The sequence below is a fragment of the Lutjanus erythropterus genome, chromosome 1 (genome assembly GCF_056507025.1).
Source record: "Lutjanus erythropterus isolate fLutEry1 chromosome 1, fLutEry1.hap2, whole genome shotgun sequence".
NCBI classification, from domain to species: Eukaryota; Metazoa; Chordata; class Actinopteri; order Lutjaniformes; family Lutjanidae; genus Lutjanus; species Lutjanus erythropterus.
The window spans coordinates 33,315,330-33,603,687 of record NC_139317.1 but is presented as its reverse complement, the minus strand read 5'-3'; the positions used below and the strand labels follow the sequence as shown (position 1 = coordinate 33,603,687).

The 288,358-nt window shown below is 40.3% G+C and overlaps 3 protein-coding genes across 7 annotated transcripts; 2 read left to right on the top strand and 1 right to left on the bottom strand.

Annotated features, from left to right (window-relative positions):
* The first annotated feature begins 48,276 nt into the window (after positions 1 to 48,276).
* Positions 48,277 to 184,717, top strand: shf (Src homology 2 domain containing F). 4 transcript variants are annotated; one of them, XM_084720270.1, is made up of 8 exons: positions 48,277 to 49,220; positions 74,227 to 74,359; positions 144,982 to 145,200; positions 146,469 to 146,567; positions 160,459 to 160,605; positions 170,145 to 170,319; positions 171,200 to 171,319; positions 183,627 to 184,717. In XM_084720270.1, the coding sequence occupies exons 1-8, from the start codon at positions 48,789 to 48,791 to the stop codon at positions 183,811 to 183,813; spliced, it is 1,512 nt and encodes a 503-aa protein (XP_084576396.1). In that variant the 5' UTR covers positions 48,277 to 48,788; the 3' UTR covers positions 183,814 to 184,717. The 4 variants fall into 4 exon arrangements, with proteins under 4 accessions (XP_084576396.1, XP_084576404.1, XP_084576413.1 ...); XM_084720278.1 differs by lacking the exon at positions 146,469 to 146,567 and having other exon boundaries at positions 48,279 to 49,220; XM_084720287.1 differs by lacking the exon at positions 160,459 to 160,605 and having other exon boundaries at positions 48,281 to 49,220.
* A 9,806-nt stretch (positions 184,718 to 194,523) lies between these two features.
* On the bottom strand, positions 194,524 to 199,883 carry ubl7b (ubiquitin-like 7b (bone marrow stromal cell-derived)). 2 transcript variants are annotated; one of them, XM_084720258.1, is made up of 11 exons: positions 199,738 to 199,883; positions 199,088 to 199,268; positions 198,815 to 198,934; positions 198,624 to 198,709; positions 196,335 to 196,419; positions 196,183 to 196,240; positions 195,926 to 196,059; positions 195,611 to 195,660; positions 195,329 to 195,505; positions 195,015 to 195,128; positions 194,524 to 194,772 (listed from the first exon to the last, which is right to left on the bottom strand). In XM_084720258.1, the coding sequence occupies exons 1-11, from the start codon at positions 199,738 to 199,740 to the stop codon at positions 194,632 to 194,634; spliced, it is 1,149 nt and encodes a 382-aa protein (XP_084576384.1). In that variant the 5' UTR covers positions 199,741 to 199,883; the 3' UTR covers positions 194,524 to 194,631. The 2 variants fall into 2 exon arrangements, with proteins under 2 accessions (XP_084576384.1, XP_084576376.1); XM_084720250.1 differs by lacking the exon at positions 199,738 to 199,883 and adding an exon at positions 199,580 to 199,731.
* Positions 199,884 to 200,861: 978 nt separating this feature from the next.
* On the top strand, positions 200,862 to 286,755 carry cd276 (CD276 molecule). The gene is made up of 8 exons (XM_084720238.1): positions 200,862 to 201,229; positions 208,215 to 208,310; positions 223,921 to 224,271; positions 227,069 to 227,365; positions 256,404 to 256,541; positions 260,861 to 260,902; positions 270,897 to 270,935; positions 285,359 to 286,755. Exons 2-7 carry the CDS (start codon positions 208,265 to 208,267, stop codon positions 270,917 to 270,919), a joined length of 897 nt encoding a protein of 298 aa, XP_084576364.1. The 5' UTR covers positions 200,862 to 201,229; positions 208,215 to 208,264; the 3' UTR covers positions 270,920 to 270,935; positions 285,359 to 286,755.
* The last annotated feature ends 1,603 nt before the right edge of the window (positions 286,756 to 288,358 follow it).

Sequence of the window (288,358 nt, the reverse complement as noted above, 5' to 3'; positions counted from 1 at the left end):
CATCTGGTCATGATACAAGTGCAAACTAATTTTGTTTCATGTCAGTGAAACATGCCACCGTGACTGGACTTTCAAGGGTGTTTCCATGCCATTTGGACAATCATATCGACAAAACTCATATAATAGGTTCAGGCCTGGACTGCTATTGAACATGTTAAGTTTGAGGCAGGTTCAACCAAGTAAACAAAAGGTAACACAACTTCCTGTGTTTTGGTGAAACATCGACTTTTGCTGTGCCATAATGGCAACGCCATTTAACGCGTCAAGATCTTCAAAATATAATAATTACCGGGGTCAAAAGGCCTTTCTGACCATGTTTCAGTGGAACACGGTTGACCTGGTTGGAGGAGCACATCAAAGTCTAAAACATATAATTTCCTGTTGCCAGTAGGTGGTGCTATGACTATTGCAGAATATTGTCTGTTCAGGGTGGGACTGTTATCAAATATGTTAAGCTTGGTGCAGATCACATCATTAGCAACAAAGTTAAAGCAGTTTCGCATTTCATGGCGAGACATCAAAATTCAACGCCATGCCACGCCCTCCAAAAATGTTGTGGCGAGGTCGGGCAAATTGGTCATTCTGGAGACTTTCTCAGACTCTGGAAACATTTATCTCTGCCTGAAGACCAACAGTGGTCTTCCTTCTGTCTCTAGTACTGAAAATCTTGAGGTGTCTGACATCTGCTTCAGTTAACTTTCATTTCCTGCCTCTTCCTTGGTGCATTTTGTAAGTACCAGTCTCGGCAAACAACTCCAAAGCATACTTGACCACACTGTGAGACACTTCATGCCTCTCCCTATTTGTCTCAGAGACGATCCAGCATCATCAAGTGCTTTAATGTGGACTCTTTCCTTTTCAGTGAATTCTCAATGTTTTACCATTTTGAACAGGAATGATGAATTTCAAACTGAATTCACCTTTTCATACCCAAATTTGAGCCGGCTCACTGGGCTTCTCTGAGAAGTCAGAAATTAATCAAGCATAACATTCATAAAACATTTATTTCTCTTTTTCTAATTATAATAACATCTTTAGATTTGATTTTGTTTTTCTCCTGCTGTTGCCATTACCAGGTTTTGTTTAGATGAAAGAGGGAGAGCTTGCACGCACGTGTTACAGCGCGCACCTGGATGATGTATTTCTGATTTTCCATCAGTCCCAGTTGAGAGCGGGTACTGTGATTGGTTTCCTTTTGTGAGGAACACAGCCTGTGGCCAATTACATTTTTACAAAGAAAGAACAGCAACAGCTATGCTTAGCCTAAAGGTAATGAGTAACAACAACCTTCCTAAAAATGTAGTGGAGTCAAAAGTACAATATATAAAAGCACACTCCTGTTACAGTGTAATATTACTTATTATTTATTTAAAGAGTAGTGGCTTATAAGATGTCAATTATCAGAACTTAATAGTTGTAAGAAATGCAAGAAGTAGTCAATTCTCTCTCATTTGAGTTTTTTTGCCAAAAAGTTCAAATACCTTTCCTTGCTTTGCCTTCATTTAATATTCAAGAGTTCATGAATATGTAAATACTCCCCATCCTCTCTACACACCACACACCCCCACTCCTCCTACACTGTACCTGGCTTCTCTGTTTTTCTGGGTGATTACAGTAACTAGCTACATCTGGCTTCTCCTGTGGGCTGGGCATCACTGCTAATAATTTGTATAGTGCCACCCACTTGATTAAATTTAATCTACAGCAATGCATCATGGTCTATGAGATCATCAAATTACTGTAGTGTCACTGTCCTGTGAGAACCATGTATCTTGAAAAAGTCAGAAAACAGCCTTTTTTCAGATTTGTGGGATGTAGTATAGAAGCATAAAGTTGGATAAAATGGAACACAAGTAAAGTATAAAATGAGTGCAATACTTATTATAAATGTGCTTAGTTTTAAGTTCACCAATGAATACAACTCTGAACTAATGAAAGATGGAAATTTGTGGATTGACAGTGACTGATGAGTGATTAAATATGGAATTTAAAATCAATTAACTGACTAATTACCAGGCAGCAGACCCAAAGCTCAGTGTTATGTTTTAGTATTTTATACATTTTATATATTCTAAAATTTCACATTTATTTTATTGTCAGTATTCATTTCTCTTAAGATTTGACACAAAAATATTCAATTCAATAAATATTGTTTTATTTTTGTACCTCATTCTGTTCTATATGGATCTAGTTATTCTTCGATCGACAGATGGAGCAAACTGTTTTAAAGGAGGAGGGATTGTGGTGGAGTGACTGGAGTGTCACATGTGACTTTGTGGCACATGGTTTATGTGGCTCTCCGGTCCATAGGGAAATTTGTTTTGGACTCAAATGCTGCACACAACATGCCTCCACAGTGTGATAAAACAAACAACACATAATCCACATTGCACTTTACAAGATGTTGCACATACAAATACATAATACATATTGCATAAATAAAATGCACTTGAAGGAGCATGACACAATACACATGCATTCTGCCAATGTTTTCACACAATTCCACTACAGATGGTGGTAACATCAAAAAAAGTGCAGCAGGCAAACAGCTAGTAAACATAAATGTAAACAATGCAGGTTTCAAAATGTTTTCTGAGGAAGGAATTGCATTCAACAGGTTTAGACCTCAAGGAAACACACCATGTGCTTTGATGAGTAACACTTGATGAGTGACACTAAATGTTACCAAAAATCATGTTGCTAAGGTTGCTGTTCTCTCTGTTCCAAAATATAGCTTGCAACACACCAACATGTGGGAAAAGTACACACAGGGAGTCAACACTTTCAGTATGTCCACAAATAAAATGGTTTATTTTTACTCGACCCACGTCAATAAAAAGTTACTCTAGGCCATCTGTCACACATGTCAAATTCAATGTGGTCTGAGTCTCAAAAACACTGTAGGAAATAAACTGTCATTCTCCTTTTGAAAAAGGAAGCTCATGACTCACTTATGATTGATCTTTACAATACCTCAAGCAACAAGTCTGTTTCTGAGTTGATGAATGTTGCATAGAGAGGGGGGAAGGGAGAAATGGATTTTTTGTCAGATGGAATTAAGTAGCGCCAGACCCTCCAATTAGCTTTATTTCACATGTCAGTTTACATCAGTGGGGCTGTGTGATAACACTGATGGAGGGAAAAACAAAGAGACAGAAAGAGAGAAAGAGCAAAAGGGAGGATAAAAGAGGGGAAAAAAATGAGAAAGGGTGACAAAGAGTAAGGTGGAGAGACAGATGAGTCAGCTAAAAGAGACACGAGATAGAGAGGGAGAAGCTGGGACAGAGAGGATGATAGGGACGTGGCAATAGGAGCAGAAACAGAAAAAAGTAAGAGATAGATAAATCACAAACTGATTACGAAGTATTGCTGTCTTTGGTTTGTCATTAAGGAGCTGTAGCTGTGAGACAGGAAATGCTGATTTCCAGTTAAAAAACTGATTATCAGTTTGGTAAGATGATGCCTTACTTTACTTGAGAAGACATAAAAATGGTAATGTAATCAAGAGGTGATGAAGCAGCATGACCTACTCACTATGATGCACCACTGTACTTGGGGATGCACAAAATTAGGAGTGCAGGTTTGTGGCCACTCAGCAGCTGCAGCAGAGTTATTCAGGAATCAATAGGCTTAATGATTCACAGTATCTAATCATTACGTAATGTTTTAGTATCTCACACTTTTCAAAAAACGTATGATCTAGTCCTCAATTCAGAGTTCTGGAACCACTTATTTGTGATTCCTTAAAGGATAGGTTTGAATTTTGTGACGTTTATTTTAATACAGCACTCAAATGCCATATAGCTATACATATTTATCAGCATTATTGCATTAGCCGCATTCATCTTCTTCATACTGGCTGAGGAGATTCCTTCCCAATCCTCCCATGTGCGAACCAATTGTGACATCACCCATTCATTTGTGGACATCCATTTTGAGGCCTCGAGTCTGGCATGGTGGGAATTGCCATCTTGCTTTTTTGCAGCAAAAGCGTGCGCAGTACCAACCGCAGCATGGAGCTGGTGGGTGACGTGCTGCGACTTGGGCACTGCTTGGTTTTGGCTTGTCCATTCAGCAGGAAGTAATGGTGACCTGCTTTGAGCATGAAATATGCAATGTAGCAACATAATATTTATCCATATTTGATCAATGCTGCCTTGTTTTACAGTTTGATCTGAGTTTCGTTAGTCTCGGTTGGAAACCAGAGACACAGTGGAGGCTGCCTGGTAGCCATCTTTCTTGTATTACAGCTAAACAGTACACTATGATATGTTTTTGAAAACATTTTAAGCAAGAAATAGGCAATGCAGTAACTGAATCATTATGCATATGTGATCAGCACTGTCTACTTTGACAGTTTGATCTGAGTTCTGTGAGCCCTGTGTGTTGCACTGGATGGACTCACTGAGAATGACTTGTAAGTCACACAGTAGCCCTGCCCTAAAGCATAAACTGCTTTATCACATATTTTGTTCTAAGTGGGACCATAATTACAAAATTACTGAAGAAGACTTGAAACTAGCAACTGAGACCATAAATTCATAAGGAAACTGTCAAGTGAGAAGTAGGCTCATTTTGCCATGAGAGTACATATAATTGGACTTCTTTGCAACTGGTGGAGCTGCCCCCTGATGGTCAGTTTTAGTTCAGTATTTAATATATGGTCTATGTAAGCAACCTAGGGGACAATAATATTGGAGCATATCACTAACTTGCCCAACTCAGACTGCTGAAGCCTCCCTCGATTACAGTCACCAATAACTCCTTCTATGTGCACACGAGACATGAGTATATTATAATCCCCTTGAAGAAAAAACTGTGCCTACCCTTTGATTATCATTTACTGCCTGATTTGCTCAAACTTTGGCAACTCTGTGTATCATTATTCTACAGTGTAACTGAGGATTTGAAATAAAAGAAGAAGTTGGCAAGAAAAAATACGACGACAGACAGGCAAAAAAATGATTAAATAAAGAGGATAGGAACTTTCTAGGCTGGAGCTGCCGATGGAGGCTTTGGTTTTCTCTGACAAAACCACAACACAGTGGTTCGTAGGACGCAAGAGACTGTGAAGCTGCATAGTTTGACAGAGAGGAATGACTGAACACTGTTCCATCAGCACTGAGGAAACAGATGGTGTAAAAGATGACTGTCGTGCCTCATTAATAACTGTGTTTGGAGCAAAGGGACAATCAAAGTCTCTCTCAGTACATATCACACATACACACACACACATGCTGAGAGCTGTCATCATTTGCAGGTTGTGGAACATATCCAGATAATATGCAGAATCAAACAGCAAGCCAACAGTTTGCACATTAGCCATGCATCCATTTGATATGAATCACAAAATAGATGACAGGAAGAGGAGACCAGCACTTTGAACAGGTGTGCGTGGGCCTGAGTGGTGCACCGAGCGTGGAGGCTGCTGAATGAAGGAAAAGTCCAGCTTTTTCTCTGGGTGCTTTGAAGAGGCGGGTTTTGGCCAGACTGGTGGTTTCAACAGGTGTACTTTGGCTTACTGGCATGGATTTGCATGTTTTACAACAGCTCTGAAAAGGTTGAGTAACAGAGGTCTTGAAATTGTCTTAAGCTGTCGCTTTGAATCACATTAATGTTATATAATATAAATATTATATAATAATGTAAGTGCACTGGGTAAATAAATATATAAACATTAGATTTAGGTAAATGCTAGTAACTGTAATTTTTTATTTTTAATGTATTCTTATTATTATGAACAGGAGAAGTCAATGGAGAAAGGTGGCAGGTTAAAGCAGTATTTTTTTTTTAATTTACTCCCTAACATTATTAGTAGGTACGCCTTGTTTCAGCCAAGCGTTTGTTGATCACTTGCAGCCCCCGCTGGCTGGACACGTATCAGTATTTGCAAAAGAATGTGAGCATGCAAGTATATGCATATACTGAATGCAACATCTCTAATCAATAATATAGAACAAATACGGAAAGCGATGGTAAGGATGACAACACATTTGATTGTACTATAATGTCCTGTAGTTGTTTCCTCAATGCGCACAAATTCTGTCTATGTTTGTTCAACTTTTTTGAAGCATGAATTTGGCTAAAAATAAATAGATATATTAAAGCACATTGGCATACTAATGTGTGTGCATGTGTGTGTGTGTGTGTGTGTGTGTGTGTGGACATATACCATATACCACCAAAGTTTTGCTGTTCGACACGGTGAATTTTGGAGTTCTGCTTCATTTTGACAAGGAACAGAGTGGACATGATAGATCTACAGATCTACACTGACCTTCACTTAGAAAACTACAATGCTGAACAGACCTGATTCTGTCAATGGAAATTCAGACATTGATTAGTTGATACGCTTTTATTTCATGCTGCATTATTGATTTGCTTGATTTGCTCTGTTAATTGTTAAATATAATGGAGCCGAATATACAGTAAACATCTACTTCCTCTAAAAGATCATTTACGATTTCATACAACTTATAAACACACACAAATCCATTCTGAGGACATTTAACATTATTTAGTATTATTTTTAGCAACATGACATTTCTCAGATAATGCTCGTCTGCCCTAGCTATGCAATTTACACATTCTTATAAATGCTTATATATTAAATTGGAGTACTACTGAGTGAAACATGATGCTGATTGAAGCATGAGATGTCAGTAATATGTAAACCTGTCTTATCAGTGTTTGAAAACGAATAATGATGCAATGTCACAAAGTTAGATGTCCCGCTCAGACTACTTTTTTTTTTAACTCTTGATGACCACTTTGGCCTGTTGCTGCATTATGTCAACATCACAGCCATAGTGGAAAGGTCAAGACCGTCCTGTGGGTAGAATGTTTATTTCTCAACTAATCTTAGTGAGTGGGATTGTATTCAAGGGTTTATGATCTATGTGGAGTAAGAAAAAATTTGTTTTTCTCTAATTAATGTCGGTTGAGAAATGTTGTAGTGCCTTTTATCATGAAAAACCACAGTGTCCCCATTTATGTAAGTTCCCATCTCAGTCTTGACCTAGCAAAACTTAATGTACAATCCTAAGGCCAACGTGGCGTCTATGTATCTGTCTTTGCCCAGGAGCGCTCTTAGTGAAACTACCTTGATTTTTTTTTTTTTTCAAAGAAGAATGTCCTTTTTTAAATGGTAGGGGCAGCACAGAGGCTCACAGGAAGAAGCATGTAAGATTGGGTCTATGGTCTCAGCCTTTCCTGTCCGTCGTTTGGATGTTGTGGATTTACTTACGGTGCTCCAGTTTCCTCCCACTTCAAAAGACAAGCAGCTCAGTTAGAAACTCTGAATGCTTATTATTAGATGTAATTAATGGTTGTGCGTCTATTTTGCCATCATTTGCTATCAGAGGTAGAGTAACAAAACACTTTCTCTAGAAATGTTCGTTAAGTTGAAGGTAAAACATGGCATGGTGAGCATCTGAGTGAACTAGGATGCAGAGCAGCAGGGTGGAAGCACAACAGCAAACTTGACCAAATGAGGTGGATGAAGCACTGAGAGCTTAGCTGGTCATGAAAAACCAAAACTTAAAGAAGCAACACTGGTTAAAAAAAACACTGGTTACGTAATCTTCAATCTGGCACAAGATGTTTGCAGTGTCGGGGTGGAAATACTGCAAGATAACGAGCTGATGAGTGGCAGGTGAGCAGACTGGGAGTGATGATGAGCTGATTGTAGACAGGTGTGCAGAGGACCACAGCTACACACCTCGAGGATACACACATTTGTGCATATTGTTAGAAACACTGAATATAGGGAACCTTTCAGTTTGATTTAACACTCAATGTAAGTCAGGGAAGAAGCCTGCTGCACAGTCATATATTGATCAGCACATGTGTATCCAAAGGTCAGTGGTTTGGGGCCAATTTAGGCAACCAAAAAACTCCACATAGCCCTCATGTGTGTCTAACCATGTGGATCACAGAGGTGGGCAACTGTAGAGGCCTCCATGAGGAGTCATCTTCAGGCCCCAGATGGGCTTCTTACTGTGAAAATAAGTAAGAACGACTACATGTTCACATAACCCATAAGGAATAACCTTCAGGCCCCAAATAGGTATGTTTTTGTCCTTCTTGAGTCCATGCTTGAATCCACCTTGGTCCCTTTAGTGATCAACCTGGGCAAACAGACATGGAGCCATGATGGCCTGATAGACAGATTCATGGACCCCATTTGGCTTCCTAGTTAGGACTCAACTTGTAGTCCTTGTGGGACCCACAGCCAGCTTTGTGAGGTCCTTGAAACCTGTAAAACCTCTACTGCAATAAGTTACCAAATTCATGGTGGACAGTCTAAAAATAACTTCCTAAAGTCACAAGCTCTTAAAGAAAGAAAGATTTTACCCAACAAAGGTGATATTTGTCCTCATCTCTATGGATGAGATATAGCTCAGCAATGATTCCCAGAAAATTGTGTCCTCATTAATCTATATAAAACATGAGAGAAGTAATTACACAGTTCTTAAAGGGGGAAAGGCGACAATGTCCTCTGCAGTTCCTTATCGTGCCAACTGATTCATGGATTTTAATGGGCTTTTAAGCCAGATTAAAAACCTGATGCCCGCACTGTTAAAGCAGCCTACAATTTCAGAAAATCACATTTATGAGATTGCCAATAAAACCAGAGGAGGACCTGAAAGGAATACAAATGACTTTGATGAATCTACATCAAATTGGCACATCCTATTAAAGCACAGAACTTTATTGGAAAGGGTGCATGTTGCTCGGAAATGCATCACTGCATGGAGGATAAATGATCTTTTCTTGTCTCCTGAGTGCATTTGTAATTTCCAAACATGGTCCTTTGAGTTTACCTACCAACATCGTCTCTGAAATAACATGAATAATTGCTTGTACCTTATACGATTTAATTCCCTGGTAAGTTGTAAAAGCTTTGATTCCTCATTTATTTCACTGTCAAATCCAACTTAATACAAGAGAACACATCGAAAGGGGTTCTTTAGACAACTGTGACATAGTTTTAGAAGATATCTTAAAGGGATAGTTCAGATTATTTGAGGCATGGTTCTATAAGGTACTTATTGATAGGCAGTGTGTTAGCTACAGTAAATGCCAGTCAGAGAAGCAGAGAGGGGCACTAGACCTGATTCTAAGCAGTGGACAGCTGTGGACATGGTCAGCAACAAAATGTATTTTAGCCACCCTAAATAAGGCCCACATAAAAATTTTGATATCACTTTAAGGCATTGTTATATTTAGAGTATGTTCAGTGCTTTACCTTGCTGTCAGATAGCCTTTTTTTGACAGGAAAATGCACAACAAAGGAACAGGTCAAGGCAGTGGTAGTCGAGCAACTCTCGTGCTCTGCGAGGTAAAATTACTGATTTCGCCTATGGAATTTGGTTGGTTTGGTGAGGGTGATATTTGGTTTGTATGATGTTGGTTTCCTTCCTTTCAGAAAAGGCTTTCTAGCAAAATTATGGAAAATATTCTCAATAGAGCATTCACTTAAACTGACAGATATTTTTATGTGGGCCTTTTGTTCCTGACCATGTCCACAGCAATACATTACTTGGCTTCTGTGCTGGTGTTCAAATATTTAGTGTTAAGGAACTCATATTTTGTACCACCAATGAATATTAATTTTCTCTACAGGAGAGGCTTTGGAATAAATGGAGTAAATGGATCATCTTATGATTTTATAGCTACCTCAACAATGTGTCCTCACTGAGGCAGAACAATGGTGTGAGGCCAAAATGGAGATCTGCATGAGGACAGGCAAAAAAAGTGCAGCCCACTCTATGGGAACACAAGGAAACTGTCGCTCTCTGCCTGAACTCATATTTTTCACAACAGCCAGCTCTCCAGTGGTCGGACTGGTGAAATTGATTGCCCTGCTTGCACTATTTGAGCAACAGTCACTTTGGGATTTACTTTGCAGTAAGGAACATCAGCCCACTCCACCCCCGAGTCCAAATTGATTATAAAACTGCATTCTGCTGACACTGACACATCTATGAGTTTGAATATGTGTGTGTGTGTGTGTGTGTGTGTGTGTGTGTGTGTGTGTGTGTGTGTGTGTGTGTGTGTGTGTGTGTGTGTTTGAGAGCGAGTTGGAAGCTGCTGGAAGCTTTAACTGAAATTGCTTTAACACTGGACCAACATCAAGCCATTCCTCACTGGCATCCAGTTTTATTTTCTTTATGTTAATGCAATTATGTGTGCAGGAATATTGTGGAAAGTACTGTTTAATAATACATCATCCTGCATTATGATTTCAGCATAATTTCCTACCTTATCACTTCCACAAATTCTGTATAGTTATCACAAGTAATATAAGATTTCAGTCCAGGTTGATCTGGAGTTGTTTGGATCTGATCCTGCATAGGAGAGGCAGACTCCACTACTGACAAAGAAAGCTACAATATAGAGAAGAAATTAAAAACTGGAAATACACTGTGTGGGTATTGCTGAAAGAACATCAAACATAAATAAAATAAAAAAAACTGTGCTTAATGAAAATCTCACAAAATTTAAAGGAGGAAGATAATTTTTTGAGTGATTTAACTGCCTTGCCACAGTTGGTTATGTTGCTTAATATGCTTGTATATATATATATATATATATTATTTGTTACATTACTTAAATTTGTATCTATAGCTTTGTTTGTCTCCCTAATATAGTGACAAACAGCTTTTTCTGCTTATGTCTCCTAGAGTGAAGATATATCTTTGTTTTCTGATGGATTGTCATAATGAGAAAGCCAATAAATTCAAATATGTATTATGTAAATATGTATATACTTTAAATATGGATAAGTAACTAATGGCCACTGGTCACTGTCAGGCAAGCATCTGCTTCTAGCCGAGCTGAACTACAACCACCCCTTACCATGTGACTACTGTGGCTGAGTAAGTCTGGACTTACTGTATATCATCGACCTCCCATTGCCAATAATCAGATGGTCAATGGAGGGTGTTACCAAGAAAATTAAATCATATATCTTATCCACATCAGAAAGGGAAAGCAGGGAAACAGTGAGAACCTCACAGAAGAGGACCTTCACCTAAACCAAGTGATTGACAGCAGAGTTAGGTTGTGATCGTCAATGAATCATCAGTGAATCATTTATAAAAGAAACTGATAGTAATACATAATTAAAATTCAAGGACAAGTCCGACAGTCCGAAACATATACTGTTGAGAAAAAAAAAAACAAAAAAAAAAAACACACACAATAAGTGCCTGAAGCAAAAACACAGTGCCCTTTTTTGTGAAGTCATGAATATCACACTTTTTTTTCTAAACATGTACATGGTTGGTGTGACCTTTGCAAAAAATTACATCAGCTCAAAGCTCGGGGAGAAGTTCCTTGTTAACATGCACCAGTAAAACTATTGCAATGACAGCAACAAGACTAACATGCACCACTGATGCTTCCCTCAGTTTGAGTTTGAGGTTCAGCTAATCCAGCTGTCACTCTCTGCAGGAGGGCAAGTTTTCCAGCCATTGTAAGCCACATGTAAGTATAGCACCACAAGTGGAAAACATGTCTTTTATTGATACTTAATGGTGGGAACAGATAATATTTTATTGATAGCAGTGCCATTATCAATTCTGCATATCAGTCTGATTCTTTATCAATTCCCTTACTGAACTTTTTGATATCTGTTTTATCTTGTGACAAAGTTTTAGAGTTCAATTTGGCTTTGTTCATGGGCAACCATTCCCAAATTTTCTTCTATGGGTCTACCAATCCTTTAAACACACACACAAACTGTGCATAGTTATTGCAGTTGGGCTTTGTGGGGCAGCATAGTTCAGGTGAATATTATAGGGGTCTAAATGAAAGTTAGAAAGAAGTTTTTCGTATTCAGATGGAAGCAGCAAACAATTGGACTACTGGTCACAGCAATAGTTTCCTCTAAGTGAGCAGTTTCAGCTATATTGACAAAAAAAGTGAGCAGATAGCGTTTGGTGTTTGAAGAGCTGAATTACAGTGAGGACTGGCTGAAGTTGAGGCGAGCTGCTTTTGTCTGCGTGAGTCTGTGTGGGTGTGTGGTGCCCTTGTCAGCAGGTCTGACTACAGTCTACTCACTGTTTTCAGACTAGAGGCACTGTGAGGAGCTTATTTGATAAAAGGGCTTTATTGCAACTTCAATATGTGGGTTTTCTGCTCGCAGTTATCAAGCGTGTGGAAACACTGTAACAGCAAATAGAACATTACTGCTCCATTTAGACAGACTGTCATACCAGTTCAGAGTGCATGCTGTCTATATCTGAAGAATCTGTCTGAATTTAGTTATATTGCTTGTGTTTAAATGCAAAGCAGAGGAAATAAGGAAAGGAAGGAAGGGTGAAAACGGCTGCAAGTTTGCACACATGCAAAGGACTTACTCCTGCACAAAAATGAAATACCTCCTGTACACAGTCAACAAAAGACCAGAATAACTGCCATAAGGAGACAAAATATCAGATACACATGCAGGTAAGTACAAACTGGATATTTGTAATCTTTACACCCACTGAGTGAACTAGTGAGTATTGTCCCTGTAAAGCAGGTCAGTAGCTCTTTCCTCAGTACACATTCTGTTTCCTACTTTACCAGCCTTCCCTGTGTCCACCACCTGCCAGTTTCATCACCTTGCCCAAGGGTGAATCCTGGTCTGTGACTCTGATAGTAATTTTGTTTGACTTTTTTGTAGCTTCCACTGCTCCATAATTCTATTTTTCAAATGGCAAGAAAGATAGACAATTATATTCACAACTTGCATCTTGTGGTTATAGTCACAAAAAGCAAAGATTATTACAGATGATGAAAGAAAATCTCTATTTGTTATTTTCTTTCCCCAAACTTTAAATTGTTTTTTCCCCCGCTAAAACCGTGGCTTTTCATAAATGAGATCCATTATGTGTTTTTCTTGTCTGTTTTTTTTTTTTTTTTTTTTTTATTGCTCAACGGACACTTTTCTTTAGTTGGTGGAAGCAGGAGCGTACAAATAAGTCTTATATAAACAAAACCACCCATTGAGCCAGCTGGGGAAATGTTACAAACAATGACACAGTGAGAATGCAGAAAGAGGGAGCGAGATGAGAGGAGGAGAGAGGAGGGGTGTCTGCTGAGAAGGTCACGCTATAAAAGATGTCTCCTTGCATTTAGACCTCGTTCCACACAAATGCCACAGACCTGAATGCTATAGGCTTAACAATTTAACTATTTGACAGGGAGCCACCCGATCACACAGCCTTGGGTGAGCTTCCACCTCACCCAGTCAAAACAAAAGCTTCGGTAACAGTGAGAAGGAGCACGTAGTTTTCCTCTGAATGTTTTTCAGAATGATCAAATACATTTTAGAGTGGAGTTCAGCATCACACATTTTTTGTGTGATTTTGACAGATGAAGCAGGGTGTCTAAGCAAGATGATGTTGACATTTTTAATTCCACCTACAAAACTCTGATTGGTCAGCTGTTTCTCCAACCAGTGGAGCTGGCAAGCCAAGTCAAGGGTCTGTGAGTCAGAGGTGTGGAACCAGACCAGCAATTAGCAGCAACATGTACAAAAGTATCATTTCTTTCTTCCTACCTGTAGTGCTGTTTATCCATCTAGACTGTTTTGTAGAGAAGTTGTAGTTTTGTAGAGTTGCCGAGTTTTGGAGATATTGCATTTGAATTAATTGTGCTAGCTCAGCTAGCTAGCTACAGCTCAGTCGAGCAGGACACCATTAATGCTTACATACTACACTGTCACCTGCCTGAGCCTCCTGTCCATGAATAGATGCACAGTCTATTATGATATTGTTTGCAAGTGTAGTTCAGGAGAAAGCAAGTAAGTAAGGTATTACGCCTTTCAAGGTATGTCAACTCTCACTTTTTTCTTTTAAACAGTAAACATATTCAGCATGTATGTGTTTTATAACAATAGCAAATGTGTAACTTTTTATTACTGTAATAATTGTGTGATCCTGAGATACTGTAGCCCTATATGAGATACTATGGGAGAGGACTGAAAACAGTGCAGTAGGTGTATACTGACATACAGATATATATATATTTGGCCAGAGGGTATTACACTGTCAACAACAGTGCACAGAAAGGGCCTTAATAAACAACAGATCACTCCACAGAGCAGCCAGTTTTGCCCCTGGCTTGACACGTAGAAGATGAGTTCTACACCCTGCAACAACTTCTACAATACAGAGACAAACAATCTTTTGGAGTGGAGGCTTTTGAAAGAGCTGTACTTCTGCCTTTCCAACTGCTGTCTGGCAGTTTTCTTGATGAAACAGTGTACCATGGATGTCGCTTTAACTCATACTTCAACAATATCACAGATGGTGTCAGTGCCTGTATATTTGCCACTGAACAGACAAATGCCAATTGTGCTTTCTTTTCTTGTCCAGGACAAATGATGGTTGTAGATCCTGTACCTTTGGAGGTTTGATGCAGGGAATAGGAAGTTGGCAAGTTTTCCACTATCACTGGACCTCCCATGGCATCAACATGTACAACCAAAAAACTGCCAAAATATGTACCCTATAAAAAATGTGAAGGGTACACACTGTCGATCAGGGTTGATTGAGATCCAGGTGCATCTTTTAACCTGGAACTGCTTCAGTGATGCGCTCAGCAGCCAAATGTGGGAAAGAGTGGGAGGACTGGGCAGCTTCCAGTTGCTGTGTTCTGTTGGCAGCTTGTCACCCAGACAATATTTGTAACATTAAATCACAGATCTAGTGCCCGAAAGCACACTCAGTAGGAGGGAGAACAGGTGGGGTAAAAAGAGTCTTTACTAGGTCGGAAAGCAGGCTGATTGTTGGTCATATGAATGCAGACCACTTTGGTCAAAGCAAAAGCAAATCAATATAACTGCACATTTAAAATAAATCTTAAAGTAAAAGTAACTTTCAAATTTATTGCACAATTGTGCATCCAGCCTGCCAAAGCTTCCCATCTGGCCTGCTGAATGGGCACTGATAAGTACTTCAATATTTAAATACTTGCAGTACTATGAACTGAACAACAAAAAAATGCCGTTCAGCTAAAAAAAATGAAAAAATGCTTTATTGAGTTTCTGCCAAAGCAAAGCAAACATTTCCTACTGCTGCAGCTTCACATTAAAAGTATTTAACTTGTGAAACACAAGTTGACTTTTATTTTGAAGTACTGTAGTCATAGGGAATACAAAATATTTGTCAGTGAACTAAGCACGGTGAGATGTTATATGAAGAGCTGCAGGCGGCAGGCTGCACACCTCCAGCTTCTTAGCAAAGCAACCAATTCCATTCATTTTCAGTGTTTGCAGACTCAAGCCATGTACGGCATAAAATTAGATCACAGTTGCTCAAAGAAGGATGGAAAACGACCCATTATTCACCTGACTTCTTTATTAAAATGACAACAGTTTGTTTTGCTGCCACCATAATTCTGTGACATGTAGTATTAGACTTAATTTGCAGTTACTACCACTAACTACAACCAGTTAAAGCTGATCAAGATTTCCTGCTAACCAGGACTGCACTCTGCAATTATGTTTCTGGAATTACAGATTTGATCCATCGCTCTTTAGTGAGAGCATTTTATAATTAAATAGACCGTCATGGATTTGCCAAAATGTCATTAATTTGTCCGAAATTGACAATTTTAAACAATAACAGTCAAATTGGTATTTTTTTCAAAGGGCTACTTGTCATTCAATCTTAATGAATCTGAGAAGGTGGTATATACTTTACCTGTACCTGGCTATAAATGTGGTCCTCCTGGTGTTGGTTAGAGGAGGAGGGAGGAGGCTGCATCTAAGAATAGAGGACTCAGGGAGGTTCTGTCTAGTCCACTTACCTCTCATTTTCTGTCTGGGTAATTACACCTGAAATTGGGGGAGCCAAGATCACCTCCCGTCACACACTCTCCAATTTCTCTACAGGCCCTTCGTGTGGATACACACACACAGTATACACATGCACACACACTGATACACTCTGTCATGTGCACACACAAACACACACCAACATAAACTAAATGGACCTTTTTTCTTTACATTTTGTCTCCCGCTCCCTCCTCCTCCTGCTCTCCTTTCCTATTTCCTCTGCCCAGCTCTATATCTATTAGGTGTGACATTCCATTCTGCTTTTTAATCACCTCTCTCTGCTTTGTCCTTCTGGAGCCAAATAACTTCATAGATGATGGTCATAAAGCTCACACATTCCCTGTCAAGAACTGCATGCCAGCACAAATACAAATTCATGGTCTTGGAGTTCATGTGTCACCTGCTGCATCTTTAACCATGTTTCTACTTTTCAGAGCTGCAGGTTTTAAGAGCAAAATTCTGATTAATTGATTCGTATGAAGAAATCATTACATGATTGATTCATTCTGCAAGATAAATGGCAAGAGGCTCTGATTTATTTCTACTGTTGTATCTTTCAATTGTTTTGAGAGACAGAAATGAAATATTTACCAATACCCTTAACAGCATGAGCATCAAAAACGTAATCGACCCGTCCTAAGTTCCCCCTTTTCTCTCTGTACTCCAATTATAGTTGAGCAAGCTTGGTACCCGATGGAACCTCAATCAGCTTTCTCCTTTGCTGTTTCCTGTACTATGCTATTATAGGCTTTGTTGAAAAGAAAACAAAATTTTGAAGATGGTTTAAAGGTGCTGCTGAGGACCCTGTAAAGTCGACATATAGCCACATCTTGAAGGTATAATATGTAACATTTCAGCATCTCAAAATGCGAGACATATGCTATATATTTAGTTGCATTGTATACTTACATTTTCTGAAATGTTTTTTACAATATTTGAATGCAGAGAAATTGTAATTTCTTCAAAGTAACGCTGTGTTTCCTGCTAGCCATTGCAAGCTAGTTACTAGTTGCTATAACCTCCGGGAAAATACAGGATACATCATATATGTCAGAGTCTCTCATCTTCCATTCTTCATTTAGCTTTGACAGGCAGCTGATGAGGCCTTCCCTAACCTGCCGCATGTACATGTCATCAAAAGATAGCTTTCCTAAGTCAAAAGTAACTCACTAACTCAGAATTATTTGAAATAGTACCTAAATATAATTACTGTTTTGGAAATTGTAATCCCTTACACTAGTTGTTATTGGAAAAGGGGATAATGTTACAGTAACATCATCAAACTATGTCTTTTGTTATTGTTTTAATGTGAGAGAGACCCCTAGTAGCAGAATTTACAAATTGTGCATTTAAGTTAGGTAATTTGAGCAAAATGTTAGGTAACTAGCTAGCTAATCAATCCTTAGTTAGCTAGTCACATGGGATGCTAATGTCAGCAAATCACTGGCTAACTAGCAAGCTAATCTACATCAAGCGTTAGCTAGGTAGTTATATATATATATATATATATATCCAAGCCTAGCACATAGAATAGCACATGAAACAGAAAAGGAGAAAGTTGACCAGGGAGCCAAGCTCTCTCAACTGTTATTGGAGCACAGAGGGGAAAAAAAGGCTGAGACTTAGGAAAGGTCAATTTATTGATTTTCAATGTTTCAAATGAAAACAAAGTATAGAGAACTTCTGTGCACAAGCATCAAGTGATTAATCATGTGAATGACTGAACATAGGGTAAAAGGCAAAAAAGAGAAGACTCTCACTCTCAACATGCATCACACTGTATCTTTGCAGACAATTGAGAATAGGTCCCATTCATTCCCTTGGCTTTTTAACCTAGGTCACATGTAATACTGTATGTATCTGTAACATGACAAGCGCCTCACGCTTTGAAACTCTGTGCTCCTCACATGTTGCTGCCGCTGCCTGTCACTGTTGAAGAAAGACAAATATGGATGGGTTTTCCAGCGCGACACGTCACTGGTGCTGTGACAGCAAGTCAAACATATGCATTCAAAGCCTCAATCTATGTGTGGCTCCACCAGTAACACCCGCAGGGCGGCCGCGCAAGCGCTGCCATGTTGTGTCGGCTGAAATCACTCTTATCTCACTCAGGAGAATGTCTTTGGCTGTCCTTGGAGGAGCGCAGTCAGGGATGGAGGGAGGCAGGCAGAGGGTGGTGTAGATGCGGGAGAAGGGATACGGCAGTGGAAGGAGGGGGAGGAGGAGGATGGGGGGGGGACTGGGCTGGGCCTCGGGGACCGCAGGCATTTGTATTCCTCTCTCATCTGTGACGGGGTGGGAAAAGGTGGGGAGACACGGGAGCAAAGCACAGCGGGGGCTTTGGCAGGACTGTGGCAGAGGTTCAGGAATCAAAGATGCAATGTTACAAGATCTTACCATCACTCCTCCCTGCTTGGCCTCTGTGGGCAGGCATAGCAATACTGAAATAAACAATGGGATGTGTCAGATTCAAAGAGAAGTACTATTGAAAAGGAAGGAGCAGTAAACACACACTGGAGAGCTTGATCCCTCTCAGATTGCTTTGCAGCACAGATATTTTTAGCAGGCCTCTGAAAAAAACATCTACCAAACATTGGATTTTTATACAGCCTATCTGCTAGTTTGGCGAAACCCAGGGTGGAATGGCAAATGTGGCTATTTACACCCAGGTATATACAGCCTAGCCAAGCAGAGACAAGCACTCAGGTGTCCATAGCCATCAATGTGATTTGCACCCGGGGTCTAACTATATACAACATGCACTTGTCCCTATTATAACCAAGTTATGCTGCTGAAACTTAAACAAGGAGTTTTTTGCGTAAACTAACAATGCAGTTTTGCTGCCTAAACCTAACCAAGTAATTGTGCTGCCTAAACCCAATCAAATTTCACACTAGACTAAAATCTAATTCTTCTAGGACAAGACTCGAACCCCGCTTTCCTGTGTTTAACCCATTTATTCACTGCAGCCACTGTATCCAGCAAATTTCTCACTATTTTTACCGAGACAAAGAGAGTCAGGTGTGAATAGCAGAATAGTTGCCACCTGCCTATTCTCAGCTGGGTGCAAATAAAAAAATGGGAATCATGTCTTTCTGCTGTCTTATTTGTAATTCTGTCTGTTGAAGCTGTAACATTATAAAGAATCAATAACTCACAACAAAGTAGCACATTACTTCACCATCATGCACTCATGTGACCTGCATTCATCTATATCAGATAATAATTTTCCAAATTTCCTCTCAGTTAAATTCTGGTGTCTTTAACAGTGTGTGTGCGTGTGTGTGTTTGTTGTTTCCTTTGGATTCTTTCAAGGAAATATGATCAGTGTAAATAATCCACATTGACCTCAGCGAGATCTAACAAAACGGTGCTCTAAATGTGAGCACGCACTTCTCATTCTCTTCCGTGGTCAATAAATTCCCCACAGATTCAGGCCTAGGTCCAGTTCTATGTGTCACCCCACTTAGCTGATGATCTCAACCAGAATGACTGAAAAATCAATACTCTAATAGACACCCACTATACCTAATCAGGTCCATCCAAATGGCTGTTTGACCCAAACAACTGCTCTATTCAGCTGCCTGCTACAGAAACATACATTTATCTGTGACTGATGAAGAAGACGCAGCCCTAAATTGAGATGTGGACAGTGTAAATAATCCCAAAGCTGCACTATTGATCTGGATGCAGAGCTAAGTGGCTCAAAAAGCCTCTCTGACATCATTTTACCATTAGTAAACATAATGGCTTTTCCTGAGTGTGCAGTTTTCATCATACAAACACATGTGTTCCTACACAGACACATGTATGCACACACACACTGATCCACATATACACACACGTATATACAGAGATGTATAGACTCCTCTAAACATGTGTCACTGTAGGAGTAATTAGCTAAGGAGGAACTGGTAACATGATGAAAGATGCTGTCTGGAATTGGGATGGGATGGGATTTATGAATGTGATGATTAGGAAATTAGTACAGTAATCCATCAACAGAATTCATTTTTTATATTTGATTGATTCTTTAATCCATCTATTGTTTAAGAAAGTCTAAACATCTGCTTAAACTTTCTCAATTGTGAGGATGACCTTGCTTTCCTTTATTTCATAACACATTCTTTTCCTTTGAGGGTGTTTTTGACTGTGGAAGCAAAAAAGAAAAACATTAACACTTCATTTATCTTTCATAATTGTGGTGGGAATTTGCCATTATGTTCATAGTTTAATGCTTCATTGATGAATTAACAGACTAAAACCTAAAACTCTGCCATCACATCTGCAAAGCTATAACCTAACATGCTCCAAATGACAATGCTATCGTGTTCGTGTTAAGTGGGTATGACCCAGATGGAAAATGCATGTTCGAACATCTCAGTTGGCGTAAAGGAGGTCACGCTGTAACATCCCCAAAACATTTCTGGACCGCCACAATGTGGATTTCTTTAAAGGGTAAGGTAGGGTGACGTTATTTGAGTGACTTTCAGGGAACATTCAGGATGTGGAGGATTCTGGGGACAATTAGGGAACCATAATATCTGCAGAACCATTGAAGAACATTTACAGTTTTAATAAGTACCTCGTTGGCCGCTTGTTGTTGAGAGAGGTTTGGTCCATGAAAATCCTTTCAAGTTTCTTTAAGTTCCTTAAAGTCTCTTCATCGTCTGCTTAAGCTTCAGACATTAACATGAATCGAACAAGAAACAGATAAGGCCTCGTGAGGCGTTCGCCTTGCGCTGTATATAGTCCCACAAAAAACTCAACCGTAGGTGTGCCACAAAAGAAAACATTGGTTCCGGGCAATAAATGTACAATTTAAACAATGAACTAGAGCATACGTGCTTGCAACATTTTAGTAAATTATATTATTTATAATATTATTTTTTTATATTTATTTTTTACACAACAGATTTCAATACATAAATTTTAACCTTAATGCAAATTATTTATTTATTTATTAACTTATTTACTGTATAAAAATTCCTGACCTTCAATTATTTATTAGTGTATCGTGGACACAATTTATTTGACAACACTTACAAACATGTTCTATATTTTAAGAGAATGTTGTAATGTGATGAACAGGAAACCATGTGGGAATGTTCTCTTAATGTCCCCAAATGTCCTCTTTATAATGTGACCATAAAATGACCAAAATGGAGCATCCTAAAGTCATGTAGGGAAACTTATTATATGACCAAGAGGGGAGCATATGAGAATGTTCTGTTTGTAATGTTGTTATGTCATAATTTGAGTTTAACACACTCCTAAAGTCATGTAGGGAACTTTCCTAACCAAAAGAGTATGTTTAAGGAATGTGAGCAATGTTCTGATCAATTCTATTCAATTAAAACAAAGTACAGCTGGAGATGATGGGAATATCATAGGTCTGCAGGTATTTGTAAACCAAAGTACTGGACAAACTGATAGCAATAGCCTACATGAAAAGTCAGGGGATCACCAAAGTCATGCAAGTCATCCTGTGGGAAACACACCGTTTCACCAAAATCCATCCAGAAGTCTTCAAGATATCACCAAAAAACAGTAATCTAGTTGCTACTGTAGATGATGACAGTCACCAGTTAAGTACTATATAAAACACAGTAACTGCTTCCAAGAATGACGTATAAAAGTGAGCAGGTGAAGGGTTAATGGCGTGTTAAAGGCCACTTTGACACGTGGGTCCAATCTTTCATTTGTGACCTTTTGATGACAGTCAAGTCTGTCTATGGTTGAAGCTTTCCTCTTGCCTAGAAGAGCTCTATAGTACAGTAGTCTTCAACATCCTGCTGTCCAATGATATCCTCACTATAGGGCATAACAGCAGGTTTCTTTAAATACAGCTGAAATCCATGTTATAATGAACTGCCACTGTGCACTTAAATCAGTCAGGAAATATTCTTTTAATGAAGCTTTTGGAGGATTTTTTTTCTTTCGCATTTGCCCTTTTGTTCTTCTACTACTGAGTATCTACCTGCTGTCAGTCTTCATTCATAAATGTGTCCCCGTCACTCTTCTCCTCTCATTCACAAATCTCCTTTGTTATCATATCAACTAATACATTTTTTGTCCACGTTCTGTTCTGTGAACCAAAAGGTAGGTGACTCCATATCTTAAAATATAATTAACATTTAATTCTCTTTCAGACTGAGTAATGTGCTGCACGGCACCTTTCCCATCTCCATTGTGATTTTCACATTATCCTGAAAATTTAACCGAGGTCCAGCCATCCACTGTCTACTCTAGACATCAGGCAGGACCCTGCTCTACGCACAAGTTCAGTGCACGTTTTGATAGAAAACATGCTACTACAATCATACACCTTTGTGATTGGTGCAAATAGTGATCACACCAAAAATGAACTGCTCCAGAGCTCACTTGACAGCTGTCCACGACCATCCTCGAGGTGGACCAGAGAGCAGCTGTTTGGGCTGCACCAGAGTTTGAGTTCACAATGAGTCTGCTGAGATCCACACCAAGACGGTAAACGCTCCAGGGTTCAGTTCAACTGGACTAAACAAAGCTGGTGTAAACCCACCCTAACTGTGTGTAGTCCAATTAAATACTCTTATTTATTTCACGTTGTTCTCTCCTATCTTAACTGACATTAAACAGGCTGTGTTGGGTTTCCACAGTGATCTGAGGCCAGGGAAAGCATTTGGGATGTATGTTTTAACACTGCTTTGTTTTGTCACTGTGGTTGCTGACAAAAACACATTTACCTGGTATTAAAATGCAATCTGTGTCTGAATATGTTACCTGGAGAAGGAAAATGTTTGTTATAGCTAAGAAGATGTAAATGTATTATATCTTCAAAACTCTTCCCTGCACTGAAATTGGAGTGTTTGAGTGTGTGTTCATGCGTGCATTTGTTTGGTGAATATGATACGTCAATCAACTTCACTTTCTTCTTTGATGTGTGGCTCTGCAAGTGTGTGTGCGTGTGTGGAAACGCTTCGCTTGAATTTGCATGCATTTGTGTGCATGTGTGCATGCTGATGAAGTCAGTGGATCAGAGAGCCAGCGGCCTGTCTGGAGAGGCTCTGACCTCTGCGATGATCTGTCAGAGGTCTAAACAGACCAGGGCAGAAAGGTGACTGCAGACCCTCAGAAGTGGCTTATTAGCATGAAGAAATGCACCCCCCCACACACACACAAATCAACCCGTAGGTGGATACCGTGCACAGACAGTACATATCCACACATTTATACACACACACATTATTGTTGGGAAAGGAGGCAGAGTTAGATGGGATGAGTGAGCACCACTGTCCGAATCATTGCCTGGTTTTCACTGCCTGGAACCATTTTATTTAATGAACGCTCCAAAGAAAATGACTGTGCCTTGTATAATAGTTTATGGTTGAACCCTTTGGTCAAGGCGGCTCGATATGACTCACAATTTATCCTTTTATATCATTTACTTCAATTAAATATATTGTGAGTGGACAGCTCCCCCGGGGCTCAGTTTTATCACCGGGTGTTAATTATGCCTACTCAGATGGGACATGGCTTGAATCCATCCGAGTGAATGATAAAATGGAGCTCTGCATGGGAAGAATAGGCTGTTTCTTGTAGCGCCTAATGTATGCACTGGTTGTTGAATTGCTCCAGTGCTGTAATATAGGTTACTGTCTGGTAACGTCTGTCTGCAGGGCTTCATCTCTTCAGGGAAAATGTGTCACTGATTTACAACTTAACTATGAAAGAACAAAGGAAGAAATAAGCTGTTCCCATGAAACAAAAGGTAACTCTTTTGTACAACTGTATATTCAGGTTATCATAACACGGATTAAAAAAAATCTGCCATAGTTTTAAAGGAGCAATATGTAAAATTTACTGGCTGTCAAAGGTAACTCCAAACACATGGGGGGCAGCAACCGCTAGCTGCTGCTTACTATGCTCTCAACTGCAACTATCTTTGGCTGTGGCTGGCTTAGAAGCTGTCATTAGCCATATAGCTACAGGCCCTATTATGACTCGAGTCTGACCAGACCTGCAGCTTAGAGCACCGGTGGAGTGTTTGTGTTTACAATTCCAGCTCAGCGTTTGATCCATGACAGCGTCTGAGACTGACGGGAGCCAGTTTGACGACAGAATACTGTACCAAGGTGATTTACAGAGACTCTGACCAGGACTCTGAGTCCAGGAATGATAAGGATGGCAGGTGGGGAGAGGAGTTGTGTGACATGGAGAGCAGCGAGAGGGAAGTCGGGCATCAGAGAGGCAGTGAAGGACCACAGTATTTTCACATCTAAGTCACTGAATTAAGAATTAATTTACAACCAAACCAGAGTTGGTCAGTTTTGAACAGTAGAAAGACAAACTGTCTTTATGAAGTTTTGTTTCTGTTGAGTTTTAAGTGTGTTTAATGAATAAGCTCACCTTGGTTTGGTAAAAGAGAGAAACAGGAATTCAAACGGTGTATGGTTTATTACATACAATAAAGTATGTCAAAATATTTCTTTTCTTTGTCTATTTATTAGACTTAAAAAAAAAAGCTAACCATATATAACCACACATACATCTCCCAGCTGAAACTACATGAGCCGTTTGAGGCACAAAGTGGTATTACTGGATTGGATGGGCCAGGACTAGCAGGTTAGCATGCCAACTTCAGTAGGTATCTCCACAACACAACACACAGATGTCTGTGGCATAACATCATAACTGTTCCTTCTTCACATTCTATTGATAATGTTGGTTAATTATTTAACAGTTTAAATTTAGATTCTGCCCATGTACTACACAATGCTCCTTTTATTCAAGTCATGAAAGAAAGCGCAAAGGTCATGACCACGTCGCATATAGTGGATTACCTTGGTGCATATGGATATTCTTAGTGCAGTAAACCTAGTTTTCTCTCTGTCTCTCTCGCTGTCTGCCTCTCACTTGTTCCCAGAACTTTGTCACTGTGAAGATACAGACTGTTCTCTCAGGGGAGGAGCTGTCACAGGAGTTGTATCCTGAGGGAAACAGAAAAGGTGTGCACCGCTCCATTTAGAACTCAATTTCTGTCATGCTAAACCTAGTCAGCACACATGCAAAATAACTCCCAGGGTTTTTTTTTTTCTCCACTTAGCGCTGCGGGGTTAAATGATTTCCCTAATTCATTCTAGAGGGTCCTTTAGTGGTTGGATAATGTTGTCCCTTACATATCACTGCAAGTTATATTATAGCAAGGGCCAAAGGTCATAAATGTCTGGCACATTTCATTTATATTCAGAAGCAGCCAGCTTTAATATATTCAAGATACAGAGAGGGTTTTTCATCAGAAATGTCCTTACATTTAAACAACTGCGAGTCTTTTGTTTTGACCTTGACTTGTTTTTCCACTACTCATTCACTTTACCAGTCAGCCTTGGTTTGGTGAACCTCTGGTTGCAAACTCAATTCTTACCATCAGCCTATTACTGCCCCTGTGAATCTGATTAAAGTCCCAATCTGAGATTGGTGTGCAGCCATGTACACACGCTGGATGTGGACAGTTGGGAATTTAAGTTATTCCTTCACATGCAGGAAACAGCTTTTCAAATGTCATTATCTGACACTGTAGACTGTACTTTTTGCCCTGAGGAGAGCAGACATTTTAGTGCAAATCATTAATTCCAAGTCTATTCTGTGCATCTATCCTTTAGGTATTCACAATGACATATTGCTTTTCAATATTTCTAAGTAGTTATTTAACTATGAAGTTATTAAAAAGTGATAATTTTACCAAACTCTTGTAAGAGCAAGGGAGGGTTGGTTGCACCAAAATCATTATGATCCTTTTAGCTGTGTCTTGTGATAAGGGAATTTTCAACCCAAAAGTAAAAATACATATTTTCCCTCTGCCCTGTGGTGCTATATATCAATCTAGATTGTTTTGGTGTGATTTACTGCATTTTAGAGATAACGGTCATAGAGATGTCTGAATTCTCTCTAGTATAATCGAATTAGATGGCACTTGGCTTGTGGTGCCCAAAGCAGCAAAAATAAATAAATATATTAAATTAAATTAAAAAAAATAAATAAAAATGTAAAAACTCTGCAGGAATGTCTCCTTCAAAAATCATGACCTGGTTACTCAAAGTAATCTACACAGTAGTTTAATCTAAGAACTATTTCCTTCCTACCATCCATCAACTGTAGGCCTTTTACCATATAGAAGGAAGCGTGCATCTACTCAAGGATAAGAGGCTCGTGCTTGTAGTGTAGGATGTAAACATTAATAGCATCCTTCTCGGCTGAGCTGTAACTTCTCTCGTCCATGAGTAGATGCACATTTCCTTCCTTTGTCTTTAGTAACTGGGTCATGATTACTAGGAAGAGCCATTGCTGTTGAGTTTTTTCACAAGTATTTTTTGGCACTTTGTGCACCACAAGTCAAGTGCTGTCTACTTTGATTGTCTTAGAAAGAAGGCAGACATCTTTACAGCTGACATCTCTATTCACACCATAACAATGTAAATGTAGATGGCACTATGGGTAAGGGGAAAAATATGTATTTTTGATTTTGTGGTGAACTGTCTTTAACCATCCCAGCCCATCACTCAAAGCCATGTCGCATGGCCAAGCTTTGTTCAAATCTGCAGAAACTCATTTTAAATTCTAGTCAAGGTTTCAAGGTTTCCAAAGATAGCACACACGTCATGCTGAATTGCACAGAAATGTGTCTGAAAGGATTCCATGTAATGGACCTAAAAATGGCACCTTGGCTTTGAATCTTTCACACAATACTGTATATACTATCTGAAACAAAGCAGATCTGTGTGATAATGTTGTGAAATGCTGGAATCAAAGTGCTGCAGGAGAACTTATTTGCAACATCAAGTTACAACAATTGACTGCACACAAGGATGTATGAGCTACCAGACCCGTTCATAATGTACAAGAGCATTATCACTGGCGATGTTCAGCTCACGATCACTCCACCTGTCAGAAATTACACTGGTGAAATTGTACTCTCCTTCCACATTGCTCAGACTCATGTGGAAAATGTGAGCTTTTCAGATGGCTGCTATCAGCCTGTAACAGACCTAGAATTACAGCTGCTCTGAGACAATAGACAGAGAGAAAAAGAAGGTAAGACAAGTACGTGGAGCTCTCCCAGCTTTCACAGCACATAAAGATACATCTAATAAACTACTGCTGGTTATTGCCTAGGTGGCTGTTTCCCAGACAAAACAAGTCTGGGTCTTTCGATGGGAAATATATGTTTGTCGTGCCTTGCTGTGAGGTTAACAGACTCACTGATTTAATCAGTGGAGAGGTGGTCACTGGGGAGGTGAGCTGTCATACTGGATATCATACATATGTATTTTTACAAACAGATAACAGTATCTACGAGTCTGCATATTAGAGTAAGACTCCAGAGGGAGAAACAAGCCCAGAAGCCTTCTGTTGTCAGAATAATTTCTCTACCCTTTGACCACAATAGATGACAGTATTAAGTAAGGAGTAATGTAAGTCAACAAGTACACCAAGAGGTTTGGATGCCCCACATGACTGCAAATTGAGCAGGTTTTGTACATCAACATCCATCCATACAAGTGGCATGGCTCTGTGGATGACAATGACATTCAATTGGACCAACACTTTGGTCAAACCCTGAAATCTTGACTGTTATTGATGGATTGCCATGGAACTTTGTTGAGACATTTATGTCCACTTCATGATGAATTGACTCTTCCTGAGTCCCACCCTTTTTTTCTGTGTTCCAAAAACAGTTGAACAAGCTTGATACCCAGTGGCACCTCTGACAACTTCCTCCTTTCCTGTTTGCTGTGCTATATGCTGGGTTTGTTTATGTTGAAAAGAAAAAACTAATGCTGAAAATTGTTAAAATGTTGCTGGTGGACCAGTAAAAGCAACATGTAACCATATCTATAGTTAGGTAATGTTAGAAAAGTGCTAACTAACTAGCTAGCTAATAACTGATGTAGACTAGTTAGTAAGCATTTTCCTATATAGCAAAAAACTAATTACCCACCTGATTTATGTTGATTAGTTAGCTAATTTGGTAGCATTTCACTGACATTAGCTACCTTAACCATCTTCAAATTTTGGTTTTCTTTTCAATATAGACTAGCCTAGCACATATCTAAGTACAGAAAACTGAAAAAAGAGAAAGTTGACAGATGTTCCAAAAGGGAAAGAAACTGTAATAACTTTGGTAATTCCCTGGCTAGCTTTTATCTATTGTTACCATCAGATCAAACTTTTATTCCGTCCATTATGATGATTATCATGATTCATGACCAAATGCCACTCCCGTCAGCCTCAGTTTTATTTTGCATTTTGTGCAATTTAGCAAATGCTGGCATGCTACTCTAATATAGTAAACATGGTAAACAGTAAACAAGCTTAGCATCAGTTTTAGTTAACTGTGAGTATGTTAGCATACTTACATTAGCATTAGCTCAAAGCACTTCTGTGCCTAATTACAATAGCTTCACACAGCTGCTAGCATGGTTGTAGACTCTTGTCCTTCCCAAAGCCCTGTATTTTTCCTCAGATTGCACGCTCTGTCCAGATCTGTAGAATGATATAAAACATGGAAAAGCTTGTCTGATCATAAATTAGGATATCTGAATTGTCAGCTCATTCCACTCTATTTCCATCTTCAGCCTGACATTGCCTCCACTCTAACCAATTTCTGTGGGGTATGGGGATTTGATTTTCCCTAACCAATCAGACCAAAATTTCTGCCTGAATCAAACTAATAATCAACATAATTTTAAATCAACACTGATGCCAACATACTGGTTTTGCTGGGGTTTTCAGAATGGAGCAAAGCTTAGTAATAACAAACTAGTGTGTCAGGCAATACTGACAAGCAATGTCATCCAGAACAGCCTCAACAGACCCTTTTTGAGGCAGCCCATTTGAAATGAAACAGTGGGGCAAACAGGTATCACCAGAAATACAAATTAAGGCTCCATTCCATTCAGATCAAGCCGAGTCAGGGTGCTGCTATTGTGCATGTTGGCTCACTGGTAAGGCTCTGTGACACTAAATGGAATCAGCCAGATTCAAAGGTCTGGACCCAGGCAGGGCAAAAGCAGCAAATTGTCACATTTTATTGTTTTATTGTTATTGCTGCTGCTGTTAAATAGAAAAAAGGCTTATATTGGCTAATTTACTAATCAATTAATCAGCAGTACTCAACCATACATCCAGTAGGCTATATATACATTCCTTTCCTCTCTGCTCAACAGTGACTTTTTACATATTTGGACATTTTTGTTTTTACAGGTTTTCTCTGACTTGATACTCAAACTGTCTTCTTCATCCTGTCACTGAACCGTTGTAGCTGAGGAAATGTGCTCCGGATTGTTTGGGTCATCAGCTTGAGATGGGTCAATGCATCTGGATAACAGGGTTTGACGCCACCTACCTGCTCCATTCCAACATCATATGCAAATAAGACCTTTGTAAGCTCACTCCAAGGATGAGCTGCAGTAAAATATCCCCCAAAGTAAGACGAGTCTCACTTTCGGATGTGTTGAATATCATTACACCACTTTGACATTTCCCAAGTGAGAAATTCATCTTTTTGTGCCTCTGCACCTCAGGGCGTGGGGTTAGCTGCAGCCTTTGCAATAGATTCAGGCACTTCTTTTTTTTTATAATTTCCTCCTTTATAGTTTAGAAGTCCTTAACAGACTCCCACCTAAAAAGACATGGGTGTGAATCCTGGTGTTTAATTGAGCAAGACTATTGAGATCACCTGTCTACTGTTCATGCCACAGGATAAAGAGTGTAGCTCATGCTTTGTGTGAAATGAGGCTGTGGTTATGGCTGCCAGTGGCAAGTCATCAGCCATTGAGCAGCCTGGACATCCTCCTGTCTCCCACATTCCCCAGCACACATCCATCATCTTCAGGATGTAATCATCCCTCTGAAAACACCACTTCTATGGAGTCTCAGGGATGCGCTTCTGTGCATTGACAAACCCGCGAGGAAATTACTTATCATTCACAGCTGTGTGATTGTCGAATACTGCCAGTCTCTCCTGTTTTTTAAAGGGAAGTCTCAAAACTCCTTTTTTTCTCTCCCTATCCATTTTCTTCCTCAGAACATAAAACGAAGATGAGAAGCCCATTGTCTTGTGATAATTTCCCAAGGGTGAAGCCCATTGAGTGCTACTGAGCTGTGTCTAATTTGTCTGGGAAGGTGTTAGAGAGGTACTCAAGAATGCTGGATGTTCATGTTTAGTGGCATGTGAAATCTCATGGCAGATTCTTTCAGCAGCTGCATCTGTCCACAACTGTGGCGTTGTTTTCGCATGTAACACGGTAAACTGTCCATGTCTCCCAGTGCTTGACAAATTCCAAAGGTATGCTAATGGTGGTTATAATGCAGCTGGATGGCAAATAAATGTTTTTGTACACCTCTAAAAAGAAAATAAAGATTGTATCAAGCTGCTGGGATTTGGTTTGTCTTAAAGGGAATTTACAAAGAAAAAAGTTACACAGTAACGGCCACATTGAATTTGCTGAATCAATATGTAATTAAAAGACAAACAAGTTATTGATATACTAAAGATTCGGGAGAGCAAACCAACCACAACATTAAAACACAAGCCAGAGATCAATATATCATTTATACACTCATGGTGGGCACGCAATTTTTTTAGATTTCAGACAGTCACATATGAAGTTATGTGAACTTTTATCATTTAACAATAATAATAAACTTTGCTTAAAAAACACTTAGCAAAAAACAGGTCACAAAGTGCTTCACAGACATAAAAACAATAAATACCTTATGCGATGGATAACTTAATGAATCCCATGTCTGATTCTAAATGGACAGTTATTCTTAAGTTTTGGAGGCCTTATGGCATAACCCCTACCACCCTCTATCTCAAGTCTTACCCTGGGACCAAGAACAACAGCTGGTTGACACATTTGAGAATAAGAGCCTGGGTGTAAGGGTTGAAAAGGTCAATTTACTAAGACAGATTTAAATGTTTAAAATCAATTCTAAAGACCATGGATAACCAGTGCAATGAGGCAAGAATACTGTATGTGTTCATATTTCCAAGTTCTTGGAACCCTAAATGCTATGGTTTACACAAGTTGGAGGTGGTTGATTGATTTCTGAGGATTCTGGCAAATCATGCATTACAGTAATCTATATGACTGGAGACAGAAGCATGAATGAGAATTTGTGCTTTACTGAATAAAAGGAATAATCTAATCATGGCAATATTCTTGAATTGACTAATAGCTGATTTAGTGCTGAAATGTCTGCGGAGGGTCAGAGCAGAATCAAAGATTACTTCAACTTGTCTGGCCTCATGGGTGCACTGCAGTCCCTGGCAAGCTAATATCTGACTTACAGAATTACTGTGCACTTTGGATCCAAACACCATTACTTCAGTTTTGTCAGTGTTTAGTATGCAGAACATCCAGGACTTCATGGCTTTGAGACAGGTTGTAAGTGAGGTAACAGAGGCGAGGTCTGATGGATTTATGGACAAATAGATTTGTGTATAATCAGCATAAAAAATGAAAGAAATATTGGAGTTGCAGATAACCTAACCAAGTGGTAACATGTAAATAGAAAACAGGAAAGGTCCAACAGTAGAACCTTGAGTAACGCCACCAATGATATTTGCTAGGAGACATTCCCAACTGATACAGAGAAGGTCCTACTGCTCAGGTAAGACTTAAACCAGTCTAGAGCAGTCTCAATCATGCCCACCCAATTGATCAACTGTAACAAATGCAGCAGAGAGGTCTAGAAGTCCCAAAACAGTGCTCAAAAGAGCATATCATACTATAATCTTGCCAATATCCCTGATTTCATTGTTGGCTGATTTGGTGACATTGCTGAAACATCTATGGAAGGTCAGATCAGAATCAAAGATTACTCTCATTATTCTGGACTCGTGGGTGCACAGCGGACCAAGCTAATGTCTGACTTACACTACTTTGGGTCCAAACACCATCACTTCAGCTTTGGCACTGTTTAGCATGAGAAATTTGCTGGATATCCTGGACTTTATGGCTGTTAGGAACACCACAAGTAATATATGGTAGCTAAAGTAGACACCTGATATAGGGAAGGTTCTACCACTCAAGTAAGTTTTAATCCAGGCTAGAGCAGTCCTACTCACACCAACTCATCATGTAGTTTGCTATGATCAACTGTACAGCACACTCAGATTTGACACAGCAGGGTCATACTGTCCCAATTTTATACACTTTCTAATACAAAAATCTGCTCACTGTCCTAATAATGACTCTGGATGACTGCATTCAGCTACAACCTCACAAGCTTGTTTTCATTATGAGAACAGGCTTAGCTCTTAGCCACACCCTAAAACAGAGTGCAGCAATCTGAGTATCAGTGTAGCAATTAATTATCAAGTAGGCCTGTCAATGTTCTTTGTTTTTCAGTTGTTTCCTGGCAGCCTGCATCCATATACAGGGAGAGCAAAGGGAGGGGCACAAATCGCCTTTACTGTTTAGCTCTCTGTGTAGAGCTGTGCACTTTACCACATAGAGAAGAAAATGAAATAGGCAGCTATTAGGGTGAAAAGATGTCAGTCAAGGCAGAATTGAGGGCACACTTATCATCCATTTTGACTCTGACATGGCATGGAAACCCCAATCAGCCTGTTACTGGTTATGACACATGCACAGCCAGTCATTGCTGAAGCATTAGCATGACAATGGCAGTAATGCATGAAGCCGCTGGGTAACATTTCTCATCTTTTATAGCCCCCCAAAATTGCAGCACAGAGTATTTCAGTGAGAAACACCCCAGAGACTCTCTACGGCTCTTTACAGCTCTCTGCAGCTCTGTCATTAAGCAAAATTCCCCCACTACAGTATATATGCCCTGTGCCCGGGAGCCTGTTTCACCATCAACCACAAGATTGGCACTAATAGGTTGCTATGAGACCAGCTTTTAAGATTGCCAAATTCACCTTATCGTACACCAGCCACAGTTTACCTGCACAGTTGGAGACTTTCTTTGATGGTGAAATACATTTGAAATTAAAATTAAAATGAAAAAGAAAATGAGGATGGCTGCAATGGGGGGGTATCCAATCACTGTACCCTCCAGCAAGGCAATCAATATGAGTTTAACTGTTGGCAATTCTCACTTTGGTAATTGTGCTTTGGAATAATGAAATCGTATTCAAGGTGAAGCATGACCGACATAATAATCATTTTGTTGATGCAAGACCCAGAGGAAGAATGAGGGGAAGCTACGTAGATGATTATTACTACTAAATCTCACATTTTAGAAATATTACATTTCACTTTCAAAAATTTGAAAAACAACCTCAGTGCAAGGTGTGCAAACCATGGGGTTCTAAGATTATATGATGCATTTTGAAAGAAATTAATTACTTTACAGTGCCAATGACAATTTACATTTAATAAAACAGATTCTTTCTTTCTTGACTGGCAGGTTTTTCACTTCACTATAGCATTATCCAAATCCTCTGACAGAACTCTATTAGCAGGTTTCTGAGGATTTCTTGACCCCCTCATGCGGTGTTTAAATATGGCATCGCATACCGGTACTGCATTATAAAGGGACAGTGAGGAGAGACGAGCACTAGCAGTAAATTTTCATTCGTCAGAGGCCATTGACTGTGTCACCCTGAGTGAAGAGGCTGGCTTGTGAACCGTGCTGCTCTGTTCCATCACAGACACATGCAGTATACTCAAAGGAGTTTATTCTCAGCCACTGAGGATGGCACTTGATATTAAGGTAATTGCTTTATGTGAAAATATATTCATTAGAATGTAGCGTTCATATTGGCTAAAGTGAAGGCCGTGGGTTGATAGATTGGGAATTACTTTATTGTGGTGTTGTATAGTGGCAATTATACAGGCTCCATCAAAGACCACAGTCCTGTCTTTTTTTCATATATCAGAGACAATGGAGCCTTTACCAAAATTAACACAAGGGATCATTGTTAAATGATTTAGTATTGTGACTGTGAGAATGACTGTGAGATGACAAACCTCGGGTCTGCAGAGATGTCTTTGGGCTAAGCATAAAAATTGCAGTCAAGTTTTGGTACAAGTTGTAGATCTATTGTCTGTTGGAAAGCAACATGCACATGACATGACAAACGGTTGAAATCTTGGTTGGAATTCCCTAAAGTGAAGTACGGTCAAACAAGCGTAAAGCTTGTACAGGTCACGTACATAGCTCAGCACTTAGAGAACAAGAGAGGATGTCAGTAGCCTATTCATGACTCAGTACCAGGAATGGAAGTGACAAATTAATAAAATGTATTCTTACCTGTAACAAAATCATTTTTTGAGTGGGTCAAGAAAATTACATGTATATCTACACTTTCTTATTGCCAGTTTATGAAGTACACCCGTTGCTGAATGTTGTGCAGTCAAATGCACAAGTCTTGCAATAAAACATACCTGATGGAGGTTATAATGTTCTGTTCTTATTGAAACTGTCCTAGAGGGACATTTATTCAACCAAACCATGTTTGTGTGACAGTATTTATGTTCACCACTACAGCCTGCAGCCTCCAAAATGAGAACTGAATCAATGTAATGATGATGAAAAAGTTTGGGGAGGATTTTTAAAAATGGTAATTATAAGGACTTTGCCCAGCAACATAAACAAATGAACCCTTTTTTGAAATAGGAGGGTTGCAATCAGAGTATAAATATGTTTTTAAAATGAAGATTATTTGAAGCATGTGAGTTTACTGTCATTATGACCTTCTTCATACACAGCTTCTTACACAGATGGTTATTCTGTAAGTACAGGATATATTTTCATTTGTTTAACACAACTGGTTTTTAACATACTAGTAGAAATGAATGTATGAAAAGTCCTGATTTTTGTGTGTGGATCAGTACCTGAAGAAAGGCCTTTCATGAATTGTTTGATGCACTCTTTCACAAAGTTCTTACAAATTGCAATAGGAAATTTAGATTAGATTAGATTTTTTTTGTTAAAAAACACTCTTCCCTTGTATGTCTGTTAAGCTGTTGGAAAAAGTTGCTCGTGAGCCTCCATTCTGTCTGTTCTGCAACAATACTGACAGGTGTTTTAGTTTATACAGTTAGAAGTTAATTGGCCAAACTTTGTATTTAGACTTTTGAAGCTGATGTGAAAACTTTCCAGTTTCAGTGCGCAGAGCTCAAAGAAGTACTGCTGTAAGACAAACAAAAGTAGGCTTTCTGTAAGTCACACTATGGATATGATTGTTTCAGGCATGTAGCAATTGATTTAGATAAAAAAAAAGACCCTCCTGCTTACAGTTAATTTCCTCAACCAACACAATATGTAGATGACATAATGAATAGGTTAAAACTTACAAGGGCTATGGTCACAAGAGGTTATAATGGTGACTTAAGTCCTGCAATAAATTTCCATGTATCCTTATTTTAAGGTCTGTCTCACGCCAGAGCATGTAATAGACCCGCTGAAGGATACTGTGTCAGTGTCACGTTTTGCCTCGCCTGGGCAAAACACAGGATTTTTACACAGTAGACCAGGATTCAGTTTCTATGTGAGACCTTTCATGTTTTTCGAGAGTTTCACATCCACTGTAGGGTCTGCTACATGCTTAGAAGGGAAGGGAGAGACGAGGTGACGCTAAATCCTACACACTGGTCCTTTTAGTACTCCAGTTCATTTTCATGTGTATTTTTTTTTTATTGTAGAATAAATCTGGCTTCTCTGACACAGGATTTAATTACCCACTTAGACTATTTAAGCATTCCTAGCCATGGTAAACATCTGTCATTCTTGCCCCCACATAGAATCATCCTCAAAAAGACAATACAGAGAGAAAAAGCTGAAAATACATTTCGTTCTCCACTTCACCTTCAGATTTTTTTCTGATGTATTTTATATTTATTTAGTACAAACACAACTCATTTATGTAGTCCATCTTTAGAAATTACACATCAGCATTTCACTTGTACCCTATTCTTTCCCATTCTTTGCCAAGGCCATAAATCACCAAGGATATATGCCAAATATTCTGCTTCAATTTCAGCAAGGGTTTGCAGCATCTTGAGCATTTCAACAACTCCCTTGGATCCCAGTTAATAGGCAGTAAATCCTTATTTTGCACAGTGTGACAGTGTGAATTCTATCAAACTGGGTGAAATACTTAGTCGGGTTCAAAAGGTAATGTGTTGACTGGAGTGCTTCTCTCATCAACAAATTTTAAGCTTTCACTGGCAAATGATTCATTAAACTAAGACCAGCGGAAAATATTCAAGGATTCAAAGATGCATACCCTAAATAATTGACAAGGTGGCAAGTTTCACTGTTATATGCTGTTAGATCTGCAAAAAAGCATACAAGAGGGGTCCAGTGAGACAAGATTGGACTCCCTTTTGGGAGCTGGGACTCCCAAAAGGGGGAGAAGGTGTCGCTGAGGAAGGGTCACACTCGGCCAACATCAAACACCTGAGCTTAGATCTGTTCCCTCACCGAATCAGTCTGCTGATACTCTGTTTACCCTGCAATAACAGCATTTCATGATTTCTGCGAGAGTATGAGGGATGCTCTTTCTGGAGTCCCAGAGAAATGCCTTGAATAATTCCATAAGAGAAAGTAGGCCAGCTCAGTCTGGATCCATGCTATAGGTCTGACATAAATCAAAAAGTAAATATCCTTGTGATTTCTGCTTGCAGCGGCTCCAGTTTTACTGAATATGCAAACCAGGAGGAGAACAATCTCACACAGTTGCAGATTTCATATATAGAGGACATTATCAGACTATGTACATGAAAGCTGAGACATACACTGGAATATGATTAATTACCACAACCACTGCAGCGTTTCAACATAAACTTCAACTGAGCTGCATACACTAATGTTTGGTAAGAAAAGAAGGGCATGTCTGGAAGATCAGGGTATGATCTCTGCTTTAGGTGTGTATGGATCAATACCTAGTATATCACAACTATTGATACAAGGATCTCTTTCATTGTCCAATCTTCTTGACATTACTTATTTAATGAAAGTGAAAGACATACTTTTGACACTTAGATATATTTTATACAGTACTGATAAGTCCATGGCACTGTCCATGATGCTGAAGAAGCAGAGAAAAATTGATTCAGGAATTGTTTTTAAAAAATAAAAATCCAACAACAACAAGAAACAATCTGGATATTTTTTCTCCCACCCTTAGCCCCTAAGTTAGGAGGAGTGAGAGGTCAGCTGTCAGGGTTCATATAAAGCAGAGAAGTCAAAAATAGATACTCAAGATAAACCACAGACCTTGTTGTGAGCAGTTTCATGTATGAACCACTTTCTGTCTCTGGTTGAATCTACCGGAACTACTTCCTTTCAATAAAATCCACCATATGAGACTGATCACAACAAGGTCTGTGGATTATCTTGTGATTTATGGAAAGAGACACTGGTGCTGAATTTTTCAAATGTATTTTGGACACTTTGACCACCACAAGCCGGGCGGCATCTAGTTCCATTATTGTCAAGGGAAGGCAGACATCTCTACAGCTAATATCTTCAAAACTCAGCAACTCACACCAAAACAATCTAGTTGGATAAATAGCACCAAAAGTAAGAGGGAAAAAAAATCTTTTTAATTTTGGGATGAACTGTCCCTTTTAGTTAAAGCTTCTCCATTTGCTATACTGTATTTTATACACTTATTATTTTTTTTTATTTATTTTAATCTCATAATAATGACATTTTTTTAATCTCATATGTTTGACATTTTATCTCATCATAACGATGGAGATATATTTCTTCTTTTACTGGCAGAAATGGGCTTCCATCTTTGTATGTTTTGTACAGTATGTTGAGGTGCTGGATTAATTGCATGATGTTATCATGAATTAATAAGGGAAAGAGACTTAATTAATAAGTTTACAAACTCCAAACATTTAAACCCAGAGTTTATTTGCCTGGTAAACTCTTAAGTTTGTGCAAGTGGAAGGCCTCGTGCAGTTGTCTGAAAAATAAATGTGAAGATGTCTTCATCTTTTTTTCCATGTGTTTGGTCGTTTGGCAGCTCTGATCTTGAACGCTCTTTATGTTCATTTATGTTCTTCTATCTTTGATTTTACCTTTGGATTAAATCACCACATAATCCATCTTTATGTCCATTCTACCCTGAACGTGTGGAGACTGCATGTGTCTGAATTACAGTTTTTCTCATTCACTTTGGGTCAATTCTTGAATAAGGATGAAGTTCAGAACTCAGTTTTGATGTTCACAACAGATTTGAATTCCTCATTCATTCAAGCAAATTTCACGTGAGCACAATTATCTACAATTTGAACAACAACCACTTGAATGTGACTCGCTGATCAAAACTGATGTGTTGATACTTAGTGGAAATTGTCAAACTGTTCACATCTTCTAAACATTTTTTCATCAAAAGGATGAATCTACAGCTATTCTAAGATAAATCTGTACAAGTCAATTTTAGTTAAGACAGTGTAAACAGGTGTTTTATTCTGGGACTAGGCTGAAGACATTGTCATGTCTTGAAGGGAAAACTTGATTTGTAGAACTCTTGCAAGATTTGTACATTTGTTTCTTCATTGTGCTCCTTGTATAAATTAATTATAGTTTAAAATATGACAGCACTGTGGGTAAATAATTCTGGGATGGTTTAGGGATAGAAAACACTTTGTTAGGATTGTGGAAAGATCAGGGTTTGGGTTAAAAGTGCTCACTCACATGATCTTTTAGAGGATCTGGGGTTCCCTTATTGGGTATACTTTTCTGTTTAGGCTTTGGTTTATTTGAATATCTGAAGCATAGTATTTGTGTTACTTTATTAACTAAACTGAATTATATGGAACTAGACTGAACTGGTTTTGCGTTATTTAATATAACATTTATGGGTTTGTGCAAAGACTGTTTGATTCTTGTCTTGCAAATAATTTATGAAATTGTGTGAAAAATGGTATTATGTGTTAATGCACGCATGCCTATTCTTTGTAGGGTTTGATACTGACCTTTTCACTGGTTTAAACTTGGTCAAACCGCTGCAATGTCTGCCACATATTCAGTCAACCATGGAAAATAATATGCACATATATCCCTTCACTGTGAACTTGAAAACAAATAACCCAGAGGTGACTCTAACCATGTCCAAGATTTTGCTTTGAGAGATCCATTTTAATATATTTGAGAACAGAGTTTAATCTGTGTGGGGAAAAAAACACTGAAATGAACAGCTGAAACCTGGCCAAAGATCTCTAATTCAATTTGCTGTGGATGTGATTCAATCTGTGGGGTAAAAGCTAAACCAAACAACTGAAACTTTCCTAGAGATCTTAATTTGATTTGTTTTGCGGAAGAGGAATTGTTCTGGATTAATTTTGAGACACTGAACTGGACAAACTAAGTTTCTAATTTTTGTTGTTTATTGCTGAAACCATGAAAAGTGTTGTTTTTCTCTTAAACTCTCTAGCTTGGGGGCATAATTTCTTTTGGACTTTCATTTGAATCATTCTGACTTTTCTGAAAAGGACTTTTTCTTCATTGTCCCGCCAGTGCAATGATTTATGCTGAACTGATTTATGTTACATTGTCGTCCTAATTATTGCGGTGAGTATTTGTAGGATGTTCTGGGGTCTGGTGTCTGGTGCTTCAAATTTATGAAAGTTGCACACACACACACACACACACACACACACATATATATATATATATATATGTATATGTATAGCACATAATCTAAGCTGATCTGTACCCAGACTTATACCATATCATTGCATATATCATTGTAACTGCTGTGTTATTGTCTGTATGTCCATTATGTCCATGTTGTTAATGTCAGTCCTTGTTTGGTTTCACTTCGTCACAATAAAGAAGTCTTGGGAAATTTATGTGTCATTTTTTGATTATGGCAGTTCGTTAGGTCTGGACTGACCTGTGAACAAATACATGTGAACAGGGTAGCTGCATTTTCTTCTGGTTTAAAGGCACTAACATTTATTTGTCAACCAGTCTGAACGAGGGCTGTGGTTTATGGCAAGTAAGTAAGTGAGTAAGTGAGCTAATCAATCAGTCAGTCAGTATCTTGAGCTGTAGATATAAAGTTCTCATTTTAAAGTTACAAAAACACAACAAGTCTTATTTTCAGATGATCAAAAAGTTGCACATTTCAGTTGTTCCGCTGACTGTCAGCAAGGTACCAATTGTACAAGTAGTGTTTTCCTAATGAATTCCTTGGCCAAATAGAACTTCTATTTTAAGTAGAGGACACATATAGACAGAGGTCAGGCTTCACGACTGTGCAATATACTGCACCTGTTTCCACTGTTGCCATCAAAGTCAGTAATAAAACTGTGATTGTGCATTCAGCTGATATCTATGTGCACCTGCATCCGGGCAGACCACACACATAAATCAGATTAGTAATCTGTCCTTGTCCTCCTTCACAGCGGAGGCGCCCATTAATACTTCATTTCATCTCTGCAGTGGCAAGCTTTTCTGGAACAAGCAAAGGTGACAGTCACACAGTTGCTGGATGAGAAGTTAAAGGAGTCAGCTTTCAAGATCCCAGCCTGCACATTGATTGACAGGCATGGGAAGGCAAACAAAGCCGTGCAGTCAGACTAAAGAAATGTAAATCTAAGGAAATGGCGCTCTAACCTCTATTGTGTGTAGGCTTTCTGCTGATGCCATGTATGTCAATTTTATATTGACTTCCTCTGTTTGCTTGGGTGGTGCATGCGTGTCTGGAATGTCAGTCACTCACTTCAATAAAACAGAGTGACTGGATAATCAAAGTAAATGCATTAAAAACAATTACTTATTTACATATGCATATAAAGCCCACACTTAGTAGACAGCATAATGGGGGTTTTCAAGTCATCAGACATTTTGGACCTGTGATGAACTCAGAAAGTCTGAGAGGCAGGGGGTGGTTTTTTTTATCCCCTGACGGCCGCCTTCAAGGGCACTCTATCATGTATTATCTACCCTAGGGGCATCTTAGAGGGCTCTTTTGCTGCATTTTTCGAACATGGGGGAGACCTATGTTGTAGAAGTCTTAGGCTTGGCCCATTCATCTAGCAGCCCACAGCCCAGATATGACCCTGAATCTTTCTGTGACCTGCAAGAGGCTGCCTGCAAATCAGGCTGGTGCGTGTTTTGTAAACCACCTATGTGCTGTGATTGGCTGCCACAGCATTCACTCAGTCAAGCCTTACATTACACTCTTACCACTCAAACTATGTTGAAATAGCAACCAAGGTAGTGTAATTTCCCACACTGACTCAAAAAGGCGGAAAAAGTCAGAAGTCAGATATGTATCATAGTGAGACAGTGGTGAATCATCTGATTTATTTATGTAATGCTATTTAGTGAAAAAGACAACAGATTTGTTTTATGATGATACAAATAGCCCTACTTATTGTTAGTCTGGATACTTATTCACTGTTTTCACCTTTAACAAATATTATGGATGTGGACTTGGACCTGTGATTTTCCAGTTTTTCCAACTTGCCAACTTGACATCTTTGTAATTATCAATATGTGATAAAGTAACAGATAACTACTAAAAGTTCCTTCTTTTTTTTTACATCAGCCCAACTGACTACATACTGATTTTAAGTGACATGGAACAAATGGATGGAAAATTACTCTTCATGTAGCCTTAATTTCTGTATTCTAGTATTCTCCCTGTTTATCCATGCTGCTACACCTTATATCCATACTATTCCCTTCAGTAAATTCACAGGGGGCCTGACAGTGTAACCAGAGACTTCTGCTCTCTACTTGAGCCATTAGATATTGATTTCCTTGCTTGAGAACCTTGGTGATACATTTGTTGACAGACACGAGATGGTTAGACTTTCACAGATGTTCTGCCCAACCAGTCCATCAAGAATTAAATCAAAAAACACGTGCATGAATGACAGGAGTAAAATTAGCATCTGATGCAAAGCACACATCTTTCATAGCTTTGACTTTGAATGTCCAGCAGCTGCTTAAATCACTTAAACACGTTTCCATGGAGACCACCAGAGTGTGGATCTACTGTATGTTTACCAGACAAGGTATAAATGCTGGGATAAATAATTGATGTGGAAAAAAGAGCACAGTTTGAAACCACATTTGGATGACTTACAAGACTTGAATCAGAATCGCACTAAAATTATAACACATATCATAGTGGTGAAGATATATGTCTCTGTTTAAGAGTGTGTGTGTGTGTGTGTGTGTGTGTGTGTGTGTGTGTGTGTGTGTGTGTGTGTGTGTGTGTGTGTGTGTGTGTGTGCACGCGCCAATGGGAGTGATGTGGCCATGATGGAAAGGAGGAAAAAAGAAAATATTTCTTCTTCTTACCACTAATTTTTAAATGTAAAGTTTATTTTATTTTACTTTATTTTATTTTGTTTTGTTTGCTTTTTTAAAAATGTATATTAATTAATAGGGCAAACCAACTCCAGCCTCACATTCTAAATTCTTACAAATAAAGGTGCTAACTAGAACCATAAAGAGTGTTTTGGCTTGTTCCAGTAGAAGAACCATTTTTGGTTCATGGCTGTCTTTCAGAGAGCTCTACCTAGAACCAAACATAAAGTGTGACACGTAGAACCATCTGCAAAAGGTTTCCCACAAACCCTCTATGAGAGGTTTTACAGAGAACCTTTCTGTGACCTCTTGGGTGCTAACAAAAAAAAACACCCAAGGTGTTCGATCAAGAACCTTTTTATTTTATGGTACAAAGAACCCTTGACAAACCCTTAACTAAGGAGTTCTACAAAGATTTGTGTAGTGTTTCTTTTTTCAGTGAAAATGACTCAGGCATCGCTTGAAAAAAAAATATGATATCAGTATCAATACCATTACCTTTAAAGTTACAGATAAAAGTAGAGTACTTCATTTGATATCTTTTTTCAAATGAAGAACACTTGCGGTGATTGGCTGAAACCATATGATAGTCTTTTATTTTTTCTGGTTCTGGGTACCAAAAGAATTGAATGCATTGAAGTTTGGATACTGCTTGGTCCTAGGTTATTTCAGTCAATACATTCAAGTACTGACCAGCGACAAACCCTTTCTTCAAAAGCTAGTGGTTCTGTGTATAACCTCAGCCTTTTAGGAAGAATCTTTATGGAACCCTTATTTCTAAGAGTGAAATGAAGCATGACAAAAATGTCATATAGTTGGAGAGATCCATTTAAAGGTGATGCTCTGATTCACCATACTTACATAAAAACAGATGTAACATGAAACACCAAATTTATTTAATTCCCATTTCAAACTGTTGCCTTGACATTTAATCACTGTGTTATAATCTGGGGCTTTATTGAGTACCTCTAGGAAATGTATTACACAAATCAAACATAAGTGTGTACAACATGCTTCAGCTGTTTGCACATCATTATTTTACATACAGTAATCTCTGTTCAGCTGCTTCCCCTGACGCAGTTACAGCCTAAGAAATCAAAAATGTGAGGGTCCATCGGTCTGTTTTGAAACACGAGAAGAAAAACTGTTAGAAGGAAAGCTGTTAGAATTCCAGTTGGCACTTCTACCCCAGTCTGGCACCGCAGCAATACACTTATACAACACATGAATACTGTTTTGCTGAAGTATTTTGACATTCAGAAGCATTCTGCACAAAGTGGTGTGCAGTCAGAGCTGTATTGCTGAGGCAAGAGAACAAGACATTACGATAATGAAGACTCTGAGTGTAGAGTATGTTATAACTGTCCAAACTGTGGTGTGACAAAACTTAACACTACAGTACACAATGTACCACAAGATAGAGGGTTAAAGCTCATTTTCTGGCTAGAAGACATTTATATCACTGAAGTTGCCCTAAAACATTGTAATAAATAAATAAATAAATAAAATAAAATAATAATAAGTTGACTGAATTTCAGAAAACAAGTTGAGATAATTTTTTAATGATTCAAAACAAATAAGCATCTAGTCAAATAAAGTCATGTTCTATCAGTTGAACCAACAACTTTTCAGTCACACTCACAAAAAACGTATTTCCTTTTATATTTTCTCAGTTTGAAGGTTTAGTCACTTCAAAGGCATACTTGCATTCAATCATTTTTGCATCCAGATCTAGATATGTTTTTGCTCGCAGCCAATCACCACAAGTGTTCCTCATAAAGAAGAACCTTTGAAAAAAAGATATCAGATGGTGTCTGTATCACTTTAATGGTACTATTATTGACACCGGTATAGTAATTTTTTAAAGGATACCAAGCCCTAATCATTTCATACAAAGAACTTGCAGCTTCTTCAGATCCTCCTGCTGGAGCTGCTCTGTTCCAGCATTGGCACAAAGACAATATGTGAAATTACTCCCAGTGAATTAATTAAATTTTAACTGTAAAGGGGTAGAGACTGAATTTAATACTAACCTTCATAATGGTTCACAGTCTTTTCTTTACTGTGCAAATAAACAACCATGACTCATCTTAAAATGTATCAGAGACACAGTAAGTTTTCATCAAGTCACAAGCTTCTGTCAAACTCCAAAAAAGGAGGTTCTCAAGACAGGGTCTCAAACAGTGCAAGGGACGTCTTCTAATATGCTGAACATGTTTCTTTAGAAACGGAATTTAATGAGTTGATTGAACTCTGTGACGTACATCAATTCAACTCGTTGTTTCAAGCAGAAAGGCTTTGAGATAGAAGAGCAGGTTTATAAGGTCTGAAGTGTTCTGAAAATAAATACCAGAACATTTTAAAAGGGAAATATGTAATATATTTGCTGTGCAATGATCATATGTCATCAGAGATTAAGGAGAAACATCTGAAGATGAAATACCAGCCTCTCTGAAAACAACATTACAGTCAGCATGCTCTCCTTTGAAATTTCAATTCCAGGCCAAACAAAATTAAGTTAAAATTAATCCTAAATGTCTGTCGAATAAGTGTTTGTGAGTTGTAAGAAATCACTGATAATCTTTTAGAAGGAGTAGATGTTTAAAGTTAAATTGAGCAAAAATGTTAACACCATCTGGCAGGTAATGAGACAGGCAGTCACCAAACTCCAACTCCAGAGTGTATTTTTGGAGAAGTGGGCATTTTTTTCCAGTGATAATGGGCTTAGCTTTACACCAACAGACAAGAGACAGTAGAATTCGTCATTGCTTCATTGTTCAAATAATACTGTGCTTATCTTGTGCTCCTTTTCAGTGTCCCTGCAGCCTGCACCAGAGCTTCCTGTCTGAGGAGGAGGGGGCAGAGGGATGCAACTCACTTCAACCATAACCTTATATATTAAACAGGGATTCAGCCTATGTGATATACGTCTGTGGCTTAAATTTTAATTTAATTGTTAATTTATTCAGATTTTTTTTTCCACTGATTCCTTAGCCCTCATCATGGCACTACCTGTTCCTGCCGTCAAATTATAATTTCCATCAGTGCCTCAGAAACCCCAGAGCCATTTTAAAGAGGAAATAAACTTGTGACATGTCTTGCACAGCATGTCAAATGTTTGAGCTGTGCAGCAGCTGCTGAAGGCATTAAAATTCACCTATAGCAAACCTAAGCTGTCATCTTGTCTGCAAATTTCATGCTTTCCTGCTATACATTCCTATGACTGACACATATATGGAAAGAAAGTTTGTTCGGAGTCTGCAACCTACTAGTTGCTGGTAGTTTATTAAAGGGATAGTTTGGATGATTCGTAATGGGGTTGTATGAAAACAAGGAGTCGCACCAGCACGAACGATAAACATTCAACTGCTTTTTTAGCCACTTTAATAAAAGTCCACCTAGAAAAAAATCAATATTAGTTTGAAAATATGCTATATTTAGAATATTTTCAGTGCTTTACCTTGCAGTGCAGCATTTTCTGTTGGGAAACTTCACTAAAAAGCCAAATATCACTCGCTCCAAATCAACCAAACTCAACCGATGAAATGAGCAATTTTACCTTACTCTACCACCGCTTTGTGTTATTATATCATTCTGTTGTTTCAAAAGGTTAGTTTTGATTCACTAAACTCACACAATAACACAAACAAACTAGCAGATGGAGACAAGGTAGACCAGCACGCCCATGTTCTGCAAGGTAAAATAGTTACTTTGGAGAGAGAAGAGAAACTGGGGGCATATTGATGGCCATATTGGTAATACTCTGACTGTGTATAACTGCCTCATATAACGCTGCATCAAACAATCTTAAGTATCCTTTCAATCAAGCCGCCAATCAAGTGCATAGTGTTGTGGGACTGTTGCAACAACTGATGACTGTCTACATGGAATACCAGAGTGGAAAAGTGGATGTCTACAACTTCATGAGACATTGCTGATTCACCTGACAATCCTGCATCACGCTAGCACTCACCACCTGTCACTGCTAAATGTTTTCAGGCTTATCTTGTGCGAGGTTTTGACAATGTGTGCTAATACACTACCAGCACCTCTCATATCATGTTAAGTACACTAACTCAAGCAAAATCCTATACATTTCCACATAAATTCCTCCTGGCAAGCAATCTGCCTGCGTAGGCTACTTAAGAGACTATTTGTGTCCTATGAGGTGCTGGATTACAGGATTTGCATTTTAAAGGGTGTCAGTGATGGCAGCTGGAGGAAACCGGTGAATGCAATTGTAGCGATGCAATAAAAGATCTGTGATGTGAGTCAGGCTCAGTAACCTAAATGACACACCTACTCCTCTTGCTCACCACAGATCCTCTAATACCTACACCATGAAGCAGGCTATTACCCCGCAGCACTGGCAATATTTATATCACATCCTGTGTGTACATGTAAATGCAGCACTGAGAATGTACCTATGTATATTACAGGCTGAAAATATACCATGTAATGTGTGAGCTGAAACAGGCTGTTTTCTGTTTGTTCTGAGAGATGTTTTTCCCAGAACTGCCAACAGAAACGACCACTGCCGCAATAAACTAAAGACCATTTGAACCCATTTTGCTTGTTTTTTCTTTTCTTTTAAAGCTCTTTACGTATAATGCACTAGTTAAACAGATTAATGTCCTGGCTGTGGGGTGAAATTATTCCTATAAAGTGCAGGGAAATTGCAGTGGTCAAATTTCCCCCTGCGTGCCAAAAGTGCAGTGATGGCAGGATTTCAGGACAGAAATAATAGATTTTGTTTTGATCTCCAGAGCATGGAGTTGTCTCTCCCAGGGGTCTGCCAGGGTTAAACTCTGATCTGTACACTGTGACTTGCTCAAGGCTGTGTATGTGTTGTGTTATTAAAGAGAAATATTGCTTCATAAAACCCACGGCGCTGCAGCAATGACTCCTGTTAATGCAGACTGTTGCTGGAGTATGTCTCTGGGATGAGGAAATGGGATTTTTTTCATCTCTCCTCTGATTGCAAAGGCAATTAGTATTTAGCATGTGAACCCGTGACCCTGTGCATCAAAAAGATTGAAAGACACCTCGGAGAGGAATGTTTACAGGTATTGGAGCTTTGAACAGCTCACCTCCTCTACTCACGGACTGGTATAATGAACTTGGCTAGAACAGTGCCCAGTGTTAATATAGACTCCGACATCCCCCTCCACTGGTCATTTGCAATGCAATTTGCAATTAAAACAGTCTGCAGTGGCCATCTGGACATGAGAGCACTGAGAATGAGCAAACGACACTTTACCCTTGAGTCCTATTGGTGGAGATATTGTTGACCTGAAGGACTTTTGTGCAAACACTTTTATTATGTTTTGAAAGTCTAAATATTCAGGAAATATAATGCAATGTTTACTCTGGAGAGGAATGGGAAATACATGTTTAATAAAATTAATCCTAATCCCCATATTTCAATGCAACAACAATGCATAGTGTACAAACTATCCAAACCCTTTTAATACACACGAATGGATTTCTTTGCTATACCTGTTGGAAAAAAATATATTTTATTAAATATTCCAAGTATTCATTAAATATATTGTCTTTGATTTACTAAAATCATCATTACTTTGTAACCAAAATTATTTTGTATCACTACTACATCTCCTCTGGGGGTAAGCATGACTTCAGTGTCTCCTTAGGTAACAAAACTACTTGGTTAGGGTTAATAGAAGATCATGGTTTGTTTCTGCCATGTTGGTGTAAACAGTCACATTGGCTATTCGACCCTGGCTTCAAACAGCTTTTTTTGGCAACTGATAGCTGGGTGCTAATAGCATCTGTTATTAAAAATAATGATGTGTTGTAATCAAGAACAGGATATTTAATGCAGTAATGTCACATCAAATCACAATCATATTTTTTGACAAACAGATGTCACATAAAAGGATAGTTTGCCCAAATAACAAATGTACATTACTTTACAAAAAGTGTTGGAACTGTCCCCAGACTCCCGTAGTACTGGTTCACAAACTGGAGTTGGGGACCAGCAATTGGTGTAATAAATCTGAAAAAAGACTGGATGTTAGGATGTTAGAACAGAACTTGTTATCATTTTATTTCTTCCAGTACATCACTTCACATCTAGCAGCCCACATGTCATTCTGCATAAGCCCTCATCCGGGAACCCCTGAGAAAAGCGCTCATCAGACGGAGAACGGTGCTTGTGGGTTTTCCAAAACTGGAGACGCACTCATGTAGCGGTGACGGGAATTTACAACAGTCAACAGACTATAACAGAGTTTCAGAAGTCCGGTAGGTGGCAGTGAATGTTCTCAGGTAGGGAGGGCAGGTTGCGTGTGTGTGTGTGCGGGGGGGGTGTGTTCCTCTTGCACAAGCGCTCCCATGTTGCGTAGTGTGGAAACCTGACGTGGAGAGCAGCGGAGCAGTGAGTGAGTGACACACAAGAGTTGCGGCAGGGCAGAACAGAAAGTGCCTGTGGCCGCGAAGGCTCCCCCCCTCCTCTCCGGACCGACAGAGACGCTCGAAGACTGGCGACGGGCTCCGACACCGGTCGGCTGGCCGCGGGTGACCCGAGGTCGGATCCCACTTTGACGCACAAGACTCGGGCTCCGCCGGCAGGAAAGCTGGAACTAAACTACATTCATTGACTTGAGAGCGATGCACTGGCAGCATGGCCAAGTGGTTCAAGGAGCACCTAGGATTCAAAACTACCAAAGCACCCCCTCCGGCGCCTCCGAAACCCGACTACAGACACTGTCACACCGGTGTGCCCGGCGGTGCGCCTGGCTACCAGCAAACAAGCTCCGCGGCCACCTTCCCGAGCCCCGCTCAGCCGGACATCCTCGCTGCTTACAAACTACAAAAGGAGCTGGACTTCGAGGACCCGTACACTCCAGGTGGAAATATTTCATTCTCCAGCTTGAACACTGTGGGCTCGCCGGATATCAAGTATGTGTCCCCAAAACACCGACTTATCAAGGTGGAAACAATCGAGAAGAGCAGCCCGGCTCCAGGCGGCGGTGTCACCGTCACCCAGGCTGTTGCTGTAGGGAGTGTTAAATCTCCGACCTCACCTCCCTCGGACCACGACAACAAGGAGAAGGTGGGTGAAGTTTGGTCCAAACATAAAGTCTGTAGCCAAGTATAGTGCAACAACTCACTCCTTAACTTGCCTATAGGTTGTTTTTTTCTTCTAATTATTGAAACAAACAGCCCAGTGAAGCATATGCTAATCATTTGTCAGTTTTCCGCAAAATTAAACCACAGAATTAGCATTTTTTCTCATAAAACTTTTTTTTTTTTTTTATCTCAAATCATACATGGTGTCTGTATGAAGTACTTGACCTACTCTTGTAAGGAATGAATCGTTACAACCGGCAGAACTTGTTATCACAACCGCACAACGGCTGTCCACATGAGTTGCGACATCCACCTCTCGTCTAATAACTAACCTGCACTACAGGGAGTGCTGTGGTCTGTGTACTGTGTTCACACACAGCTCAATATCACAGCACATATACCTCAATATCGGAAAACTGTGCTCTTTATGCTTAACTTTGTGACAGTTAATTTGCTGCAAAGTGCTGGCAAACTCTGCTCTGCTCTGTCTGCAGTTTATTCCCAAGCAACAATGTGATCAAGAGTTATTCCCATAGCCTCCAATTGAACTTTAATCTAATCTTTTTTAACTAGACAGATCAATTTAGTGAATGTTATTTTTGCAGTGATGTCTGCTGCCTTGGGGGGGAATTACTTGTGATGGGATCATAGATATATGGCTATAATTTGAGCCTCTCTTGGCACATGTCTGTGAATTAGAGGCTTGAGAGATACTGGACTTCTGGGCCGATATGGAGAGTGATATTAGGGTGTAAAAAAGTTCAGACATTGATATATCGTTATGATTCCTCAAATATGGTTACCAAACACTTTTGACAAAGTATATGCAAATTGGAGGCAGGATATTTTACAGTTTAACAGTAAACTTTCACTGGTATTTTCTGATACATTAAAGACTGACCGATATAGGATTTTTGAGACCAGTGGTGATACAGATTTTAGTGGTGAAAAAATCCCTGACTACTGATACGACAGCCAATTTAGGGAATTTTTAGATCTTTTCTTTGTGACTGTGCAAAGGTACACAGAAGGTGACTTTCTTAAACAAATAAGAAAAAATACTTAAGTGAAATATTCTATAGCATGTTAAATAGTTTAACATATATTACATAAATTGTCCATCAGTTCTAGAATTGATGATTTTAATCCAGCCAGTCAGTGCGGGGCAGGTTGTAAAAACAAGAACTGCCAGGGAGCTCCTCTTGTCCTCATAAATGTTCCCCATTGTGCTAAATCTAAATCACCTCAAGCATCACTTTCTGTGTTATATGCTCTGTAAAGAAATTTAATATAAAATAAAAAAAAACACAAATAGAACAAAAAATGTCTATGCATTAGACTTGAATTAAGAAAATGAATGAAATATGCAGTAGATGTTGCCCTTAAAAGTAAAAAATTAAAATTAAAAATTAAATCTGCGTTATGTTCTGTAAAAAAAAGTTTTCAAATTGTCATTATTAGACAAATTATATGCTAATATAGCTGATATATATAGCTGTGATAGGCCAATATTGGGCCAATAATATTGGCCAGGCAATATAGTGGTCTGCACCTTTTTTTTTTTACCTTTTAGGCTGTAGCTTATGCGTGGAGCTGGTTGCACACTTGTCAGCACACAGTGAACGTGGAGACAGACAAACAGGCAGAATGCAGTGCAGGCCGTGCCTTGGAGCTCACTGTCATGTCAGGCCTCTTAGGAATTCATACACAACGGGCTCATTTGGAGAAACCTGAGATGTTCAGTGTCAGTGAGGTTAAGGACACTATATGATGAGTGTGATCCAGCTGAGGAATGTTTCAGTGTCTGCGTAGCTCATGTACAGAGGAGAAAGCACAGGCCTGTGAAAAAACACACACTGTGCACTACTGTTTCCTCTTCAGATAAATCGCAACTGTGTTTCCAGATTTCTTTTGGTCATTGGATTTCACCTCCATGTTACTTCCTCCTCCTCTTGTGTTTGCTTTCGCACCTGTCTTTGTGACGTGCGGCAAGTTCGCAGTTGGTTTTGGTTCAGCACTGTTATTTATATTCCACAGTGTCTACAGCCTGTCACAGGAGTGTTGCATGAAGGAAGACTGCACTTTTCTTCGCCCCAGTTTTGATCGCACAAAGCACAACTATGACTGTCAACTGTATGTCCCATATGCCTTCATCATAAAGATCAGGAACTGCCGTGAAGCTCATAAAACCATCTTCTGTGGCATTGTTTGTTTTCCCAAACTGTCAACCACTGCTTTCAGCAGCCCTCATGAACTTGGTATACAGGTTTGATAATCCTACAGTGATGTGTTATCAGTAAAACAAGCAGGAAAGCAGAATTACCATTCTCATCCAGCCACTGCAGCTGTTCAAGCTGATTAAACAGATTATTGTTGTCTCATGTTAATTGAAGCTTATTTGGATCTCCCCCAGTCAGGAGTACAGTTGCCTGCGCCCTTCCTCTCCCTCCTCTCATGTGCACATATGGCTTTAACAGACAGGCAGATGATTGTATGGTATGGTTTAAATACCTCACACCTACTAGTATGGATGATGTTATGGATGAGCTAAATCACTGCTGACAGCTGGCAGGCTTAAGCAATATGTCGAGAGAGGGGTTTAAAGGTTTCTTGTCAAGTGCTGAAGGTTAAATGAGAACGGTGTAGTAGTGGAGACGGAGGTGTGATGGAGATCAGATAATATCGTTGTGTTTTTTTGTACCCATTGTCTTCACACTGCGTTAGTGGTGTCTGTACACTTTTAGCAAACTGGAGATATCTGGGGCTGTTGTTGCCACCCTTGGAGTTTTCTGCCATCTATCTTGCAGAGTATTAAAAAAAAAAGCTTCCAGAGACTTGGAAATTATCTGTGCTGTATAATCCATCACAGTAATCAGTGTGCCTTAATTTGGTTTTGAAAAAGTTTGTCAGTTTTACACTTATTGCATCGTGCTGAGTTGAATGCTTTCACTGCATGGCTTACTGTCAGTCACCTGACACCCTCAGGAGGGAACGGAAGTTTGCAGCAGGGGAGTGTTCCAAAAAACACATGTCGCCTTTCAGTCTTTGTTACATTTATTTGTCTATAAAATCCCCAGAATTGTGAAAAATGCTTATCACAGTTTCCCAGAGCCCAAAGTGACATCTTCAGATTGATTCTCTTGTCCAACAAACAGTCTAAAACCCAAAGACTTTTCATTTACTAAGACACTGGAAAGGTATCCCACTTATTTATTTGGCCACACATCACAATAGACACTTGCTTATACATTTCAGCCTTCATCAGAGAGTTTGCAGTATTCAGGTACAATTTGGTAACATACAGTTGAGATTTGGACCCAATTATTTACAAACCAATCACTCTTCTTATCCCTTGCTTCCAGATATGGGGACCAATCACAAGTTTCTGGTTAATTCTGATTCACACTGGTCACACATGCACGGATGTGGGAGAGTGGTCATCGCCTGCCAGATGTCTTTGCTGTTGGTCAAGGCTTTCACACTGCCCCCCTCAAAGTTCACCAAAGTTGATCTTGAGGTGAAGACAGGGCGCCAATTCATGGTCACTCCCCTTAATTCACAGATGTGTGACCGGACCCTTAAATTACAATACATTATGAAGCTTAGCAAAACATTATTTCTGACTGTCTCTCCATTTACTATCATAAATGACAAAGAAGAGCAGCAAATCCTCACATTTAAGAAGATGGAACCAGCAGACTACAAAAATGTTTAATTGATTGTCAGAATAGTTCGCTGTTCTTTTAGTTATTGATTGAACAAGTAATTGCTGCAGCTCTATTATCAACCATGTCAAAAACCGAGAGCATGGACACAAAGTACATCTCATTCTGCATATAATTTTTTTAATTATGCATGAAGAATTTGCATAAAAACCCTTCCAAATAACTAATCATGCTCCTCAGTAGCTACATTGTTGCAGCGAGTGTTGTGAGGTTTAATGTTTAAACTTTTGTGAGGATTAAAGTTTGTTTGGAAGCAAAGGATTTTCTTTCCAGTGTGGCTGGCCATGATAATTGTTTGTAATCCTTTTTAGAGGGACTCTCCAGGTGATTTTAAAAGTGCTGTTAATGTAAGATTGTCCCATTATGTAGACACTGTTGTTTCGTCAGTCTCTGTGGGAGAACACACTCTGTTTCCAGCGTGTTTCAGATTCTCTCCCCTCAGGCTGATGTTGAAAGGTTGAAAGTGTGTGGAGTTCACAATATGTGTTCTTGTTTGAAGCTCCATGTTGGAACAGTTTTAGAGCTACCTTTCTCAGGCTTTTTTTTTCAGAGAGACTTCTGGACAGTGTTTAAAAAAGAAAGTGTTTGTGGCTTGTAGCTCACACATACTGTAGACACACTCACACATGGGTGGACATTAGTGTGATAGTAAATGGAGTCTTTTTAAGTGCACAGACTAAACGCTGACTGCTGGAGACTGAGCAGAGAGCACACAAGTGTCTTAACAGCACTGCTTGGTTACATTGATGTTTTAATTACTTGACTCATGAATGCTAATTATATCACTGCTTACCTAATGCCTGAAATGCCAATAGCAGAGTCAAGTGAATTTCCCTCAGTCCATTTCTATCCACCAGGATTGCATGGGAAAAAAAAGAACATAAGAAAGTTTGAACATGCAATACCTGTTTTGCAAATTTTCATAGGTGCCCTATTTCTTCTTGCAGTTATATTTTTTATGCCAACAATCATCTAAGAGGTCATTTATTCAGAGGATTTTTGTATAGGTATTGTGAGTTATGCTCTGCATGTGGAGCTTTATTTTGATGCAGATTGTTGCTTGCACTTTTGAGTTTCCGAAGCATTGTGATGTGTTTTGTTTTTAATGATGCCAAGCCCTTCATGGTAGAGTGAGTTGAGGGAGATGATCAATTATCATCCTGCCTTGCAGCTAATTAAAGGCCTCATCTCCCAGCTCATCGCTCTACTCAGCACTAACCTAACTTCTCTCAAGGACATGCGAAAGTGATGACGGGCCCCACTCGGAAATGTGTAAACAAAAGCAGTAACGCGGAGCTGACAGGCTGGGGCAGTCCTTTTTAAGTGCACCCCGTCATCATCAGTATCTGCCTGTGCACCTGGGAAACTGATGTTCCAGTCTAACTTTGGCTTCCTTCATGGCTCGGGGTCCCTTTGACTCAGTGATCCCACGAGCTGGCTTATCTAACTATAGAAACCTACAGTTGGATCAGAAAGCTCAGGCAGCTGTTGAGCAGCCAACAGAGGCATCTGGATCGAGACAGTTCCTCTGTGCTTGCATCTCCTCTGTGCCTCTTTTGACAAGACCTTGCTCAGCATTTCAACTTATTATGCTGGAGGTGGAAAACCATGGTTACCTCTACCAGAAAAAAAGTTTTTGATCCTCTGTGGTCTGTCTTTTTTTAACAGGATATCTCAAAAAAATAGTCAGTGGATTGAATTAAATTCTGTTGAACTCAGATCGATGAAAAATGATTAGGTTTTAGTGCAGACAGTCACATCATGCGGTCATTTATAAAGCGCTTTCTATCTTTGCTCCTAACACCTCAACTGTGAGTCCTTGAAGCAAAATTCTCCTTTCCATGAAGTCTTTGGTTTGCAAAAAATCTATCAAAATAGGCCCTGCCCTTTTCTGCTTGAACAGATTTTCTGTCATTTTTAATTTCTCTGGTGCAGGTAAGAACGGAGGTATAACAAAGATGATGAAAGTGTTGCATTTGTGAAGTTACTTCATCTTGTCCTTGAGATGCTGTGGAAATCTAATCAATTGAAGAGTTAATATGAATTTGAATACAGTTGTACTGAAGTAAAGAAGACCAGACAGGTGTGACCCATTTAAAAGGATAGTTTGGATTATTTGAAGTGGGGTTGTATGAGGTACTTATCCATAGTCAGTGTAGAGGAGGAGTACTAGCGTGGAACCTAAACTACACAACTCTGTGCTGTCTTTACTGTTGTACCAAACTCTAACATGCTGGCAAAATAAAGGTCATGTTCATGACTTCAGCTTTAGCAAACTAACTGTATTAGTCACATGTAGTTGTCTTGGGAGTAAAGATCAGACATTGTATTTAGTTGCAAAAACTATGTCACACTCAGTGAATGCCAGTCAATACAAAGGCAGTGATGCTTCCAATAGGCTGTCACGGAACAATAGATGTTGACTTCCTTCCCTTTGTCCTTTGCATACTTTTGAGTCCATTTGCATGTGTAATGATTAGATTGATCTTGAGATGGTGCACTGCAGTCTGTGAAAGAGCTGAATTATGTCCTCACTGGACACACCTGCTAAACTACAGTCTACCTCAGCCTGAGTAGATCAGGCTTTTGACTGGCCTGTGGATTACAGTGCCCGTAGAGCATGGCTGAACTCGACTTGAGTTTCATTTCCCCACAACCTGAATATCTTAGCTTGGCCTTTCACCCTGGCTCTCCAGACATCATTGGAGTTTTATAAATGCATCCCACCGGCCTTTAGCGCTCTCATCTCTGCCAGTGATAGGAGAAATGTCAAGCACAAACGTCAATATCACCTGGGTCTGTGAGAGTGGTTTTCTTCAGGGAGCCAGAAAATGGATGAAAACATCAGAGCCCATCATGTTTTGTTATAGCACCCCTTTTAAGTGAAGTTCTCTACCCTTCTAAATCAGACAGAGGCTGGAGAGGCTGGGGAAGTTGGGGGAGGCGCGTCTGGATGTCAGAGCGGTGCAGGATGTGCCCTTGCTGCTCTGCAGCTGCTGAAACCTGTTTATTTGTGCTCTTTGGTGAGAAAACGCTATAATGTTAGGCATAATGTCATATTTTCTTACTCAGGTTATTAATTAGAGGGATAGTTCACATTGTTTAAAGTGGGGTTGAATGAGGTACTCTTTCAGTAGATAGTGGTTGGCACATCCCAGGTTAGAAGAAGCAGTGAGGTGCACCAGCACAGAAGCTAAGCAGTGCACTGTTGTGGACAGGGTCAGCAACAAAAGGTATTTTAGCCACTTAATAAACAGCACGCATAAATAATTCATTAACAGTGTAAGTGTATGCTATGTTTAGAATAGTTTCACCGCATTACTTTGCTGTAAGATAACCTCTTCTGATGGGAAACCACCATGTTACAAGCCAAATACCAGTGTCTCCAAACTGACCAAACCCCATAGGTGAAATCAGTAATTTTACTTTACAGAACATGGGAGCTGCAGGTCTAATGTTGCCTCTATCTATTAGCATATTTGTGTTATTGTGTGACTTTGGTGGTATAAGAGGATAATCCAGATTCACCAATGTTACACAATAACACTATCAAAATAAAAGATCAAGGCAGAGGTAGACCATCAACTCCCATGTTCTGTGTGGTAAAGTCACTGATTTTGCCTATGATCCTTGATTGGTTTGGAGACAATGATGTTTGGCTTATATAAAAGCAGTTTCCCCTCTGAAAAAGCTGTCTGATGGCAAAGTAAAGCAGTGAAAATATTCTAAATGTGTTGTTCGCTTAAATGAATATAGGTTCTTTTAGGTGGTATTTTATTTAAGAGGCTTTTTTTTGTTCACCCTGTTCTAAGCAGGACATTGTTTAACTTTTGTTCTAGTGCCAACCAGCATTTACTGTCGGAAATAAACTGACTATCAAAAAGTGCCTCATGCACATTAAATAATCCGAGGTATCCCTTTAAAATTAAGTTTATTTTACACCTGTGGACATCCAAGCAGAATGAATACATAATTGGAATAATGTAAAGCCTTAACAGTAATAATTTAAGTAATTTTCCACTGCTGAGACAGTGTGATACCCAGGTTGAAATAATCAACAGATTGGTGTGAAAGCTGTGTTGTGGACGTTGTGGATTGTGCAGCTGTTGTTTTTCTTAATCACACTCAGTAGTGACAAATTTGTTACCGTCAGTGGTGGGCAGATTGTGACTCACATCTTCAAGTCAGTAGATAATTGTTTTGATCATTATGAAAAATTGTGCAAAATAACAAAGACAGTGTGTGTTGCCATGGCCACTCTGACTCATGACAGGAAAGTCTAGACTGTGATATGGTTGGCATGAAGCACCAGGCACGATTGTGAGTTTGACCCACTCTTCATGGAGGTGTCAAAGAATGCCATGCATTTCCTGAACTATTTTAAGAATCTCAAAGTCGTCCTGGCTAGTTCAAGTCTACAAGATGTTCAGTTTTAATTACTGACTGCTCAGAATAATACAAATTGTTCGTTTCATGTCAAACATATTTTATACTCAAAGATTTTTTTTCAATTCTTTCATTGACAAAAGAGTACCACAGTGGATTCCTGTGACCTGAATAAGAATCCTGGAAGGGCACTTTGAAAGGAAGGAAGGAGCACAGAGCCTAACAGCGCACATGCTTAAGCCCCGCCTCTCTGTGGCAGGATGAAGTCATCCTGTGGTGGAGGATACACTGAGAGCCATACGGTTGTGCTCCTTCGCTTGAGCACCGAAAGCTTTGGCTTTTCATCAAGATAATATTTTGGTGAATCCACAAGTTCTGTTTCATTTACATGACAGCACTGAAATCCAGCATCATTGAGTGTAATAAGTGGTCATGGTTAGGTTTTAACCTCCCATCACATGTGCTTGAAAGTTATAGGTCTTGGAAGTGATGGTCTTTAGCCATTGTTTGCTTATTTTCTTCTTCCCCTCCATCTGGGAACCTTCTTTTCAGTTTTAAAGGGTCCCGGTGGAGTCTGTTGTGTTTGTTGCTTGATTTGCTTTTTCTAGCTTTGCACCGGAACATCAGTCACATGATTCCACCAGGTCACAATTAGCCTGCAGACTAGCGCTGCAGCTCAAGCCGCTGGGGAGCTGTAGACACATGGCTCTGTTTTGTTTAATGACAGTGTGTATGTGTGAGAGTGTGTGTGAGAGAGAGAGAGTGTGTAGAAGGAGGGAGTCCTGGTGGGCAGGCAGATCGTCACACGCAGATTAAAAGGAAACAAATCGAGCCCTAAGCCTGCCTTCCATCTAAGGCATTAAGGGAGAATCTGTGTGACACATTGGCTTTTGCAAAATCAGTAGCTCTGCCTTCCCTCTGTAAAAACTATGCAAATTTCAGCAGTGATAAAATAGTTATTTTTGCATCAAAATACAGTATAGTGTAGAGATCATAGAGATCTGATTTGCCTTTTTATCTCCTGTGTTGAATGCAGCCTGTTGTTTTTGTGTCACACTGCAGGCGGCAGCCAGACTTCCGTCTTGCAAACAGAGCTGCCCTGTGATCTGAGCGCCCACCAGGAAGCTGAACACTTCCATTTCTTCTTAGTGGGATTTCAGTCTTTCCTTTCATTTCATTCTGTGAATGAGCAATGAGTTTACCAAATAATTTTCAGCGTGTTGTAAAGCCGCTCAGACCTATGATTTATTCACAAGAGCTTACATTTTACTTGTTTCCGTTTTCACAGTTGAGAACAAAAGAACATTTTGCACATCTATTGGATGGGACAGGTGCGTAGGAGAGCAGCAAATGGATCAAAAAGTTGCACAAGACCTCTCTCACATTGTCTGACTTGAAATACATTTATTTGTGATGTTTCAGTGCTGGACCTTCATCAGGCATCAGTTTGTGTCAAGGAGAAGCTACCTCAAACAGGGAGTGGATTTTAGTTTACAACAAGTCACATTCCTCACATGCAAAAAAATCACAATTGGCAATTAAACACACTATAATTTCCAAAACAGAGCCAGAAAAATAAAGCACTCTGTATTATAGCCATTGTAAATACATCCCAAAATGCTTGCATTAAAATGAATAAATATTTAAACTGCATTGTCAAAAAAACACCCATAAATATTACAAAAAAATTAAGAAATATTACATGTAAAGGATAATGTATAATAATAATAACAGACCTTAGAATGCCAATCAAAATCTAGTATTTAACAAAACCATAAATAAATATAACCCACACAATCCATCAGTGGAACGTACCTTAAATAACAATCAAATTTATCTCAACACTGTCAACACTTCATACATTAAATCAAGTAGGTCCCTATAAATAAATCCTGCAGGCATCAAGAAATTATGGCTGTAAAAAGTGCACATATTCGACATGTTTCAACATTTGTAGGTGAACCTAGCATCTAGAAAAAATGCATATTGAAAAAAAAGTCAAGATCAATAATAAATTTTAAAATATAGACGCCTCCACATGTGACTGGTGGCAGACCAACAACCACTCCCTATTTAAGACGACTCCTCCTTGACACAAACTGTTTGCCTGATGAGGGTATGTTTCACAGTTAAAATTAGCTGTGACAGTGATAGGGATGCGGGTGGAGAATGAAAGCCGCTATCTGCAGTTGTTTGGTGGAAAATAAGGAATGGCTTGGTTGCTCCAGGATTAAGGAAGTGCTCCCTTCCTGACAGGAAGTGTTTACAGCTTGGTGACATTCCCTTTTTAACTTGACAAGTCTGTGCTCGCCCCTCTCTGTGGGCTGAGTATTCTGGCTGCTGCTTGCTTGCTAAAATGTAACCAGGGTTAATGTTCTCGGCTGTTTCGACATGTGCAATCTGGATGTCGGAAATAGTGACAGATGATGACGGCACATAGCTGCTGCGTGTTCCTCTGAGGGCTCTGTGGCAACAGACGAGTGATTGTCCCTCAACCCTCCTGACACAGCCTCTCTCGCCTTTTTCTAAACTCTTAGAAACAAAGGTGCTAAATAGAACCATATAGAGTTCTTCAGCATGTCCCCATAGGAGAACCCTGTATAAAGATTCCACCTGGAGGCCTTTCAGAGTTCTACCTAGAACCTAACGTGAAGGGTTATGCCAAGAACCATCTGAGAAAGATTCCACCCAGAACCCCCTATAAGAGGTTCTAAAGAGAGAAACCTTCTGTGGTGTAATAGTTCCACCGAGAACCCTCTCCGGGAATTCTATCCAGAATCTTTCCACCTTCTAACTGGTAATTTACACCAGGCGTGGCTGTGCGGCGTCATGGCTGCACCGCGGCACTCAGACCAATTCATGGCCATTCTAGTCAGTTCTTTTGTTTACACCAGATGCGCTGCGGCACGTTTTAGCTGCGTCCCAGAAGCAGCTTGGCGCTCCGCTCTGCAGAGAATACGCAGCAAGTCTATTTTTGATGGGTGGCGCGTCAATTAGCACAGAGCAGGTCGAATTTTCAAATGTTCAGAATAAAAGACCCCGTGCAGACTCACGATCATAAAGACAGACAGACAGAAAATAAAGAATTTAACTACGTAGCCTGCTTATACATGGTAGAAGGACAAAGAGCAAGGAAAGAGGACTTAATCAACAAAATCAGAGCAAGTAAACATAACCAGACGGGCAAAACGCTCCACTGCTGAAACGCTTCTGAAATTCTGCTGGTGGAAATTGCAGTCGCTCGTATGACGGAACAAAACCGCGGCGCACACGCAACGTCACAAAGCCACATCTGGTGTAAATTACGGGTAAAGGTGCCAACAAGAACCCAGCCACGGATTTAGTAGAGAACTTTTTTATATTCCAAGGGGTTCATCTTGAGCCCACCCCAGGGGGTTCTGCCGAGAACCTTTTTGTATTCCTGGGGTTTCATGTAGAACTCACCAAGGGGGATCTAAAAATAGCCTTTTTATGAAGGTTTTACCTGTGATCCTCTTGTCTTCTGAGGGTTCTACAAAGAACCAAATTCTCAAAACTCCACCTGTTCAGTAAGAACCCTTTTGGAAACCTTATTTCTAAGTGTGCATCTTGCTCAGAGAGGTGGGAAGCCACGTAGCAGTGGCAGCGGTGTGGGACTCCACCCCGTGCGCTTGCTCCATTGTGACGTGCAGGGACCTCAGTGCATCCTCACCACACAGAGGCTATCTGAGGCCACAGAGCTTCCAGCCTCAATCAAGATGTCCTCACATCAAAATCTGCAGCTTTGTTTACAGCCTGACTGTGGCTTGTTTTTCTCCCTGCTCTATAAATCACCCTCCCGAAATCAAAGCCTCCGTCCCAGTGGATCTCCTCGTGTTGTTTCACGAAGCCCTACTTTCCTAATTGTGTCAATTTTTATCTTATAGGAGCCATGATGATAAACAATACTGTTTTTGCCTATGCGCTGTGGCACCCGCATCACATGGGAGTGAATTGAATGTCTAGTCTCCAAAATGTGTCAGCAGATTTTCCCTCATTGAAAACCACTACCTCATTCTCAAATTAAAAAACAAATCAGTGTTTCTGCAATAATTGTAACTGTAGTGATGAGGGAAATTGGTGTCGGCCGTGTTGAGGACAAATCGCTCATTCACACAGGCCTGGGATTACCATATTTTATAAAATTCCAACACACCATTGTAGCCTCTGAATTATTATCAACTCCTGCGCCGCACTACTAACTGTATGTAGCAGAAACACTGCCAATAAATCTATCACAGAGGGATGGGGGCAGAGGAAGGAAATTGGATTTTGTCAAGCGTGTCGTCAAGCACTTAATCTTGAATATCTGTCGCATATTAAGAGCACCTTCATAGGGTACAACCCACGGCCTCCTCCTGTTTCTCCACTGGAGGCCTTAAGTGGCGGCGTGGAGTGGGTTTCAATGAAGGAGGTCCTCAGGGACAAGTTGGGGTGCTTTTTGTGCTTCGCTGCCTTGGGTGCTATAGGAGGATGCAGTCATTCATCAGGAGACGAGGGCAGCCAGAGTCGGAATTTATTGAAAAGTGAGGTTATACATTTAGCTACTTAAAATTGCGGAAGCCAGTAGGTGATTTGTTCAAGTGTAGAAAGGAATGGATGAGGCCAGTATCTAGTTCTCTCCAAGTGCAGTTTAGCCTGTTTGTTTGAGGGGTCCTAGTAACACTTATCTACTTACTTTATAGCCTGTCAGTGTATTGATGTTACACAGTTGGCATGTTGTAGATCATTATGCAGGGTTTCTCAAAGTGTGGCCCGTGGGCCAATGGCAGCCCTCCAAAATATTTTGTGCGGCTGTGAACCTGACATGAAATCCATGCATTGCATGCATTTTAATCCGTCAATTTCAATACTTCAGTAGCTTAAATAGACTATTTAGTACAACCCTCGGCTACTGCTTGCCATTTTAACGTTGTTTAAGGTAGCTACTTGCTAATGGAAGGCTACCTGCTACCAGAGCTGTGGAGAGAGTGTTGATGTAATGTTAACTAGGAACTAGGATATCGTCTGCATCAGAAGGCAGCTATTTCGATTGGCAGTCCACGTGTGTGACACCGTAATCTATGTTGTGATTTCGCCCAATAGGTACTGGTCATATAGGAACCAGTGCCATATTGGCACCGCATTTCTGTTCCCAACCCTAGCAACTAGTGGCACCTCATGAGTATCGCAGGAATTATTTTGTCGTCAAAGCCTGCGCTGTACTTGGGTGGACAACTGCAGATTAATGTGGATGTGAGAGGGAAAAACCACCAAGAGTCAAGTGCTGTACGGATGAGGAGAAAAAAGATGTTTCAGGAAAAATTTATCAGCTCTCACTTCCTTGTGGAACAGATAAATTGATCAAACAACTGAATTGGGTGCTCAAGGAATTTCATGATGAATGCCATTATGGGACCAATCACAAATTCTATAAGTTCATGTGTCTCTCAAGAATATGTGTAGCAGCTCATGTGGAGCTTTCATGCATCGTAATTCAAAATCAGATGTGACCTCTGACCTGTCTTTCAAGCTCTTTCAGGGAAACTTGCAGCCTAAAAAATGCTGACAGAAAGGTCTCCTTCAGTTTTCCAAAACCAATTGCTACTAATTGGCATTGAGTTATTATTCAAAACAAACTTTAGTTTAATGCGTGCATAAGCAAAAATAAATCCATTACATTTTGTGGACACCATGCAGTAGAGGACAGACACTCATTAGAATTGCTATTTTGTTTGTTTACTCTAAATATAAGTAAAAGTTCAGTGTAATGTTAACATGCTGTGCCTGAGGGCTGAAATTAGGTAAAGTGGTGTTCTGGGATGCTACAATATACTCTTAATTGCTTTTAGATGTGCCTGGGGGCAAATACTAACATCCACACAAGGCCTCTGCACTACAAATGCAGTAATAAATATCTCCAGAAATTATGTTATAGAATTCTGTTTAACTGTATATTGGTGTTTACCAAAGGAAAACAAAGAGACAGAATATCTGATGTAGATAAGTCCTGTTGTCTCTGGACAGAATGCTGTTCAGGGATGTTGTAGATATCGGGGTAGACAGCGGTAATTTTTCTCAAAGGGAAAAAAAGTATTTCCTGTAGGGTTTTAGTAGCAAAAGAAGTAGTCCTAGAAAATATGATTTCAATTCTGTTCACAACCACATCTGGTCTCCTCTGTTAATGTGATGGTGTCATCACTCTACGACAGATGTTCAAGCAGTTGCAGATGTTCATTTTCACTGACATGAAGACCTCTCTGGTTAATGTAAAGGACAGACATTTTGAAGCGGCGCAGACTGGACTCTCACCTTTGATTACTTTGGACAAAATAAAGCTTTGCTACTCGACTTAGACTTTAATACAAATGACTCATAACTTCACTTGGACTGAAGCCTTTTAACTTGAAAATACTTCTCCCAAACCCAAAGATTAAAAAGTGTTATTTAAAAAGTGTGAAACCACAAATCAATTAAATTCCCGAATCAACAAACATTAAAATTATTCCTTCCTAGCGAGATAATTCCCCGGATCCACTTTTTTTTAAACCAATCCAGTTGGAAAAAATTATACCAACGATAATTTTGTTTGCTTTGTGGTCAACAAAAAACAAATTCCAGTATGCAAAATGTTGGTCAAAAATTACAGATGGAGCCACAACAACTTCTAACTTTGTAACTCAGTCAGGCTGGAAAGCTGTTATATTATGACTTGTTTAGAACTCAAAACTCAAAGTTTATGAATCAGGACTTGACTTGGGACTTGAGGGCAAAGACTTGAGTCTTGTGACTTGTAAAACAATGACTTGGTTCCAACTCTGCTTTTTACAGGTCGAAGTTTCTTGGGGTTCTTTGTGATTGCCTGGAACATAACAAGTATTAATTTTTTACAGACTGAATGTCTCTGATTTGAATGTGCACTCATAATGGTCACTAGACCTCTTACTCCAGCATTGATTGAGGCCTAGTTCATTCCTTTCACTGTGTGTGTTTGTGTGTCTATATAGATCATGACTCATAAGTGAACTGAATAATTATGACCCATCAGTACACCGTAATATAGGTGCTATAAAAGCCTCATAATGCACAATAACCCATGATTACACTGCAGAAACTGTTCAGGTGTGCATTATGTGCATTACACCTGTTTTCATTCAAAGCTGTTCTGACTGCGCTATTTTATGCATTGCTGATATTTATCCTACTGAAGTGTGGTGCAGGGTATCGGTGTTGCTGTTGCTGCATCTGGAAGCATTCCCATGCAAACCATGATCAACAACAGGCTAAATCAGTTGTTGCCAAAAGAACTGGCTTCACTCCGGCTGCCGTGCGAAAGCCGCCCCACATGGGTAAGAGTGCAGAGATCTGAAGAACCAGCATTTAATGTGGTCTGAATCTTAAAGGGTGTGTGTGTGTGTAATAAATGAGTTGCCAGCCAGAAGTAAGCCGTTCTTTGAACAGTGCAGATGTCGCTGAAGGAGACATATGTGAAACTGATGGCTGATGTGTAAATGTAATCCTCAAAACACATTAACATACATACAGTGTAGTATATGTCGTACATTAACTCTCTAAGTCCTGAGCTTGCCAGTGGTTATGCTCAACAAAAGGCACTTTTGAGTGGGTGGAAAGGAATATAGAAAGGATGTTAATTTATTTTTCAGCTAATAATCAGAATTTCTGAAGACGTGCGGTCATGCTTTTATCGGGTTGTGCAGTCACTAGTTTTTGTTAATTCACAAGGATGACTGTGCTTGCTAATACTGAATCTCTGCTCTTGAATGATTCTCCAGTTACATAAAAAGCAAAGCAACTGAATGTACCTGCAAATAAAGAGAAATTTGTTGATCTCAAGAGAAGTGCTCTTCATCGGTGCGTGTACTGCACTAGCTAATGACTGATTGTGAAACAGCATCTTTAGAGCAAATATAATAATTTGATTAGCTACCATTGCAGATTCCTAAAAAGGCCTTTTAGTGGAGGCACATTACTCTTACAAGCTCACTGAGACGCAGAAGCTCAAGCAGCAACCGTGTTTCTTAGGAAGCATTTCAATAAAGTTTCATTAACGTCAGGTCTGCATGGTGGGAAATGCATTCCTGCATGGTCTCACCTTTAGAGGCGATGCCAATTTTCCATCCGCCTAATCCGTTTGGGAGATATAAAACCCAGCAGGGCTCAGTCTTCACAAGGGGCCTTCGATGAATTGTAACCAGATTTGCACCTGCTTCTTCAGAACATGAAAGTGTCTTATTGATAGTAACTGCATTTTGTCAACAGAGAAGCTGCGATCAGTTTTGCTTAAATAAATTGCCTCGAGGGACTGTTTCTTGCCAGTATGTTCCTTCTGGAAAATTGTGTCCAAGTTATCTGAGGATGACTGCGCTCTGCACACACAGCGTGTGTTTATAGACAAAGATTAGGTGGAGGAGCTATCTGCAGAGGCACTTAACTGATGCTCAGTTTGCTGAGGTTGGCTTTTGCATGAACATTTGAACATTTTTCACATCCATCAGGAGTGAACATACTTTATGCATGGCAGCTCTCTCCCTCTGTAGAAAGATATAAAAAATAGTGTCCCCTCATCTTTCTCTGCCCTCCCTTCCCCTCTTCTTTGAAGTGACTTTGTGTCCTCTGTCCTCCTCACAATAGCGACGTGTTTTTTTGACACTGAAGAACAAAGGAGCAATAGCAGCAAAAAAAGCCTTTTGAAATGCCTTAATGCAATTGAGCTGCTAAGCACTGAGTTGTATTAGGTTATCAGTGGCTGAAATCCCTCGTGGCGTGAGACATAAATCACACACGTCAGTCCTCTTTCTTTCCTTTTTTTTCCTCCTCCTCCCTCATTCTACAGCCTGCTGACTTTTCCGGCGGTCTCAGAGGGGCTTCAACCTTGACGCAGTCAATCCTTCCCAGACCAGCCATGACGTTAATATCATACTCCTGTCTGCACTCATTCAGTGGGATTTCTTTTGCTTTTTCATCCGTGTGTGCATGTCTGAAGGTGTTTGTCTGGTTACAGCCTGGTGAGATCATTAGTCTGCTGTTATACTGCATTTGCTTCTGGTTGTTTATAGCTCTAAAATGTCAACGCTGGAAATGTAACTTGCTCAAAATGTGAAAAGACAAATATAGCAACTGATAGAGCTCAACAGTGACCGCACACTTTTTCAACAGCTCCTGTTAGGGGTGGGAATCTTTGGGCACCTGCCGATTCGATTACGATTATGATTCAGGGGCTACGATTCGATTATAAAACGATTATTGATGCACTTTTTCACAAACACATTTCTTTTTGTCTCACTGAATAAGCATTCGTCACTTGCAATTTTTAAAAACAGCGCATTTGTAATAAGAATTCATTTCGATTATATTTTATTAAACTATTGGAAATATGTGCAAACTGGAAAGTACCAACAGTAGCCACTAGTAGCTGCAGCAACAGCAGCCTGCCGTCTCCCCGACTCCTCCGTCGGGTGGAATCGAGTTACGGCTTCTCATGTTTGTTGTGTTGCCAAAGTATTTTATTTTAGCTCGACACAGCTTACATATAACGTGGCTCTTGTCCAGTTCGCTTCCGCCGTCGACGTTGTAGAAGCCGAAGTGTTTCCACACGGCTGCTTTTAAATTAGAAGGAGCTGTTCGGACCTCATGGCGAGGTGGCTGCCGGTCGGCCATGTGTCCCGGCGATGACGCGTACCGCGCTTCTTAGTTCCACATTATTTAGAAGCTTCTGTATCACTTTAATTAACAGATTTAAATAATCGAAATTTGGACGTTTGTGAATCGATTCAGATTCGTCCACGTCCGAATCGCGATGCATCTAAGAATCGGAAATTTCCCCCACCCCTAGCTCCTGTGCTTTCACACCTTTGACGTTTCAGAAAATCCTTATATGAAAAGTTTTAAACCTGGAAACAAGCCAACCAACTACGAGATAAATCATGAGATTAAAACATTTGATTTGGAGTGGGGCTGCAAAAGTAAAGAAAAGTCATATTATAATTATTTTGTCTGAAATTGTGATTGTGATATTCTTAGTAGGAATTTTAATTGAGAAAATACCTATTAAAATCATGATGATGTGACATTTGTTTGTGTCTGTACCAAGCAAACCTGTTTTCTTTCATCTGGAGAAAAAGATTGTTAGGTCAGGCCATCTATGCAGAACTATGGTACCTCATTATAATACTGTTTTCCTCAAACATTTTTCCTTTTTCAAAAATTGTGATTTGATTCTGGCTCTGTGATTTGGATATTACACTTGGCCATATTGTGATTTTGATATTACAATTAATCATGCAGCCCTAATTTTGAGCAAAAAAAAAAACAGGCAAAATGGAAAAAAGGCAAACCATTGTGAATTATACCGCTTCTTCTTGAAGCTAACTTTTGTCATTATTGTGGTTTTTATATAATTATTAACAGTATTGTAATAAAATGTATTTTGTGTGGTGTGTGTATCTAAATTATATTCACTGTGTCATAACATCATCAGGATGACTCATGTCATGTTAGCTACCTCGCTAGCCAACCTGCTAGCGGAACTACCTGTTTGTGGGTTGCGGTAAATATTTGCATGGTAACAACAAGCTCCATCAATTAGAGACACTGTCGTTTAACCCTTTAGGATTGAGGGTTGTGTAGTACTTCTCCATGACATCGTGAATAAAAACAGGAGCACATACCATAGTTTCACAGTCTCAGTCTACCTTGGATGGGTATGATATTAGGGCCAATAACCTAAATCCTCTATTCAGAATATGAATCTGATTTTCACTTGTGGAACCTCAGTGTTGAGCTCCGTTTTCTAGTCATTACAACCAAATTTCCAACTGTGCTCAAAATTCAACTAATGCAGTGTCTGATTTTTTTATTCTTTTTGCTCATGACTATCTGATGATCTAGCCTAGAACACATTCTCTCTTCATTAAGAGTGCAGGAGGGGAATTGTAGCTCATATTTTCCCATTTCTAATGGAAGAACAGGACTGAATCGAAATGCAATCCAACAACCTTGAGCTTCGTCAAACATTGAGCCAAAGTGGCAGGTGCCTGTTATAGCCTCCCTCCTTCGCTAATGTTCCCCCCCTGTTCCCACTGATTCGAAGTCGGCTTCATCGCCTGAGAGCTGCGGTGCATTTCAAGAAGTCTGTAGCGAGCTGCCAGAGCTCTGGCAGGTGTAAGACACGGCCAACCTGGGATCTGAGCAGTGGAATGAAAGTAATTGAGTGAGTTCTCTCTCCATGCTGCAGACCAGTAAAGGACCCAGCTACCACAGGGACATGGCCTAAGCCTGATGTGAGATTCATATAGGCTTATAGCACGGCTTAGCAAAGACCTGATGTATTGAGGCTCTGCAGTCTTGTGCTGAGGGGGAATTTTGCTTTCATGACAAGTGTGGCTTGGCTGCAGTCCTGACACACCCTGGCATGCCACAAGGCAGATGGTGTGTCCCTAGGCGACGCCGCCGCTCTCTAGCATCCCTCTCCTCACAACCCCGTGCTCCTCCTGCTGTCGAGTAGTCATTAGTGCAGTGGGACAGGAAGGACACATTGGAACAATTTGGAAAATATTAACCACCTCCTCCACCCGAACATGAGCTAGGCTGCAGCCGCTGGATGATGGCGCCTTATGGAGGAAGTCTGTTGATGTAAATAGTCGATGGTACAAATCCCCAGATGCCCAGGAAGGATCTGTGTCAGCTAAAATTAATAACATTGTGGCCTGCTAATGGGTGACAATGGAATACTGCAGACGTACTAATTACTGGTGTGTTAACAGTGTTGCGAGGGTTACTTTTAAAGTGTATTTCACTACAGATTACTGAATATGTGTCCTAAAATTGAATTACTTTGGACTGATTGCAGTTCTATTCAGGCACAGTATGAAGCATTCATACCTAATGTGAAAACACCTTTGTATTTCTGTGTCAAAACACATTCTTGGCAGTGTCCTGACTGTGTTTCCTCTCACATGGTGTGTGGCAGGTGCAGTGTGGGTGCACAAATTGTTGCATATTTTTAAAAGAAACTGATTTTAGGAAATGCGTGCCTCATATGAATTTTAGAGCAAATAAAGCAAAAACAAATAAATCAAGTAATCTATTTTTAAAGACCATAACTGTAGCTCTGAACGCGATACACAGGGTGGAGCTGGTATTGACCAAGCGGCTCAGAAATTCCCCCTGGATAAAAAAGATACTTCCTTAGCAAACAAACTCCTTTTAGTCATCAACATTCCTGCCATAATGTTGAGCTGTGCTGTAACACATTTGCCACTTCATTCTTCCACGAACAGCCTCTTTTCCTTTCATTTTTATTCAAGCTGGTAACTGGTTTGTCATCAGTTTAAATTGGCTTTTGATGGGAAAAGAAAACTTGTCCGTCCCCACTGACTGGGAGCCAGGTGCTGAAAAGAGCTTTTACTGCCCGACTCAAAGCTAAATATACACATGCCTGTAAAATGTAAATGTTTTCCTTGTAGTGTTAGCTGTTTGATGACAAGCCTTTGCAACCTTATTTAAATATATCTGGGCATGGGGGCCCTAATTAAGATCACAGTGTTAACAGTTGTAGTCCTTAAATCAGACCAGCAGCATTTGACTTGAGTAATTTTGATTGTAGATACTTTATAATGTGTTATAATTGCATCTTGTCTAGACATGTTTTTCAGAAGAGAATATATTGAAGTTTAAATTATGACAAAGTTACCCTGGTTCAGCCTCTGCAGAATGTTAAAAAGAGCAGAACAACCAAGAGCCACTTGTGACTGATTGCTGATTCCTGTTTTTCTTTAGAGTACCAGCAGGCCTATTAGAGTCTGATTTAACCTGATTTTGATTGTTTGGGACAGCAAAAAGGCACATATATTAGAGTTCAAGTGAAATGTTTTACCTTCTCTGCCCTCTAGCACATGCAGCTTTAGACATTACTAAACCAAAATATTCAAAAGATAAATATTAACCGCTTGTGGACAACAAGGCTGCTGCAGGGTGTTTGTATTTGAGTCTCAGCCTTTTTTTTTCTCTTCGACCGTAATTTCATTTAATCTAACTACATTGCTCTGTCTGATCCTATCAGATGTTTTCATCACAAACCCCGCCCTTTATTTGTCCTGCATTATGTCAACAGGAAAGGCAAAAGATGATGTCATGCGTTTGGAGTGGCTCCACACATAACTCAATAAATGATTGCCATTATTTCCTGAAACATGCTCAAACATCCTTTGGCTCATGAAGGTGCATGAAGTGGTAAGGTGGTAGAAGTTTAAAGGGACAATTTTGATTATTTGAAGTGGGGTAGTTTGAGGTACTCGTAGATAGTCAGTGTCTTAGATACAGTAGATGCTGGTTGGCCTTCCAGTTAGGAGAAGCAGAGAGAGGCACCAGTATGTATTAATATTAGTGTAGTAGTGTACAGTAATACTCATTGTTTTCTTTAGGTGGACCTTCTGTTGCTGACCCAGTCCACAACAGTACATTGCTTAGCATTAGTGCTGGTACTCCTCTCTGCGTCTCCTAACTGGGGACATGCTGACTGGCATCTACTGTTGCTAATACACTGGCTATCATGCATTATACAACCCCACTTTCAAATAATCCAAACTAACCCTTTAACGTTTGAGCTCTGTTAAAACTAGGCATGCACCAACACCACTTCTTTTTTTCAGACCAAGTACAATACAAGTATTTACATTTGGTTTCTTGCTGATACTGAATACTGACACGAGTACTTAATGATGCCATTAGTTCTCACCTTTAAAAACATTTTTGTTTTCCATCAGACGTTCACTTTCTAAATGTATCATTGTTGCTGTTTCCTGCTGATAGTGCGACCAGTTACCATACACATTACATTTTTGTAAGTTAGTTTACTGATTTTGTTCCTTATTAAGCTGTGCAGTTTACTGTGTATGCAATATATTATTATATTTCAGTATAATAATTTCACAATTATTATAGACTTCAAGAATTAAGTTTGCTGTTACAAATGTGTTCTATATGCGTTTTTTTCATTATCATTTACAGCACTTTAGCTAGTATTTTTATTACACATTTACATGTGTAGTATTTGAGTTTCTTCTTCATGTCCTTCTTGTCTAAGAGCTAATTAGTTCCTACCTGCCATTGTTTAGGGGGGACAGGTATGAGTGTGGTGCCATGTGTGCAACAGTTTTGTTTATCCTGCTGTGAACCTCAAAGAGTGAAGTTGGATGTACTGTGTTGTCAGGACGTTTTGGTGAAGATTAAGTACAAAAAAGAGAAGTTATAGCAGCCTATTGCAAAGAAAAGAGGGTTACAGACTGGTGGCAGCTGTGTTTTTCCCTTGTCTTTGTATTAATTTGCTGAGGTATTCAGCTATTTTACGCCTGCCAGGACTTATTGGACAGCGGCTGGCTCTGGTCTACAGGTGCACTCTGTACGTTTATTTCAGTTTTACATGGAATTTTATGGACAGTCTCCAAAGTCGCTGCGGTCATTAGTGGATGATGTGAGTAACAGTGGACAGCGAGTCTCTCACTGATAATGACAACGTGACCAAAAAAAGAGGGTAAGCATCAGCAAACACATTGAACTCTGCGTTGTGGCGGTTCTTTAGATGTTTGCTTGTGTCAAGCTGCTTCTTTTTGTGACATGGTATCCGGTGTGGGGTATCAGAGTAGTTTCATGAGTACAAATACGAGTACATGAGGACAGTATCGGATTGATACCCGATGCTGGTATCTGTATCAGTGCATCCCTAGTTAAAACCTTAATGTGGCAAATGTATAAACTACTTCTGTCATCTAAAGCTGCTTAAGAGAATGTAAGATACAGTTTTTGGAGTGTTTTATCACATTTGTGGGCTATGGTCTCAAACCAGAGCCACTCTGCTGCAAACCGCAGTCAAATGGGCACTAGCCTGCATCCCTCCCATTTAGGTGATTCATATGTTTTTTTAGTGAGGGCTATTTATTCTTGGGTTTGGGCTGTGTTTGCAGTGACTGTATCTGAGGTGGGTTTGGCACGCGCTGTGATTACTGATGGCTGAGTTTCTATGCAACAAGGTGTGAGATGGTAATGACACTGTGGCTGTAACGCATAATTTGCAGAGAGATTTTGGGGTCTCTGGGGCCACAAAGATGTTGCTTGTCTGAATTTCTGAATTTTGATTAAACCCGTAAGTGGAATATGTATATTTGTGTGGCACAAAAACAAACCAGGACAATGTTTGTATTGGATTTTTCCCCCTGCTTGAATTCACAGAAGCAAAACATTTGAAGAACCCGTAATTATGCTGTGGCAGAAAAAAACAGTCCTGGTTATTTTTCCCAAAACAGACGGAGAGGGAATATTGAAGAGGGTGGATTTAACACACAGTAGATGCCATGAAACACATCTGTGGTACTTACTTCCTTTGCTAATATTGCCTAATCCATGTATAGTGGAGATCTATAGAGGAATATACCTGCAGCATTTCTCTGTCACTAAGCAGCTTACAACTTGAACTTTCTACCCTATAAACTTGTCTTTTTTCTCATGTTTTTAAAAAAAACTGCAATGAATGACACTTGACCTCGATCAGCACTGTAAAAATGTCGGTGCTTTCCCAGCCGAAAAGAAATCCCAGAGGTGGAAGTGTATATATCTGTACATTTTACTTGCTTGCCTGAGGCTTGGCAGGTGTGTGTGTGTGTGTGTGTGTGTGTGTGTGTGTGTGTGTGTGTGTGTGTGTGTGTGTGTGTGTGTGTGTGTGTGTCTGTGTGTCTGTGGCACTCTCACGGGTGGCCTGCACTGAGTTAGCTTCTGGGAAGCGTGCTCCCTCTGTGGCAAAGACGGACAGTGGTTGTTCTCAGGAAAGCTGGCTAGGTGGAGGCACAGCATGGCGGGCATGAGGCTCAGTCGGTCCACCTCCAGCCTGCCCCGCCCAGCCCCATCCACCAGATGAGTGATGAGCTTGTTTATAATGAGACCAAATCCCTTCCTGTTACACATGACTCACAGGGTGTAGTGCCAGTCATGGACGTGTTTACATGCTCCCTTATGTGTTTGCTTAAGGGTTTCCTCATTTGTTTTGAATCCTACAATGTTTCCAAGTTGCAGAACATGCGGCGTCCTTCTCCTCTGCCCCCTGATTGGCAGGACTAGACCATCAGGAGCCTCAACAGTGAAAAAGTCAATTTGCCAACAGCTGGCCCAAACCCCTGCAGTCTCACCCCCTCATTAGATCCAATGTCCAAGAGGACAGATGGCTCACATGGGAGTTTATTTTCTTTCAAAGAGAAGATCTTAACTTTTGAAGCGGCGTCCTGGTAGATGAAGCAAACATTTCAAGGAAACAAATATCCCCCCAAGGCACTATAGACGCGGACTGTTGCTCTGCTCCCTAAAGGTTTAAGCTGTATTTCTGGGTCTCAGGACGTCCACCTAATTGCCATCTACTGCACAAAATGCTCAGCAAAAGAGCAAGACTGCAATTAGCCGTGGCTCACTGCCAGCTCGGCATAAATCTGCCAAATTGTTTCTCTTAAGAAAGTTGAGCAGTTGTGGTCTTCTTTCCTCTACTTTTTGAAATGTAGGCCTGTCACTGGGCTATCATATAATTAGGCAGACCAGCAGTAGCAGAGAGCGTGCTGTAAGGCTAAAAGCTGAGGCATTGTGGTGGTGTGCTGAGGCATACAGAGGTGGGGTGTTATTTATGTGTTTCCCCCTTTATCTCCCAGCCTGCCTCAGTGGATATCACTTGGTGCTGTCCTGGGCCGCAGCCATATCTGTCATACAACTCTCCCGACACCTAACCCATGTTGTAGTGTTCAACAGAGCAGCAAAATGAATTCCTCCTCTTGCTATTTCACTTTCTTCTCCTCCCTCAATCTAACGTCTTTTTGTTCTCCCCTACAGCTCATTATCCTTGAAGACTATGCGGACCCTTTTGATGCTGAGCAGGCTGGCGGCACTCAGACCAGTACGGAAAAAGTGACAACCGAAAATGATGGCTACATGGAGCCATATGAGGCCCAGAAGATGATGGCAGGTAGATCAACACTTTCAGTTGGGGCTGGGTATCGTTTGGACTTCAACAATTCTCATTCCACTCGTTGATTTTGGTCCATAACAATTATTGATTCTGACTCTTTGAGTGTCCTCCTGAATTCTTCACAGCAGAGTACTAGGTTGTCAGTTTGGTAGTAAATGTACCAAACAAGTTATAGTGTGCCAGTTAATAAATGCAGCAGCTTCTCAAGACCAAGAAAAGTTTTGTCTGTTCTTTCCCAGCTGCTGGAAAAATGAACAGGAAAAGCTAACCTTAAGCTAATACTAATGCTAGTGTTGTACCTTTACCATGCTGACTCTGGTGTGATCGTGTCCCTTTCAGAAGCTTTGTAATCCAGCTTTGAACTGCAGCGTCTTGTTTGGAGGCATGGTAAAAATTGTTGTTAGCATGTTGTTAGCCGCCTACAGGCAATGTCAAACTGCCTTGGATTGAGTCTGTCAACAAAACTGAGGCTGTGTTCCTGACTTGTAAGTGACAGAGCTGATTATAAGGATATATTAAAAGATCAATGCGCTGGTCTCAACATGAGATTGACCCTTCAAAATAAAATTTGCAGTCCTGATGGTAATGAGCTCAACCCTGCAGTAGGCAGTAATCACCACAGATAAATGTTACCAACGGAAATACTGGGCTAAGCTAACATTAGCTAGGTAACCGCAACCGACTGTGGTCTCTTTTTTGGTGTCTTCAATGTTTTGGGGTTCACTTAGGCTTTAGTATCCTGTTCTTATGAAGTATTTTGTAGTATAGCATTTGCTAAATTGAGGTGGCTGTTGCAAGACTCACACAATTTGTGCTATTCACCTGCTAGTCAAGCAATGTAGCAACAGCTGAGTGAGGGTATGAGAGTAATGCTAGACTCATGATTTAATAAGACAATTGTATTAGGAGACTGGAAGACATGGACATACTCAACTTGCATGTCTGTAGGTGCAGGCAGACAGCTGAGGTGATACATGGTAGGTTTTTGCAGTACACAGTTTATGTTGAAAGTAGCCCGAGGGGCATTAATGTAGGAATGGGTAAGCAGAATCAAAATAAAATGTCTTAATGATTCCTTTGAAATTGTAATTTTTATTTGGAATCTGTTCTCCACGCTCAACCCTATTTTCTATTAGTTTTCAGTTTTCTAATATCTCGCCTCATCTAGCTACCTCTATCCACCTTCACACCTTGAGAAATTACAGGTTAAATAAGACATAATTGATTTGTGTCTTTGCTTCCTAGTGGAGTATTAATTAGTATGCAGTGCGATTTGGCCATATGCCGCCAAGCTGGGAATTAATGAAAGAGGCTCAGGTGGCCTAATGCCTCTTTGCATGACATGTGCAGCAGAGCAAAAACACGACCTGTTTGTCATGAAAAATGTCAAAACATTTTCAAAAGCCCCCAGAAATCACACACGCTCATAAGTGACTTTAAACTTCTGAGGTATAGGACCAATAAAAAATGAGGTGTTTTTTTAAATGTCTTTCCTTTAACTTGCGTTCATGTGGAGACGGCCACTTGCTGGGATTTCCAGGAAGACTTTTTTTCTTGTGAGACAACAATAGCTGTGTGCTAACATAAGAATTCAGCCGGACCACATTCTCCACACAGCTTTGTCACAGCGCACATTCATTCTGTGGCTAAGGGAGCGCAGCAATGACAAAGAACAAAGAATGTGCAGACAGAGGAAGAGAGATGATGAAAAATGTAGAGAAAACAAAACATGTGGCCACTGTTTTCCTCTCCTAAACAGACAGACCTGAGCACCTAAGAAAGGAATGCTATAGAAAATGTTTGTATGACTGTCAAGACCTCAAAAGGATGTTTCTGGAACTTGGACAACTCCAAGATATCAGTGTTTAGGCCTTAATATACTGACGCAGTCAAATTATTTACAGTACACTAGTATTTCTGACCCTCCCGCACACACTGTTCTCTTATAAACACACATAGAGTACACACACTGGCTGCTATTGCTTTCACAAAGGCAGGACATGAATGTCTCTGTCCCTCCTCAGCAATTTTCTTTTAATGGGCCCCCAGACAATCTCTTGTTTTCATCTGTCTTACTGGTTTGACCTCTGGCCCAGTCATTGCCTCAGCTGAGTACAAAAACTCAAGATTTATCGCCTCTCTCAGGTGGAGGAAGCTATAAAAAACGGCTTTTGTGGTATCACTTGAATCTTGAACTTATTCCAAGTTTTTTCTTTTCTCTTTAAATTCAACTTGACACAGTTCTGCATTCGGCTGTATTGACAAACTAAACAATGCTGGCAGCTATTGTCTGTTTGATCGGATGAAGTCTTCAGGTTTTTTTTGTTCTTGTTGTTTCTGGTTGCTCGTGTCTTTGAAACCTGGAGTGGTGTTGTTTTCAGCCTCCCTGCTTTTATCCATCATAACTATTGATTGCCAATACTTGTTTTTTTCCCTGCTGTTTTGACTGAGCTGGCAGGGCGTTGTTTTAAATAGAGCTGTGAGTGGATTTCTTTGGCTCTACTGTCATCCTTTTTAATATTCATACTGATCCAGGGATTTATTCCATGGGTGGCTGATTTCACGTCATTCAAACATGCAGGCGCATAGGTGAGAATGCAGTTATTGGAGGAGGGGAAACTTTAGAATATTTGATATGTCCACTTGCAAACGGGGTGATTATGTGAAATTTCTGTAGAATAATTCTATCAAAATATTTAAACAAAGTAACTAAGAATATCATGATACTAGAAATCAGTACTCAATACCAATGCCAGTGGAATTTCAAGACTCTCAGTACCCAATCCGATACCAGGGTGAAACCCAAAAACAAAACAGTATCTCACATGTATGTGTTTTGATGACAGGTGACAGACTGAATGGTAAGGAGTCAGGATGGCAGATGGCAAGTATAGTACATATAGTATAGTGTGTATATGCTGTAGTATAGCAAGTATAGTGAGCTACACAGCAGTGGAAGCTGTCTGAAACAAAAATATTAGTAATGTGTATTTCAGGATAAATATAACAAGGATAAATATAATAATAACATGAATTGATACTCATTCACTATCTGGATGTCTTTGAGGTGCTTTTCTAAGTTGGAAGTGTTTCCTCTTTTTTCTTCAAAGTGTTGTTGACAACAACGCTTAGCAACATCTTGTTGTTCTTCCATGTGTTCTTCTTCTTCCTTTGGCATTTAACAGCGGACTAGACCACTTGTAGGCGTATACGCTGTCCCCATCAGGCCCAGAAGAATTGTATCTCAAGCACCATCACATTTTCACAATTTTAGCATCGACCTGGTACCAAAGTATCGTTTTTCATGACATCACAACAAGTAACTTAGACCAGCCATGTAGATGACTATGAGTGAGAATGTAATATTAATCATACATACAGCCCCCTATAATACATAATAATGGTTGCGGAAAATGTAAGGGTATAATCATGGGTAATTGAACCAAAAACCAAAATTTTATGTTTCACTTGCTTATTATTGGTAGCATATGTAGCGTTTTGCTGAATTTCTATCAACATTTATGTGTCGATGGTAGAAACACAGAGCATCAGTGCTCTTTTTCAGCAACACCTTGCTCCAAATTTGCACAGCTACACACACGCACGCTTGGATGCTGCCCAGTTCAGCCCCAGTGGTGCAGATGGGGGTTAAGTGCCTTGCCCGAGGGTGCCTGAATGATGTAATGAGGGTCAGGCGCTGCGCTTTGACTCCCCCTCACTGTGCAAGGCCAGATGCACGCATTGGTACATCAGCATTCTGACTATGGATGTAGAGTAATTGCTGCATCTCTCATTCTGACAGCATACTGGTCAGGCAGAACTGCACACTCAGAATTTAGTTGGCTAAAAAGCAGAGAGAGGAACCAGTGAATGGGCTGCTGCTGCACTGAAGCAAAGAAAGGACCAAACCGCTCATGTGAAGCTAGAGGCTTGCGTCTCCCTCTGTCTCATTCGGTCACTATTGCTTTCTCTCATCTCTTTTCTCTGTCACTCTCCAGGCAAGACACATTTTCTTTTATTCTTTACTCAACCTGCACTGTTAACAATGCTTGAGTTTTCTTCAGCTCTCAGACTGTTGGCTGTAGAAAGCCACAGCTCAGACAGCCTCCTTGTCTTCTCAGCACTTGTCTGCACAGATGGGTGCAGATGGACACAAAACCCCAAACATGACAACACAACAGAAACTTTTCTATTTATGGCTGTCAGTGCAAGTTTTTAATTTAACACCCGCCAAATTTATATCATCCATAAAACAGATAGTCTACCTCCTCATAAAACAGACTTTAACTGTTTCAACTTGTGAAATTCAAAGGTGTGTAACAGATAGTTTCTTCTAAAAAGTGTTTCCAATTAATTCTAAGAACCAAGAGTGGGAATAAATCAGCCGGTCTGACGTTTTTAGTTTGTCTTTACGGACGGGCTTTCAGATTCATATTTCAACAAAAGATTTACTTTGAGCTGCGGTCTGCTTCAGTCTCCCTTAACACACACTCACATTGTTTCTGTGCCAATGTTTTAATGTTTTTAATGTCCAGATCAATCACAGTAATTTAATATTCACTATCTGCTGGTCTGATATTTATAATCTCCTACATAAGCTGACATTGATCTTGCATATCAACTTTGGATGTCCCTGTGTGTGGCTCATATTTCCATGTTTTCTGACACATGCAGAAACACTTGCATGTCACAACCTCTTGGAAGTGGCCACCTCAGATTAGTATCTTTTGTGGCTTTGTGCTGCACTTAGCAGTGATTAGGGGTGATGAGATAGTAGGTGCTCTGTAAGGCAATAGTGTGACTAAGCTGTTCTATAAATGGTTCCACGGGCTGAAAAGTCTCAATAACAATCTCATTTGCATGAGGTACTTATGGCAAACATCCAGAGAAAATTGTGAGAATATAGCTTGTAAAAAAAATAATCATTTAGGAAGTGTTAGCTCAGTTTGCACAGTGACTCTGACATCACTGTGAACAGCAAGTACTGTATGAGGTCAGTCTGTACTCATGCGCTGATTAGAAAAGGCTTTTCAATTCTTCCCCTCTCCCTTGCAGCTTGCATTTTATGAGCTATTGAAACCTCACCATTTAAACAACCTGCTTGATTACTATGCTTCACTATCTATACAGTACAAGCAATGTCAAGTGACAGACAGGTGGTTCATGTCCTGTGGAGACGAGCAAACAAAAACCTTGATGCACAAGAAAAGCCACTGTCCATAAACTGCCAATGTCTCTATGTCCAACTTTTTTTTTATTCCATTGATTGAACATTGTGCCTCATGCAATAGTATTTTCATATTCTTCTTTCAATTTTCTCTTCTCTTCTTCTTTTTTCTGTGGGTGTGCCTTGTCAGTTTCGGCAAACTCTTGTAACTTCAGGTAGGTGTGTTAATGATCTGCCTGTGCATATTTGAGAATTGTAAATTAGTGTAATTAACATAATGCCATATAAGGCTACAATTCCTGTTCCTATGTCAGGAGGGGAAATTCATGATAGTGGCATTAAAGAGTTAAAAACAAAGGGCTTTACGAGTTCAGAGATTGAATTCCTGCTTTCGGAGATCCATAAAGGAAAGTCTATTATTTTAACGACATCGGCAGTGAAATTAAGGGACCTTCTAAAACCAAGGAAAGGGAAAAAAAATAACAAGTCCTGTTGATACCGTGTCACCTGAGGCTTGTACTGTCACTGAAATACAGAAATGGTTCAATACAAAAATGGTTCTAAAAGCATCTCACCATAGAAAGATGATGCATGACTGCAGCAGGAGGAAGATGGACAAACCATAACAGGTGATATTTCACTGTCAGGCATTGCAGCGGAGGATATTTTCCTGGACAGTGACTTGCATAAACTCGCATGTTAATATACGGCCAATACACCTGGAAGTAATAGCCCATTTAAATTACTGATGATATTGTTAGGCTATATAAATATATTTAGACTTAGGCCTGTATTATAATTCAACTTTTGATGTGTAATTTATGTAGGACTTTCAAACTCAAAACTTTTCTTCAAAGTAATGAAATATACAATCCATACATACTTTGCTTTCAATAATAGCAGACTTATTGGACATGGATCCTACGTCCGGACCGCTTGTAAATTGTATTTGTACATCAAAATAGAAGAACTTTGGTGAAATCAGCAAGTTCACCTTTGTTAAAATGAATTTATTTGTATGAGTGGTTGTTGCATGAGGCCCAACGTTTTTCTTCATATGTGAAAAAAATACAAGTGCCATACACTCTAATCCTCTGCAACTTTAATGTGCATGAGTTAGGAAATGAATTTCAAAGCACACTGCTTTGTGTTCCAGGCAGCACTTCCTCCATTGTTTTTCATTCATACAACTTGAGTTTAAAAATCTACAGAACAAAATGAGGTGGGAAAGCCCCCCCACACACACTGGGTTAGAACCAAGTGTCAAATTATCCATGTTGCTTTATTTTTAAATAATAAAAGATCACGAGTTTTTACACTGTGAAGGTAAACTCTGTAGAAACCGGACGTGCTGTTTTGAAGACAATTATAATCTCTTGATTACACAACATTCACACCTTAAACACACAAACACACACACACTCGACCACATAGTGGGAGGTGTGGCATGTAAGGACCTGAGGCGAAAAGTGCCACAGTCGTTTACATAACAGAGTGTGCACTCCTGCTGTTTGTGTGTGTGTGTGTGTGTTGGCACGCACACTAACATGCATTTGTATGTGACTGTGTGTGCGTGCGTGTGTGTGAGAGCTGAAATGGCAGGAGCTTGTGCCTGTTTGTGTGCTCCATGCCTTTCTCTCCCAAGAGCCATCCTTAGTGAGGTTGAGCTGGCTGATTTATGGGCCTGCTGGAGGGGCATGTCACGACTTCCTTAACCTGAAAAGCCAGCACCGCCCCCCCCCCCCCGTAAGCTGCTCCACACTGACTGCCGGCCTGGGCTTACTGCACCACCTGCAGTTATGTGAACACATGAGCGCAGCCACTCCGTGGTCTTTACGTTTCCTGCGTGTGTGTGTGTTTTCCAGAGTGCCTCAAATGTTTGTCATGTCCACACGCGTCGGCTGTTGCGTGCGCTATGTTTGTATCACTAGTGTGTGTGAGCCTGGAGAGGACGTTTTTCCCCTCATTGTCAGCTGGTGTTCTGGCATGTCGAATAACTGTATTCAAGGTGTGTATCTTATATGTGGGTGCAAGCTCATGACAGATTTCACACTTGCACGTAACCTTCTTTCTGTATGTTGTTGTCTCTTTCACACATATAACTACGCACAGATATGTTCTCATCGACCCCAGGACACACACCTCCTCGGCTGTCAGCATTCTCTGCATACCTCCACACGAGCAGCAGCACCTAATCACAAGAGGAGCTGTCGGAAGAAAGGCTAGAATCAACTTCTGCGATGTTACTTTATCTTCTCTCCACTTGACTCTGTTCCCGCGTACGTTGTTGTAGCTGTTGAGACTTGTTACACTGACAAGTACAAGGGGCCGGGCTAGTACTGCGTCAAGCCATTTCTCAATGAACACACACTCATCGTCATACTTACCCATCAGCCAGCCAGGCAGGCAGACAACCATGTGAGAGTTTTCCCACAGTGCAGAGGAGGCCTGTTCTGCAAACAGCTTGCATGATTGAGCTCCCCCGAACAAACAGACTTCCGTCCAGTCCACTCGCTGGTCCTCAAGCCGCAGCCGTGCCGCTGTGCGTTAAGGTGTTTGAATGTGTACAGGGGTGTCCGACAGAAATAACCTCTCCAGTGTTAAATATTTTTACACCAGTGGTGAATTTATTACACACAGCTTCAACGTTATAACCTCAATTTGTCCTCATCCCATCTTTCAGGTCATGCTCAGTCATTTAGCAGCAGGAGAGTTGTGCAACTGGGCCAGAATGCCCGGAGGGAAAAAAAACCTTGATGTTTTCCATAATGGTTGACTCACATTAGATGGGTGTTCGCTATTTCTCTCCCTGTCTTTGAGAAATGTGCTGGGAAATGTCTCCCGGCACTGGCACCTCCTGCACTGCACTCCCAATGATGCGGAGACTAGCATCCAGTGCCAAGGAGATGAGTCATTAGGAATGGAGTTGATTATTTCAATTACTCATGATAGTGTGGTGCTAAGCCCCCTGATGGCTTTACAGTATAAATGCCAGGAATATTACCAGTTTGGCAGTGGTGTGAGTGGGTGACAGAACCTATTGAGAGGTGGAGACACTGAGTGAGGGATGACGACGGGGGAAAAAAAGCAGAGAAAGAGAAAGTAGTCCAAATGAGAGTTGAAAGTACAACCCAAATTACAAAAAAGTTAACAAAACAACAACAAACAAAAACCAAATTCAATTATTTGCAAATAATTTGTATTATTGTGCTTGTATTCACATATAAAGACAACATATTTAATGTTCAAACTGATCAACTTTATTGTTTTATACTTTATTGTAAATATACACTCATTCTGAATTTGATGAATTTGAACTGTCACATCAGTGAAGACTCCATTAATGCTTTTTCAGAGACGTCCTGCTTATTTCAGCAAGACAAGATCAAGACACATTTGGCTCCATGTGTTACAACAGTGAGGCTTCGTAGTAAAAGAGTTTGGGTAAATTTTCTCCCATTGAAAATGTGTGACCCATTTTTTAAAAATAATTTATGTTTTTATGTAATTTAATTTATTAACATACAGCAACAGAAACCCTGGATTGTTGAGCATCTGAAGTGGCATATCAAGCAAGAATGAGAAAGAATTTCACTTTCAAAACTTCAACAATTAGTGTTGCTAACATTTACTGACATGTTGCGGACGGGAAATTCAGAATAAGTGTATATTTTCATACAATGAAGTTAGTATGAACATTTAATATATTGTCTTTGTATTGTATTTGGTTTAATTTAGTTTGAAAAGTGCAAATCATTGCATTCTTTTCATTTATGTTTTACACAAGGTCCCACAAGGTGGATTTGGGGTTGTAGAAACATGAGAGAGACTGGCCAAGACAAACAGAAAAGTAAAGAGAGTGACTGGAGAGAGACTTAGAGGCAGAGACAGCGGGAACAAATTCATATTACAGCACCCATGGGTTACTTTATGGGAACAATTTAAGAGAAAAGAATGGAGGCATGGTGTGCTGAATGGTTTCCATCTCCTCCTCACTCACTCACAGGAGTGAAAACTCACCCCGGGCAATGGCAGGTACATGTGGCAGCACATTTCTTGGCCTGTAACCCTGCGTTTATTGCCCCGAGCTGTAACTTGAGGAATATCCGGAGTATGCACTGACAGTGGCACTTCCAAAAGGTGATTTTTTTTCAGTAATTCTTGAAGTTTTTTATGTTGTTTGTATAGCATACCATAATTCTATAGTTATCCTCTCATCTTTGTTTTTTGTTTTCCATCTCATCTGCCTTGGTGCATTGGAAGGATTGCTTAAGAATTACCTCAGCAACACATTTATGCATTACCCCAGCTGATTATAGGCAGCTATAAATAAGCCTGGACTGCAAGGCCAGTAGCTGAAAACTGGACAGGGAAGTGAATAATTAACACCCTCCTCCTCCTACTTCCTCTCACGCCTCATAACAACTACTGTTTGGGCCACGCAATCAACTCGCTGCTGCTCTTTTTTACCAGCTCAAGTGATTAAAAACTGAAAAAATGACTCTACTTTTTGCGATTTATTTTTTTCTTTATTGTCTTCAACTATCTACAGGCAGGAAATAGGGACCTCATAACATTTATGTGGTTGCATTTATAGTGTAAAAACATACAGTGACAAATATGAAATACATATTTCAAGTTAAAATTGTAGTGAAAACATATTGCAAACAAATTCCCTTTAAGCCATTATCCAGTTACAGGATTATGATTGGTATAACTCAATTAATATGGTTGAAATGCAATGAAACAATAGAACATATAAAAGTATTTATTATGCTACTAAAAAAGGCTGTTAAGTTTCGTAATGAAGCCAAGGCACCAACAAGTTATGACAGACATGAATGAGCACAACACGTGGGAGCAGTTTCCATGCATGAGTCACTGTGTTTAACAGGAAGAGTTTTTTTAAGGTCATCAAGGGCACTAACACACAGAGCATTTGAATGTCTGAGTTCACAACATCATCCAAACTAAGGCCACATTCAGACAGAATCAGGCGTTGCGGCAGAAAAACAGCAGTCGTCTCTTTCATTTTGAATGGGGGTTGTGCGTTTAAGCTGTGGCGGTAGGGGCTGCAGGGGAATGCAGCTGTGGAAAAGTTGAAGCAGAATCAAAGTTTGGAGAAACACAACCTGATGTCAGGCCGTGGTGGCAAGCGATCAGACCGCTCCACAGTCAGCCTGAAATATCTCTGACACCGGACACTATCCAGACGAAGTTCATGGACACGGTGATGATACTGTAATCTCCCAGTTGTGTCCCTGCTCGGTTTATTTCGTGAACCCAGCTGCTTGATCTGACTTGCAGTTTATGGAGCAAAATAGTGACTCCGAGAACCTTCCTTTGGTTGCGTCCATTTTATTTTAGGGAGAGAGAGAGCTGTGGTCACGCAAGGTAGAGACCACATGAAATGAGGTAGCAGTGGTAGCGGGAAAGCCGGTATATCAGAAAAAAAAAACATTATTTCTTGATTGTTTCACAGTGGTTATGCTCTAAGCAAATAAACACCCCCTCACAACCCTGCAGCTAATCACTGCAGCGCTTGATTCTGTCTGAATGTATCCTAAAAAAACTTGGCCAGGCATTTACTGTAGTGGTAAACAGTAGAGATGATGAGTTGCAAAATAATCAAGGCAGCTCCATAAGTTACAGCCTCACAGTAGGATACTTACTCTTACTCTGTGTGTGTGTGTGTGTTTGTTCAAGATTTGTGGATTCATATGTGAGTGATGAGGACTTTAGTTTACTCAGGTGAGTGATGAACCATGACAGGACCCAGAAATACTGAGAATCCATTTTGGCTCTGCTGCAGTGCCTGGTAAGTTATGGCCACATGAACCTGCAACACAGCAGGTTATTAATGATGATGCTGGCTTAAGGAGGTTTGTTGTCTGATGTGTACCTAAGCCTCCTTTTAGGTACAAAGATGGCCTAGTTACTTATATTTCTAACATTTTTTAGTTTACTAGGGAGTGTTCACTTATTTAGCAGTGAAACAGTCCACAGTTCCACCCAGTTCCCTGACTAGTCATTACGTCTGTGCCCCATTCAGTGGTTGCCAGATTTTGTCAGAAGCGAGCTACCCACTTGTCACATCTACATGATCCCATGAGAGATGACTGACAGTTATTACGCTCTGATCTGACAGGGTAGTACTGAGTGATGCAAAACCGAAGCTCCACAGTGCCAGAGCTGGTGTCAGGTGGTCCTTTTTTTGGGTGCTTGGTGCTATTGTTGAAGCCATGTCATTTGAGCGTTACATGCAATAAGAGCAGAGCTGGGTTTCATTTCTAAAAAGTAATGAGATCCCTCTGGAGTGAGCCACAACGTTTAGAGTGCAACCGCAGTTTGATCTGTCTAGTTGGTTAGACAACTGTTGGTCCTGTTCAAAATGTTGGACAAATATGAACTATGCTTTCAAAGTAATGAACCAAAAATACTCCTGTAAGTGACTTCCAGTTGTGCAGTAGATTCTCTTCAAGCCAAACTTTCAGAGTTCCTGTTGAGCCTGGAAAAAGCATGAGGAAACATAACACAAAAACGCTTCTAAATTGTAACTAGAGGGCAATTAACATGAAAATTGTGAAGCAGTATCTGTGCTAAATAATTAGCTTAAAAAAGACACTCACTTTGTAAATGAGCACAGTTTTCCTGTTTTCCCTTGATTATAGCAGTGACTCAACAGCAAATCTCAGCTCATTAACTGTTTTTGTGGGAGGAACTGAAAATCAGTCAAGCAGTTTCAAAGGCCCATGTGGAAACTCGGTGTAATTGTTGTACTACATAGCACCGATATCCACTTCAAAGAAAAGAGGTTTAATCTGTATGTGATGCTCAGTGGGCCAAACAAGAAGGATGAGGTTGTACTGAGCTGTGTAACGCGTCTATTGTGCTGAAAAACGGCACACATGCTTTGCAAAACATTTCCTGGACAAATGGATGGTTTAAAAATAGTTTTGTGTGTTGCGGCCTCTGGTCATTTGGCGAAGCTGAAGAGTGGAAGGTGTAGGAGGCAGGAGGAGAGGGGAAGAGCAGGAAGACTGAGGACTTATTGATGAAATAAGAAATCTCTAGCTCCAGCCTGATGACCTCCCTCCCCCTCACTCAGTGATTAATGCTGCCCTGGCCTGCACTGTACCTCAGACGACTCAGCTGCCAATATATCTGACATTTCCCAAGATATTGACGCATATTGGGGTGCTAGTTAGAGTTCAGCATTACAGGTATGCTGCATTACCTGCCATTACTAGAAACTGTTAATGCTTTGTAAAATGTTATGCATCTTAAATGGATAGTCCAGATTATTTAATGTGGGGTTGAATGAGGTACTTATTGATTGTCAGTGTAGCACCTCCAGTAGATGCTATTCAGAAAGCCCCCTGTTAGCAGAAGAAGAGAAGAGTACCAGTACAGCAGCTGAGCAATGTACTGCCACTGTGACACTTAAATTGATATTGATTTTTTTTTTAAGTGGACATTTTTAAGTGTACGCTATATTTAGAATATTTTCACTGCTTTACCTTGTCATTAGACAGCTTTTTCTGATGGGTCGCTGTCTGTCTCCAAACCAACCAAATTCCATGTGCTGGTTTACCAATGCCTCAATCTGTTAAGTTTGTTTGTGTTATTGTGTGACTTCAGTGATTTGGAAACTTTGCTTTTAAAACACTGAACACCAGTTTCCAGCTGGAAAATGCCATTTCACAGTAGGGTGAAGTGGTCAAAATATTCTAAATATACTATACACGTACATTTTTATAGATTTTTATGGGTAGACCTTTTTAAATAATGTTTTGCTTCTGACCTCATCCACAGCAGCTTATTGCTTATCTTCCTTGCCAAACTGTAGGCGTGCTGACCGTCATTTACTGTAGGTAATACACTGACTGTTGACAGTTAAATGAACAATGTTAAGTATCCATTTAAAGCTGCATAATTATGCAAAGTTGTTGTTGTGATACCTGCTATGTTTCTTATGGTTTGCTCTTTGAATCTCCAATGATCTGCAAAGGAAAGAGATCACAGCAACAAATATAGACAGGTTGTTTCTTTTTTCATCCAAACATGATCAAGGCCAACATCACAACATCACAAGTCCAAAATTTGGAACAACTGGTTCCTGGAGCCAAGCAGGTTGGTGTAATGGAAAGTAAAAGTGCAGCATGATTTGGAGTTCCAGTTTACAGACACTCCTAATAGAACTACTACACATGCTTTCTATGATGCCCAAGGTTGGTGTTTCCACAGGCAGAATGAATGATTTACAACCAAAATGGTTTGCACAGGTTACACCTTGTAGAAAGCTGTCTTACATTTTTGTTTTCCTCCCTGTTTCACCTGCATTTGATCTTCAATGAATGTTTTATTTCTTGTTGTTTTCCTTCTACCCATCTGAACATTGTTAAACGGAGACCTTGAGTCAGTGAGCGCACATGCATTTGATGATAAAATATTTGTCCGCAGTTAGGCAGCCTTTGAAAGAAACTTGACAGTCTCTGTCCTTCTATGCTGAGGACACTTTGCGTTTTGCATTTTTATAACAAACTAGCTGAGTGCACATAGACACACACACACACGGACACACAGATACAGAACAGGCAGCAAGAGGTGTGCTGAGAGGAAGTGGTGTGTACTGGCAGGAGCGTTCCTGCTGGCCTCTGATATCCCGCTGTGCCATGCCATGCCAAGCCAAGGATGGATAGGATGGCAGACCCACTATCCATCCGTTACAGCTGAGTGGGTAGGGAGGGGTTGGATCGCAGGGGGGTGGGGGCGACTGGGCACTGGGCAGCCATTCTGGCGCAGGTTGGAGGTGCTGAAGTCATTCATTTTAAAGGTAAGATTAATGACACCATTAATCCATGTCTAGGCTACTGCAGAGGAGGACAGGGCAGAATTCATACCCGCTGCTGGTTACTCAGGGCCTCCAGCAACACTCGCACATGTGAAGTATGTTAATATGCACACGCAGATAGAGGCACACACACAGCTGTCATACACACAGACACACTTTCCTTTTCTCTGGGTCATTTGATATGTCAAGTATCCATTTGGCCTCAAGTGGTGATGGAACTTGAGGCTGGAGCTTGTGTCTTTGTTGCAGGCAGTTACTTGATGGTGGTTATTTGTCTGATTTTACTGTCTGGTGTGAGACAGACAGAGTGAAAGAGAGAGGATGACAGACTCAGTGAATTAGTAATAGGCAGGGACATGGCTGGCACCAATCTGATTGCAGGGCTGTGTGTTTTTTACGGTGGCTACAGTCAAGCTGGAGAGGAAATCTGGCCTGTTGACACTCTGGTGCGACAGAGAGCTTTTTAGGTGTGAGTGTGTGTGCGAGTGGGCGGCTAGCACTCTGCAGCTGTTGAAGGACACGACAGGAACAGATGGGCACCCAAAAAAAAAGACAGACAGAGACTGGAACACCAAATAAACACTCACAGGGACACAAATACACAATCCACTGAAACCAGTACAAAGCATATCAGAGTGTGCTGGGCTGTCTGGTAGTGTGTGAGAGAAAGGAACAAATACTCTTCATTTAACTAAGCTGTTGAAGCAAAACATGCAATATCAGCATTTCTGAAGCTCTGGAAATCAATGGAAAAGATGACAATAAACTTTTCTCCAAAATATTTTTCAAATACAACTGTAAAAACAAAAAAAAAAAAGTTTTTATATAGTGCCACATCATAACAGTAATTCCATATACTTTACCATACACTTTCCAGAACTAGACTGTACTCTTCATAATATTATTTACAGGGACCCAACAGTTCCCGTCATGAGCAAGCACTCTGCAACAATAGCAAGGAAAAATTCACTGTTAAAAAGTAAAAACTTCAGGCAGAGCCAGGCTCTGGGTGGGCGGCAGGGCATGGGAAAAAATCAACTATCTGTACAAAGGCATCTAATAGTATAGAAGTCAGTGTTGGAGTAGACTTTCTCTGTAAGGTTCACAATTTGGGACATGCTCATCTGCAGTCTAAGCACATCAGGATCAATACCTCTGGATTCACCTTGTCCTTGTGTTGTTTGACGAGGCTTTTCAATCATAAGCTTGGACTCATGTCCTCTCTCACTTCAAGAGGCTTGTTTTAGAGTCTGTGCGAGAGAGGGAAAGGGAGATTAAAGGAACGAAAGAGAGGGAGAGAAGACACTCAGTTACTAGGCTTGGGCGGTATCTATTTCATGACTCTTCACCATGGTATGAGGTATATGACAGTATTTGTGTGAATTATTAAAAGCTGGTGATAGAAGTCATTGTAGCATATATGACATTGTCTAGTTTACAATGCTTTGTGTCCTTTAAATACTATACTATGGCCCATAAATTAATGAACACAGAGGAAAAAAAACACCCTTATTCCATAGATTATCGCTAAAGGATGCGATGATACTTGTTGCCAGGGATACCAGCACATCATTTGGCTGTACGGAGATGATCTACACATGCATCATGTGGCTAATTGACTGTTTTTACAGTTGGAAGATGTCATGTCAAAATAAAGTTATATGTGGCAATATTTTCATGATTCCATATCTAGTTATATTTAATTTATTAAGAAATGACAAGCCAAATATTTATTTTCTACACCCAAATAATTCTTCTGTTGGCTAAGTTCCTCTTATAATAAATCAATTTCATTTTATATTGTGCTATGTTTTAGATAACTTTATTTACAGTGACGGTATTGAAAATCATACCTTTGGGATTTCTAAACCTATCCTGGTATAATGTAGCACTTTGATACTGTCCAAGACTGCTCAGTATGTTCACATGCACACAAGAATCCTGTATACTCAGTGACACAAGTTAACTCAGGTAATTGGTGAACAAGTTTACATGCACTATTGTATCTTGATGACTGAAAATCCATGGAGCAACACATCAGATCACATCACACATCAGATTTCTCTCCTACTCCAGACCTTACTTTGGAGGCATTACTTTTTTTAACAACTACTGATAGAAGATACTGCTTCCTGTCTTGGTCAGTGTTGGAAACTAAAACAAAAATGAAAATATTTCAAAATATTTGGAGAGGCTATTCAGTTTCAGTTGAAGTCTGACTTTGATGAAATTATTTGACTCTGGGCTTCCCCTCATACACTGCTTGGAAAAAGGTTACCACTCTTAATTTATTTGCATAGTTTTGCTCAATTCCTGTATGCCTCTGGGATCATGATAATGTTATTTGATCCCACAGATGCTCAACAATTGAGCCAATATAGCCTAATATATTCAGGTTAAACAAATATATAAAACAGTTCTGTGTACAGGCTTTTATCAGTTTCTGGCTGTGGAGTAGTGGGAAAACAGTAAAAATTCCCAGTATTGCATCTCTGAACTGTCTCTTTAACCAAATCACACACATTAAGACTGTTCTGTTTTGATAACTAATGTAATATTTTTCAAATTTGTCGACATGACAAATCAGCGCACTGGAGAAAGCCAACTGTAACACAATTACTTAAGTTCATGTACAGAAAACACAGCATCTGTAAACAGTAAGAGGAACAGACAGTGGAGCAAAGCCGAGAATGACAAGTCGATTTATGTGTGCATGTTTGCACCCCACAGACAGTATGTTGTTTGGTGTATATAACATCTGTTGCAATGTGTGTTTATAAGAGGGGCTTCAGGTTCATGTTATTGCAAAGTCATGCATGGTATCTACGATTAGAAATTGCAAAATGATGCAGTAAATTTCAACTCATCTTATGTTTTGTCAAAGATGTTAAGTGATGCTGAAAATGTCAAGATAAAAAAAATGAAATGGTAATATTTGATTGCAAAAGATGTCCCTACAATATCTGTTTGTCATGATTCACAATTGATATGTAGTGGAAGCTTTAGCGAGTGGAAAAAGGTGATGTCTGTATTTGTGTCTGGTTGTGTGTGTCCATGTGAACTATAGCACAGAGTGGTCCAGGGAGAGTAACCTGTATCTGCTGTTGCAGTGTGAGTAATGTAGCAGGGCGAGCCCGTTGACAACAGGGTTGGATGAGGAGGGTTTGAAGAGCCAGCTCACCGTGATGAAGCCGTCATCTTAAACCAGTACTGCTGCACCTCTCCACAGAGCCTGTCTGGATTGTATCTTTTCGTTTCTTTTGTATGCAGTTTCTTAACATTTTATCTGGTCCGTTGGTATCTCTTTTTTCTGTTTTGTTCTGCCTCTCCGATTCCTTTTCTTTGTCTTTACCATATATTCTTTTGCTTTTTTTTCTGTCTCCCTCTATCTGTCCACCTCCTCCGGTCTCTACTCATTTCATTCGTACAGAATCTCCTTTTCTCTCTCTGCCTCATCTATCTTTCTCTCGCTGGGTTTCTGGTCTATCATTCTAGCCAGGAGGCAGGAGTCTGGGACATTCCTGTTTTCGCTGTGATAGACTATGGACTAAGCTCTTTTATAGGAGCCTTGTTGTCTTGTAAAATAACCCAGGGGTCTTTTTTTCTCTCTTGGAACCAATTTATTGGTGACATTTATTCAGGAATGACCTTCTCTGGGTTTGTCTTCCAGAGACACACAGCGTTATCTCTCCTCGCAGGGTAATCCAACCATTATTGTAGCTTGATTTAAACATTTACCCTTTCCTTTTTTTAACATCTGTATACATCTTTGTGCTACATGTGTTCTATATCAATTAAAGCTGTATCACCCAACTGTAATTCAGAATACAGTGCATCTGCTTGCTCACGAGCACACACTCTGTGAGTTCCCTCCTTCTTCACAGTTAAAAAGCCATGCCATGCCTAAACTTGAGGTGGCTAATTAATTAAAATAGTGAACCAGCACCATAAAGGCACAAGGGAGATTATAACCTTATCAGAGCATGTCAAGTGTGCGTTCCAAGATTCGAGATCCAATTAGCCAGATGGATGGTTACAGCATAACATACTCTCCTGTGCATACATTCGCTTCCAGGCGGCATGATGGTGAACCTATACAGATATTTTTGGATGTTTCTGCTGCCAAAATGATAGCATGTAAAATCATTCCAATTATAACATTGCAGCAGGCATATAAAGGAGCAATATGTTGCAATTGCACATCTAGAAATGAGCACTGCGTTCCAGAGCCATGGACAGTATATGATCTATGGTTAAAACGAGTTGTCATTCATTTGAACTCTAATTAATGTGAAATGGGCAGGCAAAAATCAGTTATTCCAGCCTGCAATAGAAATTTCACAGGAGGGGGGCACTGTGGCAATAGTGTCAGAGAGGCGCATATTTCAACTTAACATGTTTCCTTAGACTTTTTTTTTTCAAAATACTAGCAAATCATTCAAAGTAACATTAACTTTGCAGCAGACATTCAAAGAGCATTAAAAACAAGTTTGCAAACGACCTGTGTGTATTGTTAGTGTAACACTTTAGAGAGGCCTTGAGAGTCTTTGGCAAAAATCAGTGGTGCTTCAGTGAGTATAAAACAGATATTCTTCATCCAGACAATCTGTGACCTTTTCCCCTTCATTACTTATTCCATCAAGAGGATAATTACTCATCGGAAGGCTGATGTTTTTCCTCGCAGGAAAAATACAGATGTGCATACCTTTATTTTAACCCCCTGTGTCTGTCTTTCTCTCTACCTCTGGCTCTGTCTCTGGCCCTACCTTCTTTGTTTGCATCACATCTTATCAATCACAAGTGGCAATCGCCGGTGCGATGAGGTGAGGCGCTGGGTCTGCCTGGGGCCCGGCTGGTGGGTTTGGGTTGTAATAGGTTGGTGCCGCCTGTTAATTTGATACGGTGTGTGGCTGAGGAGCCTCATTAGGGACAGCAGCTCACAGAGGGAGACTAGGCTTTCCATCACCACCAAGAGACCATTGGCAAGAGCAAAATAGGATAGAGGCAAGGGGAGAGGAAGGAGATGGAGGAAGGGAGGAGATAATTTGGAGAGAGGATGAAAGTGAAGGAGAAAAGACGATGGTTCTGTCAGCATGGGTCAGTGGAGATGGGAATGAGGACAGAGAGGAAGCGAGCCGCAGGAAACAATCTTTTCATAATGTCGACTTTTAGCACAGTTTTTCCTGAATAGTTTACCTAACATTTCAGCTTGGCATAAATCTTTTTGATATGAAAGTCACAAAGTATAGTCAAGGCTGTCGTTTATCCATTGTTTTTATTTTCAGCTGCATCGCCGGAGAGTGAGTGTGTGGAGATTGAGAATTTGTGACAGCGAAAAAACAGCACTGGAATGCTATCACTAGTCGACCAGAATGGCTAAGAAGACAGAGGCGGGGAGGAAAACAAAAAGAATGGAGAAACAAATAAGAGGACCGAGGGAGCCAAGAAGCAGAGAATGAGATAGTTCAGCGAGAGAGGCTCATTCCCATTCAAGCATTGCATTTTCTCGCCTGATGCGTGCATCAGTGTGGTCTCACTCTCAGTACCACTGTGGGAGATGAGATGCAGCTACGGACAGAGTGAATTATTAATGTAAAGATCTCCTTCTCTACCGAATTCAATAAGTTGCCTATGATTTGGCTGTCAGAAAGATTGGTGGCCCAGATAAGGGAAACCCCTGGATCACGTGGCGCCACGAGTTCTCCTCCCTGGGTAATTGCCTCGTGCACAGTATCGACTTTCTGGTCGTGGTGATTAAGGGAGCCCGGGCCAGACTGGAGCCCAGAGTCTGGCTCCTTGGGGTGGGTCACCGGACCTCACAACGAGTCCTATCCTGGCTGACCTTTGTCCAGAGCACAGAGTGGTGGTTAACCCCCAGCTCAGTGATCTGGAAAGTACTGATCGTTGTATTGATGTGGAACAGTGGATGCTGAGAGCCACTGAAGACTGGCTCGACTGGTGTTTTTTCTGTTGCTTTGCTTCCTTCTGCCTCTTTAGCTGTCTTGCTTTATCTTTCTCACGCTTTCTGTCACTGTGTGGCATTTACAGGGAATCCAGGCTTCAAAGATAATTGGCTGATTTGGAAAAAAGACACATCTTTTAAGTTTGGGTAGATGTATTGCTGCCCACAAAGTTTTTTGTGACTGAATTGATTTCCTTCTGGCAAGTCATAATATCCTCTTTTTATTGGCCATTTTACACTTTTGTTCCCATTCATTATGTATTCATTCAGCTAGTGAGGGATGATTTTCTTCTATCTACAGCAAGCAACAAACTGTTAGATAGACACTTAGAATTTTAAGCACTGCCCCCACAGGCCCCTAAATTTGGTGGCCATTTTTGTGTCCCAAATATAAAATTATGTAGGAACAATGCGGAAAAGACAATATCTGTTGTTCACGCTCCTCCTGAATTAAGATGGTGGTATTTCATGAAGGCATTGTGTCCCATGAAAAATGAGCTTGACTTCTTGGCTAGTTGAGGAAACTGCTTCCATTCACTTTTCAGTTTTCGTATAATGTTTGACTGAACATAAAGAGACTGGGATATTTGTAGAACTGTAACATTATGTTGGTGAAGGCTCGCAGTATGAGGATAAAATTTTGTGTCCACAGGGGACCATCTACATGGATTAGTCAGTGGCCATGGGCCATCGGGCCATGGTTGATGTCAAACCCTGAAGTCTGTTTACCTTAAACATATTTGACTTTCAGTTTGAATTTGCATGTTGACCACTTGGGTTGCTTGTAAATGTTGATTTGCTAATAAAGAGCAGATGTGATCAAAGCTGATGGAAACAGATTTTTTTCAAAAGGGAAATTCTGTTGTGTGAACAAATACCAGCAAATGTGTGAAACAGATTGAAATACAGTGACGCTGAAGAGTTACTACACCTGTTTGAATGATGAACTCCTCATGATGTCGTGATTTGTTGGTCATATAGCACTTATTGATAGAAATGCACTGATTCATGTTTTGTTTTGTTGACGTTTTTAGAAATTTGCCTAGAAATTGTGCACCATTTACATGGAGTCATGCCTCCTCTCTTTGTATCTTTCTTTCTGTATCTCCCTACTCTCAACACCTGTGTATCAGAGATGAGGCATGACTGGAATGGCATGGTTGATGGATGAACTTAGAGCACAGAGAGAGATATTGAAAAAGATGAACAAAATATGGGGGGAAAACAGGAAAAGAAAGTCAGCGAGGGAAAGTGAGACTTGTGGTTTTCAGTGGAGTGTGAAGGTACCTAAGAGAAATCCAGCAGTAAGGTGACCTCTGCTCATGTGGGACTTCAGGGGATCACCACAGGGGATGAAGCACAGACTGCCTGACCCCAGCTGGAGCCTCTGTGGTGGACACTAAGGCTGTTTGATTGCACTGGTTCATGCTGTCTGAATGCAGAACCGGTATTGATTTTTACAGGGAATAGACAACCAAAAAGCACAGTGGCCTGCTTGGTGTGTAGGTGGGTGTACACCATGAGTTTCACAGCTATGAGTTTTTGTGACATGACACAGTTGGCTTGTCACCTTGTTCATTTTGTAGAAAAGAAGCAAAAAGAGTTAAGTAATGATGCTTGTTTAATCGTGAGAATTACGTTGTTTTGTTCTTTTTAATTAAAATTAATTTGGGACAACATTGTGGCATTTTTGTCTTAAAGAAATATTACATGAATTTTGCTCAAAATATCAAGTTTGGTTATGTTGTTAACTGACAAAACAATTTCATTTCACAGCCTGTTAACAAGATTTTACCAGGGCTTTTACCCACAGAACACCATCTCCATCAGCAAATGTAGTTTTCTCAACTGGAGATGGATTTGTTGACCTGTGAGCTCAGTAGCTATTATGATTTCCTCTGTAGCACTCTTTGAAATTCTCACCCATGTCGGCTCAAGTTCATTCTTAAACTTGGACTAATAGTTTGACAAATGAATTTCAACTCATGGTCCACTTTGAGCTTCTAATTGGCTGTGATCCAGTTTAAAGCTCTGGAAAAAGCAGGTGAGCATTGCATGACATAGTAGTTGACCCACTCAGTTAGATCATTTTTTGAAACTGATGTTACACACTGAAAAGCTCAACTTCCAAACACAAAATACGACTTGGAACAAGGACTTAAGCTACACTTGGCAACTTCACTGACTTCATCTGGCAGAGAAACTATTGAAAATGTCATTATCCTTCTACATTCAGAAACCATGATCCAAAGCTTCAGTAAACTTCACTAGTCTGAGCAATCTCAGATGCACTGATGGATACTAAAAAGACAAGAAACCTTGTTTGACGTGCATACTTTTACTACAGTCTGCATCACAAAGCTGTGGACGTTCACAACAACCATGTAGTCCTCAGTACCAAGCAAAACTGGGCAGTGCCAAAATTAGCATGTATATGCAGGTGTTTAAAAATGAAAAAAGAGTTTGCCTTTCTATTTTTTTTTTCTTATGTACGCTGGAAAGTTGAGACTCAGCTCATGTCTGTGCAGGAGAGCAGAGTGAAAGCCATTTTTAAGTGTGTCCGTGTTCAGCTCTCATAACCTTTGAAGCGCCTGACAAAATTTCAGTGGTTTGAAGTTTAGTTTCCCTCCTGTGTCGGTGCTTTAGCTGTTAGGGGTCACATTAAGTTACTTCTTATAAAAACCCAACATTTCCTGATTTTGCTGCTCCAAAATAAAAGCTTTTAGATAACAAATTAATACAGGACTTGAATTGTGAAGTATTTGTAGGAAATAAAATGTTAATCCAGCGTTTTACAGCCACTTGACTAAAGATGAGTGCGTCACCAGTAAATACCCGCCTTCAAGCAGGTGCAAACTCCTCTGTACTGGGCTGACCACAGAGTCAAACTAAGTCAAGCCAAGCAGCATATTTAAAAGGGGAAGAGGAGTTGCTGAAGTTACAGACGTAGGCAACAAGCCTTAATTGTTTCTGCCAAAAAGCTTATAAAGGGCATCATGGCTCTTTTATTTTCCTCGTCTAGTTTATTAATGCTAGTTCACATACTTGAATTAGTGCCCCACTAACCACAAGTCTGTGTCTCAATCACGGATAAGATTCAATGGCCAACTGTCTTCCACTGCAAGTGTGTGTAATTGGTGGTTTGGATGTAAATGACATCAGGATGACATTGGACAGTTATGCATGTGTCCTTGTTTTAACCAGCCAGACGTGTCATCTGTGGTCTGACTCATCCTCTGAAGAAACAAGGCACCCTGTCACTTTACTGTAGGCTAGCCGCTGAGCAAGCAAGGCTGAATACACACACACACACGTACACACACACACACACACACACACACACACACACACACACACACACACACACACACACACACACACACAAGCACACGTACGCACATGAATACACACGGCAAGATTATTCCTAACACTTCATTTAACCTTCTTTGCATCACTTGCTGTGAGTTACTGACACTCACTGCTGAGTAATCAGATACACACATGCAGCGTCGCAAAAGATCTGAGTCATATAAATCACTGCATTTGTTTACAAAGACTAATACCTGCCATAATCTGTCACACTGGACTACTTCTGGGAGTTGTGAAGGTTGGCTGTCAAAATTTGAATCTGGTAAATCAGTCCGAGGGATTGAGATCTGTTAAGTTTGCCTGATGTTACGTTCAAGCCTTATCTGACCCCGTAGCATCCTATTGTCTGAAAATAGCTTGTGATGATGTTATAAAGTGGCGGCAGTGAACATTAATGTGCTGTCCACCTACGCAGAGATTATTGTGAGCTTCCTGCTTTGTAATCAGGGACACACACTAGAAAGCCCAGACAATAGCTGGAAAGTTTCTAAGCTAAATTTAGCATCTGATTACCCTCCAGTCTGCATGCTAATGTAGATGTAGTTTTGCACTGACTACTATATGAAGAGATGTACCGATCCACTATTTTTCAGTTCTGATCCAATTCTGATATCTAAGTTTGGATATCTGCTGATACCAATACTGTAAGATACTGCTTATTTTCACTGTGTGTTTATGTTTATGATTATGATGATTATTTTATTATTAGTAGTAGTAGTAGTAGCAGTAGTAGTAGCAGTAGAAGTAGTAAGATTATATGAGGATGAAACTGAACTGGAGAGCTTGGGTAGTTTGTGGAATGTAACTTGTGTAATGACGTCCTTTAACAATTGTGGGATGCTGTAGTGAAAAATGGTATTTATTCAGCTCTTAATTGCAATGTTTAGGGTAAAGTTTACAAATACAAACCTGTAGCAAATGTGGCATTGTGGAATTTAGATCAGAATGTGGATGACGTCATGAGCACAATACCAGATACAGATCGGATTGGTCCTATCCCTAACTACTAATTAAGGAATATTTTATTTTAAAAAGAAGCTTTCCAGTCAAAGAAAAAGAAGATATAATATAATCCTGTGCGACACACCCACAGACATACAAATATCAGACATGGAGTGCTCCATCTTCTCCTGCATTAACGTCAAAGCATATTTGTATTGAACGCTGTCAGGCTGCATTATATTTGGACTAGTGCCTGGCCCAGACACCGGTCACCCTGACAAGCATATAAAGCTTTGGGGTGAAGGGGAACGAGTGTGGAGATTGGCTGTACATATTGTAAAATTGCGACTGGTGACATTTCCACTTTTCAGGCACAGGAAATCTTCCATCCTGTTATGCCATTACGGTGGACCGGTCACTATCAAAGACCTCACTCGTCGCCGAGAACCCAAGGGACACATTGAATGCAGTGACATGTGTGGTAAAAACAACATCCAGTGCACGTGCATCGATTTGAATTGTACACACGTCAGAGTATTTTGGGTAATGACTGCAGACAAGATGGCCGGCAACATGTCTGCATGTCCATATACATTTTGTCTTTTTTCCCCACATATGCAGGCACATCAGTGTTGCAGTGGCAGTAATGACTAATGACAGCATACGAACGTCTGTTTTTGGTTTGTCCCCTCTATGCACATGGAGGAAGTAAAGCTCTTCTCAGTGCGGTTCTCTGCAGGCAGTAATATCATTATCAAGCCTCAGAGCTCATTAAGCCCAAGCAGATGTGGCAGACAAAGAGATGTGTTGCTTACACAAGGCAGCAGGTGAATTAGAGAGGAGAGTGCTCCATGTTGTAGTGGTGGTGATGATAGTGTTGGTCTGTGTGTATCATCTTTGACTGTGTGCATGACTGTGGGTGATGTAGGTGTAGAAATAATATGGTTTGAATATACCTTTTAACGGCTTTGTTTATAGAGTAATTTATTTTTTTAATACACCTTGTGAAAATTCTTTCCGAATGCCTGTTTTAGATATTGAACTCATAGATTCAAATCTTCCCTTTTAAATTTGCATGCTGGGATTTCTGGCACTGATTCAACAGGGGAGCCCATCTGTGCAGGAGCTAATGGACAGTCGATTGTGATATATAACCAAATATTTGCAATTTCAGTCTTTCAGTCAATGTTTGAATATTTCTGTGCATATGAAATTATTTAGTAAAAAATGCTCCAGTACAGTCTTACAAAGTGGCATAAGCAGCGTGTTATTTCTTTCTGATGCATTTTTCTCTACTCAGCTACTTCGAGGACAAATGGGACCATTAACGGGAAAATTTACCACTTTTTATGTGGATGTCCAATCAGTGTCGACGGTGAATGTAGTCAATTGAAACAACAAGTTCTGCAGTGTATTGAACAAGAAAGCTTAGTTCTACAAAAAATACTGCAGCAGGAGAACTCAGCTTCCTGAGGAAATTATTGCTTCAATTGAATGCAGTTACCATTAACACTGACTGGGCATTTTCTCTTTGATAAAATAAACAAAGTTAACAGAATAAGGGTGCTTGAGTGCATCTTGTATCAGTGTCCCGTCAATGCTGAAATGACAAGACTGTGATAATATAGTGCACTGTCTCATATGTAGTCTGGACAATGTTGGAATATTTTTGTGAATATGAAAATGTTGAGTAAAACTGCCCAATTAGATCTTATTAAATGGAATAAGCAGCATGTAATTTCTTTCTGATGAAAAATGGATTCAGCCATGAGATCATTTGGAAGTGAGATTAAAAGGTAATTACATCATGACAGACAATGATTATTGCCTTGTGAATATAATCAATCACTTTGTTTACTCAGGACAATTCCTGTGCATTTTTTCTTCTTGCACTGATTGTGTGGGGTGATTGGGACCATGTTATTATTCATGACAATCCCTGAGTATCTCAGTGATAGGAGCATATGCTTTTTATCACACTATAATTTCAGTGAGATAAGCAGCTAAGGTTAATTTAAAAACCATTAAGCTTTCTTTCAGAACCTCTAAAGGTGATGCTTCAGTTTGAACCTACCGACTTTTTGTATTCTGCCAGAGTGAATTCATTCCCAGCAGAGTGAAAACATTCAAGGTCTGCCACTCTCAGAAATTGAGGAGTCAGTTGCAGAAGTGAATGATTAACTGTCTGCACTCAATTGCTCCCATTATGTCCTTATGCTCTGTCCGTATGCACCTGTCTTTGCACTTGCTGACAAACAAAGTAGAGGCATCCATTACTCTCCACTCCTCCGCCTTGGGGTTGACCCTCTGCCGCCCCACACAAGCCCACAGATGTCTGGCTACATTGCTTCACCGTGCTCCTCTCAGCTCCCCCTTGGTGCTCCGTCAGCAAGCCCACATGTCACTGTCAGCAGGCCGCTCGCAGGGCATCCAGGCTGGGACACCAAGCCCATCAACACCTCCCTGGGGGCCCCGAGGTCACCCGCGGGGTAGTCGTGCCGGGTCATGCCGAGCCAGTCGTGGTGGGGTTGACTGGAGGTGGACTCTGTCCCGAGGAGAAAGACTGACGATGGAGCAGAAGCTCTGCCCTGATTAGAGCATATGGTCTCCCCAGTTATCCTGGAGCCTGTTGGTCACCTCTGAATGGAACCCCTCGTAAAAACAGGCTTTGTCACTGTGTGCAGTGTAGTGAGGCTGTGTCTGTCCTTCTTTTTGGCAGAGACTGGCTGCTCAGCGGGCACTGGGACACCAGAATGAGCAGAGAACAGCTGGCCCATTCAGAGCAGACTGCTGCCCCACAGGAAACCCTCTCCATATCCTCCCAGCCTCGCTCGTCAGCACCCACAGACACACAGAGAAGACTTGGCTCAGTGTCCTCCTCTCCTCTCTCCCCTTTTTTCTGCTGCCTTTGTGTCCCCTGGCTGGCGTCTCGGTTTGGATTTAGTAAACAGAATAAACGGGACAGATAAAGCAGCCTGAAGTGAATAACTTAAGTCAAAATGATTCTCCGCAGTCTTCCACACCAAAAACTGTATGGTGTGTAGTAATTTTCATGTACCAACATTTTAATCGTTTGATTTTCGCCTATGGATATGGTTTCAGCATTTATCAGAGAGCCTCTGAAAATCACCGAATGAGAGGGTGAAGTTGAGGACAATACTTCTTGTATGTGTTGTTGTTAATTAGTCAGGCAGTGTGTTAGCTCAGATTCACTTCTCAAAGTGTGAAGGAATGAAGTGGGCTAATGTGATTACACTGATCAAATGAGAACAGAGACTGACAGCAAACTCCTTCTCATGTGGTTCTTGGAAACACAATTAAAGCATTTGGCCAAGGCAACCTGACTTCTAGCCAATACTGCTTTCCCTTAGGTTCTGTTTGTGCTTATGCAAGAGTTCAAGATACACATGAATATAATGCGTGTGCTGCATTTGCCACTGTTTGCTGCTGCTTCCATTTTCTTTTCTTTTTCATCCTCAGCTGGGTTTCCACTGTACCTGACTACACTCATATGCTCTCACAGCTGCGCCAGTACATTGATGTATAATGTTGTGAAAAATTCCTCGGGGAGGAAGCGTACCAAGATTCCTCAGGGGCTATCTGAAGGGATCCTTACCCTCTTCAGCCTCTGCTTAGTAGCCAGTGAACCCTCTGTGTTAAGAGGCAGTATTCAGCACAACAAAACACTTTGGCAGTAAAGCCTCTATACTTGGATTGCACCAGGTGGGTCATTTGCTGACCAGAGAAAGGCAGTGTGGAGTCTGCAAGAGCATCAAAATAACAATGGGCTTCTCTCATCCTGAATTAGTCTTTTGCCCAGAGCAATACTGTAAGTGGTTAGAATAATAAAGGGCATCAAACAAATGTAATGGCACTGGTCAGTGTTAAGTGGAGTAAAAACCAAGAGAGACATGATCTCAGAGATTTTGACTACTTTTAAGAAGGGGTGCAAAGATAACGTGGAGAGGATGGTAGTGGCCTCAAACTCAAATGACTCGTAAGCTGCATGTTAAGTTATTCTAAACACAGAGATAAGAATTTCTAATTTTAGTATTCGAAAACTGGCTTCATCGACCCGTGGCCTCTGGCATGCTCTGGGGCAATTTGCAGCCATCAGTGTAAGCCGGTCAGGGTGGGAATCAGCATTCTGTATTAGGCCGTGGCATTCGTATGGAGAACCCCTTTGGGCAGAGAAGAAATTACAATCCCAAAAGGAGTTTGGTTTGGTTATGTCTGGGTCTTGTTTCACAAGTGAGGGTAACGTGGACTGTGAGATTAACAAGCAAATGTTAGCAGCATCAGCAGAAATATGACCATTGTGCCTGACTGACGGTGAAGCTCTTGGTTTATTAGTGGATCCAGTCCTTACCTATGGTCAAGAGGCTTGTGTAATGACTGAAAAAATGAGAGTGCAGATACAAGCCACCCTTTCTTGGCATTATGAGAACAATCTGGTTTCTAATTCTAAGAGAAAGGGTGAGGAATTCAGACCTCTGTAACGGGCTGGGACATCTGAAAGGATTCAATAGATGTGATTTGGGCATTGGATTAGGAAGCCTGCCGGATGCCTCAATTTCAATGAACCCCATGCAGCTGTGGGGAGACCCCAGGGCAGACCCAGTGTACAGTAGAGAGATTATGTATCCCATTTGGCCATTGCAGACCTTTGGATCCCTCAGGATGAGCTGGAGGGAATAGGGGGAGAAGCATTTGTGCTTCCTTTGCTTAGCCAACTACCACCTAAGCCTAGAACCAGATCAGTGGCATGGATGAATGGAGTGCCTCTTTTTTATTCAAGTTACTCCAGTACTTTAAAGTTTCTCATGCTCTGTATGCTTGAAAGTAGAAGGCATATGTTATGTCTTTGGTTCCCCATTTCCTCTGCCCCATTCACATACAACCCAAGGCTGAATACAGCAGGCTTTTTCCTCATTACTTGAAAGATGCATGGGATCTTTAGAGCCCTCCTCTGTGAGGTCTCTCCTCGTCTTTTCCAGGAAGTCCATGGGGATTGTTTGCTGTGAATATTACATTTATGCATGCAGGTAGTGATTATGCAAGCTACTGCAGGCAAACAGTAAGTGAGACTGTGTATGGACTTTTGGTAGTGTGTGAACAGAGTGATCAAACTGCCAAGAGTGCCTTATGGAAAGTGGCATGTTTACATCTGAAAAAGTGATTCAAAAAAGGGTAGTCAAGTCTCTTTACATCAGACAGAAATCCTGTGAGGTTTTTTATAAATTGCAGGACTGCTAGAACTGTTTTTTGTACTCATAAATCTAATCTGTGATGTCACTTCAGAGTGAACATCTTTCCTGTAATGCTGATCAGCATGCTGCAGTGCGGTTTCATCTTGAGTAATTGGACTCATTGGGCTTTCTTAGAGTGGTGAAGTGCCATGCAGAAAATCCCAGCATGAGCAGCCCGCAGCCTCTCCTCAGACGAGTCTGGACTGGTATTTCCAGCAGCGACTGTGCACTCTGAGGTTGCAGACAGGGGCTGCTTGGGGGTTTGGAAGAAGAGGAGGGGGTTTATGCACAGCCACCACAGCAGTTTTACTTTTCGGAAACCTTGCGGCCTGCCTTTGTTCTCCATTTCTCATTCTAGCCTCTCTCCTGCTCCCTGGGGAGTTTTATTATCACCCCCTATATTTATCAAAGTTTCTCTGCAGTTCCAGCCAGGCCGCCTTTTTTTTCATCTCTGGCTTCTCCGCAGCCCCCTTGGTGGAAACTACACTGTCTGTAATGGATCTTTTGGCGACCTGGTGAAAGGCAGAGGCCCATGACGTCAGGTGGGCCGATTGTGTGTTTACCTGTAGCCTGGCACGATTAAGAGAGCTGTGTGGAGGCGTGTGGCGACAGAGTGGCCGTGTCTGTGAAGTAAGCGTGTGAATGGAGACGGAAGCGCCCTGCTTCCCTCCCACCCACACTCTCCATATCCTGACAAAGGAAAGCCACTCACTGGGTCAGATGGTGCCAGACACTTGCAAGGATCGCCTCTCCTGCACTGCTTTCATTCCTCCTTGTCTCCCTCCCTTCTTTTCACTCTCTGACTCCGTCTCCCCTCTGCCACTTAGCCTCAGTGTTTGGAGGAGGATTGCATAAGAGCTGGACTGTTTTTCCTCCTGGCAAGCGAAGGATTTTAATTGAAAAGGAGATCCGGAATGAAAACTCCCATTTCTTTTCAGGCCTCTGTTCTGTGAAAGCACGGAAACGTACCAGGGGAAAGAAGACGAAATGTACAGGGGAGTCAGTGAAAGAAATAGGTCATGTTCTTAAAACAAAATGAAAGAAAGGGAGTCTGACATCCCGCCTGTCTCTGCACTACCTATAATGATCCTGGATGATTTTTTTCTCCTTAGTTGAGTCTGGCAAACTGATCATGTTCAGCATACTGCTCTGTCCAGACAAAAGGTAGGCAGTTTGTGCAATAAAGCGCAACAAAACAGTCGGTCTCTTGTGAACAGAATAATATAAAGGAGGTACTGAAACATTATTTTTGTAATAAAATAATATTGCAGAAAACCTTGTGGGATTTAGGCTGTGAATTATGTGTGAGTGTATATCAAGTTTACCTACACTTAAGCAAGTCTTACAGTGATAGATGGGTATCTGCTGGTGAATGCGAGTTTCATATGTATGCCTGCACGAAGTAGAATTGGAAATGACAGATGTTGGTTTTCTATGATGTTTTAAACTATGCTAAGGGTTAAGAATAAAGATTTTTTTCTTACTGTGGTGACAAAGTAACACATAACTGGGATAGCAGTTTACTTCAACTGTCTTAATAATTATGTTTTATTGGACTTTATTGAAACATATTGTTATTAGCGTAGTGTAGCTCCTTTAAGGAATAGGGGGGTACGCAAGTATGTGTTGTGTGTAAATGAGGGAGAGCAAGCAGCAGGCAAGTGATGGTACTGCTCATAGTCAGCAGAAACTTAAACTTAACACTAACTTGTTAATCTGACAGTAAATATACAGTTCAGGTTACAGTGTGCCCAATAATAAGATGCAGCTTTTCAAGACCAAGAAAAGTCTTCATTGATGTTTCTCAACTGCAGAAACAGTGATGACCTTAGACCCAAAGTAAGATAAGCAGGAAAGGTGAACATTAAGTTAATGCTAATGCTAGTATTGTACCTTTACAACTCTGGCTCTTATGCAGTCGTATCCCTTTCAGAAGTTTTGTAATCCAGCCTTGAAGTGCTGTGTCTTCTTGGAGACATGGTAAAATAAATCCAAGATAAAACCAATACCCTAAGGCAATCCCAAGATGCCTTGGGTTTGAGGCTGTTGACCAATCAGAAGCTGTGGTCCTGGCTTGTAAACCAATCAGATGTTGTGTTCCTGACTCGTGACTCTGCTGATCCATAGATGTAGTAATAGATGTGCTGACCTCAACAATAGTTTGACCCTTCAAAATACAATTTGTAGTGATGACAGTAATGATCTCAACCCAATGGTAAGCATCATGTGACTGCGGTTTTATGGTAATGCATTTATCAATGGGTTGCAACAACAAGGATTAATTTTTAAACCTGATTTAATCATGGTTTAACTTTAATTTATGTTGTGCCAAACTTTTGAACTAGCTTAACATTATCAGTAATTAACATTAAGCCTTTCTTTAAACCACAGTTGAGGTTTTACTTTAAACATAGATTAAATATAATTCTGTTGCACCAAAACTTTGAACACCATTTTAAACAGTGCTTCAATGGGAATTCTCATTATGTGTTATCATCGAGCTAATGGACCAAGCGCTAGTTAATTACATATATGTAAAATTGATTGAGGAATTGAAAAAAAAAAAAGAATCACGATACTTAAAAGTATTAATTTTTTTCAAACCCCTACTGTTCAGAGTCCACTTGCCTCCGTGGAGCTGCTCCTTATTCAGCAGTTAAATACTGGCTGTACCAGGCAAGACATATGTGTATGTGAATGTGAAGCAAGGTCATGCTGACAAAGGGCATGTGTGCTTTCTTCCACCAATAAACAAAGCATCTGTTTCTCCAGCTGTCTCTCCTCTGAGAATACCAACCTGTTTGACTGGGCTTCTTGTGCCTAAATCTCACTCCCTATTGTTGAGCCCTGGTGCCCTGATGGTCATACTGTACCTCCGTCAGCATACTGATGATGTTTACTGATGGGATTGGTTGTCCACTGAGGGAGGTGGGACTGGATCAGCTGATGGTTATCAGTGTTTTCTACAAAGTGAGGTATTGCCAATGCTGCAGATGTACTAAATCTTGCAAAAGTGCCCACGAGACCTGACTAAGTCTAAAACGATAAGAGTGCACCGCTATCCACACAGCAGACCTTTCAATCTACAAACGACACTGTGCAAACACAAGATCCCTTTGGCTGATAATTTATTCAGCACAACTGAAGGCCTTACAAGGTTAAGAGCTACAGAGTCAAAAGGCTGCTCTGCCTATTAATTGCCTTTGATCAGTAGTTGATGCATAATTAAAATAGCCTAAGTGAGCTAAGGCGGGCCCTGGAAAGTGTTGAATCAGAGAGATGGGGTTGCAGAGAGCAGGTTCTGAATGCTTGCCTTGCTGAAATCCTGGCAGAGTACTAAGAGAGTTGTGATGTGAACCAGGCAGGTTGCTTCAGGCTTTTATTCCTTATTTATAAAATAATCTTTCCCTTTACTTAAGAATAGTACTCAATTTGACAAGACAGTAGATGTTGTCTCCAAGCCACAATGTCACACACTGTAATGTATTCTGTTACCCAAATATATGGGGTTAAAAATTGATTTATCGTCGCTTCAGAACACGCTTCAAGCATGTACTGAAGTTCAGAATGGCCCTTTAGTTGTGGGGCAGTCCATTTGGCAAAGTGACTCTTTGAACAAGAGCTGTGCATATATGCCTCCCACCTCTGCTGCAAATGGCTGGATAAGATGTGTTAATATAGAACTGGGAAATGGAGAGTTTCTTAAATTGTTTCCTTGACACTTCTTTTTGGATTCAAAATGGATTACAATAGAGCCTTCGCAGAGGTGGTGATGTGAGAAAAGCTCTTTGACAATAGAAGTTCTCTGAATAGATTAAAAAACATACATTTCAATGGATTGCATGAAGAAAATGGTGGCATATTTTAGGTAGTCTTGTCAGGTCTGGTCTTTTTTCACTTAATGTGTGAAAAATCTATTATGAAATAAAATATTCATCTTTGATTTACAGTTAACCAAGGACAGTTTTAAATAATATGATATTAATCAGGGGCTCTCAACCTTTTGCCAGTTAAGGCCAACTTTTGATGTTTAAATAGATACTGTAAGACTTTTTTTGGTGTGATTATATTAAACCTTAATTGGTCACTGAAATTATGCATTTTATTTGGACTTTTTTTTATTTCTGTGAGTCTTTGAGCACATTTGGATATAAAAATATTTAGTTTTGTAGATTTTAATCCAAACAATCGGCAGTATCACTGCCTCCGGGGCCTCCTAGATGGCGCTCTGAGGCCCACCATTGGGCCACAGCCCAGTGGTTGAGAATGGCCAATATAAATAATGTCACTATGTAGGCTACACAATAAGCATTTTTACTCGCTGTAGAAACATTTTCCCAGGGTTGATTGTTGCTGTGTAGAAACTCATTAACTTGAGTGGATGCACCTGTGCCTGACTCAGCATCAGACACATCTGCATGGCTGAAAGTGGCCTGTCAGACGTCTTCATATGTAAAGTTAAGCTGTTGTTTCTGTTCTTATTATAGTTTTACCGCCAGAATTGCAAACTCTAACTCTAGCTGAGTGGCAATTAAAAACTATTTATTTCTTAAGCAATGCACCTGGCATAAGACAGCAAAGAAAGCTCAAGGTTTTCAAAATTAAGCCAATATTTTCTTTGTGATGCAGGTACACAAGCTTGACATTATAGTACTGTAAATAGTCAACAGTTGGATGTTTGTTAAGCTGCAGACACAGACACAATCATGCCCTGCTATTTTGGAGCCACTCTGTCAATCTGTGTTTCATTTATACAGACATTCATGAAGGAATACACAAAAAGAATAGCAAGATATGTGTACTTGTATTTCCCTGTTTGTTCTTATGCTTAGGTCCATTAAACATTTCATAATGAGCCAAAACAACAAAAATGCTATTTCTTTCTAAGTGAAAATGCTAAGTTACAATGTCATGTGCATTCCAACTATGGTGTTCGCTGATTCTTTCTTTTTTCATTCTTCAAGTTGTTAGTATTTTCTCCAGTATTTATATTGCTGTTTTATCTCCATCTTCCTCAGGTTCAAATGCGCATCACTAGAGCTACAACAATTAATTGATTCATTGATTATTAATCAATTATTTAATGAATTGCCAAAAATTTTGATAATCAATTAATTGTTTTAAGTCATTTTTGAATTAAACAATGCAAAACTTTTCTGAACTGGACCTTTCATGTTTTCTGTAAATATTGGTGGATTTGTTGCAAAATATCAGGCAACATGGAGAATAGAGGTGTCACAATTTTCCAAGTCCACAACTTGATATGACTTTAGACTTAGGGTCATGATTGATTTGTTTTTTCAATTAAACTATGTTGTTATTTTGCGGCTCTGCCTTTGGAACACTATTGAGTCTTGTTATGTAAAGATCAACAGATCATTGGTTTTATGTCCTGACAACTGTCATTTACACTCTTCTCTCTACGTGGTAAGTGTGATGTAGTGGCTGCTAAGATACACTGCGCCGAAGTGTTCTGTTTCTTCGGAAGTGCCAAGATGCCACAGGATAAGTGGGGTGGAGAGAAAAACAAATAGTGGGAGAATCGCTGATTCTGCTTTTCAAGTCAGTTCTTGACATTGAAAGCTCTTTTCAGTCGATTTTCAATTTAATATTGAAATTGTGGAACCCCTAATGGATAAATACACATTTTTCAAATACATAAAAATGTAAAATACTGCATTGTTGGAAGATAAATCACATATAGATATCCATATTTTTCCATGTAAAAAAAAATCTAATCTACTGTTTGCTTTGTTTAAACCATCCAGACATGGTTCTACTTTTGGCTCAGTGTCCTCTTGAAACATCATGCTCATTATGTCACATGATGGTGAAAATCACAGACATGTGAAGGTGTATTTTCATGTCCAGAACCAGAACAATGACCCGCAGCTGAGGCTTACCTGAGGTAATGAATGGACTGGTACTCAGCTGTGGCGATGTAGCACTCAGTGCTGACAAAAATACAGAATGCCAGCAATTTACTGCCGTGCATTGGTGGTATTGCTACCCTTGTGTTTTGCTCTTGTTATCCAGTTTGGTAAATGTAACTCGAGTGGATGACACAGGGACAGTTTTAATGAGCAATTTTAATAAGCAATATTGTCAACAACAGGGACATGAACTGGCAAATGGTGAAAACATATTGTTGATAACACTGGCCAGAATACTGTAGAGGATCCAGGCCAATAGAGATTAGTTATTTTCTGGTAAAATGTGGTCATATCTTATTTAGAAATGGGGAGAAAATTTTGAATGATTGTGAAAATGGTTCCTCTGTGTTGATTTCTGTCCTCCTCTGATGACCTTAAACCAGAGGTCAGAAGTGTGTGCAGTTGTGCTGTTATGCTATTATTAGACTCTTTTGATACATGGAGTTGCATCTCTCTCCCATCTGGCTTTGTGCATGTAGCAGCCAAATCTCTGCTTCTGGATTGGCAGCTCTCCTTCATAGCTGATTTATATTCATAGAGTTTGTCCAGCACGCCCCTGACCTGACCTTACATTTCAACACCGGATTGTCCCTGTTGTAAGGAAGCAGCCTGCTGATCACTGTGCTTGATAAACACGATTAGGGCAGTGCTCCCTCATGGACATTGATGTAGCAATCATATTAATGAGGAATAAGCACTGCAGATGTTCTAAATAAAGCACAGCGGTGGTGTGTGTTTCCACATGGTGATTATTCCCCTAACTCTGCGTGCCCCAACCTGATGTGAATTTTCCTCCAGTGGAACGTAAACTTGTCAGAATGTAATTTTCTTGTTCATTTCAACAAAACCATGTGCTCTGATCTCTGTGTACTTCTGCCCTTCTTGCTGTTATCAGGTGCAGTTGAGTGTTTTGTTGAAGGACACAGACAAGACGTGTCAGTGGATGTTAGTTGAAATACATCAGTTGTAAGGATGAAGACAAACAACAAAGCAATCCTGCTGCTTCCATATCGCTAATGATGAAACGAAACCTGTCATTTCCTGACTAAAAGATCTTTATATCCAGTGAGTCAGACCTCACAGTTTGGAGACATGTGAAAACACTTAGAATGTGACATCTTACTTCACTCTGTCAGAGGTTCTGAATTTGAGAACCTGTGAAAGACTGTTACTGTGTCTCGCTGACACTACAAGAGAAATCTTCAGTTTTCTGTGGAAATGCAGGAACAAGGACACCTCCCTTCCTAACATGGTATTTCATAGGCTAGGCATAGAGCAGTGCTGCCATACCTTACAAAGCTTGTCTGTACCAGTTCTGCACTGCTCAAATGCTTGTAAAATAAACAGATGGACTACAGGATACTATCATTCTGCCTGGCTGTGTAATGTGATAAGGTAGCAGTCCAGAGGTGAAGTAGGTTGAAGATAATCCTGCAGACCTGCTCTGACTTTTTTACTTGTTTACCCTGTATTAAGCACAAAAATGATAAATTTATTGCCACTCTACAAAAAAAGAATTTCAATGTATTGTATTGTTTGCTTTTTTTATTCTGTTGCCATGTCAGTCAGGCTTTATATTCTTGAGGTTTATTTGTGCCCATGTAACAAAACAGATACGTCCGTTTCAAACAGTGTAACCGTCACTGCCCGCATGGTTCAATGCGTCCTCTATGTTGGAATGGATGTTAAGTAATACATCCACTAAAGGGCACCGCTCAGTGTCAAAATTCACAATGAAGAAGAGGAAGAGTCAAAAGTTTCTGACAGAAACAAACATGATGACACTGGAGGAGGTTCTTATAATGTACCTCTCGAGAAAGAGGCAAAAGCAGAGGCAGCATCTTCGTTGTTGAAGGAACTACCTTATAAAAATCCCAAGACAACTGGAGGGCAGGTAGATCTCTGGTTGCCTGGTACTGTAAGACTATAAGCAAGCAAAAGAAGGCAGATTCATGCTTTATTTGTGTATTCACAAAGGCTTTGAGTACGAGTGTTATCTTCCCCAAATCCAATGTTCAGGGGGATTTTTCAAGTGGTCAGCTAACATGTAGTGTCCATTCTTATTGCACTTATTACTTTTCCTCCATGCATTTCTTCAGACCAACCTATAGTGCAGCGCCTAAGTTGCAGGTTGAGGTCTACTGGGCCCTGTACTTACCAGTTCACAGTAGGACACACACCCTCCTATTGCTGCTAAGAATCCAACCAGCCTCCTTTCAATTACCACTCGTTCTCTCCACCTCCTTTGTCCACCTCCTGCCAGCACAATCTCCGGTACAGTTATACTGCCATTATGCCGACAGACAGACCCTGAAGCCGTGACTGTCACTCTACATTCTAACAGCACACACCTTTTCAGTCAAGAAACATTTAATTAAAATGTCTTCAATTTTACAACTGTGCAGAGATATTTAAATATGCTGGCGCCACAATGGAATGCTAAACAAATGGAAGAAGTCCTAATGAGATTGTTCTGCTTTCTTGAACTTGAATTCATGTGTGATGGGGTGATTGGCTGTGACATCAAATGGCATTATGAAGAATTAAGGGCATTAGCATCATCAGGGTGAGAGCAGGTATAATTGAGACGTGGCACACAGTCAGCAATCTGACAGTAAGCTGTGTTTAAATGGCAGGAAAATGAGAGATCGGACAAGCTCGGTTTCTGCTGATTGCTGATAACTGTTCAGACCTGAGATGGATGCAATGTGGATTAAAACCATCTGCTTCCTTCCGTTGAGAGGGCTATTAAGGAGAATATTTAATGTTTGTTTTATATCGCTTGTCATGGTATGAGAAACAGCACGCTGCAGCTGCAAAGTCGAGTTACAAACTCTCGCCGAAGCCGCATACCCTGCAGGTGTTCTGCTTTCCTCTGAGCCCTGAGGATATTTACAACCATTAGCTCAGATGCATTCTGTACATTGTTTTTAAAACATAATGCTAATGAAGTGACTACGTTTATGTGATGATGAGAGTCATTCTCGTATCGAGGGGTGTGAAATTAGATACACGTCTGCTAATTTCTGGAGTGTTGTGTGCTGCTCTATTGAAGGTTTTAAAGATTTTAATGTAACTTCTGAGTAATTTGGGATTATCTCTGGACCCCCATGACGTGCGGCTCATTTAGCGATGATGTTCATTAGCAGTGCAACAGGAGGATAAGACGCAGAGCTGAGTGGCGAGCAACGCTCTGCTGTTTGGCTGACTATCAAGCCTCCATCATTGTGACAAGGATGACAGCAAAACTGAGACCAGCTGCCCCAGCCCATTACTGCAATCAACAGTGCTGCGAATGTACACGCACGCACGCGCGCGCGCACACACACACACACACTTTTCCTTCTCTGACACATTTAGCTGTCTGGCCTTTGTTCTAATGGAAGAACTGGCTTGGCTTTTAAAAGCGGTCAATTAAGCCCAATTGAGGGAAGGAGGGAAATCAGCATGTTACTTAATGAATGTCAGGAGACAAGTAATTATGACATGTCTGGAGAATGTGACTCCAGCATGAAAATGAGCTGATCCAGACTGACACGTTAGTGAGAATTTATGTGATGGGGATATAGTCGTCTTTAGCATGTACCCATCTGTGGAGCATGACTTGTGAATGGAAATTAGCTGATTTATGCAGTCTTTGTTACAGCAGAGGAGGAAGATAATTACAGAGGCCACCTTTTATGCAGAAGGTCACAGGTTTGACCTCTGCAAACAGTAACTCTTGTTGCTGTGTGGCAGTAGAAAGCTTCAAAAGTCTTGTTGTAATTGCGTAGTGTTTTCATATGCATGCATGTTGACCTGAATGTTTAAAATTCAGTGTTAAAATTTTCATCTCTAGCATGCAGTGTGCTGAGTATAAAAGAGATTCTGCATAGTCAAACTCCAGTTTCTGTATTTCTCATTTCAACAAACAATATTGATTTTACTTTCTGAGTTTGGTTTTCTATCATTTCTATCCTGGTATTGAGGGGGGCTCCATACCAACACTGTGAATTTCTAGTCAAAAATGTTAAGAGGTGAAACCTGGGCACGTTTCTACTTTTGTCCACAGTTTCTTTGGAGTCTTTCTCTGCCTGATCATTTTTCTTCAGAGCACATCAAGTCTTCAATTAATTCAAAGACTGGCTTCTCACATTGCTGCAACAGTTACTACAAATGCAGTGCATATTTGTGATATTCAGTGTGAACATAATCACACTCACAGCCAATGGATTAGAACTGTTCTAATAATTTCTTTCTTTATCTCCCCCTCCCCTCTTTCTTTCATTCTCTTATTCAGTCTGTTTCTCCTGGCTGTCTGTAAAACATGCTGAAATTGCCCCTGGCCTATTTTCTGCTTCCTGTATACTCCCTGAAGTCAGCACAAGTGGGCTTTCTCACTGTGTTTTGTAGCTTTACCTTGCGTCTTGTCATCCCAAACTTCTCAGCATGAGGGGAATGAAGAAAGTCTCTTTTTTTTTATTGGTTTATTATCAAAGGACATCAGCTGGATAGTAGCCTCTCTCACTGTCCTTGGTCTTTTCTTATCCATAACTATAATGTCTTTACCTTTTCTCTGTCCTGTGTTTGAAATAATTTCAGAATTTGAGACGCTGGTGGAAACGCTGATGGTGGGAGGCTAATTATGTAAACCTTAAAGTAGATTTCCATTTTAAAATAGAGTAAGTGCATATTAGAGATGCCATGGTGAAGAAATTTTCTCTCTGGTTAATAAACTTTATCTGAAATCTTTGAGTGCTTACTTTAAAGTTAGATCTTACATAGTCTTATATAGTATATCAATATGGTGATAGAAGACTAGATATCATTTTGTTTACAAAATGTTGTATAAGTGGTGTTTTTTCCTGGTTTTAAAGGTTGCATTTAAGTGATATAATTTTGTGAACTTACCAGATTGTTTTACCTGTTTTATTATTCTGCATTACCCCATTTTCACATTACTGATGATTATTTATGAGATTTATCAAAAATCTCATTATGTTAATATTTTATGAAAATATCAATGATCATCCCTACAGTACTGATAAATAGCATTATTGTGGTATTTGACCAAAAATATCAAAAATATTAGATTTTGTTCATATGTTTTGAGTTACCAGGTCTACCTGGAAACTCCACACTGACCTCAACAATTGTCTCTCACATCCACAGACAAATTGTAAAGTAACGTAACCATTAAGTAGACACTGATTATTACATTAGCTCCTTGTCAAAGCTACTTTGGTTTAAGTTAGCCTTTGTTCTGACAGTTTAGCACCAGCTGACACCTTCATGCTACATTTGAAATGTCACTCCTGCTACTCCTAGTGACTCTGCTGCTGCTGTACAGTGTAGACACTTCCAGTTTATAATTGTAGCGTCTGTCATCAGCCTAACTGATAACATGTTTGGACGGTGGGTGCAATGGGCCCCCACCTACTATCTAGTGCAAATTAATGTTGATACCAAAATCAATGGTCAATCAATGGTTGCAGTTAAGATGACAACAAAAACTCTTCCACTGGACGTAAACGACTGATGCTTTCCAGCTTTCATCAGACTCCCCTGCTGTTCATTAGTTTTGTTTGCAGATCACTGGAAGTTGGAGATGACTGTTGTTCCACTTAGCTAGAAGTCATCTCTGTCCTCCTGCCAGCCATCAGAGTTGTAAACACAGCAGCACTCCTTGCCAAAGTACTTCCACAGATGGCTCAATGAAGCACTCTGCCTTGTTGTTCCTGTTTATTCAGCACTGCTCATCCCCATAATGAAATAGCTTCATTACAGCAATTTGCACTCATTCAGCATTCTGGGAGAGCGTGCAGATGCTCAAGTTGCACCGGTAAGCGTTGAGGAAATGAACCAGTCCCACTCCTCAAAAAGAAAAAAAAAAAAAAAGTCATTCAGACAATGCTGAATATTTTATGTAATGTGCAACCAGTGTGGATCATCATCTCTGACACACTCTGATATACAGATGGTCCAGCTGAGACAAAAACACTGAGGATGCCACTGAAGGGTACAGGGAGATGATGTCCAAAAAGCTGCAGAGAGAAATAGCTGCAGATTGGTTCTTACAGACCTGTGTCACTTATCGGTTGCAGTGTGGCAGAATTAGAACCGCTTTATTTGCCAAAACTACAAAGTACACAGAAATTTGACTTGGTGATATAGTGCAGTGGAATGATAAAACGTTTTAAGAGAAACTATAGGTCATTTGCACGTCATCTCCTCAAAAGTTGAACTGTTTTCAGCATTTTTAATCTCATATTAACCACAGTCTCACAGCAGCCACAGTGCTTCAGTGCTCAGAATACCCTCCTTACTTTGAAATACATGGGGTTCTAACGTGTTTCTCATAAGCAAAGCTTCTCTGTATGAGCAGCATCCACGGGGAGTCTGCCTTCAGGCAAGATTCAGTCCCTATCCTCTAACCTATCAGAACAACATGCCAAGCCATAACCTTTGCCCTAACATTAAAGGAGTACTTCAGATAGAAATGAAAAAGATAGGGAGACAGATTTACTGAGATTCACTGTGTCTGTTTTTCGGCAAAACTTTTCTTTCTTTTGTTGAGACATTTTAGTGTTGAGTTGGCTGCATTTACCCGTATTAACATCAACACCATCACCTCCACCTGCTCTGTCTCTCTCTCAGTGCTGTGTGTACCTCATGAATGTTTTATGTGTCTTTGATTAGTTTGTTTGTTTACAATGAGCACTTTTATTGTTTCCTAATGTATTACTTATTATATGTTTACCAAAAGCTATTATTTTCATAATTTTATGAGTAATATTTTGACCATTAGTAACATGTTTTCTCAGGTGGAGTCAAACTGTGAGGTAAATGTTGTGTAATCAACATCACTTTGTTATGATTACTACTCACTAGCAAAGGGCAGTATCAGCCACAGTCCTGGAGCTGACTGCATAATGAGTTGCTGTCTTATGAAATCAGGAGCTGAAAACACAGATTGTGGTCACAGTAGAAGCCAGTTCTGGTCTGATTATATTGAGGACAACAGCAAAACAATGTCCGCAGGAGGTACCACCAACACAGCATAATCCAAGTCTCAGAGGTCCACTTGTTTGGTCAGTGTACACTGTATTTGTCACTCGGTAGTATTTCAGATACATAACCAAAATGGCTCAACCACACTGGTCCTTTGGTATGTGAATTGATGTATGAAAGGCAAATTGTAAAATGCTTTGCCAATTCACTATTTTCAGATTCAGTAAAAATATACTCATTATTTAGTAAAATATAGTGAAGTTGTTGCAGAAAATCTCTGTCTATTGTTCCTCTGACAAATACATTTTTACTTGGTGGTCATTTTCTGACACTGCTTCCTAACTGGAAGCGATGCAAGCAAACAGGCATTTTCTTTTCCCTAACATCCCTGACATTTCATTTTAACCTCAGCAAAGAAGTCAACATGGTTGATGAAAGACTAATTAACACGGTTGAGAAGCGGCACATTTTATATGATCCACAGCACCCTTTTTATATGAATATCTTTAAAAGGATGGAGTGTGAAATGAAAATTGGGAGCTGTTGGGACTTACAAATAAAAAACGGTCCCCTAGTTACATAAAACTTTATGTTAGGGCTCTACAGTACTTTGTTGTGATTGTGTAACTAGTGGTTACTTGATAGAGAGTTGTCATACTGTAAATTACCAAAGGTTTAAGCTGAGACACAATGATGTGTCTTCCATGGAATAATTGAAGTGCTCGTGACTCAAGAGGGAAAAACCATCTTTGATAATCATGATAGTCATTTGTTTGACCATAAACCACAGTTGGTTTGACTAAAATATTGCCACACCTTTGTGGTGCTCAGCCATACAGCCAGTCTGAGGACCAAAAAGCTGAACCCCTTCACCCAAATTATACAGCTCACAGCCTCGGTTATCGTCTCCAGGCCCAGCTGACACCACTGGCCAGTGACTCAATACATCCTCTTATAGAAGCACTCTTTGTGTCATTTCACGGCACTTCAACGCACTGTGTGTCAGTGCCACAGCACAGTTGTCAAAGGGAATGCAACACCAGAATAGTCTGAAGTGCAATCTTAGGTGTGCAACAAAGTAAGTCATTCTCTGAATTTCTCTCTGCCAAGTCTTGCTCATTGCTCCATTCCTCTCCTGTCAAGTTCACCAGTTCATTTTTCTTTGCTGTGGTGAGGTACAATAACTGAGCTGTGTTGGAATGAAGATTGTTAAAGAATGAAATTATAAATCATTTTGATGATGTTCACTTTCTTTCCTTTTTCTTATTAAAATATTTTTTTGGTCAGATGTTCTTTTAGCGGTACTCCTGTCAACATTTTGCTCAATCACCAACCCCCCTCAGTATTGACAGTATGCATACACTTAATCGCAAAAGGAAGATTAGCATATTTGTTTTTGTATTTATGTTCTATATTTGTTGCCAGTTCTGACATCCATCAATTGCATGGAATCACCATCCAGATGTGCCGTATTTTCCCTGATCCTGCTTTCACCCTGAAATCATCTGGAAAGTCATTTTCCCATTTCTTAAAGGTCATTTGAGAACCCAGTCATGTAAAAGATAAAGTTTCACATATCTCTGCGTTTCCTGTCCCTATAAACAAGCAGGAAATTGAAAGTAATAATTCTTGACAGGATGGCAAACCTGTCTGAGATGGGTTTTCCATGACATTTGAGTATCATTTGCTATCCTTCTGCGCTTTCTCTTCTGCAAATATCATTTCTGCTGAGCTTGTGTGGGTGGTGCAGACTTGTTTTACAATCTCTATTTGAATATGATTCATTCATTCTCGAGTGTGCTCTGTTTCTCATCAGAGAAAGCAAAGCATGGGGCTGTTTTACAACATCAGAGAATCAGTATAGTCTTTGATCTAAGAGAGTGTAGTGAAGACAGTCTATCTGTTGATTGTCCACTGTTTAAGAAACTGCAATTTAGGTTGCAACTGTGCACAACACCAGAGGATGTCACAATTAATTCTCCTTTATACAAAAATACACAGTATTCATATTTTTGCAGACAGCTGAATTTTTCACAGCCATATTTATCTATCAGTGTTCCACTAGTGGAGTTTTGGTGCAGATGGAGACATCTAATAAACTCTTCTTAGTGTTTGGCTTATTGTACTTGACTACACTGCTTTATCACTTCAAGTCAAGTGTAGGAAACACTGACATTTCTCTAGGCAAAATATTTCTAAACACGTTTCTACAGCAGGTGCATCCTGGAAAACATCCTTGTAAAATGCTGACTAGCACACTGTTGCCTCAAGTAAAAGCAAGGGGGTTTTTTGTAAATAAAAAAATAAGTGAATCGGCTTCCTTTCAGTCATTACAAAATATACTGATACTGTTGGGATAGTTTGGATTATTGATTATTTGGTTGTAGGAGGTACTTATCTATAGTCGGTTTATTACCTACAGTAAATACCGGTCAACACGGCCCCGGTTTGAAGAAGCAGATTAGGACATCAGCATGGAAGCCAAGCAATGAACTGCTGTGTACATGGTCAACAACAAAAGTTTTATTTTAGCCCCTTCAAAAAGGTCCATCTTCAGACAGCCTTTTCTGACAGAAAACTCCCATATATAAGACTAATATCACTCTTTCCAAATAACTAAAGTTTCTGTCATTTTGCCTCACAGAACACATGAGTTTCAGCTGTACTGCCGCCTCAGTCTGTTAGTTTGTGTTATTGTGTGACTGAATCCACACTATCCTTTTAAAACACCCAAGTCACATAATAACGTAAACAAACCAACAGATTGAGGCAGCAGTAGAACGGCAACTCGCGTCTTCTGCAAGGTAAAATGATTTTGTCTATGGCAATATTTGGCTTCTGTAACACTGGCTTCCTGTCAGAAAAGGCTGCCTGATGGCAAAGTAAAGTGATGAAAATATTCTAAATATAGTGTTCAATTGCTGACTATTGATAAGTGTTTCATACAACCCCACTTCAAATAATCCAAACTATCCCTTTAATTCTAAACCTAAATTTAAAAATGTCACAGGATTAAACAAAAATACACACCCTCAGGCATCCTCTGTTTGTACAGTGAAGGTATTTTCGGAGATTCATGTTCCTGCTAACCATCACTTCCTGATTGAGTCTTGTTTTGCAATTATTGTGCCCTCAGAGGAACTTGGACTCCATTTTTGCGTGCCCCCATATGCTTAGCATTTGGGTCCAACATGAAGGCTTGTGGATGGGCCTGAGGCCTTTCGCAGTGTGGCAGATGGTGGATTATCCAAACAAGCGGACAAATTACCTAGGATTCCCCTCTGTGCCTGGACACTGTTGAGAGCAGCAGAGGGTCCAGCAACCAGACCTGCCAATAGTGGGTCAGCTGGCACCGTGGGCTGCTGCTCACACACACAAGCCCTGCCTCACTTCCTGGCGTCTTCATCTTCCCTTCGTTTCCTTTCTCTCCCATTTTTCACTGTCAACTCTTACTCATTCCTCTCCCACTTGGCAAAGTCTCAGTCAGCACAAACAGATCTTGGACAGCTTTTGTCTCAACACAGTCCTTTCGCTTTGTTTAGGTGGATATTGTTCATGGCCTTGATTCAAGGATGATTTAAAGTGAGGTCTGCAGATGGGCTTATTTTGATTGATTTCATCTCCCACTATGGCTCCCTCCAGAAAAGCAGTGCAATTATGATAAGAAGGCCAACAAATGGCCCGTGTTCAACCAGAATCTATTGTAGGAAAAACAATAAAAAGCAAGCTAGTCGGTGTGATTAGTTCTGCAATGCTCCATTTTTAGGAGAGACACATACAAGGCTAATCTCATTTACCGGTAACCGTTCCAAGAAGCCATGTGTCACCTTCCAGAAAATGTGCAGGACACCTAATCTACCATTGTCATACAATAGACCTTGATGGTGATAAATTATGCTTTTAGGACGTGAGTTTTAAGTCTTAATAGTGATCAAATGCCTCTTCCCTAATTGAATTGTCCTGCAGGCATTACGTGGTCCATGTAAGTGTATCAGGACTGAAGCTGGGGAGGCTTCTCTGCGCTCTGTTCAAATAGACCCCGAATGGCTAATGAATGTTATTAATGAAGCCTGCTAATGCGAGCAGACAGCCATTCAAATGTAACGGTTTCAAGGGAACAAAACTGTTATGATGGAATAATCCCCCTCGTCCACAACAACCGCATCATCCGTTTCATCCATTCATGTTTTTATTCATGAGTTCTTGGAGTCGTCAATATTTTCCAGCCGCATCTGCCACTCCGCTCCTTGTGTCCTATCAGGACTCGCTCATGAGCTGCCTGGGCTCCCTGTTTCGCAGACTGCCACTGGAAAGGTCAGCCATCATTTAACCAGCGGAGAATGGGTTTGCTGGTGCCACATCCTCCACAGCGTGTCCACAAGAATTTACACAACAGCAGTAGAAAATGTCAGTACATAGACAGCATGGCGATAAGGCGCTTCCAACATTATTCTTGTCAACCTCACTGTGATTCAAAACCCAATTCAAAAAAGCTGGAACATTTTGTTAAATGTAAATCAAAACAGAATTCAATAATTTGCAAATCTTTTTGCCCTGTATTCCCAATTGAATACAGTGCAAAGACAAGATATTTAATGTTAAAAACTGTTTTTGTAAAAAATACTTTCTGAATTTGCTGCCTGCAACATGTTTCCAAAAAGTTGGGACAGGGGCATGTTTACTACTGTGATACATCATTTTTTCTTTCAACCCTTAGAGGTTGACGATGTTGTATACGACATCAGAATACTCTATTTACTAATTGGATTGTAACTCTGCAGTGCTGTATGCTAGAGACTTCCTTAGATCCTGAAAGTTCACCACTGCACCATTTCAGAGAGGGGTCTGACATGATTGTAGCCCTTTCAGATGCTTTGTAATCCAGACCTGAACTTCGGTGACTTTTTGGAGTCTTTGCGCTTTAAATCCATAATGATACAAAACATCTTTTATGATTATTTATCCATTTTCCGTACTGAAAACAGTCATTGTTGTCCCACCAAATGCTCTGTACAATAGAATGCTTGGTATTGATTTGTTCCCTTTATCCGGGATGACTACTTCTGCTGGAGCAGCATTGTGACCTGTTTACCAATCCTTCCAGTCCAGAGGACGTGCATGTCCTCTGGGAAGCGTGCATTAGTCGGGCTCTGGCAATGCAAATAGTTACACAGTAGTGACCTCGCTCTCTCTATGTGTGTGCTGTTTTGACCTTCAGATAAAGGTTCCTTTTGGCTTCAATAAGGGGCAGATCTGGACATCAGGCAGGCCAATCCAGGACGCAAACTCTTGCTACGAAGCCACACTGTTGTAACACACGCAGAATCTGTTTAAGCACTGCCTTTCTGAAATAAGCAGGAACATCTGGATGGCAGCATGCGTTGCTCCAAAACCTATATGTACCTTCCAGCATTAGTGATGCCTTCACAGATGTGCAAATTGCCCATGATCCCATGGGTACCAACCCACCCTCATACCATCACAGGTGCTGGCTTTTGACATTGGCGCTGGTAACTATCTGGATGGCCCTTCTCGTCTCGATGAGCCCCAGAGCAGTGGACATTTTATTTATGTTTTACACAACATTCCAACTTTTTTTGAGAATTGGAGTTTTTGAAGAAGCTCAAGACAGCTGCTCAGCAAACAAGTGTGGCAAGTGATGAATCATGCTGTTTTCCTCTAGTATGATCACACAGGAACAGGCAATAATGTCACCCACACTTTCTTTGACTGTTGTGTGTGAAGGAAAGACTGACAAGTTCTGGAGAATCTGAGCCAGAAAAAGTCGGCCCCTCCTGTTCCTGACAGGAATCTGGTAGCTTCCTATGTCTCAGCAGGAAGTGCAAGAAGTCAGACTTCTCAGTCTTTCATCTCCACACCCACAGGACTGGAGACTGTATCCTCCATATGTTTAGTGGGCTGCTTCATACACTGCTGGAATACACTGCCTTCATGTTTGTCAGTTGTGCCTGTGTCTGTTTCATATTTCACATACACACAGACACATATAGTCAAACAGACACAGTATAGATTCCAAACTCCCACTCAGCATAAATCAAAAATCTCTCTTACACTCTACCCGAGTTGGCAGAGATTGCCCCCCCCCCCACATTTCTTCATCTGCCTAATTTCCTGTCAGTCCCTGAGAGACTCCTTCTCAGCAAAAATATGTTTTATTCATTGGAGAAAACAGAGAACCCAAGTAAGAATTACACTTGTCAGAGGTTAACAGCACAACTGCGCGCAGCAGAGAGATTATGACTGTTCGACATTCAGCCACCTCACCAGTGTGGAATCCAGTGTGTGTGCTCCCTGAAGAGAAGCGGATGAGCAGCAGTCGGGTGGGAGGCAGCAGGTGCAAAAATGTGTTAGCAGCTCTGAGCGGGATGGGTCTTGTCAGCCCACCCTTGGCACACTGCAGGGAGGGGGAGGAGGAGGGGAGAGGGTGTATTATCGCGGCGGTGTGACGTACGTCGATGGGTGTGTGTGCGTGGTTGTCAGCCCCTGGTATGCGCCTTGTGTATCGAACATGCATTTGTGCGAGTCATCTGTGCCCTCAAATGTGTTCATGTAACTACAGGCCTCGTGTTTGTGTGTAAGCCAGCTGACCTTTCTTTAACATAGACTTGTGTGAGTGTAGTCGCCCACACAGCTGGAGGAGAGAGGAGAGAAATTCAAAAGTCTTCCATTTGCTGCTTCTCTTAGCGGCTGAATACCAGACTAACAGCAGATATGCAGCCTCGTGAGGCCCTGACGTGGTATTTTAGACCTCGGTAATGGATGGTTTTACTCTACAAGGAGGAGTTTTTAGCATGTGTGCGTACATTTGAGTGTGTGAATAATTATGGTAGAAAATGGGCGGTGTGGTATTCCTTCCAAATAGCGTGACGTATAGAGGGAGATGGCTTAAATCAACATTGGCATTCCTTTTACAAAACATGCTCGGCAGCTGCTCATAGCCCTGTGATAACACGCTCCCTGCCCTAGTGACAGAATGAGCTTCACCCTGCTCAACGGTTTGGCTCTTTGTGTTTTGCTTGCATCCACATTTTGTGAAAGGGATTTTGGCAATGAAGAAAGGCATTCCTGCTGGGGTTGAAGGAGGCGGCCAAACCACATAGAGGATGATTACACTCCTGAGGGAAACAGCGGATGCAGTGGGAAAATGAAACCTACTTGGGCACAACAGTACTGCATGTTTACCGCCTCTGTTACCACCCTCACCTAGCTTCAGCCATAATAAAAAATAAGCTTAATTGTGTGTCTGTTAGAAATGCATGTGTTTCAATCACATTGCCAACCCTTTCTTTCTGTTTTTGTTTTTAAAGTCATCAAAGAACAGATTTTCTTAACACATACACACATTTTATTTCTTGACACTATTACAGTGAACTTAAAAATTTTGTTGAGGCCCCTGTGGACAAAACCACAAAATATAACCTCAAAAATCAAATGATTAAAATAAAAAAAAACTCTTCCTGCTTCTTTTTAGCTTGTAAGCATACTGTTCACTGTAACTCTGTCTAGAAAAATGTAAATTCAGGCTTGTTTCACCTGATTATTCATTATTCTGATTATTCACCTGAGTATCTGACTACATGACATTCAGAAATAGCCAATCTCATCTCAGATGGTCTTGTTAACTCATGCAGGACATCAATAATAAATTGAGACTGTTCCATGACCACTTAAAACTCCTTATTGTAGCTTTACCTTTGCAGCTACATGGCTATGATAACAGTTTTCTTGACTTGTTTTATCAAATAAACTTCACTGCTACTTCAGTGTTGTGATCCAGAGCTTGGCACTCTTATCAGCCGTCTGCTGTGATTTTTCCACAATGGCAGTAGCACATTATTGAATCCGGGAAGGGGATGAGGCAAAGATTACTCACTCAGCATCATCCATTTTTATTGGCATGAGTGTTTTTTACGGGATTGCTTTTGACTTTTAACTGCAGGGTCCAAAGATACTCTATGGGACGTTGCCATGCTACTCCCAAGCCTGATTCCGGTCAGATGTTAATAACTGTTCTGCAATAGTGACATTGCCTTTCCCAAAACACAGCGCTGGGCCTGGCAGTGATCTCTCTCTGAGCCGTAGTTTCATTAGTGGTGTTTTTTTGGGACTTGGGCTATAAAAGTCAGTGGCATGCCGACGGATGTTTGGCAGAGGTTCCCAAGTGACTAGTGGTGCTGCTGTTGCTGCTGGCGAGGTTGGTGTAGGAGCCCACGTGGCACACTGCAGCCACATGGCTGGGACCCAGCCAACAGAGAGGCGTCATAAAACTCAGGTATGCAGCTTTGCACAGCAGACACTGACACAGTATTATGACTGTGTAATCCTTGTTCAGCTATGAGCACTAATGAAGGCAGCTGTGTTTGTCTTTCCATGTTCCTATCTGATTGAAGTCTTTTCTACATTTTTGTAGGATTATGATTTTGCAAATTGTTATGATATGATGAGGTTATGTCTATGTTATGTCTATGTATTAGGCTATATGATTATAATTCAAGTGGCATATTATTATTATTGCAAGCCCACTATGCCCAATACAGTCAGCTGAATATTAACCGATTCATATAAGATGTTGATGAGTATTTTTGATGTTTTAATTTTTACATGTTGTGACATGTCTGTTACATGTCTCTCTCTATGGATGTATATATATATATGTATATATATATATATATATATATATATATATATATATATATATATATATATATATATATATATATATATATGTATGTATATATATGTATATATATATATATATATATATATATATATATATATATATATATATATATATATATATGTGTATATGTTGGTCTATAGTGGCAAATGTATTTTTTTCTTTTTATAGAGCATAATGCAGATAATGTATATTTTGTTTCTAGTTTGTGATCATTTTGCTCAATTCAGTTCAGCATTCTAGGGTCTGTTATTTCCTCTGCTGTGAATAACATATCATAATACTGTTGCTGTGGAAAATAGACCCTTGCTATGGATGCAGTTCTGATCATAGACCTGGAAAAACAATAAAAATCATTTTAAAATCAGTGTTTTTTGTCAAAATATCGATTTTTAAGTAAGTAGCTTTGTAATAAGCATTATAATGTACATTAAGCAGGTTATTATTTCAAAATAAACCCCTTCAAGGTGATTCAAGACCCCTCAACACAACCCTGTCAAGGGTTTATTTTGTGACAATGATCCACTCCAAAAAACTAATTTAAGTAGTTTTTTTACCCCCTCAGCATCGGTCCCAAAGATCCAGTATCTGGGTTCTGCTACAATGTTATGTAAAAGGAACAGTAGTGTTTTTGCAGTATTGAGGAAAACAGAAGACAGAAATCTGACTTCTGCTGTAGATGTATCATATTTCCAGAAACAATCACACAGATCCGGCCTTCAAAATTAAATATGCTAATGCCAATGACTTTTCCATCTTGAGCTTATATTGGCATAGCTGTGCTTTAACCTGAGGTCACTGAGGAATAAGCCAAAAATCTTTAACACTAATTCCACACACCATCAATCAGCAGCCTCTAAACCAGTCAAGCTCCTGCAGTGTATAAACTACTGTACTGTATCTGTAATATGTAAGAATGGCAGTACAGCAGGAGGTGTTAAAGGATTTGCTCATTAGCCAGTAATAGAACTAGCTTAGTCAAGGTTTACATTGCAGCTTGTTTTTTCGTGGGTAATCAGTTTTGTTTACAAGAGCTCATTTTCTACAGTACGCCCTCGGGGTCGATTTGCATTCATTGTTCAGTCTTGTGGAGTTTTTGTTGTGTGTTTGACTCATTAAGGAAAATGAGCTTGCCTTTATGGGACAGCCCTTTGTAGAGTATGAATAAAGCAAACTTGAAGAAGACATTCGGAGTGAGACTGAACTGGTGTTTGGGTTTTGTTACACGATGCCGTGACGCACACAATAGACTTGCTGGCATGATTTGTGATGCATTTTTATTTTCTTTGTTTTATGCCACTGTAAGCACGCATCACAGTTAAGTAGTTTCAGCCTCTGTTGGCCAAACAACATAAATTCACAACAGTGCATAAATGTTTTCCTGCCTTTTCACTTCAAATGACATCCCTTCTTTCTGCTTGCTGTTGTGTTTTGTCTTGTTCAGTCCTAGGGGACAGGTGCTCAGCAGTATTGATATTTAAGCTCTCCCCATGAATTTTAAAGCCCTTTGATTAACAGTGAGCCCTATGAAAAGCTAATGAATTTTCACTAGCACATCATGTCTAAAAATTATGCATCATCCCATGCAGTGTTGTCAAATATTGACCTAAATGCCAACAAGGGATCCAGAATTTTGATTTTGATACTGTATGACAAATCAATCAAATAGCTTACGAGAGCCATGAAGTGTCAGGGGTAAGACAATGTAATAAAATAACATGAATGACAAAAGATAGGGTTTAATAAAAACAAAATTTAATACATGCCTGTCATGTGCCTGCTGCAGTATTTGTGACAGGTTTATAGCCAGTGATCAAGTGAGGGATAATTGTCAGCATGGGCAGGATTTCATAGAAAAACAACATGCTGAAATTTGTTGTTTGCACACGTTTGCAACAGTTTTTCCACTACATGTTGATTTTTTTTAACATAGAATGATATAAAATAAATTTATTGAAGATGCTAAAAAATAGGGCTATGACGGTAGGCATTTTTCTTTGCCAGGGTGACAAAGCAACCTACCCTCGTGGGATGGGAGGTTACAGCGACTGCCTTGATAATTACATTTCATTAAAAGCATACTGTCATAAGTGTAGTGTAGCTTCTTTAAGGGAAGAGTGTGTGGTGTGCAAGTGAAGGAAAGCAAGCAGCAGAATGAGAGTGATGGTGCTCCTCATTGCTGAGCAGAAACTTAGCAGTAAGCTGTAAATCTGGCAGTAAATATTCAGTATAGGTTACAGTGTGTCAGTTAATAAATGCTGCAGCCTCTCAAGACCAAGACAGACAGTCTTGTTTTTTATTTCACATCTGCTCAAAAAGTGACAGAGAGATGTGGTAAAATAAATCCATAATGTAAAAAGTCCAACACTGATTGTCTTATGAGGTTGTTGTTGATAGCAGTGATAGTTGCAATGAGCAACTTTATTGTGATGACCAACACCTTTTGGCTTGTGGTCTTTCATCAGAGTCATTAAGTTGACCAGATAAGACTATTTCCCCTCTTCGTGCATCTTGGATGTGGGTAAAGTTGTGCAGAAACCCCTACTCTGCACATCTCCCATGTCCACAGACCCAGACTGGTGCGGAAGAAAATAATGCAAATGACCATCTGCTACTCTGCGTTTGTTCCTCTGGTCTGTACTGTATGCGGACAGGTCTGCACTCAACTGCACTGGCATGTAGCTTGGGTAGCATATTTATGCCAACTGGTCGGCATGTGGGCGAAACATGAAAATTAGGTTTTGTGTAGGTGAATGTGGTTTGGTTGCAAAGACAAAAGGAAATGCATATGTGCATATTTTGTCGCACCTATCAGAGCGTGTAATGGCCTTCACATTACGTCTTCTTACCTTAGTCTTGTTTGTGAAGTTGTGGCATTACCACTGGATCATATTTTGCATGCCTCCCCTGCACAGGTCTGTCTGCCTTGTCGGAGTGAATCAGTTTGGACAGAGCTGACTGGACTCCAGAAGCTTCTCTCCAGACTCACTGATGTCTGATCTAATGGAAGCTGAAGAGGACAGACAGCAGAGACACTAACACATGAACACCAGCACTACACACTTTTAGTCCTGTGCAGCTTGCTGGGTACAGTACAGATACAGAGAGACAGGGACCAGAGTGGGCACACATTGTTTAGAGCAATAGAGGGGTGAAGTGAAGTGTGTATTCATCATTATGCACAAGTAAAGCTCTCATGTTCTGTTTTGTTTTTTTGCTATGTGCACAGGAAGTTCAGCTCAAGTAAACAACAATACAGCCTTAGGCTGTTGCTGGGCACTTGTACAGTAGGTTCTAATTAGGCTGTGGCTAATTGCAGTGTCTCGTATCTGATAGTTGGACTGAATGCAGTGGATGTCAGACCTTGAGCAAAGTAAAATCATCTTGCATGCATGTGTGTATTCTGTGAGGAACATAAAACTTGAAAAACAAATAAACATTATTCAGTCACACAATATTGAATTGGAGCCACTGGTCTGGCTGTATTTCTCCACTTTTTATGGAGGCACAAGCTGAATAAAATTCTGCATTAAACTACATGCTGGGTTGTGGCCAGCAAAAACAAAATCATTCAGCACCAGAAAAATGCCTGGCTGATTAAGTTATAAATTGCCTCTGCCCTCAAATGATAAGTTCATTTTCAAAATGCTGGATATTCATTTTGGTAAAATACACTTCATCAAATTCATATATCCAAAAGAGTCCATTCCATATAAATTGAATAATTTTGTGAGCCAAGGACACATGTTCCTTTCTGTCATTTTAAAACTTAAATCATATTTTGCAAAAGGAGATGGAACTTTTATCAAATGATGGTTGACTGGTTTTGCATTTTGCTCAGATGTGTTTGAATGATAGGGTGGCTTCATACCAGCCTTGTTTAGTTCAGTGTAATTTAGTTCAGTTGGTTGGAAAGTTAACCCCCTCGGTGCAGTCAGTTTGGGTTGGTGTGAACGCTGAACTTGAACTCTGACCAAACAGCTACTCTCTGGTCCACTTTGAAAGGGTGGTCTTGGACCACTATTGATTGAATTCCATTTAAAACAATCACAGAAGTGTGCTATTATGTGTCATTTTATTGGCTAATTTTATTGGCTTTTCCAGTTCTGGTGATTGGTGAACTAGTAGCCTGTTTGCTACTAAAATGTGAACTGGCAGCGGACAAACCTGGATTTAAGACAAAGTGTGAAATGACTGCATTGTTAAAATATCACCCTGCTGTCTTACGAGAGGTTTATATGTGTGGTCCTCTAAAGTCTGCTAATATGCGCTCCAGATCAACAAAAACATGAAGAACCTGACGCTGCACCATGATGTACGATATCAAGGAAAAAAATTTTGCCATTTGTTGGTTTTTACCTGCGACTCTATGACCAATATTCAGAATGACACTTATTAACACACTCAAAATTGGCTCAAAATTGGCTCAACAACATTGTTATAAAACATCCAGTTGAGGCTTAACCTCTCCTTTCACAGGAAAGACTGCCAGTGTTTCCCATTGTTTAATCTGTTTGCGGTCATGTTGTGTTTTATTCGCTCAGACGTGAGGTGACGAGGATCAGATCGCACACATTCATGTAAACACTGTTAGCAGCTTACCAGAGTAATCCACCCTCACTGTATTTACCCTTTTCACGTATAGTGATGTGGGGAGCACCTACCAGGAGCCAGCACTCATCTGAAGGTCAAAACAGCACACACATAGAGAGAGCGATGTCACTACTGTGTAACTATTTGCATTGCCAGAGCCCGACTAATGCACGCTTCCCAGAGGACATGCACGTCCTCTGGACTGGAAGGATTGGTAAACAGGTCACAATGCTGCTCCAGCAGAAGTAGTCGTCTCGGATAAAGGGAACAAATCAATACCGAGCATTCCAGCGTCTCCCTATCTGCTTCCCCCTTAGACCGAAGACGCACCCGCTTTTTTTTTCTTTTTTTTTTGGACATAATGAATATTTATGCTTCTCTCTCTGTCGAACTAGTTACACAATTTTTTCTAATTTGCTGCAGTTTCATCTTCATTATATGCTTGATATGCCTCATAATGAGTCTTGTCTTTGAAGTTCAGGAATAGCATGGGTGGCATTATGCTTTATTTTTTAAGTGCTTGTCGTACTTCCAATAGTAAAACCGAGGTCATACACAGTTCAGGTTGTGTAATGTTGCCACAAGAAACGATTTGCTGCTGTTCACTGTTTGTAACCCAGTTTGTGAGTAAAATATGTCAGCGTTTGAGCATGCATCCATCTCCGCTAATGAGAGACAGCCCAAAGGAGAGTACAGTGTCTGTCAGCTCCACTCAGCGTGGAGGTGATAGAACTTAATTTCCAACAGATTTCTCGGCAGCGGCGTCTGTCTGCATTGTTGTGCTGCAGGGAGAGATTATCGGATTATCACACAATAAGGAAAAATGTCGAAAAAAAGTGGATAGATTTAAAAGTATGAGACTCTTCCTACTCGCAGCACGGCACCTATTTAAATGTGCAGCTGTGTGCTGGCTTTGTTTGAATCTGAGCTTCACAGATGGCTGTCGAAAAAAGCCATTAAATATCCAAGCACCAGGACGATGTTGGGCTTGTACTGAAAGATTGCAAGTTCAAGTCCCTCCAGCCCTAACTACATGTTCAAATCGGGGTTCAACTTTTTTTTTGTCCCTCTTGCCTGGTTGGGCATGTGGGTCAAAAATCTATTTGCCTAAATTATTTTTTTACGTATCCCTATACAATTTGACATATTTTTTTTTAGATGTTATCAAATACCAACAAAGACAAGTTAATTGTCATGTTTAATCTAGGGCTACAATGTATAAAATGTCCAAAATTAGTGAAAAATGTCCATCCCACTCCAATGTGATGTCTTTAAATGTCTCGTTTTATAAGTCTAAAACCCAAAGATATTCAGTTTAATATAATAATAATAAACAGAGAAGAACAGGAAATCTCCATATGTGAGGGACTAAAAACAAGATTTTCTGCCATTTTGGCATGAAAAATTACTTAAACAAGTCATCATTTATCAAAATATTTTAACATTTTAATTCTTTACCACTTGCCCAACTGCACAAGTGAGTTGCCAGGTTTACATGGCATTTTACTTGCCTCGGGCAAGCAGGCAATCCTTATTGTTGAGCCCTGCAATCAAGTTAAAGAACACTCAGGGCTTCAGTACCACACTCTGCAACTGGATAAATTGAACTTACTCACAGACAGACCTCAGACAGTTGGGATTGGTGGTCCCACCTCCTCCCCTTTAGTGCTCAACACTAGAGACCCTCAGGGCGGTACAATCATCCCCCTCTTGTTCACGCTGTACACCCATGACTGTAGCCCTGAACATGGAGAAAACTCTGAACTACTGTAATGTTTGCAGATGGCACCACCGTCATCAGTCGGATTTCAAACAATTATTAGACTCAATATCAGAAGGAAACTGCCAGTCTTTCAAAATAATGCACAGAAGACAACTTACTGCTCAATATAAACAAAACCAAGGATCTGATTGTTGATTTTTGCAGAAAAGGAGGCAAAGACACAAACTTTTATCTATACCAGTGGAGCTGAGGTGGAGCAGCTGAACAGCTCTAAATTCCTGGGAATAAACATCAAGAGAAAGTGTTATGGACACCACACATCTCCACCCTGGTAAAGAATGCTCAGAAACTGCAATATTTCCCGTGCCATGTTCTTGTCAACTTCTACAGAGAAGCAATTTGAAAGCATCCTGAGTGGAAACATCACAAACTGGCATGGGATGTGCACGGCCCAGAGCAGACACACACTGCTGGCGATCAGTGATCCTGGGGAGGTGAGATGCCTGCACAAAGCTTGGAGGATACTAAAAGACACCCGCAGCCACAGCCTGTTCAGCCTGCAGCCATCAGGCAGGAGAGTGTCCACTGCCATGCCACCAGACTGAGAAGCAATTTTTTCCTTCAGGCTATGAGACGGCTTAATTCATCCTCAGTACTCGTCCATAGAAATTCATTTGTTCTGTTTTTTTTAATTCATCTCTTCAGCTAATTGCAATCAATCAATCAAAGAAAAATCTTAATATATAACTGGGTTGTAAATGATGAATACATCACTGTGTATCCTTAACAGACACACTTGCCCCACTTCTTTCTTGTACTGACATTCTAAACGTGAAATCATAAATGTCTTTGGTTGCTGTGTTTTCATACGTAGGTGACCTCTTTATGACCCGCGTCTCTATTATACCAAAGCTTTTGCTATAGTGCTCCCCATGTGCTACAAATACGACTTTTCTCCCCCATGTCATCTCTTTCTCAATCCTATTCTCTTTCCAACAGAGAAGAGTAGATGAGCAGTCTTGACATCCCCGTGGGGAATGTGAGCCGGTTGAAGGTTGAAGCAGTGAGGTGGTGGGGGTGAGAGTGGGTCTTTGCTGGAGGCCTATCACCATTAATGGGCTATTACCCCCTATGGAGAGGGGGCACAGAGTGACTATTCATCATAGCCACGTCCACGTGTCCTCAGACTCTCCTTTCTCCCCCCCTTTGCGACCACACAGACAGATTAGGCATCATGACAAAAGGCACTCACTGGCATGGCTGACGCCTCTTTCCTTTCCTTTCTCCTCTCCTCTGTTTATCTCCTCCCCTCTTCCCAGTTCCCTTCCCAGAACCAATCCCATTCCCATGCTGTCTTCTCTTTCCATAGCCGTACACAACCTGAACTCTGGGTGCACTCTCCTCTAATCCACTGCCAGTCTTATCTCAGCACAGGAACAATAGCCACAGAGTGAGCACAGCTCAGAACCGCAGCCTGCAGAAAAATAGCTCTGCTCCCACAAGGCTGTGGGACCCTCTGCATCCAACAGCGTCAGCCAAGCAGCCTGTCACAGCTTCACATTAAATCCTCCTCACGGCGTGTTGAGAAAAGATTCCGGCTTCTGTGTGTTTGACTGTTGTCCAAATGGAATTTCTATTACTGCAGTGTAATCGACGGCACAGGCAAATGACTAATCGCATCTGTACTTGGTGTCGCCTTGTCAGTGTGCTGATCTACTGCTCGTCTTTTTGTTTGTTCACTGCGGAGCTGCGTGAGTTAGCTGTGAGGGCTATTCTGTGATTCATGTAGGTAGACGGGCACCTTTCCAAGCCACTGTTCCCATTCGTCTTCTATTAATAAGCTTTCACCTCAGTCCTAACGAGCTGTAATTGTAATTGCTCACTGCATAGCAGCAATGCCACTGTCCATGCAGTGGCCCTGCAGAAAGGGTAAATGAAAAGGCATTTACACAAGTAATGCATCGCCACTGTTACACAACAAGACAGCATCAAACCATGGGGAGTCCCTCAATGGTGTTACATCATCCTATGTTAAACAGCAAATCCAGTTAATTACTCATTACTGGATGCCAGACTTTGTTAATTATCAGTGCTTTCAGTGATTACAGGAAACTCAATTCCATCTGAAGCTCATCTGTCTTTAGGACATCACCTCAAGCTGTTTCTGAAAGCTTAAATTTAGTTCCTGTTTTTAGCTTGTTCTAACTACAGACAGTGTAATAATTAGTGGATGAGCCGTCTGTGATGTCACATATTGGTTTCTGAAGAGTTGAATCAAAGCTTACAGTGTGGTGGTTCTGGACGTCACTATCCTGGCAGCACCTGACTTGACTAACTCCCAGCTAATCCAGAAAATGGCTAAAAAGTGGAGCTGAGGTGGCCGAATGAAGCGGCTACCAAGTGGCTAGTCAACTGTGACGCTCCCATCCTGTCACTCAAGGCTGGCATGCCCTTGCAAAGTTTCAATATAATTTAGTGTTCACTTTTATAAAATTCACTTTGTACCAGGCTGTAAACCTGTTTATTTCTGCTGTAAAGTTGACATTTTTATATGGGAGCCCATGGAGATTAGCTTACTTTTAGAGCCAGCATCAAGAGGTCATTCAAGAACTACTTTTTTTGGCACTTCCTTGTTGGCTTCACTTTTCAGCCCCGGAGGTTGAGGTGTACGGTTGTATTTCTCTTTAACAATGAAAAACATTGTGAGAATATTTATTTCTTGACACTTGGTGAATTATTTTGTCTATTTATCGGTTATAGCAAAGCATTCACAGCAGAGAAACTGGCCACTCACATACATCTCCCTGCTGAAACTCTGGAGGACTTTTAACATATTGCCCAACCCTACATTGAGGCTGACATTTGTGAAATATGCTGACAACTATGGATTGCTATGAAATTTGCAGGTTTTCAAGTTCCCAAGAGGTTACATTTGACTTTGGTAATCCCTTTGTCATCCATCACCAGCAGCAGGTCACAGTTTTAACTTATCCTGTGAAATAGCTCAACATCTACTGGATGGATTGGCACCAAATTTTGTGCATTTGATATGAATGGTTCCCAGAAGATGTCACCAGCCGGCTGACATTTTTGGTTTTTATTGAAAAGTCTTGACAACTGTTGGATTGATTGTTGTGACCTTTTGTTCAGACATTCATGTTAAATGTTGATCCTCTGACCTTTCATCTTGCACTATTATCACATCAAATTTTTATGAAGCTTTCCTCCTGCTGTGAGGGCAGAAGGCCAGAGACGCAAGCGACCATGATTACATCAAGAACCAAGAAGGCCACGTTAAAGTGTTCTCACGTGAAAATGATGCAGAAAGCTCCTTCTGATGTAATCCAAGTTTACTGCACATAAACACAGTGGACTGTTAATACTAAACCTCATAAGTCACCTAACAGTTATTTCCATCTGCAGTGAGCTTGTAAGTGATGTGTGTTCATTAGCTGCTGGATGTGGAGAGCCCTCCTCCACTGATGTGCATATTTATTATTCTTGCCACTCGCTCCTTCTGTCTGTCTCCCACTCTCTCCTTCCATCACTCTCCTCGACTTCCTGTCGCAGTCTCTTTGTTTATTTCTCCTTCTGTGACAAACTTGCATCACCTGCCTGTCTCTAATTTTCCATTTTCCCCTCCCTTTCTCTATTCACTTGCTGTCGCTCTTTGTCTCTTTCCTTTTTCATACATCCCCACTGTCTTCCTCCGACGCGCCCCTCTCTTCCTCTCCCCCTCTGTCTCTGTTACTTTGTCTGGCTTACTTCCGTCGTCACCCGCCTCCCTCTTGTTTTCTGCTTTGTGTATGTTGTCTCTTTAGGCCTACTCTTCTGCTCCAGTAAGGGAATGAATCCATATACATGTCAGAATGTTGTGGAAGACACTCTTCAGCTTCTATTCCCTTCAGGCCATCTGGAGGAGTGGCAAATTTACACATACACGACTGCACACACCCACACAGACATGCCTTCACTAGGATGTTACATGCAACTGGCTGCACAACTCTAAAACTCCTTTCTTATGTTCTGGAGTTTCTGTTTCTATTCTGTCCATGAACAAAGAATACACCTATGTGGCTTGTTTAAAATACCGTTTACAGAGATGCACCAGTCAAATGGTTGGTGACAGGAATTGGACGGTTTTCAGCATGACTGGCAATGAATGGTGACCGGCCAGTCAACATCAGATATCCAATTCTGTGCCAGTCAGATTTACATGCATGCACTAGATGATGGTTCATGTCATGTGCGCAGCGGCAGAGACAGTCATATCACAGCCATGTTCAACATTGCTGGTCACAGCCACACACACATGCTAGCATGTTGTCAGTGTTATTAAGAGAAGCAATAGATTTCAAGAACAGGTGGAGAAGAGAGACTAATCCACAAGGACACAGAAGCAGTTCAGCACTTGAAAGTGCTGCTAAGCAATGATAAACTTTCAAACTCTTCAGGCTAACATAATCTATCTTACTACTGTTTTCAGATATCAAAATTGGCAGTTATAATGTTCCGTCGAGTTCTTGCTGAAGAATAGACAACTTGTGTTGACCGTGTCTTCCCAAAACATTTTCGCATCCAGTATAGGAAGATAAATGATTAATCATAAATAGATTAATTGCATTAAGTAATTATCAATTAAAAATGCATTAATTGGTAATTAATAAATACTCCAGAAATGTCAGTTGTCATACTTCATTTGATATTGTTTGCTCATTGTTGAATAAGGAAACTTGAACTTAAAGCGATGGTTCACCCAAAAATGAAAATTCACTTCACACATCTACTCACCCCTGTGCGGAGGATGGGTGATGATCTCTAGTTCACAAAACACTCCCAGCAGAAAACAGCATTGCAGCCAAATCCAGTACAATTGAAGTGAATGGTGACCAGTTTTAAAATGTAAAAATGTAAAAAACACAAAAAAAAAACACAGAATGTCTCCATACTGCTCATGTGGTGTAATCCAAGTGTCCATAAACTGTGACATAAAAATTTGACCTCAGCACAGGGGTGAGTAGATATTGAGAGAGTTTTCATTTTTGGGTGAACTATCACTTTGAACGAAGTCGAAAAAAAGAAAAGAAATATGTCTGTTTGTGTCTTATTAATTATCAGTGATTAATCGATTATTAGCATTTTAGGATAAGGAAAATGTACAAAATTTGCAACTGTGATCCAGACTCATTGAGCCTTGCGCTTTTGATTTTTTTCTCACTGCACTGTGTATGCAGTCAGTCATAGTTCTTAGAAAGAAATTAAATTGTAATTGGCCAAAATCAGATCCAGCAGGTTGTAAAGGGCCAAAAAAATCTCTAACCATTTTGATAGATTTCCTAACATTGGTTTACAAAGACAATCCAGCTCTGTGGGTCTGACTACAAGTGCCTTTCACCACGTGTCATTTGTCTGTCAGAAAGTATAGCTTCCAGCTGAAACTGAAAAGCATTTATAAGAAAGAACAAACCATAAATAGTGCAGCAAGACCTAAAATACTCTCCTCTTAGGGCCAAGCATGAATAGACTCAGTCTTCACCGTGGCCTCCAGGCTTCCCAAAAGTATACGTGTGTGTGTGTGTGTGTGTGTGTGTGTGTGTGTGTGTGTGTGTGTGTGTGTGTGTGTGTGTGTGTGTGTGTGTGTGTGACAGGCAGGCAGAGGCCTTGGAGTGTACCCACCACAAGCCTGGCACAGTGTGAGCCGGGAGGAAGAAGGAGGCAGAGAGAACAAACAGCGAGGCTGCTTTTGTTCTGTCTGCAGGAGGCTGATGGAGAAGCAGCAGCGCACAGACACACATCCCCTGTGCAGATGGACAAGACTGTCATGTTCACAAAAAGACAGGAGCTGTAAAAATCAAAGCTTATTGATTGCAGACACTTTACAAATTGTTCTAAATATCAAATCAAGTAAGCAATGTTGAAATTGTGAAGGCTGTGAAAAAAAAAAAAGACGTTCAACAGACACATCCATGCTAATTTATTCCTTTTGTCTTTGCCGCTTTTGTTCCTTCAGAACACCAAGAGACACGAAAATGAAATCAAAATTGGGGCGAGATGTGAGCTCAAAGCTGACAGGGTTGTTTTGTCTTTGCTTATCGCAACCATTCTCCCAGAGCCTCTGCAGGGAACGGTCGGTGGCGAGAGCCTCCTCTCAGCTCCACTCACTAAGCGGAATGACACTCAACAGCAGGCCTCCACGGGTCAAGGAGCAAACACCTTCCCTTGTCAGCCAGCTCTCTGACTGACACACAATACCTGTGGGTGGCCCCCGATATAGCTGAAATCCCTGACTGCCGTCACAAGATCGACCCTGTTTGCTCTTCACAGACTTGGGCAATCACACAGAATGAAATCAAAGGTGCAGAAAAGTCTCACCGCGACATATGAGCCCTGCCGCAGAGGCTTTGTTAATCAACTCTGGAGCCTTCGTATGTGTCTTTGTCATGGAACAAGCTTGGCTGGGCCAGTGTCACAGATGGCTACATTTACTAAAATACATTTTAGCATTAGTATTCACGAGCAGCTCAGCACCAAGCCATGAGATTAGTAATTAATGTATGTGAATCAAAAAGCATCTGCTACATCATTTATCTGTTTTAAATGTTGAACAGTGCAGAGTATTTGCCATGAAATATAAAGGCAACACTTGTTGTTTTTGCTCCCATTTTTCATAAGTTAAAGTAAAGACTTTCTATGCACACAACAGGTATTTATTCTCACAAATTTCATTCACAAATTTTCAGGGAAATATCTGTAGCACATTTATTGTAATAAATAATAAAATTACCAGAATCCCTGTTTTCATTTGCCTGTTTCACATTAATTAGAGTTCATATTCATGTAGAACATTTACCATATGATTGTCTGTTTATGATCCTTTAGAAGTTATTGATAATGTTTTAGAAGGAGTAGATGTTTATGATGGTTAAATTGAGCAATATGTTAATGGAATCTGGCAGGCAGTAAGACAAGCAGTGTTTGTAGGACAACAGGCTTAATTTTACATTGACAGACAACTGACATAAAACAGCTGATCCACTTACAGTTTAACACTTTTCATCGGTGGTCAGTTTACAATGTCTTGTGTTCATGCAGTGTTTCTGCAGCCTGCCTAAACTTCCATGAGTCTGGGAAGGAGGGGGTGTGGAGAAACAACTTGCTTGATCGCAGACTGTATACTGAACATTTCAACCTATTTAATACATACATGTTAAGTTTTAAAGCACTTATCCAAAGATAATCCATTCACCTCAACCAAGTGTGGCAAGTGTGGAAAAAAATAAATTATTAGACACTTAGCTATGGCTATTTCACATATGCAGATGATTATTTTTTCCAGGAGGGTGAAGAACTATTGTAGGGTGAGAAGGGTAAGCCAAAGAGCGACAGAGTAGGGCAGGTCATGGCTTTGCCCTCCTGAGGGAAAAAATGGAATCTGTAGCCCTATGTGAAAGAGCCATAGTTTGCTGCCCAATAAATGTGTTTTTTTTTTCAGACAAAACTGTAAATGTTAGAGTTGCCATTTATTGTGACCAGTCCACAAAACAGCTTTGTCATAATCTGCTGTCTAATAAGCATCTGTATGTCTCACCTGTCAGATGGATGAGGAAGCGCTCACTCACATGGATTTTAATTGGTGAAGAAAACCTGAGAGAAATTTACCTTTTGTGTGCAGAAGAAGAAGTCATAGATCTTTTACTTCAGCTCATGCAAAATGGGATGAGTGCGTATTCAGTTACCCGTTTCTCTGGTATTTTGTAACACTCTGCGGAGATCCACCTCGTTAATAACCAAGCCCTCTGAAATGATAATAAATTCACAGGTTCAGGATTTCTTTAAGAGTGTCTTAGCTGGCGGAGCAGGCAGAGCAAATCCTTGAAGCCTGGGTATTTTCTGGCCATTGTTTTCCTGGGGTGTAAAGTCAATCGCATTTAATCCTTCACTAGTGCACAAGAGATCCCCTCAATCAAATCCAGATACTCACTGTGCTCCCGCAAGTGCTTCGCAGCAGCAAATTCTCTCTGGCTCAATAGGAGCGGGTGGGCGTCAGTCAACCAGAGAGGCAGATAAATGTGTTTTTCCTTTACATATTTGAAGCTTTAGCCTCGCAGTGAAAGCACAGTTAAGGCAGTTGTTTGCTACTTTCTTGCAAATGCAATCACTTTTACTGGTTGGCAATAATGGAGGAGGACAACGAATCAGACGGGAGTGGTCTGGATGATGAGGGCTATAGATGGCTTGGTCAGTCCTTTATGTGCAGCAGGATGCGGCTGCCAGGTTGGTTGCAGTTAATGTTTTTTGATTTAATCCAGAGCTCTCTGCCTGCCCATGCACTGCTATGGTAATATACCCAGAGGGCTCCTCCTGTAGTAAGTGGAACAGGAGCCTCCCTGGATTTATTGCAAGGAATATATTCCTCTCTCTCCCATAGGATTAATCTCTCTAGTTCATGAACCAGAGAGAAAGACAATAACAAAGACTGGATCTGTCACTTGTTTCAAAGCTTATAGCGCATCTTCTCACTGCTTTGGATTGTTTTACTTGCACGTGCAGTGCTATATTCAACTGGCTTGTGCTTTTCAGTTGAGCTTTTATGACAGTCAGCATCCATGTCTTTTCTCATTAGGGAAAAACTGTGTGTAGCTCAAATGCAGCTGTTTGGTTCTCAGCGGTATGCTCTCCTGCACCCCCCACACATCTTTTTTAGAGGCACTAAACAGATGGTTGTGGTCAGTGCTGCTGCTGCCGCTACATGACTGTTGAAACCCCGTTGAGTGCGGCACACTTTCTAGAACTTTAATTGTTGCTTAAAATACTTGCAGCACTCAAAACTTTGGAGCAAGCACATATTTTTTGCACATGGGAGAAGTTAGCCTTCTTTTTGCCAGTAAGGGCTAACACGTGGTTAACGGTCAATTTTAACCCAAATCATGGTATTTTCCTAAAGCTAACCAAGTAATTTTGCTGCATAAACCTAACCTAACAGCAAAAGAAAACAAAATAACAATCTGAAAAACTGATGATAATAAGTCAGTTTGCCAAAGAACCCCCTCTGGCAAACAGCTGTCTGGGCTTTCTTACAGAATGCTTTGTGACAACAAGATTTCTGCCAGAAAGGGCTTTCTCGCAGAAACTTCTTCCATGTGCATATTCTTCGTAGCTGCATAGATAGTCTTAAAGTTTACTCTTTTCCTCATATTATAGATGCATAAGTAAAAATGAGAAAATAACTCAAATATTGCAACTTTTCAGACTATGAAAGTAGGGTTTGTAGAGGCCAAGTAGGTAAGGGGCAAAAAGCTAAAGAGAGGAAGTGCAGCATCTGGACAGGAACTCTGACATCGAGGGAGGGTGTGGTGGCTGACCTCTGATCCTAAAGGGAGGGTAGAGGTCAAAAACAGAAGATAGACTGCAGCTGTGTTGCAACATGCAACCCTGCCGTCATGCCATTCACTGTAATTTGCCTAGACAGACGCGTGTCCCCACCCACTTTACCAAACATGCCTTAACAGGAGCTGACAGAGAGAATGAAAAGTGGGAAGGATAGAAGGAAACAAGGAAGGAAGGGTGGTTGGAAGGAAGAAAGAAGTGAAAGGAGACAGCAGGGGGAAGGTCAACAATCTCCACACACAAGGCCTCATTCTTGGGAACAACCAGGGAGTTTCAATCCACCGCAGCAGTTTATTGAAGGCAGCATGCCTCCAATTAAAGGGCTCTTCCCACAAGATTTAAACACCAACCCAACAGTAATACCCTCCCTCTCTCATTTAACCCCCTCTGGAAGCCTCTCTGTGCTTCTTTCACCCTCTTCTTGAGCGGTTTGTTCTTCTGCAGGGGAGGTAGGACCTAATCACGCCAGGATCTCGTAATACCAAGTCTTTTAACTGCTAGATCAAAGAGTGTGAGTTTGCCTAATGCGGGATTATGCTGAGATACGGGACCTGGCAGCCTCACCTCACTCTGCGCCTCCCCTTCTACCACCACCTCCACCACAGGCGGGTAGCTCCATTAGGCTCAACGCATTGCTCATTTTTCCGCAAGAGCTCCCTTGGGCTAAGAGGCAATTATGCAGTAGTGTGGCATAATATTTCATTCTGTTCACATTGCATTACTCTATGGTGGTGCTGGCCACTAACAGCTTCATGTGGCCCAGGAGGAAGGGTGCAGGCTGCTAACAACTTCATATGAGTAGAGGGAGATTGGAGAGGGGGAGGAGGAGGTGGAGGGAAAGGGAGAAGAGGAGAGTTCTCAAGGGCATGATGCTTCATTAGGAGTCAGGTCTGTTTCACCTTAGAATAAAAAAAAAGAATACATGGGTCTGCATGCATTTTAGTTTAGGTTAGGTGATGTTAAGCAGATTTAACAGCGTGAATGTGAAAACAAAAACATGAATATATAGTCTGGATGCATGATTCTGGACCTTGCATGCAACCTTTATATGGAGAAAGTCATATTCAGGCAACACTTTTTTGTTTTTTTTTAACAACTGTGGTGTTTTACAATATTTTTCTCAAAAATGTGATTTTCACAGCCTCCTTGAAATGTGAAATGAGATAATCTCATGCAGCAGCCATGTATCCTTCAAGGTACTGTCTATGATCATGATTTTATATATACTGTATATATACAGTTGAAAGTATGGACTTTAAAACTCCCAACTACAGACACACCGGGGATCTGGAAATGTTTCCAGGAAATATTTACTGGTGCATGTACTGACGAGAAATACCATAGTTCAAATCATGTGGGTCCCTTTCTGCAAAGTGTGAAGATTGCAAAACCTAGAATGCCCTCATTTCTTTTCGCCCTGGCTCTAGGATTGATAAAATCCCCACCACATTGAGGGGCTGGTCGCTTTTTGCTCCACCAGCTTCTTTTCTGACACTGCAAGTCCTCTCTCTAGTGAATGTTTGGATGATTGACACATGCTGCAAAATACCTGCTTTTGAGAGGTTGTACTTCAAGCTGTCGAGTAGAATTTCTATACTATAGAGGAAATCTCCTACCACCATCTGACGTTGTAAAGTTGTGTGAAAAGTGTCTCCATCTTGAGGAATTTGACATTGATTCTGATGCTTTGAGTTCAAGCTCTTGTACAAACCTGGCACCACCTCTTGGTTGCACTTCTCCAGCAGTCCTGGACCTTGTTTGCAGCTAATCTTGGAATACCACTGGACCAATCAGCCTGCATCTGCAATCACTGGGCAGTACTAGATCATATGTAAAAGAGCTGCATTTGTAAATGTACATTTCTGGCACACAGGTGATAAGGTATTGTTAAATGTATGCAGCTTGACAGGTGTATAGTATGTTCTGTGCAAAATGCTGAATTGGATTAGTCTGTGCTTACATCATTTTTTTCCTAACATTTACGTATTATGTTTGGTTGTAATGAATAGTTAGAATACTGTTATGGATTACTGAAGTACTTCCCACATATTGTTTGGATGAAAAATAATTTATCGGAAGAAATTGTAAATGTGCATTCACCTGCTATTGATTTGAAAAAGACAGTAATTGTTGAGTACAGTTTTCCTAGTTTTTTAAAATGTAGAGGCAACAAGGTGAGAAAGTAAATTGGTGCTTTCTCTTCTCCTGTGTTCTGACAGATCAGGCATGTGCAGCCTGGGGCAAGGCTGCTCAGAACTGTTGTGTGATTTTGCAGCACTCGGGGAGGTTACACTGTGTGCTGCTGCAGGTGCTCAGCTTATTCTCCCCCTCATTTCAGCTCCCCTCTTTTCTCCTTCCCATTTCTGTCATCAGTTCAGCAACAACTGTCAACATCATTCCCAACATGTAAAGAGGCCCCTATACCACTCACACATCCTATCAACATGCAGAATTTGTCCTCCTGACTATCACTGGTGGGGGATTTACACTTGATATGAAATGAGGGTGATAGAGTGCCCAGCATACATTTATGTTGCTGAGAGTGCTGTGGATACAATGTCTGTAGCATTTGTATCCATCTTATGTCATCCTCAAGTCTGGCAATGCCTTGCTGTCTGTTGTTAGTATGCCTACAGGATACATTTAGGTCAGTGGTTCTCTGCCATTTCAAGTCGCAGCCCCACCACCTGAGACTACTCAAGGATTACTGTGCAACAAATGGAAGCTACAAGACTCACTCAGCAAATCCATTGCTGACAAATAAATGAGTAAAATCTATTCTAAATCAATAATATCACTAGTACAGGTGATGTGATGTAAAAATAATTCTAAAATTCTAAAATACAGCCCTTATTTCCCATCATGTGTGCTGGACTGAGGAGTTTAAGACTGCAATTTTACCAGATGTAAATGTTACTTTGTGTTTTTTTGTCTGTTTCGAACATGGTGGTTTATGATAGTAATTATCATCTTTATACCGGCTTGTATTTTTAACCAATAGTGAGGTTACATTTCTTGTGGCTAGCTGTATTTTGCATATTTTTAAGTGCTTGAGTGCTCGTCTTTTACATTGAATGTCTTTAAGGGGCTGACATTGCTGAGAGCTGGCTTTCAATCTGTGCTGCTTGCCACAATTTATTATCCATTTTTTGACCCCTGGAAATTATCTTGTGACCCCCTTAGGGGTCCCATCCCACAGGTGGAGCACTGTTTTCTGTTTTTTTCACTGTCACATTCACGTTTTCGTTCAGGCAGCACAACACTGTTTTTTCAACCTTGTTGCTCCTTTTTCCCATATCGCCCATTTATTCTACCGTGCCTAGAAATTGTTCATTACCAGCCATAAAAACTGACAGGGTTGCTTGGCTTACAGCTACTTTCTCAATGTAAGAAATAAATTCAACTCTTTAGCCTGATAGGCAGTGTCATTAGTGCCCTTTAACCTGCAAAAGGATGTCATTGGCTGTGATTTCAGACATATAATAACAAGGATGCAAGCAGGTGAAACTGTGAATATGAGGCTGTTTTGTCTCTCAATCAATCCAGTTAAAATATCACCACAAATTCACCTTATGCTATACAAGAAATGTGCATGTCAGGCTTTACAAAATTTGTTGCTTTAAGTGCATCTACAGTCATAAATCCTCATTTCTCATATGCCGGTGGTGTTCTACCCCCCTGAGCTGTTTTCATCTATAAAGTTTTATTTCAGAAACCTAGCATTAACGACCAGTCTTTCTCCCCGTTTGTAGAAATACGATCTGGTGGACGAGGACCTAAGGAGGGATCGGTGAGGCAGCTGCCCCTGTACGACACACCATACGAGCCAGCCGAGAACGGCGGAGACTCAGACCCTGAGCGCATGCGCTGCCCCAGAGAAAGCCGGCTGCCCCAGGATGACGAGCGACCCCCTGAGGAATATGACCAGCCCTGGGAGTGGAAGAAAGAGAGGATTTCCAAAGCCTTTGCAGGTACAACAGCCAGCGCACAGAGACATTGACTGAACTTTATTATGCCTTCAACATAATATATGACACAGGGAGAGGTAGCTAAAACAAATCAGTAACATACTGCACAGAGTAAAAGGGCCTTTATAGAAAAATTACACAATCTCCTTGCTTTGCTCTTTCTTGCAGAATGATTTGTTCTTGCGACAAATATAAAACATGCTTTCTTCGTCCTAATGCAAGTTCAATGCTATTTTAAATTCTCTGCTCAAACTCTCAAGTTTTGAAATGAACTAAACAAAGTTTTGCTGACATTTAACCTTTTGTTGAGATAATTACTTTTCTTCTTTAGATAAACTTGAATCTTTGAGTTTTAGGAAATCCCAAAGAATTGTATTTCAGAATCGCTCACAATGAGTTATGAACCTGATTGCAACTGATAATTTAAAATTTTTAACCATTGTTCACATTCACTTCAACAAGTTTTCTCAACAATATTGTAAGTACCATTTTGGAGAGTTCTAAAACTTAAAGACTCAAGTTTATCTAAAGAAGAAAAGTAGAGTATCTCAACAAAACATTATTCGTTGGTACAACTTTTGTTGGTAAGTTTGCATTTTCTCAACTTTTTCATTTTTACAGTGTAGTATCAAAAGCTCACACACTGAATCTGACCATGTCAGCTAATCCAGTTCAGGCATGACTGCATTTCTGTAAGGACTGCCTTATTTAAATTCCAAGCTTTTAACACAGTAAGCTCTGAAGCTGTTTCTTTTCTCCTTAACTAACTCAGGTGTCTGTTTTGTCAAGCTCTTACGAAGTAGATTTTGTCTTCTGCCAGGTTTTGCTGCTGCTGCTGCTTTAAACTCTGTTAACACTTCTTTTTTCTTCCTCTGTTAAAACACCCGCTAAGTTCACTTGCAGGTGTCCAGTCTGCTGTTTGCTGTTTTGATCCAACTACTGCCTGTTTAAACTCAGATGATACCTATGCTGCTCAGCGAGGGGTGTGGGTGGGGAGGCATGATTGGTTGCGCAGGTGCATGTAGGTGTAGGTAGTCACTGTTGTTTGAGAGCTTCAGCAGGGCTAACACAGCCATAACATCAAACAGGGCTGTTCCTGGAAAGAATACGGCTTTGGAATATAAAGACGTGCAACCCAAATCTGAAAAAAACAAAACAAAAAAAACAATGCCAAGCCTTTAAACTGATATGAGAAAAGAAAATCAGCAACCCATGACTATTTTTCATCGCCCCTCTTCTCTTTATATTTTTTCTTTTTCATCCTTGAACAGCTCTGCTTTGTTATGACTGCATTAGCTACGAGGGCTCTCTAAGTGACACTGGATCAGGTCCCCACGGAGGAAAGGACTGCACCTCTAAATCTCTCACAGGTACCATTGGAGACGGGGCTGGGGAGTTTTTTTTTCTTGTCTCTCTGTATCTTCATCTTAGACTTTGATGCCTGAACCTTTTTGGTCACACTGAATCTAGCAGCCGGGTATTTATTTCTTACTTTAATCCTCAGCACAGAGGTTAAAAATCTCATTAAAAATTGATGTTACCAGTGTGTTTTGCGAGTTATTAGTAGTTGTAAGAATTGTTTAACACTGCAAAAGTGAACATACGAGCCTTAATTTTCAAAATCAAATCTACTGGTATGTTGAAAAAATGTCACCCACTTAAAGTTATATGCAAATCACCTGGCTTTGAAAAGTTTCTGGACTCAAATGAAATTATTACGATGCCGCTAGTGTGATTGTCTAGTGCTTGAAGTGGACTAAAAGAGGGAAAGCAAGCGTAGAAATACTCTTCAAGTCCGCCTATCAGTGAACTCATGAATGTAACAAGTGCAGCAACACTTCTTGGTGTTCAGAAGACCTCTGAGGTTGCTGTGGAAAGAATAATTAACAGTGAAGTGGAAAAACTCTGAAATACTGTATATCCTTTAACAGAGATGTTCTGCACACAAACTGACTCATTGTTAAGTGATTTCTATTGCCTGGTGTACAACCTCACACTGTTTCCCCTCTGCTTAAAGCTACTACAAGGAAGTTTATATTATATTGATTTGATCTTGTTTGCCAGGTCGTATGGAGGCATCAATATTAAATTGAATCTCTTTCTTAACCTGTTAAAAACCAGGGAATACACAGAACTGTTTCATATGATTTTCGCTTATTTTACTACAAAACTATTGTGCTTGTACATCTTAAATCACGTTTAATATCTGAACTGTAAAAAGTTTTGTTGAGCCTTGTGTAGTTTATGACTTTGAAATTCTTGAGTGTGAATATGTATCTCACTTGATAACATCAGGATGAGTACATTATCAGTGAATGAGCCAGTCTTTTACAGATGAATGAAAAGAAGACATCACAAATACGCATGGCCCCAAGGTTCATTGTGCTATATAGTTGGGAAGATAATTTTTTTTTAAAGTTTTTTTCACAATTGGAAGAATAATTGAGTTTTATACAAATGTAAATATATTCTGACAGTGAAGATTCATGCGGAGCAAAATGAAAAAAGGACTTTTTCATTGCTATGATTTGATCATATTCTTTTTTAATACTTTTATTTTTATTTTCACATATTCCTCTATTGCCTTTATCTTTTGATTTCCCATCTGTTTGCTGTGGAAACACTGCATTGCATTTACATGCCATTTCAATAAAACAAAATTGATTAGAAATAGAGAGGGTGAGGAAAGATAATCCCTGATGCTGTTCTGCAGTTGATGGCTGTTAAAGATGGACTCAGATGGGATTTGGTTAGAGATCTGGATGCAGATTGCAAGATTTTGCACAGTAACAGGAAAGTATGCACAATTCACATACAGTTGTGATCAAAAGTGACAGTTGTCTCAGGGCAGTTTGGAGATTTCTTTCTAAAAATGTTCTTTGTCTGACATAATGATTGGGAAATGTATTTCTTTGTGACAAAAAACATAAGTTGTGTTTCTTTATCCATATTTGTGAGTATTCTCGAAATATGACAAAATTTGCTGGGTCAAAAGTATGTACAGCACAACTAGTATTTGGTTGTGTGGCCTTGTTCATCTCAACCAGCTGCTTTTGGCAGAATCCATGTCGTATCCACTCTTTTTGACAGAATGGAGTTCAACCAGTTTTGCAGATTTTCTTGCATGGACTCTTCTTTAAAAGGCAGTCCAAATATTTTCAGTAAGGTTGAGGTCAGTACTTTGGGCTGACCAGTCCAAAAGCTTAATGTTAGCTTTATTTAGTCATCCCCAAACTGCCCACTTTCATTTGCAGTGAACCCTATACTAGCTGTGCTATATGTATATTTTTGATCAATCAGGTGTTGTCATGTTTTCACTTACAAAAATGTATAAATATAATACAAATTATGGAAACCCTACATTTGCAAAACTCTTTGGAGATTTTATCAATTTTTTAAGCAGCTTCCATGTAGATGAAGTTTGCCTGTAGGTCTTATTGTAAGAAAGGCTTTCTGGCAGAAACCTGAAGTCAACATTGATTCATTATTCTGATCCAAACCAGGAGTTTTTCTTCAACCTAACCAAGTAGTAGTTATACAAAAAAGATTAAACTAATACGTCAACTAAGTCTAAAAATAAGAAGTCGGCATAGACTTTTGGTTTCATATGGGATGTGAACCACAATCTCCTGAATGAAAGTCCTGTGTTGGAGCTATTAAACCATCATGACCTCCTTATGTGAAATTATTGGCTTTTAATACTACATCACCCAACTTCCTAAAGCCTATTCTGAATCAGGTGCGCATGCTCAGTTTCATGAACGCAACACATCCAAGGAAACTATGACAGCACTGAATTTATTTGAATAAGGACATTTTCTCAGCTGTTCGCCCAATCTTGAAATGATGCTGTGACTCAAAGTCTCCTCTGATAACATTATCAATTCAAATTTTGATCAATTTTGACTAATTTCCAGCTAGCTTATGTTTGTAGATATTAACGTTGCAATGTCACACAAAAGTTGATGGAGAACGTGAGCTGTTGTGACAGCAGCAATAATAGTATTGGTTAGAGACATAGAGATGGAGCTGAAATGGACTTTACTGTAGTGTGTAACGTATTTAAATGTGTGTCAAGTCTCTTATGTGGCACTACATGCTAGCAAGCTCATGAATCTCATTTGTAGAAGAAGAAAAAGACACTCAAGGGAGTGTTTAGTGTGTACCTGCAGGTAATGTGCACACCAGTCTGTACCAACCTGCTGTACATCCTGACTAAAAGATAGTAACACTACTATAAATGGCTGGATGGATTGTTTGTAAGACTTTAAAACTCAGTAATATAATTAATGGCATGTTCAGATGGGTTTATTTCACAGTGGCCGCAGTTCTGACAAGCCTGTTCTGGCACAACAGGCTCAACTCTCTCTCATTCATCATCATCTTTTTATGTTTCCTAATTTTTGTCACTTCATGTCTGCTTCCTGTTTACTTCTGTGTATTCTCGGCACTGAGGTCTTCGTAGGAGTCACGCTGTTCCGCCTCCACCAGTGATTAGTTAAATAAGGGACGCTGCATTCTTAATCACTTTCCCTCTCACCCTCATTATTTTTCTGTCAAGCAGCACTCAGAAGAGTTTGTTTAGGACGCTATTTACTAACACATCCCTCTTTCAACTCCCCCCTTTACAGACAGCGTCCCTCTTTTGATGATGATTAATTTAATTTCCACTGGATGTCAAAGTGCTGGCTTGGAATTGATAGATAGGTCTTTAAGATGTCTTTCAAAAGAGAAAGCTGCAGCTCCAAAAAGTGCTTTGATTTATTACACGTCTTCATTCTGTGTTATGTTTAATTCAGGCAGAAATAATCCCCCTTTTTCTGGAAGACAGAAAAAGGAAGAATGATGAGAAAGACGACTTTGGGACAAGCCTTGTCAACACAGGCTTGTTTCTCTTGCAGGTGTTGGTGTAGACTGGCCTTGGATCCAGACATCAAGGGGCTTAGAGAAAGTTTCCCACCTTTCAAGGCTTGAGCTTATGTGCCTGCACCCAAGACTCTGATCTTTGCAACCAGCTTACCTACAATGGGATGAAATTATACACTATTTAAGTATTTAAGTCCACTTGTGAGCCTATTCTTTAGGACTGTCTGCAATCCCAGTTTACCAGCCATCCCCGTCTCATCCCTGCTGGCACTATTTTAAGTGAAACTTAGAGCCAGTTGTCAGATGTTGCCAGATTACCCTGGTTTTATCCTGGAGTTCCCCGTCTTAAAGGGACAGATCACCCCAAAATCAAAAATAGATATTTCCCCCCTTACCTGTTGTGTTATTCATTCATCTAAATAGATGGTTTGAGTTGCAGAGTTTGGGAGATGTGGACAGTAGAGATCTCTGCCTTCTCGTCCATAAAATGGAACTAAATAGCTCTCACTTATGGTGCTGAAAGTGCCAAAAAATACATTTGAAAAATTCATCAGTAATATCTCTTTCAAGAAATCATCACCCAGTCACTCAAGACCCACAGACTTTGTTGTGAGCAGTTTCATGAAGGAACTATTTCTCTGTAGTGGAAAGAAAGTAGTTCCAGTAGATTCTACCACAGAAAGCAAATAGTTAATGCATGAAGCTGCTCACAACAAGGTCTGTGGAATATATCATGTAAGTCATGAGTTCTGGAAAGAAACAGGCAGACATCTCTACAGCCAATATCGCTGAAGAGATCTCAAGATCTCTGAAACTCTCACCAAAAAAATCTAGATGAATGAGTAACACTACAGTCTAGAAGAAAAATATGCATTTTTCATTTTTGGCTGAAATGTCCCTTTAAACATCCATATGAACCCATACCTAGAAACTGGTGAGATGAACAGCTGTTTCACAACACCAATGTTGATCGATTTTGATTCAATAAATGTTCTGATGCCATAAAATCTATAAAATCTGTCTGGTATCATGTTTCTCATAGAGTTAGTATTGAATTATGTTGCATTCAAGCTCAGAATCAAACCAGTGTTACTTGGGGTTTATGAAACTTTAGACTGGAGTCATAAGGTCACGGGCTGCTTACTGTAAGTTAAGGCTTTAGACGTCTGGACATGTTTGCTCAAGTAGTAGTGGAATCTAGGTTGAGATTGGATTTCATGGCTTTTTAAGAGTCACATTTTATGTTTGACTTTCCTCAACTGAATCTGTAACTAGATATTTTTGGTCTCTCGAACCAAGGCCTTGTGGGTTTGGTGGTAACAGCATTATCAGAGATACACTCTGCTTTTTTAGTTGTTTTAGTGAGAGGAAAACTTGAAAGCTTGATGTGAATTTTCTTTGGTGCAAAAGTGTAGTTTTGAGGCAACACATCAAAGAGCAAACTGGAAATAAACCAAAGGAGTGTGTGAATGTGTAAATTTATTATGTAGTATTTAAAGGAAAATTCAGTATTTTTCTCAGCCTGGGTTTCATTTTTGAAGTCAAATGATCAAAGAAGATACACATCACAAGAACATACATAAACCACGTCTTTGGAAGTGAAACTGAACTGTCATTGGATTGGATTGGATAATAACACATTAACATAACGCAACGAACAACATAAATGTTGCAAAACTATGTTGTTTTACAGCATTTATGTTGTTCGTTGCTTCTTAAAGGGACATTTCACCCCAAAACCGCTGGCTTGTAGTGCTATTTATCCACCTAGATATATATCCATCTAGACTAGAGTTTCTACATGAAACTGCTCACAACAAGATCTGTTGATTCTCTTCAGTAGCCAGGTAATGATTTCTGGAAAGAGACACCGGTGTTGGATTTTTCAGTTGTTTCTTTTTTCCTGACACATTGAGCACCACAAGCCAATTACCATTTTGTCGAGACAAGGCAGACATCTCTACAGCCAATATCTCCAAAACTCAGCAATTCACACCAAAAACTTAAATGTCCTCTGAGAGGCAGTTTGCGGTACAACACAGAAACATACAGACATATTAGTCAGACAAAAAAAAAAATCTAAGATCACCTGTAGCAGCTATCATAAATATTGTCACAGTCCAGGCAGGCATTAAAATAACAGAAAGAATGTATTTTTGATTTTGGGGTGAATTGTCCCTTTAAGTGTTATAGATAACATTGTTGAGCTGGAGATTTTTTCACAAATGGTGTGATTATCTGGCTGCTCATGTTGTTTGCTCTATTGGGCTCCATTGCGTTGATGCTACTATGTCTCCAGATGCTAGCAATTAAGTTAGTATGTAAAAAATGTTTTCAGGTTGCTATTTCAGGCTCGATTCAAGCACCTCTGTGGGCAGACAGCCTGTTTTAAAGTCAGCCTAACTACAGCTCCATGTGCTGTTAGGTTTCTAGAGGGCAATTTCCCTCAGTTATGTTTCTACAGTTGCTGAAGCACTGGTGCTGGCTGTGTAATATCAGTGACTAATGGTACCGTTCACCGTGTGGATTTTGGAGGCACTTTTCTGCGCTCATCAAAACCTTCACAGTTTATATTCCCACAATTATGTGGGAAATGAAAGTGTCTGCAAACAAAGTATTAACAGATAATGAAAAAAGATGCACCATCTTACTAAACTGTGAAGTGGATGTGGAAAAAAAAAGAGGAGGCGGAGGGATTAAATAAGTACTAGTACTGCCTACACCCTCCCACCATGGTATAACATGATAATGCAATCTGCATAAAAGACTATTTGTCTTCATTAATGATAGGGGAAGGAGAGCAGACTGATGCTCTGTGCTGCAGCCTTCTTCCTCAGCTGTCCCTATCACTGCCTGCGTGCTCGCCTCCTCACAACACTTGCTCTGCTGTTATTATTCACTGTTGGGCTATCTCCTGACAGGTATGCAATGGAATGTAAATTCCCTGCCTTGTTAGGGTTGTTGGGAGGCTGTGTTCTTGTGGTTTGGTTAATCAGTCATCCTTGCTGTACCCCTCCCCCCCCCCAGACTCACCACAGCCTCTGTCCGACCTCCCTCCTGGCTACTGAGGAGGTGATGGATGAGCCTAGAGGTGAAGAATGAGGAAGACACATTAGAATTTGACCATATGAAGGAGTCTGCGTGGCAGAGCAAGAGAAAGCACGCTCGCAGAGCCACATAGTGTCCACATAGTGTTTGTTCTGTTCTGGCAGAAAGGCACTGGTAGGGCACTGGGATGAAGCGTCTTGTTTCTATGACAACAATATCTTGACATTTCCTATCACTGCTGTTGTTGCACAGTCTAGCATCGCCCCATTGCTTTTTATTATCTATTGTATCAATTGTTGTACTTTTTTTCATTTAAAGCACCAACCAGATGATATGCTGCCTTGGTGCGCTGCAGCAGGGGCCAGGAGGACGAAACAGAGCTGTTGTCTAGAGACGCTGGTTATCTACATGTAATTTCCCATAAATTCTTCGCAACAAAAGTCCCCTGTTGTTTTGTTATGTTTTATTATAAAGCAGTAAAATCAAGAAACTCCTCTCAACTCAAACTCGAATGTGAAACAGTAAAATAAAGCAGAAAGCAGCATAAACTTAAAACCACAGAGATTCAGTTAGAAGCTACAAAAGTACTGAGAGCTGAACACAAAAAATCTTTCCCTGAGTTGAGTCTCATCTTGCTGGTATACATCAGAAAACAAACAGAACGGCGTCCATTTTCTTGGTTACCAGTGTGCCAGTTCTCAATCTAGTATATTATTGGCTGCCTGGGAAAAAAAAAATGAGATGGTGACAACACCATCAGCAAGGTTCAGAGATTTTCACCTCAAAACGCTCAGAGTGGCCACTCAAAATAGGCGGAGTGATCAGAAAAAACGCCAAGTGCAGCACCTTTTCTCCAGGTGGGCACATGCGGCCATAGAAGCTCTCTCAGTATCGGAAGCATTTAAAAAAAAGACGCTGGCGCTCAGAAAAAAAGCACTGTGTGGTCACAAGGCCGAAGCCCATGTGCTTGACTCTGCATATGGCACACTCACTCATGTATCCAGACATGAACACGCCACCATCAGAAATCCGAGCCTCATCACAGCAGGAACGGGATTGAGAGCCATTGTTACTTAATCTCCTTGCCCTCTGCTACCTGCTACTAACTCCTTTCGCTTGGCTTTTGGCCAGCGGGGTGCCGTGCATTTAACACGGGAGATAAGAGAAGGCGCTGTCGCTTGCTCCCTCAGGTCTTGAGGAGCTTTATGGTTTTTTAATGAATCTTCACAGGCTTAACGACCCAGAAATCTGAGGCTCAAGTCTAATGTCCTAAAATAAATAATTGATTCAGTTACAGTCTGCGCTGGCTATGTGGGGTTACCACCAGCCGGGGTTACCGCCAGCTGTTTTTCGGGTGCCGCAGTTCTGTCTCTCTCTGCTTGGCTGATCTGGTTTCCCCAGCGCTGTTTGTCTGTCACTCCTCAGCTCTGCCTCGTCCTCCTGGCCTCTGCTGCAATGCCCTGCTGATAACCTTCCTGACAGCCCTCTTTCAAGAGCCTCAAATGTGTCCTGCCGTCTTTCATTGAGCGCTGCCACAGGTCTTATCTTCACTCACACACATTGGCCACACACAACAGGAGTGTAAACCTCCCTCACAAGCGGTTCTCCTCCAGTCAGCCTCCCTAGAAGCTCCTGCTGGCCGGCCGTCACTAACGCTTCTTCTCGTTTCTGATAGAAGAGCAGAGAAAAGGCCTTGTTGTCATCTCATCTCCATCACCTATTTCCTGTGCCATTTTCATTTATAATGCAAACACACAGACTGTAAAAAAATATATCAGTGCTTTGAAAGAGAGCCGGACCGTATAATGTGACGGATACAGTGTGCGGAGAATTATGAGGTGGCATTTCAGTTCCCCTGGCGCATTACACAGTTGTTATCTGTAATGATTTGGGTGCAGATGGAACAAACACATCTTCAGAAGAGGCTGGTTTTGTGTTCCAAGCTCTTCTGCTCATAATGTGCGGCATAAACATCGCAATCTTCCAGCTTGTTTTGAATATGCATGCAATTAGCCAACCAAATTAAGCAGAACTAAATTAAATGGCGTTGGTGGAAACAAGCATAGCTGGTGATTTATGGCGCTGCACTGTTTACAGTGATGAAGTGCCATGGGCTAATGAAAAGCCTGGGTAAACAAATACCTGCTTTAAAAATAGGTCTGCTCCTGGAAGAACAAAGGGAAGGTAAACATGATAAAAAAGAGGAGGGATCTTGTCCCTTGTTCGAGTAGTCTCTGGTTCTTTTGATGCACTGTACTGCCAGCATAGCTGTGGAACAAATAATTAATCAGCTGCAGCATTTACAGCACTCAGACTTACTGAATACCCCCAGACTGGTGCTCAACTTGACAGTGTCCAGTCTAAATGACATCCTGACAACATCACACATTTTTAAATCAAGCAGGACATGCAATGATGCTCAGAATTTCCTTTTCAAAGTCCTAACATGGCAGTTTTGTTTATTTAACCTGAGTGACAGGTGGTTTGTCAATTCAGGATCGTTAATAGCCTGTATTCCTGTGTCAACAGAGACTGTGCATGTATTGAATTGAGGATTATGCAGATGAGACATGGCATATTGATCCAGATGCAGTCAGATTAAAGGATAAAGATGTAGTAATCTTTGGGTGTATTTACATATTCCTTTAGAAATAGCCCACACTCATTTGGCTCTGTATTGTTTTTTGTTGCCAATAAGTACAAAAATCAGAACTTCCAAATTGTATTTGTTAATTATATGTTTGGACAGCAACATTCTGTGTTCAGCTACACAAGCTTTGCTTAAAGTTACCACAAGGAACTTATATTTTGTTGAGTTTGGAGCCCTTTGTGGACAAAAGCGGTAGTGTTTCCACTGTAATAACCACAAAATATAACGGCAAAAATATTATCTGTAAATCTCCTCTTGCTTCATTCTGGTTGTCTTTCACTGTTGTGTTGGCAGGAAAAATGTAAACAAAGGCTCATTTCAACCTATTTTCACAGAGGATCTGACCTGGTGGCAGGCATTTAGAACAACTTTACAGAAATAGTCAGTCTTGGTGTGGATGGTCTCATTTGCTTATGTAGGTCACATAGAGTCATCAGTAATAAACAGGCAATTTCATAACGAGTTAAAACTCACTGTAGTAACTTTAAAGTACTTTACAATGAGCAGACTTAGTAACTGAAACAAAAAATGAAGTTGTATTATTTGGACATCATAGTCAATGTAATTAACATTTTCTACTTGGTATTCACCTCTCTTCTAAAACACTTGTTGTTTATACAGTGTACCATCTGCAGAGCGGATAATCAGTCTTCAGTCGACATCAGGCAGTATAGCTGTAAACAGGTGTATTTAGCACTGTGTGTGTATGTATGCTCTAGGGCTGTACTGAATGTCTTTTTTTCACATTCAAAGTTTCTACTGAGGTTTTCAAATGAAGCTTCAAATGTCTGTCATTATATTTTATGATGTCATTACTCTAACAAAAATTTGAAATCCTTGAACAAAATCCTCAATTTGAATTAAGTGATCCCCCTGATTAGACGAGTGAGGCTTTTTAATTAAATCAACTTTCTTAATGAATGTAGCATTAGTTTCATCAACATAAATGTAATTTATGGTGCTGATAAATTGCCAGTGGACCGCACCATTTACACAGCATGCAGTAAGTGGGAAAGCACAGTGATAATATTGTTTTTGAAAGGCTCAACACTAACAAATATGGATTGAAGCAGAATATTTCATTTGATAAAAACTTGTTGTTAATTTTGGAAATTGTTACATCTGTCTTTTGTAAGAAATGTTGCCTTTTGGACTTTAAAACATTCTCTGGTTGTTGGAAACATCTGGATCATGCAAATCAGAAACAATCCTATGCAGCCACTGCTGGAACTCTGTAATAGTGTGATGCTAATAATATTAGTATACCTCAACCTTTACCTGCAACTGTGCAGAAATATTAGGATTAATGAAATGAATGGTCATCCAGACATGTTGATTACGGATTCAGATGTCATTATGAATGAAGCTTTGAAGCTTTTAATTATTTGATACAGCCTGAATGTCTACAGAGTGCAGTGTGATTGAGGCAGATAAGTGAAAATGTCTGTGTCAGTGTGATGAGCCTTCAGGGTTGATGTGTAAATCAGCTCTAGTGTATAAAGACAACTGCTGTTGCCACCTTAGACCTGAATTTGAATTTGTCTCTGAAGAATGCTACAAGGTGTAAAGATGCACTCATCCATGCAGCAACATGGCACCAATGATTATTCAAGAGGGCCTTGGGACTGGCAGCATTTTTGAATATGTTAGAAGGTGAGGGAGTTTTCAGTCACCCAGAGTTTTTAAAAAAAAACAAAGCACCTGGCTATTGAATCAGTTTACCTCAATTTTCACAGTGCTAAATGCTATTATTCAGCTGTGCAACCAAGCAAATCTGAGCCACACTTGCCCCAAATCGTCTCCTCGTCCTCACAGCGAGGCTGCAGAGTGCAGGCAGCCTTCTGCTCCCCAAACAATTACACGCTAATCTGCAATGTGAAATGAGTATTAGGCTTTTAATCTCATAGGAAGAGAGTCCCCTACTTCACCCCAAAGTAGTGGAAGTTATATTATCTCCCAGAGTTTCTGACCTTTCTGTCTCCACTCCCCACCCTCCGGCCCCACCAGTCCACCACCCCGCGCCGCTTCCATCAGGATAGACAGCGAGCAACTCCTCCCTCCAGCCACCTTTCTCTAGATTAGCCCCCTGACACCTTGGGCCTGGCTATTTAATTGCTTGTCGGATTGAATATTCTCCAGTTTCCCCCTTCATCTAGCTCGCAGATATTGCTTCTCATTAGCATGTCCTCTACCACCACCGCTGCAATTCCATGCAGGGTGGAAGACAGACAAGTACATAACATTCTGCTCATCCTTCCACTGAGAACCAGTCTACACCAGCCAGAACAACACAGCGACACACTAGCTGCATTGTTCTCATCTTAGGCAGCTGAAGTAGCACTTGGTCAGCTCTTTTTATTTGTTAAAATATGGCTCTAACTCTGACTTATTAACAATCATGAGCACTTAACTAACAGTAAAAAACTTTTTCTACCATACAGTGAGTCTTACTATGACCAATGCAATGATAAAACCCAGGGTGTGGAGACAAAAATATATTTTAAATGAACTCTTCAGCAACTTATGATGTGTCCCAAAGTGGCCCTGTATTCAATACCTGCTGGATGATTTTCATTTGACAATCTAGCAGCTATTCTCCCCATCTTCGCCCAATTCCTCCTGTGTCAAATAAGGCCGTTATCACCGTTACGTGACTGATGTGAATGATGATGTGCAGTAAAGTTGTCACATTGATGATTTCAGAGCACTTTGATAGAAGTGTAGGCTCCCACTGAAGGCTTTTTTGCCCATTTCAATTCATTTCAATGTTATTCGTCAGCATGACGTGTAAATTAATAAATAAGGTGACCTTTTGGACTACTTCTTCTACAGTTAAAGAGGTATTTTGGAATATTTGATGTGGGGTTGTATGAGGTACTTACAGTGTATTACCTGCAGTTGATGCCAGTCACTGCTTTACTTTTCAAACTAGTCAAACTCCATAGGCAAATCAGTAATTGTAGCTTGCAGAACACCGGGGTTGCTGGACTCTTTCTCTGTTAGTTTGTTTGTGTTATTGTGTGGTTTCTGTGAATCCACACTATCCTTTTAAAACACTGAAGTCACTCAGGAACACAACCAAACTAACAGATAGAGGCAGCAGTAGACCAGCAACTCCCATCTGCTGTGAGGTAAAATGAGTTGGGTTGGTTGGTTAGCATATATAACAGCAGTTTTCCATTGGAGAAGACTGTCCAAGACCAAATATTGTTGAAAGTATTCTGAATATATAATTCTGACTTCATTGGCAAAAATTACCTTTTTCTTTTGCTGACCCCATTGACAGCAGTACATTGCTTGTACATCAAATAATCCAAACTGTCCTTTTAAAACAGGTTTAATGGCTTAATCTCCCCTCTTTAATCTCTCACCATGGTTTTTGATATTTTATTATAAGTTTCAATATATTTTCTTATTTTTTTCTCTTGTGTTTGTGTGTTTCTTTTGGTTTTTAGTTCTCGATGATTGTTCATTTTAGCTTCTTGTACCTAATCTACTCTATTAACATCTCCAGCACCATGGACAGTGACGTTAAAATGTTCTTGTAGCATTGTGAGTTGTCTCACTGGAGGATCTTGAACATTTGTGTAAAAAAAACACAGATAACACTCTTAACCTTGCTGGACTGCATTTCTTTATTAGTCTTTGTTTCTACTGCTAACTCTCTTGTAAAGGTGGAAAAAACCTTTCTGTTACCATTGCATCTATTTAGTATCCACAGCTATTTAACAAGTAGCCCTTGCTCAGTGACAGATGTGCTTTTGCAAGGGTGCTCGATTTACCCTGGTAATAACCCCGCCTGGACTCGAGGCATACATTATTTAAGGGGCGAAGCTCTGGGAGTGTCCACTGCTAGGATGGATTGTTCTGAGGTACATTCATCCAGTGAGGGATATTGTCTGCATTGTTGTTTATCTTAATATAAAGGCCTAAGGTCTTTTTCTCAAGCTCAGCACTTGAGAATAAGAGCAGACTGTAAGCTGATGTACTGTATCAGTGACTCAGCTCAAGGCAGCTTTATATTTTATAGTCTAAACGATCAAATCACAGTATTCAGCTATTTGAGCCTACCTCCTCAGTTACGTTTGTCATACAGCATGTCATGCATTACTGTTTGTTCAATGTGAAAGTAGGGATTCAGAATTTAAGTTAACTGAAGTTAGTCAGTGTGGGATCCTGCTGAGTTTGAGAGACCTTCTCAGGTAGGGTTGGGGATCTTCAGCATTTTATAGAATCCAAATCTGGTTTGTAATTGACTTATTGACTCTTAATCCTTCCAAATACTTCATGGAAGTTGACCTTTGACCATTTGTAAATAATTCTTGATCCATATACGTCATTTCTTGTAGAAATCCGGGTATTTTAATCAACCTGGGACCAAATCCAAAATGGCCTGGCTATCAGAACCCAACCCTACTTTCTATTAAACTAACTTTTTTCAGTCCTGATACATTCCTCTCCTTTTCTAGTCCACAGCTACTGCTGATTCTTGGATCACAAAATAAACCAGCTCTCTCCCACAAAGCTGGCATCTTCTGCTCTTATCTATTTTTCACTTACACCTTCTTCCTTTTCTCTTGTTTCCTCTGTGTTTTCTTTCACTTCCTCATCCACTCTGTCGTTGTCCATGTATGCCTCTCGTTGCTGTCGTCTCCTTCCTTCCATCTCTCCTCTGGTGACTTGGGTGACACTTGCAGTAGAGATTAAAGTGATCAAGGACCTACCGTGGCCCCCTCCTGTCGGGCAGCTCAACACCAGCCCTCCCGTGGTGGAGGAGCTGGAGTCTCCCTCCCAGACAGCTCAGCCCTCGCCAGGACAGACAAGCTGTGACCAGCACCACCATGGTGGGTGTTGGTGTTCCCATTGTCCAGCGTCTCTCCCATCCATTACCCCCCTTCCATCCATCAGTCTGTCCGTCCATCATCCACTTCCTTCATTTGTCTACCTGATTTAATTAAGGAACAGTATGAGTGTTGAAGAGTGTGTATGTGCTCACTGAATTTGATGTGTTGTATATCTGTACTTTTACATTCCCTGCAAAATATATATATTACACCCCCAATTAATGCGGTACAAAGACAAGATATTTAATGTTCAAACTGATTCTGTTTTTTTTTTTTTTTTTCTTATGTTGTAAATCTACACACAAAAAGTTGGGACAGGGGCGTGTTTACCACTGTTACATATTTTCTTACAACAATATTCAGAAAGCATTTGGGATCTGAGGACACTGATTTTGAAGTTTTGAAAGAGAAATTCTTTCTTATTCTTGCTTCATATTCACCTCAACAGTCTGGGTGTCATATACAGGTCTGGACTGCAGGCAGGTCCATCAGTTTAGTACTAAACTCTTTAACTCTTACTATGAAGCCACGCTGTTGTAACACGTGCAGAATGTGTCTTGACATTGTCTTGCTGAATTAGGCAGGGACGTTATCTGAATGGCAGCATATGTTGCTCCAAAACCTGTGTACCTCTCATCATCAGTGGGGCCTTCACAGATGTGACAGTTTGCTCTAGCAAACCCATATACCTTTTGCTTCACAACAAGAAGGTTGTAGGTTCAACTTTCAGTTTGGACATGGCCTTACTGTGTAGAGTTTTTTTTTTTTTTTTAGCATTCAACTACTTAAACTGAAATGTATCAGATGGAACTTAAGATGTCCTGTCTTTGTACTGCATTCAGCTGAATACAATTCAAAATTAACTATTTGTATTTTACACAGCATTCCAACTTTTTTGGAATTTGGGTTGTATATTTGGCCGGGGACAAATTTCACCAAATAATGTCCCTGGTTAAAATGATTTCCATTATGAACTGAAAGTGTCCGCTTAAACTTAATGATCAGTGATGACTTGCTGAAAGACTTTACATCTCTTAGAAGCACTGTATTATATGACTTTAGGCATTAGCTCAGTAATGACTGCACTTTTCCATCTGGATTACATGTGGCAGAAAATCACTAATTCGTCTGCAGGTTTTTAGGGCTGTAGGCTCATTAGTTTTAATTGTGCTGAACTGCCTTCTGCATGCGTAATTGCCATTCGCTGTGACCCCCATTTCCTCTTGTCAACATACTCGTAACCGTCCCAGATGTCCCTCTAGCCCACTGTTCTCTACAAGTGGCTTACACAAATTGAAAAATCAAACTAATTTGAAGTGATGTCACTTCTTGCCTTGAGTCCCTTCACCTCAGGTTCTGCCATATATATCATTAATTCATCTATTTTTGACCAATAGAGCCAGTAGTCGATTTTTGAAGCCCCTCCACGGACCCACACTCTGACTCCTGTAATTACCCCGGGAAAAGGACATGTAGCAGAACTAATGCCAGGAATGGGATTTCCCCTGGCAGGGTGAGAAGACATAGAGTGAGACCATGTAAGAGGACACCACTGCGTGCTGTAGGCGAGGACAGGGCAAGGAGTTGATTTATGTCCATAAATCCATGGGAAAGGTTCTTGTTCCCTCTGTGATGCGAGTGGGTTTAAGATTGGCGTCCAGCTGTAAAGTGATCCCCTCTCTGTCTGGGCCAGTATGGCCCCACTCTACAACTATGGGGTCAAAGGTCACTGTGGCAGACATGGGGGTGGGTGATGGCCTCCACGACCCCTGTGAATACAGTTACAATGCACTCTCCTGACCTCAGCGTACAGGCACGCCCTCAGTCACACCAAGACATTAGTCATCTGTGCATACACAGGACTGCTTGCTTGTAAGAGGTAAGTCTGTGTGTGTTTGTGGTTTGCTCTAATATAGACGAAGAAAAAACGATATCCATTACAGTTCAGGGAAATCTGCCATATCCGTCCAACCTCATTATCAAAAATTTAAATGCGGCTTGACAGGGTAGATATTACATCTACATATAAATGGAGGGCACTTTTGTGTGAGTATAATGAAGAGCTTTTCGCCTTTGTTTTGTGGCATGAATTAATTATCCACACTTTGAAGCATTTCTCTTACCTTCTCTTTCCTCTAATCTAGGAAGACTTAAAAAAAACAAAGTAATTAAAAGATATCGAGATTTCATTTTAAATAGATTCACTAGCCGACACTTTGGAGGGTCACTCCTTTGTCTTGGAAAATCTAATTACAGTTTCATTTGGGGATTTATATAAAAGGAGAAAGCATATTCCTAGATGGTGGAATAAAAATATATATATCATTAATAGCTTTCCAACAAATCATCATTTGAGTTCCCGATGCACATAATTAATATCAACATAAAAGTGAGTGTTTTTTTGTTGTTTTTTTTAAGCAGCCAGTTCCCAGGGTATCAGAACACACTGAGCACTGTTTTCAGTGTGTGGAGCATTCTAATGAGATGCAGGCCTGTTAATCATTTCACACGTCCTGCCTGGAAAACTTAATTTTCACCTCACAGTACAGTGGTCGATGGCACACTTCGCCCCTCAGACTAGTCATCCTTTTTGATAGGAGTACCATTAGAAAATGAGAATTAATTAGCCTGCTTAATTAGAGAAATTTGCTCAGGAGTGTGTGCAGAGGGTGGAAGAGGAGTAGTCAGGTTGTTCAGAAGCCTCAGTGATGCACTTTATTGTAACCACAATTTTAATGTATCCCTTATATTATGTTCTGATTATTGAGGCCCCAACACCCTGGGAACACTTACCATTTCTTTTTATAGTATTTCCTTATTTAAAGGAGCAATATGTAACCCTGAGTACTGTTGTCCAAATGGTGACTTGGAGCCAAAGTCAGTATATTAAATAGATTAAACCCCTATTTAACATACAATCTATGGTTGAAGTGAATTGTTTCTCCCGCCCCCTCCTCCCCAGACTTTAAGCTCAGGCTTCATATATTGCTTATTACACCTTTAAGATACTTTTCGTGGCCACTAGTCCCTCTCTCTCCCTGTTCTTATGGCGTCATTTTGTCTTGCATTATGCTGTGCTACATTGCAGCACTTTATGTTGTGGATTGGTTGCAGTATAATCACCAAAATGTCTTATCCTCTGTGTTTATATGTGTCCCAGCCAATCAGCTCCCTTCCTCACACACTATCTCTCGTCAGCCTCCTCCATGCTCTCTAAAGGAAGCTATATATGTGTGTGAAGGGGGCAGGTCTTTGAGTCATCAGTCACCATCTGACTGACAGTTCAATCTGATACACAGATTCCATTTGCTGTGCGTTACAAGCAACAATACTGATAACACGCACAGATGCCCCTGCACATTTACGTATGTGACATTGTGTGCGTGCGTGTTGGCATGCGTGTGTAAGAGTGTGTGCGTATTCGCCCTCTTGTCTCTCTTAAGCTGCCTCTCTGTGCTTTTGTTCTCCTCCAGGCCAATCCTCTCGTCAATCTCCTGTCGGCCATGTCTCAGACTGGTGTGCTCCAGAGAATTAAAGGGGAATGAGTGTGTCTCCTTCCCATTGATATTCAGCCTTAAAACATAATTCTGCGACAGTTTGAAGCTAGTGTTGTGTGAGATGGCAGGCAATCAAAGCAGACACAGGTCCATCCTCTGTTGAGCAAATAAAATGATAGCTTTTGTGTAGTTTAGAGGCTCCGTTTCTTCGGGGTAATATTCTTCTTGTTGAACTATGCACTCTTGCCTGTGGAAAAGTCTCCGCTCTGACAGGAAAGGTTGATGGGGTGAGCTCTGCTGAGAATAGCCGCTCAACCCTTTCTACAGTGTGGAGGAAAAAAGGGTTTAATCAAGGTCAAATAAAGCACTGATTGTGTTGAATCTGAGGAAGACAGGAATTAGTGTGGGCGCTGGGAGAATGGAGAAAACGTGAAGAGCTGAGGTCAGGCGGATGGCTGAGTGGGCTGTAGATACACTGAGAGATGGACTGTGTGGAAAAACCGAGATAGCAACATTCATCCTTATGCCACACTAGCAGATACCTTTGTCAGCCTCATATGTTTAGATCTGTGAACTGAAAAATCATATAAGGGTCAAAGTACAGTTTTTTTTAATCCAAATTGTATATGGAAATATAAAAATTAAAGAAGCAATATGTAGCAATTGTACATGCAAACATGAGCATTACAGTTCACATAGCGAGTTGGAGCCATAAACGTTAAAATCCTATTTTCTATACAGTCTGTGGTCGAAGCAAGTTGTTTCCCCAGGCCTCCTCCTCCCTAGACTCAGGGAAGCTCAGACAACCCTGCAGGAACACCGCAGGAGCGCAAGACACACGCGTCATCGTAAATTGACAATAACAAGTGACAATAAGTCCTCAACTGAGAGTTGATCAGCTGGTTATAACTGTCAGTTGTCTGTCAGTCTAAGGCAAAGCCCATTATCCTGAAAACAAAAGCCCACTGCTCTGAAAATACACACTCTGGAGTTTGAATTAAGTGATTGCCTGTTTTGCTGCCTGTCAGATTCTATTAATAGTTTGTTCTGTTTAACTGTTATAAACACTTTCTCCTTCTGAAAGATTAGTAAGGATTCTTATGACACAGACAGACACTGAATGATTCAGGGACACTCAGCATTAATTAGAACTTGAATTATAATGAAACAGGCAAACAAAACCAGTGATTCCAGCCCAGAATAGAAATTTTAAAGAGGGACACTGGGGCTGTAGCATTGTTATCAGAGAAGCCACTGTTTCAACTTGTTTCCTTGATGACATGTCGTGGTCGTTTTATGATTTATTACAGGAAATATATAACAGATTTTTCCCATAACAGTTTTTTGCAAGATCAGACATTCAGTGCACTAGGCTCATCAGAATCAGTGGGGGTAACAGATCAAAGCTGTTATTGCTCAGTGTCTCCTTTTTTTTTTTTTTTTTCTTCCACCAGACAAGCAGACATTCCTCCACAGTCCATTTTCCACTATCTTCTTCTGTCCTTGACTAACAAACACACAGAGAAAAAGACTGAGAGACTGAGAGAGACAGGAGTGGAGTGTGCAGGATGGGAAGATCAAAAGAAAAGGTCAGGGGGAGGGGAAAAAAAAGAGCAAGGGCCGGACATATGCAAAGAGGAAGGGAGAAATTGAGAGCGAAGGAGGGAAAGAGAGCAATTGGCTGCATCTTCATGTTGTGATCTGTCAGCGTTGACAGGGATGAGCAGAGCAAACATGCATCTCCCTTGTCCCCTTGGTCAGTTTCCATGGAAACGCTATTTCTCACCCTTACACATACAGTATACTGTACGTTCATCCTACTTGCACTGTATTCCCAGCAGTCAGCGTGTGGTTCAAATGGACCGTATGAAAAAAAGTAGAGTACTGATAACGTCTATCATGTGAACTTGCATACAACACAGGGGCATCATTTGACTGCCTATATGAAGCAGACCCTGTGGAGAGGAAGCTACAGCTGATAGTCTTCCACGGGTCTGAGGTTAGAGCCACAATTTACCCAGCCGTCATGCAACAGTACAATTTGGCTGTCATTCTGAGACTCAGCTGTAGCCCTATAACGAACAGAAGTGCAGAGGCCAAGATAACAACGGTAGTTGTCATTTGGAATAATCATTTCCATGAGTTTATGTTTAGGGAGATGCATCAGTGAGCTCAGGGCCAGCGAGTTCAACCTGGAACTGAGTGGAGGTGTAGGGGAGCCCCTGGTGGTCAGAGCTGAAACAGCAGGACTGTGTCTCAGCGTCCTTACCCCACCGTTAGAACATGTTCCATCACAGGCAGTGGAGGACGAAGTACTCAGATCTTATACTTTAGTACTCATTTTAAGCATTCTCTGTTGAATTCAAAATTAAAGAAGTATTATCAACAAAACATACTGTAAATGCAAATAGGCCCTGTAACCGATATATTGTTCAATATATATGACTTTATAAATATTGATCCATCAATGTGTAAGCAGCATTTTACTGTTGTAGCTGTTTGACATGGAGGTAGTTTAAGGTAGTTTAATCCTTGGGGTTCTGCTGCAAGTTGTTTTGTAACATTGAGAACCACTGTTTTAATCTATCACAATATATTGCATTTTGTGAGCTGGTTGTATGTTTTTATGTGAAACCTGATTCTGAAAAGTAACTGGAAACTATTAGCTGTTTGATTTTGTGGAGTTAAAAGTATGGTCCAGGGGCCAACAATAAGGATTGCCCACTTGCCCAGGATAAGTAAAATGCCATGTCAGGCTAGTAAATCTAGCAACTCAGTGTTAAAAAGAATTAAACTATTAAACTGTTTTAGAAAATATTGTTTTCAGCCTCTAAAATTAATACTTTTCTCTGTTTGTGATCACGTTAAACTGAATATCTTTGGATTTTTAAATGAAAAAAAAAAACATTTGAAGACATCACTTTTGGACATTGCAGTGTTAGATTATGGCAAACAGATTATAACAACATGACAGTTACCTTTAGTCTTTGTTGCTATTTGATAACACTAATAAATTATACTTGTATTAATTACAATTAATTTGTACAGGGACATGTAACAATTGACAGGGCAGGTAGATTTCTGACCGTCATTAACACTGAACCCTGCATCCTCTGAAACATAATGGAGTTGAGAAGAAGCACAAAATAAAAATCAAGTAAAGTACTTCAAAATTTGAGTAAATGTACACCACTGATCACAGGATGTGATGATGCAGCACCAGTGCAAGTTTGGTGACATTACTGGTCCAGTCAAAGTATTAACAATGTATGTAGGATGTATGAGAATGACATTTCATTCTGACCAAAAAAAATATAAAAATGGTGTGATTTCTGCTTGAGTTTGTATCAGACAAGCATATTTGCTTATGTCTGGAGATGTGATCTGTAGGCCAGGGAGATTGGATATTTCAGTTTTGGATCATATTGCAATTTAGATAATATTTCAATTCATTATTCAGCCCTAGATTAAATTAAAAATTGTCACATTTACAGAATCTGCAGGAAATCTCCGGTTTTGCCATGTAGCCCCACTTAGGGGTGTCCGCATGCGCGATATAATGTGTTGACATGGTGTTGTCTCATGTAGCCTAAATTGATTGATTGATGCTGTCAGCCTTTCCACTCAGTCTGCTGCAGGAACACTTGGCGAGCTCACAAACTGTAAAGTGTAATGCAACCCTCTGACTGGAATGCAGAGTCTAGACAGATGTAGACGCATCTCCACTGACATGTTGTGAGGATCAGAGTGTGCCTGTCTGTCTGCACAGTGGCTGCCATGTTCAGCCTGGGTAATTAAACGCTCGAGGCGAGACCGGCCATTAGTTAATCCAGGGGCTGTGAGCTTCATACTACATTAACTCCTTCCATCAAAGGCTCAGCTTTGATGTGTTGATCTTAAACCTTTAAGCAGCCAACAATCTCCTGAAAAAGCTTGTCATATCGGTGACATACGTTTTGTTCAAGAACCGTGTCAGTGGTTCTAAATAGGTCTTTCCAAAGCCAAGTGCGCGGTGACATCAATTATAGTGATGGATGACAGAGGGACAATGGCTAAAACACACATGTGTACACAAAAAATGACCTCACCGCTACTCCAGCCGTCCAGTGTTCGATTCTTGCCTCCACCACCCTCTGACAGAAGTGAGAATTCACTTTCATTCGTCCTCACCAACGTAATCTTCTCTCCTCACGTTAGCTTTTGTAAATAACAGCCGATGTTTTTCTGTGTGCTGATTGGCTGCGAATTCGCCCAGTGACCTCCACCAGTCCTGTCATGAGCATGGGTCACCTCCAGCCCCCTCCTCCTACACACACACTATCAAACACTTCCCTGTGAGGTTGCCAAGACAGCTTATCATGCACACAGTTGAGCGTGAGAGTTTTGGAAAGCCAGTTTAATGTTTAACATGCGGTGCTGGTGTGTGGGATTTATGTGTGTGTACGTATTTGTGCATATGACTTTTACGAGACTGCTTGTTTGATTTGTTTGGAGGAAGTTCGTATGTGTGTGTGTTTTCTGTCACTGGAATGTGTACACATTGTGGAGGGTTGATTTATGCCTCCTCTACTGTGGGTACATGTCCTTCAGTTGGATGAGTTACACAAGTGACACTGTGCGTGTGTGTGTGTGAAAACACAACCTGGATTTCTGTTCTCACACACTCCTCATTGCTGTTCTAGTTTAGTAGATGCCCAGTGAGCATTTATCCCTTGAAAAGATGTTTAAAGTTACCACAAGGAACTTTAATCTTTTGTTGATTTTGGAGGCTCCTGTGGACATGAGCAGTAGTGTTTCCACCAGAATATCTGTGAAATATAAAGTAAAAAATGAAATTATCTAAATAACAATCTTCTTATGGTTCCTTTTAACTGGCTAACATATAACTCATTATGACTTTGCGAGGTAAAATGTAAACACAGGCTTGTTTCATCTGATTTCAGGGACGGAAATAGCTGATCTTCAGGTGGATGGTCTCGTTAACTTATGTAGGTCATATAGAGACTGTTTCAAAAACATGTAGTAGCTTAAAAAAATAACTTTGGCCACCAGTGAAAAGACATTCAGAATTGGTCGAAAAGTGAAAGTTTTTTCACAGACTGTCTCAAGATGTTGATTTGCTGTTTCATCTGGAAGGTCACACTCAGACCTTGCATTTCACCAGGATTTTTTGACAGTGACATTTTTCATCCCCCTACAATGTGCAAATAATGGCCTACCAGCACTTTTGGCCTTCACTAGTCTGACTCACTGTATGTACTCTGTGGGCACAAACCTGCCATTGAATGACTTATTTGACTCGGCATCTGCTATCTGCAAATCCCCAGGAAACAACAATAACCTCTGAGACAGCAACCTACACGCTGGAAATTGCAAATTAGTTTTTGGGACGGAAACATAAACAGCAGTTACTTTTTCTTTTGCAGTGACGTAGTCATTTCAATGCTTCCTGACATTCAAATGTTCCACCAGAGATAGGGAGATAGAAGGAAGCTTCTTGTTTGCAGCACAGAGGATATAAAGTTTGTAATTATGACATTTTATATGAAAGATTAAATGTGCCTGTAGACCACATTTCACCTACCAGTGGAATATGACTTTGGAGAAATATCTTCATACTAATTAATATTGTCTGTTTTTCAACAAACAAATTAACAGATTATTAAAATAATAAACCAAATCTGTGTTCTGTGACACATCAGTGTTGTAACCTCATTGTAGCAGCTTGAAAGGTGGATGAAAAGAGGTCTTAGATATTCATACCAAATATGAAAACCAGTTTAACTAGAAATCAACATTGAAACCCTGGCTGATGCTCACTGGGTACATTTAATAGCAATCTATGCATAACGTTTCCACTTTCTGTTAAACACACTAGCTTTTCCAAGTGAATTTAACCTGAAGTCAAGCTAAAGTATACAGTATGTACTGCACAGGTCTATGCTGTATTAATACCAGAGCTGTCAGTGGTGTCACTGTTTTAAAATATCCATCATATTTTAGAATAAAATATTCAGCCATTGCATTTTCCTTTTATTACAGTCCAGTTTGATGGTGTGGAGAAGTCTCGAATGTCGCCTACCAAGGAGGGAAAAACTCGCCCACTGCAGCGACACTCCAGTGGCTGTCTGGTCAATACCAAAATGACTTCACTGGACCACTGCAGCTCCTCTCTCGGGGAGCGTATTGACCCCACCATGCCCCTGGAAAGCCAGTTGTGAGTTGAATCTTGCTGTTGCTTTTATTATGCGTTCATTTCAGATGCGCCACTTTGTCTTTGTGTTGTTTTATTCCCTTTTCTTAAGCTTCCTTTGTAGCCAAGGCGTTCTCCACAGATTTTGTCTCCTCAGTATGCTCTGAATGAGTCTGAAGGAATGGTATGAAAGGAAGGTTTCAAAAAAAACACCTAAATATGCCTTTTTCAGTACAGACGTTTTGTGAGAAAAATTTCAATAGACAATCGCGGTGGTTCAAATTTGTTTTTTAACCATACACGTTTTGCTTCCTAAAATGATCATTTATATCTGTATCACTATAGTAGCATACTTGTATACAAGGTAGCATAGATTAGCACCAGTCCATATTAATGTTGCCATCCATTGCCATAAATGTACAATATTATTTAAATGCCACTTAAAATAGCACTTTAATTTTCAAAATATTCTGCCAAATTTACACCTCAATTTTTTTTTTCCATGAATATGAAATAATAAAAATTTTCCATTACAAAGATATTGCAAGACAGCAGACCCCACATGTCATTTTGACCCATTTATGCATGTAAAGATTAAGGATTTTGTTTTGCACATGGACTTAACTGCAGTTTCTGGTTGATCATGGACAGCATTCAACCCTTTGTGTGGATAACCCATGCAGTTTTTTAACATGGACCAAAATTGGAAATTGTAGTACCACTGATTTCAGTATTTTTCACTGCTTTCCCCCAACTTGGACTTCTTAAGACTTTTGATATGTTAGAAGTGATGTACTTATGAGACTAGAATAGTTGAAAGAGTTTCTGTTGCAGTTTGTGTGGGGTATGTTGTGTAAAATTGTTGCTCTTCTTTCTCATCCCTATTTCCCATTGTCTGCTGTAGCTGGTACCATGGAGCGATCAGCCGGACAGATGCAGAGTCTCTGCTCAGGCTGTGTAAGGAGGCCAGCTACCTGGTGAGAAACAGCGAGACCAGCAAGAATGACTACTCCCTCTCCCTCAAGTAAGGACAACGCTCTTTTCCTAAATAACAAGCCACAGACAGCGTTATCAGATACACAAGTCCACATGACAGCTGAGTGTAAGAGTAATTGCAAATCCTCGGTATGATTTAGCCTGCAAAAGTGTCAGGGACTTAAGAAAATCAAGTGTCTGTAAAAGTTGACAAGTATATTTTTCTGTGATTTGTACACAGATCGAGTGTCAAAGATTATTTACAAGATAGACGAGATAAAGTGTAGCAGCTGCACCAGCTTACTGGTAAAGTACACACAGTGGATGAATCTAACATCTTGCTTACAAAGGTCCTTGTATAGCTGTGCCCCAATAGTCTGCTGACTCTTCCTTTTCAATATGGTAATAATTTTCACCTCTTAGACCTCCATCTCCCACCCACATCCTGCCCGTTCCTTGTCCTCCACCTCCCCCTGGTAACCCCTCTGACACTGTCGGCTCACTTGATTCGCTGATGTGCCCACAACTCAGTTAACGGTGCCCTTCATCAGTGACCCCTGATCCCTGCCATGTCCAGCAGAGGGTTCAAAGGAGCCGCTCTCATTGGTTTAGTCTAGTCTGACATTTGGTAGAGGTTGCTTTAGCTTGAAGGCCCACAGTGCCGTCACATCCCATTCTTTTGATGGGAACATGCGCCTTTGGTGGGTTTGGTTTAATGGTTTTCACTATCAGGTGTACATACCAGGCGCCATAGCAACCATGTCAATCATAACCAGATATGTGTAGCCCTCTGAAATCTTGCCAAAGTCAACTTTGGCAAATTACCCTGAGCCATCAGCTTAGTATATTTGACAGATGGTCTTTTCACATTTCCTCTATACATAGTCCATTTTACATTTCAAGGCAGGCTCAACCACATGACATTTAGAGAAATCTCTACAACTCTGTGGCGACCTTCACATGAGATGAAGCTGTGATTTGCTAAGAGACATTGATTAGCCTGGTGTTATTACGATACAGCTCATCTTGCTGGAGGCTTATATATCTTGGCAGGGCAACATTATGCTTTCCACTGCTCCAATTCTCTCAGTGCCACTGTAGCTGACTGGCTGTCTAACTTTCCATCCCAGTGACTGATCATCTGCTTATGCTTGTGTGACTGCCTCTTTTTCTGCCTTATTGATTGACAAAAGCCTGACTTACTAACTGGTGGGCTGTCAACCTGCTGCACTGGCATTCTGACTGACTGCAAGCCAAAAAGACTAAATGCCAGAATGACTGGTTGAGCACTAAACATTGCTTATTTTGTCTGTTTTTTAAACTAGTCTAAGAGGCTGTCTTTTAGTTATTTGGAGTGTAAAGTTACCAGGAAAGATTTTCAGGCCAAATAAATTTTCTTTGGAGCTAAAAGGAATGTAAATGTAATATCACTTTAAATAGCATTGAGTAGGAATACATTATTTAGTATTCAAAAGAGGATCAGTAGCTGTAAAGTGCAAATGGTGTCCAGAATATGTTTTAAAACACTCACACATTCACCACACATGACTAAAGGCATACTTTGGATAATTTAATATGAGGCTGAATGAAGTACTTTTCTATAGTCATACCTGCAGTAGATGCTGAGCAGCACACCTTCATTTTGGAGAGGCAGAGAGGGACACAAGCTCATGTGCAATACACTGCTGTGGACGATGTTAGGAACAAAAGGTATTTTACTCACTTAAGAGAAGGTCAACCTTAAACATGTCTGTATCAGTTTAATTCCTTGCTATATTTAGAATGTTTTCATTGCTTTACCTTACCATCAGACAACTTTTTCTAACGGGAAACCAGGTCATATAAGCCAAATAACACTCTTTCCAAACCAACAAAACTCCATAGGCAAAACATGAATTTTACCTCATAGAGCACAGGAGTTGCCGGTCTAACACTGCCTTGATTTGTTGGTTTGCTTGTTTTATTGTGTGACTTAAGAATATCCAAACTCTCCTGTTAAAACACAGAAGTCACACAATAGCTCAGACTAACAAATCGAGGTGGCAGCAACTCCCGTGATCTATGAGGTAAAATTACTGATTTTGCCAGTGGAGTTTGGTTGGTTTGGAAAAAGCGATGTTTGGCTTATATAATGTTGGTTACCTGCTGGAAACGGATGCCTGACAGCAAAGTAAAGTGGTGAAAATATTTTCAATATAGCAAAGACTTAAACTGATATTGATTTTTACATTTCCGTGCTGACTGGCATCTATTCCAGGTGATTCACTGACCATGGATAAGTATCTCATACAACCCCACTTTAAAAAATCTGACATGTCCACTTGATAACCAGCCTGTGTAACCTCCTATAACCATTCAGAGTTAAATAATAACAATAAAACAGGCAAATAAGACCTAGGTAAGTAGACCCCTATCTCCTGTGCAGATAGAACAAAAGGGTTTTGCTATAAGGGGGTGTTGATAGTGGGAGTGATAATGCAGGGAGTGAATTTGATGAATGCACCTCTAACAAGCACTGCCTCAATTTTGGAGCAAGAACCTATAATGATTTTTTTTTTTTGTGCAGCCAGAGAGAATTAATCCATCCATCTCTCTGTTATGGTGAAAAGGAGATTACCTCATGCTGGGGGGTTTATCTCTCCAAATGAGCTGATTGCCAGATTAATTGAACGAATAAAGTTTTGGCAGGAGGAAGACCAGGAGGCACTGGAAATGTGCTGAAACTGTAGTGGCTGAATGATATATTTTTTAGAGATTAAACTTAACCAGGCAATAATAAGATCCGAGTATTTCATCTTGAATAAAAGTTTTATTTGGTTTCTGTGGTTGTAACAAATGTTTAACCCTTAGGTTCAGTAATGGCCTTGCTAACATTCATGTAGTTAGACTAATTCACATCCCACAGCTGACCCTCAATAATGAGCTGCACTATTAGAGCTGATGATAGGGGAGTTCAGCTGGTAAAGTGTTTTACTAATGGACAACTCAGTTGGTAAGGTGGAGGGAAGCTGTACTTATTAGAGTTTATTGCCTGTATTATTTATGCCGATTCATCCAGAGCAGACTTGCCACATGCTTGCCACTCTGACACGAAGGCCACTGTTTTCAAAACCCAAAACCAAGACACTGGATGACACCCAGAGAGAGGAAGAGAAGGAAAATAATGCTGACAATATTGTGTTACTATCGGTGTAGTGGAGGTGTTTAATCTCTGTGACTCAGTACGATCTGCAGCATACTGAGGCCTGGACCAGCAGAGGTACCCCCCCCCCCCCCCCTCTTGTCAAGTGGATGACTCCAGGGCTGGCCTCAAGCTTTTGGAGGCCCTAAGCAGAATGAGATTCAGTGATGCCCTGGTGGTCCAAAGCAGACCTTTAGTTCCCTTATCGGGTTGGCAACAATAACGGCAAAGTCACAGTGGTAGAGAAAACCACCAAAGGAAGGGTATCTTTTCATGCCAGAGGAAGCAGAGAGAAAATAGTATGTAGTATAAAAGTACACACATTTAATAGACTATCCTACATAATTAATTTCAAGCACTTTGTACTGCAATCTTGAACCTGTAGCAAGATGATTTTATCACTTAAATTACACACTAGTAAACATCTCTTCTAATGGGAACAGCGATGCTGAGCACTGGACTGGAGAATTGCTGCCAGGTCAGGAGTAAATCTTGTAGTGGAGATTTGAGGTGCATAACAGAGGTGACTGTCTGTCATCTCGGACCTCCATCTGTTCTTCTTCTGTGTCATAAGAGAAAATGTTTGCTCACATACACACGTAGTGCCAAATAAACTGTGAATGCTTTTGGCAGCATGGTGCATCATCTGGGGAAATCTTTTCCAAACACCTGTAGAACTCTGAGTGAGAGCTGCTGGTGGAGACTTCAGAGGGAATAATCAAATTGCATTTCAATAAGCTCCAGCTGCACATCCTCCTGTACTCCTTGTACATCAACAGTGAAAGCGTTTGAAAATAGGTTCATGTCCTTCTCAGTGACAGCAAAATCTTGAAAGCTCTGGATAAATTTAGTGATGTGAGCACTGTCACAGAAATGTTGGTGTTTTGGAAACTGGATATAATTACCCTCAGGGATGCTGTCACTCGTTGGCCTTGAGTTAAAGATTCATCGCAAATGTTTTCTTGACTACATTTCTGCCACAAATCCATCTTTTGCTCTTTTGCTTTTTGTTCAGTGTGTTCAGATGGATGTGAAATTAACTAAAAAAGCGAGGTCCGCCAGCCACTCAGGGTTGCTCAGTTCGACAAGGCTCTGACCTTTTTCTTTCAAAAGTGGTCGATTTTAGACCTCAGGGGATAGAACTGCTCTAGATGTCTCCCAAACTAAGCCAGCACACATCTGAGTGGTAGATTAGGTTCCCAGAGCCCAAAACCCCTGTGGTTAAGTGCTCTTGATAGGATGAGATTATTAGTTTTCACCATGGTACTCACCCAACTGTAGAGTGATTCCTGTGACTGATACTCCTATATGCTGATTGTGACACAATAGGAGTGGGTCAAGTATAATTGTAATTTTAAAATAACTCCACATGCTATATAAATGAAAATGTCAGGTCCTACTGTAAGGAGTAATAGAGTTAAATGTTGGCATCAAGGCTAATGGACTTTACTGGACCTGCACACCAGTTTAAGCTGGTTCAATTTCTTTTCTTTCTTTTTCTTGGAGTGATATACTTGTTCACAGTTTGCTAGCTGAATAACTGGCAGGGAAAGCACCTACAGAAGGAGAAAGTGGGCACAAAGATTAACATAGAGATTGTTTCTTGAAGGTTTGTGCTTCTATGTGTGTAGCCAGCTACATGCATATTTCTGTGTGTCAGCTCCTGTCATAAAATATCATATCTCACACTGATGGCGTCGATCAGATCAAGCCTAGAAAACAATCAGCAGGCCGATTCACGTCAATGACAGGTGCCACTGCACTGCAGGCAGGGTTAACTCTGAGTTCAGCCAGCTCACATGAGCCAGTCTCCCCTGCTGCCACTGAAAATGAGTGAAAACCCAAGGTGAAGATCCTCCATGTCTGGGGTTGCTGAAAAATGTATAAGGCCACGAGGTGGCACATATGTGTATTGCATTATTGATAAAGACAGACGATGTTGAGACCTCCAGCCTCAAGAGTCCTTTGGCCTGACGGAAAGCATTTTCTACCTGTTTTGCCCTCCTAACCTCTTTTTTTTTCCGTTCACCTGCACCTCACCCCCTACCCTTCTTTTCTATCTCTTTGTTCGCTCTCTGTGGAGAGAAATCCTTTTAGGTATTTGAAACATATTAAACCCTTCACAAGTCTCTCAGAGCACAGTGTCATCCTGTTTCTCACCTCACGAGAGAGCTCTGCACAGCGTGTTTTCTCTGGCTGAGCAGAGAAATTGTTAGTGAAAGAAGAAACCCTATCCAACCAGAATCTGTTTGATGCCAGAACACAAACAAGGGGAAACTAAATAGCCTTTTGACAAAACAAAGCAAAAAGTCCTTGCTCCTGGAATTTAACTCCAAAGACATGTCGTGCTTTTATGCTGTCTTTTTAACATTTTTTATACAGAACCCATCAGATTTCCCTTAAGTGCCACAGATTAAAAAAAATGACTGTCTAGAACACAAAAGCAATATTTAACCTGACTTTTTGTAGCTTATTTAGCCAACTGAAGCCAAGTTCTGTGTTCCATCAACCAGATTAAATATAAAACCCCAATTCCAAAAAGGTTGCGTAAAATATAAAAGTAAACAGAATGCAATGATTTGCGAATCATATTTTTAATTCTGCTGAATACAGTGCAAAGAAAAGGTATTTAATGTTCAAACTGGTAACCTTTATTGTATTTGGTAAATATACACTTTGAAATGTGTTGCAAGCACCAAATTCACCAAACAGTGGACTGAGAACGCTCAAAAAAAAGAAACACTTGTTCAGAACATTCAAAAGATAAATAGAATAATTGATAATAGGTGATTGTATCATGAAGGGTCAGTCGTTCCAAGGCATGGATGGGGTGAGGTTCACCACCTTGAGGACAGCTGAAGATGTGACAGGAAATGGGGAGAGAGAGTGGGGGAATGACATGCAGCAAAGGGCCATGGGTGGGAGTCAAACCCACGGGCACTGCAGAGGACTCACAGCCTCTGTACATGGGGCGCACGCTCTACCGACTGAGCTATCCAGGCACCCCGCAAAAAAGTCCAACAGTTTAAGAACAATGTTTCTCCACACAAAACTGGCAATTTATGGATTTCATCATCTACAATCCATTATATCATGCAAAGATTCAGAGACTCTGGGGAAATCACCACATCAACATTGAATGCCTGTAATCTTTGAGCCCTCAGGCGTCACTGCATTGTAAATGGCATTAAAAAACCCACATGATTGTACACAGGATACTAAATTGGCTCAGGAGCACTTAGCAAAACTGTTAGTAAACAGTTTGTCCCTGCCTCTACAAATGCAAGTTAAGACCCTGCAATGCAAAACGAAAGGCAACGCCAACTTCTCTCGGGCCTGAGCTCATCTGAGTTGGATTGACCGGAAAGTGTGCTGGCAAATCCATATATCAAATTACTTTTGAAAATCCTAGATGTTGTGTCCTCCAGGCTAAAGACGAGAAGGAATATCCAGATTGTTATCAGCTCTAACTTCAAAAGCCGGCATCTGTGATGGTATTAGGGACCTCATGGCTAACTGCCACATTGTTGAACATATGCTGCCATCCAGACAACCTCTTTTTCTGACACGTCTCTGCTCATTTCAGGAAGACAATGCCAAGACACATTCTGCATGTTAATACAGAGTGGCTTCATAGTGAAGGAGTGCAGGTGCTAGAGTGGCCTTCCTTACAGTCCAGCTCTGTCTCCCATTGAAAATGTGAGCTGTATTTTGAAGCACAAAATATAACAACAGAAACCCCAAACTGATGAGCAACTGAAGGTGTATATCAAGCAAGAATGAGAAAAAAAGTGATGTATGACAGTGGTAAACATGCCCCTGTCCTAACTATTTTGGAACATGCTGCAGGCAACAAATTCAGAGTGGGTCTATATTATTATTACAAAAAGATAATGAAGTAAATCAGTTTGAACACTGAATATCTTGTCTTTGTACTGTATTTAATTGAATGTTGGTTGAAAAGTTTTTACTTATGTTTTACACAATGTCCCACCTTTTTTGAGTTGGGTTGTGTGTTCCACCAATCAGATTGAATAAAGATAACAGATTTTGTTTCTTAAACTTATTAGCCTGCGTCACAGAACTATCACTATCCCTTTTTCATCAATTGTTCATGACAGAATGGTAGGACTCTTCCTAAGTAGACTCATTCAGTGCTCATATGAAATAATGGGCATGAACAGGATATCTGATGCCCAGTAATGCTTAAAAAGGTCATCGCTCCTGCCAAGGATCATTATCTTTTGGCGGATGACTTTGCCTTTTCTGGTGCCATAGATTCATAATAACACTGAGAGCATCATTCACTGAGCAATTCAATATGTTGAAGGTGGAGATAAGCCATGATTGCTGTCAGGCTGTTCCTGCTCAGAGGACTACAGGGTTCAAATCAAAGTCATAAACCTCAATAAACAGGACAGGAGACCTCCCCAGCGAGATTAATCCTGATTAAACAAAAGAAGCCCACAAATACAGGGATATGATAACACCACAAAGGCCTATCTTCTCAAAAATATTCCCATATTCATTTTTATCAACAGCCCAGCCGTATTGCTCTGTTGTCCTGGTTTCTGTCTCTGCAGGACTGTAACGTGATAAGCGGCCCTGAACACCGACTGGAAAATCAGCTGGGAATCTAAAAATGATGCTATTGATGTGTTTGCCTTTTTAAGTGTGGCTCCGTGTAACCTAACGCCCGTCTCCCAGCGCTCTGCATGAAGATTCATCAGATGCACTTTGCAGGGAGGATTTTTTAAAATGAGCTCTCATGGCACCACTTACAGAATGGTAGAATTATAGAGACCTGTGGCAAGGGAAATTTGTCCTGCTCTCCTCAAATCATGATGAACCTGTTAATGACATGCACAAATATCGAGGCCAGAGGCATGGTAATGGAGAAGTCTGATAGTTGTGTTTACTTCAGTTTTATAGCTCAGCAAGCCTGCAGCTCTTTACCTGATCTCACCTATAAAAAAATCTGTTCGCATTTCTGTTTGATATGTCCTCCATCACCTGCCAATATATGGTAAAACTTCATATGTTGCTTTATCTGAGCGTCTGCAGTAATAATCACACTAATATTAAAAAAGGACTGGTACAATACAAATTGTTGGAATAATCTCACGGGAAAGAATTACCATTTATCAGTTTCAATCTATTCTTATTCTTGATGGATGTCCCTAAATTGAACCCTGCACATTCTTAGCTTTTTTTCCCACTTCAGTGTTATCTCAGCGCCGGGAGAAACTCTGTGCATCAGGGAGAGAACACATCCACAGGCTTTACACATGCAATTACGAGATAAGTAAAGAATAGTCTTGCCTTAAGTTTAAGGTGCCTAAAGCCCAGTTCTTGCTCCTGTTCATCACAGATAATGGGCATATCCACAAATATGTGCATATATTTACAGTGGAAATATATTTAAGGATGTCCAAGAATATGGATTTTGTTCATTTGTGTTTCTTCGTTTGCCTGTCTGACCATTCACACACCCATAAAATACTGAGTAATAAAAACACATGGACACATGAACATGGCATGTGATAAAAGTTGTAAATCTAGAAATACTAGTCAGTTTAACTAATTATTACTGTTTTTTTTAATGTACAAAGGGAGTCTATTCCACTGGCCATGTTGTTTTAGCAGCATGGTTTTGATCTGTTCTCCATATGGCTGCATGTCCCACCAGCAGCATTTTAGAAGTGTGTTTTGAAAAATCGACTGGATTCTCTGCCGTTTCTGTGTCTGACTTCCCTCCTGCTCGATCTGCTTTGTGCAGCTTGATGTGGCACCCGTCAAAATAGACAAATTAGACATAGTTGAAGCAGAGCAGAGCCGAGGGCATCATGGAGACTGGCTGTGATCAGCTCTGGTGCATGCAGCGTAACCATAACACGACATAACCATGCCCAGTGGAATCAAGCCATAAGATGTTACACCAATGCCAGCCTGCAGCCCCAGCAGATGGCAGCAACACTCTCTTTGCATTAATAGCCAGCAAGGTTGAAAGCAGAGAGTGGGGCAGACGATCTGGTAAAACCAGCACAGTTTGGTAGTATTCTGATCTAGAGAATCAAAATAAACTAACATGTAATTACTCGAACAATTACTGGAACAATGCATAACCACATTCAGCATAGACATGTGGACGTTAACCTTCAAGGAGAACAGGCTGCTGGTGCAAGCACTGCTAACATCAGACACAGTGTGTGGCAGCCGATATTATGATGTCATATGTGACATCAGCAGACACTGTGATCCTGTCTGAAAAGATAACGCATTTAGTATGTCATTGTCATGTTTTCTAGCATGATGTACAATGTTATTTATGCATGAAGCAAAGTGTCACACATTTCAGCAGCACTGAAAATGCAAGATGCTTTTGTGACCGTTTGAAATGGCTTTTAATACATCTAAAAAAATTTCCCAACAATATTTATTATTGATTTAAAAATTGCGCTCAATTTTAACTGTTCTCTGAGTGTTTTTTTTTTTTTTTAATTAATATTTCAATTTAATCAACATGGAAATTAGTCATCAGGAACATCCCTACTCATCAACACACTTGACCACCCTGTTTTCACTGCATAATAGGCAAACAGAATGTGTGCTTTTGTCCATCTCAGTTTTGTTAATTAATAAATAATCTCTCTTCTACTTAACACCTTGTACACGCTTATCCTGCATGTGCACAGTGCTCCGGAGAATCCTATTCCAAACCATCTTTAACATAAACAGAATGCATAGTACAGATAACATTAACTGGCCCCGTGAGTCAATGGGTCTGCAGCCTTTCTCCTCTTTTTCTTTTAGTGTAATGTAAGACTTGTATTATTATCCTCCTCATTGTCATTTTTTCCATTTCAGCAACAGGGGTTACATTTTAGATTAGGGAAATATAATAACTTATGACACAGAGTAGAATAGGTGGGAGTTTAGTGAGCTGGAAAGACATGCGAAAGACATTACGTTGATGACAGGCCATAATACCCACTTGCAGCAAGTGAGTGCGTACTATTTTAGCCCACAGCAATCATAAGTTGCTCAAAGCATTAGCTGCTGATTGAAAAAGCTATTATGCTAATGTATTTTCTTAAAGACAGATTATCAAAACAGTATATTTACATCATGATATAGGGACCATTAGTTTTATATCACTTCCTTTCTAAAGCTTACTGTTGCATCACTTAACTCCAAAAAAAAGTAATTTTCTATTTTAAAGCACAAGATTACTGGCAAGCTGTAAAATGTATTGATCGAAGGCTCCCAGGGACACACAGGGAGCTTTTAATTTGCTGTGCATTTATTGCTGTAGCTTAAGTGATTTATCCTGGGGGTTCATTAGCCTCATCCTCATGCTCCACATGTGAAACCCAGCACCTTAAGCAACCTGCCTTTTAGTCTCCTCCCCAGACAGCTCCAAAGTTATCAGAGGTAATCCAGCTTTCAGAACACTGTCACGTACTGTAGGGAGCAACTACTGTGGGCGTAAATGAGAAAGGAGCTGTCAAGCAGGGGTGATCTGACGAGTTTCCCATATATTCAGGCTCCTCACATACTTTTCACTTTAAATTAGTTTTTAGCCACACTAGCAGCATGTCTCTAGCAGTGACGGTTGGTTTGTTCACCACCAGACAGAAATATTTCAACAATTATAGGATAATTGCTGTGAAATTGGGTACAGATACTCATGGTTCTCAGAGGATGAATCCTATTGACTTTCTGCCAGAAAGCTCGTTCTGAATTTTGCCCTGAAGGTGAAATTCTCCCATGTGCCATGGTGATAATGGATGTATTGTAAGAACTGGATACTGGACTCCAAGGTGTCATCCATTAATTTGAATTAAAATAGAGTGCTGCAGGGATGATATATTATTTTAGGTCAATCTGGAAGTTAGCATCACTCTGGATCACTCCTCAAAAAGCCAATGGGATAGATTTTGCATTACTGTAGAAAATAAACTATGAATTAAAAATAAGGTTTGGCTATAAATGAAGTACACCACAGTCACATGACTTCACATCACCACCATTAGGTGACTAGGGTTAGGCATTAAATTCTCCAACAAATGTTGTCTCATTTAGCCAGCTGTCTTTATTCAAATGTTTTAAAAGCTTGAAAATTAATGAATGGGCTATTCTCTGACATTGTATGTCATAGAACAAAAAAATTAAGTCCTCTTAAGCTTGTGCTAACCACAGACTTTATTTCAGGCATCTAACCAAAAGATTTAAAAAACAATTGACTTCAAGATGTGGGAACAACAAGTGCTAATATGCTAACTTATTTTCTGGTTTTAGGACCCATTCCTGCAGAACTGTTCTGCCAGGAAATAAAGCAAATCTTAAAGACTTATTCTGGGTGCTTTCAGGTTTGCTTCTGTGTCATGTGGTCCATTTCACATGCTCATCAGTATTTTTGTTTCACTGGCTGCTCTCACACAGTCCTGATTTGCACATAGACTTTATACTCAAATGACATTAAACATAAAAGAAGCTTTTCTAGCCTCTGGTGAAGTTTTTATTATAGAACCACTATGGTTTACAAATTCCTTATTAAAAGAGTAATAATTGATCTTTTGTACCACTCAACATGTGCTGTCAAAAGTCTTACAGACATCTCTTTTATGGGGCAGCCCTGTTGCTCAGTTGGTAGAGCATCTGCCCCATGTGTGGAGGCTGTTAGTCCTCTGCAGCGGCCGCTGGCTCGATTCCCACCTGTGGCCCTTTGCTGCGTGTCATCCCCCCTCTCTTCACCCTGTTTCCTGTCTCCTCTTCAGCTGTCCTAAGTAATAAGGGCAACAAAAGGCCAAAACATAACTTAAAAAAAAGACATCTCTTTTGTGATAGGGGATTGGGGTGAAATGCTTTTTGGTTTGCAGGGGATGTTTTTTGTTGCAGCACCACGAGTAGCAACTGGAGCAAACTGGCACCAAGCCTGAGTGGGGACACTGTATCCAGCTCTCATAATACATCCATGATGCTGACATTAGCATTTGTCTTAGAGACATTAGTTTAGCCAGTGCTATAGGCTTGTTTAATATAAACAATATATTTTTCATGCTATGAAATGTGGAAATTGTCACTTGAGAAAATCTGATTTACATGGCTCTTTTCTCTTGTTTTGTAACTAACATGTTTTCTGTCCCTCTCTTCTCTCTTCCTCGGCCTTTAGGAGCAGCCAGGGCTTCATGCACATGAAGCTGTCGCGGACGAAGGAGAACAAGTACATCCTGGGCCAGAACAGCTGCCCTTTTGACAGCGTGCCTGAGATCATCCATTTCTACTCCAGCCGCAAGCTGCCCATCAAGGGCGCGGAACACATGTCCCTGCTGTACCCCGTAGCTATCAGGACACTATAGTTCTCTGGGCCGCCTGCAGGCGTCCACCCCTGCAGTACTCACTGGGCAACCCTGTGATGTGTCCCCGCAGACAGAGCCCAGTAGGCGCATTTGGAAGATGAACAGTGGCGTCCCAAAACTGCTGATCCTGACTCACCTCACTGGCCGACAAATTCCAGACCTGTTTTGAAGGCCTACTGCATACTATCTTATACATACAGACTCTATGTTGCAGAAATCTTATTATTTTATTTTATTTTATTTTATTTATGACAGACACCCACTTCATTACATCGCAGACTGACTATCTGTTGAACATCATTTCATCGATTCTTGAGCTGATTTCCCTTAGCACTTAACACTCAAAGAAAGGTACAACATTGGAATATTTGTCACTGCGGTGTACCTTTTCTCATAAAATGTTGTACCTTTCTCCTAAAATTGTGTATGAACAAATTTTGCTCATTTGGTTAGGCTCTGCGGATACTGTAATTGTTTGTGAGCGGACTTGAAGATTGTAAGAGACGTGTAAGGGAAGAGACATTTATGAGGCATGCTGGGGGATATTGTCCACATGGGCCCCATACAGTGGCCAGGATATTGAATAAACTGGCTTTGTATGAATGGTGTGTCCCCAGCTGTGCGGAAATAACAGGCCTGTGAACACTGCAGACTGATCTCTCTATCTTGTCATAGTGCATGCTGTCTGCTATCCATCACTGAGTGGGAGTATCACACCAATGACAGTGTAAGTACCACAGTGGTGAGACAGGCAGGAAAGCATGATGGATGGGTCAGCCCATCTGACACTGTACAATTGGCCGAGGCTGGAGACCAGAGCCTGTCCAAATGGACCAAATTAGCCCCGCCACCCCTGCTTAGAATGGCTTTGCATTGGGAGAATGAAATATGCCTGCATTGTCTACCTCAGAAAATCAATTTCATTCGCCCATCTGCAGATCAATAGGTACAATGGGATTGCAGACATTGATCTGCCCTCCCTTCGACATTCCCAATTCCCTTAAAATTGCGTCATCAGTTTTAGGAATATGTTTTTTGAATACAGTTAATCCAAGATTTTTTTAAGAAAATAGGAGCAGATTTTCCAGATCAGCAATTGTATGTATAGTCACAAATATGATACTGTGTGATGTCAGTAACAAATGTTTGGTTAATGCCTTATAATGCATGGGTCAAATCAGTCCGCTAGATCAGCTGATTTCCAATTCCGCTTTTAACGATTGTTCTGTGACTGTAATTTATTCTGGGGTAATTATTACTGATGTGTTACTCCGTTGTGATGGCCCGTCAGCCTCCACGCCCTCATTGTTCCGTGCAGATGTGATCGTGTTTTTTGGAGGACTTCTCCAGCCTCTTTTTACTGTGGTGCTTTGCATTTTTGTTGTTTCAAGTTCTGCTAAAATGCACGTTTGCCTCAGTGGCCTGACTCTGAGACACAAGTCACGACACCTCCTGACCAACGGGACTGTCAAGTGTCGCGTGAGAGACGATCGCATATTCCTCCCTGCCGCCCCGGACCAATCACGGCGCAGCCTGTTCAAACTGGATGAACACCTGCTTTCAACTTGTCATGCTTGAAGAGGTCTGCATAAGAATGTCATTACTATAATGATGGCATGATCTCTGTCGTGAAGTCTTTATAAATGTTTATGACTATTGTCATAAAGTGTCATTCAGTCAAATTTGTAATTTTTAATGCAAAGTGAAAATTGATTGAGATGTCTTCATCATGACAACTTTACAAAACTGCATATTTTTATCTTTTAACATTATATTACAGTGTAATATGTGGTTGATGTTGACACTGACTGTCATAAGACTATTATAAGTGTGTCATGAATTTGTCTTCACCTCAAGTAACGTGGGACATTTTGGTCTTGTCATAAAGATTTCATAAAGTTTTATTACACAGTCAAATGCTTTTCTAACAATGTAATGAAAAATGACATAATTGACTGAATGATACTAAAACACTGAAACATAAACATTAATAAAGACTCCTTCATGTTTACGACAGGTACCATGACATGGTTATGACATCGTAATGACAGTTCTATGCACACCCCTTCTAAAATGTTACACAACTCTCATCTACTCTTTACTATCTGATGTGCATACATGTGTGAATGTGAGCGAGTACGCATGTGTCCAACATGTTCATGTGTACAGTTTGTGTATGTGTGCACAGACTTTCTGAGATCCAGTGTGTTTTTTACCTTGCTGGTACAAACTGGTGACAGCCCTTGCTTGAACCTCTTAAAGGCAAAATTTGGTTCCTTTAATGTCATTGTCCAGTCGGTGTTGATGGTAAATGTAGTCAGTTGAAACAATATATTTTTTAATGCGTGCTATATTGATCATGAAAGCTGAATTCTCATGCTTGCAGATTCATGTACCAGAATGCATTGCACGCTTCTGACATCTTCACCTATGTTGCTGTGTATCATCACCCAAGCCTATAGCTATTACTTTGTTGGACACAACAGAGCATTAGGAGACAAAAATACACATCTAGCATGCCCTCTGGCTACCCAGAGGGGGGGACTAGAAATTCAAGCAGAAATAGCCTGTAGTTCTTCCTGTATCCAGCCCACATTACTGGATGCAGGAAGAACTACAGAACTACAGATTTTGCAGCGTGAGAACTCAGCTTTCTCTATCAATGTAGTTTTCACTGAATAATTTATTGCTTCAACTGACATTACATTTCCTATCAACACTGACTGGACGTCCACATGAAAAGAAACAAATTTTCCCTTTTAGCTGTCAGTAGTTTTTTCTCCCCTGAACTCAAGAAACTAGAATTCAGCCCAGTGACTCCCTAATTTCCCTTTTTCCTTGTATTCACTCATCTAACCACAGTTGATTTTAGAAACTCTGTTTTGTGGCCCACAGCATTTTATATTGCTGACCAATTACAGCAAGAACAAGCTGATTTGGCAGCACGAACTGGCACTAATGAGGGTGTCTAATGCTCGTATGATCAAACTGCCTCTTCAGGGGAAACTTTGTCATTCTTATGGGTTGCAAAATTCTGTGGTTTAATGAGCAAATCCAAGTAAAAATGTAAATTTTGGAGGGGGGCTTTTGTCCAAGCTGAAAATGACTGACACTTGGGAATTAGAAACTGACTTTAGAGAGCATGACCACTGTATATACAAAGCCAAACACATTTCGGCTTTGACTCTGCTGTGTGCTATGCAACTATAAACTGCAGTCACTGAAGGGGAAATGATTGTGTGCCTCCATCGAGTGTTTATGACAAATGTGATGGTACAAAATGTCCACCAGGTAGAGACGTAATCAGCAGGACGACCTGGAATAGTTTGCAGAAAGTGGGATGTATACAGATGTTTATTTTGTTGGCACAGTAAGTGAGCAGACAGATGTTGCTGTCATCGGATGTATGTAAGTATGTCGTGTGAGGGTGTCTGTTCATGTGATGAGGCAGCCTCTGCAGTTTTATTAAAGGATAGTATGTTGTCGAAGTGGACCTATGTATTTCCTTGAGAGAAGATATCCTAAGAAGAAATGAAATAAACTATATGTGTGACGTATCCTTTATACTCCGAATGTTCCCTGTTTCAAAGATCAAATGTTGACGGTAGAGGCTCTTTATTTAGTTACTGCTGCTGATGAGTATTACTCGATTACAGGAAAAGAGCCTGCGTGTGATGGCCAGACCGCCTGGAGAGAGGCCTTAGCTTTGGAGAAAGGGAAAATAAAGAGAGAATAAAGGGGGAGACAGAGGGGAGGGTGTTCTGACAGGGTGAGGGATTTGCTGCAATCAGCAGACGCGCTCTCCACATTCGTATATTTCTATTATGAGAACCTGAAAGAGCCCCTCGCCTCCCTCAGAAGTGTCTTAAAGCGCGCGTGCGTGTGTGTGTCTACACACAGTTGTGCATGCATGAAACAGTGTTTGTGTGGGTGTGTGTGCGTGTGTGTACTGGTGTAAGCAACCATCAGCCATTGACTTGCCCCGTGTGTATCTTGTGTTATCACTTTACTGTGGTAAAGTGGCATGTATGAGTTTCCTTTGTGTCCATTTTCGTGCCATGTATGTATGCACTACTATAACATATCTCTGTACAGTCCCTCATGGCCAAATGTATATACTGAATGTATTGTATGGGGACATAGAGGCATCAAGGTTCAAAATAAATAAAATTGGGTTTATGAGTTTACGTGTGATTTAATGTTTCAGTGCTCTTCTTTTTCCGTTTCTTCACACAGACACGCCACAATAAAGCAAACATATAATTATTAAGCAAGAGAAAAGGTCCTTCCTGTATCTTCGCCATCGCCAGTTACCATGGTGAAGCCCTCCGACAGATTGTGAAGAGCGACCATTGTTTGAGTCAAGGACAGAATGCTGGAGCTATTATCAAGCCAGTACTCCAGCACTTGTTGTCCTCTATTGATCCACTTTGTAGCACAGTGCTGTAATAATTTTTTCACCCTGTTGTTCATCCCAGCAGAGCTTTATGTGCATCTGTCTGGAGGTTGTAGTCCATATTTCCTACAATTAGGCCGCATGTCTCCAGTAATCACACCTCTGGCCTTTTTTTTTTTTTATAAGAAAAACAGTTTATAGCAGCATTTCATGCATGTAGGCTATTTTTGTCCGTACTGTAAATTTAATGAAGTGTAAATCACACATGTTTCTTGGCATTTGAACAAAGTCTTTGCCTCAAGTAACAGATGTAGAGGACATTGCTTAGTCAGCCAAGGTGAGACAAAAATGTAGCAGAAGATTTCCAGTGGTAATGCTTTGTTTTATGGTACTGTAAAATCATTTTCTATATTAATTTCACCCGGAAGAAGTCTGCCCTTAGATACTAACTACAGGAAAACTAAAACTAAACCAAAACTAACTATTAACTTCGCATTTAAATGTCTAAAAATGCAAGATATGTTATATAATATGTTGAGTTGTGTACTTAGATTATCTCAAATGTTTCTAACAATGTCCAAAAACAGAAATCTGTAATTTATTCAAGGTAACAGTGTGTTTCTTGCTAGTTGCACACAGGATGAATCAAAGAGTGAGGAAGGAAGTCGGCACGTATGACTAGACAGCATGAATAATATTTTAATATTACCTCATTCTGCCTGAGCTGTGTCACATAGATTTTCATCAGCTACGGCTTTTGTTCAAAAGTGAAGGTAACGGCTCCTATGATCCCACGCCACCTTCATCTTCTGTTATTGTTTTAGTGTGCACTGACAAACAGTCTACATTGCCCCACCAATTATTCTGAATTAATTAACTGGAAGTATACCAACTGAACTCTGTTTTCCCTACAATTAGTGCCAAATTATATTCCTCAATAGACACAGACAAATACCAGCAAATTCATATGTTTGGATGCTTTGCAACAGCAACAAAATGTAGCTGATTGTCTGTATTGTTTTTAATGCTTCTCTAATACTCTGTACAGTATAAAACCAGTTTTCAGACAGTATACATGCAAGCATTTTTTTCTGTGAGTGTGGATACTTCTTAGCCAGACACATCACTACAACACTTCCAAGCTATCATACCCCCTGTGGTGTTGCTGCCACATGTAAATGAAACTGCGGTCAGTTCTGCCGAAACCCCTAATCGCTCACCCTAAAGTCTCTTTCAGAACTGTTGCATTGTGACAGCAGAAACAGTTTTTTAACACAGCACATTCTGGCCACAAAACATCTGGCAGGCATTCAGGAGGAGCACAGGCAGGAGGTTGATGAAAGGGAACACTGAACATTCATAGCCTCTCAAGTTGTTTGAGAGTAGGCAGAAACTGTAATCCACACACACCTCAGGTTTGGCTTGTACAGTAACTGGCAGCCAGACGGTGAGGACTTTGTCCGTGTGGCTCATTGTTGTGCCATTCTGTGTTTTTGTCCACTTTCTTTGGCAGTGAACATGTAAAATCCTAAATCAAAACTGCAAAACAGATAATTAGTGGAATATCCACTGTAAAAAATTAGCTATTTGTTTTAACTTAAAAAAGTTAGTGTCTGGTCTGCCTTAAACTTTAAGTTGACTGAATTTTAAAATACATATTATGGTAATTTTGTAATGATTCAAAACAATGAATATTTTCTAGTCAACTAAACTTATTAATAATCCAGTTACACTTAAGAAAATACATTCAAGAAACTTAAGATATTAAGTTGAGCTACACTGAGAAACATCAAAGACAAATTTGATTTCCTTTCACATTCTCTCACTTTGAAAAGTCAGTTCTTCAGTTCACCTAAAGGACAGAGCTACTTAGTTCCAGCATTAACACAAAGACAATATGTGAAACTGTTCCCAGTGAATTTATTACGTTCAAAGTTTAAGATTGTAGGGACTGAATTCAATACTAACCTTCATAATGGTTTGCAGTGTTTTCATTATTGTGAAAATAAAAAAATCTCTCAAACAATGCATGTTGGGAAGTCTGCTAATATTCTGATTATTATTTTTCAGAAATTGAATATAATGAGTTGATTGAACTCTGTGCAGTGTTCATTCAAATCATCACTTCAAGTCAAAAGACTTTAAGTTTGACAAACATGTTTGAAGTGTTTGAAATAAGTGGTAGATTTTTTAAGTTTAATTAACTTGAATAAATAAAACTTGAGTAATTACATTAAGTTATTGAGAAAAGATTAGTTGATTCAACTTTTCACTTCTGATTTATTTAGTTTTTCTTTAGTGTTGTTCAATAACAGCACTAGCCACACACACACTGATGCACTGAATAATTCTGAAATTTTCCATTTCAAATGTCACTTCAGATTTTCGAGTAGCTTTTCTATGTCTGTATTTTTCATCTCAACTGACTCAAATCCACAACTTCAGACAAAACAAGGGGTGAAGCTGCTATTTTAAGTTTCCATTCTAACTCACAGGGGTTTGTGTGCGCGATCTTTGCCTCTCCCTCTGCAGCAGCTCTGTTCTTCTCCAGCTAAACTCCATCAAGGGTTAAAGCACCTGGGATGAAATGCATCAAAGAAGCTTTTGTGGTCAAAAAGGAGTGCTGGAAAAAGAAGAGGGGAAGAATAAAAGCATGGCTTGAAAGCAATGAATGGGCCACAAGGGGATAAAATGGCCTCGTGTCCATCAGAACCTCATTTCATATTCCGCTCAGTCACGCTGGGCAGAAAGCAATCTCAGGTAACAGACCTTATGTTAATAACACGTGGGTTGCCTCCTTTCAGAAAGACAAAAGCACATGGAGGGCATTATACCAACTCCATCCTTTGCTTCTCCTCTGGCACGTTGGAGGATTTCATCTGGAGAGAATAGTGTTGGTATTGTTCTACGTGGCTGTGAAGGCTTGATTAGAGGGGCTTTTACGCCGTTTCAAAAGGCCTGCCGTTGATGATTTCTATTGGCTTAACATATTGCCTATAATGACATGGTGCAAAACCTTGCTCATTACCTGAATCCCAGGTCACAGTGGGAGGAAATGGGCAGATTGGTGCCAGCTTCAAAGCTCCAGGCTTGGTTCATTAGCATGTCATCTTTCTGGTTGTTTAAGATATTTCCTGTACCTGCTCTGAAGTGTTTTGGGTTTTTTTTTCACACATATGCATCCACCACTGTGTCATTGTGGTAACAGCTGAAATTTAAAAAACAACACAGAGAAGAAAAAGTCTAACAAGCCCTTGAAGAATGATGTGATTCTAGCTATTCAAAACCTCTACGACCATGGGTTAAAGTACGGATTGGTTTAAGTGGTAGAATAGACAGAGGAAGAGAAATAACAGCCTGTTTTCCATCATTTCTGCTCCATCTCAGATCTTCAGAGTTGGTCGTTCACTTCAGATGGCGCGTGCAGAATACAATTTTGAACTTTAAACATATCTTAAAATTTAGAAAGATTATACATTCAAGCCTCAGTTATATTTTACGCTCTCTTCTCTCTTCTGTTGTACCCAAAACTTTAAACTCCAATTTGAAATGTGATCCGGTATTAACTTTGATCTTACACTTGAGGATTTTTTATGTTAGGAGTTTTTAAAATGCCTACCTTTTGAGATGGACTGAGCAAAAAATCAAGTTCCTTGAGGAAACTGTGTTGTCTGTTTTTTAATCTTCTATAACTTTTTAGCAAGCTAGCAAAATTGTAACGTTTTGTTATCTTTTTAATTAGCTAGCAAACAATATAACATTTTGATAACTTTTTAGCTACCAAGCAAACAATGTAAGATTTCAATTTTTTTTTAGCTAGTTAGCAAACAATTTAACCTTTTGTTATGAGCATCGAAAATTACGTTTTCCTTTTATGTTTACTACATCCTAACAATATTCTAATTTTTATTCAGTATTTCATTGTGCAACAAAGCTGTGCTTAATCTTAAAACTGGATTTACTCATTTTAAACCTAGTTTAGCTAAACTCTGATTAGAACTCATTTTAGATTAAATGAATCTTTCTTGGTGCAACCCAGTCAAAGAGTCACCTCTGTCTCGCTCATGTGTTGGATTTGCTGCCATGACAACAACATCTTTATTCCTGTAGTTTTAGAGGAATAAACACACCCTCTATGTTTTTGGAGTAGGGATTTGTCTTATATTGGTGAAGAGGTGATGAAAGGGTTCATACAGTGCATTGTAATCTCAGTTCTCTTTTGACATGAGGTTGGATATAGAGGATTTAATATCAGGCAGGGTCCTATGAGATTACAGAGTCAATACTACTCCACAGTTAATGACAAAAGGGACTTAAATATGGTGTGCAATAACAGCTTTTGTATACCATATGTGTGACGGCAGTTCACACACCATTGAGCGTCTCCATGACAACTTCACATGATTTCTCACAGTAAACTGTTGAAAATATTAGTAAAGCTGCAGTTATTTGTGAATGTGGTCTATGCATGAAACAGTAAACAGACACAGTTCACTGCTGTATTTATGCTGCAACACATTCTAGATCTGACTTCACAGCTAACTAGCAACAGAAGTACAGAAAAAAAAACAAGTCTAAATGGAAATCAATGCAAAACTATTCAACATTGCTCCAGCTTGGATTAAAATACCACTATTTCATCTGGGCAAGCTGAACCGTCTCGTTTTTTTTAATTTGCTAGAAAGTCAATGACACTTTTATTCACTATTGTTGTGCTGAAGCTGTGACACTGTTTCCTTCAGCACAATGGAAATGCTTTATTTTTAAAATACCCTTGGAGGCAGTTGGAGGTGGAAATTGCCCGCAGGTGTGCCTGCATATAAAATGGTAATGGGGACAGACGGACACAAAGCGCTGTTTGGGTGCTGTGCTCATGAAAGGGCAATCCACTGATTGAGCTGTCACATTCACAGATGCAGTAATAAAACTAAGCAGGGCAATTACTGTAGATGGAGAACGGTAGGTAGCGGAGGGGGGCACGCAATATGTCCTCCCCTAAAATACCCTGATGGGAGACAATGAGACAAAGCAAATGCAGCCCTCTGTAATAAGGCTTGGGGGGGGGGGGGGAGGAGGGGCTTAGCTAATGGTAACAATGCTCTGACAAGCACAGCAACATCTTAATAGATGTTAATAAAGCTTTCACCTTGTCTGTGCAACTTTCTTTTTTATGTTACTAGCTGTCTAAGCATATTGCCTCCTTTGAAAAATGAAAGCCCACAACTACAAATAAAAACCATTTCTCTTACACTGTTCAACAGAGGGCAGATCAAGAGCATGATTTTAAAAACAGAAAAAGAAGAAAGAGCAATTGGCAAGCAGTGTCTGCTAGGATGACAATCAGTCATGGCTGGATAGAAATGAACTACTGCATTGCCATCTAGTGTACAAATAGTAGAATTACATAGGCTGAGGATACAGTGAATGTGCAGTGTGGTTTTTCATGCACATTTTAATACTGAAACCCTGTACTTATGTGATAATATCTACTTGCAGGATTAAGAAACAAACAAGAAAATTAAATGTGAGCCAGCTCAGGGTGACCTTATAGTCAGACACCAGTGTTTCAATGGAGTTCAACAGATAATTTAGACTGATTAGAGCAGCGATGCCCAACCTTTGTCCTTAAGAAACCCTTTTCTGTTGAGTAAACTCATGACTCCTGACTAAGAGACATTATAGATATTTCATATCATAATTAATGCATAACAATAACAGTGCAGAAAAACTGATTAACTATACAATTAAGCCAAACAGTGAAGGCAATAACTGCAGGAAGGTGGTGTAAATGGAGGGATTTTAATGAGTTTTGAGCAGATTATCTCATGTGAATATTGCATCTGATATGTTTAGGATCATAATACATACTGCATACTTTTCAAATACAGGATGAGGCTGTTCAGCAGAAAGTGAAGTATCTGTGAATTTAGCTTGTGTTAAGGTCTTCACTGTGCCTTTATCCTGTGAGACGTTTTTTTTAGCTTATATTTAAAATAATTGTTTAAACTTTAAAAAAAAAAGACAATTTATTTAGTTTCCTTCACAGAAGTGAATGAAATGCTGACACATAGGCCTACTATATATTTAGTTTTGAAATTTTTCTTACACCTCATGAAATCAAGAAGGCCCTGTGACCCCCTGCGAAGTTCTGGCTACCCCTAATGGGGGTCAGGACCCCCAGGTTGAGAACCAATGGACAAAACCAATGCAACCTATTAAATAACAAGAAGGCAGGCTTGTGAGTAGATGAGGTAAGCATAATTAAATTTATTTAAAATCTTATTCTAGTCACATCCATAAGAAAAAGCTGTAAATCTATACACTGAATGTCTACAGCTGTAATTTAACATTTCTGGGCAACAGGATGACAAGCTTTTTCCTGCTCTCTCCTCCACAAAAGCCTTTGTCCGTCGGGTATGGGCTCAGAGTCCTGGGCCTCCAGCAAATATGAGCTCCAGGGCAGCCTGGATGTCACCATCTGTGGCCTGCAGCGCCCTCAGCATCAGCTCCTCATCCTGGATTCCCATGTCCCTGAGCTGCTGCATCTGGGACTGCCAGCGGCCCTGGCAAAACAAAAACACTGTCACTGAATAACTCTTTTAACCAAAGAGCAGCCAAAATCACCAGAGTCTCAAGCACAAGCCTCCTTTAAATTCTGCATAAACAACTTATCAGCTGCAGTGATGTCACAAATCGTACAGGATCAACAGGCCGGTAACTATTTCTTTTTCTTATTATTATTATTACTATTATACTGTGATATTTGAGAATGCTTTCTCTTTAGTTGGTAAGTTTATAGCTTCACCTGTAGAGCGGACATGTTGGAGGCTTGCAGAGCTTGCTGTAGAGCCTGACTGAAGAGATCATTGCTGACCGGGGTCCCTGCTGGCATTGGGGCTACACTACTGGAGGGGTCCGCCTAAATCAAAGACAGGATGACAGGAAATGAAAAACAAAAGATAAATGTACTCATCTGCAATAACGTAGCCAGGTTTTGTGGTAGAGATGTTGTTTTTAATACATTTAAATGTCTAATGACTCATTAGAATCTTAACTCAGTTCAGGAGTTAAAAAATATTGTGTCTGTGTATCTTTTTCCAGATGTAACTAAACTCTCACCTGGCTTGAAGTTGTCGGAGTGACTGCACTGCTGTCAGGAGTGCTGGCGAGGGCCAAAGCCGTCGCCAGCTCACTCTGTGTTATTGGTCGAGGGCCCGTCGCTCCACTGTGGCTCAGAGACACTGGACGCATTCCTGCTGAGCCTCCTGATCTGTTGGAAGGACCTGCCGGGCTCCCCTGTTACACACATTTAGACACACAGAAAAACATTAACACCCCCTTGGCATCATTGGTTTTCCTTTTCACGAAATCTGATGTTGAGCATCAAGCAGCGGGACTTACAGACTGGAAATCTTCCTCGTCATCAGACATGCCCTCAAACATGAAGCCACCTGCCAGATGAAAATAATTATTTGTACATTTGTAGTGACCTCAACAAAAACCGAAAAAAAGCATTAAGACAATTATGAAGCAAAGACAAGGACAAGAAGTAAAGAATAATATAAGTGAAACAATTTCAACTATATAAAAGATGGTCTTTGAACGCTACTTTTAAGTTACTTCTCAGCTCAGTTGTTTCCATCTCTAACTGTTTGTAGTCCTCTCTCGCTTTCCGTTGATTCTACCTGTTTTTATTTCACCATCTTTCGTGCTCACCTGGCATATCACTGTACGAACTGGCAGAGACATTACGAGAAGAGCTGGCACTGGACTGCGCGGGCATGCTGCCTGCCACAGAGTGCAGGACCAGGATGATGGCATTGACGAGGGCTGGGTGTGAACTGATCAACCTATGAAACACACCAGAAAAGTACAGTTGTGAATTTAAATTACCTTTCACTTGTGTGTATGCACTGTGATCACTTATTATGTGCCATATTGGAGTGAATAACAAATAGAGAAGTCATACTCACACATCCAGCATGTTCGGGTCTGTGAACTGCACAAAGAGATCTTTGTCTTGAAGCACCCCTGAACAGGTGAAAGGGTGTCATATTACTATTTGCATATTTGCATGGTGCGATGAAATGGCATAACTGTATTTATTAAACTCAGTAAGTCTTACCTAGGGCAACTGGGTCTGTCCTGAGTCCTGGTGTGGCCACAATAATTTGATCCAGAGACTCTTTATTTGTCAGCATTTTATAAACCTGAATGTGGGGAAAAGACATAAAGTCCCATTTGGAAATGTAGCAACAGCAGTATAAAAAACAGTAACAGTAACTTAACTGCTGTAGAAAAAGTTACAGGAATCATTTCAAAGTAGCAGCCAGTAATTATTTATACAATCAGACAACTCTAACCGATACTTGTTTAACCAATGATTAGTGGGCATTCCATGTTTGACACATGGGATGAATTACTCATTGTGGTAATACTGATATACAGTATAGGTGCAGAGTATGAGCATTAACACATAGGACCACTTGACAAAAACATTTAAAATAAATTTATAGCCCTCAAACAGTGTTGATGGTTGGATGATTGATTCTGCTGTCTGATTTCAGTATCACCTCTATATCACTCCACAAATAAATTAGTTCCACAACAGATCAGAATATACTATAGATCAGCGCTTCTCTACCTTTATTCAGGTCCCTTACTACCCCCATTAAATAAAATGTAGGCCAACTGTCTTCCATTAATATTAATGTTGATTATTATTGTGTGTTATATCATTAAAAATACATGTCACTGAATGCCAAATGACAGATTTGATTTAACTAGACAGTTGTTATATCACTGTCATTAGTTTGCTCAGGAGCAAAACGCTATGTGAGTAGAAATAATATTTAAATAGTGTTAAACAAATGCAAAGAAAATTTCAAATTCAAACTGTACATCTCAATTGATCACAAAAAAGGCTCCTGGAGAAAAATGTAGCAGTATATGTTAACAAGCCACAATTATATGACTAGTCATCTTAACTTTCACAGGAAATTAGTGAAATTGCTTTAAAACTAGTGTGAGCTATGTAAGTTTTTTAGCTTAGTAGTTTATTCATTTATTTCTCTGGTGCTGACAAGTATCTCCATCCATACCTGTGCCAATATCTAGAGATCAATATCAGTACAAGTGACTAGTTTATGTCCAAACTATCCCTTTATCACTCAAGCCAATGTGCTGGTACTGTAAAAGTGATTGTGCCTGGTAGGTTTTTACCATGGAAAGCCGCCAGCCAATAATAGCTAAACCTCTTCCGGTTGAAGATGATCTTTAGTTCGTAGTTGCCAAGGGTCCTGTTCATACATAGTGCTAAAATGCATCTAGGGTGATCCAATCAGAACCAAACAGCTGTGAACACAGGTGTAACTGCACCCAGGTGACTGTGAAGAAAAACCCAATCACCCGAGCCAAAGAGCCTTCAGGTCAAGGATGTGTGTGTCCGAAAGTTTGTGTCGTGCAAACATCGCACTGCATTCCTGCATTCAGCAACCTAATTAAACTCATTTAACCTTTACTAAATCTTACTGGATACAGTTTACTGCCTATGTCAACTAACTAAGACAAGGTTTGGACTGAGGAACGCATGAATTCCAGATCCCCAGCTACCCTGTTCACTAACTTTATGACCAAGAGCAAATGTGCAAATTTGTATTAAGCAACAGTCCAATTCTTCCTATATGATTAAACAAAGTGAAGTGAAATCTGATCATAAGAGTTAAATCAGGACGCATTTCAGATATTTTGCGTAGCGAGGCCTCAATGTACCTGAATAGAGGACAATAAATTACGCAAGGCCTAAACCTACACTCTTGAGTTGTTACAGAGGGCTGAGATATTGTACCAAATATATTTACTAAAATAAACTATAGTTGTGATACAAACTATCCAAGCAGAGGGAGGGGTGTCACTATGGGTATTGCTGTGCTTGCCGCTCAGGCAGGGCAATATGGCTTTTAAGCTATATCTCAATAGTTTTAGCTGTAAATATAAATGTACACATTTTCTCTAAAATGACAGTGTAAAGTCTCAAATAGTATGAATGATGGTTTTGTAGAATATGATGAATTGATCTAAATTAAGCTACCCAACAGTATATAAAGTAATTGGGGCTGGGCGATATTGATATTAGTTCTTTCACAAAATATTGTTTTTGATAAACAATCATCACTAATGTGGATGACTAAGAAGGTAAAGACAAATAACTGAATAAAATAGAACGTTTTTTAAGCTCACGAAATTACATCAATTTACTGTAATGCAGCCTTTAAAACCCAGAAAAAGACAACACTTATTCCACAATGTCCAAACTCTAAAACAATATCTAGCCTCACATTACAACATTGATATAATATTGATATATTGCCCAGGTCTTCTTGCCACTATGTGAGTGTTTGTATCTTCTACTCACTGAGTCTCTGTAGGCAGAGTTGAGAGAGTGAAGAGCGGCATGAAACACCCTGAACTCCCTGGCTGCAGTTGCTCTGTTAACGGGCTCTAGAGGGGAAAAAAACATACAAACATGTTCAGTCTCAGACTTTCAGTTTCACTTAGAGCACAGCTTTAAAAAAGGATTTCAATACTTTAATGACAAACACAGACCTGGACTGCTCTCTGGCTCTGGCCAAGTCTTTTTAAGAATGTGTAAGGTGGATCCTGGTTGAATCCCGCAGGCATCCAGTGTTAGGTCGTCCTTAAGTTTCCGTCCACAGTGGACCAGCTCTGATAGGAGACATGAACAGAGACACAGACCATTCTAAGGACAAATAGCAATGATAGACGACAGAGTAACACACTGCCTTTATTCACCTCAAGGACTTTGCAGACTACAGAGTAGTGAAATATTATATATAATATAACATAGTGGTAACAGACCTATAAGTTCAGGGTCTGGGATGGAGTCTGGGAGCTGTGCTGCAACAAGTTGTTTCAAAGTGGCGACTCTGTATCCTCCAGGTGAAACGTCCCCTGGCATCATCTCTGGGAAGTGGAAGATGGATTTGGGCTGATCCATCAGCTTCAAAGACAGCTGCCAGTCTGAAGAGGCCATCTCTCCCTTTGACACACACGAAAAGCACAGCATTAAGATTGCGGCAAGTACACAAGATCCATTTGATCAGTAATTACTGGTGTGAGCCTGGGGCTCTTGACGTTAGTGAAACGTAAAATTTCGTATTATTGTGCTTTCGTTCAGAGAAAATAATGACACTTCTATCTTTGTTCCGCACAACATAATACATAAAAAATGGTGATTTTAGGTTAGAGACTCGGGACAAAACATGTGACCACCTTCATATGTATCTTTTTAGGGGTTATGAAATTAAACGTTACGTTAGCAAACCTGCTCAACCCCGGTTAGCTGCTTACCGTTTTCTTCAATAAAAACATGCCGATTTTTTTTAATTAACCTGGAGCTATTCGTGTAGAAGAAATAGTTTTAGAACAAGTCCTTGGTAACATAAAAAGAAATGTCAAACAGAAACGCCAGGGCAGCTGGAGTCTTTATAGAAATATCGCACACTCACCATTTTATTGTTGACACCCGAGTCGCTTCCTGCTTTGGGTCACGTGGTCTATGTTACGTTTGCTTCCACGGTCCAAACAAAGGATCTTTCACTTCTCTGTCTTTTTTAACCATTGACAGGCTTAAAAACTCTCCTTTTTTTCGTTCTCTCTCTCTCTCACACACGTACACCTCAAGACAAAGAAAAAACTAAACATTAGATGATATATGTCTAAACACTACACAGTGCCCATATATTATATCTCTTTTGTTTTAAGACTGAGGCTTACTTTCAATGTACTGCACAGGTTCCGAATTGATTTTCCTGCTGCACATTTTCCAAAGCCGTGTCATGGCTTGGGCAAACTTGATTCCAGACAGTAGTTTCGTGGTCTGGATGTCTCATTTTGAGCCACAGCTCACTAAAACTGTAATTATTAGGCGAATCTATACATCTAAAGTATAGGCTACGTGTATAGTCCACAAATCTGTGCCAATATCATGCAAACTGGAAAAAGTTATCTGTCTTGTGTTTTTCCACTGTTTTTCAGTTTTATTTCTTTTTGTTTTCGTTTTTGATTTTTTTCGATTTTTAATTCAATTTAACTTTTATTTTCCAGACATGCCTAGTTTTGGTTTAGTTTTTCTATTAGTTTCAATACTGGTTTCCGTTTTTGTGGGCGTATATGTCAGGGCAACGTTTGAGAAGTTTGTAATTGGTATTACAATACAGGCACAACACAAGCCAATTGACTCATAGACATCCAAGCAACAATGTGTCCTTATGTTTGTTGTGCTGACAAATTTGACGAAATTGACAAAGACTAAAACGGAAGACATTTAATGAATATTTTTATTTTTATTTTTATTTTAGTAGGTACACAATATAATTTCAGGTAACTTCCGTTTTGTGATCTCTATCCAAGTTAACTAGATCCTTTTTCACACATAGTTTTTGTTTGAATTAACCATAATGACGTCGGGGGAATATATGTAGGTAAATCTGATTGATTCACATCAACTGCATAGTTTGCAGTGATGCGTTTAAGGACCATATAATAATTCACACGACCTATGCGGTATAACGATAAAAAGTAGTGTCGGCTGCCCACAGACAGGAAGTGACTGAAAACGTGCATTTACCAAACAGTGTATAGTTTGTGTTAAGAAAACGAGGTGTAGGAACCGGTGCGTTCACAAATGGTTAATCTGGGGGTCGGGACTCTGGAGTCTCTTTCCCCCCTCGGTATGACATCACTGCTGGACAAAGCAGCAAGGAGTGGTTTCTGTGAAGGGAACAGTCCCAAATCAATGGAGCATACCCACGTACTCTGAAAAACCATCCTGTAGCTTTATCCGCCGTCAAAATAAAGTGTTCTCGCGTCGGCAGCAGCTCTTCCAGTGCTTTGTTTGAAAAGGAATGAACTACTGGTGAAAATAACATCGGCTGGTCAGAGAAAAGAGTCACCGCCGCTGGATGATTGGTGGTTTTTAAGTTTCGCCCTCCTAACATGGTAAGCCTTAAGAAACTGTGTTTGAGACTAGAGCACCTAAGCTAACAGGTATTATCATATGTAGGCTAATGAAAACAAGATTAACTTTTATTGTCAAAGACGAGCAACAGCTGGCGGGGAGAAGAAGAAGAACCCAATGAACTCTGTCAAGGCAGGCGAACTGCTGCACATACTCGGCTCTCTATTCACTGGCATGTCTGCTCAGTTTTTCTACTTTTAAAGCAACACATGGGCCTGCTGCTGAACTATATAGTGTACAGTTTCACGTATTAGAGACTGCTATTTATGAATGAAAAGGACTGCGCCCCCATTTGACGAAAAGTCAGCACTGCATCACTGCGTTTAATCGGTGTAACGGTAACTTCCATAACTTAAAATGGGGACATGAAAATAACATTTATCGACACGCTTGTGTGACGCACTTTATTTCCAGTCTGACATTGAGATAATGTGTCTGTCAGTTTTTTTATCCTCCACAACTTACAGTTTATACAACTATACGTTAGTATAAATGTATGTATAAAGGTATATAAGAATATACCTTTGTACAGAACCATATCGATATGTAACAGTGGGGTAAACACAGTAATTATCAATAATACTAAATAAAGTCCTGCCTCATTTAATGTAGCCTTTTTTTCCACAGGAGCCATTCTGACATGAAATAGAAGGTTAAATACAGGTGGTACCAATAATACTAATTAAGGTCCCATTCAGTTTAGTGTAGCCCAGCCTTCCTAGTGAACCAGTGCGCACAGTTGGAGTTCCCTGACTCTGTTTGACCTGAATTGAAAGGAAACCTTAATTAGTATCATTAGTAACACCTGTGCGTACCCTACTATTTCATATGAACATGGATGCCATGAAACAGGACTGTTGAGTAAGAAAAAAAAGAAAAAAACCCTCACCTCTGAAGCAAGAGGAAGAAATCAGTCTTTGTTCGACCTGGTCACAGCTTTTAGACACATGCAACCAGAAGTGAGGGATTGGATGTAGGCGCTCTAAAGCGATCACAAGCTATAAAGGTGTGGATCTGTTGTTGGAGAAGATGCTGTACTCTGGGCTGCGATGAGGATGTTTCCTGGCCTCATGCAGCCATTATCACATGATAGTGCAGCTGTGCTCCGCTGGCAGGTACAGCTTCCTGAGGGATGTAGGAGGATGTAGTTTTTCCCCGTCCTGACAGCTTGTCTAGGAAACGTTTTCTGATATAGCAGTGAGATAATGATGTTATTCGACATTGTACAAGATGCTGTAACACATCTTTTTTTATACCAGGGATGTGATTGCGGTTTGTGACAGTAGGCATTTCATAATGTTGTTTCATCTCCATATTATTGCACATTTATGTCAAGCTGCTGTAAGATAAAAGTTACATTAAATTGGCTCCTGTGGCTTTACAAAAGCGGGATATTGGAGTATCTGTCACATTGCATATAGATCCTACACTTTTGTGGTCTCAAGAAGTCACACGTACCCTACAATTGTCACTGCCTCACTTGCTAATTGTCACTCAGATAAAAATATATAGCCTAGTTGTCTTGCCCACTATTGGATTGCTGTATGACACTGATACATGGCCTAGTGTGAATTTTAAATTAGAGTTTCAGTAATTATAGAGAAAGTTGGCAAGTAAAACTTTCATACAACGTCTTAGCCATAAAGCTTTCTTGAAGTTTATGGAGCTCTTCTTCTTTCTTCAGTTTGATGAACTGATGTATAATTTGACTAATTGTCTTGACTATTATGAGGAACGTTCCCCTGCATTAAGTGAATCCAGTCATCCCTTAAGGCGGTTTGCTAAATTCACACCACTGCTGCCATATGGATTTGAAAAGCTCACTGTCATCCCATGATGCTATATTCAATGGCACTGGTGTCTTCCAGGCTGGAAATGTCCCTATCATCATGGGTTGAATAGTTCCCAATGGTTTGAGGAGCTTGGCAACGATGCCAGCCATATGCCAATGAGACATTTGAGCCCAGAGGGTCAAGTCAGATTCATTATATTTATAGTGTTTAAGAAAGGACTTGTCATCCAGGAGAGAAGTGGACTCAAGAAAGAGCAGCAGTGTCAGTAAAAAGACAAAGTGGAAGAGAACTGCTGTCACAGATTTCTCAAGAAGAACGCCGCAATGGTACAATGACGATGGCAATATTGTAAATCTTAATGTTCTGTGATACTTCAAGAATCATTTCTCTTTCCTTTGACCTCAGTAAGAAGCTTAATAATCCTTAGTGCTGTGTCAAAATGAAATACACTGGTGATTATGGCTCAAAAGCTGCCGACCACTAAAAGAAACTCAAGACATTCAGTCTGTCAAACAGTCTTTCAGCGGCCGTTTCTTTTCCATTTTAATGATCTTCATTTTAGAGAGCACCGTTATTAGTTAATTCCATGAACAGCATGGAAATGTGAATAAAGAGGTAGTAATAGTTTTGATAAATTGGTTTAATATAGTGATGGATAACAGCTTTTTTAAAATACAGTCCTCGACAATTAAAGATTATTGTGCCATTATATTCCTCAGGTTCCGTCAGGTCAGCTTGTTTTGATCTCTGACACTGGGCTGAGTCATTAAAGTTAAATTGTAAAAAAAAAAAAAAAGAAGAAGAAGAAGAAAAGAAGAAAAAAGCATTAACATGCTGGCATGGGGTCACTTTAGTACTTGAGTCATTCAGTAAAAAAACCTTTGATGGCTTCCTGGTGTCTGCACAACACAGACGGAGTCAGACTGTGGTTTGGTGTGTTGGCACATTTTAGGTCATGCTGTCCTCAGGAAAACAGATACAAATATCCTGCCCCTTTGAAGAGGATGGCTGTGATGTATGTCTGGTCTTTTCGTAAATGAATATTTATACCCATTTTTGAATGTCTGAGCAGCGAATATCCCATATTCCCCCGCTTGTGAGGGCAAATATCTTGGGAGATTCAGATAGTGTTCCAAGCGTGTCTTTTTGAGTTGGTCTCTAGCAAGCTAATGCTTTCTGAGAGTCCAGAGAGCAAGTGGTGAGTGTGCTGTTATGGAAACTTTTTGATGAAGCTGCACTCCTGCCCACATCCTCTCTGCTGCAGCCATAAATGGAGCCTCATGGAAAAGGGTTTGGTTAAGCCATGAGGTGGAGCTACAGCTGACTGCAATATGGAAATCGTTCATATCAAAACAGCTGCTCTGTTACCTGCCTTCATCCAGTTTAAATTTATTTGTCCACAACCAGGACACGAAATTAGTGCTTGTAAAATGTGACTGGTAGATTTGTGTCACTCACCAGTCAAAATCTATTATCTGTTGAGCAGCTGGTAAAATGTGAACATTCACTAGCCATTTGTTCAGTGGACTGGACCTTGTCCAAAACTTAGTAAAACAAAGGTTGGTGACCTTGTAATTGCAGACTTGTGTAGACATGTAGACACTCAAACATAAGGCTTCACTTATGGTGATTGGTGGGACATTACAGCATCTGACCTTGATGTTCAGAGTTACTCATCAAAGTTGTGAAGCACCCACAGTAGTTACTGTAAATGCAGGGTAACTCCCCACCACTCCTGTGGAAAGAAATGGAAAAAGAAGATAGAATTAGTTTTGCCAGTCACACAATACATATATTTTTTATTATTTTTATTTTCTGTTTCTGTTAAACTACATTTAACATTATCCATCGGTCATAAATGCAGAAACAGAAACAGATATAAGTAAGTGACACAAAGCTTAAAGAGGTGAAAATGGAATGGTACGCTGCCAAGCAGACATGCTGTAACTCATAGAGTTACACTCTTTAGACAGTGATGGTGGTAACTCACTATGTTGTTGTTAAAGGAACTAAAAGAGAGGGAGAAGAGAAGAGATTTGTCTGTTTTCAGTGCTTCTCTGTGAATATATAACATGTGCTCTATAAACCAGTGTTTGTATGTTTTGAAAACATTTTCACTCATAGCAGAAACTGTAACTATACAGGCAAACAAGTTATTGAGGCCGTGTTCAAAATAGATGTCCAAAAGTGACTGGATGACTCCTAAATAGAGTTGCTGCCATACCAGAATTTTAAACTTTAGTACAATACTCTTTTTTTTTTATGTACACAGTACTTCTTATAATACCTCGATACAACAGTAAAAAGGGGGGAAAAAAGTATTTTTTTAACAACCTCTGCACAGTGCTGGTACAGAAAGAGTCACTAAACACTGTGTGGTTTTGCTGCAAGCCAAATTTTAGGAATGACAAAGAGTCAAGTGAAGTGAGGTCTTGAATGAGCACTTTCAATACTATAATTAGCTGTTTTAAATGTGTGGGATTGAAAAAGTATCAATACTTAGACACCTTGGACAGCCTGACCTGTAAAAATCTTCAATTCTGTAATGAAAAATGTTGTGGATTTTATTTCCATATTCATTGGATATCTAGCTAGCTGGTTGACTTACCAACAAAAATACCTGATAGCATGTGCAGTTCACTAGTCACTACTGCTCTATGTTGCACTGAGCAATCACTATGCCATCTTATACCAACCAGCATGGGGAACTGTTCATCTTTAATTCCTACCTTAAACATACTGTATGTTTAGCTTTTCTTAACTTTCTCATTTCTTAATAGTTGTTACAGAGGTTGCTGGCCCCTATAAAGTAGTTATGTATTGGATCTGAACATTTATGACTTGGGTGACTCCCAGTGGTCGTATGGAAATAGACACACCGCAGAGACGAATGAGCTGAAAACAACAAATACTCTGCACCTCATCTCGCCAGGATTGTCTAATTTTTCTACAAACAGGAACTTTGGAATAAATATGTCAAAATAATTTGAAAGATGAAATATGTTTCAGCAGAGAAGCTTTTATCAACCAGTATAGTCTTCATCCATTTCCTACACACGCTCTCAGGGAACAGGCACTTGCCTCCCAGGTATTTGTGGGAAACGAGGAATAGAGAGTATGGGCAGAGAGGAGGATGTGGATAACTCACCATGAGGAAGTGAGTGTAAAAAAACAGAAAGGAAGCAGGCCCATGTGCTCTTTCCCTTATGTGCTAAGACATGATGTCATGCCAAATCAGTTTCCTTTTTCATGTATTTATTTATTCCCTGGGACAATGCACATTGATCAGCATCACTGTAACTGTGCTGTAAGTGCCAAAAAGATACTTTTCAACTGTTGACCCTCTACCTGATGTTAAATTGGCCATCATCATCATCATCATCATCATCATCATCATCATCATCATTATTATTATTATTATTATTATTATTATTATTATTATTATTATGTTGACAGGAAACCAAATGGCTTATAACTGTTAATAGTTAGAACTAGATAACCAATCATTTCACATTTTTGTATTTTAAAAAGAAGTTCATATAACCTGTAGTTTATGCACACCCGAGGGTAAGAAAGACTAAGTTGTAGTGAGCAAAGATGGATCATTTAGTATTCCTTAGCTCTGATCAAACCAAATCTAACTGGCACCAGTATTACAACAAATACAAACAAAAAAACAGCAGCTCTGCTTCTTCAAATGTTCATTTAGTTTTTATCTTAAATTTACACAAACATTACTTTAGCTTGTTGACCAAAAACAGGTGTTAACGAGACAACAAGTAAAAAAGGATAATCCGCAAAATTATATCAGACAACAGTGGTTACAAAGGTCTTGGACTTTTTTCTATTTATTATTCCAATTTTGCACATTAAATGCTCTTAAAAAACTGTACAATGTGAAATATGTAATGTACTGTCCTCTTATCTAGTAGTAAGAGGACAGTAATAGCTGGCATGCAGTTTCCAATGTTCTACACCGTCAGGCATTTATATTCAAATTTTAAGAAAGATAAATATACCATGATATGCCATCCATCCTTCAAATTGTACTGTGATATAAATTTTAGGCCATACCAATCACCTCTATATTATTATAGCCAATATTGTTTGCTGTGAAAAACCTGTATCAGCCAGTGATTTATCAACTCTGATATTTATTGTGCATCCCTATAATATAGCACATAGCACAAGATATCCAATGATTGGAATTACTTTTGAATCTGTCTGCTTCTATTTATATTATTCAGTGGCGTTTCTTGTCTTCAATTAAGGAGAAATACCCCCATTTATGCAATATTCAAAATTCTGAGTATATCTGTTTCATAACAGAAAACTCTCCCCCTTTTCTTCACTTCTGTTTTCATCTTCCTATTTTTACATACATGCTGTTTATCCACTTATGCACAGTATATTTGTATCTTATTCTTGTTTTTTTCACAAAACAGCTTTGCATTCATCCCAGAAGACACGCAACAAGCAAGCATGGACACTGTGAAACCGATCTAGAGTGTTGTTGTACTGTTGTTGTTACCCAATTATTTATAATAGGTGACTGTGGAACAATGACTTCATATCAATGACAAAAAGTGCTCCTCCAGTTTTTCCTAAAATACAAGTACAAGTAGTCTTCGTCTCAACAAACACAAGTAGTGACCTCTACCAATCTCTCTGAGATGTAGTATACCTCATAAATATTTCATGCATGGTGGAGTGGCAGTCGACGGGGAGGGGATAGTTTTGTCTGTCTCTACTCACATCCTAAAGTAGTGTTTTCCCTCTGGAAAGCAGAGAGAATGACTCGGCTGTTTCCTGTCAACTTTGGAAGTCCCCATTTGTCATCACAGATCCACACCCTCTGAAAGAGAAAAGCCTTGAGCGGGCCAGAGAATAGACCGAAATAGTCACCTTCAGAATACTTTCAGATAAGTTTGTAAGTCACAAACAATAATTCTAGACCTTCAAATAGCCGTTAGTTCATGGAATATGTTCAGGATTTTCTCATCGTCTCAGAATCTACCCTCATGCGAGACGAAGCAAGTTAGAACAAAGAAAACGCCCCTTTCTGTTTCTGTGCCACTTCTTAAGCATCTATCCACACGTCCCCTGTACTATTGTGTTCTGTGTTTTTACAGTCTTCCTCTTCCTCAGACATCTTGTGTTTTTTCCCCTGCAGCGCTGTGTCTGAAGAAATTGACCTGCAGTTCGAATCCACCCTGGAAGACCATGCTGTCCCTCCTGCTGCCTGCAATGCTGGCCGTCCAAGCTATGGGTGGGTGTTGCCCCTGCCCATGCCCTGCCATTAGATCCGAGTCACCACAGTGGGAAATGCCACTTTCTGTTAAACACTACGCCCTGCAGGGCCTATTAGTCTTCCCCCTTCAAAGGCTTCACTGGGCGAAACAACAGTTCAAATGAGGCTACTCCCAAAAAGTAATGTGCCAATAGCTGGGAAGTTATAAACCCTCCCCATTTAAACTCTCATCCATCCACACCACTTGACAAAGAGCATTTTCTTATTTATACAGCCTCAGGGAGTTAAAAGACATTTTTCACAATAATTTCTTTATAAGTTGAGTTTTTACAGGGTTACACCTCTATGATACAAGAGTGTGTTTTTATTTTATATTTCTCTTATTATTCAGCTTGTAAAACAGAATGGCTTTGACCTTTTCTAGACAGGTGAGGAGTAGAGCTCGGGGCTGGGGTGAGGCCTGGATGAAAACTGCTAGAAGTGCAGTTTGTCTGCTGTGACTCAGGGAGTGTGGTGTGTGGAAGTCATCCTCTTTATATTTATAACACAAGGAAGCAGGCTTGTGGTTGATGTTGCAACTGAGGATTCATAACTCACGCACTCAAAAGTTTTACTTCAGTGGAAATGGTGCTCCAAGAAAAACGCATGTCATCATAAAAAAAAGAGACAAATAGCCTGCACAGGCTTGATAATGTCTCAAGACACGGTAAATAAAAGAAGGGAATTGAGCATGTCAAAAGGGTGGGGGGGGGGCAACAGTGCATATATTTGAATGCCACCCTTTTCCCAGTCGGCGTGTGGCTGACACATAATGCAAATTAAAACCTCATAGTGGATGATATTCCTTTATATTAATGTATAGCCTGAAGAAGAAGCAGGAAGGCAGCTCTGAGAGGTTACTTCTGCGTGCCAAAAACGTGCTCGGCGTACTTTGGCGAACCCACAAAGTTCACAAAGAACTTTTATCGTCCAAAACACCATCATTTAAAAAGAGCTATTTTTCGTCTTTTCTGCTCTCTGGTTGAGCTGACACAACCTCCTATCGGCCATCAGTGGCACATTTCAATCTTGACTCAGTGGACCTAAGTGTCTTCAGTGGTTCATTAGGGACCTATTCTCTCCCAGCACAAATGGGCCCGCGGCCTGCTCATTACTGGCTGTGTGGCATCCACTGCCTAACTCGCTCCTCTCACCGGGAGGGAAGAGGAGGAGGAGGTGTCGGGGACTGATGGAGCTCTTTAACTCACGGGTAATGGGCTATTGTAGCTCACACAGTGATTCCGTTTCTCTCTGCTAACTGGAGCACTAAGTGAATTAGTTGGACTCTGGTTTGGTCTTATAGTGTGAACATGTAACATTGTGTGATCATACAAAAACACAGTGTGCCTTATGGAGCTTATTTGATTTAGTGTTGTTTTATTATTATAGCTGCAATTACTAGTTAACTGTTTAGTCAATTGACAGAAAATTTGCTAATTGATTAATCTTTTCAGTCATTTTTCAAGCAAAAATGTCAAACATTTGCTGGTATTCTTGGTTAGACAAAGGTAATTTGAAGATGTCACTTTGGGCAATCATGAAAATAATCAGTGAATTAATTTATAATAAAAATGATTATTTATTGCAGCCTTAATTATTATATCTATGACTGTGCCACCAGCTTCAAAGAGAATTTTCAGGTGCATTTCACAACAACACAGACCAATTCAATCTTACTTTATTTTTTATTCAGTGTTAATTAAGATATTGAGCGCAGTGGCATATACTTGATATAATTGTGGGCTGACAAATTAATGCTCAGTCTGTCTATTTTTTACTAGTAAAGGACAACAGTAATTATCTGAGTTACTAATTAAAGGTCAGTTTGGTTGCCTTTGATTTATAAAGAGCCATGTTTTGCTTCTTTTGGCCACACGAACAGAAACTGGACTGACTTGTGTAATTATATCGGTTGTGTACGTGTGTATTCATGTCTGTGTTGGTACTATTCAGGGTCTCCGAGGTCCCTCGGCGGGATTACTGGCTGTAATCTTGCTCGTATTCAGCTGTGTCATTGCTCGATAACTCCAGCAAGTGCCCCTATCAGTAGACACGATTACACCTTGTGGTCCCTGCCAACACACTTCCTATCATGAGAACGGTGTTTGTGGAAGAAAAACACAAGGACAGCACATGACAGCACTGTCATCCCAACGCAGTAACATTGTCTCTGTAGCTCCCAGCTGTATCCTGACTCAGTAGTCAGATGATGGATCATTCTCTGTGAAACCTCTCCCTGATGTTACTCATACAGCACCGCACAGCTGTTGTGTCACTGCAGCCGTGAAGAGGCTCGTCTGTGAGGGGTTGTTGTTTTTGTGCTTAAATGCACTATTGAAGATGCAGAAGTAAGGAGAATTTGCTACACCAGCCCAGCCTGGCTTTCACCTTTGACCCTACTGTTTTCTTATAATAGCTTAGGCTTTATTTTTATTGAGCTCATTATATCCCATGAATGTCAGCAAAATGCATGAAATGTCAATGTATATGTACAGTAATGACTGAGCCACAACAGTAGCTGAGTACAGTAACATCCTTGGCTCACTCCAGCACAGCACACAGCAGTGTCAGCCAGTGGCAGAGCTAACAGGAGGCTGTCTAGCTAATTGCTTGTTGTTGTCATACTCTCTGTTCAGTTAGCACAGCCACTAGGCTGCCAGATTTCACTGTGTGCAGCTCTTAGCACCCAAACAATGAAAGAGAATTGTATTCATGCAAATGTAAAAATGGAAAGCTGACCCTGATTTCACTCTCAGTGATGGGAGCTGTAAGGTAATTCAAATTAATTAGCATAATTGGATAGATTGCATCTATCGTAGTAGTCGGCAGGCACATATTATGGCAGGGCTGTGGAGCGTGAAGATAGGCTGCTCATGCCTGCATCTCTGGTGTACTTTTTAAAGGTCTGCTAACTATGAATGCCCTCTTCCTGTCCTCCTTTTCTCTTCACAGCAATTGATTCTGCAGAGAGGGGACACTTTAGCCTGTGCAGAAATTCAATTTAGGGTTATTACCCCATATCAGTGATGTTCTTGCTAATTTGATTGCGTCCAGTGAAGTATCCTTTTAAAAACAATCGAGGACAGGCTCAACAAAGATTGGTTTCGCCGCAATGCATACATAATGACCAGTCTCTGTTGGCTTGCCTCCGACTCACCGTTTCCCAGCTCTTCTTTTCTCACAGCACGCTCATTGAAACAGAGTGCATTACCCAACAAGCACCTCATGATTATTTCAACAAGTCCTAAAAATGCTGCCTTGTGGGATCGTTAAAAAATTGATACGGTTAATATGCCGAGATTGCAGTTCTGGAGGGGAAGAGGGGCCTGAAGCCATATGTGGGTCTGCTGTGTGCCTAGTGGGCTGTGATGAATGGGTTGAACGGATGCTGATCTGTGCTTGGAAAGCATCACAGCTACTGACTTGCTGAGGAAGCAGCCCAGCAGCTGACACAAGGAGACACCTACCTCCAGGGTGTTGCCTTGGTGAAGTGGCAGTGATGATGTCAGGCACGAGACAATACACAGCTGGCGACAAGCTGACCCTGGGTTAACCCTGCATCACTCCTGATGCATGAAACCATGAACCAGCAAAGCATATGAACCTGTTAAAGAGCCAAACATTTCATTTCATGAGACAGCAGATGTAAAACACCTGGCTCATCAACACCTGCCTTGTCTTTCTTTTCAACTCTTCCTGGCTGTACTGTAATGGTGGTCATAGTGTGTTCACCTCAGTGTCTGGGGGTATGATTCATACTTGGGGGTGTGAGAGGTCCCAGGTCCAAATCCCGAGCGAGCCCCCATTTGTTACCCTCTGAGAGGCCACACACAGATATAGCAATCACAAAGTGATTTATTTAACTCAAACAAATAAACAAGTTAATTAACTGACTGTTATGTAAGTAGGACGGTCATCAGTCATGGCAGAGGTGTGCGGATCAGTGGAAACATGGTGTCATGTGTGTTGTCAGGTGCAACAAACTGAAGGAAACAGAGTGAGGTGGTCCTTTAAGGCAATCCACCTGACTCCACCTACCAGCCAACTCCCAGTATCTGCATGACAGGACAGAAGAGTGAGACAACATGCAGGCAGAGTAGAAAGGGTCACACTTGCCATTATTGGAAAAAAGAGATGGGACCGATCCAATCCAATATCACATGATGGGGCCGATATCGACTGATACCGGACTAGTGTGCCTGCGTCATTATTTACTGAAGCTAAACAGTGCAAAATGTGATGCAATTAAAACCTTTCACAGAAATTCAGTATTGATATTCATCACAAGGGACGCACATCCCAATGCCCCATGATACAATATATCTGTAATGAAGAAATGTAACAGCCACCTCACTTATGGATGAAACTATCAACCAGCACCAAAAAATCAACATAAATCACCATAAACTGCTATGTACTGAACAAACACGTTATAAAACATCACAAACACTAAGTAACACAAAGTAGAATTTGTATTTTTTAACATAAAATAGCAAACTTAAACTTTTTACTTTTTGTCATTGTTTGTAATGCATTATGGGAAGTGAGGACTGTCTCTCAGCACTACCTGTAGCAAATGTGAACATAAAAAGCCACAGTCCTACAGTGTCACACCATGGTTGGAGGATGCTGAGATCAACTGACACAGAACTTTTCACCACTGAACTGAAGTTTCAGCCTCATGTAATCTTACACATAATAATAACAATAATAATAATAGTAGTCCTCGGGAAGAAAAAAGAGCTCTGGTATCAGAATAGTATCTTCATTGACAGATAACCAAATTCAGGTATCAGAATTGAAAAACTGAAAAAAGTGGATCAGTGACTCTCTTAAATTAGCTGCACTCATCTCAGATCTGACCCCATGACCCTCCTGCTACCTTTGGGTGCTTCTTCGCCCATCAACCTTGCTCCCCCCTCCATCCTCAGCCTCCTGCTCATCAAAAGCTCTCTGTCTCTCAGGCTTGTAAGCCAGAGGCTTGCCCTTATCTGCCCGCTGTTCCTCAGCCAGCACTATTATCTGACTGCCGGAGCCCATTAACAGGTTATTGACGGGATATGAGATGGCATACATCTATGAAGGAAGCAAGACAGAGGGAGCAGAGATAGGGAGCTAGAAAGAGAGCGAAAAGAGAAAATAGCACAATAGTGAGTCCTATCTTGATTTATGACATTGCTGAAAATAAGCAAGTCAGAATCCTTGTCTTCCCTATCTGCCATCACCTGTATCTCTCCCTGAGTGAGGGCACTTACACTCCCTGATGAGTTCCTGGTGCAAAAAATGGCAAAGGAAGAGATTATGCTCAGAGCTTAATGTTGAAAGTGACCCCTTTACACCACAGACAGCTTTAAGTCGGGCTTAATCTCATCCATATTGTGGCTCTTTCACTGAGGGGCCATTTGAAAAGCGCTGCAAAAGACACAGACTCTCTTTCAGATTGCTAATTTCGAACCAAATCATGCTTACTGTGCACATACTCCCATCTCTCCCTTAATGTTTTCCAGATGCTAATTTTTTTCAAATGGGAGTATTATGGACATCTACATCTGCTCCTGACAGCATGAAATCAAAAGCTAGCTTTCCCCTCAGACTTTTACAGGGATTGGTTATATCATAAGAATAATCGGTATGAAAGGGCTCACAGATCCTTTGAGCAAAATCCTTTGATGTTCAGGTGGTGCAAAATGTCCAGAATGAGAATGTGTTGCAGTTACATTCATGAGCAGAGGGGGGCAGTGTTGTAAAAGCCTATTTCTGCTGCTTGTCTTCTTGCCCGACTGAACCCTACTGTCATTGCAGTCTGTTAGTATTGCACCTGTTTACTTTGCTGTGTCAATATTGCCCCCTCCAGTGCTGCTGCTTGCTTTTCCTTATTTATGAAATCATCTGAATATTTCCTCCCATGTCACATGTTTCAGCAGGGCTTTAAACATACCCTTTAAACATGTGTACTTGCTGTGTTTGACAAATCCACTGCTTGCTTGCTTGTAAATAATAATCTCTGCTCACTGTCTGTTATTGAACTGTCACCATTGTTACCTTTTATAAAAGAGAGACAGCGAGCTTATCATTGCGTGGTTGTAGTTGGTATTGAAGTCAAGCTGGAGTGAACTTGTATTGCTTGTTAAGCTGATATGCTGTAAACTGGTATCAAATTGCATGTTAGAATATATGTGTGCATGTGTGCTGGAGATGAACATATGAACTTCATTTGAAGTCAGTGAATTAAGAAAACAATCCTTGCAGATACCTGCAGAAAATACTTGAACTTGACCCATAAGGCAACTTGTCTGCTTTCCTATTGTGTGTGCAGAGTTCAAGGTTAATGTATTTTTTCACTTGGTTGGGTAAGTAGGTGAGAAATCAACTTGCCTGAAGTCAATTTTTACTTGCTCCTGTACATTTTTTTTTATTTGCAGTTATTAAATAACAGCACACTAAAGCTAATTGTCATGATTAATCTAGGTCAGCAATGTCTAAAAATGTCCATTCCAGTCCATGATGTCTATAATTTTTTCATTCATTTTGTCAGTCCAAATCCAAAGATATTCAGTTTAACATGATAATTAGAATAAAAGCGAGACATCTCCATATTTAAGAAGCAGGAAACAACATTTTCTGTCATAATAGTTTAATTCTTTTTCACCATCTGCCCAGTTGAGCAAGTGAGCTGAAAGATTTAGTTGTCCGACATGGCATTTTACTAGCCCCAGGCAAGTGAGCAATACTTGTTGTTGAGCCCTGGTGTAAGTGTGTGTGTGTGTGTGTGTGTATGTATTATTCATGTTGTGGGGACATAAATTTGTTTACATATTGTGGAACTAGCACTCCTATTGGGGACAAAACACATGACCCAATAAAGTAAATCATTACATTTTTGGGTGAAGACTTTTAAGTGAGAGTAAGGGGTTAGGGTTAGAAAAAGTCTCCAGGAAAAGACTGTCAGTCAGTATAATTTCCTCTGAAGTGATGAAAACGAGACTGTGTTTGCGTGTTTGCGTGTGTCAGGGACCATGCAGGGGCCTGGACAGCAGTGCTGTGTGTACATATGTGTGTGTTTGTGTTTGTGACTCTTGCTGGTCATGCTGATGGGAACCTCTCTGCTCCAGAGCAGCTTTGTATCAGCGTCTCCATTGTAGTGTCTCGTGTCCAATTCCTCAGACAGTGTGTTGCTGTGGAGCTGTCAGGAGTCATACAGGTGTGGAATATCAATGTGTTCTCTGGCCTTTGGGTGTCTGTTTCTGCATGAAATTGTGTGTCGGAGGGTGCGTATGTGTGTGTACAGCTGAATATTATTTGGATTTTACAGATACCGATACCACAAGTACTGTTTATTTATACTAGTGCTAACTAATACTTTTATCAGTTCCCTGTTCCAACAGTACAGTGGCGGATTAAGGTGGTCCATTGTGTTATATGTCGACTAATAACTTAAATCAATCAGCTTCTACAAAGGTGGTTTTGTGCAAAATCATTCCTCTCTAGTTTTTTGTCAGTAAACAGCAGCAGAAGTGAAATAACCATCATTTAAAAATCTGACTCGCACTCATGCAGACCTGATCATTTCTGGCATCAGCTTGAATAGTTTTTTGAAGTGTGGAGTATTTTTGTCCCAGAAGGGATAGACTGATAGAATTTCGCAATGATCAACAGTTTGATACTTACTCACTAGCACTGGAGCATGCCATGGCACTAGCTTGGCTTGTGTTTATGGATATAAATGAATGATGATCAAAAGACTGACTTCAGCCTCTGAGAAATACTTTGCTATTTCACACTTTTCTCAAGTTCTCACCATTAAATTGGTTTAATTTGAGTATCAAACCCACACCCCCTTGTAAGCTTGAAATTTGGCTGTAAAAAATTTGATTCTCTGTCAGTTAATGGATTCCAATTGTGACCAGTTTTCACAGTAGAAAAAAAAGCCACGATTGACCATAAAAAACTCTTGCAGCATAATCCATTTCTCTGCTGTCCATCTGTGTCCTCAGTATGTTCCAGCTAACCATATTTTTTTAGCTAAAACCCTGCCAAATGCACCATTTCCATTTCAGTCCTAACAAGTTGTATTTCATGACTAGTCACATTATAGTTACCCCACAACCCACTGCATTTATTTTTTTTCTTATTTAAATTGTTGTCATTCTCTGTGTCTATTAGAGTTGTTCATGTGTTTATTCTACACGAAAGAAATGTGAGAGAAAATGTGTGATAAGTATTTCACTTCTGACCCGTCAGCAACCAGTGGGTAATTAATATCATCCCTAGCTCTGTGCACATGTGTGTTTATCTGAAACAGTGTATACTCTTGCCTAGGTCAGCCACTTTTGGGGCTGCAGGAAAAGAAGATAAAAAAAAATCTGTGCAAAATGAGTAAATAGGATGAAGCTTTCTGCACAGTGCCAAACACTTGCCTGTATGCCGTGCATGTTTGTGAGTTTGTGAGCGACAGGACTGAAGTGAGACAAGGACAGCTTTCCAGTTAACATTACACATTTGGCTTTTAGAAGGTCTTATTTACAATATTGCACATTGACACTGAATCCATATTATTTCAGTTAGTTGTTTTGTGGTCTGAATTATAGATTTTAGCTGAATTCTTGCTTCTGTATGGCATTTAATGGCAGTTTTTTAATGCATTCATTCTTTGCAATTTTTAGTACATTTCAAACTCTTGTTACCCTGCATGTGTGGTATCCTTTTTTCAGCACAAACTAAGAAATTTGTCTGACCTTAACAAAGTATAAGACTGTCAGAAACTCAAACACAAGAAAAATGACACAGACACAAAAAAAAATAGTTTTAGAGACAATCACTCAAAATATTACCATAGATCGGCAGTCATTTTATCCCAACTTATCCTTGTGTCTTTTCATTGAAAGTCTATGTATGCCTATCAGTCACTAAAAATATTAATAATTCAAAGTTTGAAAAATTCCTAAATAAATAGAGACGCTAGAGAGGAGTTTGATAGGGTTCATTAAACCCTAAAATTAAAAATACATTTTCTTCTTACCTGTAGTGCTATTTATCCACCCTGTTGCAAAGTGTAGTTCAGTAGAAAGAAATAGTCCCTGTGTAAAACTGCTCAAAACAAAGTCTGTTGATTATCTTGACTAACTGGGCCATGATTTCTGGAAACACACTGATGAGTTTTTCAAATGTATTTGTTTGGTTCTTTGAGCACCACAAGCCGAGTGCCATCTAGTTCCATTATTTTTGAGAGAGGGAAGGCATCTCTATGATTTTTATCTCCAAAACTCCACACCTCACACCAAAACAATCTAGATGGGTAATTCAGGCCAGAAGAAAAAAAAAGTACTTTTAATTTGGTGCTGAACCAGTGTGCGAAATACGGGGGGGTCCAGGGGGGTCCGACCCCCCCGATTAACCCATGAGACCAACGAAAGCCTCAAAAGCAAAATTTGAAGGGGGTCTCAAATTTTGTCAAAAGAAATATTTCATTGTCACTAATGGTCACTAAAATGTTTTTTAAGCTCACCATGTCCAGTATTCAGAATTTAAAAAAAAAATACTCACAAATATTTTTTGCCAAACAGAGCCAGCCAGTGCTGTGTGTGTATGCAAATAAGCCATGTGCGCACCAAACAAAAGAAAGACGTAATGTTGAGAAGTCAGACTGGTCATACTAAAAATGGCAAGCAAGCAAAAGCTAAACCAGAGTGTATCACTCGCACACTTTGGGTTCACATTCAAAAAGGTGGCACTCAGAGATGAAGATGCTGGTGCAGGTAGCACAGTGGGCCCACTCACTACCAGAACAGAGGATCCTCTCCCACCCAGTGACTCCACAGAAGAACAAGGTGAAGTTGAGGCCAAGTGCTCTGAAGACGCAGCAGGTGCTGGGGTAACGTTAGCTGCTACTGCTGCTAGCACTGTCATATTTGCTGTAGATGGATGGTTAAATTATGTCACACAATCGGTCATACTGCAGGCTCTCATTTGCAAGTGCACTGATCGCATGCCGATAGGTTATACCTGACATTAATTCAGTCAATTGCTCTTGTAAGTGCGCCAGATTGGTGTCAATTGTTGTTGTGTCTGCATTGTAATGCACAACTTTGCCTCTCCTTGTTATAAAACAACGTGCATCCATACAACTTTAGCCAATGCAACCTCCTATGTCAGTGTTGCTTTGCGAATACTATGGGATTATCAAACATTGTTAAGTGTGTGCCTGTGTGCTGTCACGTAGGCTATAGACTGATTGTCTTGGCTTGCATCCATGAAATATTGTAATGTTATAGACCTACTGCATATTTAGTAGAAATAGTTTAGTAGAGAAAATTTAGATCGGTATTGCGCAACAATCGGGAGATGGTGACCCCCCCGAATATTGACGGGTATTTCGCACACTGTGCTGAACTATCCATTTCACTGTCCCAGTGTCTTAGTAAGCTATGTGTCCTGGAACTAAACAATTTAACGGTAGGGTAAACAATTTTTCAAAAAGATAGTTGATTTTTTGTTTCATCCCCAGATTGTCAAACTTCAGTGCTTTGGGTTGGGTTGATTGTTGAGTCTCATTGTTTTGTTGAGGCCATTAACCCAAATTGGTATTTGATGACCTGAGAATGAAACTCAACAATCAGCTATCTTTTTCTAGAAGTGTTTACCCTGTCTTTAAATGGTATGGTGCTGTTTTCTGGCTATGATATGTGAAAATGTCTGCCATGAATAGGCCTGTCTTACAGTTGGTAAACACTCTCTTTGAAATGTACCTTGCTTCATGTAGTAACCATAGCTAATCAGTTCACACACATTTTAATCCTGTCATGTGCGTGTTGTTGATACAGTAATATAAAGGAACTCTGAAGTTTGTTGTATGGCAAAACCAACACAGGTATGATGTGTTTTATCCAAGATCAAAATTAGTCAAATGACAGGTTATGGATCCATGCATGTGCACTTACCTCTCTGCATATGCTGGATTGATGCAAACCATCACTGGATTTTATTCACCAACAGCCTTTCTGTCACCCTGCAAGCACCCTCCCTATAAAAGCTGTGATCCTCCTGTTTGCTGTCTGCTTGCATCCCACGCTGTCTCTGTCTCACACTCAGCCTGCATGCTCACCTCATGTGCCTTAGCTCACTATACAAATAACACGGTAGAAGCAAAACCAGCGTGCACACCTGAGGGTAACATGATGGAGGGAGGTGCTGGTAGTGACGAGGTGGTGGGTAGTCTTGAAAGTGGAGTTGAGAGCAGTGTGAAGATCACTTGCAGCCTTCTCCAGCCATCCTCGTGCCTCACTGCTAAGCGGGGCCCGTTGCCAACGCTCGCGAAGGCTGTAATGAGTTTATTTCATGTCGGCTGTGAAAGTGCCCGTCTCTGTCTCGCAGGCACTCAAACAGAGCTGAGGCCCATAAACACAAAGTGCAGTGTGTAAATCCCCACAGCCTGACGTCTCCCAGCCTGCCCTCTATGGCTTCTGAGCATCTCTTTATCGAGAGGGAGAGGGGAGAGGCGAGATCCCCACTTACCCCCTGAGAGGACAGAGCGGGCACGGCTACAACGTGCAGCCCGGCCCCTCACCAAAGACCACTTGCGTTATAATCTTCAACCTCTACTACTTACACTTGTCTCTCTGGGGGATGCATGTGTTTTCATGTCGAGAGCAGACCTGAGGAGAGACGATCAAACGGCACATTCTGTACTGCCGTGCACACAACGTGCTGTTTGTTGTAAACAGCAGCAGATCAAAAACAGCCAAGTGCGCAGTGATTCGCTTTGGCTCGTGGTATTTCACCTCCGACGAATAGGACATCAGATGTGCGCTTTCCATGACGTCAGCCAGCCTAGCTTGCCCTCCTCTCCTCTCCTGTCCAATCCCCTCCCCTCGTTGCAATGCAAAATGCTCCCCTTGTGTTCTCTTTCCAAGCGCGGGTCGGTGTCTCTACACAAGGTCCCTGTGTAGCGCTGCGTCCTCCTGGGGCCTTGGAGCGAGCGGTAGGTCACTGGTTAAAGGAGCAGTGAGCGAAAGAGGATGAGGATGAGAAAGGGGAGTTTCTATCTTCTCTTCTCTCCTCTCTGACATCTCTTTGGTCTGTGTTGAGGGATTAGTGAGTGAGGCTTCACCACAGCCTCTTCCTTGGCTTGTTTCCAGATATTATCTTTAAGTGTGAGCTTGACACTGGCCTCTCTCTCCCTCTGTTCCCCCATTTCCCTTCCCCCTTCCTGTATGAACTCAGTGGTGTGAGTCATCCCGGGCTGCTTGGGGAGTGATTTAATTGCTCTCTCTCCTCCTCCTTCAACATGCACGTCTCGGAGAGAGGGCTGTCACTGACCCTCCACTCCTACAAAAAAACACCAGCGACCTATTCATTACTGCAAAGGTTGGGCCACCTCCAAAGACAGCTAAAATACACACTCCAGAAATTTTCTCAGTTATCCCCATTGATGGCGGCACAATGCCGCCTGCTCCTGCCATGCTTTGCCCCGATAACTCTCTCTCTATTGTTTGCTGTGCTGCAGCCCAGCTGAGTGAATGTGGGCACAATACGGGGCGATAGAAAACCCCCACAGCACCAGAAGAGCTTTTGTAATCACAGTAAAGGGAAAAACCCTGTGCTGCTTTGCACCATGGGGGTCAGAGAATTGTTGTGTGACTGGCACTTGGTTGGTATATGAGGCTATGATTTACTCCAGGTCAAAATTATGGGGCACTGTTTTCATTCAAAACACAATAATGCCAACACATGAACCCGTGACGCAGGTATGGTGGACCAAGATAGCAAAACAGGCAGTTTTGTTTTCCAGTGTTCTTTTTCCAATTTTATTTGACGCAATGCAAGAGGAGAAAAATTGCTATTTTTATATTGTGATTATTTAATTATTTAGATTTAAAATACCATCCTCACTGGAGTTTAAGTTTAAAGATTAATTTATTAGGAGTCAACTATTAAATCAATCCACCCCTATTTTGATAATTGTTCAATCTGTTTGAGCAATTTTAGAAAAAATGGTCAGAATCCTCTGACTGTAGCTTCTTAAATGTGAATATTTATTATATTATTATTGACTATATATTATATATGTATATATATATATATATATATATATATATATATATATATATATATATATATATATATATATATGAATACGAATATGAAAAGAATGCAATGCAAGAATGCTTTATAACCCACAATGTGGAAATTTGCCATCAGTTTCACCATAAAAATGCAATATGCAGTGCATGTAACAATACATCATCTCCACATACACAATCATAAAAAAATACGACTCATAAAATAACAATACACACATCATCTCAGCACACGCATTCATAAAATACTCACAATCTATGCACCTACACTATACACCATATCACATTTATCTACTGCAGCAGTCAGGAGCACCACCCTGTATCTTAGTCTACTGGATCTTAATTTTATTTATAACCTTGGCAGCACTTGCGATGAAGGATTTCTTGAAGATATTTCCCATTGCTAATCTGAAATGTGAAGGCTCATTAATAATTATATCAGCTTTTCTTTTTTAAAAACTTCATCATACATATTTCTTAGCTGCTTTTGTGGTTTCCATAAAAATGTTGGATCACTATAAAGTGATCACTATTTTGTGTAGCTTGTTCCTCCTCTCAGAATTCAGATCACCCAACCACATGATCATTTTAAAAGGTAGGATGCTTTCCACTAGGTTCCACTAGGCATGAAGGTTTAGATGTGTCTTGGGGTATTTGAACAGCAATTTGTGTATTTTTCTGTCCCACTTCTCTGCACTCGTGAGGTTCGGCAGTAGGTGGCAGTGTTCCTACAGATGAGCAGGCTGTTGGGGGTGGGCTGAGGGGAGGCAACCTTGCTGGGAATGGCTGAATGTGACTGAAAATAGGTCTGCCTTGACTTAGCAACACCCATCCATATATGAACCTACTCAGATGAAAGACTTGTTTGTTGTTAATAGGGGAAGTAATTATTGCACCTCTGCAGCAGTCAAATCTTCTTCATAGCAACATGATTCAACACTGACGTTGGCTGTGTGATTGACAGAGCTCACAAAGGGGGTGAGGAGGCTAAAATGCCACTGTGATTATAACAATTAGAGAGGATGAGCATAAAGTAGAGTGTATTGCTTTGGGGGCTGACCAGCTTTTTTCTCCCCTGTGATGCTGATGAGTGTCTCTGAGTTGTATAAGAGCAGACAGGGATCAATGAAGAATGCTGACTACTATGGATGCACTCTGGACTCCCTGAGATGGCTACTAATCCAGAATGATTATGCAGTGTACTCTTTGCTGTTGGCCTTGTCTAGACAAACAATGCACAAAGGCACAGACACATACACGCACGCACACATACACACACGTGTGCACACAAATGCACAGAAAAACCAGCAGTCTTTGAGCAGAAGTGTTTGGTAAGAGTCGCTTTCCATTCCCACAGAAATGCACACTCAAGAGTTTTGCTGCAGTTACACCCCCTCCCAAACCGATTTCTTTTAGATTTAACTAACGATTTAACTAAAGCTATACAGATGTTGTTGCTTACATCGCTGAGTTTCAGTGCGCTGAGCCATCGCCAGGAGGCAAAGCCTATAGGAACACAAACAAAGTCCTAATGCTTACCTCCAGATCCCTCCTCTTCTTCCCTCTTGCCTTCATCCCGTCTCACCCGCTCTGTGCTACCATGCTGCACAAACAAAGTGGATGTTTCTGAAACAGTCACAGCATATATTTCAAAATGCTGCATTGATTTTTTTTCAAAGACATTCAAATTTGAGTAGGTGTCAGTCTGTCACATTTGAACACAGAAACTGAATTAATGCTGTGATTCAGTGAATACTGTATGTTTATACTAGACCTGGGCCAAATAGTACTTATTAATAGGTTTATTGTCTCTATTTTAAATTACTGAGGTGGCAAATGGGTGATGTTTGGCAGGTAGGATCGACACAGTGAAGGCTGCAGAGTTGAGATGATTGCAAGAATGATTTTGTGTATTTAAAGCTGTAATGTATAACATCTCCACTAGGGCTGCCCATGACTAGAGATTTATCATAATCAACTATTGGTCGTCAGTTTAAGCCAACTAGTTTTCACATTTTTGTTATTAATTTAATCACTTAAATATACATTTTTAGGACAAGTGAGCTGATTCCAGTAGTGTTCAGACATAATCAGGTAACATTTCCTGTAGTGCATTTCCTGCTAATTGTTGCAAGCTAGTTGCTATAACGTCAGAGAGTGAGGGAGGAAGTCTGCAAACATGACTACATGACCTAATGTGGATAAAACTTTAATATTACCTCATTCTGCCTTGAGTCTTGTCAGATAGATTTTCATCAGCTACAGTGGTTGTTTAACAGTGAAAATAGCAACTCCCATGTTCCTACGCCACTTCACAATGTTATCAAACCAAGTCTTTTGTTATTGTTTTTATGTGAGAGAGGCCCCCAGAGGCAGAATTTACATACTGTGACTTTCATATATTCTGTGGTTGTCAGTTTACCTGATATGTTCTAACATACAGAAAAAAAAAAACCTCTCTTAGAAGACAAAAGCACAATATACTTATTTTTTTCCTACCTCCTCTCTTTTAGCTATGTTGGAAGTGCACGTACCGGAGCAGCCAGTGGTGGCGCTGCACGGCAGGGATGCCATACTCAACTGCTCCTTCAACCTCACTGCCCCCTTCAACCTGTCTGATCTGACAGTCTTCTGGCAGCTGACAGACACCAAACGCAGTGTGCACGGCTACAGGGAGGGACACGACCAGCTGGTGGACCAGGCCGAGCGCTTCGCCAACCGTACCAGCCTGTTCCCCGCCCAGCTGGGCCTGGGCAACACTTCGCTCCTGTTGAGCAGGGTGGTGGTGGCTGATGAAGGCAGCTATACCTGCTTCGTCAGGGTGCAGGACTACGGCAGTGCTGCTCTGCTGCTGCAGGTGGCCGGTGAGTCAAGCTGTGACATCCATGACACGTGTAGCAACAAACAGATGAACATGCACATGGCAAGTAAATAGACACACTTACACAAAAAAGCACACTGCAGATTAGCTTCATCTAGAAAATCTATATATAGTACATTACATCTGTTGCATTGCTTTTCCCTTTTTCCCTTTCCTGATTTGTCATGTCATCAAGCAAAAACGTAACCTTAAGCTCACAATTTCCTACCAGTTTAGATTTTATAGATTAATGATAAATTGAATAATAAAGAAAAATAATTGAGAGAGGAATTGATAACAAAATAAATAATAAGCATCAGCCCAAAATGTGTGTATTTCAAAGAATCAAGACCATTTACTATCACAACACAGAATAAGGTTGTACAACGAAATTATAATAGTTGTAATAATGATAATAATAATGGTGATAATAATAATAATCATAATGATAATAATAGTGATAATAATAAAAAAAAAATAATAATAATAATAAAAAATAATAATAACAATAATAATACAAATATAGAATTGCAATTGAAATAGTTCCCTCAATATAATATGTATATATAATAATATGGTTGATATCTTCACATAAAGAGATCTGAAAAATTTGACAAAGTGTCCATCAAATTTGACTGTATACACGAAGCATCGTCAATGTAAGACTCTACTCTACCTTGCCTCATCTTGTCGGAATCTTGCACGTTGAGTCTGCTGCGGTGCGTCCAGCTGATCTGACTGCATGGTCAAAAGATGAAATTATTGGTCATCTTGAGGTCTGCTGCTCTTCAGTCAAAACCCCACATTCCCTTTTCCAATGCCTTTAAGTGTATTTCTGTCATAGGTTTAAAAGAGAAAAGATGTCGCATTTTAAGGAGCTCTCGGCTGCAGCATCTACATGCACTGCCATTGCCGTTTCTTTGGTTAATTCCCTTTTATGTTGGAGGAGTAATTTAGTATAGCACTTCCTTAAAGTTGTGGGATTCACAAGAGACAGATTTAAAAATGTATGCAGTGGGGGCAGAGATATCTTGACTTTTAGTCTGTGGTATGGGTAAAGCATGAAAAACACTTGTGGGATCCTACATTTCCCATGATGCAACATGATAGCATCTTTTGCTGGGCTTCTCCTGCCTGGTAAATGCCCATATCTTTAAAACTCAATACCTCCAGCTTGTGATGCAGGCTTTCTATAATTTGTCTCCCAAGCCTAAGCTTAGATAACTCTGCTGACATCATCAGGGTAAGATTTCTCAAACTGGGCAAAAATCCCCCAGAGCCACAGAAAATATCATACTGTTTTCGCACTCACACAAAACCACACACACAGGTTTATTTTGCTATAGCGCAAGATAATTATAAAGGTCTCAAGAACTAAACAAATGAATACTAAATGTTTTAAGGATTCATTCTGTATATTGTGTTCTAGATTGACTAGATAATGGGTAAATGCTATTTCATTAGCTTGCATTTACGCCATACTTTCACTTTATATTCTGAATTGATTGTTTTTTAAGTGATTTGACCTCAACACTTATACACACATAGACACTAATAGTATGCAATAAAATGTATTACCTATGGAGAAGGTGATTTATGATAATTTCTTCTCACTGGATGTAAACAGGTGATAAACTGTTTCCTCGGGGCTGCTGAGCACTGTTTTTGGTCAATAGGCACTGATTGTGGTCTCTGTCATGGTCAATATCTGCTGACTTTGATTATTAGCTGTTGTTACGGTCAATCAGCCACCGCTAACATCTTCTCTGCTGTGCGACTACATCGCCCACCTTCACAGCTGAGAGCCTTTTATTTATTTATAATGATGCTGTGTGCCTTTCCTTCCTTCTCCCATTTCTATATCTGTTGTGAGATTGTTCCTGTATTCTCCAAGGATGGATGTGCATTAGGCGGTGTTAATGAATAACATTTTTTCTCTTGGCTGGGAAGAGGGAAAACAATGTCTCCAACAGTGACAAATTGGTTCCATTTTATGCATTAGATTTATAGATGTTCTATTTTTAACCAGCATTTACAGTTAACATTGTAGACTTCCTTCATGCTGTGCTGGAAGAAAATGAAAGGAACCCCCAGAGGAATTCTTCCTGTCAGTCAAATGGGCAGCTGGGGAAGATAGTGTGTACCACAGCTAAATCTGTCTTTGTGTTCGGAGTCCACTTTTCAGAAAGCAGCTCAGACAAACTTATTTCATCTTGCCCTCAGCTCCACCCCATTGTTTGCTGAGCAATGATTGGTTCTGGGAATACAGCAGCATCTGTCCCCACCACCTCTGTCCTCCTGTTTTAACTCGAGGGAGAAACGTGATTTCAGCTGAGGCTGACGATTCACCCCTCATCTCCACCCCACTAGGCTCTTTTCCATGCCATAGGCTGAGGCGTCCCAAATCTGTGCCCGACAGTTTTCTCCTAGGCTTGCCCACCTCTGCCTACCGCCTTGCAATGTATTTCCTTTCTGGGAGTGGCTCAGTGCCTTGGCTCTCCAGAGAGAGTAGTGTTAGAGTGTATGGACGCAACATCAGGATGTGCCACAGATGCTGTCTGTGTCTGTGGGATCTTAAGCACTGTGTTATGCTAAGCTCCCTAAATATAATTAAGAATTTAATGGGAATCATGTCAAACAGTTCCCAGGGTGACTCTCACTGCAGAGAATCTAACTAAAGTCAGTGTGACTACTGCTCCCTCATCCTCTCCCCATCCTTGCTCACCCCATACCTCTTTTTCCCCCTCCCTCCTGCCCTGAATCCGCACCCCTCCCTTCCTCCTTCTCTTTCCTGTTTTCAGCCCCCTACTCCAAGCCTGTGGTGACTTTGGAGTCTGAATCCAATCTGAGGCCAGGTGATGAGGTGGCCCTGACTTGTATGGCCTATGGTGGTTATCCTCAAGCTGACGTGATATGGCAGGATGGGGGCAGGCGCAACCTGACGGACAATATCACCACTTCGGTGGTGGCCAATGAGGAAGGGCTGTTCACTATGACCAGCGTGCTGACAGTTGTCCTGGAGCCCAATAGCACCTACAGCTGCCGACTGATCAATCCACTGCTGGGTGAGGAAGTCTACACCTCTGTCACAATCACAGGTGAGTTATCTTTCTTCCTCTATAAGTAGCTTCTAGGTCTTTCAGTCAAGGTTGTCACCTCCATTCTGGTGCAACGTAAACAAGCTAATATTCACTGGCTGCCTACAGTGTTTGAATGTTACCAGCTAAGACTAATCTTGTTTTCAGTCATGCATGCTTGGTTTCTTATTAAAGTCTTGTATGCTTTCGTGAATCAATCCATCAGTCAAATTTTCTGCTGCAGAGACTGAACTTTTTTGTTTTGTCTTTCTAAGTCTGTCTGTAACAGCTCATCTCCAACAAAATGAATGAGAAATAATGAAATGTCCAATTATGGTTCAATAAGCATAACCCATCAGTTCCTGTGCATCGTTAAATTAGATCAGTGGGTGATTATTTCCCTGAGGAGAGTCAAATAGCTATTCATCACATATTTCAAAAGGCAACAGTAATAAAAGATTGTGCTAGAAGGAGCAAGTGGTCTCCTAGCAGCTGTCTGCAGGAAATGTTTGCCAACCAGGAAGTAGACTGATATGTTTGCCTTTCTCTGATTGTTTGATGTAATCTTGAGCTGGGTGTGTGACAGTACCCATGTGATGGGTCTAATGGTCTCCTCAACCCGCCCACCACTACCACCCACCACCCATGCCCCCCCTGGCCCGGCCGGTGTATGCTATGTGTTAAGTGCAAGGAGAGTGCCATGTAAGGTGGGCCAAGGCTGGGTCTCTAATGGGAGCAGCACTGTGTGAAATGGCTCATAAATAAGTAGAGGTGGCCCGAGCCTGCTCTCTAGGCTGGAGCTGGTGCTGGAGCTCGGTCTGTTGAGGCGGAGGTCGAGGCAGAGGTCAGGGAGTGCTGCTCCACTGGGCTGGGAAATGACTGTGCTGTCTGGAAACAGGATGGCCGATTGGCAGGGCAGGCTTGCTGGACGGCTGAGGGAGGGTGGCCTTTCTAACAGTTTGGTTGGCCTCTTTCAAAACAGCACAGATAACCAGTCAGAGGAACCATTGGGGGAGTGGAAAGGTATTAAACACATGGTGAGAATGAAATACGACTGTAAGGTAGCAGTGTTAAAATAGTCTGTGGCTGCTATTACCCTTCGACCTTTACTGGATTGATGCACTATTACAGGTTTGGTTGAAATAGATATGATCGTTTTATTACCTTTGATGTCAGTTTCTTTGTCTCCTGTATTTCCCCTCTACAGACGAGACTCTCATTTTAAAAAAATGTTGATTGAGTCATCTGGATTGGTAATTTAGATGATCAAGCATTTTCGTCTTTTTCCAGGGGCACTGAGTCAATGTGAAATAGTAACAATGACATTTCTAATTTTTCTTTTCTTTGCTACAGTCCATAACCATTAATTTTAAGCCAAACCTTTTAACTCTACTGGTTAAAAGTAGGAACTGGGGAACTAGTTCCCCAGTGGTGTAAATTGTGACATTTCAACATTAGTAATGTGGCTAGAAACACTTATTTATGCACTGAAGTGAAATCATCTTAGATGGCTTCAGAGTGCAAGACATGGAGGGGCTTGGTCTTGAGGGTTGCAATGATGTCATCATCGTCCAGCGTCTCTGTCGTCTTTCTCTGGATGAAAGTATCAACCAAAGTTAAGACTACTTGTCAGTATTGAGTGTAGAGCTGCAATGATTAATTGATAAATCAATTATTGGAGTAATATTTTTTCAACAATATGTTTATTTGCGTTTTCCTTTTTTCCCAAAAAACAAAACATTCAATTCAGTTAATACAGATATGACAACAGCTTTGGGAAACACTGATTTTCACCACTGTACTGTATTATTTGGATGAGAGACATCTTGCATATCTTGCATTGCCTTATCAGTCCCTGCTTATCTATGGAGTGGTCCTTGATTTGGGCTGACAGGTTAGTGCATTTATCAGCATGTGTTTGCTTAGGGCTATTTTTCAACAAAGGGTTGTGTAACAAGCTTGATTTGTAGTTCCCTTTTTGCTGCTCACAAAAATGCTACCTATAAAAATTATATAAAGTAGATTAGTTGAATAAATAATAACTCATTGTCATAAAAATAAAAAAAAAATATTTTACATGGTGGAGGGCTGAGGATGAAATAAGGAGTCTCACAGCCTGAGGGAAGAAGCTGATCTGTAGTGTGCTGGTACGGCAGCCGATACTTTTGTTTCTCTTGCCATACGGCAAGACTGGACCTGCATTGGATCCTTCTTCAGATACAATGGTATCTGGGACTTGGGATAGTAGGCAAGCCAGGGGCATGTTGCAGTTGCTCAAAAAAAAGGATGTTAAGTGCTCACTTACGACATCTGTACGACGAGAATTTGTGGACTGTTTTGTGTTTAGGCCATTAAGCTAGTTTCTTTAATAAATATTATCTTCTTTGAGCTTCACTTGAGAAAGACGTAACTTCAGCAGTAGGAAACTTAAGATGGTCAAAGATGGAACTAACAAAGACTGATTGGTGTTATTAGAGATGTATAGGAGCTATAGACCAGCTTGGTATTCCCCTAAGATAAGTTTGAAGAGATGAGAATGGGATACAAGGAGATTGAAAAAAGAAAGTCATTTGAAAATTACATAATGTATTCAATGCAGGAAATGGATGGAATGTTTACAAAGCTGGACTGCATAGAGAATCAGCGCAATAGGACAAACATTTTAGCTGATGGGATTGCAGATGAGAAAGAGGAGAAGTGGAGTGAATCAGAAAAGAAGGTTTGACAAATGATCTCAAGCAACCCTGAACTAGATTGCATAAATATGGGCATTGAGCATCCCAGAGAATTAGCCAGTGCCAGGAGGGAAGAAAGCCTAAGAACATTTTTGTTAAACTTTTGCACTTTTAAGACAAATAGAGTATGACTTCCTCTGCCAAGAAATTAAAGTGCACAAACATCTATGTAATTGAAGACTTCTCAGAGGCCCTGCAACCAATGAGGAAAGAACCTTTGCCCAAGGGTTGGACAAACTCAATCAATGGCTGTAAGTCCATCTTGAATCAAAATTTCTTTTATAAAATGTTTGATTTTGTATTATCCCTAACCCTTTAAAGCTGTTTTTGTTTATTTTGTGTCCAAATAACAAAACCACATCTTGAGTATAAAGTTTCCCAGGAAAGGTTTTGATATTAGCTTACTTAAATGTATGCAGCCTCAGGAACAAGGTTTATGAGATTACCAGAAGCTTTTCCTCAGAAAATGTTCATGTTTAACCACTGTTAGAAACATACCACGACACTAATTTTGATTATTCTGAGCTGCCTGAAGTGAAATACGTAAAACTCTAGACATAGTGGCAGGTGAAAGTAAGGATGTTCTTTCTTGGTGACCTGAATATTGACTGGAATAAAACTGTTCATTATGTAATAAGTTAATTTCTCTGCTGGCTTTTTAATGTTACCCAGGTTGTCACTCACCCTACAAGAATTTATACAACCATGGATGGTGTTAATATCTCAGTCTCCACTGATCATATTTTTCACTAACATACATGAGCTGTGCCATAATTTGAACACTATAACACAACTAAAGGAGTTGGGATTGTTTACCACAGGTCATATAAAAGACAAGATTTACTGTGGTCTGATGTACCATATGTCACAAAAATGGTAATGATAAACATTTGAACAATAAACAGTTTCATGGACAAATTCATGAAGTGGATGAACATGCTCCACTTAGGAAAAGGTCCATGAAGTGTATCAGTGCAGTATGGGTTGATGATGAGTTGAGATCTCTAATGCTTCAAAGGAACAAAGTCAAGGCAGCTGCTCATAAATCAGGGAGCTTTTTAGATGGAAGCCTTTATTATAAGTTGAAAAATAAAGTTACCAGGTTTAATTACATCAAAGAATATTTCAACAAAAATTGTAGGTCTGTAAATGTCAGTAAAATTACATCAAAGGGAAAGACTTCTAAACAAGAAAAATGTATGTCTGTAAACGAAAGTAAAAGCATGGACAACCCTGATGTGAAACAATTTTAACAACTTCATCAACAAACTAGACAGCTTGAGATCTTGCATGCAGTAAAATGTCAACTGAACATATAGTCCCATTGTTAACAATATTATGAGTGATAAAACCTGTTGGTTTGCATTTGATCAGGTTAACCAGAACACAGTTAGGAGAAATTACTCTCTCTCTCTCTCTCCTGGTATGTCTCCAAACATATATGTCATATTTTTGATGGGTGCTTTCTCTGTTGGACCTGTTCAGAGCTTCAGAAAGAGTCTAAAACAATATGTTTGCCCAATGATGGAAAATCGGATTTTACTGGCTCCAACTGTAGACAACTGATCCTTTGCTAAGCCCTTCCTGCAAACAGTAAATGTCCAATCATAGCTTAGCAACCATAACTAGCGACCTAAAGGCCTGTCAAGCTTTGCATTTCTCTGTATGTTGAAGGGGTGTGCATGAGGCTCTGAGACCAATGATACTCGCTGTTACATGAATCTGCACGGTGGCGTCTTTTTTGTAGAAAAAATTATTGCTATTTTGGAACCTTTTTGATTTGTGCTTTTGTTGTAAGCTTCTTTTGTTTATCTTTTCATATGAAGAGTAATCTCACTTCTTTATATTTGGCTTGTTTTGCCTTCGCCTTGTTTTATTGATATTGTGTGATTTGAAATTGTTGTTTTTATTGTTTTTATTTTGATTGTTTTGGTATGGACCCAAGACAGCTAATGGGGATCCAAGTAATGAATGAACAATAAAGACCCGTTGTTGCCCGTTAGCTGAGAGAGTGCACTTTGCTCATGCCACTTAAGTGGAAACTTGCTGTATTAAGAAATGTAATTCATTTATCCATTATTCAAATAAGGGGCAGCTCAGGCCCACCCATGACCACCATTGTTTGTGCACCCCTTTTTTTCTGCTTCTCTCTTCTTTAAGGTGAGGATTTTATGCATATTTGGCCATACATGCTAGGAAACTGGTTTGTCTTTGTGTTTTGAACAGTTGGTCAGACAAATCAAACTCTTGCAGAAGTCACCTTGGTCTGTGGGAAATGATGAAGAGCATTTTCAATTTTTTTTTTTACAGTTCCAGTCCTAATAAGGATCAAAGTTAGTATTAGAGCAGTTTTTATAGGCTTTGATTATCATTTCCTCGAGTCAGAATGTCATGGTCCTGCTGTTCCCTAAACTATAAAAAATAAAGGAAACAGTCTTAACAGAACCAGTCAAAGAAATTGCCCAAGAGCAAAACAACAACTGACAAAAGAAAAGGTCCAGCTAAGGAGCAGTGGAGTTGTTGAAGTGTGAGGAAGCAAAGCTTGAAAGCGGCATGGCAAAAGGAGCACCTGTTGTCCACAAATGAACTGGGGAAAACCCTTAATTAAAACAGCGGTGATCACGATTTTCAGCAGTTGGGTGTACATGAATAAGAGTAATTTCTCTGTAGGAACGCCAGCACAGCTTGATGATGGCCCAAGTTGTTAGTAAATACACAGAAGATTTACAGTATTTTGTGTGCCACAATACAAGGGGGCTTGTTTGAAATGAAAATGTATTTGCATTTGTTTACAACAGCTGGTGTGTGCTTAACAGCTTCTGTAATTAATTTTGACCCAGCAGAACTCTTCTGCTGGAGAAGCAGAGTGTGCAGAGCTTGAGTTTATATAGCGAACACACTTGCTTGCTGTATGCACTCACAAACACACCACACTGAGGAAGTGGTGAATCCTATTATAAGAATGGGTGAAATCTGCTTAAAATTCTAAATGGACTATAAGAGTGAAAAAAACAGAGTAAGTGAGAGAAAGATGGGGGGAGGTAGAGAGTGAACAAGCATGTTAAAATTTCACACTCTCCTCAATCTCTGATTGAAAAATTGCAATAGTAATACAAATCTCCCCCAGGCAGAACAGGAGTTTGACAAGGTTAATTTTGAGAAAATGAACCCTTTACCCACACTGAGCAGAACACTATGTGGGCTGGCATGAGCTACACTTTGAGAGTCTGTGTTAAGTCATCCATGTTAATCTTACCTCTTTTATAGTCACCACCAATTTAACTACCTCACCAGAAACACCCAGACTGTCAATAAAATATGCACACGGCATATGCACACTATTATCAGGCATCTCAGAGACGGTTATTTTTGTAAACATGCCCTGTGGTGCGCTGGTCAGTTCTGAAGCTGAACTGTGGAATAGGCAGTGTTTTTGTGTTGCTGGGATATTGATAGATTTTGCAGAGTGCAGCAAGGCTTAGTTGCGGGGAGACCCATAGGAGCAGCTGGTATTAATGAACAGTCGAATGATGGAAGGGAGCAGCTTCAGTCCTCAAATGAACCGTGGCCTGTCTGCTTGCCTGGCCAGCAAGCTTGTGTACCAATCCTCCCCCTCCCTCTCTGCTTCCCCCCTCCTCCACCTGTCTTGATGTCTTGCACTGTCTCACACTCTCAGCCTATTCTTACCACTTTGTTCTACCCAAAAGAGGAGTAATGTTTTTGGAGTTTGGGGGGATCAAGAGTCTATATTCTGTCTTTTTTTTTACTGATCCTCCTCTGAATGTTGAGCCTTAGCGATGTATCCCATCTACTGGAGCTGTGTGATTGCTGCAGTGTGTTGTCTGATGGCTGGGTTTCAGGGCCTGTCACTGAACACCCCCCTCCAGCACCACCCCCACTCCGTCTGCTTGCTCTCTCAATGAGGATGGCGCCATTTCCCCGGCATCACTCTGCTGGCACAGCATTTACAGTGAACAGTGTGCGGATGGAGATATATAGAGTGGGGAAAGGAAGGAGACAGAGAGATGAGGCAGGGAGATAGAGAGAGGGAGCTAGGGAGACAGGGTTAGGAGGGGTGAGAAGTGGATGACAGAAAGCAAGATGGAGACGAAAACGTTTGCTGAGCTCAGAGTTGTGGCACTACGGCCTGACAGGCAGGAGATGGACTCGCTGACGAGGAGGGAGATCACCCCACGTGGTGTCCAAGACTTTCTGCTGAATTTTACTATCTAGCTGGCATGCTCTCAGATACACTGGCCAACACGGTGGCTCAGTGGTTTGGTTAGCACTGTTGCTTCACAGAAAGAGCATCCCAGATTTGCTTCCCAGTCTCAGCCTTCCCTGTGTGGCGTTGGCTTTTACCCGTGATATTGTGGGCTTTCTTCCATCCCCTGATTGCCTCACACAAAAGACCTACAAGTGTATAGATGTATTAGAAAAAGAAATTGAGTCTTTTTTAAGAGTGTAGCCTAGAACACAAAATGTTAACCATTAAAGAGTTTGCTTATTAATTACTTTTGTGTTGTTTCCTGAATACCTTACTGGTGTCTTCCATGATGGCACTTGACCCTCATGTAAGACACTGATAGTTCCCCTACATTGATGTTCTCTAGGGTTTGTGATTTTTAGGTCTAATGCTGTTTGCTGTTGCCCCACCTGTGATTGGGGTAGAATGTGGTGATTTTGCCATCTCCATACAGCAAAAGCTAGACCCTCTCCCTTAAGTGGTATGAGCACAACTTAGAAGTAAGTATGGTATATGAACAAAAGAAACACAGAAACCTTACCTTACCTGCATACAACCAAAACTTACACAAATGTGATTGGTCAGTACTACTTGCCTGGACTACAAACGGAAACCAAAACACTGCAATACCTAAATATTGGCCTTTGCCTGCAGATTCTTCATTCATACAGTATGCTGATGTCTGTGTATGGAGATTAAATCTAATGGGATTCTATGTGTGCTATGTCTATCTCCAAATCTTAACTGCTTTTGGTGTGTTTTGTTCTTGCCTATACATCGCACAATGGCATGAAATTTGCCCAGCCATGTTTTAATTGCTGTGCGTCAACAACACTATGTGTTTGCCAACTGTCATTGACCCTCACCCAGCCTGGTTTTACTGCTAGTATTAATCTCCCCTAAATCTACCAGGATCCATGCTCTCTAATGGATTGCCCAACTTAGTCAACTTCATGAAAGGCCCTTGTGAATGAAAAACCATTGTCACTTACTCCGTGTTCATTTCCCTGTACGTGAATAAACATGGAATATACTTTGTTGCTGAGAATAACACTGTACTTTTCTCCCACGTCTGCTAGACCACATTTTAACATTTCCTCAGTTTTCTGTCAGATCCTTACAGTTTCCTTCAGACTTTCCAGGTTCTTTCAGAGTCTTTTCTAATCCAACTTATTCTACATGTGGTACAACACTGTTTGTTGTGGGGCACATTTCCCCAAGGAGAAAGTTTGTTACTGTATGTTTGTGAAGCACATGCATGCTAAATTAACCTTCACTGAGTAAATCAAGGTTAAAAACATCTTTAATTGCTATATAAACATTGACCTTTACCGTGGAGATGAAATCTAACACAGGTGTATGTGGTAAATGGTCTACATGATAGCATGCAGCCATTCAATACACTCAGCAGTTTCTTTTCTTCATTAGATGTGTACCGGCTTGCTTCTTGCCCCTTTTTCCTTACTGTGTTATTAAATCTTCAGAGCTTGATCCTGACATCATGTTGCCATTTAAATAGCTACCTGCCACACTTACTTACACTTGGTGTGCTCTTTCCTGTATTGTTTCCTAGAAGTCCCTCGATGAATGTTCTCTCTGAATGCTGTCATATAGATTATTCTTTTTCCCAGAATGTATGAAAATATTGTGCGACAGTTTGAAAAATTTTTTGTGTCTTAAATTGGAGTGAAAACATTGCTGTACTAGCATTGCCGAAGGGCCAAACAGAAAGATGCAGTGATCTGCTGGTTCAAAGGTTCTCTCGTTAGAGTAACTGTTGTGGTGAAATTGCAGTAATTGCAATTATTCATGAAATATTTTACAAGCACTTCTGCGCCCTTGTCCAATAGGATCTCTTATCAAAAGCTCTGTCAATCAAGTTTGGGGTAATATGTTGCCCAAAATCATGTTTTTGCTTCCAGCTTCTATAATAAACCCTTGTGCTGGTCCTTGTTCTCTACCAAACAAGGGCTAATTTAAATGCAATTAACAGAGCCTTTGGAGAAGCAGAAAACAGCAGTATAAATGAGTCTGTTGTCAGTAGAGCAGCAAGCAGGCAACTTTCCCGATGGAGCACTGTATTAATTAGTGTCCAGTGCACAAATAGGCCTTCTTTCTCTTGCTGAATGTGTGCACTGTGTTATCAGGAACCCAGCCAGGGAAAACAACCCGAATAGACAGATGAAGTAATGTAGGCAATCTAAAATAAATTCAGGTAGGCAGCAGTGGCACCATTGTAAGCACATTAATTCCTATCAGGATTATTAACTTGGGCCACTTGCTGCTGTCAGTGCTCCAAGACATTTGAATGTCCTCTTCTGGGCCCTCAGTATAGGAAATTTTATCCCTGTATTATGGCCTGGGCAATGTTATTTGTCATGCTCCCAGTCTTACTGTTAGGATTTTTGAGTTGGATTCGGTTGTGGGCAGTTTCTGGTCTGTGCTCTTTTAGAAAGGCACAATCAGAAAGATAAAATGAGCTCCTCTCTTTTGTGCCAGGATTTATTTCCCCTTGATTCTAGTCCCCTCCCTGCCATTTTGACTTCTTAACATTAAAGTTTTTTGTGCACTGGTTGGATGTTAAAATGCTTTTCTTTGAAACAATTAAAAGCCATGTTGCTATAGTATTTCTTCCTGGACGATGAGTTTTTGTCTTTTTATTTGGCATTTGTTCTGTAAGAAAAGGTCACCGGTCTGTGTGTGTGTGTGGGTGGATATGCATGTGCATGTACACTAGGGGTGAGAGAACAATTTGGGTCTTTGTTCTTAAACAAAAATCAGCACATATATGCAAGGTTTTTTTTGTTTTGTTTTTAAATGTGACTAAACCCGCTAAAAAGTTTTCCCATTGCCAGTGGACCCATTTCCTTTTTTTTTCTTCTGATGTGCGCTGGAGAGACTCAACTCAAGTGTGTGCAACAGGACAGCAGAGAGAAAGAGGTCTGTATTTGTAGAATATTTTGCAGAACATTTGTAGCTTCCAGCTGAATCCCCGTGGTTTCAAGTTTAGTTTCTCTTCTGCATCACTGTTTGTATTTTCAGGTTTATGCTTTATTTTACTGTTTCATGTTTGCTTTCAGATGATACGTTGTGTTAAGATTTCCTGATGTTGTTACTTCATAATAAAAGCTTTTAGATAACAAAATAACATGCTTCATTAAGTTAATACACACCTTCAAGTAGCTGCAAACTCTCAAACATGCTGGTCTGATGCACTAAGCTAAACCGAGTCAAGCCAAACAGCACATGTATGAAAAAGGAGGAAAAGAGTTGCAGAAGTTACTGATGGAAGTGATGAACCTGCATTACCTCTGCTGAAAATTGGTGAAAATTGGCATGTCCACCCAGATGTCATGTTTACATCACTACCTAGTGGAGCTGATAAATACCTGCATAGTCATTTGAGCCGGGAGTGACTCATGATTGTACCCTTTCCCATTAGAGACAAAAAACAGATGTTAGTGGGATTTTGTAGATGCATTGTGATTCGCCCTTGAAAGATTATGAATGATGTAGAAAATTTAATCGGAAATTTAAAACCCAGTTCTCTTTAATTGTAAGACTGGGCTATCTGTTTGTTACAGCTGAACCAATTGGATGATGAAACGTAATGGATGTAAACATATGTGTCATGTTTACGTAAACTAGGCTACTTTGGCTGAGAATGACCAACTGCAGATGGATACAATCTGACTGGCACCCTCTGGCTTACAAGCTAGCAGACGGAAGCTTTTTGGCCTCTGTGAAGTTGAACGGAAAAGCAAACTGGGCAAAAGCCACACTGAATGCAAGTTGTTTATAACTGAACTAATTATGGATCAATACAAATATGTTATATTTTAAAAGTAGCAAGTAGTCACGCATTGAGAAAAAAATAAATCGTTTAATGACAGAAATAAAAATTTTGATACATCCGTGATCATTTTATAATTGCATTGCAGCCCTCTGAATCAAAATTGAATTGTAAAGGGGCCAAGAGATTCACGTGATATATACACACACACTGTTGTTTTTGTGTCTGTCATATGCATACAATTTATTTTTTCTGTCTTCTGCATACCATCATGCAAAAGTGTGATCAAAAACTGGGCCCATCTTTGCTCCAAGACCATCGTATCCACTGCCAACTTCTCATAAACAGCTGTCTGACATCTTTATGCCTGTCCCCGGCCTGGTGGAAACCTGTCTCTCTCTGTCCTCCCTTGCTTTCCTTTTCAGGACACTGTATTTATGACGGCAGTAAACGTACAAAAGCCCTCTTTTGTTATTGATCGGGTTCATTTTGATTTGGACTCATAGCAAGGACTATCATTGGGACCGGTGGGGCCCTGCAGTGTACATTTCACACAGCTCTCGCTAAATCCTGTAAGAGGGATTGGTTTCGGGAGGTCTGGCATCAGTCTTGGCTTCACGATATGAAATCATATTAGTTTCAGCTTTTCAGACTCACTGGGAGAATAGCCACCAACAAATGGCTGGGCACACCTTCAAAGTTTGCTTATTTAGTTATTCAGCCCGTTTATTTGATGTTTAAACTCTGCACCTGATAACACCATGAATTATTGTCCTGCAAAGGATGTTTGCAACCTCAGTAAATTGCTTTGTTCTGTGCATGCAAACAGTCCAAATTAGTGGCTGGCTACACACAAAGAGCATTGTCTAGCAATATAATGTGTTTTCAATTAGGAGGCGTTGAGAGATTTAGCTTATTCTCAGGATAGGTAGCTCTTTTCTTCGATAGCTCTAGAGACCAGTAATTGATTACCAAGTGTGAAATGGAAGTTAAGAACGGACTGAGTGTGGCTGTGTCCCAGAGGAGAGGAGTTTCAAGCAGGCGTAGTGCTCCAGTCGCTCACCTCCCTCTGTACTGACAGCTTGACTTGAAAATACGTAAGCACCCACTGACTCACTGTGTGATAAGAAACGCACCTATTACAGAGCCCTTTATTTCAACCTTAGTGTCAAATATCACAGTAATGACTGTGATTAAGCCATGCTGCGGTCGTGCTCCTTATGATACCAGTTTGAATGGACAGCAGCCCGCGATGACTCACATCCCCTTCAGGTTGCATTAATATCTTCCCACTTGTTCGGACTACGTAGCCACGCCTGTCTCCCCAGAGCCTGACAACTTGCAGCTCATTACGGACAAACTGTCCACAAGGAAACAAACTCGCTCCTCTTACCTTATTAATATTGTCAACTGTGTTTAATTTCATCACTTGCCCTCCTCGTGTGTGTTGCCGCAGTAAGTGCAAGTCTCTGTCAGCGGCAGAGACAGCTCACTGACCCACACCGCAAGAGTCTATCATATCTATAATGTATCTGTCTCGATGCTTTCAGCCACTTACTCTACCAGATGAAGAGTGATGCCATTTATAATGTCGGCTCATTTTCTAGATGTGGTTGTTAGAGGGGTTAAGCAATCCAAACAGGGTTAAACTACTTAAGAGTGTTTCAGAGTACTGTGGTGTTGTGGAACCAAGAAATTCCATTCAACAAAGCTGAAGACTGATGATTGGAAAGGGAGGAGAAATTTAACAGGTTTGCTGATACGCTAAATATGACTTAAAGCAATAGCTTGACATTTTGGGAAATGCGCTTATTCGCTCTGTGGTGGAGAGTTACAGACAGATACCAATCAAATTTGTGTCTTTTAAATATACAACTAGAAAGGCACTTGCAGAGCGCACACCTCTGCCAAGGCCAAACGTTCTATTTTGATATGTTTACAAAAGTGAAAAATAATTTGCTCTGTGACTGGGAGGCACTACAAAGTTGAATGGGTTCTTCCTTGGCCTATGCCCAGTTTTTCTGTAATCCTGCTGACAGACAAACACCACCTAAGGTACCCAAAACTTCTAGTCCCATGAACTACTTACTTTTCAAGGAACTTAAGGGTTCCTCCAGACCATTGTCTGTGTTTCTATATCTGTCTAAAGATCTGCAGTGACCAGATAAATTAGTGACAGCTGTTTATACGTGTCATTTTTACACACAACCATGCAACAACGATGACACCATGTTAAGCAACAGACAGTCAACATTATTTGTTTAACAGTGCACAAATGGTCAATAAGGCCTGGACTTCGCTAGAAATGTTCAGTGCTGCAAGCCCCGCCCCCCAGTGTCCTGTACTGTTTAAAAGTACTACCCCAAGAGCCGGGTTAATTTGGACCCTGGTCCCTGCCATGGAAACATTCCTTCAAAAGCTCCCAGTCCCTGGGCAAAGTTCCTGAGGTGGAAACACAGCTTCATCGACAATGTACAAACAGACAAACAAGCTAACTTAGCTTAGTGCAAAGATTGGAAGTGGGGAAAAAGCTGGCTCTGTACTAAGGTAACAAATCTGTCCACCAGCACAAAATATAGCTTTGTAATCAGTGATAACCATTGGACAGAGGCAGGCTGGCTGTTTCCCTCATTTCCAGTCTTTGTGCTAAGCTAACTGCCAGGTGGTTGTAGCTTTATTTTTACCAGATAGAGTGGTACAGATTTTTCTCTAATGTTTGTCTAAGTTCTAACTCATAGCAAAATAATTAAACAAGCCAAAATGTCTAACTATTCTTTATTACATTATGGAAATAAATTCTAGTCCATATTTAGTGAAAACTTGTTACATAGAATGGAGATGTAGAAAACTGTCTGAATTTAATAAATGAGGAACACACGTATTACATATTTTTTCGAGCAATCTACTGTATACTCTAAAACAGGATGTCCCATTTTGAATGATTTATCTTGTTTGGCATCCCGCAAATTGAATGTGTTGTTGCAGGATGTGTATATACCTGCTCAATGACACACTGGGCAGGCAGACAACTGATGTCCTTGGATTTCAATATTTCACTGCCTCTCAGTAAAGCCATGTGACATAATGTGATGACATTGTGGGCATGATGATGTAACTGGTTATAGGTTTGAAATATGTGCTGCTTCAGCAGAGTGATGACTTACATCCAGAGATGAAAGTAAGTGTGTCCTGTTTTGTATTGTGTACCAGGAGAAGAATTAGTGCCGGTACTCCAAAAGCAGGAAAAGAAGCTGTCAAGGTTACAGAGTAAAATAGGATTCAAGTTGTAATCCGGCACATTGTAAATCTGCCATTGATTTACAAGAATGTCTTAAATAATGTTTCTCCCAGTATTTTCTTGTTATTTATCATACATTTTAAAGCAAGGGGGCAGACAGCTTCAAAGACAGTAGTACTGTGCATCATAATGGTGTCAAAATATGATTTGGAAAAAAAAGGGAGAAAAAAAGGGCAAACTCATTTTTACATTTGTTCAAGGTCTCCATGTCATTTTGGCGAGTTGGGGTTATAGAGGTCTATTGTGTAACTAAAAAAAGAACAATACAGAGTGTCAGGGACTAATTGCTGGGAGAAGTAATGATCACCCATTCTGTGGCTGCTATTAAGCTCAGTGTATAGCATGCATTGTGCACATTTGGACACTTTGGCCATCACACATAGTAAATGTGACTTGCTTAATTGCTTCTCAGTGTTTCAAAGCATAGTTTGGACAGTGAAATTGAGAATATTCTGTTAATTTTACAGGTACATCTGCAGGCTCCTTGTTGGTATAATTACAATCAAGCTCTATACCAAAAGAGGAGTCTTTAAAAATTGCCTGTTTGAAAACTCACGACCGTGGTTCTCCATGCATCCATTGTTCTTTTGGAAGAAAACTGTCTCAAAGTCAAGGCCCAAGTAAAAGAGTTTGTTTTGTTTTTATTTACTTTAGAAAATGCTTGCTTAGCATGCATGCCGTTTATAGCAGTGGCCTGGATCACACGCTCACACCTGGGAACAACCACAAACTCGTTCTGCCAGTCAGTGAGCAGCTTCACAGGAGAGTTTTAGGGGTTAATGCCTTGTTTCAAGGACAGCTAAGCTGTAGCCAGCAGCCCTTTAGATTGTTTTCTGTCATGTAAACTTTAAAAAAAATCTGGAAATTATGTTATGTTTTTTTTCCTGTTATTCTGTATTTATTTATTCAAAGAAAAAATGTAAAAAAGATCTGTTTTGTTAATCAGTGTAATTAGCTTTTATTTATTTGATGACATTTTGATTATCATTAGATGCATAAAGGTAGAATGTAGGATTTGTATGAGCTGTTCATAAATGCATCAGAAAGATAGCTGATTGTTGAATCTCATTCTCAGGATGTCAAATACCAATGTTTTGGGTTGGTAAGGTTTTCAGATAACAGCAAAAATAATAAGCAAATAATGAACCACAGAGGGCAGGCTCTCTGCAGACAGACCACCACCACACACGTCTAGTGAGTCATAAGTGATGATTGAAAGGGGTCATATTTATATTAGTCTATGCCTTGCTGTTTTAGGAAAATGTAGCCTATTATGCCTTTAAAGGTTTATCAATGTCAGGTTTAATCTTTTGTTTAGTTTCTCCCTTTGACTTTTTCCAGAACCTACTTACATTAAACCCTCGTTGTAGATATCTTATGGTAAATGAAACAATAAGTGTCTTTATTTGTGTATTAGCCAGCCTTGTTTTAGTCATAATGTATTAGTTTTGTGGAAAGTGTTACCCTTGTGGGACATTGGTATGAACATATTGTCCCTGACTCCTTTCTCAGCCAGCGCCTGAGCATTTTCTCAGGCTAAATAACTTAGCTACACACAAGTTGTGAGACTGTGATTAGCTATATTCCACAGAGAGAGAGATTTACAGAGTCATTTTTTCAGTCTGTCCGAGATATCATATTTTAAAAGTGCTGCAAGGAGACAAAGTATATTTAAGCAATAAGCCATGAGAAGCTGTACTTGACAGTGATTTTAGAACAGCTTAGAGGCATTGTTAGGGACTCTTCTAAAAGAACTGTCAAAGCACAGCCCCGAGTAGCTTTTTGCTTTTGTAAAATGACTGCAATAAAGAAAGAATGTAAATGTGCCATAAATGTTACATTTTAATGTAATTTCTGTTTTAAATTTTACCAAGTTGAGCGGTGATTTGGGGGTATGAGGTATTTTACAAGAACTTAAAACACAAAAGTAAGGAAAGAAACAGTTTTATGTTTTTAACTCAATAAATGCCTAGGTTTTCTAAAAAGAGCTACAATATTGATCCAGCTGAGTCCTTAATGGACATTGCAAAGATGTTTCAGTGTTCATATCACAAGGGATGTCATTGCCAGCTTCTAGACTGCAGTCATTTATTTAAGCTAGCAGTGAGTTATAGTGATGCATAATGTGAAACAATGCTATGTCAAATCCGTCCTTCCTTATTTGTGGTTTCAGACTTTGTTTTGTTAAGGCTAGGCATTCTCTCAAATGTTTCCTTTGACTGACGTACACATCACTTTCTTAAAAATGCTTTTAAACATAGGTCCTCCACAGGGGCCTCCTCTCCAGACAAAGTTTACAGACACTCTTTTAAGCCACAATGGATCATTTTGTAGCTTCACAAGGAGAACATTCTCACATACCTTCACCTCAGAAACCACTGGCAAAAGTGCAGAGGTTGATGCAAACATTAGCTTTACTACAGTGCTGCTGTTTTAGCAGCTACGCATAGGCACAAATGAGAGGGACCAGAAAATATTTAATACAATATATGTAGTAAGTGGTCCTTGCTTCATGTCTCTGTCAGCTGAGGGGTCACTGGCCTGAAAAACACTGAAGACCCCTGTTTTCAGTTGATTCTACCCTGTTTGTTTTAGCTGGTGAGTGATGACAGAGAGAGTTTGAAGTCTCTTGTTGGTAAGCATCTGTTCTGAGACATTTCCTCAAATTAGACACCATCTTGCTGCTAGGATCAAGGTTGTTAGGAGTGTTACTCAACCTGACCTCTGACCCCCGTGAAAGCAACAGCTATGCATTTTCAGCAGCAGTGTTTGTATTTATTTGCATTCAGGCTAATTACAAATTATAATGCAATCATGTAGAGAGGTTTGGCTTTCTTCTCGAGATGAACTGCTAACAGGAGTAAATTGACCTGCTCCAAAGTCTGAGGTCGGTTTAGCTCAATTGCTTTGAGAATATTCATCTGTCTCTCCAGTAGCCACCAAAGACTGCAGCAGAGGAAAATGAGAAATGCTGTTTTATAATGAGAGCCCTAGGCAAAGACATACAGAGACATGTCTTTTAAAAAAATCTGTCATTATATATTCTCCTAGTAATTCTGCAGTGGGAGAAGCATACTAAGAACTTGTGCTCTTTGAAGAGGTCCAGGCACTTCTTTCATGTTTTGGATAGAACTTGCATTGCTTTGTGATATAGGGTAAAGCTTACATCCTGACATTTTGTATTCAGAGATGTTATCATACAGCCAGCAACTGTTTGTGTGGATTTCTACAATGGTTTTGTTTTTTCATAAACAAACATTGATACTTGAAATCAGACAGAATCAACATTGACTGTAAAAAGTTTTACAAGAGATTTCAGAACTAGAACGCAACAGATACAAGGACTAAGTGTTGATGCTCTTTAACTGCACCGTTACAGATTCACAGCAATCTAAAGAGATAAAAAGCAAATGTGAAAGACTATTACAAAAACCAGTGCAACTGCCGGGTGTGTTTCTGACTTAAATGAACTCTTGAATGGATGGTTCAATAAGTGTCATGTTAAAGTTCATATCCCGGATGATATTTCTCACCCACTTTGCGCTATACTGATGTAACACAGGAGTTGTTTCGGCAATAGGTGTGCACTTCACAAAGTGTCTGCAGAGAGTTTCAAGCTGCAGTTTGTTCCTGGTACAGTGAGCCATTAGAATGAAAACTATGCAGTCATGTCTCATCCACCATGTTTGCGTGGCTTTCCAGTTGTACTAGTTGGACTAAATATTATTTACTGTTTGTGTCTATGCGTCACTGAAGTATTGTATGTGTAATGTGCTCTGTTATTCTCTCACCTGTGGACTTTATCACATACATAAAGTCATTTCCCACTAGAAGCATGTGAATACATTGATAAAAAAAAAACATTCTAAGAATTAGGATTACAATTTAAATCTGCACTTATATTATATTTGACATGCATGTTTAGAATTTTTTTTTATTTTGACAATGGATTAAATTAATAAATGCAGTGTGAAAGGAGATGTTCTTATCATCAGCTCTCTACAGAGAATTTTAGCATCTTTCAGCTAATTGTTTTGGTTTTGCAGCCTATAACTTTACTATTTGGTTCAGTCTCACTGCTCTCATCTGTTCCCAGCTGGCAGCTGTTTTCAGCAAAAAAAGCTCTGATAAACCCGATGTATGCTACTTAGCTAGCACCTAATGGCAAGCTATAAAACATTGGTGGCTAGCTGATAACCACAGTGGAGCATTTAGCAGTTTAATAGGAAGATGTTTCTCCCAGGCGTTGATGGAAACCAAATGAAAGCCAAAGGAAGATTGAATATTGGACATTTGTAAGGGTGCAAAGGGTCCAAATGAATGCTACTTTTGCTCTGTTTGCTGGACAAATAATTGTTTGCTAAATAATTAATCGATTGAATTAGAAAATAATCATTGGGTTGATCAATGATGAAAATGATAGTTAGTTGCAGCTGTAATGTCATATGTTCACAGGTTATTACTATGCCCTGAGTGGCTAAAAAACATTAATAGTGGTTAAAGAGAAATCAGATGCAGTTCAAATGAAGGATTAAGTTTGAGTTTGTTTAGCAGGATCAATGTGTACACTTCTTTTTAAATGGCTGTTTAGTCCTTTCATACCTATTTGTCCTTGTCACTCTGCTTTTAGCCCGTCTACGTGGCATTATCAACTAGCAAGATAGTCTGTTCTGGTACTGATGGCTGTCACTAGTGATTCTCTCCTACACATCCTCAGCATCAAATAGGCAGCTCTCGTTTTAAAGCTAATTAAAAATTTAGACAACACAACATTGTAAACTGATTATTGCACCTAAGTTCCACCTGCAATGCGAAGATGGCCTGGTGAAGAAATGGAGCAACCAAAGGAGAAAAAAAGAAGAAGAAGAAAATCAATAGTCCACTCTGCCTCCAACATCTTAATGCTACTCTCAGTGGAGAGGGATGTGTGGAAGTGATGGAGTCTCTGTCAGTTACTAGACATCAGAGGAGTTTTTAATTGAGGCCCCAGTGGGGCTGGGAGGGACATGGGAAATGTTGAGAGAGAGCTAGCCTGGCCAGTGTTAGATGAGGTGGACAGACTGGTTGTGAGACAGTACTGTCGCCCACTTTCATCCCTCTCCCAGACTGGGGCTGGGCAGTATGACATGAAATTTATATCAAAGTGTATGTTGAATATTGATAGTAATGACGCACAGTATAATTTCTTTCATAATTTCAACCAGATGTGATTCAAATGCAGGACAGACTCTGGGACAGTTTATCACCTGAAGTGAAAGTTTGATCAGTTACCTATTTTAGGACCAATATGTAGTAACTGGGCATGCAAAAATCAGGACAGCAGTCCAAATAGCGAATTGGAGCCATAGACTGTTTGTGAAATAGGTTAAAATTCAGGTTGAAATCCTGATTAATAATTTTCCTTCCTCCCCAGACTTGGGGAAGCTTGGAATGGCTGCAGGAACACTGCAGGAGCACTAAAGAAGGACATCATAAATCATTTTCAATAAAAAAGGATCCTGCACTTGAAGTTGATCAGCTGTTTATGACTCTGTTGTCTGTCAATGTAAAACAAAGCCTGTTATCCTGAAAACAAAAGCCCACTGATCTGAAAATGCACACTCTGGAGTTGGAGTTCAGTGTCTGCCTGACTCACTGCCTGCCAGACTCCATTAACATATGGCTCGGTTTAACTGTTACAGACATCTGTGCCCTCTACAAGATTATTAATGATTTCTTACTACTCATAAACTGACACTTTGTCATTCAGCGAACAGTCAGCATTTATTTGAACGCTAATGAACGACATGGTGGGAGACACAGAAACTGTAACATTGTTGTCAAGATGCAAGTATTTCAGCATGTTTCTTTGAGCTCTGATCATGGTCATTTTATGATTTATTACAGTAAATATATTACAGATATCTTCTTTAATAGCTAGGATATACAGCTGTGTATAGAAATAGATGGGAGACTGTCATACCTGGTGGAAATTAAGAGCTTATCACACTGCACAGCTGTGTATGTGCGTGTTTGCTTCACTTTTTCACAACAGCTGTTCAGGATTTAGTTTTGGGTGAAGTGCTTTGTGAGTCTTTTTTATCTGCCATGGATTCTGTATTTTCAGCATGTCCTTCCACAGCTGACTTGTCTTATCATTAGGACAGGGACCCTGGCAACTATGTCCGCATTGTGGTTCTTCTCTTTACACCAGTGCCAGTGCTGCTTGTGTCAGAGCTAGAGCATGCTTCTCATACTTGCTGACATATTTCCTCATGGTTTGCTCCTGACTCCATTGAGCTGTCTACCTCCATTTCTTCACCCGCCCTTTTCTTAGCATGCAAATGTGCATTTGTTTTAGTGTAAAAGGGAAGTGTATGCTCGGTGGTTAACATGCAGTGAGCTGATGCTCACAGTGCACTTTGACGTGACATTTAAAATCCATTTTGTACCAGAACAAATGGTGAAGCCAAATCCACATCGGGGCATGTATCTCCACCAGCGTGAGGCTTATTGTGGTCATACTGCCCACCTCTACCCCAGGCCATTGTTTATATATTCCAGCACAGAGCCATTACATATTCTCACCCCCTCTCCACCTGTAATGTAGCCTCTGCTTTGCTAACATGACAACCATGCAGTTTGCTCTGAGCTGTATATTCAGTTAATTAGCCAGTCTAGTGGGTATGGGATTACCTTCAACTGTAAAGATGAAGAAATTCACTCTAACCTTGCCCTCGGCATATCTGAGTAAGACTTAAAATCATCCCTTTGAATGTACCTGTGACTTAGCTTCCCCTTTCTTCCCTCCCAGGCAAATGAGTTACTGTCATATACTGTTGGTCTGGTTGTAGAGTAACACACAAGTGCTTCGTGGTGGTTAATAGGATAACTTTAGTGATTGACTTTTACTCATTTGTTTTTACATCATGACTTTATGACATCATTTTAAAGAAATGTAGCACCATTATCAGATGTCCTATCAATTTAATTATTAATGCCAGTCATATAAATCTGTTGTGTATGTTGTAATATAATGTGTAGTAATACTAAATATTAAACCATTATAATGTATGCTCTGGCATCAACCTACAGCCTGGTAGTTTTTTTCATATAAAATGTTAATATGTGAGTTCAAAAAATACATATATCATTAAATAATAAAAATAAAGGGTAGCTCACCATGCACATCCAGCACTTAAAGTCACCAGTGGTCTATCTTAAAGAAATACTCCGCCCAAAATCTATTTTGAATATTAAAGGACCAGTATGTAGAATTTCGTTGCATCTAGTGGCCCTGATTATTTCACACGTACTGTTAATTTCAAATTAATTTTAATTGATTCATTGCAAAGAGTTGAAACACATGGCCACATTTTTGCAGAGGTCATATGACCTGACATCACCATATGCACAAGAGTTATTGGCTTGAAGATACTATCTCAATTTGTGTGTGCAGGAGCACAAAGAGATGGACGTTTTTAAAAGTCTCCATGTGTCCAGCTCTCAGTACTTTTGTAGCTCCTAACTGAATCTCTGTGGTTTGAAGTTTAGTTTCCCTCCTGTGTTAGCTTGATAGGAGCTGTGTTAAGTTACTGCTGATAAAAACCCAACATTTCCCGATTTAGCTGCTTCATAATGAAAGCTTTTGAATAACAAAATAACGGGGGGGGGACTTTTATTATGAAGAATAAAGGCTAGTGTATTTGCCGTTTTACAGCCAGTTGACTCGAGCTAAGCACATCTTTAATTGAAAGATACACCTTCAATCAGGTAGCCCTGTTGTAAAGGAGATGCAGATCCCTGCCATGTTAGGCTGCTGTATGGATTCAAACCAAGTCAAGCCAACTCATTACATGTGTATGAAAAAAAGTGTTTTAGATGAAGAAATATTGTAACACATTTTGGGTGGCCGCACTGAGACAACTTTTGATATCATTTTGTTGTCACACAGAACTGATCTAAAAATTACCTCTAAGTAGAGGTCAGTGTTTGACGGACTGCCATGGAGGAAAGTCTCTCATTTTCATCCAGACTTGCAGATACTGCAGATTTACAGCAAGCCACAATAATCCAAATTCATATCCAGCATAGATCTGACAATTGTAACTCAAGCTCAGAGTGTCTCTATGTCTCATTGTAACCTTTCTCAGTAGTGTGTGACTGGTGGACGGCAGGGAATATTCATCTGGGTATGAATCAGATTAAAGTCTGACTCATTTCATAGAGGAGGTAACCTTACCACACCAACTCATCATTCTAAGTCGTAGTGCTGCACTATAGGCAGAGTATCAGTGGACTGTGAACCAACCTTCCACTGGAGAAAGGTCAGTGGCAGCCTGACATGTCTGAGAGACAGCTTACGACTTGAGAGTGGACTAATACCACAAAACCTCATTGTGATTCCATCCCAGCCCAGCATTCATGCAGTTACCAGCTCAGTGCCTGCTTGCTTGCAAACCCGCAAACTCATTCACCTGCTTGCTTTCTGACCTACTGGGGTCAGCTGGTCACTCACCTGCTCACCCCATCCCTCCAACCTTCACTGACTCACTAACTCATCCACCTTACTCTCCTGCTTACCCTCCACCACTTCCCCCACCACCACCAGATGGCCTTTATAGTTCTCCCGCTGAGAAAAAAAGAGGGCTGTTAGAAACTTTATTCCTGTAAATGCAGAGCCATTACTCTGTTTTAATGTGCACGTCTGCACATCATACACTCGTGTTTGCCACGAGCCCATGGCGTCAAGGGAAGGGCAATAATGTCAGACAAATTGTGTAAGTAAATGGGCGCTAGGTCGTCCTAGAGACGAGCGCATTGCCTGCCTGCATGCCAATAAGACAGTGAGGTAGCATCTCACTGAAAAGCAATTTATTGAAATGCAAAAAGAGGAGAGAAGGCTCACAGCAAAGATGCTGACAGGACAAAAACCTGTCGCCATTCGTCCCAGTTTGCCAAGTTTTCCCTCTACAAGTGAGCTTCTTGTCCTCTCCCAGAGAGGAGAGGTGTTCCCTAGAAATTTTGAGAGAACAGCTGGTGTGCCTGTGTGGTCACACGCTTTTCATGCTGGTGCTGGATCAGGAGGGCTCACAGGTTTTGATGGACACCTTCGAGGTTGATAATAAAGGCCGCTAATTGAAACTGAAGCTGAAACAAATTCAAAGTCATTCGTTCAATGTAATCCTAATATTCATGCTCATGTTTTTCATTCTGGCTAATCCGTGTCCTCTGACACCAAGGCCATCTTCTTTCCATTAGCAGTGCTGTTATTGTTTCTGCCAATCTCTTTCCTGTGAGATCGGCAGTGCTACACAGAATAAAGAAGTTTAAATCACCAATGTCGGCGAGCCTGTTTGCACTTGCTGAGGTAGTATGCATCAATCACCCCACCAGCGTTGGGAGAATGTGATTTAAGTGTGAGCTCCTGTTTTGTCTCACTGAGTTTTATATCTCATTCACTTTACTGTTTCTTCCCTGCCTTACTGTATTGTCTGAATGAATGTCTTTATTTCTGTCATGTGACTCATTTTTAGAGAGATATATAAGCCTATTTCCAATCCTGGGCCCGACTGTGCCTCTCTGGTCTCCAGGGCTGCATAGGCCCTCCAGCAGGGCTGGGTCCTGCTGCTGCTCAACCCCTGGGCTAGCCCCTAGTCCACCTTGCTCTTCTGTGATCAGCAGTCCTCCTCTACTGGTCCCTCCTCTCTCTTCCTCTATTTTCACAACCAGGCAGAATAAGGCCAGGTTGTTCATCCTGACAATGAAAGAAAAACCTAATTGACTCTTCCTCTCCTCTTCCTCATCCCTCCAGCTTGTCTACAATGAGCCTTGAGGCTCTTTTTAGCCTGAAGCCATCCTTCTGTCAAGGGACATTATTCTCCTTTGGTCACAGCTTAAGAGGCTAGGTTTCTTCTAGGCAGGTAAAACTGGGCTGACAGTTGGAGAGAAAGCAGCTTTGATCTCCACTGTCTTCACATTGCAGAACCAAGATGACAGGCTAGGGAGTCTTAGGAGCACTTTATTCCACCAAAGGTGCTGGAGAGAAAACACTCAGGCTTGTAAAAATGCCTGCAAATCTTGGCTCTCACATTCACTGAAGCCCAAACAATACCTAAGCTGGCCCCTTGCGATTCCCCTATAGTGTCTTCCAGAGACTAAGGGAGCCTCATTTCTCACTGGTGATGTGCCCTGTGTTAGAGGCTCCATATGGAGGTGGTGTTTTATCATACTCTTGCCTGCCCCCATTAAATATCTATTTTTACCTTAGCAGTCTGCTGTGGCCTCCTATGATACACAAAACACCTACGGTGAGGCAACACCTATAAGAACTAACAGTAGAGGATATACTCCAGGTGTGGTCGATATAACCTATAAAAAAATACATTACAAACAAATTGAAGATACATTTGTATCTACAGTAGTACATTTTCATTACATATCATTTTTTAGGAAATTTGATGGGGTTCAACAACAAAAAAGCTGCAAGGGATGGACATAATAGCACATCATATTATATGTACAATATAATAGAATATCATACATCAGTGCCATTTTATAGCCTCTAAAAATGCCACAGTGTAGTCTCAATGCCTCACAGGCAGAGTTTCAATAAAACTGCACATTTTAAATAGGCTGTTATATTGAATCTGCATTATATTGTGCAGGTGGTCTGGTAATTGTGTCCACCTACTGGATCGATCAGTAATGTATGAGACAGATGTGACCTCTGCATGTTCAGACAGCTGTGGATTGTGGACATTCTTACGGCCACAATGCATAGGACAGGGACATTTTATAAACCAGTAACAAGCATACCAGAAGCTAAAAAGTCCTTGATCATATAGCACAGGAAGCAAACTCTTCAACAAATTTCAAAATAAGAGAGAATGCAGACACTGGTGATCTGCTCATTAACACAATAATAATTCTGACATTTTTACATGACAAAAATACATCTAATACATATATGAAAAGATTCACAGGTGATGTCACAAATCACTAGGGAACGGTCAGTGGAAAATGAGGGGAGCATGTGCATAGCTGCACATAGTGCCAACATGCAAAAATTGCCAAGTGCAGCTTTATTTAGACACATCAAACATATGGAATTCAATAAAAACAAAAATCATAAAAGCTGCATGCATTTTAAATGTGCTGAAATGTGCAGAATTTCATCTTCTTTCATGTGGTAGTGAAATATCTGACAAAGAAATGGAAAGATCGACTGTCTCTGTAGTGTCATTTTATATACACTGACAGTGTTCATACTTCAGCCCTTTTCCATTTTATGTTTACTCGTCATTGAGTGTTGACATCAGCAAAAATGGAAGGATGTAAATACAGATAGGAACCCTGGTGAGTGTGTGACATTTAAGTCTGTTATTATGATCATCTTGTTTCAGTCTGTATGATATAATGTCAGCTCATTATCGACACCCATTTTCCACATTTTTGTTTGTATTGTCGTCTGTGCTACATCTTCATAGTATCTAGAAAATACCCAGTGTGTGAAGTGAAGTTTTTCCTGTTTGGTGCAACTCTGAGACTCTCAGTAATGTGACAGTGCAGCCCAAAGCACTCCATCCTTACCCTTGCACAGAGGGAATAGGGAAAAGGGGAAAGAGAGGATAGGTAAACAGAGCCATTAGAGACAAATCTATTTCTGAAGAAAACAAAATCACATCATCAAACAAGAGAAAAAGAAAAATATGATCCTGCAGCCCTTTGGGCCCCGGCGTAGCAATGATAGCCGACTATGGCATTTGTCTTTATCAGTCTGCCTTGAGGGAGGGAGAGCGTGGTGGAAAGGTGTGAGAATAAAAAGAGAATGAGAAAGACAATGGAAACAAAGAGCACCATGTCTTCTTTACTCGTCACAAAGAGCTGGACACATTTGTTATTTTTCTGACTTCATGAGATGTGAACAGCTTGTGTATGATTATTCCTCTTTCATACATGTTTTGTGGTTCGCTGTTGGTACAAAGTGGCTCTCAGATGGTCATTCTTTAAATATAACAGAGTGAAGGGCTCAGTGGACAGCGAGCCACAGCATCATCAGTCATGACTAGCCTGGGGAGGCATACGCAGCTTCATCAAAATGACAAGATTGACTTTCCAGATTTTATCCTTTCTCTCTGACATTTGGTTGTTTATCCTGCTTTGCAGTAGCAGCACCACTGAGTCTTTATAGTGCCTGGTGTATTGAGAGACTCTTTTGAAATAGATATATATGGGTAAACAGACTATGGAGACCCTAAAATTAGGTTAAAGTAATTACGTGAAATGTATATTAACATGTCATATACATTAATATCAGCCTCAGCAACAATTGCCTCTATATCAAGTTATCAAGGTCATTTATCATTATACAAAACTGGGTTGCACAGCGAAAAGAAAGCTTTGGTCTCTTCACACTCCACACATATATAACATATATACAAATAATTAAAATCAGAATAGATTAGGATAAAATATATAGTGAAGTCTAACAAAAAATGCATACAGTTTCTTTATATACACATACACTATGTCGTGCCCCTTCCAGTGTGTCCCATGGGACCTAAATTTGGAAAAAATATGAACAGTATTCTATGGTGAGAGAAAAATTATTTCATGATTCTGTTTAAAGTGTGTCACAAATTACACATTTGTTTTGGCCATTTAAAAATAATTTTATAAGTCAAGTCACTTAGGCACACTATATACCCAAAATAATTCTGTAGTGCATTTTTTAAATTTTATGTCTGGTTGAACATAAACAGCAGCAACAAGACAGTGATGGAAATATCTTTACATTAAAATGGTCAACATCAGTGAAACTTTATCTATCCCTTTTGACTGTGTTTGTGCACAAAGCATCACCACTGTAAACACAGAGTCGTCCTCCCCTCCTCCTGCTGGAGTCTTGCGTGTTGCATCCTGTCAGATTAGAGTACAGTCTGCCTCTAAAGTCCAGCAGTGTGATTCAAGATGTGGTGGAGCAGGTCTCTGAAAGATGTAGGCACAAAAGTCTCTGGTTTCCTGTTGCCTGACCATTTCTTACATTTCATTTTCCTGAATTAGCCAGGAGCAGCCTTCAGTCCAAGCTGGGTTAGCATGGCTCTCATCCCTGCTCTGCTCCTGGGATGATTCATGGTGGTGCGTCCAGCCAGTCTGACTGGGTGGTTGAGAGATGCCCTGTGTATTGTTGATCGTGCTCTTTAATCCAGACTCCAAGCTTCCTTTTCCAGTGCCTACAAGTGTATTTCTGACATAGGTAATATGTCTTTGCTGAAAAAATAATTGATTAAAAGCAAGATTATTTTGGCGTGTGAAAGAGCTACTGACAAAGTAAAGTGTTTTAGCATGCTAACATTCACTAATTAACATAAAGCACAGCTGAGGCTTATGAGAATGTCATAACTTTTGGAGGTACTTGGTCATAAACTAAAGTACAGTATCGAACAAATTCAAACTGTGACGTGATGACGACGTGAAAAGAAAGTTATGATTCATCCTCAAAGGGGACATGAATTTAGTAATCTATCCAATAGTTGTCAAAACAACAAAAGTGAACCTCACGGCATTGCTAGAAGAAAAGGCACCCTCTGAGGACTGTCAATGTCTGTGCCAAGTGTCACAGCTATCCAGCCAATAGTTGTTGAGATATATCAGTCTGGACCAAACTGGCACTCTGACCAACATTCCTATCCCAAGAGCCATGCCAAAAAAGTATGGCTAAAAACAACAGCAGAATAAAGGTTGAACAGATTTTTTTTTAAGTGATCCTTTTTTATCATTGGTGAGTACGTCTCTGCCTTTCTACGGCCCTCTGCAGCCTTTCATTAATGCTATTTCATGGGACAATCAGGTACATCTGTTTCTCAGCATCACATGGACTGAATTTCCATCTGAGAATTCATCACCTCCAAAAGGATGCCTCTATTTGCCCTCCATCTTGGCTCGGCTGTATTATAGCCTGTCTGCCTGTCTTCATAGCTGATGCCAAGTCCTTACAGATGCTTCATCATTTCCTCTTTCCAATGCCAGTCATTTTTCAGTCTTTTTTTTTGTGTGTGTGTATTATTATTATTATCTACCCAGAGCGGACACTCTCTGAAGGAGCCCTGTTTGTGCTCCAGCCAGGCTCACAGCTATTTAGTGGCTCTGCTGTTTTCTTTTCTTCTCCCTCTGTTCAGTTTGAATACCCCAGGGAAATTTGGCTGTGCCTCTGATATCTTTTCTTTGTCCTGCTGACCAGTTTCTATTTCTCCTCGTCAGTTTGCAGTTTGCCAAGATACTGTCAGTCATTTTGATATCTAATTGTCTCCAAGGTGTTTTTAGTGCAGTGCTGTCCGGGAGATATCTACAGCTGTCATTGTACTCATCAAAAAATTCTAAATTTACATGTTTGTGTTTTATTCTTTCGCCTTGTTCATATTTAGAATATATCACTAAATATTGGCATTTCATTCTTGTTATAGAATATTAAAGCAAACGCATCAGATCTTCAGACATCTGAGCAATGTGTAGCAGAAGGCAGGGGGTTGGACAGTTAGTGCCAACATCCTCTTAAAGCTGTGCCAATGCTGTTTGAGTGAAACGACAACACAGTCTTGTGCGACTGGTGAGCTATCTGCCATCTGGACTCAATTGAAAGACTCAAGTGTCTTAATTGGACGCTAGTAAAGAAGCTCTTACTCTGTTCACATAAAGCAAAGGTTCACACACATTTCAGTTTCCTCTGAAAGTCGAACCTAATATGACAACGCTGACGATGATGACGGAGATGATGATGATGGCAATAATCATCATCAGTGTCATCATGTTTAGCTTTAGTGGTTCTGCTGTCTGGATAATTTGGGATTTTTACGACGACGGACTCTAACAGAAAAAATTGTCAAATGGTGAAATAATGGTGATGGATACAGCGGTGACAGTTGTGCTTATTTTAGCTCTGCAAGAGTGAATAATGAGGCTCTCCCTCTTCTGCCCCCCTTCCTTTCTCCCTCTGCCCTTTGCTTCAGGTCAGAACATCACATTCCCCCCGGTGGCTCTGTGGGTAACTGTTGGCCTGGCCGTGTGTCTGCTGGTGCTGCTCATCGCCCTGGCTGCTGTCTGCCGCAGGAAGATCAAGGAGAGCTGTGAGGAGGCCAGGAGAGAAGGTAGAGGGAATGGAGGAGAGGGGGAGAGAGGGGGTGAAGGGGAGTGGTGGCTCTACACATTCTGCACCACTATATTTTCACACGGAGTACAATTCATTTGTGATGACTCTCTTGGAAATCCATGTTTAATCCTCAAGGTTAGATAAAACCATGTTTTTGGGCTGTCTTGCCTTCATTAGGGGCAATATGAAAAGTTAATCTCAGAGTAGTGACAACTTCTGAGCTATATGCACAAAAAGGATAAAGTAATGAAATGATTTTCTTTTTTTTGTTTTTTTTTTCGTTCTTGGAGTGCGTTGGCTTACTGCGTACACAGTTCAAGGGCTTACTGAATAATGGATGCTAACCTATCATGCTCTCAGGCCCTTTCAACCCTTTTCAGGGCCTTCGTTAAAATGCAGAAGGCCCCCTTAAAGTCTTCACATAGTGGGCCAGTCGATGATATGCATAATTGCGACGTGTTGCCTCGATCATGTGGGAGGCACAACGAGAGCGGGAGAGATAGAGCAGAAAGCAGTGATGAGATGTTAACTGCTCAAGGAACTTTGAGAATCCAGAGGGAGTTCTGCTTAATGCGTATAGGCAGGATCTCGGATGGTGGGACACATATCTTCGGCAAAGAGGAACATCATTACTCGGGTCCAGTAATTAGCGTTGCGGAATAGCTGAGGATCGCCGCAAGTGCAAAGAGAAAAAGTTTTGAAATGAGATAGATAGTGCAGAGCCACCAGCTCTGCTGTAATGAGATCCGCTCAGAGTGGAGGAGACATTTAAATAAAGGTCAGCCAGTGTCTGCACCAGGGCCCAGAGGTTTGAAAATAAATATGGAAGTGACACAGACTCAGAGGAAAGAGTAAATAGCTCCATAGAACATATGAAATCAAATGAAATGGAAAGACAGAAATATAATGCAGGTCCTCCCACGGGCAAAAGGCTCCGAGGGTTGTGGGGCCCTTTTCTTCAGTGGAGTGGATGAGGAGCTGCATTCTCCGCCTGCAGCCCTGACACCGAAGGCAGGGATTGATTATGTGGTCATCCACTGTCCGCCTTATTGAAATGTTAAGTCTTATTCTGTCCCCTGCCAGCAATGCTTCTGCGCTCTTTGGTGTTTTCAAAGCACAAAGAGTGGGAATGCTGACTTTATTCACGTATGATGCAGACTCTTATACTCCTGATAGAAAGATACTGTATGAATACAGATGTGGAGGGGGGCTTAAAATAGGATTGCTATGCACATATCCAGAGCTGTGGGGAGGGCGGAAGCGGGGAAGTGCAACCTAATTGTGGTTGTCTTATCTTTTAATGGCGTTCCTGGGTATGGCCAGATTGAAGTTGACTCTCTCTTCACTGTGTCTGGGTAGCGAGGGTGGAAGGGTCAGTAAAAGTGGAGAAGTGAGTAAGTCATTTTTCTTCCCTGTCATAATGTATGTGGAGAACCCGAACGTGTATTGCAACAGAGCAGAGCAGGTCGTGGTATTGCTGCTAGAAGTGAAAAGCCTAATTCCAGGGGCAGTGTTGTATCTCAACACCAGCAAGACTCTCTTCTCATTGACATGTTTTTTTTCTTCTTCTTCTTCTGTCCTTCCTTACATAATGACTGTGTCTATGTATCTAATATATGCTTTCACTGACCTATCCAGGGCCACTGTTCCATTTCTCCAAAGCTTATTTTACATTTAGATAAGCATATGATTTAATCAGAGCTATGCTTGGAGATCATGTGTAGGTGATGGGGGACGGATATCCCCTGTGTGGCAGATGAAAGTCATGAGGGAAAGTAGTGTTTCCCCCGGGGTTTTTACCACAGAGATGCATGTGTTTCACAGGGGTTAACACTCAGATTTACCACGGACCAAATACTGTGATTGATTGCCTTTGTGTGCATGAAATAGCAGACATGTAAATTTATTTCTCTTTAAATCTACAGTATGTGGAAAAAGCTTGTGAATAAACAGGCATTTATAAAATCCCTGGAAAACATTGGCAAAAGAAAGCTGTTTATTTCTTTTAAATGAGCAAAATTGTTTCATTTTTGTCATCAAGAGTTGATATTCAAAGGGAGAGAAAATGAATTAAAGCCTACGCAGCTCAAACGCTGCTGTCATTAAGCCTTATGTCCTAATATGCACAAAGGATTTAAAAAAAGAAGAAGGCCCTGCTGTTTCTGGGGTGTAACAATGAATTAATTAGGCTCACTAATCAGCGTATTTATAGTACTATAGGTTTACTAACTGTGGCCATTTGCTCTTGCTTACATTTTAAACACTCGTGAAGTTACAGCAATGCTAGAAGAGATTCAGCAGCAATGCTTCATCACTTCTGTGCAGGGGAAACATAGAGGCAGAAGGGAGGATGAAGAGGAGCAGTGACACTCTTCTGGCTTCACTGAGTAGCCGTTTCTGTCCCCTGACACTCTCGTCTTTTATGTGGTTTGTCCAGTTTTTGCGTTTAAGCCATAACTAGCCTTACCCCCCACACATTTGGGATATAGCCCATAGTGGCATAAAATTGTAACATTCTCAATGTACAAGGGAAGCAGTTCTCACTCCCAGCCCTGTGGATGCCCTCGCCTTCACCCCAACTTTAAGGTGCTTTTAAATGAGCCTCACTCTCCTATCAAAGCCCTGCCCCCCAAGGTATTTTCACTGCTGCTACAGTGTTGGGACTCTTAGTCGATTTGGAGGTGTTGAATGAAACGGTGAAGGTAAACAGGGTCACACATCTGTGTGGACGTTACACCACATTTCTAAAGATGTGTAGTATCGAGGTATCGGGATCATTTATTTGTCATCATACAACAAGGGGTTGCACAACAAAATGAAAGTTGTAGTCGCTTCATGTTACACATGTATATACACACATATATACAAATAATTCGGTGAACAGAATAGGATAAAATAGAAACTGAAACGGTATACAGCTATTTATATGCATCCTCCTGAGGTAATCAAAAGAACACAAGAGAAATTATTAAAGGTTTAAACCTATTCTCAAAGAATGTATAAAAATTACAAAAGAAATATGCAAAAACATAATATTCCAAAAACCTTTTTGGAATATAAACAGCAGCAACAAGAAAGTGATGATAATGTGGTCAACATCTTAATATTAAATACTTCATATATCTGGTAAACATTGTCAGTCAGCTTTGACTGTGTTTGAACACCAACCATCAATGAAGTAAATACAGATTTCTCGTTGCTTGGCTTGGAAATGATCGTTAAAATCCCCTGCTCTTAATCCAGACATTATACTTCCTTATTCCAATGCCCTTTGAGTGTATTTCTGTCATCGGCAAAAGCAATAAAGCTGAAAAAAAAAATAGCTAAACTAAACTAAAATAAAAATGCTTGAATGCAGTGCCATTGCCATGGAAAAATGGCAACCAGGGTGCTTTTATTCTCAAAATGTACACAAAAGGTTAACTAAAGTGGTATTCTGGATTTCCAGTTCAAAGCTGCCAATATAATGGCATCTTGACACCCGCAGTGACAGTGTGGTAATGGTGGTAGTAATATGACATTCACTGAGAATAATAATGTATGTGATTCTATAACATTGGATTTCAAAAGACAACAAAACACAGAAGAGAAACTAAAGAATGTGCTGTGGGTAGACCAATGCACACTTTATAGACTGGAAATCTGGAAACTCAGCATGTTCTGCTGCTGTAATAATAAGGATTTTTGCTTAATTTCCCCAGAGGATTTTAGTCTCTGCTGTCAAAGTCAAGTAAAATCGGGCAAATGTACAAGAATATAAACAATCTAGACAAATAAATGAATTGTGATGCCTTGACATTAAATTTAGTTCAATTATCATTTTAAACTTGTGTCTCAGACACTAAATAGTGGATCTCAGGCCCAAATGTGGTGAAAATGGTGTCATAGAATTAATATCAGCCGCTTGGCTACCCTGTCACAGGCCTATTTTTAGCCTGTATGTGTGTGCGCACATGCATGCCATGTGTGTATGTAAGTGTGACAGCCATCACTGAGTTGCCTCCCTAACTCTGTTGACAGTGGGTTTTCAGAGAGCCAGCAGCTAAAGCCTAATGTGATTACTGTCTTTGTGAAAGGGCTGGATAAGAGGTGAAGGGGTGGGTATGGCTCTGCGTGTGTGCTGTGTGTATGTGTGTGTATTATATGGTGGGGGCACCATTGTGTGCAGCTTGGTCGTCATATAGCTCTCTCACTGCAGCTTGTCCTTTGAGCTGTGAAGGATCAGCTCACCATAGGCTTGTGATGAAGTGACTACATTGTGTGCCTGCCTTTGTACTGTGGCGCCCACTGATAATGACTCCTCTGTCTTCCCCACAGCTGAAGAGGCCAAGGAGCTGGAAGAAGAGGAGTCAAAGACAGGTCAGCCAATCCACACCTGGTCAAACCTCAGCCTCAGTGTACATCAGGGACCGGCTGTATGTTTTAACTAGCACTGCAGCTGTGCCGGCACTCATGGAAAATGCTGGTCAGGAAAAAGCAGCAGCTGGAAATATCCACGTAATTAAGTTTCACATCCTTTAGGTAGAACTGATACTGAAAAATTTAAATATGTTTAATCTTTTGCATTCACCACTGTGAGCTGTGTAATCGTGCAGGGCTGTAAACACTGTCAGGAACAGGCAACACTGCACTTTATCCACCGAAAACAACTGAAAAAATTAATTAGTTAGGGATGCACTGATCAACCGGCCAGAGACCGGAACCGGCCAGTTTTCAGCATGACCGGCCCTGACCGGTGACCGGCCTGTCAGCATCACATGTCCGATTCTGTGCCTGTTATTGTCACACACAAGTTCTGCACAATGGTCACATCACGCACGCAGCAGACAAACTGACCGTGATATCACACCCACTACAGTGCTGATAACAGCTACACACACTCAGACACATGCTTGCTTGAAGATGGTGTTAGCAACAGACTCCAAGAACAGGATAAAGAGAAGAAAGACAGTCTATAACAAGACAGAGCAGCTGACAATGTCACAGAACAGCCGTAAACGCTCTAGCTCTTCAGGCTAATGTTAGCCAGCAGCAGACTGCTGTTCACAGAGGGACAGTTAAAATCTCACCTCCTGTTCTGGCTGAAGAATAAACAACCTGTGTCGATGTGTCTCCTCAAACATTTTCTCATCCAGACTCATTTAACTTCTGCATCTGTCTCACGGCAAAGTTTTACTGCAGCAAACTGTTGCACCGCCTCAGTCTCCTGTTTGTTTACATCTGCTTCCACAGGAGATCACGTGAAATCGTGTCCCGCAAAATCCCGCATTCCCCCTATTCATAATCTTAATATAAAACTATAATAAGGTCTGGTTATAACCTGGAAGACTTTGGAGAAAATTTAAATAGTATTTAATGAATGTTTAATAGTCAGTGTTTTATTATGAACATCCAGTTTAATTTTTTACAAGAAAAGTTGCAAAAATGTTTGTGAATGCCGTCAATTGCTTAGCATTGAATTGTAGCAATTCTTACAAAGACTGAAAATCAGAATCCACCAAAATTGGAATTGGCAGGTCAGACCCTTAAAAAAAATTGGAAATCAGAATCGACCAAGAAAAGAAAGTAGAGAGGCTGAGCAGAATGAAGGTGTAAACACAACAATCAGTTCTTTACACATGCAAAATCTCATGGAAAACTTCAATCTAGACCAGCCCTGCTAACACACTGCATTGCAGGAACATAGCTGCAATGCAACTTTTGTCACATGTGACACTGTAGCAATCTCCTGAGTGAATTTCCAGAGGGGTTATTGCCAGCAAATTATTTTAGATGTTGCCGATATGTTTCAGGAAAGTAGTTGCAACATAATTTTTGTGACATGACATTGTAGCAAGTTACCAAGTGAAATCCCAGAGGGTCATTACCAGCAGGTTTTTTTAAATGCTGCCGATATATTATCCCAATGTTTCCACCAATTTCTGGAGATGTTTAAATGTATTACCAATGTTGCAACAACATCATTATATAAAATACAAGAAATGTCACGTAGAGGGTGTTGAACAGATGCTGCAAAAATACCATTGAATATCTGTTATATTGTAATATTTCAACAATGTACCATAACTAATGGTAACTTTGTAACTGTAATGTCATAGTAACAATGTTGCAGGGACATACTGTGTTTGTATAGAGGGGACTAAAACTCAGATTGGCATGGGGCCACTCCAGCGTTTACTTACTGCAAGAAATTTCTATTGATTTACTTTTTTGTTTCCATAACTAACACATTGGTGTCATACTAAAAAAGTACAAACTGCCATATATATTTTATATAGCCATGCATTGAACTCAGTGATTCTTCTGTCACTATGAATTGGTCATTTACACTCCTGATGAAAATGGCTAACTGAGCATTGTTGGTTTTGTCTTGTTTCATCAAACACCACAGGGTGAAAACTCTAGTTTTGTCACGTAACTGGTTATAAATGTCACTTGATAACTTCTGATCTGCTCTCCCACTGTGTTTGCTGATGGAGAAATATTGCTGAACAGGCAATGTTTTTTTCTGGGCAGTTTGAGACCTCTGATCTAGAAGAACACATATGTCATATTATTTACTATGTGCAAAGCAGTAATGTAACACAAATATCGAATACCACAAAAATCACCCACATTTCAGTCTGTCTTCTTTCAAAAAAGAAGTCCAGGTGGCAGGATGGTACAGACCCAACAGAACAAGTAACTGAATGCTAAGTTTATTTACTGAAGTGTGAGTGAACGCTGATGAAGCATGAGTGCACGTGAGAAATGAGACCAGCTTCAAGCACCGAATCCATTCAACAGAAACCCAGTGGCATAACTCTTCGACTGTGTGTGTGTGTGTGTGTGTGTGTGTGTGTGTGTGTGTGTGTGTGTGTGTGTGTGTGTGTGTTTCAGGCAAGAGAGGGAGATGGGCGCACTAATTTAGTGATGCCAACAAGCTGTTTTACATTATACGTTCCCCCAAAGCTACAGCTATAATAGTGAAATCTATCTTGTCTATAAATTTAATGGTAACAAGTTCCACAAGTTCCAAGTTGCACAAAATGCCAACAATAGCGCTGCTGCCGTGTCCTGCACTCAAATGATCCTGTTTACCAAGCCGAATTGATTTTGCACTGAGTCCTGGGTGAAATGTGTTATGCATATTGTTGTCGCCTGGAATAAGACGCTTTGAATTTTTATGATGAATAATCCAGCAAAATGGACAGACATCACCTGTGACAGTCTGTGCACTGCTTAGCGCTGCACAGGCAAGTCACTATTCTTTCAGATCTAACTAAATCATTCAACAAAGGCAATGCCCAGAAGGAACAATATTCCACATTTAGAAATTTTGCCCTTCGGGAAGGAGACATTTCACAATTGTTCAGAGCCGAGCGTTTAAAGGAGGAAATAAAGATGAATAAGACTAAGAGTCTACAGCCACGCTAGTTGCTCTCTGAGGCCGTGTAAGGTAGAGCAATGCTTCAAGGTAAATGTTAATGTCAGTATGCTAACATGTTCACAATGACAATGCTAACATCATAATGTTCAACTTGTATAAAGTTTAAAAAGGAAGAAGTAACTATCTTTGCTATTTGCTTTGGGTTGAAGGCCAACACCAACATTTTAAAGGAGCAACATGTGACATTTCAGGTGGACAAAATAGCCAGTTGGAGCTATAGACGCTATATTAAATAGATTGAGATCCTATTTAATATAGTCTATGGTTGATGCAGTTGATGTTTCCCCTCGACCTCTCCTTCGCTGCAGGAACTCTGCAGGAGCACAGGACACATGCAACATCGCAAATTGACAGTAACAAGAGAGGACCACTCTTAAACTGCAACTTCATCAGCTGTTTATAACGATTTATGTAATTCGTCTGTCAATGTAAAGCTAAGCTCGTTATCCTGAAAACGAAAACCCACTGCTACAAAAGTACACACTCTGGACTTGATGGTGTCTGCCTGCCAGACACCATCAACATATTGCTCAATTAACTGTTATAAACATCTGCTACTTCTACAAGATCATTTATGATAACTTACAACTCATGAACAGACACTAACTGTAATGACATATCGTAGTCATTTTATGATTTACTACAGTAAATATATCACAGATTTGTCCTTTAACATTCTCACAACGACAGTGCTAACATAATAACGTTTAGCATGCTCATCAACTTAGTTTGGTATGTTAGCCATAGACTGTACACTAGATAGTGGATGCAGCTTACGGGTCTGAAAAGTGAAGCCGATGCAGTGGTGCCTTAAACATACATTCTTTCTCATGGCCAGCAGGGGGCCCATCTTGAGTGAAATAGATGATAAAACAGCGGTTCCTTTTGGGCGGCAGTACCTAATGATTGTGGTCATTTTTAGTGTGTCCGTTCAGTGCAGCATGCAGGGATCATGAAACTCAGACCAACCTGTCCAACTAGGCATTGCTGATAAAATATAAAAGAAGGTTCTGCTACTGCATAACCCATTTTTTGCTTAAAATGTTTTCAGAAACATATTTTAGTGTATTACAAAATGAGAAAGGTCAAAGTATGTCACCCACCGGTTCCACACTCTCATCAGTACTGGTGCAAAAGAACAAGATGGCAACCCCCATAATGCCAATAACCTATGGGTAACATTACAGTTGGATCACACTTGGTGTTAGCATGTTGATATTTGCTGATTAGCATTAATAAAGTTTACACATCTTTTGCTTTACAATAATGTTGGTGAACTAGGGCAAAATATTTCAGTGTGTGTTTCTTTTTCTGTGATTAGACTGATGTGAAATTTTGCTTTGTGCTTATGACCTTATGAGTCCAGAATTAATTTTGCCATTAGCAAGCAGAGCAAGCTTCTTCTGCCTGCCCAGCCTCAGCGACTACCCCCTCACAGTCCTGAGCGGTTCTCCCTCAAGCGTTAATGTCATTAGAGTTATTCATTTGACTCCTTCTTTAGTCTGATTGAATTATTTAGCCTTTCTGTGAACGGCAAAGTTAATACCATGTGATTTTAATAAGCTGAGAGGTGAAGGAGAGTCTCTGAGTGAAGGGGGACAATGACTTTTATTCTCTAATGCCTCTCTCATGAATGTTTCAGAGAGATCTGTGCAGCCAGGAGCGGGGTCAGCCATCCCACAACTAGTGAGACTTAATAGTTCAGCTTTAGCTAACGGGGCTGGGGCAGAGGAGAGCAGAGCTGGGAGGGCTGTAGTATGTCTGTGCTCTTGTGACAAGACAGCAACTTGCAGCCACCCTAGCTCTCTCTGCCTCTCGTCATCGCCCATGCACCTGGTTGATCCAGGTGGACGTTGCGGGCGGTGAGCTGGTGAAGTCAAGCTAATGGCTCTGCCTTCTGAGATCACTCTGTAAGCACTCCAGACAGGCAGCTTTGTTTTGCCATCTGGCTCCAATTGCGCTGACAAAGGCAGAGGTTCCTGCATGAGACAAAGGAGCTGAAATGAGCCCCACTTTAATAAACCCAGGATGATGGGGAGCCACGTTTGTGTGTTATCTTAATGAGCTGTCCAAAGGAGAGCGTGCCTCCCCTTTCAAAGCCAGCCTGATTTGAACAATAACCAGTGATAACTAGGGACCTGGGCTCATTCATTTGCAATGGGGTAGGATCCCTTTGTTGCTTTTACAGCAGAGGCAAATAATGTTTAACAAACAGTGGAGCTCAAATTCTGGATTTATTTGCAAGTGCTAAAGCCAACAGCAACCCTTTTGCACACACAAACACACACTCATAGGTCTACACAAGCATGCAAAAGGACACGCACAGCATACACAGAAAAAAAAAGCACTGTTACACTACTAATCTACATGCACATGCAGAGATGAGCAGTGTGTTCAGTTCTTGCTGGCTTCATCCCTCACCTCCCCACCTCCTCCCTGAAATGTGTTCAGTAATCTGAGCATGATGTGCTGTTTAGAGGGGGCTGCAGTCACGCAAGTGCGGCTCCTCCTGTCAGAAGCTGGCTTTAGTTTGTGTGCACTAGCCCCTGTCTCCCTAAATCCTGGACTCCAAGGAGTCAGGCCTTAGCAACGAGGCCCCTGGAAGAGACTGTTAGTCAGTGACCCAGTTCTTTCATAGACAAAGAATTGTCGGAGAGAACAATTTGACACGCCCTCTGAAAAGGGAGCTCCATGTGAAAAACGGTTTTATTAACCCTTTTTAACCGAAGCGAGGTCCCTTGAAGGTGGAAGATTAGGGAATATCGGGCCTTTTAAATTTGATGTTAGAAGGAAGCTCCAACCTTCACCATCTTTTGACTCCTTCATGCCAAGGCCACCACGGAAAGATGGATGACAGTTGCTAAAATCATATTAGAGCTGTGAGTCCGGTAGCTCATCACCCTAAACGTGTTAATTTCAAGAAACTAGCTAGCTGAGGCTGTATAAAGGTGACTCTGAGCAGACAGACAGAAACAAGGACAGCTGTACCAGAGTCAAAGTCACCTCTGGGCTGATTATATCCTCCCTCTGTCCTGTCTATTGAGTTATTCACATAGCAATGAAAATACAACACCTTTACACTGGAGGAACATTATATTCACCTTATGTCTCTTGTGGTACTAAAAGTGTAGCATGTTGAATGAATGAATAAAGGAAGGAGTATGGCTGTATGTTTGTTATATTATATACATATTTTTATTGCCTCTGGCAATATAAGCCATTATACAGTCAATTAGAGTATAGTTAGGCAGTTGTTTTTTTTTTTTTTTCATGTCCATTTAACCATAAAACTGCATTGTAGGAAATTGGATTATTAAGAATAAGGTAAGAAATTATATGTTAAATTTGGTTTTGTAAAATCAGGTTGTTCCTTAATCTTGATTGTTGGACTTTAAAGGCATCCTGTGGAGATTTTGACCACTAGTAGTTCTACTGAGTGATGTTATTATGAGCAGGTCCCATTTTGTTCATCTGTGGTTGATGTGATGCACATCCTCTAGATGTACACACACTATTCCACTGAGTGATAGTTGGTGGCAGTAACACACAAACTAAACAAGGCGCCAATACTGGATTGCAGATGCTGGTAATGATATATGTACGTATTTTGGAGGGGTAAAAAATTCCAATATCGATATATTAGTAATGTCACTATGTATGTCACTATATTGTAATGGCCACTCAAATCTTGTTATCAAGCACTTGTGATGAAGGTATGTAAGAGAGGCAACATATTTTACAATTTAACAATAAACATTAATAATAATAATAATAATAATAATAATAATAATAATAATAATAATAATAATAATAATAATAATAATTATACTATAATAATTAAATACTAATAATTACAAATAACTGTGCATTAAAAAGACACAAATAGAGCTAAAATATATATATATGTATATTAAACTTAAAATTAAGAAAAATGATCAAATATACATCAAATAATGCCTGCAAAAATAAAAGAAATGGTCCATAATGGACAATATAAATGTTGATGCTGATACAGGCTGGTATAGCTGTGATAGGCCGGTATCATGCTGATAATATCAGTTTGGCTGTACTAACAAGCCAACATTTATGTAAAATTAATTAATTAATTTTTTTTAATTGGCCTGGCAGATTTTTCATGAGGAAGAAAATGCACTCAACACTTAGTTGCTGAGAAGGCTTTGGTGTGCAAAACTGAATGTAAACACAACTTTTGTGTATTTACAAAAATAAAATCCACAGGGCACCTTTAAGTTATTTTTGTTTTCTTATTTACTGTATTGATATAATTGATTTAAGCCCAATGTAAACAACCAAATGTAGAGGCTGCAGGTGGTTGAGGTATAATGGCACACAGAAAAACCTTGGCTGCATGGCATTACCAGACCAAGGCTTATTAAAAGTTGCATGCGGTATTCTTATAACATAACCCAGTTTGACAGACCTGCAGGTCATGAACATACCATTCCACATTGCTACAGCTGGAATTGAGAGGGCCTTGGAAAGCAGCCTCAGGCAGCTCTGCTTGACATGTCCCCTCTTTTCACTGGCACCGCATACTTATCCACTGGGCACTCCCAACGGTCACACATTACTGACTAAAGATATGTAAATAGAACATTCATGTTGCCTTCATTATTAGATGTGGGTCACTGGATAACTTCAAGAGCTCTAATTAAAAGAACTCCGTGCACACCATTGCTTTCATAGTTGCACACACATTATTGAAGTGCTGCACTCATGTTCCTTGCTGGTTCAGCACCGTGCACTAAGCTACATGTTTAGTACTGTGTTTTATCCAAGGGTGAACGCTGAGAGATTCTGTTTTAATGTTGAAGGCCAAATAACACTGGTTGGATAATAATGGGAATTAAAAACCTCTTATCATATGAATCATATAGGTTTCACATAACATTGAATTCGCTAATTATGTGCACATAAATATTTCCCATGGTTGCTTCTTTCTCTTGTTATTTCTGTATATCTCATACCTTAAACTAGATCTGGGCAATACAGCTGAAAACTATTACAATAGTGAGTTGTCTCTCAACTCCCTCCAGATGTCTGAAGCCCTCATCCTCTGATAGTTGCCCAACTTAAAAAGAACAAAAAATGCCATACTGGCAAAGTGACCTGTCTTTTGTAATTCACAATTTCCTCTCTGTCTGCACTTATTTTGTCACTCCACACTGTTTCTGTTGTTGTCATGTGTTGACGGTACAACCGAACAAGGAGCAAAATGGAACAATGTTAAGGGAGCAATATGTAACAATTGCGCATCCAAAAATGAGCGCTGCAGTCCAAATAGTGATTTGGAGTCATAGCCGGTATATTAAAAAGGGTGAACTCCTATTTAATATATAGTCTGTGTTTGAATTGTTTTCCCTCCGCTCCCTTCTCACTACACTTGAGAAAGCTCAGGTAGGCTGCAGGAACACTGCTATGTTTACAATAACAAGCAACGATGAGTCCTACACTGTTAGTTGATCAGCTGTTTATAACTGTCAGCTGTCTGTCAATGTAAAGCTGAAGGGGTTTGATTTTGAGTGACTGCCTGCCTTACTGCCTGCCAGACTCCATTAACATATTACTCAGTTTAATCGTTATAAACATTTGCTCCTTCTAAAAAAATATTCATGATTTCTTATGATTCATAAACAGACACTTACTCATTCTGCAAAGATTCAGTATTAATTTGTGCTCTAATTAACATGAAATGAGCAAATAGTAACACAAGTTACAGGCCAGAATAGAAATATGAAATGATTGTTATTGTCAGAGAAATAAGTTTTTCAACTTAACATGTTTGCTTATCTCTGATGACATATCATGGCCATTCTGTGAGTTATTACAGTAAATATAATACAGATTTTGTCTTCAACAACATCAAGAAAAAAGGTCCTGGTATCGGCATTGTATTGTATAGACAGATATCAAAATTCAGAAATGGACTGAAACCAAAAATAAGTGGATCAGTACATCTGTGGTAATAATGACATGTCTACTGCTAATGCATATCTCTATCAGTTTATCACCCAAGCTTACCCTCAATGTTAGAAAGTGTTAGATTACAAAAGAAGATTGACAGTTGTTTTGAAACTTTTTTTTTCTCCTTTGCCTTGAGTTTGTGATGAAACTCATCAAGGATGTGCTGCACAATGAAGTACTTTCGCAACCTCTCAGAGGTTATCTGCTGGTCCGTGAGGAAAAGGCCACCTGATCATTGTCAGAAGAGATAGAAGAAAAATAGCAGCTCCTAAATCATTTGGAATAATGAGTGTTGTCACCGTTAATAAAAGCAGTCAAACCACTCAGCGCTGCGCATCACAACAACAGGCCAGTCCCACCGCTGGCTGGTTTGCATATTAGACAAAAGTAAAGTGTAAAGAGTGTTTTTGTGAGGGGACAGGGGTACTTCAGGAGTGAAGGCAATCCTTTTCCTGGGATGAATCCCCCTGTACAGACGCCATTTACATCCTCCTGCCATCCAACCCCCACCCCCTCATTCCCCCTTCTGTCATGTAATCTACGCTCCTCTGACAGCACAGCCAAGGCCCGGTGGGAGAGTGCCTATCCATCTCACTACCCCAATCTGCCTCCCCTGTTTGGTTCCACATGAGCACTCAGCTGCTGTGACTAATTAAATAAAGCGCTGTGCCCTCTGCTTCCTGTTAGCCATGGCAAGGTTGGTGCACAGAGATGGAGCAGAGGAGGACAAGGAGGGGTTGCTGAAGGAGGAGGGGACACAATAAACAACTACCAAGCCTGTAATGTTGCTTTGGTCCATGACACAATAAACATGGAAGTTACAAAAGCTACATTGATGGTGACATGACCATTGTACAATAGTTTTATTGCTCAAAGATCTTTAAGTGATACAATATTTTGAGCTCAAGAATTAATTCTTGTTTTGTTCTCTTTTTCCAGCCATGACACTGCTGAAAAGCTAAGACCAAGAGAATAAAGGTGAGTGTGATTTCAATATGTGTGTGTGTGTGTGTGTGTGTGTGTGTGTGTGTTTAAGTACACTTGCATCTGTATGTGTTGCTCAGGTGTTGCACTTTTTTTTCCTCCTTATCACAATTGCCTGGTATTCTCAGCAGTAATGCTCCGGAGGACACAGTGCCTCTGGAGGCTATGGGTAAGTGCTGCTGTAATGAGGCTAGGCTGCATTAATTCAGCAGACAGTCGGGAATATGAGAAGTCTTGACATTTTGATTTCAGGAATCACAGGGTCACTTGCTGATATGACAAATCTATTTCATTTTATCTGGCATGCAAACAGAAATCCCTGGGCTGCTCAAAGCCACTGTTAGAAGCTGATTAATGGTAAACATTTAAGGTGCCAGTCACAAAGCCTGTCTTTTTGTTTCCCTCTGAAACTATGCATATTCATTGTCATCCTCATGAAGTTTTCAATCTGCAAACTTCAGCTTGTGAGGAGCTGCAGCAGACTGCTTTAGTGTTTACAATAACAGCCTTACATAATAAGGTTAATAGCATCCTTTTACCTCATTTAAGCAATGTGTCACTGCTTTTTGTGGATGTTTGGTCAATCTTGAATATTACATGTATTTATAAGCAAAACTCATTAAAAATATACTCAACATTGGTGCAGAAAATAGACATTCTCTGCTTACAGGCAAGTTCTCATTAACTGCACCTGCAATTGCAAGTATTGCAGTTGGAGATGCCACCTTCACAATCATGTTGGCAAGCTACACAAATTACCTGCCATTATAGACACATTTGCACAGTAGTCTGCCTTTTTTTCCTGGTGGGATTGGTGGCACTGATGATGTCACTACCCTTTTTATTCCTAAATATCAGACCCAGTGGTAGTTTCACTTCCTTGTTTACAATAAGACTTTCAGATGCAACCACAATGCCCACTTGACAGTTTCACTTTTGATCCGTTATCTAAAATGCACCAAACTACTCCGGTATTCGGTTAAAGTACTTTTGGTTGAGTAAAGTTTCCTCAGATTTATACTGTACAAATACATTCTGTTCTGTTTGATTGGTTTATGATTTCATCTAATTAGCTGACATTCCATCTGAAAACTGATTTTATCCACAAAACAACAATCTGTAGAAATATAGTAAAGTATTAAAACAGCCCTCATAGTAGCATTACAAAATGTATTTTGGAGTGTGATTTTAAACTATAAATGGGAATAACTACAAGTACTATATGCTTATTTTTGAAAACTATTCCCCAGAGTGATAAGACAAAGTATACTCTATATGTATTGTGACCAGACATTCAGGACCAGGGACAGTTCCATTTCTCACATAGCAGAAGAAGGTGGTTGATGCTGGTCTCTAGTAAGCTGCTTGTATTGCGTAAAGCTTGGATATATTTCCTTTTTTTCACACAATGAAAAATTCTTAAAGTGATCAAGTCTATCAGAGTCAAATTGATAACCATAACTGTATGATTATTACACCCATTTTTTTCTTTATCTTTATTTCTCATGCAGATTACCCTCTAATTGACATATATTTATTACATGCATATAAAGCAATGAAACAGACAGCCTCGCTACTTAGTGAATTTTATTGCCTATTTCAAAGTACAGTACAGCTCTTTCAAACATTACTGTACAGACTAAATCATTGCACTGTGTAGAATTCAAATACAATATAATACACTACACTTCTGTATATAAAATATAGATTAACGTAGTTTAACTGCTGCATCTTGTTAGCTTGTTTTTGGCAGTTTGTCAAAAGCTTTGAGGGAACTATGTTTGTCACTGAGAGAAACTTTGACTTTCTTTTACCTGTCATGATTTCAATATGCATGCAGCAAACGTAGATAGCAGCAGAAGCAAACAGACAAAGTAATCTACAGTTTAGTGGGAGTAAATTAAAAAACAAATAAATAAAATTACTCTTGTTTTTTTTTCCTTTTTCCCCACATGTTGTCATGTATGAAAAGATTAAAAGCGAACACTGTAAGTGAACTACTAAATTACTATAAGCAAATTATTTAAACAGCAAAACAGCATTTGTTGTTAATAGTTAGTCCATATTGAAGAGGCAGACAGGGATCCAGGGGGGGCTTGACATACAACACGCTGCAGATAACAGGCCTGCGCTGTAAGCATTGGGGTAAAAGAGCGCTCCAACTTGGACAGATTTCTGGATACTGATACTGTGACTGACCTGCTTGGTTTGAACTGTGGCCTGCTCTGGATTAGTGGATGACCCAGATGAACAACTTGACAGAAGCAAGAGTGTTGATAAGTGGGAACACAGACAAACAGACAGATTAGTAACTGGACTCTCTCTGTAGGACATGTGGAGGATTGTTACGTAATCTATCACATGGTTTGACCAGACTGAGAGGAACCTCATCTGTAACAGGGAATCAATACATCTCTGGAATGACTGACCAGAGATGTGTCCATGCCACCTCCTGATTCACTGCATCTCTCTCTGTGTTGTGTGTTATCTTCTGCAAGGGCCATGATTAGGTGGAGGTGGACAACGTTGCTGCAGTGTGGATTGACTCACCCATGACTGTACACTGGCTGGTGTAGACTAATCAATCCCTCCCTGTTTTTACTGTTATGTGCCTCTACTTTTCCAGACCAAAAATCATCCAAATGTTCTTTTGAGACAAAGATATTTATATTTTACACTTGAACCTAATCCCTTTATACTCTGTTTCTATCTCTGTGGGCGTCTTAAGGCCCTCAGTTGTGTTATACTATTTGAGTATCATTTCCAGCTGTGAAGCATCACTCCTGTGTCGACCTTTCTTTAGAACTTCTTTGGTCTATAGATGTGAAAACAGCCTCTCTTGACTATGTTTGAATGTGGGTAGCTAGCTGTTTCTCAGAGAGTAAGGCTGCATACTCTGTATAAGGCTGACTAATGTCTGTCCCTATTTTGTAACGGCTCCACTCTAGTAAGAGTCTGACCTGGATCAAGAGCAGCACCGGTAATACAGTGGTAGGCAGGCATTACCGATAGTGATGGGAGCCAGGGTGTTGGCAGCATTGGCCCTTGGGGAGAGGAATAGGACACTCCCAGTACTGGTCCCACGTTCATTCAACCATGTCCGGTCTGTGTCAGCCTCTATACCCCTCCCTGGATACAGCACATGGACCTCTATAGGCCAGGAAAGCCCCAGACCTTGGAGTTATTTTGGGAAAGAAACAGCACTGCAACCAACAAAGGACAGGAGTTGTGAGGACAGGGGATACTTTTTTTTTTTTGTCTGAGGAAGAAAAATATTTTCACATTTTGTTGAGACATAGATGTTTTGATATTTGATGCTGGTATTTTTAGAGGCACTCCATCAATTTTGATTTGACAGATATTGAAGTTTTTTTGTCACTGTGGTTCCGGAGTTATAACAGGAAGGTGTAGCTAGTCTGTCTTTTGTCAGACGATGAGACACAATTTGATAAATTTAGCTGTTAGTTGGTGAATATTTCCTGCTGTTCAGGACACTTTGAAATGGATCCAGCCAATAAGTGAAACCTGTAGTGGAAGTCCCCACCTGCTCAGACTTAACAGCATCGTAAAAGCAGAGCAGACTTGATGTACCGCGTGTATTTGGTGTCCATGTCTGTGCATATGTATGTACAGTATGGGCACACATCTATTGCGGAGGAGGTAGAGAAAAATAAAGTGGGTGATACTGTTCAGTCGCACCACAGTCTATGACTCATAGCTGCTTCACTACTATCTCATATTAGCATACAGTATGGACCTGCACTGTGTGTTCTTCACTGTGCCTCTAACTCTTACTTTAATAACCAGCAGTTTGGTGTCGGTTGTGTGAATACTTTTTATTACAAGGTTGGACAGTTACAGCATGTTTTTATTATACCCTGATTGGTCATTGCCATAAAGCGCAGCATGCAGAGTGAGTAGAAGATGATGGAAGGTGCAGAAAGTAATTTCCTGTAACTAGCCAAAATAAAGTCTGGACAGTAGGAGTCAAAGAGAGGACATTTGTCATTACTGTAGTATCCACTGACCTTCACCGAGACTGTTAATGCTAGGTAATATCCTGCAAGCCCCTGGACCTTACTGCTGCTGAATCATCCTGGATCAATTATTCTAATATTTGTGTGGCAGTTTTGCTATCGATTAATGCATTTATGCAGAGTGCGGCATATCTTATTTAATAAAGCAAGCCTCTGCATTTAATTAAGTCGTTTTTAGAGTCAGGTGGCACTTTGTTTTCATAAACCTTTGCCTTATCGATACATGTGTTCACTCGTGACTTATGTTTATCTACTCCAGCTTTTATTGTTTCATTACCAGCAGCCCAGCACATAACGTAGTAAATGGCTATCTGCAGCACACTCAATATTTTGTAGATTATGCTCACTGCTGTGTTGCCATCTTTTGTGGCTTGGACTTAGTGTATGTTATCATAAATATTACTGATGATTATAGCATCTTAGTTGTTCTGGAAACTCAGACAATAATAGAATGAGTACGGTTCAGAAAATAAAACTTGGACTCAACAATTAAGGCAAACGGATTTTATTGATCACTCAATAACTTTTGTCCTTGCCCTGTTCTTCTACCACAACAAAATCCGCTAAGCAGGCTTTAAAGGAGGACTTTTATCTTTTTTTTTTTTTAAGTAAATCTTGATTTTGTCCACGTATGTACGTTGCAAAATAGTTAGTTGACATAATTGTTCCTCCCTCTTCATACTGACCCTGCTGATTTAAAGGTATAGTTTTGATTATTTGTATCAATAGGCAGTGTATTACCTGCAGTAGATGCCGGTCTAATTTGAGGAAGCAAAGAGCACCACCAGCTTTGAAGCTAAGCATTGTACTGCTATTGCCATCAGTCAACCTTTTCTGTTGGGAAATGGCTGTTAAATAAGCCAAATATCACTCTTTCTCCAAACCAACCAACTCTATGGGTGAAATCAGTAATTCTACCTCACAGAATTTGTGTGTTGCTGGCCTAAAACTGCTGTGGTCTGTTACTTTGTTTCTGTTATTGTGTAACGTCTGTGAATCCAAACTGTGGTTAAAATATTCTAAATATAGCACATACTTCAACTGAAATAGATTTTTTTTTTGTTGCTGACCCTTCCCACCACAGTTCCTTGCTTAGCTTCCATGCTGTTGGTCCTCTCTGCTTCTCCAAACTTGGGACATGCTGATATGCATCTAATTATGTAATACACTGACTATTGATAAGTATCTCATACAGCCCTGCATCATGCAATTGGAGCTATCCCTTTAACTTCATAAATGTGGGTCAAAATCCACAATCCTCTGTAGTGCATACATCAGCCATCTGCCAAAGCTAATGTGAGATATCGGATGACTGAGCAAGGAAGCTGATTATTTTCCAAAGTTATCATCTTATTAGTTTGAAATGCCCTCGTATTTGCCAGTGGAAAGATACACTGTCTGAATAATGCTGCAGCAACACTTGAATAAAATCCTGAATGTCAGTGTTATTGTTCTTTGGGCACTGGAGTTAATGCATCACATAACACAATTGACTCATCTGACATAGAAAAAATTATTTCTTAGAAGTAATATTGTCTAGAGAAACCTTACAACTTTCCAGGTGTAATTCTGCATTGGGCTGCTAGACCTTTGTTCATAATCTACAATGATTTTTTGTTCTTTTTATGAGTAAAGTGGAAATAAGGAATGGTTTTGTGAGCCAGAAATGGCTGCAAATGAGAAGAGAATAAATATTCAAAGGCACATACGAAGGGAATAAAGAAAGCTGAAATGAGGAGCAGCATGCTCAGTCCTGGTCATCTACCTGATGACTTTCGATGAATTCCAATGAGAGCGCAAATTACATTTTGAGTACAGATTGGCCCTATAGGTATAATTAGTGCTACATAATGCCCCTTTCTCAGCTCCTTCAGAAGAGCTGTGAAATATTGATTTAATTCACCCCTATATATTCACTTAAACTCAGGACTGTCATGCTACTGTAAGAATATATCTCATTGTTATGCTTTTTTTGAAGTAATAGCTCAGGGTTTACTCCGTCATGGTTTTATAAGTACTGCCTGCGTATAGCGGGGGCTTTTTCAAAGGATGGGGAAGAGATAAAAGGGGGTAAAATACAGTAAAATTTGAAAAGAGAGAGCTGATCTAAATGTATCTTAAAAGCCTGTTGCAGCCAGGTGTGTGAGATGGGATGTGAGCTCTCTGATGATCTGATTTCTTTAGTTGGTGGGAAGAAGATTGAAGCAGTGGGAAGACAGAGGGGAAGCTCCTCCTGTTCCTCTCTGCTGTATGTGGCAGGTGAGGCCCGGCAGACACTGATGATGTCAGACAGGACACTTACGTTGGACTCTCTCCAGGGAGGTGTCTTGAAGTGGAGTTTGACTCACTATTCCAGTATCTCTGATCTCTGCATTATTTATGCTTTTGTCTCAGCCATTTATCAGCAATTTTATACCTCGCAGCCTCATTCTACAGTACATCTCCTGTGATGGAATAGGCTGCAGCGATGATAGCCTCTGAGGGAAGCCAATAACCGAATATAGTAGCTCATATTGATATCAGAAAACTGTGGAATGGACAAGTGTGCTGCATAGCAGTCTCTGCATACTGTTGAAAACCTTGGCCAACATCCATTCACATCAAAATAGTGTATTGAAAAATAAAATATAACGAGGAAAATGCTGTGCTGGCTCTTCTTTCTTACCTTTCTATTAATTTTTAGGACATGAAACTGGTAATATGTGAGCTGTGGTAGGAGTTGCACAGCAACTGAATCACTGATCAATGACAGCTAATGAACACGGCAGGAGTTCTGCTCTGTTTGCCTCTCGACAGAGAGCTGCCTTCTCCAGAGAGCTCTTTCTCTCCTGTTTTTGCCAGAAAAGCACAGGAGCCTTCATTGAAACCAACTGCCTCTGGGCTCAATTAACTACCATAGATTACTCATAATGCAGATGAGAGACTGTGTACAAGATCAGCGATGTGGTGAGGTTGAAAATCACACTCAAATGAAAGTGCACGGATACAGACAACTGGGACACTGTGATGCTGAGATATGTCATGAATGTATAGATGATGAAGAAAAACACCATAAAAGGGCCATAACAAGGGAAATCAGACATTATCTGCACACACAAACATACATTCTCAGAGGCTATTTTGCACCAAAATATGGACATCATAGTGAAGCGATGAAGATTGATCTATAAAAAGCAAGAAAGCTTCACTAGATCTATACTCTCAATGGTAACCCATAATACTGTTAAATGCTGCATAGATTTATATACAAGCACACCCAGCAACACCTGAGACACCACAGCTGAATTAATCCCACAGATGTATGTTTTGCATTGTTGTCGAGAGCAATTGAGAGCTCCCCGGTGACGACATGGTTTGCTTTGTGTGTGTCCACCAGGCCATGGCCTTTGTCGAAACCTATTAGCATCATTTAATATTCCTCACCGAGGCTGATCGCTGTCCTCTACCACTTTCCCTACATAACCAACATGTCTAAAGGACCAAACCACTTAACAAACAGTCATCAAACTGAAGAATCTTTGCTGATCTCTGTTTTGCCACATTCTATGTTTGGTTCACCCCAGCCACCAGGCCCCAACTTATAGTTCTTTAAACCTAAATTAGTCTTTCATCACATGTTGGAGTTGTTTTCCCACCCAAGCCTATTGTTTACAAAGGAGAGCTATCAAAGAGAACGTTCAGCACCAGAGAATGTACAGATGGCACAAACCTAAATACTGAACAGAACACCCGCTGTGATGAGAATATGCTAAACATGTTGTTTCTCGAATGGCGAGATGGCTTTTATGTGTAGGTTTCTGAAGTGTGCACACATTATCGTGAAACTGCAGGAGTTGCACATGCTCACTTAGAGGGAACTTAAATGTCTCTACATGCTTACTAACTGCTCCAGTGCTTTTTTAAACCGTAGAAACAGATTAACTAATGACAGAAAGAGTACCATGATCAAACACGTGGAACAAGTCATTTAAATTTAAGTGCACAAGAATGATACTGTTGAAACGCACTTGATAACAGAGAATTCCATTTCTTCAACGCTTCAATCCATCAGAAATGTTTTATTGTGTCACATGCAGCTGATTAGTGGTGTATTAGTGAATATTTAACTTGTCAGTCAGGAACTACAATTTTATCCTTATTTTCTCTGTTTGGATGTTCATTCAAATGAACTGTGTATTCAGGCCATTGTTTAAAAGTCTTTTTTCACTGTTGTTTCCAGTCTGTGGGATTGTTTTTGTCTGTCATTTCCATCTTTCCATTTTACAGTCTGTGACATTGGCAACAACAAGATGTAGGGACGAGGGATCATTTTGGCCAATTGTTGATAACAATATATGCAATATTTTCATTATCCCATTATAGCATATCATTCTGACTTCTTTTACAAGATGGCCCACTGAAAGACAGTGCTTTTCAAAATGAAATGCGCTGTTTTTAAAAATAAAATGCAATGCTTTTCAAAATGGACACATTCACTGCGCAAAATAAGAAAACTACTGCTGACAGTTTTTTTTTCTCGGTTTCTTCTCTACTAAACTATTTTTCCACATCATGAAACACATCATATTCTAAAGTCATAAAAATCAATTTAGAAATATAATTGATGATTGTGGGGTAACAGCCAAGTTAATTCATTGATGCCAGCATATCAAAAGCTCTTCAGAAATTGCTCAGCTCAGCCTATAGGGTTACTGCCACCTACATGCAGCATCAGTTAACAGTACAGGTGGAAGATGGTTGCTTGGCATCTTCTCCTGCCTGACTCCTAATATCCCTCCAGATTAACATACTGAGAATATAAGTGGTATAGGGTAAATGATTGAATTGCCTTTGGAGGTGGTCGGCATCCCGTTGTGAGTGCAGAATAAACTGTGACTCTTTCTTTTCTCCTCCTTCTACCTTCCTCCTGGTACTGAGTCACCTCGCCTTTGGGGCTTACCACAGGAGTCTCTTCAAACAATCCTTTAGACTGAAGTGAAGAATCAAGATTAATGCACTTCCACGTCCCACCCAGGCTCCAGGGGGAAAAAAAGTCTTATAATTAACACCAGGGGGGCTGCAGGCTGCGTTCGGAGAAAGGTCGAGGGTGGGGTACCTCGACCATAGAAAAAGAGCTGATAAAGGTGTAAGATTTCTAGAGTGTGATGCATGCTGCTGCTTTGGAATAACAGTGGAGTGGTAGCAGAATGACCTGTCAGACATCTCACTCCGGCTTATTGTTATTGGGACAAAGTGGAGGGATGATAGCAAGAGCTGCTGCATTACTGCATCATTCATAGTGATCACTTGTCTACGTTTTGATGGATTATCAATCAGTGAATTATCACTGATGTAGATGCCTGCATACACACATTTCTGCAACGCTGTTTAATGTTAAATAACTGCCTGCCTCGTCCTGCAGGGAAAGTGCAACACCCTAATGAAATGTGTTAGTCAAAAGAATTCCTAAAGCTAACATTTAAAAGAATAGTTAAACAGTATATTTGTTTGATTGTTTGACAGGAACTAGACGACAAGACAAGTTTGATGCCACCCATTGTCTGTATGATAAATATGAAGCTGCAAGTAGAGGACCTGATTAGCTTAGGTTAGCACAAAAAGTAGAAAAAGAGTGGCAAACTATGCAGGATTTTCCCCAAAAAACAACATATTGACTCACATATTTATTCACTCCAACTACCAATGCTTTGCATACAGTTCTTTAAACCTAAATTAGTCTCATCACATGTTGGAGTTGGTGTGTTCCCATCCAAATCTATTGTTTACAAAGGAGAGCTATCAAAGAGAACGTTCAGCACCAGAGGCTGATTCTTGAATGAATCTTATTCTACCTTTAAGCCCTTTTTACACTGGTAAAAAAAAATACTAACACCCACAAACATCTGGCTTTTGTCTTCAGCAGGAAAGGATACAATCTGCATTCATTCCCGACTTAGTCATTAGTCAGTAGTGCATTAATCACAGTTATTTATCAGCTCCAGCTCCAAGCAGCAGTGATGGAAATGACACTCAGGTTTTTTGCCCCTTTTTCATCTCTTTGTCGTCTCATATTCCACCCACTAAAACATTGCCCCAATTTAGTCTCTGTTGATTCTGAAGGATACAAAAAAGTAACCATCAAATCAAATGTGACACGTCAGGAAAAAAAAAGACTGAAAGGCAAATTTGTCTGTTGGCAGTAGGTTCATCTGTGTTCTGTAAACATGCACTAATTTTGGTGCAAAAGAGGAAAAAAAAGCATTATTACAAGCCATCGAAACATTTCACTGACACCTTAAGGTATTCTGTGCAGGATTTGTTGGCTGCTGTCTGTAAATGCACCACTGAAAGTTGGCCCCTCCCACCCAGCTCAACAATGATGCTACATTTTACAGACTCTCGACTTCACAACCTCTCTTCTGTTATTGTATGAGGGCTATACACCACTGCCCAAAGGCTGACACCCAGAAACATCCCCAACACAGAAAAATATGAGAAAATAAATAAGTAAATTAGAAAATTAGAAAAAGCAGGAGGCGGGTGGCACGGTGGTGCAGTGGTTAGCACTGCTGCCTCACAGCAAGAAGGTCCTGAGTTCCAACCCCCACCCCCGCCCACCCGTCTGTGCGGAGTTTGCATGTTCTCCTCGTGTCCGCGTGGGTTCTCTCCAGGTTCTCCGGCTTCCTCCCACAGTCCAAAGACATGCATGATAGGTTAATTGGTGACTCTAAATTGCCCGTAGGTGTGAATGTGAGTGTGAGCAGTTGTCTGTCTCTATGTGTCAGCCCTGCGATGAACTGGCGACTCGCCCAATGTCAGCTGGGATAGGCTCCAGCCCCCCGTGACCCTTCGGGAATGAGCGGTTACAGAAAATGAATGAATGAAGCAGAAGGCAGGATCTCTTCAGATACAGACACCACCACACACTTTGCTCCATAATTTATGATTTGGAGCAATTATGTTTACATGAGTCAACACATTGTTTTTTAGGAAAATCTTGCATAATTACCTGTATGTCATCAGACATTAGCCTCAGCAACATTAGACAAATCTGATGCCCTCATGTTTTCATTTACTGATTAGCTTTAAATTAGGTTTGGCAATTTGTAATGTCAGTGATATTTATGAAACTGACTTCCCAACTTCTTTACACTGAGGGGGCTGGAGAAATGAAAAAAACAGCGCAACACTTAACTTTTTTTGGTGGTGTATTTGGAGTCACACACAGCACAGTGTACTTGAAGGCTATATATTTACATGCATGTTAAGTCTACTAATAATAGCCTCTTATATTTCTTCCCACGCTGATGATTCTAACCGCTATTTAAATATATATCACATCCCACCATTTGTGTCCTGCACTTCCCGGGGGAACTTATTTCCATCGCAGCCCTCTACTCTGTATTGAGGCATGTAAGGCATTTGTTGAAATGCAAATGCATCCGTAAAAGCAGTATACATAATACTTCATAATTATCCATTCTTGCGCAGAGAAATTGTCATGGAGTGTTTGATCATCTGGTAATGATCTTTAAGTATCACCAAGGTTTAGCTGCTCCCTCATTATCTTGAATTCTTCTCCAAGGTTATTCCCAAACATTTACTTTCATAGTCCAACGCCCGGTGTTTTGTCTTTGATAGCTATTCTGGTTGTTGTTGTTGCTTCTGTCAGTGTCAAAAAGCAGCAGGCCTGCTGTTTTTTAGGTGTGATGCTCCTCAGATATATAAATATAAAAAAGGCGGAATGTTATAGATGGAGAGAATGGAATATGGCACTTACATTTCAGTGCAAATGAGGAAAGAAATGGGCACAGTGTTGATTTACAATGGTTCATTAGATTGGATCCACTGTGCGGCTGCATCTTTCACGTGAACAATCTCCTATAGCTCGAGTAAATTAGTGTGCAATCTCGTGTACCTGCTATAAATGAATCTGTCCATCAGCTTGTGTCTCAGGTGTTGGAGTGGAGGAATGGCGCTGTCCTGTTTGTTAAACACTTGAGTTGGAGTTTACTTTCTGATTGCCAGGGTTAAAAAAAAAATCTTTTCAAGGTGATTGTTCCTGTTATTTTGTAAGATTCTAAATTACCGTGCTGTAGATGTTCACCCAGTGTCTTTTCATTTCACCTCTGACCTCTGCAACAGCTAGCATGAGTCCTCTTTGAAATACCGGTCCTCAGATCTCTCGAGGGGCATGCAGAGGTAAATTTGAATGTGATGAGAAAATGCATGTGTGAAAATTGTGCTGTGTTCATTTGGGTGATGGATACGTTGGCAAGTCGGATTACCCTCTGACAGGGAGGAAAATGGAAGCCGAGTGCATTTTCAAACACGGTGCTTGCTCCATAAAACAGATATTCTTGTGCGAGCTTTGCAATTTGCAAAGATTCCTATCATTTCAAATGACAGACTTTATTACTGTTTCAGTTTTTGCTTTGACATTTTGAAGCTGTTAGCGATGCCCTTAGGGTTTCATTTAGGATTTATCCACATCACACCGGTCTGTCATGTGTAAAATGCAATAAAGGGATGATAATGAGCGTCAATTAGGAGGTAAGAGAGGCTCACAACAGAACTATTTTTGTATTTCTCGTGATGAAATATTAGGATAGACACAGTGAGTGCTTTAAACACAAAACTACACATGTACAGAGTCAAAGCTGCTCAAGTTCCAGTACATCTAAATCAAAACTCGATTCATGACAGGTTTAGACAAGTACAGCTGAGGTCTTAATGGAGCACAGAGCCCAAGCAGAATTTACTCTGCCATGAGAGATTATTAGCTCCTCTTTGGGTATTTATGTTGGATAACTCACCAGAAAACAGAAATTAAAAGATCCATCCTGAATGGGCGAGTCCACTGTTTTCATTTAGAAGTCCTGTTGCATGCAGATACAGCTGACTGACTTGAATAATGTATCTAAAAACTGAAGCACCAAGCATATAGGCAACTATATTGCTTTTAAAAGCTTCAAGTGGAAGAGCTTCATGTGTGACATAATTAAATTCCACCCAAGTTAATTCAAACTGTTTAATGATGCAGGGAGAACAGTTTCTTTCGCTGTGCTAGCAGTGGGGTGGTCCACCGGGGCTACGAGTGAGGAGAGGCATTAGAAGTTCAACACTAGTGATACACAGAGGATGATGACTTGATGGAGAGAGACCTGAAGGTTGGAGCATCCTTGGAAACTCAGCTTCCTGTCGATATGATTGTTCATCTAAAGATGAAATCCTTTTTTTTTTCCCTTTTCTTTTTTTGAGTTTAATTAATATGTGTAAATAACAGTACTTACAAGAATATGAAGACATTACATTATAACCCCCCCAAAAAACAAAACAAAACAAAAAAAAAAACGTTAGACAAATTAGGGGAAACATAAATAAAGAAAGGAAAAAAAATGTTAAAATTGAAAGTATCCTTTCACTTTAATAGATTTACAGTACCAATACAATAGAATAGAATAAAAACTGAAATATACACAGGACATGTAGAGTGTAGGCTGTTTTAGTTTTATATAGTTTCACTGTTTGCTAAATCAAAATTTCCTATTGTGTTATTCTTCTTTGTAATGATTTGTAGCAAATATTTTCTACCTAAAAAAATGGCTTTACAGTGTACTTTTAGGAAACTGAAAGCTACTACAAGGAACTTTCAGATTGTGTTGATTTTGGAGGCCACTGTGGACAAAAGAAAAGAAGTGTCTCCACCATCAAAAATAAAATTATCTAAATAAAAATCTACTCCTGCTTCTTTTTGACTGGCTAACGTACCACTCACTGCAACTTTGCTTGAGAAAATGTAAGCACAGGCCGGTTTCATCTAATTTTAAGAATAATTCAAATCAATGGCAGGCATTAAGACTAACTTTCGCAGATGGTCTTGTTTACTTATGTAGGTCATATAGAGGCATCAGTATAAATGGTTTAAAAAAATATATAGCTCAGTGTAGTTCCGCATGCTCGTTTTTGGCAGTTTGTCATAAGCCTCAAGGAGACTACATTTTCCATTGAGTCAAAATTAGTTTATTTTCCTCATCATGATTTCAGTGTGCAGGCAGCAGCAGCCTCAGGTAGCCAGCTGGAAGCAGACAGGTTACAGCAAGGCTAAGTATCCTGGGAGTAAAGTAAAAAAAAAAGAGAGAGAGAGAATTGCAGTAGTTTTAAAGTAATTTTTCCCACGTCTTGTATGAAAAGACCCAAAATGATAACTGTAACTTTGCATATGGATATACAGAAAGGTTTTCACTGTAATGGTAGAAAATGATCCGTAATCTGCATGTGAGGCTGGTTATTGGTTGTTGGGTTACCTGTTAGGTTTTTCATTATTTTCGAAAGCTAATAACCTCTCCCACAGCGAACAGCCTGACGTTATACGCATTGTGTTTTTGTGTCTTTTTCTAGGAGTCGCGGCCAGACGGCGGGTAGGAGATGAGTCTGGCGGGTAATCCCACTCCACCTATCCATCAACCTGGAGACTATTTTCAGCATCCCCCTACAGAATGTCAAAGCCTCACTGAGCAGAAGATGAGTCCATCATCTTCTTTCCAAGACTTTCCCTCAAGTTTCCATCAAAACACATAAACACATCATGTGCCATTATTTTCTATCGGCCCTCCCTCCCCCCTTTTCCCATCAATGGAGGGCCGCAGCAGTGAGTGAGCGCAGCTGAGCGGGTTGTGTTGTATGCAGTATGCAAAAGAGAAGCTTCGTTTGAAAACTACAGGATGTGACAGGATCCTTTCTCTGTCGCTGACATCACTCTGTATGGGTTGTGATGGGGCATGTGCCAGAGATCTCCTGTCTAATAGGAAGTGAGACACTTAAAGAGATGACCCTGCCTCAGTTGCCATCACTGTCTCTCTGCCAGGGAGGGAGCTTGGCTCTCCCATTACTCCTGCACTTGCTAATTAGCGTCTGTCGCTGGAGTAACTTGTACCTGTCAGTGTGTGCCGCTCTCCTATATTCAGTAACTTGAGGGAATTGAAATTGAATGCCAGCTAAGCTCCAACAAACTGCAAATGGTGCATGGGATACACCCTGATTTTCTCACTGACCTGACAGCCGTATACGTAAGAAATTGTTTTTAATGAACACAGATGATCTCAGGCCCTGTTCAGACCTGGTATTAACATGCATTCTGGCTGATCCAATCACGAGTGGACAGCTCTGAGTAAGTGAGTTCACAGCTGGCATTACAATACGTCTTCAGATGCATCCTGAGTGACCAGTGGGGCTGTTTTTTTCAGTTGAATGTCCATAACTGTCCATTTGGACATTTATTTGTTTTTTTTAGGTCAGCGCCACATTAAATTCCTCTGTCAGCCGACAAAGAGCTTCATAGCTGCGCTGTCAGCAGCCCAACAGGAGAGAGGCTCTGTGAGGTGCAGCGATTTTATTAAAGGACTATGATCAGGAAGATGCACACTTTTACTTCTTCTGACTGTGAGTAAATGTGATGTTTTCACATCACAGATGACGGAGAGAGGGATTAATGACATAAGTCAAAGAAAGTAAAAATTGTGCATCCAGGCACACCACACAGCCTCTCCTAACTGCTCTTCACAGCAACACGATGTGTTTTTATGAGAAAAGAAACAACGTAATGTGTTTCACAATAAGGCACAACTGATTAAGAATTTGCCGCAGCTATGTCATTTCCCCCTGCTGTATCCAAACACCCTGACTCTCGCCCAGTGTCAGCTGGGATAGACTCCAGCCCCTGGCGACCCTTCAAGGATAAGCGGTTACAGACAATGAATGAATGAATGATTGTATCCAAACAAAGATGTTGCAAAAGGCACTGTTGATTGTAACCACACGCGGGGACAATTGTATTTTTTCCTCCAAGGGAGAGGCGTAACTTGTAACATGTGCCAAATGTACAAGAAGTACAACAAGTCTTCATATGTCCCAGGCGTATCTGCATAATGATGAAACAAATAATGTATTTACAGCACATCAGTTAAGTAGGCAGTCTTTCAGTGTGGCCCAGACCACCTCTGAATGTGGTCTGTGAGATCGGATCTCAAATGCATCTTCTGTGCGTTCAGACCTGTACTTTAAGAAGTCCATTTGTGATAGGATCGCTCAGGACACATGTTGATACCAGGTCTGAACAGGACCTCAGCTTTTTTCTACTGTTCTCGAGTGATGTTGTATTTCCTTCAGGCCAGGGAGCCGTACAGGTTGTCTTACTGCATTTTTTTAGGTACTTGAGCAAGTCCCTGTGCCATATGTCCGTGTATGAATGCCAAAGCCATTTGTGTCAGATAACCCAGTGCCTATTTACATTAAAGAGACATGGTGAAACTGCCTGGTCATTGGTAATTATTGGTCCCATTCCTGGGGCCACTTTGTGCTCATTCAAGCAGAACAAGGTCGAGTTTATTACAGACATTTCTTCACCCGCAGGATTAGCCATGCTGTTCAAATTCATCCCTCCACTTTTCCATTAGTCGATTTATCTGCCGACTAGACTGTTCTACATAATGAGTAAAACATGAATTATGGTTAAAGTAATACAAATATTTCATTTACATGCAGATCAACACTGACATGTTGAATTGTTCCCAGTTAGATGCAGTCCTATTTTAGGGCTAATCCCTCTCTGTTTGCAGATGCTCAGTCATCCCAAACATTTTACTTGTTTTGAATAATGGATTTTCTCTGTGATTGTTTGTCGCTGTCATACGCGAAATAGCTACCTTGCATCAAGTCTGACTTGTGTAAGTAGTGCAGAAATACCTCCCCAACACACACAGCCACACACACACACATGCACAGGAGCACACAAGCACACATACTGTGTCCTCTTCCTAAGCTGGATGAGACTGTTGATCAAACCCCAGGCTGTGCCCAAATGCGCAGATCTCTCTGTACAGTAGCCCTTGACCTTGATGTGTGTCCTCATGGCCCAGACACCCGCCTGAAATTAAATTACAGATTAGTGGCTCCAGGCCCAAAGAGGGGTTTATTTGGTTGGCCCCTCTCTGAGAAACGCTCATTCTCTCATTCAGGGACTGGGAAAAAATGTCATGGGATTTAAGGAAGAAAATGCCAGTCTTGAAGACATTTTCTTTCTTCTGACTGTGAGCACTGGAGCCAGTGGTGCCCTACAACTGAAATGTCTACAAAGATTTCTAAATCTTACATTGTAGGAATGTCAGACAGAGGGCCAGTAGGAATGGGTTTGGGACTTGTGAAAAATGGGAGCCTGAAAGCTGTATTTAAAAAACAAAAATCATAAAAAAAAGAAAGAAAAGGAAACCAAAGTCAAGCTGAAGGAACTCTGACAAAACAGCAGCTCACTGTTTCTTTAAACCCTGCTGAATGTACACCTTCGAAATTAAAAAATCATTCTTGTGAGACAAAAGAATCAAATGCCAAGCCCTCATTAATTTG

Coding starts and splice junctions, on each gene's coding strand:
- cd276 (XM_084720238.1), top strand. CDS start 208,265: ATGCTGTCCCTCCTGCTGCCTGCAATGCTGGCCGTCCAAGCTATGG. Junction 208,311..223,920: donor GCTGGCCGTCCAAGCTATGG/GTGGGTGTTGCC, acceptor CCTCTCTTTTAG/CTATGTTGGAAGTGCACGTA. Junction 227,366..256,403: donor CACCTCTGTCACAATCACAG/GTGAGTTATCTT, acceptor CCTTTGCTTCAG/GTCAGAACATCACATTCCCC.
- shf (XM_084720270.1), top strand. CDS start 48,789: ATGGCCAAGTGGTTCAAGGAGCACCTAGGATTCAAAACTACCAAAGCA. Junction 49,221..74,226: donor ACCACGACAACAAGGAGAAG/GTGGGTGAAGTT, acceptor TCTCCCCTACAG/CTCATTATCCTTGAAGACTA. Junction 171,320..183,626: donor GACTACTCCCTCTCCCTCAA/GTAAGGACAACG, acceptor CTCGGCCTTTAG/GAGCAGCCAGGGCTTCATGC.
- ubl7b (XM_084720250.1), bottom strand. CDS start 199,600: ATGTTTTTATTGAAGAAAACG. Junction 196,420..198,623: donor ACTCTGCCTACAGAGACTCA/GTGAGTAGAAGA, acceptor CCCCACATTCAG/GTTTATAAAATGCTGACAAA. Junction 194,773..195,014: donor CCAACATGTCCGCTCTACAG/GTGAAGCTATAA, acceptor TTGTTTTGCCAG/GGCCGCTGGCAGTCCCAGAT.